Source organism: Antechinus flavipes, chromosome 4 (assembly GCF_016432865.1).
Source record: "Antechinus flavipes isolate AdamAnt ecotype Samford, QLD, Australia chromosome 4, AdamAnt_v2, whole genome shotgun sequence".
NCBI lineage: Eukaryota > Metazoa > Chordata > Mammalia > Dasyuromorphia > Dasyuridae > Antechinus > Antechinus flavipes.
This window is the reverse complement of record NC_067401.1, coordinates 202,949,158-203,237,515: the sequence shown is the minus strand read 5'-3', so window position 1 is coordinate 203,237,515 and position 288,358 is coordinate 202,949,158. Positions and strand designations below refer to the sequence as shown.

The 288,358-nt window shown below is 38.0% G+C and overlaps 1 protein-coding gene and 2 long non-coding RNA genes across 11 annotated transcripts; 1 reads left to right on the top strand and 2 right to left on the bottom strand.

Annotated features, from left to right (window-relative positions):
• Nucleotides 1–45,523: 45,523 nt before the first annotated feature.
• Nucleotides 45,524–214,603, top strand: LOC127561721 (uncharacterized). Of its 8 annotated transcripts, none has more exons than XR_007953513.1 (4): nucleotides 45,524–45,720; nucleotides 199,808–199,892; nucleotides 203,835–204,159; nucleotides 213,538–214,603. It is a non-coding gene; the product is annotated as an uncharacterized LOC127561721 (long non-coding RNA). The 8 variants fall into 8 exon arrangements; XR_007953514.1 differs by lacking the exon at nucleotides 45,524–45,720 and adding an exon at nucleotides 101,763–101,803; XR_007953516.1 differs by lacking the exon at nucleotides 45,524–45,720 and adding an exon at nucleotides 139,125–139,203.
• LOC127561720 (uncharacterized) lies at nucleotides 99,453–101,660 on the bottom strand. Of its 2 annotated transcripts, none has more exons than XR_007953508.1 (3): nucleotides 101,469–101,660; nucleotides 100,575–100,720; nucleotides 99,453–100,013 (listed from the first exon to the last, which is right to left on the bottom strand). It is a non-coding gene; the product is annotated as an uncharacterized LOC127561720 (long non-coding RNA). The 2 variants fall into 2 exon arrangements; XR_007953507.1 differs by having other exon boundaries at nucleotides 100,575–100,706; nucleotides 101,469–101,659.
• A 53,813-nt stretch (nucleotides 214,604–268,416) lies between the features above and the next one.
• Nucleotides 268,417–283,606, bottom strand: LOC127559271 (trem-like transcript 4 protein). Its single transcript, XM_051992941.1, has 6 exons — nucleotides 283,503–283,606; nucleotides 280,223–280,552; nucleotides 276,959–277,034; nucleotides 276,079–276,192; nucleotides 270,476–270,578; nucleotides 268,417–269,224 (listed from the first exon to the last, which is right to left on the bottom strand). The coding sequence occupies exons 1-6, from the start codon at nucleotides 283,576–283,578 to the stop codon at nucleotides 269,117–269,119; spliced, it is 807 nt and encodes a 268-aa protein (XP_051848901.1). The 5' UTR covers nucleotides 283,579–283,606; the 3' UTR covers nucleotides 268,417–269,116.
• Nucleotides 283,607–288,358: the final 4,752 nt, after the last annotated feature.

The window sequence follows — 288,358 nt, the reverse complement described above, 5'->3', positions numbered from 1 at the left end:
AGCAAATAATCCAATAATAGGTTAAACATGTGCAATTCTTCTAAACATGTTTCCAAATTTATCATGCTATGTAACAAAAATCAAATCAAAAAGGGAAAAAATGAGAAAGAAAAAAACAAACAAACAACAAAAAGGGAAGATGTTATGCTGTGATGCTCATTCAGTCTCCATAGTCTTCTCTCTCAATGCAGATAGCCTTTCCATTACAAGTCCATTGGAATAGAAAGTTTTCCTTTTAAAGAGAATTGGGAAAGACTTCTTCCAGAAGATGAGACTTTAGCTGGGACTTGAATGAAACCAGAGAAATCAGGAGAATGAGATGAGGCATGAGAGACAGCCTGTGAAAATGCTGAATCCACTGGTGTAGTATCTTGTGTGAGGAACACAGAAAGAAGGTTAATGTCACTGGATCAAAAAGTATATGCAGAGGAGTAACATTTAAGAAGGGGGCAGGTTATAAAGAGCTTTAAAAGCCAAACAGAGGATTTTATTTTTGATCCTGAAGACAATATTAATTGAATATGGTGTAATAAAAAGAGTGTGTGATGTGGTCAGACCTCTGCTTGGCAAGATCAATTTGACAGTTGAATGGAATGGGGAAAGACTTGAGGCAGAGAGACCAATGAGGGGCTATTTCCAAGTATGAGGTGAGGAGGACTTACCCTCCAATGGTTACAGTGTCAGAAAAGAGAAAGGGGAGTATATGAGAGATGTGACTAAGATGGAAACAATAGGATTTGACAACTGGTTGGATACGGGTGGAAACCTGTTTGTTATTGTAAAAGTAGTTATTGTTACAGTAACTAGTAGTTACTGAGACTCTGGTTTCAGGAAGTACCAAACCTGATGAGGGGTTGGGTGGTCCCTGTTCTCTATTTCTCTCAATCTACTATAGAAGGCACAGACCTTTCCCTGGTGGACAATTCAGTCTGGAAGAGGAAACAGGGTGTACACATACATTATTCAGACCAGGTACTACTGAAAAGTATAAATTCATACAATGAATGGAGTCCAAATAGAGACTCAATTATAGGACTTTTCAAAAATTTTGAATCTGATGATTGAACCATTTATGAAGAGTTGCCTTAGACCCTGAATCTTCCTGGGGCTGGGGGAATCATAATCATTATTGAATCTATAGAATGATGTTGCTAGAAGTATGGCATCAGTGACAAGAGTTGCTAAGCTTAGAATCATAGGACATGAGTTCAAATCCTGTCTCTACTCGCTGTTACTGTCTTTTTTTCCAGTCGTATCCAACTCTCTGTGATCTCATTTGGGGTTTTCTTGACAAATATACTAAAGTGGTTTGCCATTATCTTCTCCAGCTCATTTTACAGATGGGGGAACTGAAGCAAGCAGGATTAAGTGACTTGCCCAGGGTGACATAGCTAGGAATTATCTGAGGCCAGATTTAAACTCAGGAAGATAAGTCTTTCTGATCTCAAGCCCAGAGTTCTATCCATTGTACAACCTAGCTGTCCTTACTGGAAAAGTCTCTGGGGTCTCAATTTTCTCTTTATTAAAATAAAAGGGTTGGACTAGACCAGGTCTTTTAAAACTTTTCCCATTTGTAACACCTTTTTGCCCCAGAAATTTTTATGCGACCCCAGGTATATAGGCATATAAAATAAATATATAAATCAAACATTTAGTGATAATAAATCATTATTTCTTCTTAAATTATTTCTTTTATTTCCTTTTTTGAAACTATTTTATTTTTCCAAATACATGGAAATAGTTTTCAACATTCACCTTTGTAAATTTTTGTTTCATTTTCCTCCCTCTCTTCCTTCCCTTTTCCTAGCCAATAAGCAATTTGATAAATCATTATTTCATTGCCCCCCACATTCAGTTACAGGACCCCATATGGAGTCTTGAATCACAGTTTAAGAAGCTATGGACTAGATGACTTCTAAATTCTTTCTCATCTTTAAATTAAAAAAAAATTCATTATTTACCTCCTGTGTCTTAGATATTGGGAATGAAAAGACAAAAAAGGGAATAAATCCTTCCTTCAAAGTGTTTCCACTCCTCTCACAAGAAAAAGAGAGTGGGTACATAAATGCTGGAGGAAGAGAGTTCTATAAACTGGAGTAATGAGGAAGATTTTGGTAGAAAGTAGTATTTGAGCTAAGTCCCAGAGGAAGATAAGGATTCCATGGGACAGAAGTCTGGGAAGAGTTTATTCTTACTGTACTAAGGCACTAAGATGGAAACCAGAACCAAGGATTCAGATGATGTCCATTTCCTCTGAGGAAAGGAGAAGATATGTGCTTAACATAGCAGAAGCAATTCAAGTTAGTCATCAGGACAGATTATTGACTAAAAAGGTATGAGCTGTGAATGGGATGAAGAGGCTAGAACACTTAGAATCATTTTAGTGTCTTGCTGACTAAAGGCAGATGGATGGCCTGCTCCAGTAGTTTTCAAATTGTGGACAGTGAACTTCCAGAGAATGCTCAAGTTCTAATATGGCAAATATTAATAGATGAAACTCATATAAACAAAAGCTCTGTGGAAGATCCTTGGGAACTTTTAAGAGTATAAAGAGCTTATAAGACTAAAAAATTTAGGAACCAATACTCCTTGAGATTCTTTCCATTTTGAAGACAGAGGAATGATACCTAGATGTAGAGTTAAGAGACTTGGGTTCCAAAAAATGCAATCTTTTTGATTCTCAATTTCTTCATCTGAAAAAAGATAAGGTTAGAGTAGGCCCAAGGCTCCTTGTAAAACTATGATTCTGTAAATTTATTAGAGTTATATAATAGCATCTTCCCTTTCCCAAGATCTTTTAATCAATGGCTTTTTTCATTAACAGTCTCCCATTATCTCTAGTGGAATAATCGAAACCCTCGGAGTCCGAAAGCTTGGGATTTTCTTTCTCACTATTTGTATTTATTGAGCAATTATTGAGCAAATCACTTAACCTTATCTGCAGCTTCAGTGTGTTCATCTGTAAAATGGGAATAACATTTGTCCTACTCTTTTTTATAAGATTATTATAAGAATCAAATGAGATTGTGCATTAGAAAATATTTTATAAACATGATTTTCTATGTAACCATAAATAATCATTATAAGTAGTAAATTTATGCTCACTTTCTTACCTGTAGGCTTATGGGTTCAACCCCTATTGCAGTAAGTACTTATTAAACTTTTTTAATTCATTCATAGCTATTCATTAAGACAACTTGTTAAAATAATCTGGCAAATAATCTAAAAATAGATACTATTTAGGCTCCCTTTCAAGTTGCTTACTATCAATCAATCGACATTTATTTATTGCTGACTAAGTGCCAAGCTCCATGTTAAACCCTGAAGAGCCAAAAAAAAAAAAAAAAAAAAAAAAGACAAAAGGCAATTCCTGCCCTCAAGGAGCTTACTTTCTAAACTAATGAATAACCTGGAGAGAAAGTCAATTAGGGCAAGGCAAAGACACAAGTCTCTACTGTATAAGAGACAGTTAGGTGGCAAAGCAGATAGAGCACTGGGCTTAGAACCAGAAAGACTCATCTTCCTGAGTTTAAATCTGGCCTCAGATACTTAGCTGTGTGACCCTAGTCAAATCACTGAATTTTCCATTCCTCAATTGTTTAAAAAAAAAAAAAAAGCTAGAGAAGGAAATGGCCAATCACTTAATGTCTTTGATAAGAAAATCCCAAATGGAATCATGAAGAGATTGAAAATGACTGAACAACAATAACAAATAAAAAATTATATCAGGGAGAGTGAGGTAAGTGTAGAGGACTGGGTGCTAAGAGAAATGTGAAAAGAGAGAACTCAAATTCAGCTGGAGAATCAAGGAAAACTTTATGAAAGAAATGACATCTAAGTTAGGTTTTCAAGAAGGGAAGGAATTAAATAGATAGTTCAGGGTTGAGGTAGACAGGAGAGTCCATTGCAGATTTGGGGGAAAGAAGGAACAAGAATAAGGTAATGGAAGTGGGCATGATGTGATAGATAAAAGTTCAATTTAATAAAAAATAAACTATACAAAGGACTATATAACATAAAACCAGATAAGTAGGCTGGTGCCAGACTGAGAAGGGTTTTGAATCTTTGATTGCTAGAGTTAGATTGCTTATACTCATCTCTCTCTCTCTCTCTCTCTCTCTCTCTCTCTGTCTGCCTCTGTCTCTGTGTGTGTGTGTCTCTCTGTCTCTTTGTCTCTGTCTGTCTGTCTCTCTGTCTGTCTCTCTGTCTTTGTCTGTCTCTGTCTGTCTGTCTGTCTCTGTCTGTCTCTCTCTCTCTGTCTCTCTGTCCATCTCTCCCTTTCTCTCTCTCTCTCTCTTTCTTTCTCTCTCTGTGTGTGTGTGTGTGTGTTGGCATTTGAAAGTCTTAAACTTAGGAAATCTTCATTGTCAGTATAATATAAACCTAATCAATACAAGAGGGCAGATGCCCAAGAAAAAGGCAATGGGGGGGGATGACTCCTTTAAATACCCACTTTCCTCTAAGAAATACTTCATCGAGAGGCAGCTGGTATTGTATACCTCACATGGACATGACCACAGGGGATTCTGGGCAAAACCACCCACATAGACAGCAGGCTGTATGCCATTACAGATATGGTCTAGGTATGGTCTAAGGTATAGGGTCAGTGAGGGGTCCAGAGAGAAAAGATCATACTTAAGGGACTGGAAGACAGAAGCTGGAAGTTAGGGTCAGGGGAAATGGAAAGGAATAGGGGTCCAGGGTGGCAGAGAGGGCCCAGAAGGCCTGGGGGCTGGCTAATAGTAAGGAAAGGGGCTGGGAGTTGGTGGGGTCAGGGCAGTGCCTCTTCCTCTGAAATGGCTAGTAGATTGAAAGTCAGACCCTTCAGGTTGTTTTCAAGCCAGATTTTGGGGGGTGTTTAATATTAATAGTAATGACTGTGGCGGGAAGATAATAGGCTTCAGTCAGATTAGAAGGGGGTAAGCTCTTATCTGTGACTGCTGAAGACATATGTCTTTCACCTGCTCCTTTAATATCCCCCCCCTTTCATTCCACCGCCCACCCCCCTCCCACCATTCTAGAACAAAAGGGGCATTATGGGCTGGGGTGTTTTCAGGCTGCAGCCGGGAGACCTCCCCATCCCCCTCTCTCCCCTTCTCCCTCCCACCCCCCCACCAACGTGCAGGGTTTGAATGAGGCTTTTTCCTCCCGAAGGAGATTAGCTCCGTTTGACAAGGCAGTGAACTTTGGGAGGGGTGAGTGGGGGTCTCCTCAGGGAGCTTCCAAAGTGCAGTCTGACTAATGCTGCCTGAGAGAGACCCCGGGAGACAGAGACAGAAAGAGAAGGAAATGGAGAGATAGGGAATAACAGAGAATGATAGTGAGATGGAGAAAGAAACACATGGGCAAATGTGCACAGAAAACAGAGAGAAAACAGGGAGCCACACTGAAAAACAGAACAGAGACAGCCAAAGAAAAAGATGCAGAGAGATATACATAGAGATGTAGAGATAGAGATGTGGGGTAGAGACAAAGAGAGCAATGTGGAAAGATATACTCACAGAGACTGACAGAAACAGAGAAAAACATAGGAAAAAAATGGATCTCAGACATATAAAATGAAGACATAAAGATGGACCAAAAAAAGCAAAGAGAAGAAAAGAAAATGAGGTTGAAAAGGAGAGAGAAAAAGAAGAAGGAAAATTTGAATGAGGAAGGAATAGAATAGAAAGAGGAAGGAAAGAAATGGAAACAAGAGACTGAAGAGAGGCCAGAAGGGCACTTCCTAGGTTCTGACCTTCCCTGGGGATAGATAGTGTTTGAGTTCAGCTTTGCAGACTATTCCATTGGCATTTGTCTAGAGGCTGCCAGCCAGATAGGTTGATCTAGAGGGGGCAACACGAAGCAAAGAATAGAGCAGAAGTCAGGAGGGACAGCAAACAGGATGTATTGTCTCACCCTATTAGATTTTGAGTTCCCAAGGGCAGGGACTGTCATATGCTTTTTTTTTTTTTTTTTTTTTTTTTTTGGTATTCTCATTATAGCAGAATGCCTGGCACATAGTAGGCACTTAATAAATGTTTATTGACTCTAACTCTGAGAGAAGAGAGTTGACAAAGTGAATAGAGACAAAGACAGATGGAAATAAATTGACTTCTGGAGAATAAAATCAACAAGAGATAGAGATTCAGAGATAAAAAAAAGGCACAGAGACAGCAAGAGGGAGGGAGAGAAATACAGACAAATACAGAGAGATAAGAGACCAAGAGAGACACATAGAGAGAGACAGAGGGGGAGAGAGGGAGGGAAACAGAGGTGGGGAGGAAGGGAGGGAGGGAAAGAGAGAGAGAGAGAGAAGGAGCGAGGGAGAGAGAGAGAGAGAGAGAGAGAGAGAGAGAGAGAGAGAGAGAGAGAGAGAGAGAGAGAGCGCTTATGAATCAAAACAGCTATGTAGGGAATCATTTGAACTTTGAATGAAATAATTTAAGAAATGTTATACTATTAGTGTGGCTTGCTAGGGGTATTAGCAACTCCCTGGTACTAGCACTTTGGGTATGAGGGCTTGTCAAACTCTTTTCAGGACTGCTCACCTATCTTTGGCATTCACCTATCACCCAGCTCCCACCTGTTCCTCCAAGAAGCTATAGCTGGTGCAATGGTCACACCCCAGTAAAACTTGTCAGCAGACAGGCCAAACCAGGTTGAGAGTAATTCATGGGCCTCAAAATTGTTGGTGAGTTAGAGGGATGTCTCCTCCAAATATATGAAGATTTCACCAGATGTACGAGATGGGTGAGAATCATTTGTTCCAATGGCCATGAAGGCAGCTGAAACAGGAGCTGTGGAGTGCTTAGAGCTTGATCAGACACTGAAGATGTCAAGGTCATCCACTGCATCTGGGACATTGCTGGTCACCTAGACTTTTTTTTTCTGCCACTGCACTCTGATAATTCTGGAAGAGAGAGTGAGGCTGACAACTTTGTACAACTCTGCCTCACTTAAATCCAATTCATTTAGACATCACCCATCATCTACTATTTTACTCCAGCATTGTGATATCATTGGCTATCTTAGAAAATGAAGGACAAATAGCATTCTCTTTGGGACAATGTAAGAAACAGGGATTTTCTGCTGGCTAGTTTGATCTGTTGAAGTCTACTCAATCTGGAATGGGTAGTGGGAAATATTGTCTAGATCATCATCATCATCACGATCATTAATCTTTCATTCCTTAGTAAATGCAACAACAGCAGGAGCAACAGCAGCAACACCATTACTATTATATCCTTTCCGTTATCATCATCACTTTCACCATCATCTTTCCCACTGTCATTATTCCCAACATCACCACCATTCTCAATGCCATCCTCATCACTACATCTACCATTATAACATTTGTATTATGTTTTAGAATTTATGATGTGCTTTATATACATACTCTCATTTGAGCCTCACAATAACCCAGGGAGGGAAGTATTACAGATTCCCATTTTATATAGGGGGAAACTGGGCTCAATGAGCTTGAGTGCCTTGTTTAGAGTTATACAACTAGTATATTTCAGGGGCAGAATTTGAATTCATCTCTTCTAGGCTCAAAGTGGAATTTACCTCAATGACTGCATACCTACTTAATGCAATCACTATTCTTATTATTATTACTATGACCATAATTTCCAACATCATGACTAGAGACATTCTTAATGTCAAAACCATCAACACTATTACCACCCACAATGTTTTCACTATCACTACCATCTCCAAAACAGTTACTTTTGCTGTTACTGTTACCACATGCTAACAGGTTTAGAGTTGGAAAGGATCTTAGATAGGGTGTCATGGAACTAGATTGAACTGGCTCTTACTGGAGAGTGAATTATTAAATTTTCATTGTAAGAATGTACAGAAATGAGAAAACTATAAATCAGGGTTTGATTTAATATTTTGGATTTTGTCTACATTTAAGAAAATAAGAGAGAAAATATTAATAATGCAAATTAAACTTGTTCCAAGGCTACTCTTCCTCTTCTCTCCCCCTCTCCAGCCATGATCTGTCTATTAAACATTTACCAGCATACCACAGATTTCAAGTCATCTGTTCAATCTTTCATTCCCACTCACACACCCTGGGTTTTACAAATGAGGAAATTTGGCTCAGAGTGGGTGACTTACTCAAGGTGACACAGATAATGATAGACATTCAAACTCAAACCCTTTGACTCTTAATCCAATGTTCTTTCCATTGTACCAGCCTGTAAAGATGTGGCTGGGATTGGTTTGGGATTATTGGCAGTGCTGTGCAGTATCACAAATGCAATCCAATTCATTCTATGCCTGTTCATCCTGGGCATAGCTCATTATTTACCTATAGTGTCTGTCCAAACTATTATACTTAATGGATTAATTCAGTGATTTATCTATCTAGCTACATATTGTGAAATGTATGTAAACACTATTTTTCTTTATTCACTTGGTTTTCCTTGTTTGGATAACTAAGATGATCTCTTTTGAATGGTCATGGATTTTATTGAGAATCTTTATCCACTTAGTTTTCTCTGTGTGGATGACTAAGGTTAAATCTTTTGAGGGGTCGGGGACCTCACTGAAAAGGCCTTAAAATAATCAACATAATTGTATCTGCAAACAAGAAAATCTAGGAAATCTCTCCAGTGTTAGGGAACTCCTTTTTTGGGGGAGGCTTTATTCAGGGCATTCCTAAAGGTGAATAAGTTTTTTATAAATAAATGCCTTTCTATTTTATGCCTTGTTTTCTCAGCAAATAACTGAACAAAGGTGAAACAATAGTCTCATTTTCCAAGAAATTTTGTATGATTATGCACAAGAGATATGTTGTTTGAGTAGAGCCTTTAAAGAGGCATGTTGCTCCTATTTTGCTCCTATTTTCTCAGCCAAATTGGTCTATTTTCTCTTCATATACTACCTTTTAGCTTCTTTTCCCATGCCTTTACATAGACTATTTCCCTGTGCCTGAGAATGTATGTATTCCTTCCTTACCTCCATATATGAGAATTTTTGGTTCTTTTCACCATCTGTTGATCTTCCCAGATCATTCCTGATCTTCCTAATTACTTGTGCCAGCTCACTCCAACCACCCCCTTTTTATATAACCACTTTGTATTTACTTTAAATTTACTTAAATAGTGTGTGTTGATTTCCCAGATAGAATGTAAGCTCCTATAGGGTAGGGCTTATTTCATTTTTCCCTCATTTTATCCCCAGCATCTAGATTCATGCTTGGCACATACTGGGTACTTAAATGCTTGCTGATTGATTATCAGGTGTTTTTTTTTTTTAGTGGGTTCCTACATTCTCAACATCTCTCAAGAGGTGGAACTCATATTGGGAGAGTGATGGATAAAAAAAAAAATCCAAGTACTTCAATATGACATCTAGTATTCATGAAATATTAAAAGAACCAAAAGAAAATTTTGGGTTGTGGCTTGAGCTAGAGGATGCTCCCACACAGAGATCAAATGCATTTTAGGGATTGGCATCAAGGACCAATATATTAACTAGGAAATATTAGGAAGGGCATCCCTGAAATCCTATGTCAAGAGGGAGCAGGAGAAAAGAAGCCATCTCTTTTGATTCACAGATTCTTTTTCATCCAACAAAAAAATCTCTTAATCTCTTCTCCAGATCTAATTTATTTACCTTTCAGATCAGAAATTTTATCATTATAAATTATATGTCCAGAAATGTGTTAAGCACCTAGAAGACACAATATATGTGTATAACTTGGTTACTGCCATCAAGAAGTTTAAAAATCCAATTAGAGAAAAAAGCTCTACATACACATAGAGTAACACTAACACAGAGTAATCCTAAATCAGCGCTGCAGACAATAAATTGGACAATTTCTACTTGTGTGACTTTAGGTAAGTCACTTATTTCCTTTAGCCCATTATGTGTTTCATCATATGTAAATTGAAGGGATTGGATTAGATGGACTCTGAGGTCCCTTCTAGCTTAACTATAGCCTATAACTATAATTAGCCTTATCTAATCTAAAAGGGCCATAAGAGAACATGGTTAACTCTCTAGTGACTAAGGAGAGATGTCATTAAAACTGTATAAGAGTATAATTATTTCTCTTATGATCAAGAAACCTAATGACTTAGAGTTAGAAGGGACTTTAGAAATCTTCTCTATTTTACAGATGAGGAAACTGCAGGTCATATAAAAACCTCCTTGCCTGCTTTATGCCTCACCTGACATCCCTCCTACTACTGTGGTTAGTAAGTCAGAATTAGAAGAATTCATAGGTGATTTTTCTTTTGACTTTATGGGCTTTAACAGGTCAGATGAATCACTTCTTCTCCTCATCCAGGTCTCAAGAGTCAAAAAAATAGCTCACTTGGTCTTGAGTAACAGAAAGATTATATAATGGTGGATTAGCCAATGAGGACTCAGTCCCTAGAGCATGTGCAGAGATGTCCTTCCAGGTTATACAGAATATGTGCACAATGCTATATTTCCTGCTACCAATCCAACATGTGGAGCCAGATTCTGGCCATGAATGTCCAGAGTTTTGTGGTGAAGTTTCCTTTTCCTTTTTCTTTCTCAAAAGTATTTCATTTTCCCAAGTACATGTAAAATAGTTTTCAACATTCATCTTTGTCAGACTTTGTGTTCCAAATTTTTATTTCTTCTTCCCTCACCTCTCTCCTTCTCAAGACAGCAATATTTGAAATGAGTTAAATATATGCAATCCTTTTAAACATATTTCCATTTTTTTGTCATTTTGTGCCAGAAAAATCAGACCAAAAGGGACAAAGACCACGGGAAAGAAAAAGCAAGCAAACAAACAACAAAAAAGTAAAAATTCTATGCTTCAATTCATTTTCAGGCTCCATAGTTCTCTCTCTGGACGCAGAAGGCATTTTCCATCCCAGATCTATTAGAATGCCTTGAATCACTGAATTGCTGAGAGGAGCCAAGATCCATCATAGTTGATCATTACATAATCTTGCTGTTACTGTCTATAGTGTTCTCCTGGTTTTGCTCACTAGTGAAGAATTTTCTAATTGACTTTAGAACCAGAAGGACCAATGACAGAGATCAACATCTTTTGGATCCTTCGTAGCAATGAAGAATTACTATGAGCTACTGGATGAAGATGGAATGGACTGGGTTGCACAGAGTCAGTGGTTTTAGCTGCAGATGTAGCTGTCTGATTTCCCTGCTTGGTTACCATGTATCTGTGAACATATAATGTTTCTGTTTCTTTCATCTCTTGTGTTTATTCTTTCCTGATCTTAGGTTGATGAATATTTGGAAACAGAATGGACTACATTTTGAGCTGATGAGCTTCAATAGGTCTGAAGAAGTTCTGAGGTCCAGCAACTGGAGGTAACAGCAGAATGTGCTGGTAACCCAACCCAGAGTGAATTGAACCAGCAGCTGAGATGCCATGCCCTGTAAGCAAGAAAACAGCTCATCCATTGGATATGCTCTATTTACTTGTTGGGGTCTTAGAAAAAAGAAAAAGAAACTTTCAGGGCTACATATGTTTTCTATATGTTTTTCAATGACTTTGTGCTTCAAGTTTGGATCTATTCCCCTCTCCTCCATGGACCTTGTTTATGTACAGATCATAGCTGGTATTTGAACCTAACTTCTGACTCCAAATGAGTGGTCATTTTTGTTGCTCATTATATAAAATCAATCTGGTTTTGGAAGTCCCTTCAGTGATTGTGGTTCTGTGATGCCCTCCTTCACTGCCACCTGTCTTCCATATTTCATAAAGCTCTGTTCTGGTCTCTCCACATTACTCTGCACACCATTTCCCTAATATAATTTGCAATCTCTGGCTCAAGCCATTGTCCCTACTGAGGACATCTTCCCTCACATCCCCATATTTGCCATTTTAGTTTTATTCTTTTCTATTTTATTTTCTTTTTTTCTGAGGCAATTGGGGTTAAGTGACTTACTCAGGGTTACATAGCTAGGAAGTGTTTAGTGTCAGAGGGCAGATTTGAACTCAGGTCCTCCTATCTTCAGGGCTGTTGCTTTATCCACTGCACCACCTAACCGCCCCTAGTTTTATTCTTTAGAGATATTGAAACTATTCTATAGATTTAATTGGATTAGAAGAGTGTGGACAATTGATATAGTATCTTGGTGGCCTAGGTACAAAAACAAACAAACAAACAAACAAAACGGAGCATAAGGGAATTATCAGTTGTCCTCTTAGTCTTCTGCTCATCAAACAAATATGGTCAACACAGAGGTAGGGAAGCTATATCCAAATGAACTTATGCTATACCTGTGCTGAATATCCATTTTTTGCTGTAGCTCAGTAATTTTTTTAAATTAAATTATATGGATTACAGGTATTTCATTTTGCTCCAAACTCAAATCTGAATTGAAGCCCTGAGACAGTATAATTCTTTTATTTCTCTCTTAAACATTTTTTTTATTAAGAATTGCACATATTTAACATATCAGCTTGCTTCCTGTCTTGGGGAGAGAGGAGGTAAGGAAGGGAGGGAGAAAAAATTGGAATACAAAGTTTTACAAAAATGAATGTTGAAAACTATACATGTATAATACTACCTAGCTGTGTGACCCTGGGGAAGTCACTTAACCCCAATTGCCTCAGCAAAAAAAAAAAAAAAAAAAAAAAAGAAGAAGAAAGAAAAAAGAAAAAAGAAAGAAAGAAAAGAAAAGAAAAGAAAACTATACATGTATTTGGAAAAATTATTAAAATTTAATTTAAATTAAAATTAAGTTTTAAATTTAAAGTTCAAAGATTTTAATTTAAATTAAAAAATAAAAACATAGTGAAGTTTAAAACTAATTTTTATTTAATATTTTAAATCCCTCCAGTTACATGCAAAAACAATTTTCAACATTCTTTTTTTAAAAAAATGAGTTCCAAATTCTCTCTCCCTTCCTACCTCCCTCATTGAAAAGGCAAACACTTTGATAGATTATACATGTGTAATATTATTTTGTGAAATTCTCTCTTAATGAATTTTTTTTAACCCTTCAAAGATCTTTCAACTTTTAAATAGTTAAATATGTCACAAGATTCTTCTTACAAATCTCATTATCAACAAACTCCCCAAACTTCCACATGGCCTTAGTAGTTGCTTTTAATGAGTTCTGTGATCAAACAGATTCATTGCATGGTGGTCAAACCTGTGGGAGTGAGCCTCTCAATACTTAGCCTAGTTACTCTTTAGAAGACTGATTATCTATTATATGGTCTACTGTCATAACCTTGGAGAATCTGGACTATTGTCTACATTGATAGGAGACATCTGCAAAGGACTATGGCAGAATCCTTCCTCTTAGAATCTCCAGATTTACAATAGCTTTGGTTATTTATTTTTGTTGATGGGTTTGCATTCCATTCACTCCATAATCATTTATCAAGAGGCAGTTTCTATTTATCAATTAAAAGTGCACCACACTTAGAACCAAAGGACCTGAGTTTGAATCCTAGCTCTCACTTTATATTTGTATAATCTTGGGTAGATCACTATAATCCTATCTGAATCCCAGTTTTTTTCATTTAAAAGTGAAGTTGCCCAAGATGGTCTCTAAATGTCCATCTATAGATTTATAATCTTATTCAATAAGACATTTAAAAAATTGTAGCAGATTAAAAGAGAAATTAGATCTGGCCTTTGCGTTCATGATAATTTTCTTCCTTTCCTTCCTTTCCTTCCTTCCTTCCTTCCTTTTTTAAAAAATACCATTGAGCTCTGCTCCTGGGGTAAAGCTTTCAGTGAAGTTCTTAGTTTTGATTTTGAGTGCAGAGGCCCCTTGTATTTGCAGGGGGTAGCTTTGGTTGTTCTTTCTAGAAAACACCCGATTTTCAAGAATTTGCCTTCTGAGCTGGTGCTGGAGACTATCCCACTTCTCTGCTTCTACTCAGCTAGGACCAAGGATCTCAGTTGCTGAACTGCTATGATTAAGACTCTTTCACTGAACATAGGATAGTTTATCTCTCAGACTTGTGGAGGAGAAAGAAATTTGTGACCAAAGATGAACTAGAGACCATTACTGATCACAAAATAGAAAATTTTGATTATATCAAATTAAAAAGCCTTTGTACAAACAGAACGAATGCAAACAAGATTAGTAGGGAAGCAACAAACTGGGAAAACATCTTTACAATTAAAGGTTCTGATAAAGGCCTCATTTCCAAAATATATAGAGAACTGACTCAAATTTATAAAAAATCAAGCCATTCTCCAATTGATAAATGGTCAAAGGATATGAACAGACAATTTTCAGATGATGAAATTGAAACTATTACCACTCACATGAAAGAGTGTTCCAAATCACTATTGATCAGAGAAATGCAAATTAAGACAACTCTGAGATATCACTACACACCTGTCAGATTGGCTAAGATGACAGGAAAAAATAATGATGAATGTTGGAGGGGATGCGGGAAAACGGGGACACTGATGCATTGTTGGTGGAGTTGTGAATGAATCCAACCATTCTGGAGAGCCATCTGGAATTATGCCCCAAAAGTTATCAAACTGTGCATACCCTTTGATCCAGCAGTGTTTCTATTGGGCTTATACCCCAAAGAGATACTAAAAAAAGAAAAGGGACCTGTATGTGCCAAAATGTTGGTAGCAGCCCTGTTTGTAGTGGCTAGAAACTGGAAAATGAATGGATGCCCATCAATTGGAGAATGGCTGGGTAAATTGTGGTATATGAATGTTATGGAATATTATTGTTCTGTAAGAAATGACCAACAGGATGAATACAGAGAGGCTTGGAGAGACCTACATGGACTGATGCTAAGTGAGATGAGCAGAACCAGGAGATCATTATACACTTCGACAACGATATTGTATGAGGATGTATTCTGATGGAAGTGGATTTCTATGACAAAGAGACCTAACTGAGTTTCAATGGATAAATGATGGACAGAAACAGCTACACCCAAAGAAGGAATACTGGGAAATGAATGTGAACTATTTGCATTTTTGATTTTCTTCCCGAGTTATTTTTACCTTCTGAATCCAATTTCCCTGTGCAACAGGAGAACTGTTTGGTTCTGCAAATATGCATTATATCTAGGATATACTGCAACATATTTAACATATATAGGACTGCTTGCCATCTTGGGGGGGGTGGAGGGAGGGAGGGGAAAAAACGAAACATAAGCGAGTGCAAGGGATGATGTTGTAAAAAATTACCCTGGCATGGATTCTGTCAATACAAAGTTATTATTAAATAAAATAAAATAAAATAAAAGACTCTTTCACTGGCTTTCCATATTCCATATGAGCTAGGCTAAACACCCTTCTAATCCCAATGAGACTGACTCCAGCTCAAGATAGATTGGAAAATTTTCAAGAAAGGTCAATCTTTGGTTTCATGTGGTTTTTGAGGTAAACTCTAGCCTTTGCTTGTTTTCTTTCTTTCTTTCTTTCTTTCTTTCTTTCTTTCTTTCTTTCTTTCTTTCTTTCTTTCTTTCTTTCTTTCTTTCTTTCTTTCTTTTTTATTATATAGCATTTTATTTACAAGATATATGCATGAGTAATTTTTCAGCATTGACAGTTGCAAAACCTTTTATTCTAATTTTCCCCCTTTTTCCCCCATCCCTCCCCTGAATGGCAGGTAGACCAATATATGTTAAATATGTTAAAGTATATGTTAACTATATATCCATACAGTTATTTTGCTGCACAAGAAGAATTGGACTTTGAAGTAATTTACAATTAACATGTGATAGCTTTTGCTTTCAAAGAGCTTCTATAGGTTCCACAAGAGGAGATTGGTATCTTTGGAATATTTAGTGAGAGAATAGTGTGTGTGTGTGTGTGTGTGTGTGTGTGTGTGTGTGTGTATGTGTGTGTATGAAAGAACCCACATGTACAAAAACGTTTGTAGCAATCCTTTTTATAATGGCAAGGAACTGAAAATTGAGTAGATGCCCATTAATTAGGAAATGGCTGAATAAGTTATGGTATATTCATGTAATGGAATATTATTGTTTTATAATAAATGATGAGCAGACTGATTTCAGAATTGTTTGAAAAGACTTACATGGCATAACCAAGAGAACATTGTACATAGCAACAAAAAGATTATGTCATGATCAACTATAACAGACAATTTTTTCAACAATTAAAGGATTCAGGGAAATTCCAAATAACCTTGTGATGGAAAGAACCATCTGCATCCAAAGAGAACCATGGAAAATGAATGTGGCTCAAAGCATACTATTTTCACTTTAAAAAAATTTTTTTTGCTGTTGTTTGTTTGCTTGTTTTTCTTTCTTTCTCCTGTTTCCTCTCCTTTTGATCAGATTTATTATTTTTTTTGCGCAGCATAATGAATATGGAAATATGTTTAGAATAATTGCACATGTTTAACCTATTTTAGATTGTTTGCTGTCTAGGGGAGGGGAGAGAGAGAGAAAAAAAATTGGAACATAATGTTTGCAAAGATGAATTTTGAAAACTATTTTTGTATGTATTTGGAAAAATAAAATTAATAAAAAAATTTTAGATCAACTTCCTATGTGTGCCTGTATGTTTGTATATATCTCCATATAAGTGTACTCTCTTCCCCATCAGACAGTGAAAGAGTAGTTTGATGAAGAAATTTAAAAAAAATTACATGTTGAACATTTTAAGAAGATTTATAATCCTAAAAGATTAGAACTACAGATGACATTAGACATTTACTTGACCATATCATTCCCTCAACTTATCATCTTCTTCTCAGTCAAATTCCTCGAAAAACTCACCTATATTCCTTGTTTCTACTTCCTCTCCTTTCACTCTCACATTCCCCTGTATTCTATTTTCTAACTATGGTTTAATTGAATCTTCTCTCCAATAATTTTAGTTATCTCTGAGTTACTAAATTCAGGGCTTTTTCTTCATCCTTCTCTTAAACTTTCTGTAGCACTATTGATCACCTCCTCCTGAAAATGCTGCTTTCTTTCTTACAACTTCATAACTACATTTGCTGAATCATCATTCATATAATACCTCCTAATCAGGGATGTCCTATCAAAATTTGTCTTAAGTCTTTTTTACTTTAGATGACTTTAGAATGACTGAATGTTAAAATGAAAATAATAGAATCTCAGAGCAGGGAGGGCTCTCAGAACAAAGAACATTAAAACACAGAATATAGAATTTCAGAGCTGTAAGAGACTTAGAAATCATCTTTTAAATTCATTTTATAGATGGGAGGCATCCATCTAGAATTTCTTCTTCCCTTCCTTATATCTTAAAACCTCTTAGTATCATTTTCTGCTCTCCTTTTTACCTTTCCTTCAACCTCTGGGAAAAAGGTGACCCTTATCCTGGCCCAAACCAATATGTCCATTTTTGACCTTGAGGTTATTATCTCTTGTCTCTTCTGCAGGCTTGTCCATTGTATCACCTCTCAATCTCTAGTTTTCAGCCTTTCCTTATCAATTGGCTCTTTTCCTGATGCTTAAAAAAATGACAAGATATCCTTAATCTTTAAGAAACATTTATTTGACCACACCATTCCCTCAACTTATCATCTTCTCAGTCAAATTCCTCAAAAAACTCACCTATATTCCTTGTTTCTACTTCCTCTCCTTTCACTCTCACATTCCCCTGTAATCTATTTTCTAACTCCATGGCTTAACAGAATCTTCTCTCCAATAATTTTAGTTATCTCTAAGTTACTAAATTCAGGGCTTTTTCTCATTTCTCATCCTTCTCTTAAACTTTCTGTAGCATTTCACATTATTGATCACCTCCTCCTGAAAACTCTCTTTTTTCTTTCTTGTTTTAGAACTTCATAGCTACATATGTTGAATCATCATTCATATAACACCTCCTAATCATGGGTGTCCTATCAAAATTTGTCTTAAGTCTTTTTTTCTCCTCTCTTCTCTTCCTCTCCTCTTTTCTCTTTCTCCCTTCCCGTTCCTTCTGTTTTATTCCCTTCCTTTCTCTTTCCTTTCTTCCCCTCCCCTCCCCTTCCCTTGTCTTGTCTTGTTTACCCTTCCCTTCCCTTGACTTGTCTTGTATTTTCTCCTCTTCCCTTCTCTTGATTTCTCTTTTTTTTCTCAAATAATCACATATTTACATATATATTTAGATGTATACATGTTACACGCTCTCTACAGTAAAATGTAAGCACCTTGAGGGTAGGAATTATTAGAATAGGATACTGAGACCCAGGGATGGGGAAGTGTTTGTTGAAGATCATACAACAGAACTGAGAACAAACCATGAGAATTCTGACATCCAGGATCATGACAAAGTGGAAGAAGCCTCTGATGTAAACAGGTGTTCTTTTACTGGATTCTGTGAATTTACAGTTTTAAGAAACTATTTTGATAACTGGATTTCAATATAATTTCCCTTTTTAATGCTATGTACTTTTGTATACATTAAAAAATATCATTCTAAGAAGGGGTGCATAGAATTCACTAGGCTGCCAAAAGGGTCCTTGGCACGAAAAAGATTAAAAACCCTTGATGTAGAGTTAGAAAAGCAAGTTTGAAATTCAGATTTGCTACATTGTAGTGACTATGTAATTACTTTTACTATAGAGTCACATGTCTTAGGTTCAGAGCCTGATTCTGCTACTTACTATCTATGTAACCTTGAGCAAATTTATGGACTTTGGTTTCCCCTAAGATTCCTTCAAGATCCCTTTTTTGTGCCTCAGTTTCCTCTCTTGTTAAACATAGAGCTTGAACTGTTTGTTTTCTGAGATTTCTTTCATCTCAAAATTTCATGATTGTTTCACTTATATAAGTTACCACTAAAAAACCTTCCTGGCCTAATTCCACTGGGACTTGGGAGAGCTGGGAATGGGGGGTGTGGGAGAAAGGTGACAAACTTTCTGTACTCTTCTTTTACAGATATCTACAGCATTCATTTTAAGGCTCTGAAGAATAGGACTCTCAGTATATGATAACTGGTTCTACTCCAGAATTGTGTGCATGTGTTATTGAGGGATGCAGGGGATACTAAAGAATTTGGGATTCCATCTCAACTGGGATCCAAAGTCCCTCATTTTAAATAGACACCCTTTCTAAGCTCTGACACTCAACCTACTCTGGGACTGCCTGGGAACCCAAGCTGTTTTTTCCTGTCTGGGTCTTGGTAACCTCTTGAAATCCCGGCCTCCCTCTCCAATCCTTTCCAAATGCTCATTAAGCCTCTTGCAAATCCAGGGCTGAATGGCTCTGCATGAGTTTAATAAAGCAGGAGACAAGAGGCCATCCATCATAGGGAGCCACACAGCTGGGGAGCTTGGGGTGGGAAGGTGATGGGTTTGAGCTTTCCCAACAATCTCAAGGCTTCTTAGCCCCATCAGGACCTATGGCCTCTAGGGAGGTATAAGGTATTACACATAGGAACCATAGTCTATACATTAATGCCTAAATCTACCCAAATTCTCTCCCTCCCTCTTTTGAGCTCCATCTTCATGATTACTAGGCTGTAAGGTTCTTGAAGATAGAGATAGGGTCTTCTTTCAACTTTGTGTCTTCCTCAGTGCTCATAAGTAGTGATCACTGAATATTGGTTGAATTGACTTTGAAATGACTAGGAAATTTACAATGCTGAAATGGCTGGGAAATTTGTACCTGGTGAAGACACTTCAAGGTCCATGATTTCCAATCAATAAATGTAGACCTGGAAGGAACTTTAGAGGTTATCTAGCTCATTTCCCCCTTTCTATAGATGAAGAAATGGAAAGCTTAGAAAGATGAAGAGTTTTGCCCAAGATCACTTAGAGGTTGTAAGTATCAGAGGTGAGATTTGAAACTGTCTTCTGCCTTCAAAGTCTATATTTTTTCTTCTGTTCCTTCCACAGATCTCTTCCATTATGCCTTTCTAGCTTATTTAGTTTCTGTGAGCCCCTTTCTACACTGTTTGCTCCATGTTGATTAACCCTTCAGTCATGATCCCATTGGAACTTAGCCAGGCTGTTCCTACATGATAAGAGTGTCATCTGGTGCTGGGCTTGTATTGAAATCCTTCCATGTTGACAGAACCTGCCAGGCTGGTCTAGAGCAAAACAGAGAATAACCTTGGAATCTTAGGCATAGAACTGGAAGGGATCTCAGAACTCTTGAGGTCATTCCATAGATGAAAAAATTAATATACAAAGAAGTTAAATGATTTGCTTAAGACTATACAGATAATGTATGGGGGCAAAATTTGAACCCTCTGACTCCAAAACTAACATTTTGAAATTTCTACTGTATTAGAATCAGAACACCAAGTTTAAGGAAGTCTAGTCTCTTGCTAATTGACTATGTGATTTCCAACAAGTCACTCAACCCCTCCTCAGTTTCTCCATCAGTAAAAGGGAATAATATCTTATCTACTTACCTACTGTAAATTATTGCCATGAGGTGTATAAATTATAAGTGTATAACACGAATGTACATTGTATACATATGAATTTCAAGTTTATTTATTGAAGGGCAAGGCATTTGATCACACAGAGTTACACAGTTAATAAGTATTAGGTGTCTGAGGCCAGATTTGAACTGAGATTCTCCTGACTTCAGGTTTGGTATTGTATCCAATGTGCCACCTAGCTACCCCACAAGTTCTTTCAAATTAGAAGCTGTATCTTGTTTCTTTTTTTTTCCTGTCTCTACTTCTAGCATAATATCTTGGTTATAGCATTTAATGTTGGTTTTGAATTGAATTGATTTGTACCTGGTACTCAGAGGGAAAGCTCAATTTGTTTGCTCTTTTCTGGAAAGAAAAGTGTTATGATTCCTTGAGCCACTGGATATTGTCCTGTGTCCTGGCCTCCTGAGATTCTACCCTTCCTACCATGACTTCTCTGCTCCTGCCAAACCTGTTCACCTGTTCATCATGTTACCTTTTATATTTCTACATCTCTCACATCTGTCACTTTCTCTTCACTTACACAACTACTGCCTTATTTCTAGTCCTCATCACCTCTCACTTGCACTGTTGAAATTACCTCCTAATTCATCTCCCTGCCTTGTCTCTATTCTTTCCAGTCTATCCTCTACACAGCTGCCAAAGTGATTTTCTTTAAGCACAGGTGTGACCGTGTCACTATACTATTCAATAACTCTAGTTGGCTCCATATTCTAGGACAAAATATAAACTCCATTGTTTGGTTTTTATTTATTTTCAATACACATCACTTCCTTTCTTGGACTCTATGATAAAGTTAAACTGAACTTATTATTCCTCACACATGACATACTGTCATCCATCTTCTTGCCTTAGCAGATTGTCCCTGATGCCTGAAATGTACTCCCTCTTCACCTGTTTTTTAAAACCTCTAGTTTTCTTCAAGTCTAAATTCAAGTGATATCTTCTAGATGAAGTCTTACCTGATTTTCTTAGCTGCTAGTGCCTCTCCTCAAAAATGACCTTGTGTTTATTTTGTATGTACTTAATACCATTCACTAGCTCACATTTATAAGGTTGTTCCTCAGAGATTTAATCCCGTGGTTGGCTAATCTTACTAATGTAGCTAGTGAGTCCTTGTCATTATGTTTCCCATTAACAACCAATCAGTAGATATAATTAGTTCTTAGCAAATGGAATAGTAGGAAGAAAATTTACAAAATATTTTCTCTTGTATATCTCCCACAAATATGCTTAGTATCCATGGGGATAGTGGGCTCAAACTTAGAGTACAATGGTAGGGAAGTTAGGATGCAGGATACATGGGCAAAGCAAATCACAATTGGTATTGCAAGATTTTGTAAAGTTCTCACACTGAATAACAAAGATTTGCTCCTCTCCATAGTTTATTTCTCAATTGCTAGGGGTCACAGTCTTTGAAGATGCTGTCTTCCTCCAATGACTGTATGTTTGGAGTGGTGTCTCTGCTCCCTGATAAATGTAGCTTCTTCTACTGATCCAGTAGCTACTATGACATGCCCAATAGTGGGGAGAAGAGAATATCTCCTCTCATCCTTGTTGTCATTTATTATATGCAGGTATCTGTACTACAACTCAGTCAGGATCCAAGCAGTTAAAATTTCCAGAAGCATAGCCAAACTGCTGGCTCAGATAATTTTTTCTTTTCTTCCTCCCTCTCTCTCTCTCTTTCTCCCTCCCTCCCTCCCTCCCCCGCTCTCTCCTTTTCTCCTTTCTCCCTTCCTCCTGCCTTTCTCCTTCCCTCCCTCCTTTCTTTCTCTCTCCCTCCTTTCCTCCCCCTCTTATTAATATCCAGAGCTGTTTTATTGCAAATATGTCTTTTCAATTCAATGCTTTAGAACATTCACATAAACTACATTGTCCAAATCATTATAATTTTAATATTCATGTTATATACAATTCAAAGTCCTACCAATGATTTTAACGCATGAATTGATTGTACAGTTAGATCTTATATGATCTTTCCCCCATCTGTCAAATTTCAAATGAGATGGCTGCTGAAGCAGGTAGTTCTTTCTGAACCCATTCAGAAGTATTCACACCTGAGAAAATCATCAGATTATACGCATTAAAACCTTATGTGTAACACTATATTCTGTGACCACATCTATTGCAATGGAGAGGTGATCTCTCTTGATAATAATTGTAAGTTACTTGAGGGCAAGGACCATTTCACTTTTGCCTTTGTATCTACTACACAATTTGGCATATAATAGATGTTTGATAAATACTTAATGACTAATGCTCCTGTACAAGAAATCTCATTTTGCCCACTTCCAAATTTTTGAACTCACCATTGTCCACTGTTTCCTATATGGAATGTCTTCTTCCTTATTTTATATTAATTTATGTTTCTCATCTCTTTGAATACCAAGATAAGATTACTTCTTTTTTAGAAATTGGGCTATTAATGGAATGTTTGGTGGTTTATATTTCCCCACGACATAGCAGGAGACATGTAGAGCTGGAAATATAGGACAGTCAAAAAAACTCATCAGTCAGGATATCTGGGTTCTGGATTGGGACCTGCCAATAACTAGCAAACATTTTTTTTGTTTTTCTCAATAGTATTTTATTTTTCCAAATATATGTATAGATAGTTTTCAACATTCATTTTTATAAAACTTTTGTTGTGTTACAACAAATTTTTCTCCCTTCCTCCCGACAGCAAGCAATCTGACATAGGTTAAATTTCCGTATTTGTCATGTTGTGCAAGAAAAATTAGGCCAAAGGGGGAAAAAACCACAAGAAAGAAAAAATACAATTAAAAAATTGAAAATATCTTTACATCCATTCCAACTCTATTGGAATTTCCGTGAATCATTGTTGAGAAGAGCCGAGTCCATCATAGTTGATCATCCCATAATCTTGTTATTGTATACAATGTTCTCCTGGTTCTTTTGTTTCATTTAGCATCAGTCTTTCTTTTCTGAAACCCACTCTAGCAGCCATTTTTGAAGGGCAGTTTCTAGTTCCACAAAAATTAGAAGATTGAATCAGATCAAGGGTTCTTAAACTGGTTTTAAATTTGTTAATTGTCCATGTAATTTTTTTTATATACTATGTATTTTATTTTAAACATTCTGAGAAGGGGTCTATGGACTTCACTACACTGCTTAAAGAGCCAATAACACACAAAAAGTTGAGATCCCCTAGTTTAAATGATCTCTGACATTTCTTCCAGCTCCAAAGTTCTATGATTCCAAGTCTTCTCTGAGCATCTAGCAGTGTCTTGAGAAGGTAAGACGTGAGTGCCAGAGAGAGAGTAATGATATACCTCAGGTACAGACTCTCAAATCTGTTGTTTTTCCCATTACACCAGGAAAAAGATCAGAGGTCTTGTCTTTTTAGACAGACTTCAGGCCTCCTGAGGGCACTTTTCTTGTGTCCTTTTCAGTATTTCTTGAGCTTTTTCCACTCCTGATATTTTTTCACCTTATAAATTTTAATGTGACCCCTGATATATAGATATATAAGATAGATATATAAATCAAACATTTACAGATGATAAATCATAACTTTGTGACCCCCTCCCCCCATTCAATTACAAGGTGTCATATCATGACTCAGTTTAAGAAATTAGGTCTTACAGAAGATTAACATGTGCCTGGCATTCAATCAGTAATATACATATTGTCCAATGAGACATTTATTTCACTTGACTGGGACCTAAGACTTACTGGGAACATTTATAAAATGGCTAAGCTTCCATTCAACTCTAAGTCCCTGGATCCTATGGTTAAATTTCTGTGGAATGACAAAATTTAGACTATCATACTTACTAGCTATGTGATCCTGAACAAGTCACAATCTATCTGGGACTCAGTTTTCTTACTCATAAAATGAGAGAGTTGAACTAGATGATCACTAATGTCCCTTAGAACTCTAGAATTGTTATTCTATAATCTATAAAATGGAACCATAATGTCTGAAGGATGCATGATCAAATGATATAGTATTTCTAAAGTGTTTTTTAAATTTTCAAATCTTAAATAAATGTCAGCTGTCATCATATTGGAACTGGGAAGTTGAAGTGAAAGGTCAATAATGTGCTTTTTTATTACTCTTAGCAGAGGTATAGGCAGCTGATGTGGATAGAGTGCTGGGCTTGGAGTCAGGAGGATATCCTTTTGGGTTTAAGTTGGGCTTCTCACACTTCCTAGCTGTGTGATCTAGGACAAATCATTTGATCATTTTTTGCCTCAGTTTCCTCATCTGCAAAATAAGTTGGAGAAAAAATGGCAAACCACTCCAGTAAAAAAAAAAAAAAACAAAAAAACTTTGCCAAGAAAACCCTAAATGGGTCATGAAGAATTGACAACAATAACATGCTAGGAAATGTTTAACAATTAACTGGGGGAGGGAGTAAAGGAGGGGAAGGTGATATACAACTAATAAATCAGGCCAGATTTTTCATAGCTGCCAGTTTCTGAGGAATCAGTGCTCCTGCTAAAAATTTAACGAGTGGCTTTCAGAGCTGGTTACATCTGGCTCCAGCATGCCCCTGATTTTAACTCATGCTCAATAGCTGCTGACATAGATCCTCCTCCAACAAATACTTGTTCAATGACTGATTAACCTTTCCCTTTTTCTTGGAAAATTTTTTAAAATCTAAAACATTGCTAAATTTTGGAACTCAACATCTCATAAAAATGAATGCTAAAAAATTTCTTGTCACGTTTCTGGGGAAAAATACAGTACAATACATACATATACATATATCTCATTGATAAAAAAAGACAAAAATTATAGCGCATTTTCCTCTACTACTTTCAAGCTTACAAAAGTGTCCTTTCCTGATGGGACAGATGATGCAAACATTATTATTGTTCCCTCCTTATTTTTTTTTAAATAAGGAAACAGACTTAGAGATAGGAAATGATTTCTCCGGATTCATACATAGTTATCACAGATGAAATTTGAACTCAGGTCCTTCTGACTTTTCACTACATTGAAATGCAACCTTTCTTCCTCTCCTTGGGACAAGAAAAAAAAAACTGTAGGAGAAAGGGTTGAAAGGGGAGGAGTAGGTTGAAAGGGAAGGAAGAAACTGCAAAGATGAAAGGCTGTCACCTTGCTTCTTCCCTCCACAGTAACCTAGCTTTTTCCTTTCCCCATTCCCCCACCCCTGAATTTATACTTTGTCATCTCAGACCTTGTTCCACTTTAGCCGTCCCCTCTTCATTCCCTCATCCTACTCCAATTCCGATCTGACTTTTTTCTTCATTGGCCACCTCTATGCTGCAATCTTTCTGTAGCCTAGGGGTACTGAGCCTGGTCTCCCTAGCTCCACCAGAGAATCGGGGCTGGGGCTGTCGGCTGGTGTTTCACACCCAGATTATAGAGCTGAGGCTGCAGGAGCCGTTCTCAGGGCTGGGCTGGCCGCCAGGCCTAACATCTGGGATCGATTACCCACGGTGGCGGAGTGGGCTCCTCTCCCTGCCACTCACCTATCTGCCCGGGTGACAGAGGAGATGGGAAAAAGGTTTTCACAGCTGGAATAAATTGAGGGGAAGTGGAGGGGGAGGGTCAGAAAGAGACAAAAAACAACATTGAACTCAAGATGGAAGAAAGACAGTATTAGAAGAGGTAATGAAGAAAATATGTGTATGTGTGTGTGTGAATGTGCATGTGTGTGTGTGAAGGTGAGTATATGGACAAGTGAGTACAGTGTAAGTGTGAGTGTGACAATGTATGTGCGTGTGGGTATTGTCCAATGAATCAAAGTAGTGTGAATCAATTTAGTGTGCATTTGTTTGAGGGGCTGCCCACACACACTTTGGTCTGGGCAGGACGTCAGGTCCTTGGTCCCAGTGTTTTCCTTAAATGCATTGGGCAGGGGGAGGTGTGTAAAAAGGGAGAAGGAGGACAGAGAGGGAGAGAAATGGAGAGGCAGGGGACAGAGAGAGAGGGGAGTCAGGAGAGAGAGGACAGGGAAGAAAATAAGGAATAAGAATCAGGAAGAGAGGGACAGAGAATTACAAAAGTGGAAAGGGAAGATAATAGGAAGGATCAGAAGAGAACTGGTAGGAATAGAGAGCAAAAGAAGATGTTGGGGCGGGGGGAGGAAGGAGAGAGAGAAAAAGAAGGGAAAGAGTAAGCAAAGCAACAACTTAGAAAATGCCGTCAGCAACTTGCTTGGAAGCATCAACTAAGCCAGAACTCTGTCTTTTCTTTGCCCTTCTCTGTCCTTTGGAGCTGGGCTCCAGACATGGCATGTTTATCTGTATATAACTGGGTGGGTTGAGGAGGGGGAAGTTTTGACTTAACCTCCTCCCCCACCTACTCTGGTTAGACCCTGGTCCCCTCTCCCCTAAACTCCCCTCCTGTCACTTTCTCTCCTTTACCCCTTTCCTCCTCCCCCTCCACTTCCCAGCAGTCCACACCTCTCTGGCTTCAGGAATTCTCCTCCTTCTCCATCTGCTCCCCATTGATGGTGGGAGAGCTTTAAATCGCCGCTCATTAGTCACTAGGCTATCCCCCCCATCCTCCTCCCACCAATCCGTCTCGCTTCAATCATGCTGGGGCAACGGGGGTCCCAACCTCCCACCAGGCCCCTGTTTCCAAAGGGAATCATTCAGTAATAACCTTGTCAGACAGTCATCTGGCCCTGCAGATCTGCTCCAAGAGGAGAATCGCGGGCATCTCCTAGCTCTATCCCAGGACCACAAGGCACCTTCCCCCTTCCACCCTGATCCTTGGCCCAGGGGGTCACTGGGTCACTGGCCTAATCTTTCACCATGAGCCACTGAGTTGGGCTCCTAACACCCCTTCATAATATTATCCCTAGTCGAGTCCATAAAAGTCCCCTCTAGCGTTACGGCATTTGAGAGACTATTAAGTTTTAAGGCCCCAGACCTCCGTGAAGGAGGCGCGTCATTGGTGTTTTGCGGGCTCTAGGTTTATGGGCCAGTCAGAAGCAAGATTGATTGGGGCCTAGGGAAGGAGGGGGTGCATTGTGGGCAGCAGGGGCAAAGGCCTTAAGAAACCAGCTGTGAGCGGGCTGGCATAAGGCAAAGTAGAAAGAGTAGGGGGTCAGCTTGAGGGTATGCTTTGGAGAAATGGCAACCACACTCATTTTCCCCAACCTTCTGGGCTCGTAGCTTGGTGGAATCATAGGGCTCCTGGATGTAGAGATGGAATGGATCTCAGACCTCATTTTATAGGAAAGGAGACTAAATTCCAAAGGGGTTATCTGAGGCCCTAAAAGTAGTAAGGAGTGGAGCTGGGATTTGAACCCTGGCCCTCTGGGAGTGAGAGGTGATGACCAGTAACTAGGTTGGTGACAGTTACAGCATTTTGGAATTCAGGACTGCCTTCATATGCCTTCTCTACTTATAACCCCCCGGGACCCTCATCTCCAACAATGATGCACACTGTACCTGCAACTTTGGCATCCATCTTCCTTGTAGAATTTATTGAGGGAGAGATTTTACAGACACTGTTAGGTCCCTGACCCTTGTTATACTCTAAGAGACTGGTGATTCTTTCTGTGGTTACTGAATTCCATAAATGTAACCTTCCTCTCTTCTCCTTTGTCTTTCTTCCTAGTATCATCATGATTCTAAATCACGTTTTCTAGATAGTCTTTTTTGAACCACGGAAATTAATAGGGAGTGGTAGCCCTGCATAGTGGACAAACCAGGAGTTAAGAGACCTGGGTTATAGTTCTAACTTTGCTAATAATTAGCTGTGTGATCTTAGATTAGCCACATGACTTCAATTCTCAACTTTGTTTGTTTTTTTCCCATCATAAAATAGACCCTTCCCAATCTTCAACATGCCAGGATTTTTTGACTTTCCTTGTCTAGTTATGAGAATACAGAGATTTTCTATAGGGTTGCAGTTATAGTGAGATGGTGTAGACAGAATCTAATTTTGATTAGCCCAGGAGATTGTTTTTATTCAGAGAATAGCACTCTTTACAACAGAACCTGTGATAGGCAGGAAAATCTAAGAAGTTCCTCATCTAGAGGAGGGATAATGAGAGGGGCTGATTTGGAGATGGTTGGGGCCATCTGGACTAGAGGTGGTGGGGAACCAAATCAATCAAAATATGTGTTGGATAGCTTTTCTTATTTTTAATTTTATTTTTTATTAGGAACCTTATGAACAGCAACAACAATGAATGTTTTAATATACAAAGAACAAAAAGAGAATTATACATGAAACTATGAATTTCCATTTATTCAGTTTTTTAAGCATATACTAATATAAATAATAAAAATAAAAAATAAAAAGGCATATATTATTTTTTAATACAACAGTAACTTCCCTGCTGGTCTCTATCCCCATCTGAATTACCTAGGATGCCCTTTTTGGAGCTACAGCAATGTGACTGACAAATAAGATATATAAAACTCAATCCCTGTCCTTAAGGAGACAAGATCATCTAGCCAAGGAGACAGTAAACTGTGCTCACATTTCTTTAGCTCTCTAAGGCTTACAAAGTGCTTTCTTCACAACCACTGAGGGAGAAAGATCGTCAAAACTAACATATCTCCTTGTATAGAGGTAAAAAGACTTGCCGCATGTCTGAACGATAATAAGAATAGAAATCATGATTTGAATCCAAGCCTTTTGACTCCAGGACCAGTGTTTTTACAACTCTAGATAACACATGAGACAATAGGAACCTACATAAGGCAAGATATAATTAAGAGGCAAGGAAGTATTAAATTTTGTGTACTCCAGGCAGTCATCAAAAGTGAAAAGTGATCAATTCATAAAGACTGGTGTTCGTTCAAAGAAAGTTTCATGGAGGAGGTGATATTGTTTCTGGAGTCTGAGGATAGGTATATAATTCAGTCATGTTCAACTCTACAGGACTCCATTTGGTGTTTTCTTGGCAAAGATACTGGACTGCCTAAATGCCTTCTCCAACTCAATTTATGGATGAGAAAACCAAGATGAACAGAATTAAGTGACTTGCCTAGTATTATACAGCTAGGAAGTGTCTGAGGCCAGATTTGAATTCAGGGAGATGAATATTCCCAACTCTCAATCACCCAACTGCCCTTCAAGGATGGATAGGATCTCTATATTCAGAACTTAGGTGATGATGTTCAGTAGAATCCAACCCTTCATGACATAAAGGACCATAGCATGCCAGGCTCTTTTACCCTCCATTATCTCTTGAAGTCTGTCCAAGTTCATGTTGTTTCTGTGACATTCTCTCCATTTCTTTCTCCACCATCCCTTTTTTTCTTTTTCTTCAATCTTTCCCAACACCAGAATCTCTTCCAATGAGTCCTGCCATTAATTGAAGGGATGGGAAGAGTGTTGTCTTTAAAGTTATGGAATTCAGGTTCAAATCCCTCCTTTGATGTTTATATTAGGCAAGTTTATATTGGCCTCATTTTCCTTATTCATAAAATGAAGGAATTACATTGAATGACTTTTTGAAGACTCTTTCAGCTTTAAAATATATGGCCCTATCACAAATAAAGGAAGGAATGGCATAGAACCTTGGCATTGGAAGAACCCTCAAAGATTATCCTGTGTAATCCTCTTACCTAAGAAGGACTACACAGCCCCAACAAATTGTTGTCAACGCTCTGCTTTCAAGATCTTTAGAGATGTGGAATTTACTACATTCTTACACAATTTGTTCCACTTTTGATTTATCCTGACCCATCTGTGTTCTACTATAATTTGTATCTCTTATTTGGAAGATAAGCATTGTTCTTTGCATGTAGTAGATAATGTTTATTGAACTGAACTGAATTATGGACAGTGAAGAGAAAATGGTCTAACCGAAAGTAAGAGATAAGGAACAATGGAAAATAATCCTGTTTCTCTTGTCCCTCCAACATTGGTCATTTTCCTTTTCTGTAATATTAGCCAAGCTGGTAGGTATGAGGTGGTAGCTCACAGTTGCTTTAATTTACATTTCTCCCATCAATAGTGATTTAGAAAATTTTTTCATATGATTATGGAAATTTTGATTTCTTCATCTGAAAACTTCCTGTTGATATATTTTGACCATTTATCAATTGGGGAATGATTCATATTCTTATATATTTATCTCAGTTCTCTATTTGAGAAATGATAACTTAATCAGAGAAATGCTGTAAAAAAACTTTCCCCAGTTTCCAATCTTCCTTCTAGTCTTGGCTAAATTGGTTTTACTCATGCAAAAAAAAAAAAAAAAAAAAAGCTTTTTGATTTAATGAAATCAAAATTATGTCTTTTATTTTGCATAATGTTCTCTACCTCTTGTTTGGTCATAACTTCTTCCCTTATCCGTAGATCTGACAGCTAAAATTTTCAATGCTTCTCTGATTTGCTTAATATCTACTTTTATGTCTAAATCATATGTCCATTTTGACCTTATCTTGATATATACCATGAGATGTTGTTCTATATCTAGTTTGGGGGCTCTTGGGACTAATTCTCCCTTAAATTCATAGTCAGTTTCTATTTTCTGATGCCAGAGAAAACTCTATGAAGCTATTTCGTGGTCCTTTCTCTTATCTCTCTGCTCCCAACTGGATGTGGTATCTACTATGGGAAGAGCTGTGTCACAGCTGATGAGGGGATGAAAGAAAATGCCCATTCCCTTTTGCTGCCCCCTCGTGGAGACATTCCATCAGCTGCTTCTGACTTTGGCTTGATCATAAGGGTTGGCAGGTTTGTCTTCGAAGGGTCATCAGGGGTGTGGTTGATGTCAGGCTAATCAGTGGGAAGCTCTTCCTGGGATTTCATCAGAGAACTTTTTCCCATTTCCCAAAGAGATAACAGGGCACAAACACATTGTTGTTGTTGAGCTATTTCATGTCCAATTCTCCAAGATCTCATTTGGGGTTTTCTTTGCAAAGTTCTTGGGATGGTTTGCCATTTCCTTCTCCAACTCATTTTACAGATGAGGATCTGAGGCAAACAGGGCCAAGTGACTTGCCAAAGGCCACATAGCCAGTAAGTATCTAAGGCTGAATTTAAATTAAGTCTTCCTGACTCCAGATCCAGCACTCTATCCATGTGCCTTCTAGCTATCCTCCAGATACATTTTCTTATTTCATTTAACACCAAATCTCCTGTTATCTGCCCCTTATTTTCTCTGGCTATATCCCCTAAGCTGGGTGTGGGAAAGTAGGGAGAGTGCTTCACTACTTTTATATAGATATTCTATTTATACTTAATATTTGTGCACATGAAACAGCTAGGTGGCATAGTGGAGGGAGCAACAGGCTTGGAGTTGGGGATATCTGAGTTCAGATCAGAGTGTCACACTTACTAGCTGCATGACCAAATTACTTCTTTCTAACTCAGAGTCTAATCAGTAAAATGGGGTCACGCTGAAGAATGGAAAACAATTCCAATATCTTTGCCAAGAAAACCCCATGGACAAAAATCCATGAGGTCACATAAGAGTTGGACATGACTGAATAACTGAACAACAAAAATGTACATGTGCTGTCCCAAGGAGCAATAAAGTGTAGAGGAATGAGTGGATCTAAGATAGTTGTTAACCTTTGACTCCTTTGGTAATCTGGTGAAACCTCTTCAGAATAAAGCTTTTAAATGCCTAAAATAAAATGTGTAAGATTACAAAGGAAGACAATTATATTGAAATAATTTTACACACACATAAATTCACTGATTCCCAATAAAATAATAATCATAGAATATAAGCTTCTTGAAGGCAGGGATTGTTTCACTTTTGTCACTGCATTCTTGAATTTAGCACAACGCCTCCCATATTGTAGATGCTTGATGAATGCTTGTACTCTCTATACAGCATACTGTCCTGGGATTGAGAAAGAATGACTGCATTCCTATCTGGCTTGCCTTCCCAGGTAGTTATTATTCCCTCCCTAACTTCAGCTCTGAGGTATCTCAACATCATTCAGGATTAGCCCAGAGATCCTGGTTCAGAGGGCATGCTGTCCCCTCACCCAAGTTAAGATTGTCTATTACATCTTCTTGACTTTCAACCCTATTTTGCTACAATGAAAGAGACACTTAAAGAAGGCCTTTGTGCCTAAGTGTGCCCTTTGACAGTCAGAATAGCTTCCAGGGCCTTTCTGTAATAACTGAGAAATGCTCCGTGTGTGTAGGACACTGAGCTCAGTGTATTGGCTTACCTATCACCTTACCTCACTCATTTCAAGAGTGTGCTGAAGTCAGCCTGAATCAGAGATCTGAATGTGAGCATTTATACTTAGTAGCTATGTGACCTTGGTCAAGTCCCTTGATTTGTTTGCCTCAGTTTCTTCAGCTGTAACATTGATAGGATAATAGCACTTAACCTGCAGAGTTGTGAAGATAAAATGAGATTATATTGACTTTAAAATTTTTTTTACATTTGTTTTCAAAATTTTTGAGTTCTAGGTTCTCTCTCTTATCCCCACCCACAATTAAGAAATCATTTGTGAAAGTATACAAAACATTTCCATAAAAGTCAAATTGTGGGGGAAAAAAACCAGATCAATGAAATAATATTTAGAAAAAAAGCACTTAGCATAGAGTCTGGCACTTTGAAAATGCTTATTCCATTCTCATCCCTTTCCTCCACTCCCCAGTTCCATACTCTGAAAAGAAAGGAGAGAAGGACATTTTCTTAACACTTCCAGGTCCATGCTTGGTCACTATAATGACAGTGTTAAATTTTGATTTCTGGTTCCTGGCATTTACATTGATATTCAGATACATACACGTACACAAACACACTCTCTCTCTCTCTTTCTCTGTTTCTCTCTCTCTCTCTCACACTTACGCGCACACACACACACACACACACACACACAATTTTTCTGGTTTTGTTTCCTTCATTCTATACAAGTTCATAGTTTTCCCATGTTTCAATGAATTTTTCATACTCATGGTTTTGTAGAGCAACATTTCCCCAAGAAGGATCAGCATTATTAGTCTCATTCTCGGGCTGCATCTTAACTCTTTCACTTCTCTTTTCCCCTTAACCCAATAAATAAGGCAGGATAAGATATATTAGAGGAATGTTGATACCCGTGTGCTTTGTATCTAGGTGCTAAGGAATCTTATCAATACTTTCTAAGTGTTTATGTGTTAAAAGTGGCTGGAGGCTTCTAGGCCATCAGGGAAGAAGAAATACATAGTAGGGAAAAAATAATTTATTCTGAAGATCAGTGCTCACCTCCTCAGACAAGTCTTTCTGTGATTTCTCTCAACACTTCACAAGTTAAAGAATCTGTGGCTTCCTTGTGTTTCACTCTCTCTACCACTCACTGTAATTCCAAAACCCTCTGGGCTCATTCATCTTCAATCCATATAATATGATGCTGTATTAATTTTCCTAAAGCACAGTTTGTGATCATATTTTTCCTGATCAAAAACTACCAATTGATCCAGCAGTGTTACTACTGGGCTTATCCCAAAGAGATCTTAAAGAAGGAAAAGGGATCCACATGTGCAAGAATGTTTGTGGCAGCCCTCTTTGTAGTGGCCAGAAACTGGAAATTGAACGGATGCCCATCAAGTGGAGAATGGCTGAATAAATTGTGGTATATCAATATTATGGAATATTACTGTTCCATAAGAAATGACCAGTAAGATGAATAAAGAGAGGCTTAGAGAGACTTACATGAACTGATGCTGAGTGAAATGAGTAGAACTAGGAGATCATTATATACTTCAACAATAATACTATATGAGGATGTATTCTGATGGAAGTGGATATCTTTGACAATGAGAAGATCCAATTCACTTCCAATTGATCAAGGATGGACAGAATCAGCTACACCCACAGAAAGAACACTGGGAAATGAATGTGGATTATTTGTATTTTTATTTTTCTTCCCAGGTTATTTTTAGCTTCTGACTCCAATTTTTCTTGTGCAACAAGGGAACTGTACAGATCTGTACACATATATTACATCTAAGATATACTTTAACATGTTTAACACGTATAAGACTGCCTGCCATCTAGGAGAAGGGGTGGATGGAGGGAAGGAAAAAGTTGGAACAGAAGTGAGTGCAAGAGACAGTGTTGAAAAATAATTCATGCATATATTCTGTCAACAAAAAGCTATAATTAAAAAAAACCTGCCAATTATTCCCCATTGCTAATTCAGACTCTTTGGTCTAATAGTCAAGGTCCTCAGTAGTTTGCACCAAGCTCTACTTTTTCCAGACTTTTCTTTCACTACTACTTCACCCCATTTCCTTGATTCCTGCCAGATCAGTTTCTCAGTCTTCACAAGTATTCTCTCTGGGTTTTTGTATCATTCCTCTTGCCTAGAATGCCCTCTTTCTTTCTCTCTTTTCCAAACCAAACACATTTGCAGAATCCCAGAACTTCTGAGTTGGAAGGTACCTCACTCAGTCATCTAGCTTATATTTGAAGACCCTTCTTTTCTGTCTTCAAAGCTTCCACAGCATGGTCCTCCTTTCCCTCTCAGGAGAAAACATTCTCTTACATTTTGCCAAGAAAATTCAAGTAATTACAGAACTCTTCTCGAAATCCTTGTCATCAAACACCCCATCCCCATCTCTATATTTCCTGAAGTCTCTAAACAAAAGATAGTCTTTTTTTTTCATCTTGCCAAAGTCATCTCCTCTACTTGTAACCTAAATGAATCTTTATGTCTAGATCTCTGTCCACTGTGCCATTTAGTTTCCCCTTTATCAATTCTACCTAAAAAAAGAAAAAGTCTCACAAACATCCCCTTGTCTGCACTCATCTACCACCTTGGTTCATACCACCACCCACCTTTCACTTAGCTCTTTCCTCACCATTTCATCCTCCATTCCTGAAGCACAGGTCTAGCCCTAGGATTTTCCAGCTTAGAAATCTTCAGTAGCTTCCTATTGTCTCAAAGATGATGTATAAACCCCTGTTTCACAACAAATCAAGGCTTATTGTACATTACTCCCTTTCACACAGTCCATGGTCCAATGAGTGAGCTTATTTACTATTCTTATAGATGACATTTCCTTTCACTTTTCCATGCTATTGCATAGGTAGTACACTATGCCTAGAATGTGTTCCTTCTTATTGCTTACTTTAAGAATGCTGACTCAAACTTCCTTCAAAGTCTAGTAAATGTGTAACCTCCTACATGATCTATTTCCTGATTTCCCATAACTAGTGTTACCCCTAATTACTTTGCATATATTTTGTTTTGTCTTATATATGCATATGTTGTTTTGATTTTGTTTCTGTATCTGTAGTGCACATAGTAGTCATTTGATGCATGTTCATTGATTGAATAAGAATCCTTTCTACAATGTATCAAACAAATAATCATTCAACTTTTGTTTAAAATTCTCATGAATCAGGCTAGAACTTTATCCTTTGTAAAAGAATTTTAGTCTGGGCAAATTCACCACCTCTGCAGGCAGTTTATTCCAATTTTGGATTGCTTTAATTAGAAGGAAATGTTCCTTTGCATTAAACCAATATTTGTTTACTTGTGACTCCTATCTACCCTTTCTGGTTCTGCCCTTCTTAGCCAATCAGGATAAGCCTAATTGCTTTTAAAAGGATAACCTTTCAAGTATTTGAAGACAGCTATCATGTCCCTCCTAAGTATTCTTTTCTCCAGGCTAAACATCTCTTGCTTCTTCATCAAGATATATATGGCATGAACTGGAAGCCCTTCACAATCCTAATAACTTGCTCAAAATCCTAGTTAGTTAATGGCGGCATTAGATCTAAGGTCCAGTTGGATCTTACTGCTATACTGGACTACAACAAAAACAAAGCAAAACAAAAAACAACTCTCTTGGTTTGGTTTGGGATTGGCTAGGGATTTGGACCTTCCTGAATGAGGAGATGAAAATTCTAACGCAAGATTCCGGGATGTAGGTGTGGCTTCTAGCATAGAGCCAAAGATGGCTCTTTTCTTTTCCAGGCTAAACATTTTTGGTTCCTCTTGCCATTCCTTTTGGAGTAAATTCGTGAATCAAAGAGATGAATGGCCTAAACAACACTACTGTGGGCTACTTATTCTCCCTAGGGGTCTAGTCTAAGAGATTGGTTCCAGGCCCTGCCCAGACTCAGGAAAATCTTACTCAAGAGGAACAGGCAATGTGCTTCTCTTTCCTCCTCTCCCCCTTCAAAAAAAAAATGTCATTTCTTTGTTGGGAGACGAAGGGGGTTTGTGGAAGGTAAATGATGGATTGCTTTCTATTTTTTTAATACCAAAGTCAAACAGAATCCTTTACCATGTTCATTTTCTTTTTTAGCTTGCCTCCTTAGAGACTTGGGGGATTTCCCCAGAAAATATAGAGAATAAAATGATGGGGTTGGAATCAAAAAGATCTGAGTTGAAATCAAGTTTCAGAAATTTATTAGCTATATGATATTGGGCAAGCCATTTAATCTCCATCAACTGTAAAATGAAGTTAATAATTGTACTTATTTCCCAGGGTTATTGTGAGGATCAAATGAGCTTTATAAAAAAAATTAAATTCTTTATTTTTTCCAATTACATGTAAAAACAACTTTTAACATTCATTTTAAAAATTTCTGAGTCCCAAATTCTCTCCCTCCCTTTCTCCCTTTCCTCCTCATTAAGAAGACAAGCAATTTGATACATGTTATACATATGCAGTGATGCAAAACATACTTCCACATTAATCATGTTGTGAAAGAAAACACAGACCAAAAAACAAATAAAGAGTAAAAAAGTTAAAATAGTATACTTTGATCTGCATTACTTTTTTTTCTAGAGGTAGGCAGAAGTTTTCATTTTAAGTCCCTTTGAAATTGTCTTGGATCTTTGTGTTCTTGAAAACAGCTAAGTCATTCACAATTGATCATCCTACAATATTGTTGCTATTGTTTTCAATGTTCTCTTGGTCTTATTCACTTCACTCTGAATCAGTTCATAAAAGTTTTTCCAGGTTTGTTTGAAATCATCCTGTTCATCATTTGTTATAGTATTCCATCACAAATATATACTATAATGTGTTTAGCCATTCCTCAATTCTTTATCATCACAAAGAGAGATACTACAAATATTTTTGTCCATAGAAATCCTTAATTTAAAAAGTCTCTTTAGGATGCAGACATAGTATTGGCATTGTGGGGTGAAAAGGTATGCAGTTTTATAGCCCTTTGGGCATAGTTCCAAATTGCTCTCTAGAATGGTGCGATTTTGTTATTTTATTTTTTCTAGCTCTATAAAATTATTTTTGGTAGTTTGATTTATATGACACTAAATAAATAAAATGATTTTTTTGTTAATTCTCTAGGAGTCTCCATGTATACTTAGATTTAAAGAATGATAGTTTTGTTTCCTTATTACCTATTCCAAGTCTTTCCAATTTCTTTTTTCTTATTGTTACAGCTAGCATTTCTAGTACAGTATTGACTAATAATTGTGATAATGGGCCTTGCTTCCCCTCTGGTCTTACTGAAGAAAGCTTATAGCTTATTCCTGTTATAGATAATGCTTGCTGATGGTTTTATGTAGATACTACTTATCAGTTTAAGGAAAACTTCATTTATTCCTATGCTTTCTAGTATTTTTAATAGGAATGAGTGCTATGTTTTATCAAAAGCTTTTTCTGCATCTATCACAATAATCACATTTTTTTGGATGATTTTTCGTTATTGATGTGGTCAGTTATGATGGTTTTTCCTAATATTGAACCAGCCCTACATTCCTGGTATAAATCCCACAGGTCATAATATATGATCATCATGATATATTTTTGTTCCCTTATTTTTACTCTCTGTGTCTCACTGTTTCAAATGTATTTCTTGAAAACAACATATTGTAAGATTCAGGTTTTTAATTTGCTTTGTTATCCATTTTCATTTTATGGGTGAGTTTAGCCCATTCACATTCACAGTTATGATTAATAATTGTGTATTTTCCCCTATTCTATTTCCCTCCTGTTTATTTTCTCTTTTGGTTTCTCTCTGTGTCTTTCACTCTCTCCCTCTTTAAAAGTGTTTTGATTGCCTTCTCCAATATTCCTTACCTTCTATCAGCCTCATCTTCTTTTCTTAAATTTTCTATTTCTCTGTTGTGTAAAATAGATTCCTAATTTCAACTGAGTGTGTCTTTATTTCCTTTTTCAGTCAATTCTGATGAAAGGTTCAAATGTTGCCCACCATCCTCCCTATTTCCTCCCCACTGTGTAAGAGCTCTTTCATGCTTCTTTTGTGTAAAATAATTTATCCCATTCTACATCTCCCTTCTCTCTTTCCCCAGTGCTTTCTTTTTTTCATTCCTTAATTTTTTTGTGTGTGAGGGGCATCATTCCATCATAGTCAACTCTCATCCACGTCCTCTGTCTATGTATATTCAGCTACCCTAATAATGATAAAAATTTTAGGAGTTACAAATATCATCTTCCCATGTGGAAATGTAAACCTTATTGAATCCTTTATAGTTTCTCTTTCCTATTTACCTTTTTATGCTTCTCTTATGTCTTGTATTTGAAAAAACCTTTTTTTTTTTTTAGGGGGGGGGTTCAGCTTTGGTCTTATCAGGAATTCTTGAAAGCCTTCTATTTCATTAAATATCCATTTCTCCCAATGGAGCATACTCAATTTTGTAGGGTGATTCTTGGTTGTACTCCTAGTTTCTTTGCCGTCTAGAATATTATATTCCAAGTCCCCTGACCAATGTAGAAGTTTTAAAAACACATATTATCCTGACTGTGATTCCACAATACTTGAAATGTTTCTTTCTGGATGCTTGTAACATTTTTTCCCCCTTGAGCTAGGAGCTCTGGAATTTGGCTATGATATTCCTGGAACTTTTCATTTTAGGGTTTCTTTAAGAAGATGATCTGTTCAATGATGGACAGAAGCAGCTACACCCAAAGGACACTGGGAAATGAATGTAAATTGTTTGCATTTTTGTTTTTCTTCCCGGGTTATTTTTACCTTCTGAATCCAATTCTTCCTGTGCAACAAGAGAACTGTTTGGTTCTGCACACATATATTGTATCTAGGATATACTGTGACATATTTAACATGTATAGGACTGCTTGCCATCTGGGGGAGGGGATGGAGGGAGGGAGGGGAAAAGTCAGAACAGAAGTGATTGCAAAGGATAATGTTGTAAAAAATTTTTCAGGCATGGATTCTGTCAATAAAAAAGTTATAATTATTAAAAAAAAAAGATGATCTGTGGGGTTTTTCAATCTATCTTACCCTCTGATTCTAGAATATCTCCTTGATAAATTTTTGAAATAAAATGTCTAGACTCCATTTTTGATCATGGCTTTCAGGTAATCCAACAATTTTTAAAGTATCTCTCCTTGATCTATTTTCTATATCTAGTTGATTTTCTAATGATATGTTTCACCTTTTTCTTCTATTTTTTTTTCATTCTTTTGATCTTGTTTCTTGATTTCTCATGGAGTTATTAATTTCTACTTACCCAATTTTAATTTTTATGGACTTATTTTTATTAATGACCTTTTGTACTTCCTTTTCTATTTGGCAAATTCTACTTTTTAAGCAATTTTTAAGTGAATATTTGTACATATTTTCCCATTTTTTGGACTTCCTTTACCAAGCTGTTGACAGTTTGTTTAAGATTTTCTTGCATCACTTTCTTTTCCCATTTTTTTCTATACCTCTTTTATTTGATTTATAAAATCCTTTTTGAGCATTTTCAATAAATCTTTTTTTGGGGGGGAGGGGTTGAGACAAGTTCACATTTTTCTTTAAGGCTTTGTATGTTGATGTTTTGATATTATTGTCATCTTCTGAATTTGTATTTTTAATTTTCTTTGTCACATAGTAACTTTGGTCAAATTCTATTTTTTCTTTTTGCGGAGGCAATTGGGGTTAAATGACTTGCTTAGGGTCACACAGCTAGGAAGTGTTAAATGTCTGAGGCCAAATTTGAATTCAGTTCCTCCTGACTTCAGGTCTGGTGCTTTATCCACTGTGCTACCTAGCTGCCCCATCTGGTCAAATTCTTTTTGCTGTTGTTGTTGTGATTTTTGTCCTCAGCCTATTTCTTGATATCCAAGTTTGTAAAAGTTGAGCTCCTGGGATGGGGGGGGACACTATCTCAAGCTTCAGGTTTTTATGCTACTGTTTTTAGAGCTAGTGGTGAAGCACTGCAAGTTTTCAGTTCTTCCAAGGTGGTATGATCTCCTGATCTGTGCTAGAGTCTGTGAGTGATCTCATTCACTCTTTTCCAACTCTGAAATTGTGACCAGAGTCCTGCTGCTCTGTGGCTGTGAGATCTCTGTGTTAGTGCTCTTCCTTACCCTAGGGTTGTAACTTGGACTTTCCATCCCTGACCTGCATATGGGCAATACATTAGAGTCCTCCCCACAGATTCAGAAAAAGATCCCTTGTAATCTTCTACTTGTCTGCCTCCACCCTTATTTTCTGGGGGCTGAGAGCCCCAAAAGTTGTGGGGAATTGCTGACTTGCTGAGATACAGCTTGCACTGGACTGGACTCCATTCTCACATCAGTGAGACAGACCTTTACTGTCAACATTCAAAGTTGCCATGGGCTGAAAAGTTGCTCCATTCTATCTTTTTGTTGGTTCTGCTGCTCCAGAATTCATTTTGAGGCATTATTTTAAAGTTGTTTGGAGGTGAATTTGGTAGAATTCAGGTAAATCTCTGCATTTATTTATCCATCTTGGCTTTGCTTTCCACAATATAACATTTGTAAAGATCTTAGCACAATTTTTTAAAATTTCCTTCACAGGTTAATTGTACAATATTTCAGAATCCAATTCTTTTTGTACAGCAAAATAACAGTTTGGACATGTAAACTTATTTTATATTTAATTTATATTTTAATATATTTAACATGTAGTGGTCATCCTGCCGTCTAAGGGAGGGAGTGGGGGGAAGGAGGGGAAAAAATGGAACAAAAGGTTGGAAATTGTCAATGCTGTAAAATTACCCATGCATATAACTTTTAAATAAAAAGCTATTAAAAATTAAAAAAGAAAAGAGAAAAAAAAGATCTTAGCACAGTCCCCGGCACATAGTAGATGCCTAATAAATAGTCTTTTCATCTCTTCTTGATTGAGATAGTCTTCCCATTGAAATAGTTCATATATTTTCTAGTATATTCTAATTGTTATGATTTCTGTTTGCTCTTTGTTTAGATAAGTAGATTTATTTGCTTTTCATTATTTGTGATGATCTTTTATGTAACTACTATTTGGAGGGAAGGGTTCAAGAAAGTTGGGATAAGCTTGGGAGTACTTTCCCTCTTTAAGGGATAGTGACCAAGGAAATTAATTTTGAATTTTAAAATTGTGTCTCTAGATTGGTAATATTTATGGGGTAGATATGTGTCTAGTCCAGTAGCAGTGTTCTTCCAATCTTTCTCAGAGATGAACAGAATGGTTATTTTCATGGCTATTCTCAATGTGGTTAAGATTCCAGCAGAACTATCTATCTCTGTCTCCCTTTGAACCTATTAATACATTTAGACAACCTACATGGATATAAATAACATAATGGGCAATGCACACATTATATATGAAGATATATACTGGGGAGAAAGACACAAAACACCTCAGTTCTACACAGAATGAAATACTTTCAGAATTGGCAGACCTGGGCTTGATTCTTGGCTCCAGATATGGCATCTGGAGCAGGAGAAACTGCTGATAACTAGCTGTGTGACCTTGGGCAAATCCCTTTTTCTATATGCCTTAGCTTACTAAATTGCAGGAAGCTCATAGCCAGATTGGATGCAGGTTGTGAGGTAATGAGGTAATGTATATAGAGTCTATTTTTTAAAAATTATTATAGCTTTTTATTAACAAGATATATGCATGAGTAATTTTTTAGCATTGACAGTTGCAAATCCTTTTGTTCCAACTTTTTCCCTCCTTCCCCCAGATGGCAGGTTGACCAATACATGTTAAATATGTTAAAGTATAAGTTTATATATATATATATATATCCGATATACAATCCATCAGAATTGATCATCAAATAGTATTGTTGTTGAAATATATAATGATCTCATGGTCTTACTCATTTCACTCAGCATCAGTTCATGTAAGTCTCCCCCAGCCTTTCTGAAATCATCCTGTTGGTCATTTCTTACAGAACAATAACATTCCATAATATTCATATACCACAATTTATTTAGCCATTCTCCAATTGATGGGCATCCACTCAGTTTCCAGTTTCTGGCCACTACAAGAGGGCTGCCACAAATAGTATGTGCAAGAATGTTTGTGGCAGCCTTCTTTGTAGTCCCTTTCCCTTCTTTAAAATCTCTTTGGGATATAAGCCCAATAGTAACACTGCTGGGTCAAAGGGTATGCACAGTTTGATAGCTTTTTGAGCATAGTTCCAAGTTGCTCTCTAGAATGGCTGGATATATAAAGTCAATTATAATAGAATTCCTATAATACAACTGCTTCCCATAGAAACTGGTTCATTTGATGTTTTAAAAAACCCTAATCCCTTAGTCCCCTTTGGATTTTAATTTTACTTTTTTGTAAACAGATGTTCTTGTAATTGAGGCAGGTGCCAGCATCATTTCAAAATCAGGATTCTTCTTTTATGGTGGGTACCGTGGGAAAGAGGTAATTCAAAATAATGGAGGCCCTTGTGAAGTCCCCAAATTCTTTTCTTCTACATCAGTTGCATATATTTTGGGATTAACGAAACCTTGTCAGGTAAATATTCTATTAAGTCTTCATACCATAATGTGAACTGCTTTTAGTTACATATATTGGGTTTTTATGTTTTTATTTATCATAAATTTGTATATTTATGATATTTATTTTTAGGAAAGTTATGACATCATTTATTTTATTTTATTTTTATATTTTTATAGCTTTTTATTTACGATATATGCATGGGTAATTTTTCAGCATTGACAATTGCAAAAAAACCTTTTGTTCCAATTTTTCCTCTCTTTCCCCTCCCCCCCCCCCATGGCAGGTAGACCAATACATGTTAAATATGTTAAAGTATATGTTAAATACAATATACATATATTGTTTTTAAAGGGGAAAAAGATACTTAAATAGCTAGTTTTCTGGTAAAGTATCTTAATGAAATTTTAACGGGCATTATTATTCCCATTTTATAGCTGAGGAAATCAGGTTAAGAGTAGTTGTATAGTTACTTGTCCAGAGATCAAGTTGTCCCCCCATCCCCTCCATCCCCACTCAAGTGTTCATTTTGCTAAAAGGTTCAATTGACAATGACATAATAGCAATACTAAACAGTATCCAAATTATTAAAGAAAAAATTAATGAATTATAGGAGGAAACAGTAAAATTGTACTACTGAGGGTCTCAACTTTTCCATCTCAGAATTAGATAAATCTAACCAAAAAAAGATGTTAAGGAGATGAACAGAATTTTAGAAAACTTAGATATGATAGATCTCTGAAAAAACTGAATGGGAAGAGAAAAGAATATATAAGATTTCAAGACTTCCTCACCAGGTTCATTTTCATATCCATCACCTTCTACCTCTAATGAATATTTAAAAGAGAATTGGATCTAATCTTTGGCAAAGGGTAGGCCAGGGTTCGGTGCAAAAGTGAGTGTGGAGGTGGTGGGGGTGGGGGTGGGGGTAGGAGTTTAGGGAGCTAAAAGGCATTGTTTAATCAGAAAGCATTTATTAAGAGACTATTATGTTCCTGGTACTGAGAGAAGCCCTGGGGATACAAAGAAAGGCAAAAGACAATCCCTTACCTCAAGGAAATTACTGACTAATGGAAACAATATGCAAACAACTATGTACAAACAAGATCTATTCGGGATAAATTGGAGATAGCAGAGGTGTTGAGGGACTGCTGCCAAATGGCACCTGCATTCAAAAAGGAGGGCAGCTGGATGGCATAGTGGATTTGGCTCAGATACTCAAAAAAAAGCTACAAAAAAGTAGCTGTCTTACTTTGGGCAAGTCACTTTACCCTGCTTGCCTCAGTTTCTCCATATGTAAAATGATCTGGAAGAGGAAGTGAAGGAAACCATTCCAGTATCTTTGCCAAGAGAACCCCAAATGGGGTCATCAGACACAACTGAAAAATGATTCATCAGCAACAAAAGTTCATAAAGGAGGATGAGGGAAAGAGCTTCTAAGAGACAAGACAGACCTTGCCTATATTACCATTTTGCCTAGAAGTAGGACTGGTTCAACTGTCTAGCCTCTTGAAAACCTTCCACTTTTTGAAACGTTTGGCTCTTTTGGTAGCTGTACAATCAGATCATCAATTGTCTGGATTAGGAGTCTAGCAAATTTTGTGAGTAATTGTAGGTTTTGTGCCACTTTTTGATTCCTGAGAAATACCCTAATTGCATCCTGAAAGGAACCACAGAACTGAGGGGCTTCAGGCAACTAGACTGAAGGAATTGGGTAGAATTTTAGATTTGAGTGCTGGCTTTGATGCTTACTAGCTTTTTGAACTTGAGGAAGCTTCCAAGCCTCAGGTTCCTTATTTGCAAAATGTCATTTAACAATTAAATTAAATTAAACAATTTAACACTGAATCTCTAGAGGTCTGGAAAGGAGTTAAGAGGCCACTTGATCCAACTCAAACCTCAGCAAGAATCCCCAACATCCTTGACAAATGGTCATGTAGACCAGGATCTGAAGACTTCCAGTAAAGGAAGTCTTCTTTATCTGCTTCCTCCTTTTTTTCCTCTTTCTTTCAGTCAACCTTCCTTCCCTTCCTCCTTCCTTTCCTCCCTCTCTTCTTCCTTCCTTCCCCAGGAAAAATTGACATATGAAGACTGCGGAACTAGGAAACCTGTGCATGCTCACGATCTGGGTTTAAGCTAAAATAGTCGAGCCGAACTTCTCGGAGAAGGGGAAGGCCTAAGGAAAGAGTGGAGTGGCGATTTAGGGCCCTGGGAAGAGATGATCCGCTGAAAAAAAGGATCATGTATGTGGTGTGTGTGTGTTAGTGTGTATGTTGAGGATGGGTAGGGGAGATGTTATGAAGAGAGTTATCCTGCGGTTAACTAATGTCTAAGTAAGAGCAGGAAATCTCACTAATCTTAAATGCAAGAAAGGAAAAAAGCCAGCGAGAAACGGTGAATTATGGAGTCGTAACTCCTTCTCAGGGACCTACTTGCTCCACTGGGTCCACTTGAGCCTCCGACCCTTATGGTTTATGTGGCCGCGACGCCTTCACAGGACCCCATCTCATAACTCACACAACTCCGGCTTATTTATCTCCAGCGCTCAGGCTGGCCTAAGATCGCCTCTTGGCACGCTGAAAACTAGAGAATGGGGAGGAGGATCGGGGAGAAATGGAAAGGCTGAGGGGTGGGGGTGGGGATCAAACGTAGCTCTTAGTTGTGCTATTAGATCTTCCAAAGATCTAGAGATCATAGCGCTGACTGGAGGGGCTCAGAGACTTCTAGATGCCTCACTGCACAGGAAAAGCCTGGCTAGCGTTCTTACCACCCCTTCGGCGTCCAGCAGACTGACTAACGGACCAGGCCAGCGGACTGCTATACAATTCCGCAAACCACAAGTAAGTGAGCCGCCCCTGCCCCCAGCCGCAGCAGGAGGGTCTGTTCTGAGCTGCGAGGGTAGCGCCAAGGGACCAGGGAGGCTATTTTAAGGCTGTTTCCACGCCCTTTATTCCCCTCACCGCACCCCCCCTTCCCTACCCGGCCCCCATCCAACAAACAGACAGACAGAAAAACAAACAAGGCCCAAGGCCCACTCTGTTCTCACGCAGAAGCCACAGAGCCCCTCCCTTCGAATTCCTTCGGAGTCTGAGCCACTTGGGCATCGGAAGTGGACCGTTTGGCCAATTGTGTAAAGCAGGATTAGCCTGATTTGCCTATTTGGAGTTTTACGAGCGCTAATGGGTAGAGCTTTGGTGGAGGTAGAGGCAGTCGGGGAGGGGATGGGCTGTCCGATTTAAGGAAACTAGATTGCTGGTGCTTCCTCAGACGTGGATGTCAAATAGCCTTACCATAGTAAGAAATGAAGGGAAAAAATTGGAGCCATTGGAGCAGAAGACAAATAGATTTTTGTAGGTGATATTCCTCTGTATATGTCTTATGCCCTAGATTGTAAACTTCATGAGGACAGGGACCCTGTTTTAGCTAGACTTAAACATTCCCCCCAGTTCTTGATACAGTGCTTTGCGCATCATAGGTGTTTAATCAATGTTTCTTGAATTGAATTGCATATGACTGAACATTTGTGGAATGGGCATTGTGCAGTATATCGAGGGTTGTTAAAAGTATCTGATTTAGAAGTAGCAAACTTTTTTTTTAGGGTGGGGGTGGAGGAAGAGAAACTAAGATGGGCTATTTCATAACTGTGTGACTTTAGTCAAGTCATTTACCTCTCAACTCCAGTTATTTAATTTGAAAAATAAGGGGATTGGAATGATAATTCGTTTCTTTCAACTCTGAAACCCTATGATTCTATTACCTGAATTATGACTTTTCTTTTCTTTCTTTCTTTCTTTTTTTGGGCTTCTCTTTAGCCTTGGCTTTCTCAAAGCACTTTAGCTCAGTTCCCTGAAAAGAAAATTGAATCTTAGGTCTCAGCATTAAGGGGGAATTGAGCTTACTATTGGAGAAAAAAGAGGGAAGTGAGAATGGAGTATAGAAAAAAAATGGTTTGTCAAAGTAAAATCTTAATTCCATATAAAGAAAGGATGGGAATCAAACAAAAGGAGTTGACCCTTTTTTCCATATAGTCCAGATATTCCAAAGATAAGGAAAATTGCCTATTCTCATCTAATTCATCTCATCTCTAGGTTAAACATTCACTCCCCAAGTCTAGTTATTTTTCATTGCTTAGCACACTTTGGAGCCTTTCCCCCCATCTTGGTCTTTTTTTTTAATTGATCTAGTCAATATCCCTTCTAAAATACTTAGAATTGAAAACAATATTTTAAACGACTGCCTGACTAAAAAAAAAAAATTAGTATTATTGACTATCATATTGGCCAGTGTTTCTGGCCCACACTTCTTGTGTCAGATTTTATCATTAAGTATTTGCTTGGTGCCTCCTGTGTTCTCAGCTGGCGGCTGACTGCTTGGGGATGTCAGAGAAGTTCTAGTCAATTCATTTAAGATTTATTGGGAGCCAACTATGTTCTGTGCTTTTTAGGAGGTTAAATGGTGACTTTCCAGACCAGGAAGACAGGTATCTTGCTAGCAAGGAGTTTACAACCTCATTGATAGATCTAAACTAATTTCATAAAGATTAGCAAACAATACTGTTTTTTTTGAAGAGATCTTAAGACAAAAGGAGCTCCAGTCTGGGAGATAGGGCTGTCACTACTAAGGGGATGCTTACACTTGACAGAGAGGGAAGGCTATTTCAGAATCCTATGTTTGCTTTTGCCCAGACTTCTTAAATTGGAAGAATTTCAGAGACCAATTCCTTTACTGCATTCTCTCTTTCTTCTCTCCCTAATCTGCTGGTTCAATCTACCATATTGGTAGATAATGGGCTGTTCATGGCCTGAATGGCATACAGCTTTCCTTCTTCCTAGACTCTCAACTACATTTAGGACATCATATTCCCTCTAGCTCTCCAGTTTGGGATTTATTTATTTTTTACCTTTGGTGGCTAAGCTTGGAGAGAATGAGACAAATCCCAAGCAGAACTCTAGGCTGTGCTTCTGAGTCCAGGTATAAATGGAAGGAAGGTAGCAGAGCCTTCTTGTGATTTTCTTTTCCCCAGGATGGTGCTTTTACAATCCAATACAAATTTATTAAGTAGTTATTATTACATGCTGGGCACTGGGGTTACAAAAATGAGCCAAAAAGTCTCTGCCTTCAGAGAGTTTATATTCTGCTGGAGGTAGGCATAAAGTATATGCATTTGTGCATAAATTCTTTGATTTTGTTTTTGTTTTTGTTGTTGTTGTTGTTGTTGTTGTTTGTTGGACCTGTGACTTCCTTGAAATTGTAGGAACTCCCTCCAGGAGTATAAAGTATAAAAGTTTAGTAGGTATTAGTCCTAAGGAACAATTTGGGAATACCTAGGGATTATATGATTCACTCTCCGTAATACAGCTAGTATGTGCTAAAGTCACAATTTGAACAGAGGTCCTTCTGCCTTCAAAAATCAGCCAGCTTGTTATGCATTAGGCAACACTGTCTCTGACAACAGTTAAGTTAATTTGAAGAAATATGGTTGAGGAAATCAGAAGGACTTCATGAAGAATATAACACAAGCTGAGCTAGAAGGAAAAAAGAGCTGTGAGCAGAGAAGAGAAATTCCAACTAGGACCAGTTGTCACCTGGGTTCCCTTTTATTTCTCCCTGGCTATTGTTCTATCATTCCCACACTTCTTCCCTCCCCTTCCCACCTTTTCAAAGGATTCCTCCTTCCCCCGAATCCCCCACAAATATCATCCAAGGTCCTCAGCCCACAACTCTAAGATCTTTAGGAGAAAGGCTGATATTGAAAACCTAATCAATCAATTAACAAAGTAGAGGTTTGACTTCAATTGCCCCTAAATACAATATGCCTGAAGGGGTTCCAGGTACTGTGATGTCTGTGTGGAAAATCTGTCCTTAGTATGCCACTGGGTAAAGTGATCTCAGTCCCTTCCCTCCAAAAGAAAGGGATACAGGTAGTGACAAACTGGGTCCTGGGCCATCAGTGACTAGGAAGCTACTAGGGGAGAGTAGTAGTATTTGTCTCTGCCTCATCACCAAACCCTTATTCTCTGCTCTGCTGTGCTGACATTCTAATCTCAGAGCACCACTTCATCTTAGATGATAGAGTCTAGTACCAGAAAGGAAGCATCTGCATTGGGGAAAGTTCCCAGGACCCTAAATGGATTAAGCTGATGGATATATTCTTATACACCCATAACTTTGCACTTGTGACTCTAAGCACTAGCCTCTTTTAGGACTTTTCTCCCTTTCATCACTTACCCCTTCCTCCAATTCTCCCACAACTTCACTACAAAAACTTCCAGGATATAAATGGATTCTCTTAAAACCTCACCCCCTCCCAAATCCTCATGTTCCATCTGGTTCCTCTTGCTTCCATTCATCTCCACCAGTTTTTCTCTCATCTTGCAATATCTGTCCCCTTCTTCTTTTCTCTCTCTTTATTTTATCAGATTCTGCTGATCCTGATTTCCTGACTATACTTGATTCAGCTCACTCTTGTGTTGTAGTTGCAGATTAACTATCTGGTTTTAGTAACCTGGGACTCGAACTGTGTGCTGAGCCTTGCTGATCCTCTAGCCTAACTTCTCCTCTGGGACTCTAGATCCTGAAGTCAGGCTGGCTGGTAGGAGCCACCTACATTTCTTCAGTTGTTCTGTAAGATGGGAGATATCGGAATCCCCAAGTAGGCTTGGGGTTCCTATGGCCGGGACATTGATGGGGAGGAGCAAGAACTGCTTTGGGAATCTGGTACCCAGAAAGCACTACCTGATGGTCTGAGTTCAGAATCTTTATCATGCCCTTGCACTCAGATTCAAACAACTGCTTGCTGAATTGAATTTACTGCTTGCTCTGTGCTGATGTGAGGGGAGGAGGTCCAAGGTTTCCACTCTCTCCTTAGAAGAAGAAAATGACTTTCTTCTTTAAAACTCAGAAAGTACTTTGTTTTATGAATTTTTTAGTGTATTTGAGCATCATTACTATCTATGCTCTTGCTTTTCCCCCTTTTAGAATTTAACCTACTTGATGGTAAAAGTCTGATTTTTTTAAGTTTCTGTGTCCCTTTCTATGCTCTGCAAGCATAAATATTTCCTTGTCATATTGTAAGGTAGAAGAGATCTTAGAAGCCACCCCAACCACTCCCCCTCCTTATTTAACAGAATGGTTAAGTGATTTGCTCCAAGTCACACAGGTGATAAATGTCGGAGGTGATATTTGGACTTAGGTTCTCTGACTTTTTTTGTTTTTATTTTATTTATTTTATAATAGGAGGCATTTAGGTGGCTCAGTGTGTAGATAGCACTAGGCTTAGAATTGGGAAGATTCTTCTTCCTGAGTTCAAATGTAGCCTTCCTAGATGAGTGACTCTGTGCAAGCCCCTTAACCTTGTTTGCCTCAGTTTCCTCATCTGTAAAATGAGTTGGAAAAGGAAATGGTAAACATTCCGATATCTTTGCCAAGAAAATCCCATGGGAGTCCCAGAGTCAGATGTGACTGAACAATAATATTGCTCTGTGGGAGTGGGGAGTGAGGGGGCAGTAAGGAAGAATTTCTTCTACATTCTTTCTACATTCTATGTATTTTCTGTCTACTTATATCCTTACTCTTTCCCCTTATCCCTTTCTTAACTTTTCTTTGTGCATCTATTGCACTTCTCTTTGCCCATCCCAGTTCTCCCCCACTCTCTTTGTCTTTTCCCTGTCTAGCTGTCCCCTGGCTGTCTCCAGGCCTCTCCCTGCTTTCTTGTCTCCTACTCTTTTCCCCTCCATCTCTTATTGGAGGTGTTTATTTAATTGTTTTCCTTGATGCTCTGTGGCAGGCGATCCCGCCATTAAACCCTGCCATCCACATTCTGACTGTGTAATTTAAAGCCATAGTTAAATTATGACTTCTCTGAACCTGTTGTGGCACTGACGCATAAGCCTAATTAAATGATCACATCCATTCTGAAGGCAGCTCTCTTCTCCCCTCCAACGTTAATTACAACATAAGAGGCTTTAATGGCCCGCCTCACCTCCAGCTCCTGGAAAGAAAGGTCAGGCGATTAATTTTCGTCATTAATCTTTTCCCAATGTGGACACTGGGCTGTCACAGGAGCCTATTAAACCCCCTTTGTCCCCCCTTCCAGCCTCCCTGGCCCCCTCACCCCCTCCTCCCCGAGTGACTGGAGAGAACGAAAATATTTAAGAATCACTTTGTCTCTCTGGCTTTTTTTTTTCCTTCCTGAGACAGTTTCTCCTTGGGGGTCTACAAGGGAGGTGGGGGAGGTGGCAGAAGGGCACCTGGGTAAATGTACTGAGATTTTAAATTGGGGCTCCCAACTTGAAGGAAACTGGGGAGGCAGCTTCTGTCTGATGCTGGGGTAAAGGTGGAAGAGGCAATTTAAGGAGATTTTGGCAGCCTGAGTAGGCATCCCAACCTTTTTGGGTGTTTCCAATTGAATTCCAGATCTGTTAAAGGAAAAAAGGGAAATTTGCCAGTACCCAAAACCAATCAGGCCAGACCTTCTCCCCTAATATTCAGAATTTACCCTGATCCTCTCCCAGCTATCTGTATTCTGTATTCTTTTTTCCCCCTTTAACCAACCAATGAACCGAAGATTGATTAACCCCACCCCCTTTCTAAGAGTAGAAGGGAGGAAATGTGGTATTTGTGTGACCTTGATTAAGTTACTTTGTAATTATTATTATAATAATTGTGAATGTAACTCACATTAATAGAGTGCTTTACAAAAAAAAAAAAAATCACCCTCCTGGAAGATTATTATTTACCAATGAGGAATCTCAGACTCAAAGAGATTAAGTGATTTACTGAAATCCACATAGCCAGGAGGTAATGGAGTAGGCACTTGAACCCAGGACTATCTTGGTTCAGTGATTTATATATTCATATTTATATGAGTATACATAGTATATATATGTGTGTGTGTGTAGAGAGAGTATCTGAGTATATATATGTATGTAGAGAGAATATACATAGTATATACTTATATGCTACATGTAGTATATATATAGTATGTATGTGTGTATATATATGTATATATATATATATATATACTGTAAATAACTAGAATATATGAAGTATTATAAACTGGAAAATGCTATTATACATGATGAAGCACGATATACATGTGATTTATCATCATCATCACCATCTTTATGTAACAAAGAGAAAACTGAACTTGGTTCAGTTTGGTTTCTCCGCAGTGACATCCCCTGGAGGAAACTATAGCATTATTTCTGCTGAGAAAGGTCTAAGCTTCCAGGGCTGGTGGTAGTAAGAGAGAGAGTGCCCAGAAGGAGAGAACTGAGGAGAGGGGTAACAGAATGGGGCAGGGTGTGGCCGGTAGGAAAGAATGGCCTGAGGAGGGGGTGTGAGGAAAAGAACAGGCCGTCCCAACTTTCCCAATTCTAGCACCAAGCCAAGAAGGGAAAGGGAAAGGAGGGGCCTACCAGGCTCTCTGCAGGCAGCTTTATTCGGAGCCCAGAATTTATTTGACTTAAAACTCTAATCCAGAAGAAAGCCCCTAGGAAATGGAAGGAGAGTGAAGCTTGTTCTAGGGCGAGGCTTGGAACCGATAGACTGCCTGCCTGAGCCCCCAAGCAGAAGGAAGGAGGAAAAAGTTTTGATGGTGTGGGGATGCCAAGGCATGTATATCTAGGGACAGCAAGACATCCAGTCTGCCCCTCTCAACTCTTGCCTTGGGCCTGAGCCCCATAGCCCTCAGTTTTGGAGGAGGGAATTCCTAAAAATAATGGAGGGTAAAGGGTTAGAGTTACTTAGTACACAAGTAACATGAAAAGGACCATCAAGTACCCATAGGGGAGGGTTAAGACATGTCCTCTCACAGCCAGACTCACCTACTTGCCTGGCCGCTTTTTACTCATTTAGCACTATTTAGCCTTGTAGATAGATATCCACTTCCTCATAGACACACATTTGTACACTTATATGGACATCCCGTGCCTGTATATTTGTGGCCATAGTGACACACCTTTGTGTCCGCTCATACACACAGAAAACCTCCAGTTGCATTCACATTTTTTATGATACACATGAATCAGCTTGTAGAAGCTGTGGGAAGCTGATCTGTTATTTCTTTTGGGCGATTGTATCTGAGGCTTTTATATCTAAAACTGTTCCCCCCCCAAAAAAAAAACCCAAAACAAAAATCAGAGTCAGAATAATCTCTGATGTTTTTAGTACCCAAGTAGGAAAAGCAATGGAATGGGATGGAAAGGGCTGACAGAGAATATAAGAGCCAGAAGGTGAGGGACGGAAAGGGGGTGAGGCAAAATAAGCATACCTATACCTTCCTTAGAGGGCAGGGCAGGGTATCTAAAGCATAGAGAGGAAATGGAGGCAAGATTCTCGTGGAATGCCAGACTCTCTTCTAGGCTTACCCCAAGTATTCCCAGGATTAAAATGTAACTTGGGGAAGGGGCTACAGGAGGCTCTACCTTCAGCCTGGAACTCCCAGAATTAGGTGCTTAAATCTTTACACGGTTTCCTGCTACTTGGAAAGAGAAGACTTCTAGGAAAGCTGGAGAACATCTGGCAAGGACCCAGGAGGTTTAGTTTAGACAGAGAGGCGAATTTATTTTCAGGAAAGATCCGCCCCTCAGGGGTCCCCCTCCCCTCCAAAGCAGGGGCAAATCCACATCTGTCCCAAAGCCGATGTCTCCATGCTTCCTTTAACCAAGAGAAAACCATCTAGGTGCAGAGCAAGTCCCCCCTCCCTTGATACCCCTTCTCCCCCACTGATGCCACCCCAAGGACATTGGGGACATCACGTCCACAGAGCCCTGCACAGCCGGATAATAATAATTAATAACCATTAGGAACAATAAGTAGAATACCAGTGCCCGGCCGGCCCAATGTGCAGGCTCTGCTCTTTTTTTTTTTTTTTTACTTTAATGAAAACAATGATTTGACTTTGAAGAAAGTGACTTTTTTTTAAGTGAAAGCTAGATCTGGTCTCTTTACTCCCCCCCATTCCGACTGCCTGCTGCCCCCCTTTCCTTTCCTGGGCTCCCCCTCCCATCTTGCCCCCCCTCCCTGGTTTTTTTTCCCTCTCTCTTTTTTCTTTTTCTTTTAATACTCTGCGTTCTATCATGCAAATCCCCTTTCAAATTATGAGAGTATTAGAGCCATCAACGGTAATGTCACCGCCACAAAATGAGAGCAGAGACTTAAGCACCTAACGAACAATGAAATGTGCGAGCCTTGGGACAGGACAATTAAGAACTGGGCTTAGTCAGCCAGGGAAATTTATTGCTATCAAATCCATATTTCTATTTTCCCCCTGAACAGTAACCTATTTGAATATGATTAAAGGGTTTCATTACGGCGGAGAGAAAGGCCCGTGTCCCACCGTTCCCTGTGAGCTCACAAACACACGCCTGGCTCTGGGGCACCCTGAGGGTGGGAGAAGGAGGAAGATACGTGAGCCAGAAGTGGGGAAGGGGTAGGCAGCAGTGGGGAGACAGGGTTGTGAGGTCCCAGAAAGACCAAGAACTGGACAGCTGGGGGGGGGCCTGTAAAATGGGTAGTCGGTCTGAGATAGAACCTAAGAGGTAAAGCAATCAAGAGTGAATCTGGTGTCAGAAGAGCAAGGTCTGAATGTAAGTATATTCTGTATGACCTTCAGAAAGCAACTTCAACTCCATAGGTCTCAGTTTCTTTATTTGTAGAAGAAGAGACTTAAATGAGATGAACTCCAAGGTTTCTTTTAGCTTGAAATCCTATGAGCCTTTACCCCTGCGTGCCTAGATGCTGCTCTGAGGTTGGATGGTTCTGCAGATAGTGGGGTGCATCAATCAATCTCTCATGTATTCTGTTTTAGTGATTTATGTAAATGATGCTGATTTGAGATTAAGATTAGATAGGATGGGGAGAAGTCGGAGAACAACAATATAATACATCTAGAACTATAATAGACCTCAAAATCCAATCCCTTCATTTCAACGATCATGAAAATGATACCTACAGAGGTCAATATGCCCAAGTTTACACAGGTGGTAAACATCAAAGAAAGGAATTGAACCTAGGATCTCTAACTCCAGAAATAGAGTGCTCTTTCTAAAACACTTGAGTAGAAACCTATTGAATTCAGTCCTGGACTCCAGAGCCCAAGAATACTTTGGCATAGGGTTTGAACTCTCATGAGAGACCTGGAGAAGTTGCTCTTCGTGGTGGGTTGTGGTAGAAGAGGAGGAAGGGAAAAAGAGAAATCTGGATATGTGAGGAGGGAATAAATGGGCTTTATATAGACCTTCAACTCTGTTAAAGCCCTGAATATCAACATCAAGGATAAAAGATTTGCCTTAGAGACTCAAAAGGCAGACTTATCCAACTTCTGAAGTGTGTGTGTATATGGAGGGGATTGGGAGTAGGAGAACTCTCAGTTCTCAGTCCTAGATATCCAGACCTTGCAGGTCATCTCATTTAAGTCTTTTATTGTACAAATAAGGAAACTGAGGCCTATGGAGTTGAAGCACCTTCCTGAAAGTCATACAGAATATATCTATATCCAGATATCTCATAGAATGTTTTAGCTCAAAAGGACCTTCCAGGTCACTTATTCCAGCTTCCTCATTTACATATAAAGAAACTGAGACCAAGGCTAGTCTATTGCAATCTCCTCATCCTCTAGATTGCAAGCATTTATAATACTCTAAATCAGAGCTTCTTAAGTTTTTCTTTTTGGGACCCCTTTTTGCTTGAGAAATTTTTACCTGACTCTGGGTATATAAATACATAAAATTGGTATGCAAATCAAACATTTACTGCTAATGAATCACAATTCACGATCCCTACATTCAGTTACAAGACCTCATATGGAGCCACCACCCATAGTTTAAGAAATCCTGCTGTAGACAAGGCTGGAAAATATTGACCATGTCTCCCTCCAAACACCAATGAAACTATGTGTCTATGAAAAATAATCCTAGAAAATGGCCTTGGTTTCAGCCCCTCTTGTACTGGGGACTAGTATGTGGCTTGCCTCGGATTCTAGATCTGCTGGATTTTTTGTCACCTTTAATCCCCCTGGAAAAGGAGATGAATTGGAGATCTGGGCTCCTGAGAACCTTTGCATACTGCAGAGTCCTGGCCCTACTAACTCTCATCACCATTTCTCAAATCAACCTTGGGGTTTCTGCTATAACTACCCATTACTTTAGTTCCAGGTGACATCAATCACTACTATGAACTACTATGAGCTTTTGCAGAGCATTTTGGATATGCTCCATGCTTGAGAGTGACTGCCATTAGCAATTTTACCAGTGCCCAGATAATAATACACAATATCTATATAGTGCTTTTTTGAAGGCCTGTAAAGCATTTTAAAGGCATAAATTCCATTTTATCCTAACAGAAAGCTAGTTGTTACTGTTAGCCTTCTGTTATAGATGAGGAAACTGCGGTAGACAGAAGTGAAATGACTTGCCCAGGATCATACAGCTGGAAGGTGTTTGAGGCTGTATTTTAATAATAATAGCTAACATTTATATAGAGGCCTACTATGTGCCAAGCACTGTGCTGAGCTTATTACCTCAATTTGATCCTGTCTCATTTATCTTCAAAACAATCCTGTGAGGTGGGCACTATTATTATCCCCATTTTATAGTTGAGGACACTGAGGCAGACTGAGGCAAAGTGACTTCCCTGGGTCACAAAGCCAGTCACTGTCTGAGGCTAGATTTGACATCAGGTCTTCCTGACTCTAGACCCGGCACTCTATGTGCACTGAGGATTCCTTTATCTTCTCTCAGAGGTAATAGAAGTGCTGGCTTTAAGAGGAATCAGATGGCCAAGATTAAAATCTCTCTTCTGCTACTTACTTCCCGAGAGAGAGTCTCTTAGTCACACTGGGTATCAGTTCTATCATCTGTAAAAAAAGGAAGGTGGATTAGATGGCATAAGGTCCCTTTCAACATGAAATATACAAATTAACAAAAAGAAAGCTGAACCTTGAGTAACTATAAGAATTAAGAATGGTCTTAGAGAATAGATAATGGTGGTCGCATGGAAAGTATATTGGAATTGACATTAGGAGATCAATATTCAAATCCTCCACCTGCTACTTGGTATCCATATTGGACAAACCTCTCAGAGCCTCAATTTGCTCACCTGTAAAATGAAAATATTAGTCCAGATGACTTCCCAGGTCCCTTCTAGCTCTGGATCTATACTATGATCCCATGACTCAACTTCTCTAGGTCACAATTTCCTAAAGTGTAAAATGGTTGCTGGGGGGTGAGGGTTGTAAGTGATGTCTAAGGTCTCTTACAGCTCTAAATTTTAAGCTCTACAAGTACCTTTTGGATGACCTGCCTTAGTTAGTTCTTATGCCGTCTCTTGTGAGGTCATTTTCCCTGTAATGATAAAGCTGATTCTCCTTCTCTCTCTGCACAGCAAAAAGGTCTGAGAACAGAATGTCCCCTAGATTGTCAGTTATGTCAAGTAGAGTAGAATATAGTATAATTATAGTATAACATAGTGTTATATAGTGTCGTGTACTATAATGTAGTATATAATATAGTTTTTAGTACTGGGGTATATGGAGTGTATAGGAGGACTGTCACCTCTGGTGTGAGGGCTTGCTGACCTTTTCAGGGTTGCTCATCCACATTTGATATTCACAGGTCACATAGGTCTCACCTGTGGCTCCAAGAAGGTATAGAATGGGCATTGGCCCGTACCCTGTTAAAACCATCTTGGCAGATGGGTTAAGCCAGGTTTTCAGTAATCAATAGGTCACAAACCTGTCAGTTTACAGAAGTATCTACACCAAGGATGTGAAGACTTTCCCTGGTGAAGTGGGCAGATGAGAACAGTTTATTCCAAAGACCATTTAGGCAGCTGAAGAAAGAGTTGTAAAGGGCATAGTGCTTGATCAGCCAGGGTCATCCACTGTATCCTGGAGCATTGCTGGTCTTTCTGATTTTTGTCTTGTCACTGGACTTTGATAACTCACAAAGAAGAGTGAAGTTGACAACTTTGCACAGCTCTGCCTCACTTAAAGCTACTTCATGCACATGTCAAGACATCATTCTCATGATATAATTGATCTTAGAAAATGAAGGATGAACAATACTTTTAGTATTAGTTGTTGCTCTATAATATGGTATTGTATTAGTTTTTGTAGTTTATTCATTGTCTTGTGATTTATTCAGTGAGAGAGAGAGAGTGTGTGTGTTTGAAAGAGAGAGAGAGAAAGAGAGAGAGAGAGAGAGAGAGAGAAGTAGAGGGAGGGAAGAAGAAAAGGAGGTGACTTAATAATAATAGCTAACCTTTACATAGCACTTTAAGGTTTGTAAGGCACAATATTATTTCATTTTATCCTTACAACAACTCTCAGAGGTAGGCAATATTATCATTTTGCAGATAAGGAAACTAGACAGACAGAGGTTGAATGATAGAGTCCTGCTGGTAAATGTTTAAGGCTAGATCTGAACTCAGGTCTTTCTCAATGCACACTATGCTCTATGTAGCCACAAATGTCTGGGATGTAAAACACAAAAGATATCAATTAAATTAATTACAAAAAAACAACTACAGACTTGTGATCCTTGAAAAGTTTAAAGGGAATGTGAGTATTGCTACTCTGATTTGGGACTCAGACCTCATTCCTGATTTTAATGAATGCCAAAGCAAGAAAGACCCAGCATGAGCCTCAGTTTACTACTCTGTAAAAAGGAAGCAATGCCTTAGGACATGGATTTGTTTTTATGAAGTATTTAAATAAAAGGAAATAGTCAACAAGTATGGATCAAGTACCTATTAAAGGCTCTGTCCTTCAGGAACATATAATCTGATTGGGCAGATGTAACAACCACTAGAAACAACTGGAGGATAACATAAGGGGATCATTAAGTGCTAAAGAATGTTCCAGAGTCTCCAAGATCTATAAAAGGGTCCCAGAAAGAACAATGAGAGCTAGAGGAAAAACCAAAGACTTCATGTAAGAGATGGATCTTGATGGACAAATTAATCCCTAATGTTTCCTCCAACACTTGAGATTCAGTGATTTGGACTATAGAATTTGGAGAAAAAGGGTGGAGTGAGGAAGGGCATATGTGTATTTGTGGCAGGACTTGTGATGATATGATTGAAAGGTCTGATATCACCAGGAATAAAATTGGCCACAGCTCTTCAAAATCTAGAAAAGAACGTTTTCAGCACTAGTCTATTGATACTATCAAATGACTCAACATCAGAAACAGACATTGCTTCATTATTTATTTATTTATTATGGTTTTATTCATTAATGAACACTAAATAAGATACTTTACCCTCTACTTTGTTGCTCTAAGGATCACTGGGTTTTTCCAATCTGACTTGTAGCCAAAAATTTCCCATATGTATTGTCTCTCCCTAGTAGAAGGTGAATTCTTTGATACTGGAGACTGTCTTGATTTTCTGTTTGTATCAACAGTACTTTTAGCCCAGTGCTTTGCACATAGTAACTGTTGAATAAGTCCGTTTTTCTTTTATTCATTTATTGACAAGGGCTCTGTGTGGTGTCCCACAGATCATAGATTTAGAGTTAGAAAGAAACTGAGAGATTATTGTGCCCAGGTCTATCTGTAGCGAAGTCTCTATTTGAACTCCAGAATGATTCTATTTCTTATCTCCCTTTCCTCCTCACTAGAACATCTCCCCCTTTTAGTCTTCCTCCCAGGCTCTTAGTCCTTTCTAGACTTGTACTTTTGTACTTGTTACCTTCTCTCCCATGGGGACAATTCCATCAACTTTTCAAACATGAAAATCCAAAGGGCAGTGGTACAAGGAAAGCTGGATTAATCATGGGATTGTCAAGGGATCTATGCAACCATTGGAATGAATAAATGGACAAAGCTCCACATCACCTGGACACACATATATCATGTGTGTGGCTCTCTGTCCAAGGGCTGGTATGGTGACTGTCAGGATCACATCTGCTGGTCTAAAAATGCTGTTGTCTCTCACCTCTGTGAGGTAAAAGAAAGGACTAGCTTTTGGAAGCATGAACTAGTCAAGGGTTTGAACTTCACAGGCAGAGGAAGTATGATCTCTTACTAATTTATGTTTGTTCTCATTTAGTAAGAATTTATTTTCTCTCTCCTCCTTCAAACCCATTAAAAAAAAAGAAAAAGAAAATCCTTATAATAAATATGCATGTTCAATTAAAATAAACTCACACATTATCTATGCTTAACATAGACATGTTTTACGTGTAGGTTTGTAGGTTTCATTCTACATCTTGAATTCATCATTTCTCTGTCAGGAACTGGGTAACATGCTACACTATAAGTTTCTTGGAATCTTAGCTAGCCATTGCATTGATCAGAGTTTCTTCAGAACTATTTGCTTTTACAATATTGTTATTGTACAAATGCTTCGACATTCTTTTGTAAAAATTCCAGACCTGACGCACAAGTCCCACTGATCTGAAGTCAACTTCCCAAAGTACTAGATTCTTCTCTCCACGTTGCTGCAGGGTACCTTTGTTTTCAACCTTAGTGGTTTTTTTCACCCCCTTCTCTCCCTCTGACATTTAACTAACTGTGTGATTTTAAATAAACCTCTTCAGTTCTTTAGGTTTTACTTTCTTCATCTGTAAAATGACAGGGTTTGGGTTAGATGGTCTTTCTCTAAGGTCCTTCTTCTCATCTCGAAGCCTGGTCCCTGAGACTGCTTTATTTTCCCCCTGGAATTCATTGACCTGTGCTCATGACCTGTTTATCTGTTCTGACTCTTCTGTGATTGCCCCTTTTGTTGGGGGAATTTCTGCCATCTGCTTCTCTATCTTCACATACTCTGGACCATAAGAGTAGGGGTTTATTTAAAAGGGAAATGACAACATACAAATTTAGAAAATAAACACAGGATTTAGAGCTAGAAGAGCCTTATTTATTCCATCTCTTCATTTTATAGTTGAAGAAACTCTCAGAGGGGAGAGTTATAACTTACTCAAGATCACACAGCAAATGATAGACTCAGAATTCAAAGCAAGGCATCCAGAATACAAATTCTAGTACTTTTTGCTCTATGCCAAATTATCCCTCCCCCCACTTTTCACTTCTCAGTTGTTGTTCAGTTATGTCTAATTCTTTGTGACCCCATCTGGGTTTTTCCTGGCAAAGATATTAGAGTGGTTTTCCATTTCCTTCTCATTTTACAGATGAGGAAACTGAGGCAAACAGGGTTAAATGACCTAGCCAAAGCCACACAGCTTTCTGAAACCAGTTTTAAACTCACATTTTCCTAAATCCAGGCCTAGTGCTTTATCCACTTAGCCACCTTTCTGCTTCCTTTTACATGTGAAGATAAAATAAGAAGTTCAAATGGAAGTCTACCCAATCCCTAATGAGGTGATGCTAAACTATTCTGTCTAGAGACAATTTTCCAGATCTAATTTGGCCTGTATATTATTGTGTATATTACTCCTGTCTAACTACCTAAAAGATCCCAGAAATATATCATATAGACAAATACACACATAAATATACAACATATACCAGATAAAAACTCTGATCAGTCTTTATCTTTGTGGGCCTTAAATGCATTTCCCTTACTCTCTGTTCTATGGGGGACTTCAGGATTTCCACCTTCATCTTATCCCTTCCCTCCTTGTGTGTGCTTGTCACCTCTTTCCTCCAGACATCACTTAGACCCAATTTCTTTTCATTCCATTCAGTTCTGGTATTTGTTAACCAATCATAAAAACCATTTATCAAGGATTTGTTTTGTATAAGGCATTGCACTAAGTGCTGTGGGGATGGCCAAAATTAGAGAAATGTAATGAGAGTAAAAAAACTGCATTCTATAAGTTATGGTATATGAATGTTATGGACTATTATTGTTCTGTAAGTAACGAACCGTAGGATGATTTCAAAGAGGCCTGGAGAGACGTATGTGAACTGATGCTAAGTGAAATGTGCAGAACCAGGAGATCATTATACATGGCAACAAGACTATATGACAGTTAATTCTGATGGACCTGGCTCTCTTCAACAGTGAGATGATTTAGAGCAGTTCCAATTGTTCATTGATGAAGAGAGCCAGAGAGAGGACTGTGGGAGTTGAGTGTGGATTACAACATAGCATTCTCACTCTCTCTTGTTGTTTATTTGTATTTTGTTTTCTTTTTCAGTTTTTTCTTCCTTCTTGATCCAGTTTTTCTTGTGTATAAATATGTATACATATATTGAATTTAACATATATTTTATATATTTAACATGTATTGGACTACCTGCTGTGGGAGGAAGGAGGGGGTAATTTGGAACAGAAAATTTTGCAAGGGTCAATGTTGAAAAATTACCCATGTATATGTTTTGTAAATTAAAAACTTTAATTAAAAAAAGAAAGAAACCAAGCCCCCCAAAAAACTGCATTCTAGCATTTACTCAATGATACTCAACTCTCCAAGTATCAGTTTCTTCATCTATAAAAGTAGTATAATAATACTTTTCCTGTCTACCACACAGAAAGGAGGGAAACAAACATTTGTTAAGTACCTACTGTGTGCTAGGCACGATGCTAAGCACTTTACAAATATTATCACAACGATCCTGGAAGGTAGGTATTATCATCCCATTTCACAGTGAAGAAAATTGAGGTAGAGGTTACATGATTTGTCTAACTGGAGTAAGTAGTATGTGAAGATGGCATTTGTGAAGAGTTCATTGTGAATTCTAAAGTGTTTAGTGAATTATAGGATAACAGAGGTAGAAAAGACCTGAGAAAGCATCTAGCTTAATTCCTTTGTTTTACAGAGGAGGGAGCTGAGGTAGAGAGACATGGTGACTTCCTTATAGTCATAGCCCTAGATTATTATTACTATACAAGGAAGAATGAGACAAAAAACTCACAAGATTCATTGAGAACCAGATTAAAATGCAATTAGGAAATATTTAACAAAATAAATACAAATAAAATAAAACATAGTAATATTCTATTTTGAAAACTGTCAATATGCTACCTTCAGCAGTCCTTATATATGGATTAGTGGCCCCAATTCTTATTAAGTTTGATACCTCTGGTCTAGGTACTTACCTGTATTAGTAGAAGGCATTCCCTATACTTACCCGAATCCATATCTGCTCTCTCACTGTTGTTGGGTTGTTTGACTCTCTGTGACCCCATTTGGGTTTTTCTGGGTAAGGATACAGGAATGGGTTGCCATTTCTTTCTCCAGTTTATTTTACAGAGGAAGAAACTGAAGCAAAAAAGTGACTTGTATTTTAGTAAAAGGCTGAAGCTGGTTTAGAACTCAGATTCTCCTGATTCTAGGGATGGTGTGCTATCTATTCATTACCTATATCCTTCCTTTAGGAGTTTACAGTTTAGAGAATAGACAGGATGGGCACTCATAAAACCTGAATAACACTACAAGAGATGTCAAAAGGCAGTTGGTGATTAATTGCCCAAAGAGTGATGCAGACAGTTGGTCTTCTGATAGTTCAGAGGAGGAAGAGACCATAGTGGCCTGGAGTGGCCAAGCAAGATAACAAGAAGAAAACAAGTATTTTTTAAACAGTGTGATGGACACTTACTCCATCTAAGTTCTATGTATACAAATGCAATAAAAAAGAAAGGCATTTCTTGTCTTTAAGGGACTTATATTTTAATGGGAGTGAGGGAAGATAATACACAAAAGGAAACTAAAAAGAAGTGGGGAGTGAGATTAGGCTTATGGTCTGAAGTTTGATGTTTAAGTCCAGAAAGCAGGTTGGATAGTCTGGATTATTCCTCAATGGATCCCCCAAAGAGGACCAGCATGGTGGCAGGATGTTACATTATGAGAAGGCTACAGAGTTGGATAGATGGTCCAGGGAAATGAATTCACTTACTGAGCAAAATTCCAGGGTGAGATTTCAGCTGAGGCATGGTGCTAAACTCCATGAAGTCTCACATATGAGGTGGGGAATTTTTCATGGAGATTCAATGACTTTGATCTGAGTTTTGAAAGATAGATAGGCTATAGATAGGTAGAGAGTAGAGGTGAGGAACCAAAATCAAGAAAAGAAAAATTTGAGAACACATTTAAGGGATGGTGAAGAACCTAGATCAGAGCTTACTTGTAGAGGAATAGTTAGTGACAGAATTAAAAGAGGGGCTGGGGCCAGATGGTGAAGGACCCTTGTCTCAGCCTGATCTCTTTCTTTCCTTCCTTCCTCCCTTCTTAGTTTGTTTTTTTCTTTTTAAAACTTATTTATTTATTTTTCAGCTCCCCCTTCTCCCCCATTCTGGCCTCTTCCCAGCCTTTTATTGATTCTCCCTAAATGCTACATGGAAGAGTGTCATTCTAGGCACTTCAGGGAAGGATAGGGACCCTGACCAGATAGAGGGAAGTCCTCTAAATGACTTCTTATAAATAATATAAATTAAATATAAATATTTTTAAATAAATAAATTTAAATATTAAATATAAATAATATAAATTAAAATAAAATAAAAGGAATATTTTATTGATGCCTTTTGTTTTTGAATCACATTCATTCCCAAAACATACCCTTCCCCGTCTCCCCCACCCCCCACCCCCGGCCATTGAGCCATCCTTTCTAACTGAGATAAAAGAAGAAAACATCAAAACCAACACATCAATCACGTCTGACAATATGTGCATTTTGTCACACCCACAGTTCCCCATTTCTGCAAAGAAGGGAGGGAGATGCATTTTCTTAGTTGAAAAAACTTGGTCATTATAATTACACAGAGGTTCATCTGCATTTTAGTCTTCATCTATACCATTGTAGATACTGTGTATTATGTTACAGGTTCCCCTGGCTTTGCTGTGTATCAGTTCATATGTTTTCCCATGCTTCTCAGAATTCCCCAGTTATCATTTCTCCCCTAAAAGCCCTATGGCTTCTCTGGGGCTCCCTCTCCCAAGCGCAGCTTCCTTCTTTGCCTCTGATTCAGAATATGTCTGTGTATCAGCTCTTTTTTGGGTGAGGATTTAGATTATTTTCCCTTACCTCCCCCCCTTAATAGACTCATGAAAGCATGTCCTCAGGCCTGGGGTCTCTATCTCTCCCTGTCGCACTGCCTTCTCTGAGGGCCCAATGGTGGCAGAGGTAGAGCAGAGCTCATTTCCCAGCCCTCTCTCCCTCCCTTCTTCCTCCTTCCCTGAAATGTCAGTTTAATGGACAGGTGTTTAATTCCAGCCTGTCAGGCACCTGGAAATGCCAGCATCACTGCTCATCAGTTTGTTGAGTTTGCTGTTAAAAGAGCAGCAAGGATCTGAACTCTGATTTCTACAGCTTGGAGCCCTCCCTGCTTCCCCTCCCTCCATCCCTTTGTCTCCATCTCTTCAGGCAAATGTGGATAAATCTCTTTCCCATTGCTCTTTTTCTCGAGGGTAGCTGGGTTCAGTTGAGAATCAGACCCCTAAGGGTAGGTAGCAGGGAGGGTAAGGTAGGGCAGAGTGGGGGAAGGAGAAATCCTTGGTCTGGACTTCAGCAGGTTTAGGAGGAGTCAGGGATTCACAGGGGAAAAGACGAGTGCTTGACTGTAGCCTTTCTGGTCCCCACTGAACCAAGAACCAAGCTGATGGCTGCTTCTACCCCAGGATTGCCAGAGATGAGCGTTTGGCTTGATTTTAATAGTTAAAAACCAGGCCAGGCTCGGTGAGTCTGCAGACAGACAGACATAATTGATGGCACTAGGCACTCGGGGAGCTGCTTGCTGTTGGAGGCCCTTGGAGACATTCATCCTCTCGACTCTCTTCTTTTTCAGGCAGTGAGACTGGGGGAGGGTGTGGGGTGTGGAATGTGTAGGGTGTGTGTCTGTATTTGGGGGGTACTGTCCACTTAAGTTTCACAGCTGAAATGTCCAGCCCCATTGATATCAGACATATAACCCCAACTCTTTTCAGTTTCCAAGGGGGAAAACCTTGATAGAACTAGAAACTTGGGGACAGAGAACAAATAAAGGGAGCATAGGCCCTGCCTCCAACACTTAATGTGTGACCCTGGGCACAAGATTTGAGATTCAGGTTACAACATGAAATAGGTTTTTTTTTTCCTGAGATCTCTTGAAATAGCTAGCTGAGAGGAACTGGTGCCAGCCCAGAACAGGGCAGAATCTACCTCTGTAAATGTGAAAGAAGCTAAAGGGGCATTTGAAACCATGCCATCCGAACTGAGCACATCAAAGGAGGACCCCCTAGTTCCTTGTTTATTTCTCTGCCCACCCCAGGTTTACCTTATTCCTAGTGCCCCATTTTCCTCTTCTTACCCTGGCCCCTCCCATCCCACCCCAAATCTCCCCACCCCAATGAAGCATCACAGCTCCTAACAAAACGGAACCGCTGCCAGATGAAATATATTACTATTAAATACTTAATTCTTCTAGTGAGCAGAGAGCAGGCAGTATGAATACGATTATTAAAGAAAATTACTTTGGCTGATCAGATATTTCTGCATACTAATTTCTGACCCCTCTTCCCTCACTCCCGCTTCTCATCCCTTAGAGACCAGGACAGATAAAATTCCATCACAAATAGCTGATTACTGAGGCTTGCATTAAAATCACATTTTTTTCCTCTTCTCTCTCTTTTACACTAATGTCCTTGCCCAGAGAAGAGGTGGTCGGTGACAGTTTTTGCCACAGGAAACATCTGGGAAAGATCTCTTGACCTCCTACCACCTCTTCCCTGGTCTCAACACCCTCTCTCTCTCTCTTCCTACTTTATCAGCAAAGCATATATCTAAAACAGTCCTTTGGTGGTTCTTAAAGCTCCAAATGGTCTCTAGAGTTCTCCTACCTAACTCTTGCAGTCATAACAGCAGTCACTCTTAATTCATTGCATGGCCCTAGAACATGGTGAACATAGGGAACACACTCTCAAAACGGCCATCTTCCCAACAAGTGGAACCGAATCTACATAGACAGAGACAAGAAGTGATGTGATTATATCCCTCTGCAGGTGAATTGGACTTCCAAGTGGTTTAAGTCTGTCTAATACCTTAGGCCTTTATACATAACCTTTGGCTAGAAAGTTGGATAATTGCCTCAATCTCCTATAATATTTTCTACCCAGCCATTGATTATAAATGGTTTCCTTCCATTATTCTTACATAGAGAGGATCCTTACTTGCTCTTCTTTCCAATATACTTGCTCTGCCCACCTCATCGGTTTGTGCCCCAAAGATCCCTTCTTTCATCTCACCTCCCAGCCCCCCAACCCCCTCTACAGGCCACTGGCGCCTGAGTGATTAACTGGGGCACTGGCAATCACAGGGCGGTGTGGGGATCTCGCTAAAAATAAACCATTTCCCCACAATCCCATAAGCCTTCAATTTACCTGCTTTTAAAAAAAAGATGCTTCTGGAGGTGTCACCCGCAGGAAGGTATAATTACAGCCTGGGAATGTTAATTCCCAGTCCCTGATATGTAGAGCTCAGCTCTGTGGGGATCCTGTCCCCCTTAGTGCTTCCTTGAAGTGGGGTGGGGCAGGTCGGCAGGAGGGATTCTGGGGCTAAGGGCATGTGCCTGGAACAGAAGCAGGCAGGGGCTCTCATTAAAGACCCAGACAACAGACAGACCCAACCGGGCTAGGTGTGGCCATTAGGGAGTCTATACCCCACCTCTGGTATTCTTCCTTTTTGGAGCTTCTAACTTGCTGGGCATCCCTGGTTGCATGAGGATCAAGGATTTTGAGGAGATCACAGTAAGATTTCTTCATTGCTCTTCTGCCCCTCACCTCCATGTTTGATGGGAGAGAAAGTTATAACCTCAAGTGAGAAATAATAAAGGGAGTATTGTAGATTTTGAAGGGAAGCCTTGTCAGAAAACTCAGAGAAAGGGTTGGGAAGATGGAGAGATCTCTGGCCCATAATCAATGAGAAGACCTGGTTCCAGTTATATTCTCACACTTCTCAGTTATTCTAGGTATAAGATGCAGCTAAAGAAGTAAAATTGGGATGGATAGAAACCTTGGAGACAGGGAGATTTGGTATGGGAGACTTCTTGTGTGACCCTGAGCACATCACTTAACCTTGTCCTGGGCAACACTCTAGGACAGTGATTCTCAAAGTTATGGTCTAGAGAATCCTGGGGATCTCTGAAACCCTTTTAAAGGGTCTACAAATTCAAAAATAATTTTTATTTCCAATATGGTAAATGTCTATAAATATAATCCAGATAAACAAAAACGCTTTGGAGAGATCCTCAATAATTTTTAATAGGATAAAGATACTGAAAACAAAAGTTTGAGAACCACTGCACTGGGACTATAATGAAAATCAGAGAATATAAGTCACTTGTTCAATTCAGATTCCACAACTATTTCTTTATATGTACAAAAAAGTATATTTTAGATATAGAAGGAAATACAAAGATAAATAAGGGAATGTCTCTGTCCTCAAGAAGTTTACAGTTGTTTGTGAGTGGGGTCAAGTGACTTGCAAGTAAGTATTAAATATCAGGTTCTCCATCTCCAGGGCTGTTGTTCTATCCACTGTATCATCTAGCTGCACAAGCTTATATTTTAGTAGAGGAGAAATCATTTATTCAAATAACTAGACTATGCTTTCTGAATATATAATAAATATATAAGGGAGCTACAAACAAAATCCTCCTCCTCCTCTTCTTCCTTCCTCTCCAAGAGGTTTATGTAAATATTTCCACTCCTTCAAAATACATTTCAAATCTCACCCTCCCATCCATGAAGCTGGGTCTCCTTGGTCCCATGCTGACTTTTCTCTCTACACTCCTACAATATTATTTATATAACTTAATAGGAATAGATTCTAGGCCTAGCATAAGCACCTTCTCCACAACTTGTGATGGTGCAGTTAGATCTGGAGTCAGGAAGACCTGAGTTCAAATGTGACCCAAGACATTTACTAGTTGTGTGACCTTGGGCACCACTAATGTCTCAGCTAGACTCTTCTCAAGGGCAGGTTCTGTATTTTTTCTTTCCTTCCAGGCCCTTGAGCATGTGGGAGGCAGTCCATCAATGTTTGCAGTCCTGAACCACACTGAACATAGTTGCCAAAAAGGCAAAAAGAAGCACCCCGCCTCACGAGTGAGAGCCAACTTAAATTGCATTGGGTTGTGCCCAGATTGGTCAGGGATTTATTCTCCATGGCATCCCTTCCCATCCATCCCCAGTTCCCTAAGGACAGTAGGACATGTACCCTGGAGTAATAGCAGTGGGGAGGAGGAAGCTTGCCCTGTTTGCCCTTTCCCAAGGCTGGGACACAGCAGCAGGGAGGTATAAGTTGAACATTCACTGCTGCATGGCTTGGCTTCCTGGTGTGGTCCTCAGCTGGCTCTAGGTAGAGGGCTGTCCTGCCCCTTCCCTCAGCCAGGCTCCGGATGGGGGGAAAGTTTGGGATTGTGGGGAGCAGGCCTGAAGCCGCTGGGCCCTCTGGGGAACTGGCAGGACTGAGAGGCTTGGACGACTTGTGGACCAGTCCCAAGGATCTATATACACAAGGCCGGGAATGTTTATTTTTCCTTATTGACTTTCTCCAAATAAACCCCTGGCCGGCAGAAAGGGGCTCCCGGCAGCAGCTGTTTACCCAATGTTTGTGATAAAGAGGCTTCTCCATAGCAACAGGTGGCAATGTGGACTCTCCAGGAAACACTACAGGGCCCTCAGCAACAGGCTCTGTTTATTTAAAGAGAAAAAGACAGAGAGAGGGGGGAAAAGAGAGAGAGAGAGAGAGAGAGAGAGAGAGGCAGAAGCTAGGAGACCCGGGTTTGGAAGCTGGGGGGAGGGGAGGTAGAGAAGACCAGAAAACAGGAACATTTGGGGGCTTCCCTCCTCAGGGGACTGGAGCAGACATGAGCTGAGCCTAGAAGCCCTCATTCTAATGGCCCTTCACGTTTGAGTTTGGTTGTGTACTTTGGGACATATACAAATAGGCGGGTCCTCCTGTCTAATTTTGCTTGTATATTTGTGGGTCAGTTATAGTGTTGTGCCTGGATGTGACCCTAAGAAAGTGTGCTCAACAGAACAGCACATGTGTGTCTAAATATCTGCGTCTGGGTGATAGTGTATGTCAATATGGGGAGGTGCCCCAGTGAGAGTGCGAATGCATCTGAGTGTGTGAATAATGATGAAGATGGTGATAATGATGAATGAACCCTGTGTTGTGTGTGAGTTGCAAGTGTGGGATGTGGGTGGTCCTTCATCACGGGGGAGAGCTGTACAGGTGGGAGAGGGGAATGCCAGTGAGTATGAATTTTTTTGAAATGAGTAGTTTTTTAAGAGAGAGCTCAGGAGTAGGTCGGTGGCTTAGAAGGCTGTTAGCCTCGAGCCCTTCCTGACCTTTGGTGGGGGGTAGGAGGAAGAAGGAGGAGAGAAAGGAGGAAACTATTTCCTTTTTACCTGAAATCTTGAGAGTGACTGCCTGTATTGGCGTTAGTAGACAAGAGGAACTCACCCATCCGAAGTTTCAGTGGGGATACTGCTGGAAAGGGCATCTTGCGCCCCTGAAGTTGGTCTAATATAAATAGGATGTAAGTACAGCACTAGTGACTGAGGCTTTTCAGTCTAGTTCAAAGATGACAGTGTAGGTAGGATCATAAGATCTTAAGACAAATAAATTCAAAGCTGGAAGTAGTCTTAGAGATCACTGAATCCATATCTCTTATTTTAAAGCTGTTAAATGACTTGCTCAGGGACATACTACTAGTAAGTGTTTGAAGCAGGATTCAAAACTTTGCCTTTCTGACTCCCAAGTTCAGTACTCTATCCATTATCCTAGAGAGCTTCAGATACATGGGCTCCAGAGGACACTGTGCAGCAATGAGGGCTAGACAAAGCTGGCAGATGAAGAGAGTCAAACTTGCAAAAACGTCTGACCTTGAGGATCAAAGACCACTACTACCCAGATGCACAGAAGAGGTGCTAAATTTCTTTTGGTGTTCAGTGGTTACATTTATGTGATTATCTGTCATCCTGTGGCAGGAGGGCAAACAGTAGCTAGGTGGTACAGTGGATTGAGAGCCAGGCCTGGAATCAGCAATTCTCCTCTCCATGAGTTCAAATCTAGCCTCAGACATCTACTTGCTGTGAGTCTGATCAAGTCACTCAGTTTTCTCATCTGTAAAATGAGCTGGAAAAGGAAATGACAAACCATTCCAGTATCTTTGTCAAGAAAATCCCAAATGGGGTTATGAAGGTTCTGAAATGACTGAACAACAAACAATGGCATGAGTTCTTGATCTTCTTTGCGCCATGGCCTCTTTTGTCAGTCTAAGAAAGCCATAATAAAAATTAATTTAAAAATATTTCAGTTGTATATATTCTTATGCTTTTAGATGCATAAAATGAAATAAGTAGCATTTCAAAGGAAATACCTTATCAAAATATTTTTAGGAACAAGTTCATGGACCCCAAGTTAAGAATCCCTGATACCTTTTCCTTCTCCCTTTTATGGAAAGGATCCTACTAGTTCCTCCCTCCCTCCCTGTCTCTCTCTCCCTCCTCTCTCTGTCTCTCCCTCCTGTCTCTGTCTCTCTCTCTGTTTCTCTGTCTCTCTCCCTCTTCTGTTTCTCTCTCTCTCTCTCTCTCTTCTCTCTCTCTCTCTCTCTCTCTCTCTGTCTCTCTCTCCTCTCTGTCTCTCTGTCTCTCTCTCTCTCTCTGTCTGTCTGTCTGTCTGTCTCTCTCTCTCTCTCTCTCTCTCTCTGTCTCTTTCTGTCTCTCTTTCTGTCTCTGGCTCTCTCTCTCTCTCTCTCTCTCACTCTCTCTCTCTCTCTCTCTCTCTCTCTCTCTCTCTCTCTCTCTCTATATATATATATATATATTTCTCTCTCTCTCTCTCTCTCTCTCTCTCTCTATATATATATATATATATATATATATATTTCTCTCTCTCTCTCTCTCCCCTATCTATGTTGCTTTTCTACACTACGCTTTCAATTTTACAGATACAATAAATTACTGAATCCATGCATCTTAACCATGCTGTCATTTTTAGACTTAGAGTTGCCTGGATCCCCAAAGGAATGAATGACTTGCCCTGGTTTAATAATGTTAGTATGTGTCCTAGGCAGAACTTGAATCCAGATCTTCTTGACTTTCCTTCAAATGTCCTTTAAAATAGACAATACCTTCTTTTGACTCTCATTTGACAGATGGAGAACCAGAGCTTCATAAAGCTGAGGGGACTGGTTCAACATCTCATAGATTCAAAGTATTAGAATCACATTTGAACGTGGTTATTCTGAGGGTTTTCTTCAGAACAATATACTTCCCTTTTATAGAAAGATTGTTAAGGAAAGAATTGTGTGATAATAATAGATAATAGGCCAGGAAAATCTCCCTCCCCTCTTTCTCACAATACATATATATACATACATATGTACACACATACACTGACACACACACTGCACACGGAGATATGTACTTCCTCATTTAAAAAGTTAGCAAATGGCAGTAGATACCTAAAATGCCAAGACAGACAGACGGACATATCTCCAAGAAACCTGTATCCCTCCCCTCTCTTCTCCCTCGGTCTCCCCAAGTCTGGACCGTGAATATCGCTGCAGGCTCCCACAGCACACACACAGACCAGGGCTAGTCCGCATGACAGGCCCTGGACTTTGCAGCTCTCTCAGTCTGGCTGCCGAATCCCCCCAGGAGGCCTGGAGTCGGACATTTGCCGAGTGAAGATCCCGGGCTGGCTTAATAGGGATCAGCATCTGTCACCCTTCCCCAAAGATGCTTTCAGAGCAGCAGCGAGGCCAGTCAGCAAGCTGGGGTGGGCTCACCGCTCCTTGGAGATCTGTTGCTCTCTAGCTACAATGTGTCATCCTTCTCGTTACTATTCTAATCCTCATTACGAGGAACCCGTCCTCACACTCAAGCACAACAACCACGCAGAGCTGTAACACAGACCCGTGGGGAGACATGGGCATTTTCCTGTAGCCTGCTGAAAGAACAGACAAAAATGCTTCGGGAAGAGCATTTGATGTCTGTTTCTCTCTCTCTTTTTTTTTTCTCCTTTTCTTTTCTTTTCTTTTTTTTTTTAAGTGGTAGTTTCTCGTTGAATATCAGAGCTTCCAGACTGGGGTAGGGGTGGGAGGGAAGGGAAGGAAAGGGTTAGCTGAGAAAAGTGGGGAAAAAAGAGAGAGCAGATATGAACGCTAAGAAGGTTGGAAATGTTAGAATAAGGGGAGGGGCTTGCCCCAAGGCTTTCGGTTAGAGAAATAGGGTAGCAGGAATTGGGAGCAAGCATTAGGGCCAAAGTAAGCTGTCATTTACAGAATGTGATTTGGAGGATCAATTGGAGTATACCTCTGTCTTCAAACGTCCTCAGTCCTCCTTTCACTTAAATCTTGCCCTCTCCCTGTGGTCCTTTTTTAAGATGCAAATACTCTTGGGAAGGATAATCATGTTGGTTTCAACATACATGATTTTAGCCAAAATATTTATCTTTCTTTGAAACCTCATTTTCCTCATCAATAAATATAAAGGGTTTGAATCAAATGATCCTTAAGGTCTCTCCCAGATCTAAATTGATACTGAGCCATTTTTCAGTCCTCTCCAATTCTCAAATTCCCATTTGGGACCTCCCTTACAAAGATACTGGAGTGATTTTCCAATTTCTTTCTTCATCTCACCTTACAGATCAGGAAACTGAGGCAGAGTTAAGTAACTTGCCCAGAGTCACACAGCTAGTAAGTGACTGAGATTGGATTTAAATTCAGGAAGATGAGTAATTCCAAGCCCAGGCTGCCTCTGATTTATAATGCCCTTACATCTTACTGTGAATTAGTCTATCTATTTATTTTCCTCCTTGACAGGAAGGGGAAACATGCTTGTGGGGGACGGGAGGATCTGCTAAAAGAAAGAAAAGAGATGCAGGCAAAGGAGAGGTAGTTAACACAGAAAACAGTTTTCCCCTTTGAACAGTTTTGCCCAAGACTGGCCCCAAAAGGAAGGTCAGAGATTGGAAGGAGGCAAGTAGAGGGGGGGCATTGGAACCTTCTGGAAAGGAAATAAACCCATCAGATCTGGAACCCAAGAGCCACCATTTGTGGAAAGGACCAGGCTTATTTCCTTCCAGCATCAGAACGATGAGCACGGAGCAAACAGCCAGAAAACAGAACTCTCAGAAAGTTTCGAGCACATTCCTGCTAAAATTAGTCCCTTCTTGCGTATGAAGCTCTATATTTAAACCACTGGCAGTGTCAGAGTCACCACGGCCTCAGTGCTGGCACACTCCGAAGTGTTTGGGGCCCAGTGCCGACAAGGGGCCGTGCATGGCACTGTCACAGCTTGGCTCTGAGTTTGCATGTGTGTGCGTGTGTGCCCGTAGGCCTGTGAAGATGTGCATGTGCAAGATAAGCAAGGTCGTAGCCGAATCCCACACCTGTACCTGTCTGGTGGCACCCAGATGGATGTCTACCAGGAGCCACCCCCAAAACATGGATACACTTGGATAAATTGGTAAATCCTAGAATAGAAATAGACTCTCAGCAAGAGAAGGCATCTTCAAGATCTAGGTCAATTCTCTCATTTTACTGCCAAGAAGACTGAGGCTTAGAGAGATAAAATGATTTGCCCCATGTCACATCATTAGAGCCATAACTAGGAATTATGGTGCCCATTGCTAATTAAATTAGGGAGGGGTTGGGTATAATCCATCATGCTCAGGTGCAGTCATCCCAGAAAAGGAAAGTCCAGCTCCGAACGCTGAGGTGGAACCAACGCCACCCAGATTCTTAAAGGAACGTGGGAAGGGTGGGGAGAGGGTGGGAGGCATAAATGGGGAGGAAGGGGGCAGAATGCTACATGTTGAGGTTGTTTGATATGGGGCAGGTTGATGGAGGAGATGGGCCAGAGAGCCCTCAGCCCCTCCCTGTAATGGTTCTGGGACCAGGACCCAAATCTCCCAATTCCCAGCCCAGTGTGTTCCTCCTCCTCCTCAGCTCTGTGTGTATGTTGGCATTGGGAAAGATGGGTGTGGGAAGAGGATCGTGTCAAAAGAAGCAAGATTAAGTACTGATGGTGGGGTTAAGTGGGAGGGTGATTCTGTTGGGCTGGGATTCACAACTAGAACTGAAGTTCTCTTTTCACTACTCAAGGAGTCAGTCCCAGAAGGCTTCTGGCAGGACAAAAAGATACAGAAATAAAAGATTCAGAGAGGGGATAGAAAAGAAAGAATAAAGTACAAAGGGAGAAGGAGAGAGAGAGAGAGAGAGAGAGAGAGAGAGAGAGAGAGAGAGAGAGAATCAGAGAAACAGAGAAGGGCAGGACCTGAGAAAGAGCTAGGAGAATAGTCAATCTGGAAGGGATCTTAGAGACCATTTTTTCAAATACTCTCATTTTACAGGTGAAGAAACTGAGGCTCAGGATACTTTGTCCAAAGTCACACAGCAAATTAATGGGCTAGAGCCCAGATTTCCCCATGCCCAGGCCTGTGCTCTTTCCATCACGCCAGAATGCCTTTCATAAAAGACAAAGAGACAGATGGGGAGAACCTTGACAAAGACTGCGTTATAGTATGGTCCCCTAGTTTCATAGCTTGTTAGACCGTGTTCCATTAATATTAATAATAATAATAATAAAAGTAATAGCTCACATTTATGTAGCCCTTTAAGGTTTACAAACCTCTTTTCTCACAGCCCATGTATTTATCACTGTCTAGACCTTCTTCCCCACTTCCCAGTACAGAACTTTACCTCTTTGGGAGATTTTTGCCTCCAAATTGGACTATTGGCCCCTCCTTTCCCAGAAAAAGAAAAAAAGAAAGAAAGAGAGGGGGAAGAAAGAGAGAGAGAGAGAGAGAGAGAGAGAGAGAGAGAGAGAGAGAAGCCACTCCAGTCTCCAATCCTCAGCCCAGACCTCTCCAGGGATAGTTACTTGCTGATAAGAACCCAGTTTTACCTGAGGCCTGGAACATTAACTTTGACACTGAAAAGGGGATATTTTATTACCCAGGAATATTTCTGCATCTCTTTAGATGGCTTCTCTCTCAACCTCCCCGCCTCTACCCCCAATCCCTTTTTGACAATTAAAACCAGTTCCTTTGTTAACCCTTCTAATCCTGCTTTTCCACAAGCTCGAAAGAAGAGATTGATTTTGGACTAAGAGAAATCATTATCAGAGAAAGATCCTGGTGTCTGGAATCAGAAGAAATAGGTTCAAAACATAGATCTCACATTTATTGACTATGTTCATCTAGAAAATGCATACCTCTAAAATCTATGATTCTTTATCCAGTGGTTATGAGAACGCAGGTAGGCAGGCCATAGCTAGGCATTGGAAGGTGATAAGATATATTAGATTGGGATGACTTTTCTGAAAACAGAGCCTTAACTAATCCTAGAAAGTTAGAGTTCCCTTAGTTTAACACTTTCATTTTACAGAGGAGAAATTAAGGCCCAATAGGGACAATGTCCAAGGTCATATATCACCAAGAGTAGAGACAATGTCCAAGGTCATATATCACCAAGAGAAAAAATGCTTTTCTTTGAATTTTGCAAAATGTAAAAGAAATCTTTGTATCTGTTAAATGAATACATGAACGAATCAAAAAAGCATTTATTTAGCACTCTTCTGAAAAGTTTCAGCTTCAGTAATGATACTCAACTCCTAATCTCAGCAGTCTATCCTGCTCTGGGTTGTGGGTTTATTAGCTACACCTCCTGCACATTACGTTATTGAGAAAACTCCATCCTCCAGAAGCTAGAGCCTGGTGGGCTCTCCTTGGGACTTCTGCTGCTGGGAGGCCTCTCCTCTAGCCAACCCAGCTCCTGTTCGGCTGTAATCCTGTGCAGGGGTACTGATGGTACAATGCTTGTGGTTTATTCTGTTTCCAGAAACCCTTAGTGAAATTACAGCCTTAATTAAGTACAGCTGGATGTACGTTATACTCCGTATAATTATCGTGTTATTATTATTATCACTTAGACAAAAGTTCAAACAAAGTTTATTGTAAATACCACTTGTCGGAAATAACCAGGCAAACTGAGGGCTGTCAGCCCTCGGCTGAGTGATGGAGAAGGGGGGAAAGCTGTAGTCGGAACTGGTGAGGGACAATGGATTTGGGGGGTATGGTGGAACTATAGATGGAGACCAAAGGCATCTGGGCAGGATGCAGCTTGGGCGTGGAGAAGGAAGAGATCCCAGGTAGGGAGCTCAGAACCTCTGCCCACTGCCCCGGGGGTAAGTGCCTAAGAAGGAACTCCTAATGCAAATTCTAGCCTTTTCTTGAGGGAACAGGTCAGAGACAAGAGCTCTTGCCTGCTCAGCTCTCTAGGAGACACTGGAACTCTAAGAAGAAATGCTGATTCTGTGAATCAGCCACTTGCCCAGTCCCCTGCCCAACACATACACCCTCCTTCCCGAACTCATTTGATTTGTTGAAATGTTCTACATTTGTAAGGAGTTGTTTGGACTTGTGATGGGAGATGTTCACTGTCCTTGCTACTGTTGTTTGTTGTATGTGCTCACAAACATGCAGAGAAGCTCACTAGGATGATTATCTCCATATACAATTATCTACAATAGGGACATGGGTATCTGTCTATGTAGTTCCCCCCCCCCCATTTTCCTCTTCCTTTTCTCTCCTCTTCTACACTCCTTTTCTTTTCATTTCTTCCTTCCTTCTCCCTTCTTTCTTCTTCCCTTCCTTCCCTCCCCTCCTTTCCTTCCTTTCCTCCCTCCCCTTCCTTCCTTTCCTCCCTCCCCTTACTTTCTTTCCTCCCTCCCCTTCCTTCCTTTTTTCTCCCTCCCCTTCCTTTCTTTTCTCCCTCTCCTTCCTTCTTTCCTTCCTTCCTTCCTTCCTTCCTTCCTTCCTTCCTTCCTTCCTTCCTTCCTTCCTTCCTTCCTTCCTTCCTTCCTTCCTTCCTTCCTTCTCTCCTTCCTTCCTTCCTTCCTTCCTTCCTTCTCTCCTTCCTTCCTTCCTTCCTTCCTTCCTTCCTTCCTTCCTTCCTTCCTTCTCTCCTTCCTTCCTTCCTTCCTTCCTTCCTTCCTTCCTTCCTTCCTTCATTCTTTAGGCCATGATGCCTCCATTACTGAGGTGAGGACAGCTTCCAAAATCCATTTGTCCACTAATATGATGAATGCTCAGCTCACTTTAACACTGAATACTTTGATAGGTGAAGGAAGAGGGTGGGGCTGGGATAGATTTTGGCAAAGAGCCTATGGCTAAGAACCTTGACATAAAGATTATGGATACATTGGGATTACCCAAGGGAAGGGTGTCAACCAACAATTTGGTCCTCTCCCTGGATTTAGAAGCAGCATGCTGCCATGGAAAAGAATATGGACTGAAGAGTCAGAAGAGAGGACTTTCTTTATCACTTGCTTGCTAGACTTCTTAATTTTAGTGAGTCCCAGGCTCATCATCTGTAAAATGAGGATAAACATTTTTGCCTTTCTTGCCTCTCGAGGCTGTTTCAAGGATCAAATTTTTTCCTCATTAAAATGAGTTGGGTGTATTAACTGGCCTCTGAGGTGCCTTCCAGTTTCACAACTACAATCCTATTATATTTGTAAGGATCGTCATTATCATCATGGTCTCCTTTTCTCTTTTTTTGATGTTCAGATAGAAATGATCCTGAGATAAATCACTATCCTGCTAGTATTCTTTTGGATTTAATGTTACTTTTTAAGAAATTATATATTGTAGTTACTATTTCGGGTAAGGCAAAGACTGAAAACTTAAAAAAATCCTACCAGTCTCTGGATGTGAAAGCTATCATGGAGAAGGTTGGATAGACCAGCTGATCTTGGTGACCCTGGTAAGAAACAGGAACTCCCTGTATGCCAAGTTAATGGGTAGCTGGCAAGGTCAGGGTGGGGATGGGGAAGTACCATGAGTCTTTTTTGCCCAATCCATTTCTTTTTGCCTAAGGAAGGGGTGGGACACTGGGGCTTTCCTTTCTTCTGGGGAAACCAGCCCCTTGTTTCCGCTGCTCCGGGAGGGAGGCTGAGGAGGGAGAGTGGGGGTGATGGAGGTGACAGTCCTCTCCCCAGAGTCTGTACGCCACAGTTCCGCCTGAGACTTTTCTCCCACTCCCTCGGCCCGCCGCTTCACGGGGTGTCGGTCTCAGCCTATCACCTGGCTCCCCCAGCAGAGCAGATTGTTAACTTATGCTGACACTGGCGGGGGGAGCTGCTCCCAGGCTGATACCTCATGGCAGCAACACTTGCACAAATCTTTAATTGTTTAGTTTAAAGACTTGTGTTTTGACCGCGAGGGGATTTTGGCTGGAGCTCAAGAAGTGATAATGATATTTCGCTGCCAAGACGTCTCCTTGGCTCTCTGTGTGTTAATGTGCACTTTCAAGAAGCTCCAATTAACTGCATCAGCTCTCACAGAGAGGAGAAAGGGGAGAGAGAATGAAAGGAGATGAGAGAAAGAGAGAGAGAGAGAGAGAGAGAGAGAGAGAGAGAGAGAGAGAGAGAGAGAGAGAGAGAGAGAGAGAAGAGACAGGGAGACATATACATACACACAAAGACAGAGGCAGAGACACAGAGACACAGGGACACAGACAAGGAGACACAGGGACACAGAGAGAGAGGCTGTCTGTCTTTCCTTTCCCTCGCCCTTTTCACTTTTCCATCTTTCTTCTCTCTCCTCCCTTCCTTTTTTTTCTTTCCCTCCATTTTTCTTTGCGCCCTCCTTTCTTTTCCTTCTCTCTCCCTCCCTCCCTCCCTCCTTTCCTTCCGAAGAGAGAACAATTCTGAAAGATAATTACTGACTCGGTCAACTTCCTGCCTTTCGAATGAGGAGACCCAGGGACCAAGATTCTTAAGGAGAGGGTTTGGAATCTCTCCTGAAGCATTAAAGCCCCTTGTCTGATAGGAAAACTAAGTCAGAAGACTTCCTATATATGCCCTTTGATGCTCTTAGTGAATGAATTCCCTCCCTTTAACCACACTTGCCCACCAGCATTCCTAGTAGGAAGATGGACAGCCAATAATTACAGCTTTAGATTAACCTTCACCTTCACTCTGACTGTATTTATCCCAAATCCAAATTTTTACTTTTACCTTAGAATGAGCTTCTTGAGGATTGGAATTGTAATATTTCCTTCTTTGTATCCCCAGGACTTAAACACAATGCTTGTCTTCTATCAGGTCCTTACATGTTTGTTGATTAGTCACAGTTCTCAATTCCTTCCCTAACCTAAATTATCCTCACCCCCATCTCTAACTTTACCCGACTCTTAACCTTTCACTATTCTTTCACCCCTAACTGTCCCGGCACTATCACATAAAATACCTCTAATTTTTACCCCAATTGTGAATTTATTATAACTCGTCCATTTCCTATTCCCACCTTTTCTCACCCTAATTCTATGTTTACCCTCATTTCCAATCCTAAATCTATATTCACACTCCCAGTCGTTAACCTTATGCCTGGTTCAGTCCCGAACTTAAATCTAATTCCTACCTTTACCTTCATCTCCCAATCCTAGTATTTCTTGCTTCTTTCAGAAATATCTTGACTCTTGTGAATTTGGTCCCTTTCAATCATGTCCCTTGTAAAAAGAATGAATTTTTAAACCTGTCTGATTACCCGTCCCCCATGCCTATATACATCCAGGATGACAGGTACCTATAAATGCACACGTGTTACCACACACATACATCTCGGTACAGGATAAAGCCCGATTCCTTTACCCTAGTGGCCAAATCGGTGGCAAAAGTTGGCTTCCTTGGGATGGAGTGAAACAAAAAGTCCTTCTAGCGAGTGGGTGTAAGATGTGGAGGGAAGGGGACAGCTGCATAACAGTAGGACTGCAAAGAATGGAGAGTTGAGGACGGGGCACTAAGAATCCATTTTTCCCCACCCCCTCTTTTCTCTCTCCCCTGCCTTGTCCCCTTCAGCCCTGGGAGAGAGGGTCAGCTCCCCAATGGCTCATGTTACAAGAACTTGAAGACAGGAAGATTTAGAGAGGGAGATGCCATAGCAGTACAGTGCGCTGTTTGTCTGCCTTTGAAACCAAAGGCTGTGAGGGATGGGGGGTGGGGAGAAGGCAGAAGGCAGCAAGACACTTCTGTGAATTATCGCTTCTCTTGGGTTCAGGTTTTCAAGATTTGGAGCGACCACCCTCCCCAGTTCTTCCCCCACCCCCAGCTCCTGTTTCTCCAGGTGCTGCAGTGTTTTCCTAGGAGTAAATTCCTTCCCCCTCCCGGTTTTTTTTTTTTTTTATGCTTCCGTCCTTGGCAATCTGCCCTCACCAGGGTACCTCTGCCACCCTCGGTGCTGGTCTGTTGGTCTGAGGCAACTCTCCATCATTCTCAGGGGTAATAGTGGGGGGGAAGAGGGAAGAGGGGAGGAGGGAGAGCCGTAGTAATGAGGCAGGAGCTGTGGAAGCTAGGGGAACTGGGGTGTATTAGCAGGTGGAGCAAAGACCACACAGTTTTACCTCCGGACTTAACCTCCTCCTCACCCTCCCTTCACCCCAGAGCCCCCAGGGAAGTCCCTATAGAGTGTGTACTCATAGTGACCTCTGCTGGCCCCATGCTGCCTGATTAGCTAAGTACCTAGCGACTCCAGGGAGTTGGCTGGGACTTCGTACTCCCCTGAAAAAGTAGATGGGATAGGGAAATAGGAGGTAAATTCCGGGGGGAGTGGTGACCGGGGGGGGGGGGGCACAAGACACTTAAGAAGTCAATTTCTAATGCTTTGGAAATAGCAAAGTCCCTCTGTCAAGTGTCCCTTGATCTCTCCCTGACCAGACTAAAGAGGTGATGGAGCCGGGCAAAGTAGCTCGAGGCCTGAGCCAGGTGACCCTCGGTTAGGGGAACGCCGCGCCTTCCCTCTCCCCCTGGACATTGCTCTGGGGTCTGCGGGGGAGGGGAATCCCTTTCAGCGGCCGGAGCCGGAGGTGGGCGGATTAGAGAGAGGCCAGTTCCGGCTGAAGAATCGCCCGGCACAAAGGCTCTCCCTGAGGGCGCGGCCCCTCCCGGGCCAACTCGGATGGCTCAGGCTGGAGGGGAGGGGCAAGCCTCAAGTCTGTGCTCCCGCACACCACCCCGGGAAATCCTTGCATACACTGCTCGCCCTGTGTGCCTCTGTCTCTATCTCATTTCCCCAGATTTCCCCAGCTCCTATGCACTCCCCTCGATGTTCCCTAATGCACCCCGCATCCTTATCCGCATCCTAAATCATCAGATACTTTTGCTTTCTCAGTTTCTCCTTCTCCGCCCCCCCCTCCAATTTCCCCTCCTTCATGAACTCCTCCGTGGGGCATGCTTACTGGGGTGTTTCCACTCCTTAATAGACCCTTCCTCTTTTCTGACCCTATCCCAAGCATGGGCTCCACTTCTGCCGGGCGCTGGACTCCCTTCTACCTCCAGCTAACCAACTTCCAACCACTGTTTTCGACTCCACTGCCTCCTTTCTCTACACCCCTACTCCCCAGTCCACTTAAATTCTTTTGTTTTAAGTTTAATGCTAGGTTGGAGGAGAGCGGGAGGGGTGGGGGGCAAGGGAAGGTGAAGGGACAAGAGTCATAAGGTCAGGCTACTTCGGCCTCTGAATTTATGTCTTCCCTACCCTGAAAGTCCAGGTCAGAGGTTAAAAGGCATGTATGTGTTTGTGTGTGTGGGTCTCTCTGTGTATGTGTGTGTGTATATACGAACTAGAGACTAGGGGGAGGAGACTGAGAATTCAGCTAGAGATAAATCTTCCTAGCACATGTGTGAACCAGACTAAGAACTGCCCCACTCCAAGGCTGGGGGAGGGAGGAGGTGCTCAGTAAGAGGGAAGAGTCTCCTTCCTCTGAAATTGTCCATCCCTTACACTTCTTGACTCTTCAGCCCTTCTCATTAACTTTGGAAGGCCTTGCCTCAACATTTAGTAACGCTAACCATAGAAAGATGTCTAACATCCCTGCAGGCAAAGCTGACTCTAGTGGAACAGGGAAAGTGGATTGCATTTGGGAAATCACTGGATGTCTGGTTTGGTATGTTAGTTCTTAGGTTCTTTGGCTATGTAGATGGGAGAATGTCTGTCCCTCTAGGGATGGGGAATTTCTATTGGTGGAGGAAGGTATCCATCTTCCCAGAGAATTAGGGAAGCCCCTAAAGGCCCTAAAAAAGGAGGAGATATTCAATGTCTGCCCCTCATACCCCTACCCAAGATCTGCTCTCACAGAGAGACTCCCCCTGGTGGATAAAATGGCAATACTTGAATTGTTTGGAGAGTCTCCAGAACGGAGGAAATCCAGTAGGAATTTGGTGGGGGGGTTGGGTCCGTAGCTACCTAAGTTAATGACTGTGTTCTTTGGGTTTAGAAGAATGTTGTTATTGGTTTGAGATAGGGGATTTTTCAGGGATGTGAAGAGAGTGGGTGTGAGCAGCCTTATATGGTACTCATGTTGGGAAAGAACTATGTCCAAGGATACCCTAGGTATAGTGAAAGTAGGTTAGTCTGTGAATATAAAGAAATGAGGATTGTGATGCTGGCTATCTTTAATACCCTTTCTTAATTGTTATTCAATCTGTGAATCTCTGGATATGTCTGAGCCCTGGCAGCTTCCACACTCTTGGTTTGAAGCAAATTAAGCCTTCTTGGATTCCCCCAAGGTGGAAGTCATCCTTCCCTCCTCTTTCATTGTTCTCTTTTTGACCTGTTCTGAGAATTTATTCCGTTCTAACTTGTATTCAAATAGATCTTTGAGGTCAGCAATCTCTAATATGCCCTTCAAAGAGGCAGATTATAATCCACCCAAAAGAAAAGAATGTCCATTTTGGAATTAGGAAGACCTGACTACTGATTTCTCTGGTTTCCTTCAAGTCCCAATTAAAATCTCACTTCTGCAGGAAGTCTTTCTCACCCTTTAGTTCTAGTGTATATAGCCTGTTTGTAGATAGTTATTTGCATGTTTTCTCTCCCATTAGATTATGACTTATTTAATTTTATTTCTTTTTGTATCCCCAATCTGCAGTTCTTAGTTTCATTCTTGATAGGTAAGAAGTAGTGTTTGATTATTTATTTACTATCTGAAAACATCCTTGATTTGAGTTATTTTGTGTAGTTCCTTATTTATCATAATTATAATTCACTCGCAGATAAAATAGGCATTCTTTTTGAAAAAATTAATTTTACGTAAAACAATTTTAAGTTTTAAATTTTGAATTTAAAATTCGCTCTCTTTTACCTCTTTTGTCATTGAGAAGATAAACAATTTTATATAGATTATATATATGTTTAGTCATATAAAATATATTTCCATATTAATTTACGTTGAGAAAGATTCCTCTTCTCCCTCCCTCCCTCCTTTAACCAGCACTCAGATTCCATTAGTTTTACCTCTGGAGGTAAATAGGAATTTTCTTTTTTTTTTTTTCTGGTTATACAGGTACATTGATTTTTTTTTTTTTACACATTTCCTTATGGATCCTGTTGAGAGAAAAATCAAAATAAAAGGGGAACACCAAAAAAAAAAGTGAACACAGCAGGTGTTGATTTACATTGTTTCCATAGTTCTCTCTCTGGATGCAGATGGTGTTTTCCATCTAAAGTTTGTTGGGATTGCCTCTGATCACTGAACTGCTGAGAAGAACCAAGTCTTTCATAGTTGATCATTGAACAAACTTGCTGTTATTGTGTCCGATGTATTTTTGGTTCTGTTTGTTTTGTTCGGCATCAGTTCATGTAAATCTTTCCAGGCCTTTCTAAAATCATTTGTTAACCATTTTTTATAAAGTAATAACATTCCATTATTTTCATATACCATAACTTATTGAACCATTCCCTAATTGATGGGCATCCACTCAGTTTCCAATTCTTTGCCACATAAAGAGCTGCTCTGAATATTTTTGGGATATAGAGCCAATAGTGGCCCTCCTGGATCAAAGAATATAGTCCTTTGGGAATAGTTCCAAATTTCTGTCCAAAATGGCTGGATAATTTCACAAACTCCACCAATAATGCTTTAGTGTCCCAGTTTTCCCACATCTCCAACATTTATCATTATCTTTTCCTGTCAATCTGAGAGGTGTGAAGTGGTATCTCAGAGCTGTTTTAATTTGCATTTCTCTAATCAATAGTGATCTAGAGTATTTTTTCCATTGACTATAGATGGCTTTACTTTTTTCATCTGAAATGTCCTTTGACATTTGTTCATGTCCTTTGACCACGGATAGCATTTTTCGTCAAGAATCTTAAAGAAACAATTCTTAGATTATTGTATTGCTGAGAATTGTTAAGACATTCACAATTTGATGATCATATGTTATTGTTGTTTTATATATGACATTCTTCTGGTTCGGCTTTATTTTGCATCAGTTCCTATACATCCAGGATTTTCTGAAAGTTTTCTGTTCATCTAAATAGGCATTTTTCATTCACTTAATTTTTCTTGCATAGTGTAGATGATTAAGCCAAACTCTTCTGAACAAGTGAAAAAGTACGTATTAAGTGCTTATTTTGTGGCAAGCATTATATTAATATTGAGGATACAGATATGTTAACAGAGAGTGCCCCTCCACTCCCCCTGAACTTCCATTCTAATAAGGGCATTTTGGTCTAGAGAGTGACAGAGTGAGTGGTTGAGTATCCTTGGACTTCATGTTATGACAACTGTGTACATTATTTAAACTTTTGAATGAAATTAAAATTGGTGTCAGTGATAAAGAAGTACTGTGAAGAACTCAACAAAACACTACGATTGAATGACTTCAAACCAAAGGTGGAAATCAGTAAAAATGGCGAAAAACACATTGTGAATTATGGATTAGAAATAAGGAATAAAAAGGCCAAAGATCCTGTGGGACTAACTCTATTTGTACACTAGAGTCTCATGCCTATCCATCATGAATACTTTGTTAAAAGAAACAGATTACTAGACATGGAAAGCACCAAACAGATGAAATTTATTATTAAATAGCTGGTAGTAGATCATGTTTTATATTCCTTCCAGCCATCTAACATGAAACCAAGGCTTACTTGAGCATCTTTGAAATTTGCCTTATCCACAAGAATATAGTCTCTACTCCTATTCTCCTTCCTCCTCTCTCTCCACTTCACACTTTCTGTTTTTTGTTCTGGTTCAAATTAATCCTACCATTGGTACTAGAAAAGATGGGGGAATAATCTGTCCTGTGGCTCTGCTCACAAGCTGGGAAGCTCTTTAGACTAAAACTCTCTTCCTTGGACAACACTTTTTACCCATACCCAATATATGTTGCTAAAATGTGAACTTCTTGAAGGTAGGAGTTGTTTCAATATTGTGTTGTATGAACAGCACCTAGCAAAATGCATGACACAAATTAATTTTTTATTCCTTTATTAACTACTTCATTCATTCAATAATTCATTCCTTCATTCTATTTTAAGATAGGGAACAATTCATTACTGAGTCATTCTTAAAACAGCTTTCTATGTAAGTCAGATCCCTGACTTGTAAGAACAAAGATAAAAATTAGTAGAAAACTATAAGATAGAATAAGAATGAGAAAAAGAAATTGTATGCTATTAAAATAATTCTAGCATGGCCTATTTAAACAAGTTATTGGTGCTGAAAATGGGATATGGACAGAAGAAATGACATAGAAATTCTAACTTTTATTTGTGTATATGCCTTCCTCCTACTGGATTATAAAATTAAAGCTGAAAGAGACCTCAGAGGGCATCTACTCGAACCCCCTCATTTTACAGATGAAGAAACTGAGGACCAGAGATTAAGGGTTTAATTTGTCCATGGTTGAAAAGGTAGTATCACCAGTGGAATTTAAATATAGATTATCTGACTCCAGAGCTAGTCTTCTTTCCCCAATAGATCATGTTGTTTTTGTAGTTATCTTTGGCTCTCCCAGTATCAGGGGACTATTTATTTCTATTAGCTGCCAACCAACTGCCATATAGGGCAGACAAACCAGCCTAGCTGAAGCAGCAATGAATTGTGAAGAAATATAGGAGGGTAAGAAGTGCCAGGCAAGTCAGACCATCACCAGTACCTTGCCCATATCTCCCATCAGACCCTTGAGGATCTCTCAGCTGGAGATAGCCTAGGACCCTAAAACTTAAGAGCCCTAGGAAGGACAATGCTTCTAGCCCAACCCCCTCAGCCATCATCGTGGGAAGCAGCCTTGTGGAGATATAGTATCACCACTGCTCCTACAGGCGCTGCAGTCATAGCTACAGGAGACCCAGGGAAAAAAGCTCTTGTCACCAAAATCTTTGGCACGGCCAAATGGTTCACTCTCAGAAACTGATTTTTTATCAGTGAACATGATAATAAATTCCATCCTTCCTTCCTTCCTTCCTTCCTTCCTTCCTTCCTTCCTTCCTTCCTTCCTTCCTTCCTTCCTTCCTTTCCTTTTTCCTTCTTCCCAGCAATAATTGCAATTGCTTCCTGAACAAAATTAAAATATATATTGGAAACAGCAAAATAAAAAATAGCATATTTTCTATAGCATTTCTATGTGCCAGGCACTGTGCTTTACATATAGTATTTCACTTCTCACAACAACTTTGGGATGTGGGTGCTGATATCACCCGTTTTAGAGATGAAGAAACTGAGGAAAATAAATGTGAAGTGACTTGCTCAGGATCACACATCTAGTAATTATCTGAGACTAAATTTGAACTGAACCCAGGCCTAGGACTCTATCCACTGCCCCAAGTAGCTGTAATAACAAAATGCATCATATCATGTGCAACCTAATGACCCTGAGAACCTTTCCATCTGCCTTGCAGCTAAAACCTTTAGTGTTAAACCTCATTAGAAAATGGATTCCTTGAGAGCAGGAACTATCTTAAAATTTTCTCACTGTGTCTTTAGCCTTAATACAGTGCTTTGAAAATTGTTTAATTTTTTTCACTCAATTACTACCTAAGTTCAAGTGTACCTCTCATAGTAGGTTCTTGATACATCTTGAACAGAATTGGGATGTGTTTGGGAAAGTGTTTCAGGTTCTAAAATGATTTGAACCTAAATCACCTAATCTAATCCTCTACAGGACTCCAATGTGATGTTCTGTTGTTTTGGCAGAGGATGGAATTTCTAGCTACTCAGGTGAAATTCATCTTTGTCCAAATCCCCAAGGGGTCCCGATCCAAGGAGAGAAAGGCCACTTTAAGAGAACTTTAAACCATTTTTTCTATATTCCCAGATTTTTTTTTTTTGATACATTGACTATTGGCCTACATTTCCCCAAAATTGAAGGTATTCACTTAGTCAACAAACATTGAGGGCTGTGGCAGGTAGGATCAAGAAAATGCAATTTCCCTCCCTCCCTTCTTTCCTTCCCTCCCTCCCTCCTTCCCGCCTTCCTTCTCTCTTTCCCTCCCTCTTTTCCTCCTTCCCTCCTTCCCTCCTTTCTTCCTTCCTTCCCTCCTTTCCTCCCTCCTTCCCGCCTTCCCTCCCTCTTTCCCTCCTTCCCTTTCTTCCTTCCTTCTCTCTTTCCTTCCTTCTGTCCCCTCCTCCCCTCCCTCCTTCCTTCCTTTCTTCCCTCCTTCCTTCCCTTTTCCCTTCTTCCCTTCCTTCTTCCCAGCAATAATTGCAACTGCTTCCTGAACAAGATTAAAATATATCTTGGAAGCAGTTAGTAAAATAAATGAAAATATAATAGAACATAAATAATGTAATTATGGGATATTCTAAATCAGGATGCAGCTGCAGGGATTCTCATGTACTATTCAGTGACCCTCTTTCTATTTGAATTTGATGCCCTGATGTAGTCCAACCTCCACAATTTGCAGATGAAACAACTGAGGGCTAACGGGTGTAATGAGGAGCTCCAGGGCAAGGTAGAAGATCTGCACCCAGGTTCTCTGATTCCAGACACAGTTTTCATTGTGCACAGATTATTCAGTGCAGATTTCCTTTTTTGTCTAAATATATAATTAGATGAACAAGTCGTCATGAAAAGAAACAAAAATTTAGATAGCAGCCAAATAAATCAGTGATATAAACACAAACGCAGTTGAATGTGGAATGAGAAAATTCTACAATGTACTGTAGAAAGAGATCTGAATTTGGAATAGGGAGCACTAGTTTTGACTGCTGGCTTTGGTGCTCATTAGATGTGTGATTGGCAGCAAAGGTGGAGAAGGGAAATCCCATTCCCTCCACAGATCTCAGTTTTCCTATATGTAAACTGAGAATACACATTCGTCTGTGTACATAAGTATGTGTGTATATATTTGTATACATTGGTATTTATATGTATATATCATCTACCTATCCATCCTCTATCTGTCATCTATATATCTCATCCATTCTTCCATCTCCATCCAGCTATATACGTATATACACTTTTCCATTCCTGAACCCTGTCGTATATTATGACTTAAGACCGCTGGATAAACCAGAAGGACTGGATTCTCCTCCTAGCTCTGGCATTTATGTGATTTTGAATGCCCATCATTTACTGTCTTTTAATGACAGTTTCTTCATCAGTAAAATAAAGTAAATGAAGATAAGGACATCTGTTTCCCTAGTGCTGCTGGGATGAATTAGCAGCTACCAAAACAGAGTTCCTGTGACAGGTCTTTCTGATTCTGGTCTCGAAGCTGAATAAGACCAAGTGATCTTGGGAAGCTCTCTTTGCCAATGAAACTGGGAATGTAAGGAATGGAGATCTGGAGGGGAAAAGAAGGGAGCCATGGATTTGGTCAAGGAAGGGATATTGGGAGGAGGGCAAGTCCAGGGGACCCTATGCTTTTTTTGTCTGCAAACAGTCTTGCTGTTGGAATCAATCTTGGAGAACAATGAAGAAAATGAAACCCTGAAAGAGAAAGTAAGGGAGAAGTATTTCTTAAGCACCTACTATGTGCCAAGCACTGTATTAAGTGCTTTGAAAACATTAGTAACTGGCCCAAGGCTGCAGTAGACACTGCCCAGGCCATCAACTTAAGAGTTCTTTTCATCATAGTAAGCTTCTTCTTAGATTCACCTGTGATGTCTCTTCTCCCCTCTTCTTCCCGTTTTGTGTCATTTTTGTTGGACTAATTTTTAGATTCAGATATAGTTGAATGAAAAGAATTCTAGGTTTGGAGTTGGAGTACCTGCATTTGGATCCCAATTCTGCCCTGCCACAGACTATGTATAACTTTGGGCACAATCACTAATCTCTCTCTGCCTCAGTTTCCTCAAGCTGTAAAATGGGGATAATAACAGTACACAGAAGTAGATATAAATTCTATATATTATTATCTTCTACTGTTATTGTGAGTTTCAAATTAGATAGTAGACATTGAATTTGTAAAGTATAAAGCTGTATACTATATATGGTGGCTCCTCAGATCTTTTCTCTCTCTGACATTCTATTTTCTAAGATTTGATATCCTATATTCTAAGGTTTTTTTGGGTTTTGGCAGTCCATGTCATGTATCCTAACATTCTGTGTTTTGAGGTCTCCTTTGAACTCTAGAATTCTATGACTTATGACCCTATAGTTCTATGACTTCATTTTGCCAGAGTGAGATATAGGAAATAGATAAGAAGTTGCAAATTAGTGATTATTCCAGACACATCAAGGCAGGGAGCACTTTTACAGGGTGACAGAAGACTTAAAAATTCTGGACTAGGGCAAGGTGAGTGACTGGGCAATGTAGGCTGTCAAAATGTAAATGGAGGAGAGTCAGGGGAAAACACAAACCCATTTCTTCACTTGTAACTGTCTCTGCTCTTTATCTGTCCTCTCATTTGATATATATTTATAGTTCTTCTATAACCTTCTACTAAGCAAACTTAGAAAAAATGTCCACACTTAATTCACAGATTTATAACCATCATAAACTTTAATATTTTTATTGTCTTCTGGTTATTTCTTCTTCCTCCCATACCACAAATAAGAAATTAATGCCAAATAATATTAAATGACTTGTCTAAGGTCTTACAAACAGTAACAAAACTCCTGGGATTGATCCATGGAAATACTAGATTGAGGGTAAAATGGAGGTGAGATTGATGAGGTTGGAAGGGAAATTGTTGCTTTTATTGTTTTCATTACTCTGAGGGTTTTTTTTGGGGGGGGGGCAAAGATACTGGAGCAATCTATCATTTCCTTCTCCAACTCATTTTACAGATGAGGAAACTGAGGCAAATAGGGTTAAATGATTTACTCAGAGTCACACAGATAGTAAATTTCTGAGGCTGGATTTAAATTCAAGTCTTCTTGACTCCAAATCTTGCACACTACCCAATTAGGAGCACCCAGAATCACTTTATGTCTTATGGGAGACACAGTTCTTGCCTTCTAAGTACTTACCATCTAGATAAGATCATAGATTAGAAATGGAATTTTAGATTTAGAATCATTTGGACAGAATTTTTAGAATTTGTAATGATTTAGAAACAGAACAACATATCCCCTCTCTCTTCAAGCTCATTTCTTTCATTTAGCTCAGTGAACAGAATAAACACCTAGTAAATGTTAACTGACTAGTTGGTTGAATGACAAAGGTAGAAATTGAGACTCAAAACAAGATTAAGTTTGACCTGTCACTTACTTGCCTTACTTACTCCTAACTTTGAATTTTAAGTCTTTGACTATCTGAGCCTCAGTTTTCCTCATCTGTAAAATGGTAGTACTGGTGCCCAAGCCCCATGTAGTAGCTCATAGTAGCTATCTCACATTGTCCTTGTGAGGTCACATAGGTGACAGACAGATGGCAGGGGCAAGGTGAATGCCAACTGCTCTGATTCCAAATGTAATATATGCTGGTGTTGCTGTTCCCCCTCCCAGTAGGTGGCTTAAGTATATCCATTTCCCTAGAAGCAGCATCTGATCAGTACTGAGTGAGTAGTACAGACTATTCCGGTGTGGGAGTAGAGAGGAGGGGGCTTGTTGGTGAGGGATGGCTTTAGGGAAAAGGTAATAACTCATTCAAGCCAAGCCTAGAAGGATGAGTGGGGTTTGGGGCTCACAGGTCTTCTCTTCTGTCTGGTTCCTTCCCTCCCCTTTGTCCTTAACTAACTGATTCTTAAGAAGCTAAAGTAATTGATGGTCCCTAGAATCTTTCTGAGACAAATGGCAAGGGTAATTCCCTATCTCCAAGACCACTGGTCTCAGGAAAGTCTTTAAGGAGAAATATATACTTCCTTTTCACTCAAATCCAAGAGATCTAAGAGAGACCAAGAAGTAGAAACAGAGACTGAGGCACAAAAGGAAAGGCAAATTAAAATAGAGAATAAACATTGTGCCTACTATGTACCAAGCACTGTGCTAAATGCCTTATAAATATTATCAATTGGAATAGAGAAATGTAAAGAGGCAGGAAATAAACAAATGATAGTGCAAGACACGTGAATAAAAGAATCTAGAAATAGATTATAAATTATAGAAATAGATTATAGATCTATTATAATTATAATATAATAGATCTAATTATAGAAATAGATCTAGGAGGAATGGTCTGAAAAAATGGAAAGGGAGAGAAAATCCGTGTGGGAAAAAAGATTATGAAATTCAGCATGTACTATAAGTGTCCAGAACTAGGAATACAGATAGAAAACTGGGGCTGTTCCTAGTCTTAAAATTGAATTTTAATTTTCACTTCCTGTCTCCCGATTATTTCCACTAGTTCTGTATTACAGATGAGGAAAACTAATGCTAACTAAAGTCAAATGATTTATCCAAGGTGACACAACCATCAATAAGCACTCCACAAAAATGTTAGGTGAGAGAGGGTTGGAGGTGGGTCTCATGAGGATGGGAGAGAAGTTAACATAAATAAAAATTTTTATTGCTTAGCACTATTTTAGGCCTTGTGAGAGATAAATAAGAATGAGATACAGTCCTTAGACAATACTTGTAGGCTGCAGGATGGATTTCAAGGCCCAGGAATCCTCTGGTTGCATCAGTAGGTCAGATGGCAATAGCCTGAGGGAGTCTGGATGGTGCCCAAAACAAGGCAGATGGTGAGGCCGGGTGGCCCTCAATCTTACCAAATGGATTGTAGTTGATGACTCCTTGCTCATCAAAGTATTGTGAGTGGCAATTGCTGTGTATCAGAGCAGGGGGAAAAAGAGGAGAGGGATGAAGAACTTGGCTTAAGAAGAAGAGGGGAGTGCAGTGGAGGGTTTGAATGGTGCAGAGGTCCCTAAATTCCTTGCTTTAGTGGTGGGACTGGTAAGAGGAGGTCACCCTCAAATCTGGAGGGGGGAAATGGAAGGAGGAGTTGACAGGAAAGTCAGAGGAAAGCTGCTGAAGATACTTATTCTATTTGAGCCCTCTGGCACCCATTGGTAATTGGGAGGTGGGTGGGTTAGGGCAAGAGATAAAAGAGTAAGCAGTTAGCATTGCAAACATACCTCCTCCTCCCCCCTAAAGTTATGAGCAAATCTCTATGCTTGCCTCTTCCCCACAAAAACAAAAACAAACAACTTCACTGATTTTGTCTTTATGTACTCAGCCCAGTGTCTGGCACAGAGTAGGCACTTAAAATGTTATTAGAAGGAAGGGAAAAAAATAACCATTATCAAGTGCCCATATTATATATATTATGTATAGGACACCAATTCATAGGTAACAATGGAAGGAAGGAAGGAAGGAAGGAAAGAGAGAGAGAGAGAGAGAGAGAGAGAGAGAGAGAGAGAGAGAGAGAGAGAGAGGAAGGAAAGGAAGGAAGGAAGGAAGGAAGGAAGGAAGGAAGGAAGGAAGGAAGGAAGATGGAGGGAAAAAACAAATGGAGAAATGAAGGAAAGAAAGGAAAGAAAGAGGGAGGAAAGAGGAAGGATGGAGAGAGAAAAGAAGGGAAGGAAAGAACTATTTTGACTCCTGATTTTGGATAACTTGTCAAAATGTTTCTTTCATTACCTGTCCCCTTTCCTTTCCAATTGACACCACCATAACTAAACAACCACAACCACCACTGACACTCAATTCTCTATTTTCTACCCAATCTAAAAAAGTCTGTTTTTTAAGTGGTTATTTTGCAAGGGAAAAGAGGACATACAAATTCAGAAATAACACACAAGAGTATATGCTACTTACAAGTCTGGAAAAAAAGAATACTACTTAGCCTCATACTCAATGGCATTTATGGTCCCTGTTTATTCTATCTAGGGACACTTATTCAGACTTAAATTGACCCATGAGCTTTCTTTTCTGTTAGTGGCCCCACCTGAGACTGGAGTCTGTTAAGTACCTTTTCTGGTTCAGGCTCTGAGCTTTGTCTCTAGGGGAAACAAATACATTCAAGAAAACAATGCATGCTTTTCAAAGAACTTACATTTTATTGGAGAAGACAATATGCATCTAAATGAGTTTATGAAGAATTAATACAAGTAATCAGAAAGAAATGGCATTAGCAGTTGGGGGGTGGGGTGGGATCAGGAAAGTCACTGCTTTGAAGGCAGCACTTGAGCTGTGTGTCAAAGAAAGAGAAGGGAAGAAGGGTGTTCCAGGTATGAGGGACTGCTGTACAAACACTAAAGAAAGTAACACAATGCCAAGAAGAAGTCCAGTTTCTATAGATTGGAGAATCAGGAAGAATTAGATATAATGAAATTGTAAAGATATGTTGGGGGTGAGATTATAGGGAAAATAAGCTTCATGGGGACAAGAGCTATTATATTTTTGTCTTTATGTACTTAGTTATCAATCAAGTACAGTGGCTGGCACAGAGTAGGCACTTAAAATGTAATTTTGTTAAATATTTAAAAGGAACAGCAAGTTGTATCTAATAGATTTGTAGTTTCGTTTGAACAGTCATCGCTCTTTTAAAAATTATACTATATTATAGAAATGCTTGTTTTATTCCATAAATTAAGTAAAATGTTTACAGAAAATGGGATGCTGAGGGACCTGTATATATTATTAAATAATTAGACAAGACTCATTACATATTAGGGGCAGCTAGATGATACAATGATAGTGTGCTGTTTCTGGAATCCGAAACTTTTCCTGAATTAAAATCTGGCCTTACAAATTAGGCTATTCGACCCTGAGCAAGTCATTTAACCCTGTTTGTCTTAGTTTCCTCATCTGTAAAAAGAGCTGGGGAAGGAAATGGCAAACCACTCCAGTCTCTTTGTCAAGAAAACCCTAAAGGAAGTAATAAAGAGTCTGAAATGACTGAATAATAACAATTACAATCCCATGGTGTAGTTACTATAAATTTTGTTGTCCCCATTTTACAGATGAGGAAACCAACTCATGGTAATGCAGCTAGGATCAGAGAAAGGATTTGAACCTAGGACTTCTTTTCAACAGAACATGCACTACAATTAAATTAAATCTTATTAGCAATTTTCATCTTATCAGAGACAGCCATGGGTGAAGACTCCTCTATGCATAGTTCCTTTCTTTCACCCCAATTTATCATTCCTCTTTATTCCATTATAATGGCGTGTCTACCCTGTGCCTGGCACACAGCAGGCACTTAATAAAGGCTTGTTTCCTTTTTCCTCCCTCCCTTTATGATCATCACTGTCTATTACTAGTTCTCTAGTCCTTTCCTCTGCCCTCTTTTATTTTTTCAATTTATTTTTTTATTATAGCTTTTTATTTACAAGATATATGCATGGGTAATTTTTCAGCATTGACAGTTGCAAATTCTTTTGTTCCAACTTTTTCCCTCCTTCCCCCGACTCCTTTCCCGCAAATGGTAGGTTGACCAATGTATGTTAAATATATTAAAGTATAAGTTAAATAAAATATATGTATACATTTCCATACAGTTATTTTGCTGTACAAAAGGAATCGGACTTTGAAATAGTGTACAATTAGCCTGTGAAGGAAATCAAAAATGCAGGCGGACAAAAATAGAGGGATTGAGAATTCTACGTAGTGGGTCATACTCATTTTCCAGAGTTCTTTCACTGGGTGTATCTGGTTCAGTTCATTACTGCTCTATTCTCTGCCCTCTTTTAAAACGATCACTGACTTTTAATAATCACATCTACTTTCTTATGTTGGGGTGGGGTTCATTTAAGTATGATGACTTGAGGTCATCCACGGCACCTAGGTTATTTTCTTATTAGCTCCTTGCACATCTAAGGCTTCAGCTCCCTATTATCCAATTGTGTTCTAGCATTCCCAGTCCAAAGATCATTCTTACTGAGAGGTAGAAATAAAATGAGAGTTGAGCAGCTGTGCCTTCTTTTAGTAACCTGTTACTATCTCCCCAGCCCCAGAAGCAGCCCTATCCTTTCTTTGATCTTACTCTTTTCTCCAATGTGCTTGCCTTCTAGCTAGATAACACAGCACTTGATAGATATTTGACCTGGAGTCAGGAATACATAGATTGAAATATAGCTCGGCTTTATGATAAATGTAAACTGTATGTTAAAGTAAACTCAATTGTAAAGTGGGCATAGTAAGAGTACCAGTTACCTTACAGGATTTTCTTGTGAACTATTTATAAAGTACTTAGCACAATACCTAGCATATAGTAGGTGCTTAATAAATGCTTGTTGGTCTTCCCTTTCTCTATTTTTTTTTCACTGTTAATTATTCTTAGTTTTCCTCTTGAGTCTTGGCTCCCTCTTTTGCTTTTACACACTTTATGCTCTTCTTAAGAGGGCTATGCCATACTTTTGTATTCATCTATCATTATTTATGCTTGCTGCTGTCTTCCATATATATGTCTTTTAAACATGAGTTTCTTATATATCCACATTGGTCTTTTAAGACAATTCCTCTTTCTTTTCATCATCAGAATTGTTTCTTTTCTTGTCAAATCTTTATCCCTTTTGGGAACCCACTCATCTTTTTTTTCTGAATCCTTTGAAATCGACTCCTGCCAAATCTGAAGGATATGGCAGGCTATATATTGGACTTTCCTTCTCTATCAGAAATTCTAAGATGAAGTGGTCACTCCCTTCCAAGGCTTGAAGTGGTCACTCCCTTCCAAGGCTTGCATTTAATTTTTTCCCTTAGTCACAGACCTTTTGAGTAAAAGTTATATCTAGATTAGTTTCCCCCCCTCCTCATTTGCATCTTTTGAAGGATGAAATAATTAAGGTAATTCAAGAATTATTTAGTGGTTATGCTTGAGCAGAAAGCAGAGGCTTTTGCAATTGGAATCCCCTCTTACTATTTCTATGTCTATGCCAGATTGTGATTTATTTCCTGAATTCCTCATCTATTTCCTTGTTCTGTCCAGGTGGTCTGGAGTTTATTCTGATGACAATCTCATTTCTATTTATGTCTCCACTAGTTTTCACACACAAGTGCATTCATTGGTTCCAGCATTTCCTCATGTGTCCATATCTTCTTAATAAAAGCAGTACTATTATTACTATTCTCTCCATGTCCCATCTTCTTTATCTATCTTGTTCTTTTTCATTTTGTTATAATTTTACAGGACCATATTCTTGTGTCTCAGTGATACTGATAATTATGAGGTCAAGTTTACCTCCTTGCACTAAAAACTCTTAGTTCTACTTGCTTATTAAACATATTTTGTGCATTTGTGTATAGATATCTGAGGTCATGAGCAACTAAATAGCTCAGTGGATAGAATGCAGTACTGGAATCTGGAAGATTCATATTTTTGAGTCCAAATCAGATGTCAGACATTAAATAGCTTTGTGTCCTGGACAAGTCACTAACTTTGTTTACCTCAGTTTCCTCATCTGTTAAAATGAGCTGGAAAAGGACATGGCAAACTATTCTAGTATCTTTACCAAGAAAACTCCAAAGTGGGGTCAACAAAGAGTTGGACACAATTGAAAAATAACTAAACAACCACAAAAATCTGTGATATTTTTCTTGGTAACTTTATGGCTATATCTTTGAATTGTAATTTAGCAACTGTCCATGATTATATATAGCTTAATGGATAGACACACATGGAGTTTTCGCCTCCTTTCTTTTCAGATTAAATCCCTTTTGATTAGATTTGCAAAATAACTAGTCAGACAAATACATTCTTACCAGCCTTTGGTAAAGGCACTCCATCTCAGATTGGGGGTTTATTAGTCCAATATTGTATACTATATTCCTTGCACACCTTTATTTTAACTAGATGTTCACACTTTTCAAAACTGCCTTTTTGTCTAAAATCTTTGCCATTGACTTGTAGAAATGATGAAAACACTGCTTCCCTAAGATTTTCAGGGTTTTTTTTTTTACATAAAATGTTATAATCTTTAGCAGTATTATCTAGATTCCTTCTGGCAATATTATTTGTAGTTATAAAATCACTGAGAGTGGGGAGTAGGCATCTGCTGCAGTGTCCTAGGAGCTTCTCCATCATATTTTGGATATATGTCCTCGAAAGAGCAGCCTTTTGTTGTTATCAGACCAACAAATAACTATATTAGTATCCCTATCAGTAGGGTTACCAATTACCACTGTTTACTCTGTCTTTTCCTGACCCTAACTGAATGATCTCTTATCTAACATTGCTGTGAGAGCTACATCATCATTGACTGAAGTGGAAACAGCTGCTTATTCCTTATGGGGTCTAGCTTCATCTTCAGGAAGAGCCTCTTATTTGCTGCTAAGCTGCAATTTCAATGGCCCTCATTCTTCCCTTCTCTTCTCTATGTACTATTTCTTTCTCCCTCCCTCCCCCACCTCCTGTCTGTCTGTCTGTCTCTCTTTTCCTCTCTCTTTCTCACTTGCTCCTTTCCTTCCCCCACCTTCTTTAAAATAATTCTTTATTCTTTCCAATAATCTGAGACTCCCTAATCCTTTTCTTTAACTTCTTTTCTAGGAGGAAGATCAGTTTGTGCAAAGATCAATTACTTGATTTTGACAGAAATATGAAATTTGCATTCAGGTCACTGCAAATTCTATTTGGAGGGCTAAGATTGAGGTTCCTCTGTTACTTATCACTCATGGTAGCCCCATCTATATTTTATTTACCTTACCAAGTCCCTTTCTCTTTTTTTTCCTTCTTCAGCTCTGCCTTTTTCTTCCTTTTCCTCTGAGTTTTTCTCTTTGAAGTCTTTTTCTCTGAAAAATGAAAGAAGATGGGCTAGACCAGGGTTTCTTAAACTTGTAACAGTCATCACTCCTTTTCACCTGAGAAATTTTTTACTTTTCCCTGATTTGTTTATATAAAATAGGTGTACAAATCAAACATTTTATAATAAGTAATTTTGGGACTCTCACATTCAGGTGCAGACTTCCATATGGGGTTGCCACCCATAATTTAAGATGCTGGGGGCTAGACTACCACCTTCACTCTTTTTGAGCTATCAATTTAGGATCCTTTATCTATGGTCCTTCAGTGCTAGATCCTACTTTTTCAGCTTTGAAGAATCCTCCCAACCCTTCCTTCAATTTTTTCTCAAGTCCTGCCATAGTTTATCCTCTCCAAATTCAAATTCTGGCTTTCTTTGCAATTCTCAAACCTTCACACTTTCTTCACAATTTTCTTTTCTTCAGCTCAAAGTCTTTTCCTGCTCCTTCTTCAGCCTAATCTTTCCCTCATCTAAATGGGAAGCAGAATATTTTGTTAGTTTCCACATCTGTAAAATAAGGGGATTTGATAATTTAAAACTCTTAATTACCACCCAATTTGAAATTCTGGGATTCTCAACTATGTGACCTTGCCAAAGTCACAACATATCTCAGTGTTTTCATTTGCAAATAACCTTAAATGCAAGCCACATGTAATACTTGGATGAAATGCTTATTCTATTGAACCACCTATGATGATCAAATAATATAATAATCACCAAGTATTAGACACACATAAAGTGTTATTTTTTTAATCATTTCTACACATGATGAATTCAATTATGTTCTTCTCAGTCACAAAAGAAAGACAAAACATTGTTGCATCAAATACTACACTTTATTTTAAGGGGATCGAAGATAGGAGAAGGAGAAGGCAAAGAGGACTGTTTTTTCTTTCTCCACCTCGGAAAGCTGGAACCTAGACATTCAATAGGAGGGTTGTGAACCCTTGGAGGGTTGGTCTTAGGGATGGTAAAATGAAAGGGTTGGGGCCAAACAGGCAGTGGAACTAATTGTCGTATGGTTGGAGGGTTTCTCGGAGCTTGAGATCTCCTCCCAGAAGGAGGAGCTGGAGATCCAGTCTGGGGTGTTGTGTGAAAACCCGATGGAGTTGCAAACCTAGTTGGTGGTTGGACCATGGTAGGTCCTGACTCGGGGATCTTTGGGGTGGTGGCCCGGGAAGTGGCTGAAGAGGGGCGGGAGTTCAGCACAGACTTTGATCTCAGGACACATCCACAAAAACAGGGAGCAAAAATAGGTGGTAGAAAAGAGTCGACATCACGTCTTTGCCCACTTGGATCCAGTCCTGGTGGGTTACCTAAGGGAATGCCTAGTTCTGTGAGCTCTTGCTCCAAGTCTTCAAGTATCCATCCTCTCCTATGAAATATGAAATGGGGGAGCAGGGAGGAAGAAAGGTGAGATTTGTATCTAGACACAGGGAGAGAGGTGAGAAAAAGATTAGATGATAAGGACTAGATCTGTGATTTTATTAGTATAGTTATCCCTTCCACATGGTGACTTTTCCTGTATAGAAAGGGTTGGCATAAGAAATTAAATGAGAATTTGGGAGGGTTGTAGAAGCTGAAATTGGCACAAAAGCCAGCAGATGACAGGAAAAAAGTTTAGAAACTCAGAAATGCATTATATATATATATACACATACATATATATATAATATTATATAATATCAATCCAAATTTTATAATAAGGTACTGTACTATAAACACCTCATAAAAGAAAAAAATTCAGACTTCTCTGGTACAAAGAGAGGGCCAAAAATTTTATGTGTTTTTTCCAGATGGTGGGGTGCTGTGCCCCTAACCCCCATGATATGGAAAGGGATAACTATATATGTAACTACATGTGGAAACTCTTTCTACGAGCAGAAGCAGACAGAAGGAAAGGAAGTTAGCTGGAGAATGAGCTGTCCATACATACCTTGAACTGTCCATACATACCTTGAACTCTTCCGGGCTAGTGGGGCTTCTTCCTCCAGCAGTAGCCCATAGTCAAGAGGAGGCTGTTGTCTTGCATGGTCCCCACTCATTTTCTCTTAAAGAGAGAAGTGAACTAAGAGAGGAATTCTAAAGTTTAGAAAAATGAAAGTAGAAAATAGAACTAAATAGAAGGAGCTTCTGATCTACATTTCATCTCCCATTTCTGAGCTTTGTTCAGGTTTCTCCATACTCTTCCTTCAAAATTTATCTCAACTACAACCTTTTGTATAAGGGAATCGAGCTTTTTTTGTGTCATGAATTGCTTTGGAGACTTGTGAAATTCCTGTAATATCCTTCTTATGGTTTTAAATGCATAAAATAAAATACATAGAATTAATAAGGAGTAAAATTTAAATAAAGATGCATTTTTTCATCCAAGTTTATGCACCTAGTGATATCTGGGGGATTAGGGGGTTGGTTCATAAACCTTAGATTAAGAATTCAGTTTTACATGAAATTTTCCTGGATACTCCCACAACTGCTAGTGCCCTCCCTCTATAATTACTTTGTTTTATAAACTTTGTATTTATTTATTTATTATTTATAATCTCTACACATTGCACATATTTATATGTGTTCTTGTTAGAAAGTGAAGACTAGGTATTATTCCATCATTTATATTTTTATCCCTAGTGTCTAGCACATAATAGGTATTCAATGAATGCTTGTTGATTGATTAATTTTGAATCCTGGGAAAAGAAGGAAAGGAGGACTCTTGATGGTCCAAAATCCTCTCCATCTTTCTAGCATAAGCATTTCACCCCCTTCTCCCTGAACCCACCATCTACTCTACGGCTTCTTGACCTTTATTCTCATATTCCATGAAATTACTCACCAAATGGATTAACTTTGTTCTTTTCTGGCTCAGTGTTTCTATTCATGCTGTCTTGAAGGCCTTTCTTCTATCTCTCTCTTTGTGAGAAGCTCTTTTAGGGCCTAGATCATACTAACCCCATGAAACCTTTCTGAATAGCCCATCAGAAAGGTTCTTCCTGACCCCTTGCATTCAGATAGTATTTGTGTGTATCATCCTTAGAGATCATATTTATGGTTTGCAAAATGATTGCCTCACAACAGCCCTATGAGGTAGGCAGTGCAATGATTGTTATCCCCTCAGAGCCGACATGGAGGATCACTGAGGCTGAAAGAGGTGAAGTGAAAGGGCTCAAGGTAAGTAAGTAAGTCTGGGGGCTTTTAACCATATATCCAACCAAATCCAACTCAATATAATTCAATCCAACCCAACAAACATGGTGCAGAACTACATGTGCTCACTTTATGTAAGATCTTGTGCTTGGTGCTGGGGATACAAAGACAAAATGAAAACCACTCTTTGTCACTGCTAGATATATGCACCTTTAAGGAAAACAGAGACTTCAAGGGTCTCATATATACCAAAATATTCATAGCAGCATTTTTTGTTGGACAAAGTACTTGGAAACAAAATAGATATCAGGTGAGAAACAGATAAGCAAATTGTGGTACATAGATATGATGGAATGTTCTAAGATATATTATGATGTAAGAAAAGATGAACATGAGGGGAGCAACTAGATGGCACAATAGAGCACTGGCTATGGAGTCAGGAGAATCTGAGTTCAAATACAGCTGCAGACCCTTATCAGCTGTGTGACTCTGGGTACTAGAACCTAAACTGTTGTTGAACATGATGAAGGCAGAGAAGCATGGGAAGATTTTATGAACTAATACAAAATAAGTAGAACCAGGAAAACACCATTTAAAATTACAATTAAAATTTGAATGAGATATTCTTAAACTGGGCAACTGTGAACTTTTTAAAAAATATTTTAATTATTTGATTTTCATGTGATTGTTTTGCTTTGTGATTCAATATATTTTATTTTATGCATTTAGAAACAATATTCTGGGCAAGAGGTTCATAGGTTTCACAAGTCTACCACAGTGCAAGATATAAAAAATGTTAGGAACCCCAGATGTAAATGGAGACCACAGCAACAACAAAAAAAGGGAGCCCTGTATAATTAAGAGTGGCTAAGCCTGACTGAAAAAGAATTGAGAAAATTCACCTGCCTCCTTTCTTTCTAATATAGAAGGACTATGGGTATGGAATATTTCTTATACCTTCAGATTTCATGGATATGGACATATATAAATATATATAGAAAGAAGTTTATATAGGTACTGCTATTTGCTATTTAAATACGTATGAGTATCTATATGTGTGTGTGTGTGTGTGTGTGTGTGTGTGTGTGTATCCATTCCTTCCATACACACATATATGCATATGCAGCCAGGTGGCACAGTGGATAGAGTTCTGGGCCTGAAGTCAGGAAGACTCATCTTCCTGAGTTGAAATCTAGCTTCAGACACAATAGTTGTATGACCCTATTTGGCTGTTTCCTCTTTTGTAAAATGAGCTAGGGAAGAAAATGGCAAAGTACTCCAGTATCTTTGTCAACAAAAAAAGGCCAGGTGGGATCACAAAGAATTGGGCATGACTAAAATGACAGAACAAGAAAAAAAATTTATATGTATATACACCGAAACGACAGAACAAGAAAAAATGTTTACATATATCTACATACCTATCTCTGTATTTCTATATATCTATATAGAAATGAAAGTGATGTAAAAACAAAAGATATCAATAAAAAATAGTCCTTACCTTCGAAGGAATCTATACAAACGTGGAATGTGACATGTGAATAAATATATACATAATAATTTAAGGAAGGAGATCACTAACAACCAGAGGATGAGAATAGGCTTCTAAAGCACTGGAGCTGTCTTTTCAACTAGATTGAAAACTTCCTCACAGCAGCGCATTTAGGGTTAGCAGTGGAGACCTTTTATTATACATCTCTAAATTTTCTACAGAGTTTAGCACTTATTACTGAGTTCACAGCAGATGTTTGGTAAATACTGGCTGGCTGAATGAATGAATAGCAAATCCAGTCAACCTCATCCTACATATATTTGGGGATGGGATGGGATGAAGGAGATCAAAGGGAGAAGGAAGCAAGAGGAATGAAAAGAGGAGGGTAGGCACAGTAGAAAGGTGATGCATTTGGAATCATAGAATCCCTTTTCAAACTTCCTTGGCTTCTTACTACATGTTCAAGAGCTTGAGAAAATCACCTAACTCAGGTCCAGTTTCTTCACTTGTAGAATGAGGAGTTGGACAAGACATCTTAGAGGGCTTCTTCCAATTCAAAATCTATGAGACAGACAGACATACACACACAGAGAATTAATAAATGTTCCTTGAATTTCACTTAACTAGGTTATTGATGACTCCCACATCACTTCCCTTTGTATAGATAACACAGAATACATATGGGGCAGCTAGGTGGCTCAGTGGATATAGAGCACTAGCCCTGAAGTCAGGAGGACCTGAGTTCAAATCCGACCTCACAACTTCCTAGCTGTGTGACTCTGGGCAAGTCACTTGACCCCAATTGCCTCAGGAAAAAAAAATACATAGGACCATAGATTTGGAGTTGGAGGCAACCTAGTGTGAGCTAGTGTGGTGGAAGCCAATTTACTTCTCATAGCCTCAGTTTCTTCCTGTGTAAATGGTATCTGCTTCACAGATTTGTTAAATGAGATGTAAAGCACTTCACAAGCTTTACTTAGGCTGTCATCAAAAGGAGAGAAATGGGCTAGAGCTCTTAAGTATTTCCTTCCAGCTGAAAAATTCTATGAATCCTGCTACCGCTTTTCCTGCAAGCTCATCTTTCAGAAATGTCTGGGTCTCACTAGCTTAGGCTTCCCACTATTGACTTGAGATCAACTGTTGTGTGGAGGAGAACAAAGAATTATTTTCTTTTTGCTCAGGATTTCCCAATTCCCCCAGGATTGTCAGACATGTTAACTTACCCTCCAGGCCTCTGAAGTCTTTTAGGAATGGGGCTATAATAAGGGGTGGAGGTAAGGATGAAGGAACAAACTTCACAATGTCCAGGCTTAATACTTGTGATGCCCCAACTCAATGAACAGAAGTCCTCTGCCTTTTCCATCACAAGCCCTACTGGAAATAGTTTGCCAAGATGAGCTCAGCACCACCCCATTACTTCTGCTGTGAGAAGTCAAATCAGCCGAAAGAAAAGCAATAGAAGACTAGAGATGGGGGTGGGGGTTCAACCAGGATCGAACCTGAGAGGCAATTTGTTTTTAATGCTGTCCAAAGACCCTGGATCTTTGAGTAGTCCATTAATTGCTACCTAAGTGGGCCCGGACAGGTCTATTGACCTCTCCGTTCAGTTTTCTTTATTGGTAAAATGGATGTGGGTAGTTTGCACTATAAATACCTCACAAGGCTGTCCTGAGAACAGCGCCTTGTAAATTTTGAAGCGCTATAGAAATGGGAACTATTATCAAGAGTAATTCCAGCCGTGGTTGTATAGGTAATTGCAGCCCAGCAGACCAGTCTGCTTGTCTCATTGCCACTGTTAACGCGCTCTTTCCCTCTCCCCTTAGCTCGTAGCTCTACGTCCCAGCCCTTGGCCCCCTCCCGGGGACGCTTAACCCTGTTTACAGGAATGGGAATTTGCATGATGAAAATAACCCGGGCTCGGGCCGCTATTTTACTGCCTTTGGCACGGGGCTCGGAAAAAGCGGCTGCATAGTCAATTACTGGAATTTTTAAACACAAATAATATTTTATGGGATCAGCGGGCTGGCGCAGCTCCTCCGCCCACGAACAAGCCTCATTGTGCTCGCAGGCTCCGACGGCCGCCAAAGCTGGGCCCGGCCTGGGCAGGTGCAGCGGCGGGGCCTTAGCAGGGCTCTGGGCGCCACCCACCCTTCATTTCAACCCCTGCCCAGGGGAGGGGCGAGGATTCAGTGGAAAAGCTAGGAAGTTCAGTAACAACCTAATGCTGTGGAGCGGACCTAAGATGGGTCTAGTGGCTAGAAAAGAATGGCTTTTTAAGACCAAGAGTCTGCATCTTTCAGCGCTCCCCTTTATTCCTCCCCCTCCCCATCTCTTGGGCTCACCTGCAGTAACTGGGCCCCAGCTCAGCCTGGAAGCTGTTAGCTGGTAAAGAGGGAACGCCCAGTCCGGCCTCTCCCTGACTCCCTCCCCACCGCTCCCCCTTTTCCCCCCGCCCGACTCTGGCGGGCTCCCCACCTCTCTGGCACTGGGGCCAGCCGCGCCGCGCCGCCTCCGGAAGGCCGGCTTCCCGGAACGGCCCGAGGGCGTCGGGGAATCCGCGTTGGGGCGCAAAGCCCAGGACTCTACCCTTCCCTTCCACTCCACCCCCTCCCTGGTGCCCTAGGGGACAGGATGCTGTCCCCCTTCTCGGAGAGATTGCTTTAGAGGTGAAAGGGAGGCCAGATTGGTCCACAGACTGGGGAGAAATTCCTACTAAGAGTTCAAGGCGCCCAGACAATCCTGGAGATTGGCCAAGGGAACCCCAGAAGCGACTTAATTTAGGTGCTTACGCTTCCAATATTCAGGTTGACGAGACACTTGAGTTTTTGTCCCTTAGAATCACTGAATGTTAGGGCCTGAAGCGACCTTGGAACGAGTAAAGTCCCAAACAATCTGTAAATTGTCGAAGCTGTAAGAATTTTTAGAACATAGAATGTTGGAACACAGAAAATAGATATTATTGTCTAATACACAAAACGTTGGGATCTTAGGACATGGAACGTTGAAATTCGGAAGACACAATTTCAAGATCCGAAGGGACCTTAAAATATAAACCAGTTTGAGGATTTGGAACAAAAAGTATCTCTGGTGGAAGGGGCCTCAGACCTTGCGAGTCACTGGCCTCGAGTTTTTTTTTTTTTTTTTTTTTAATCTGGAAAATGGAAGTGTGAGACACTAGAATCCCTTCTCCTTCGAAACTTCGAAATTCCACGAAATGTCGAAACGTGGGGTTTAGAAGCACGGAACAAGACGGTCAGAGCTCATTTTGCAAAAGAGGAGGAACCTGAGGGATAGAATGAGGGAAGAGCCCAGGGTCATCCATCGAATTAGTAGCAGATCCTGGCAGGACTTAGTCCAAATAGCTTTCCATCACAGAGTGCCTAAGACTCCGTTTGTCATTCTATCACCCACAACCCAGTTTCAGCGCCAAGATTCCTCTCGCACCCTCCCACTACTTCACTACCACCTCCCCCCTCTCCTCTCTCTTCCCCCCCCCCTCCCTGCAAAACGCAGGGTTAAGCAGGAGCAGGTGTGCAGCCAGATGCCGATGACCACCCTCCTCCCACCACCTCCCAGTCCTGTCCGCCAGCCCGCCTCCTCCCCCGCCCACCAGCTCTATACCAAACAGACCCAAATAAAAGTGCTATTGTTGCTTGGGCTTTCCCCCACCCCCTTCTTTCCTCCACCACCTGGAGCAAAGCCTGTTTGCCTCTTCACCTGCCCCGGGGTAGGGCGGGGGTTAGGGGGAAGTGAAGTTGCCGGCTCTAGAAGTCACCCGGGAGGGGGACATCCGCCCGGCCCCTCCTCCCCTCTCTCACTCCAATATATTAGGCTCGGTTCTAGGGACCAGAGAGAAACTCTTCGCACTCTATCCCGCGGTGCAAGAGACTAGGACGAGAAGTTCTTCGTTATGTACACTGATCATTGAACTTCCCGGGCACCCGGCAGTGCACTGCATAACTTCTCTCCCTCTGCTATTTGTCTCCGACTCCCGTCTCTTCTCCCCAAGCTAATCTAGTTCATCATCCGATATGCAGCTAATATGCAGCCGGGCAAGAAAGTAATAGAACCCATAAGTGTAAATGTAAATCTCTTCCATCCCTCCCCTCCTCGGTCCAAGTTTCCACCTTGTGCAATTCGTGTTTTGAAAGAGAGAAGATCCCTTAATCATCTTTTGCTTCTCCCTTTCCTCTCCTCCTCCACCGTCTTCCACCATCACCACTCCCCCCCCTCCCCCTTCCCCAAGCCGGCGGCTAAGCTGCAAGGTTAAATAAATATCTGACTGCAGCTTAAGGAAACGAGTCAAAAAGAGTTGCTAGAGAAGAAATCCAGATCTCCTTTGGGACCCTTTCCCTGCCCGCCCGCCTGCCTGCCTGCCCGCCCGCCACCGCTCCTCCCAGCCTCTGATTTACGGAGAGAGACGTCCCCACCCTAAATTCTGACAACCACTACTGCCCATTGCCTCGAGATTTCTCCACACTCACGGCTCTAAGACCTTGAGGACTTGGAAAGACTGCTCTGCCTTAGATTTGGGACTACTTCCCTAACCACAGAGTTTGATGACCATATTTCCCTCTTATTCATCTCTTATTTACTGCAAAAGAGTAAACGGCTGTAAACTAATGGAGGGATTCCACTGTACTCCTGAACTAGAATGGCAGTTCTCCCAACTCTCCTAGTTCTACCTTTATTGGGGTGTGAAGGGAAAGGTGAGGAAAGAAGAGAGAAAGGAGCGGAGTGTGTTTCCCGAGTGTGGAGCATATACATGCAGATGAGCAACTTGGTGCAATAGAAAGTAGTGGTATTAAGCTCCTGTTATGTGCCAGGCACCGTGTTAAGTACAGAGGATACAAAGAGAGGCAAAGCAGTCACTACCTTCAAAGAGCTCACGATTTCAAGTGAGAGACAACAAAGATGTATCTATCCCCCCATTCCCCCCCAAATATATTCAGAATAAATAGAAAATAACAGAGAAGGAATCAGAGTTAAGGATTGGGAAAAGTTTCCTGTAGAAGATGGGATTTTAGTTGGGAAGGCAGGGAAGAGGAAGAACAGGCATCTGAGACAGGTAGAGAAAATACTCAAGCCCCCAGAGATGGAGTGTGTTGTGTATGAAACAGCAATGAAGCCAGTTTCATTGAATCACAGAAGCGGGGTAAGGACAGGAAAGGGAGGAATTAGATTATGAAGGGTTTCAAAGGCCAAACAGAAGATTTTATATTTTATTCTGGAGATAGGGAACTATTGGAATCCATCGAGTGGCATGGGAAAGGGGTGTGTGTGTGTGTGTGTGTGTGTGTGTGTGTGTGTGTGTGTGTGACATGGTCAAATTTTCAAAGAGGAAAATCACTTTTAATAGCTGAATGGAAGATGGATTGGAGAGGGGAGAGACTTGAGACAGACAGATGAACCAGCAGGCTATTGCAATAGTCCAAATTTGAGGTGATAAGTGCCTGTATTAGAAGGGTGGCAGTATCAGAGGATAGAACAGGGCACATTAGAAAAATATTGCAAAAGTGAAATCTATAGAACTTAACAGATTGGATGTAGGGTGTGAGAGATAGTGAGGACTTGAGAAGGGTATATAGATTGCTAGTCTGGTGGTACCTTCAACAGTAATAGGGAAATTGAAAAAGGTGAGGATATAAGAAGACAATGAGTTCAGTTTTAGACATATTAAATTTAACACAGAACATCCAGTTGGAGATGTATGAAAGACAACTGGAGATGTAAGACCAGAGGTCTGCAGGGAGTGAATATATAGATTTGAGATTGATCAGTATTGAGATGATAATTAAATCTATGAGATTATCAAATGAAGGTAGTGTAAAACCCAGTCAGTGGGCTTGACTTGGATGAGTACCTAGCAGAGGAGATTGAGAAATCAGGAGAGAATGGGTATTCTGAAAACCTAGAAAAAAGAGAGTATCAAGGAGGAAATAGTGATCAGCATTGTGAAAAGCTGCAGAGTGGTCAAGCAAGAATAGCTAGGATTGAGAAAAGCCTGTTAGATTCAGAAATTAATACATCATTGGTAACTGGAGAGAGAAATTTTGCTGGAATGATGAGGTAAAAAAACAGGATTGCTGAAAAGACAAGGCACCTATTTTAGACAGCCTTCTCTCTTGAAGAGATATAAACCAATAGGGAAGATCAGAAGATCAAGTTAGAGGTATAGTTTTTTGCTTGTTTATTTTTGTTTTTATTGGTTTGTGTGTAGGTGTGTGTTTGTGTTTGTATATGTGTTGTGGATAAAGGAGAATAGGCATGTTTATAGGCAGTAGAGAGAAATTGAAGATAAGAGAGAATGACAAAGAGGACAGTTTATTGGAAGAGATGGAATGGAATGAGATTATTTGTGTAGGGAAAATAATTTGCCTTGGCAAGGAGAAGAGACACATCTTTGCATGAGACTAGAGTGAAGGAGGAAGTAGCGGCTAGTAGCAGAAGGCATTTGGGTGATATTAGATAAGGAGCAAGAGAGAAGAACTCATGGTGAAAAGCCTGGATTTTAAGGCAAGTTTCTCATCTCAGAGGGTGGAAGAGAGGGAGTCACGGGATATTTGAGGAGGAATGAAAAAATTTGGAAGAGCCACTGTGGTGTGGGCATTAATGAGTTGATAAGGGAGCATCACTGAAGTTTCTAACATAATTTTGTAAAAGACCTAATCAGAATAATTTCTTGACTAGCATGTCTCAAGAGACAAATGTCTTCATTGAAGTTCTGTTGCTAACTAGCTATGGAATCTTGATCAGGTGACTTCCTATTTTGGAGCCTCAGTTGCCTTTTCCGTAACATAATGAGGTTAGATTCATTATTTCTTCAGTCCCTCCCAGCTGTGACATTCTAGGTGTTCTACCATTCTTCATTCTAAGGTCCCTGTCATTCTTTGCTTCTTTTCTGGGACTCTAAGTATGGAAATGGATTGGAGCATGAGGTGTCCGATTATGCCTTGAGTTGAATCCTGAGTAGTCTCTTGTCTTCTTTTCAAACCAAGAGCTAAGGCAGAACACCTTGTTACTATTAAAGGTACTGGCCTGAAGGGAAATATTGAGGACAAAGTTTCTAAGGACAGCCAACTGTCCTTACAGAACTGAGTAATCCTGAGCAAATTATTGATTCTTCCCAGGTTTCAGCCTTGACTATAAAATAAAAAGGTGGGATTATCTTGATCTATGGGGGGTCCTTCCAATTCTGGAGCTATGGTCCATATCTGTGGAGGTTGGGATGGGAGCAAAAGATGATAGGTGTCAATCAACAAAAATATATTGTTGGGGCAGCTAGACAGCACAGTGGATAGAGCACTGGCCCTGTAGTCAGGAAGACCTGAGTTCAAATCTGGTCTCAAACACTTAATACTTCCTAGCTGTGTGACTCTGGGCAAGTCACTTAACCCCAATTGCCACAGCAAAAAAAAAAAAAAAAAAAAAAAAAATATATATATATATATATATATATATATATATATATATATATGTATATATGTATACATACATACACACAAGTGGTTATTGTATGCTAGGCCTTGTACTAAGTGCTGAGGAATAAGGAAAATTGAGGAGACAGGGGTGAGACCACAGGATAATGGTTCAGACTGTGTAAAGGATTAAGTCTGATATTTTGGCTGTTTTTTGCCTGGTACCCTTAACTCTCCTTTATTGGGTAAGTTCATGAAAAAGAGAGACATGAGCTATTCCTGGATTTACTTTGAATTTCAAGAAGGGATTAGAACCAGAAGGAAATTCAGAGATCATCTAGTCTGGTCTCCTTTTACAAATGAGAAAGAAGTTGAGGTAGAAAGAATCAGGCATGTCCAAAGGCTTGTTCAAATTCACATATACAATAAATCTTAAGAGATAGAATTTTAGCATGTTTTCTACCTCCATAGGCTCTCTCTCTGTATGTGATGCATACATATATAATAACATTTTAAAATATAGCTTTATTTCATTAAATATTTAGCCAATACATACTTTAAAAAATATTTTTAAAATTTGAGTTCTAAATTCTCTCCCTCTCTTCTGCCTTTCCCCCACCCTTTCAGAAAGAAAGGAATATTAATTATATGTATGAAATCATGCACAACATATTTCTATATTGCTGTGTACAATGTCCTCTTGATTCTGCTCACTTAATTTTGCATTAGTTTCTATAAGAATTCCCAAGTTTTCTAAAACAATTCTGCTCATAAGTTCTTATGAAAATAGTATTCTATTACAATCATATACCACAAGGTGTTCAGCCATTCCCCAATTGATAGGCATTGCTTTGATTTCCAATTCTTTGTCACCACAAACAGAACTGAATAGCTTTCAATTGTTTCCATTTATTAAAGGGCAGCACTGTACTACATACTTTACCATTATTTCATTTGATCATTACAATAACCCTGGAATTATAGTATTATTATTTTCCTCTTTTACAGTTGAGCAAACTGAAACAAATAGAGGTTAAGTAACAGAATCCTATAGTTAGAAAGTATATGAGGTTACATTTGTGTGTAAGTGTATATTGGTGTCTGATTGTATCTATATGTCTGTATGTGTGCCTTGGTATCTAGTGGGTTCATACATTTATTCAACCATTTCTCAAACTTTTATTTTGCACTTTGCAAGCTACAAAGTTAAGATGTTGCCTTGCCTCCTGGAGCATGTAATCTTAAAGAAAGGATGCACCACCTGTAAATTATGCAATACCATGTAATAAATGCACAAAGACTAAAATGCAAAATATAATAAAAACATAAGACAAACAAAACAAAACAAAACAAAAAAGGAATTGTCAACTTAGGAAAGAGCTCATTTCTTTTCTCTGAACCTCAATTTCTTTTCTGAAAATGAGATAGTTACAGAAGATGTTTTTTACTGCTCTTCCCAGCCCTAAATCCTCTGTTCCTTTATTAAAGAGAACTTCTAAGAAGAAAACATTTAAGGTAGGTCTTGAAAGCTGAGTAGAATTTCCTAAAGTGGAAATGGAGATGGGGTACATCCTAAGCAAAGACAAGAGTTGTGTCTTTCTCTGAAAGGGCGTTGATGCCTTTCTCTCTTTGTATCTCTGTCTACAGGTATGTTGTATTGGTGTCTAGTTGTGGCAGTGGATCTATGGTGTGTATAGCATTGGGTTATGATTTTGTGTATTCTGAATGTCCCATCTCTGTGTCTCTGGAAGTATGCTCCAGAATAGTTAATATTTCTATGGGTAGAATAGTGTTAATATAAGACTATGCTGCTCTGTCTCTTTCTCATCCTTTTCTTCTCTACTGATTCTATATCAAGGTTACTTAATATAGGGATTATGAATTTGTTTTTGTTTTTGTTTTTGTTTTTATGAATTTGTTTTTAAAAATATTTTCAACATAACCAATATAGACACATTTTCAATAAAATTGACTTCCTTTGTAATCTTATATATTTAACTTTGTGCATTTATAAACAATATTGTGACAAGGAGCTCTTAAGTTGTTCCAAACTTTCAAAAGGGACCATGACTCAAAAAAATTTAAGAATTTATTTTATTTTTGCATGCAATAGGAATTAGATGACTTGCCCAAAGTCACACAACTAGTAAGTGTCTGAGGTCACATCTGAACTCAAGTCTTTCTGACTTCAGGGCCAGTACTCTATCCACTAGGCTGCCTAGGTGCCCCAGGATCTTAAAGAAACTGAAACCAAAATCACCCCAACTTCTCTTGCCCCATTTGACCTTCATCCCTTCTTAAATTTCTGAATTGTAGTTTCCCTGCCTAGATGAAATGCTTCTGCCTCTGTCTACTTCTGATCTTCTTTGCAGACCGAGGATTGTTTTATTTGTGTTTGGTGGGTGAGGTGAAGAGAGGCAAGCCCCAGAGTTCTCCAGTTCTTACCCCATATTTCTTTCAAACTCAGAAAGAACTTTAGGCAGAGGCATATCTGCTCCCCCTAGTGGTCCTGACCAGAAGAGTAGACCTTTCCATCTTGAGAACCATAACTAAGTAATAGAGGTAAGAAAAGAACAGAAGGAAATAGGGAGGGATATAAGGAAGATGTATATGGCTTTAGACAACATGGCGAATTAGGCAAATCCTAGAATGATATTTCATAACTAGATCTCTAGTTTAATACACATATTTTTGTAGCTGAATAAACTAAGTCTCAGAGAAAGAAAATGTTTTGCTCAAGATTGAGTGACTAAGCTGGATCTGGAACCCATTTTCTATCTCCATTCCAGGGCTATGTAAGTGTTGTTATTTGAACTATTTTGAAAAAAAAAACTTAACCTGATGTATAATCCAATAAAATTTGGTGCTTTTTATCTGTGTGATCTTGGGCAAGACTCTCAACCTGTTCAATTAAGTGATTACAGTTTCCTGACGTGCAAAATGAGGGACCTGAAATAGATGTCCCTTCTGGCTCGATGGACAATCTAGGACAATCTGTCCTATAAATTGAAGATGATCACATTGGGGAAGAAGAGGAAGAGGTCAACTTTGTCAATCACACTCTTCCTCCAACTCTCTAGCTGATCTCAGCATTTAGTGATAATATGAAAAACTACGTTGGGCCAAGTCAAGCCAACAGATAGTTATTAAGTACTTACAATATGCCAGATAGTTATTAAGTACTTACAATATGCCAGAAACTACGCTGCTCCCTGGGGATACAAATGCAAGGAAAACCGAACTCATATTGCATGGGGGTGGTATGGGAGTCATGGGAGAATCATGAGCAGAACTAGAAAGTAATGAAAGAGTAAGCATAGCTAGTTGGTTACTTCCTTAATATCACAGTTTTAGGAGGAACTCTCCACTTGGAGGAGAGCTTTCTAGGATGAGAAGATTGTATGGAATAATAGAGAAGTGAAAAGGGGAGCTGGTAAGGATCCATTTTTTTCCTTTTAGCATTAAAGAGTATGTAGAGTAGATAAAGTATTGAGCTTGGAATCAGAAAGATTTGCATTTGAAATCTTACCTTGGATTACTTACTATCTAAATATTAAATCCTAATAGCTACTAACTAGAAGATGGATCGTGGGTAAGTCATTTAAGTCTTACTTTTCTTATCTGTAAAAATGGGAATGAGGGAATGATAAAAACTACATTTTCAGATCCTAAAAGAACAACAAGATATGATTGTTGAGCTCTAGTCTATGATATCTGAAAGATTATGGAAAATAGAAAGGTTACTCAAAATTGGAGGACAAATGTCTAAATTTTCAAAAATGTAAAAACAAAATCTCCAAGCTACAAGCCAATGAGTTTGACTTCAGTTCTTTGGAAGGTCCTAGGATGGGTCATTAATGAATTGGTTGGTGAATGGGAAAGGGATGCAGTGAGGATAAATCATCAATATGGATTTTTATCAAGGCCAGATTATTCCAGACTAACTTTATTTCTTTTCTTGAGAGTGTAATAGGCTTTGTACATGCCCAAATCACCTAGCATGGAGGCACCCTGGTGTAAAATGTCAGGGAACTTATTTTGGGAGAAGACAATGCATTCCCTTGTGAGTAGGAGCCATCTATTCTGCTGGTTGGGTAACTTAAAAAATCTGTATCTTTAAAATTATCATTTCTTTTCCAGTGGGTAACATGGTCAGGAGATCTTGATAGGCTAGAGAACTGAATTGAATCTCATAAGATGAAATTCAGTAAGGATAAATGTAAAATCTTATAATTGAGTATTTAAAAATCAATTTAACAAGTATAGTATAGAAGAAAGAGGCATGGTTACATAGCAATTTTCTTAAAAAGTTCTGGGGATTTTGGTAGACTATTATAAACTCAATATGAATTAGCAATGAGATGTGGCAGCTAAAGATCTTGCATTTGGAGAGGGGTACAGCTTTCAGGACAGAGAGCAAGTAATATCTACTTTTTTATATATTGTCCTCATTAGAGTTCATCTAGAGCATTGTGTTTCGTTTTAATCATCATAACTTGAAAAGGACAGTGTTTAAAACTGGAGAACATCTGGAGGAAGGTAATTAGGGCAATGAAAGTGCTTGAGTCCAGGAAATATGAGGATCCATTGAAGGGACCTGAACACTTTGGGATGGAGAAAATTCAAAGTCAGGGAACAAGGATAGGAATGATAGCTGGCTTCACATATTTAAAAGATTGTCAAAGGGAGAAGGAAGGAGACTTGCTTTGTTTTGTCCCAGAGAGCAGAACCAGGAAATATGAATAGAAGTTGCAAAGAGGCCAATTTAAATTTGATGTCAGGAAAAACTCGTCATAATTTAGGAGTCCAAAAGTTAAATGAAGGACATCTAGAAGTGGTACCTTCCCCACTTGAAAATCTTCCACCAGAGACTGAATGATGACTTGCATAGGTTATAGATGGATTCCATCTGTGTGTGGCTTGGATTAACTAATCCTGGCTCCCTTCCAACTCTCAGATTGTGTGAATCTATAGCACAAAACTCACAGGGTAAATGAGATAATATATGTAAAGTGTTTTGAAGACTTTAGAGTGCTATGTAGTGTTAGCTATTAATATTATAAACTCATGATGAACTGAAGAGACTAGTATTCATTATTCCATAATATAGATATAGATATAGAAATGAACCCAGTAAGCAAAGTTACTGGAATGGTTTGCCATTTCCTTCTCCATCGACTTTTACAGATTAAGCAATTGAGGCAACAGGGTTAAGTGACTTGTCTAGATTCACATGGTTAGTAAATGTCTGAAACTGAATTTGAACTCAAATCCTTCTGACCTCCAGGGCTGATACTCTATCCAGTGTGCCAGCTAGTTGCCCTCATTAGCTAAATACCTCCTACCTAAAGTAATCTGTAGTCAGCTAGGTGATACAATGTAGAATGCCAGCTCTAGGGTCAGGAAGACTCATCTCCTTGGGTTCAAATTATCTGTAAAATGAACTGGAGAAGGAAATGGCAAACTACTCCAGTATCTTTGCCAAAAAAACCCCAAAGGATCACAGACTCAGACATGACTGAAATGACATAAAATAGTGACTAACAACAAAGTAACTTGAATTGAAAGATAAATGGCTTAAAGATTGACTAGGGTTCCTTATTTTAGAAATGAAAAGACATAAGTTCAGAAAGTTTATACAACTCACCTAAGTTCACATACCTAAGTTTAGATGCAACTGTGTTGCAAATCAAGGTCTTTTAGCTCCAAATTCAATTACTTTTTCCACTATATAATGCCATCTCTCAATGAGGGGTGCCAATTTTGAAAGCAAGTGAGAAAAACCTGGGTTAAGGAAGTGTGTTGTAGTGGAAAGAATACTACACTTTGAAACTGAAGACCTATTTTTAAATCCTGACTGTAACCAACTAGCTTTGTGATCTTGGCTGAAATACTTTTCTTTCTAGGATTGAGTTTCTTCATCTGTAATGTGAGGGAGGTTCTTATGGAATGCTATAGTTCCTAAAGAATTGAACTTGAGGATCGCTCAAAGATCAGTCAATGGATGTATGGTGGATATTTTAAGTGCAAAACATTACAACTAAGAAATTAGGCAAGAGAAACATTGTGAGAAATGTCACTGAAACAGATGACTAGGAGAAAAATTTGGGCCAATCACATAGTAAGAGCCAGTAAGATGTCATGTCCCATTGGTATCACTGCAATGTATAAAAAACAAGACAAGGATGGGTGGTGATCTGCATTGTTGAGGGAGTTAACTGTCATCACTGAGATATTATAAAGAGCATATATTTATTGGAGCATAAAATGAGTGTTGGATTAAATGGTTTCTGAGATGCTGTTTTAACTTTAACATTGCATCATTCTGGTTCTATGCTAGGGGAAGTCACTAGCTGCAATCCTTTTTACTGGGAGAATGAGAGCTGGCATATAAGGAGAGTTGTTTAGTCATTTTCAATCGTAAAAGACTCTTCATGACCCATATGGGCAAAGATATTGAAGTGGTTTGCTGTTTCCTTCTATAAGGAGAATAGATAATCCTAATAGATGGAAGCAGGAATGGAATGGAGTAGGAGCCAAGTTAAACCCCATAAGCTGATCCTACCTCTGACAAGTTATATTAGGAAAAGAGTATTCTATAACTCAATTCTAGGTGATTTCAACTTTTCTCCTTGGTTGTCTTAGTAGCAGAATTTTGAAACTGATGACTTTACATGTAGGCTATGTGAAATAAGGATATCCTATTAGTTGACAACTACATCAAATCTCCATCTCCTCAATCTGATACTTGACTACCTTCTCATTCAGGTTCTAAGAAAGCCAAATTATATGTTCTGATATCACCTCACAAATTAATAAATATAGAATTACTTGCTTCTCAGTTTATTAAATAAACTGAAAAACCCTCTTTTCCATAAACTTTTAGTAATCTTTTTTCTTAAACCACTTAAGACTCATAAACTTAATGATTATCTTTGTTACCAGATATACAACTTATTAACAGTAACAAAAAATAAAGCAAAGACATAAGTAATTATGTATCATATACCGATTCACTTCTAAACATCTACTGCTTACTTCTCCTCAACTGTTGGAAATATAGTCCCACCACCGTTTTATTCTCTCAAAATGGCAGTCAAAATCTCCCGAGAATTCTAGTTAGTATAGCTTCTCCACAGCATATTCAGTTCTCAGGAAATGCTGCTTCAAGTCTTTCTCAAAAATGACAGTTAACTCCCTTCTGTCAGTCTCTCAGGAAAGAAGTTGTTTTAGTTCTTTCTCTTTCTAACTCTCAGTTTCTTTCTAGTCATGACAGTTAATTCTCAAGATAACAATTAAGCTATCTTTCTCCCAAGATTCTATTCCCTCTTAAAGATACAGTAATAGTATCCACAGTATGTGTGGGAAGGTGATATTGAAGCTGGCATTATACTAGTAAAATTATTTTTTAAAAATCTCAACAGGTGTCTTAATGGCTTTTGGCCACAGTCCCGCCATATATGGGAAGATTTACTATCTTCAAAAATTGGGAATAGAATGGTAACTGTGAAAAGGAAAGATCTATCATTTTAGCAACTGTGGGATAAATTACTAAATGAAATATCTGTAGGTGGGTGTTAATATCTGATTGTATGTGTGGGGTATATTGTTATTTGTGTCTTTCTATAACTATAGGCATGTGCTGATATTTGGTTATGTCTCTTTATCTGTTTCTGTTTGTATGTGTTAGTGTCTGGTTATATTTGTCTGGCTGTATTTGTTTTTGGATCTATATTGGTGTCTAGTTGTGTCTGTGTCCCTGTAAGGATATATAAATGTCTAGTTGTATCTTTGTTACTAGGGATGCATTGGTATCTGGTTGTCTTTTTTTCTCAATATACTTTCCTTAGTACTCCTACCTTTTAAAGCAATTTTCCCCTTTTGCTCTCTCAAAAGTAATTGTGGTATTGATCTTTTCTAGATGATAGTTTTCCACTTCTCTGGGCTTTATCCTAGCCTGGAGATTGTCCCACTCTCTGTGGGACAACAAGTAGGACTGGGTCTGGGTTGGATATCAAATGCTATCCCTTGTTCATAAAGACCTTGTTGTAAAGACCTTGTTCATGGTCTTTATAGAATATGCTCATTAGTGCCACTAAGTATTGTGTGGGTATGGTAAGAGTAGTAATACTTTTAGAGTTAGTATTAGGTGTGAAAGGAATAAATATTTCTTTTTTTTTATTATAGCTTTTTATTTACAAGACATATGCAAGGGTAATTTTTCAACATTGACCTTTGAAAAACCTTCTGTTCCAACTTTTCCCCTCCTTCCTCCCACCCTTCCCCAGATGGCAGGTAGACCAATACATGTTAAATATATGTTAAAGTATATGTTAAATACAATATATGTATACATGTCCACAAAGTTACTTTGTTGCACAAAAAGAATCGGACTTTGAAATAGTGTACAATTAGCCTATGAAGGAAATCAAAAATGCAGGAGGACAAAAATAGAAGGATTGAGAATTCTATATAGTGGTTCACACTCATTTCCCAGAGTTCTTTCGTTGGGTGTAGCTGGTTCAATTCATTACTGTTCTATTGGAGCTGATTTGTTTCATCTCATTGTTGAAGAGGGCCATGTCCATCAGAATTGATCATCATATAGTATTGTTGTTGAAGTATATAATGAGCTCCTGGTCATGTTTAGTAAATGTTTCTTTATGGTTTGACTTTGTACACTAGGTGGTAAAGATCTAAGAATGGGATGGGAGGCAGGGGAAAGAGGAGAAAATTTTTCCTTTATCCATTTTCCCCTTAATGAATGCCCTTGTCAGAGATCAAATAGGTAAGTATCATAACCAAGCTTCTGAAAAGTCAGGTCCTCCAACTTGACTCTTCCTACCCTGTATCATGTCTATCTAATGGAAACAGATGTTTTATAGCTTGGCCAAGATAAGTAAAGCAAATAGCCATCTACCTACATGGTAACAGCTAAATAGTACCATTAGTTTTAACCAACCTCCAAATTAGTCTGGAGATGTTACCTCTTTTTTCCCTTTCCTTGAAACTCTTACCTTTAGAGTCACCCAGGAAATTTGACAGCAAAGACTTTACTTCAATCTGCCAAATTCCCTTGTGAAAATAAACTGTGATAAGTGGGAAGGGGAAGAGGAACTTACAAATACATCATGTAGAAGATTGATCACTGAATGGATCACTTGTCCTAGTTTGGTAATATTACCATACCTTCTGAATAAAGTGCTGGAACTTGAAGCAGAAAAACCTGTGTGTGAATCCTTCCTTTGAAATATTCTAATTGTGTAACCATGCTGGGAGGTAGGTGGATGGCTCAGTGTATAGAGCTCTGAGATTGGATTTAAGAAGATCTGAATTCAAATCTAGCCACAGACATTATCTGTGTGATCCTAGGAAAGTCACTTTATCTTTTTTTGTTTAATCTACTGGAGAAGAAAATGGCAAACCTTTGCCAAAAAAAACCCATATAGGGTCTTGAGTCAGATATAACTAAATAATAATGAACAAACCACGATCAAGTCATGTAAACTCTTTAGTCTCAGTTTCCCTATCTGTAAAATGAAGATAGTAATCTTTATCTTTTCAAGGTCAAATGAGAGGGAAGGAACAAACATTTATTAAGTACCTATTATGTGCTGGGCAGTTTTACAATTATTATCTCATTTGACCCTCGGAACAATCTGTGAAGTAGATGCTATCATTATCTCCATCTTTCAGTTAAGGAAATGGAGGCAGAATAGGGTAAAGTGACTTAAGCATGGATACACACCATTGAAGAAAATATAAAGTATTGTAAGAGGAAAGTATGACAGAGTGGTTAAGGGGATGATCTTGGGGTTCACACCTAGATTCAAGCTTTCCCTTTGACATATAATAGCTTCTCTGGTTCTTTTTACAGATGAGGAACTGAGGCAAATAGTGTTAAATAATTTGCCCAGAGTCACCAAAGTCAACTGGTAAGTGTCTGGGACTAGATTTGAACTTAGAAACACAAATCTTCCTAACTCCAAGTCCATCTATTGATTTTGCCACCAACCTGTCCATCTACTGGTATATCATCTGGTAATTTTGTTTTCATCTTCCTTTAGTTACAAAGTGTCCTAGACTGTTTTCATAGTTACCAGAGGCCACAAAAACTCTTTCCTTGTAATTTGGGGGCAATTAGCAGGATTTCTCCAGAGAGATTGGATTTTAATAGGGTCAAGTATTTAAGGATAGATTTTAAATACAACTCTTACTATCTGGGTTAGATTCATAGAATCACAGAGCTAAAAGGGGCCTCAGGGATTATCTAGTGCAAACCCTACCTAGAGTATCCATTTTATAAAAAAGAAAAGTTATAAATATCATGATTATAGTAACTGTAGGACAGATTCTCCCATCTCACTTAAGGAGTCTTTGGAAAGAGGCTGGTATATTCTTCAGGATTAATGGAAATGACAAACTCCCACATGCAATGTGGTACTTGGAAAGAGCACTAGTTTGGTGTCAGGGGACATAGATTTAAATCTGTTAGAACCTAACAGATTTCCTATGTGATCTTAGGCAGTTCTGACTTTTTAAATTATTCTCTAGACCTATGAGTTGTTTCTCTTGTGTAAAATGAGATTGCTTTCAGGTTCCTCCATCTCTAGATCCCATGTTCCTTCTTCTATATGACTTTACATTAACCCAGGAAACACAATTTCTTCTTAGATATTCCTATAGGCAGGAGAGATATCTATTCTGAAGAAAGTTTGGTGTCAGGAAAGACATCTCTGGGTAATGGTATGTGAAGGTTAAAGGTAGAGGCAGGGCAAGGAGAAAGTTAAATGATGGCTCCCTAAGAGACCACTTTGGTCCTACTGAATAAAATTTCCTAGTCTTATTGTGGTATTATAGAAAGAAACCTAGATTAGCTATTGGATTCCTTAGTTTTTGTCTTTTGTTCTTGAAGAGTACCAAAATGACATCACTATGTTAGAGTAAAATCACAGTGTGTCCAACTATGGCTAATCACACCAATACAAGCTTGTAATGCTCTGCCACCGGTTGGCCACAAATAGTCCTTAATGAAGACTTAGGGTGAATTATCTATCTTTGCATATCTCAAGTTTCTTCTGAGAGCATTCAATCCAACCTTCTCTGGTGAAGGCACACTATGCTGGTTGGTCTGTGCCAGTGTCTCCCAAGTGATACAATCAATTTTAAAATTCTTAAGGGAGACCATGAAAGTATCTTTGTATCAGTCTTGTATCCGTTTTCTGACCACCTTGTGAATGCTTGCCATATGTGAGTTCTCTATAAAATAATCTCTTTGGCAAGCATATTTTTGGCATTTGAACAATGTGACCAGCCCAACAGAGTTGTGTTCCCTGCAGGAGAATTGGAATGTATGACAATTTAGTTTGAGAAAAGACCTCAGTGTCTGGTATCTTAACTTGCCAAATATTCCTCAGAATCTTCCTAAGACAATTCAAATGGAAATGATTCAGTTTCCTGGTATGTTGTGAGGACTTATGGAAAATTATGTCAACATTTGATTACCCAGAGAAGTTCACTAATATGCTACATCAGTTACATGATGACATGCTTGCCAGGGTTCTGGACAATGGACAAAGCTCTGGAGCTTTCCCTGTCACCAATGGAATGAAACAAAGCTGTGTGTTTGCTCCCATGCTTTTTAGTATCATGTTATCAGCCATGTTGTCAAATGCCTTCAGAGAAGATAGACATGGAATCAAAGTCAGTTATTGTCCTGATGCTAAATTCTTCAACTTAAAAAGGCTACAAGCCAAAACAAGTGGAAGGGGGGTGTTGGTGCATGATTTTTTGTTTGTTTGTTTGTTTGCAGTTGATTATGCAGTCAATAAAGTTTTAAATGCTCTTACCTTGGCAGTATACTTTAGGGAATGTCCACATTGATGATGAGATTGCCACAAGCATGCTAGAGCTAGCTTAGTGTTTGGGAGTCTCCAAAGGAAAATGTGGGAGAGTAGAGATATTAGACTGATTACCAAAATGAAGGTCTACAGAGCCATTAGACTGACCTCATTGTATGCTTGTGAAATCTGGACAGTCTGGAATTCCTAGCCCAATGCCTGGTGCATCATTAATACTTAGTAGGTACTTGTTGATTGATTGGTATTGGAAAACAGATTTTAGGCTAAGTTCTGCCAAAAATAATAGCAGATTTAATAATGCTTTACAGTTTACAACTTTCCTTCTGACAGCCTTGTGAAGAAGTGCATTCAATTGTTTTGTATTTATTGTATTTATATATATATATGTATATATATTCTTATATATATGTATATATATCTCTAAATTCTTAGGGCCATTTTCATTTTTAAAAACATTAATTTATTTATCCATTTATTTATTTTTTAATTTGTCTATGTGTCTATTCATTCATTCATTTATTCATGGGTATGAAGGAAAGTATGGATTTTATTGTGTGCTGTAACAGGTCGCCTTAAAGAAATTTCATTTCTAGGGTTTGTTTTTTTTTCTTTACAGGCTAAAGTGCACTAAGAAATGCATCACAGTTTTAATATGTTCCTGTAAGCTCAACTGAGGCAGAGTGGGGAAAAAATGGTCCCCAAATAAAAGAAAAAGATATGTCCCCATATGAAAAAATAATACAAATTCTTTAAAAAATATATTATGCAAAAATTAAACCATAAATAGTAGCATAAAGACCCTTTTGCTCCTCCCCCTCCCATTGGTCCATCCTTGAAAACACATTAAGAATTTTATTATATTATATATGTCTTTTTTTTTCTCTTCCCTGTTAGAATATAAGATCCTTGTGTGTATGGGTTGTTTCACTTATTGTCTTTGTATTCCCAGTGGATGACACTTAATAAATGCTTGCCCGTTGATCATTGATATTTCCATATTAAAAGATGGAGAAATTGAGGCTTAGACCTTGCCTAAGGACACATATCCAATAAATAAATTAGGGATCCTCCAAACCTAGCTCTTGTAAAAGGAAATTCCTTGCCCCTTCCTTCCCCTTTATCATTGCACCTTTCAGCAATAAGTTTTTATGACTTTGGGAACCTTACTTCCCCTCTCTCTTCAGTTTCTTCATCTGCAAAATGGGAACTCTGCCAGCCTCCCTCCTGGGTTGTTGTGAGGATCAAATGAGAATCTCGATATGAAAAGCACTTGGGGAATTGTAAAACTGATACAAATGGGAGAAATCATTATCTAATGTACCCCATCTTTTGGAGGAATGGACTGCACTGTGCAAAAGATGGAGTATGACTGAGAAAGAGGAAGGAAGACAGGGAAAACTCCTTGCCCATTGTATTTACTGAACTGCGCTGAATTATGACTAAAAGCCAAGATCTGGCTTCAGGCAATTGCCTAAATCATTTATGGCCTGACAAGATGGGGAGGGGGAGAGGGTGGCGAGGCGATGGGGGGGAATGTTCTTGTAATTCTTCAGTCTGAGGTACATTAAGGAGCCATAAGCCATGTCGAGAGCTTGAATTACATTAGAGAGATTATCCTGTTACAGTTCATAATCCTGGATAATATACCGTCCTACAGCACACCTGCCCATGATAAATCTCACCCTGTAATGGGGTAGTCATGACCCTGGGGACCCAGGGAGGCCTGGGCAGTTGGGCAGGGAAAAGAGGCCACGAGAGGGTAGGGCTGCTTGGCAGAGCACCCCTGCCCCCATCTCCATTTCTCCCAGACTTACTTCCCTGACTACTGAGGAACTTCTGTTTTACCCAGGAACATCTTGGACAAACCAGAAGAATTAGGGATTCTAAACTACTTTGCCTGGCAATCAAAGACCCCTGAGACACAGCCTCAATTTACCTTTTCTCATTTCACTGTCCACTATGAAACTTTTATTCCTGCAAGATTTGTGTATATCTTGTCCCCAAAACTTCATTTAGAGATAGTTAGGTGCTTTAGTGGATAATATGGTATTGTAGGACTGAAAGACCCAAACTTCAGGCATTTAGTAGCAATGTATGTAATCATTTCACTTATCTTAACTTCATTTCTCTCAGCTGTAAAATGGGAATAGCCACAATATTATGTTACAACTTGCTATTCCAGATACTATGTGGAATTCATGAAGAAAGAACTGATAAACAGAAATATTTATAGAATGGATTTGTGTGTGTGTGTGTGTGTGTGTGTGTGTGTGTGTGTGTGTGTGTCTAATGGTAGTCATCTCTAGGTTCAGGAGTAGGGAAAAAAGGGGGGGGAAGAGAAAGTTACATAATTTTATTATATATTTAATAGGAATAGCAAGTTGTATGTAATAGATTTGCATTTTTCATATTAGAATCATATTTTTTTCCTTTTGTACTCTATTGTGGAAATGCTTGTTTTATTTCTTAAGTTCTGAATAAAATAAATTTAATTTAAAAAACTGTATATCTCACAGAGTTTCTGTGAGACACATGCTATTAATTTCTATTGAGAACTAAATGATATAACATATATAAAGGCCTTTGCACACCTTAAAGTATTATATAAATAAAGATTTGTTGTACCTGATATAAGGGAAATAATATTGGCTCTAAAGTCAGAAGACATGGTTGCAATTGGATTCTGATGCTCCTAGCTGTGGGACCTTAGGTCATTCACTTTACCCTTATGAACATCAGTATCTTCTTTTGTAAAAATGAAAAAGTTGGACTATATGGCCTCTGAGGTCCCTTGCAGCTCTGGATCTATGAGATTATCATTGTTGTTATTGTTATTAATTTCCATCTTGGAGATTTTGCTAATATCTGTCCCCACATCAACTTTTTTCTTCTTGTCTGAATCTTCCTTATATTTCAAGGCTACTATAGGTATGAAAGCCCAGTTTAAATCCCTCTTCTTTCATGAAGCCTTCTCTGACTTCTCTATTCTACTGGAATCTCACTCCTCACTTTGCAAAAGAATTTAATGTATGTATTATTAATTGGGCACCTAATATATTTTTATTGTTGTTGTTAAACTTTTCAGTTTGTTGTTCTTATCTGCCTCTCTGTGACCTCTTTTGGAGTTTTCTTGGCAGAGATATTAGAGTGGTTTGCCATTTCTTTCTCCAGTTCATTTTGTAGATGTGAAAACTGAGGCATGATGAAGTGACTTGACCAGGATCACATAAATAACATGTGTCTAAGATCAAATTTGAACTCAGGTCCTTTCACTCCAGGCCCAGTGATTTATCTATTGTGCCCTCTCGCTGCCCCTAATAGGTATTACTTAATACTTTTATTTATTTTTTACAAGTTTACATGTTATGTTTCCAAGAAAATTGCAAGCTCTTTGAGGGTAGGGATTTTGCCTTATAATTCTTTGAACTCCATGATGGTAGAGATCAATTGCAAAGGTGAATTTAGTGGTTCTTTAATGATTCCTTCATATTTCTCTAAGGATTACAAAATACCTGACTCAATACAGCCCCACTATGGGGGAGTGTATATCCCTATTTTATAGGTGAAGAGAAGTCAGCAAAATATCATATAACTGAGAATCAGAGATCTAGGGCTGTAAGGGACCTCAGAGGCCATTTAGCTAGCTCAACCCTTTCATTTAACAAATGAATTAACTGAGGCCCAAGCAAGTTGAGTGACCATTGAGTCATTATATTGTTGAAAGAATTGAACCTCATTTTCCTCAGCTTTCACACTATAGATGAGAGCAAGATACATGAGAAAACTGTAGCTAAATGGAGGCTACCTGATTCTTCATGGAGGAAAAAAATAAAGAAATTGGTCAAGTTAATTTCATCATTTACCTGAAGGCATCAAGATACATCATTTCATGGTCTACTCAGTCATTTGCCTTGCATTTCTCATAATGAACATAAACCAGAAGACTACCCTGAAGATAATAACAGAAAACATTTGTTGTAGAAGATGAGGAGGTAGAGGAATTCTATAAGGAACTTAGCAAAATTCCTCCAAACAAGTTAAAATGCATACATTGATATATAATGAATTCAGAGTGAAGGTCAGTACAAGGGTGAACAGTGAAAGCTATGTTGGAAATTATGTTTCAAAATTAAATACAAGAAGACAAATCATATACTTTATCTCTCTATATTAGTGGTTCTCAAACTTTTTGGTTTCAGAACATTTTAACATTCCTCAAAATTATTGTAGACCCCAAGGAGCTTTTGATTATGTGGATTATCAATATTAGAAATGAAAATTGACAAAATTTTCAAATATTAATTAAAATAATAATAAATTAATCACATTACTATATTTTTATGAATGTAAGTATTTTCTAAAACAAAACAAAATAGTGAGAAAAAGGTAGCATTGTTTAATGTATTTTTGTAAATCTCTTTAATGTCTGACAATAAAAGATAACTATATTCTTCTATCTGCTTCTGCATTCAATCCACTTCCATAGAATATCTGAACTGATATATAGGAAGAAAATCTAGCCTCCTACAGATATGTAGCTGAGAAAGGGGGGAATATTTCATTGTCATTAATAGACAAATAATATCTTAGAGTTATTATGAAAATAGTTTTGACCTCTTAGAGTCCCTGAAAAAGTCCTGGGTGACTCTTTGAGATCCTTGGACCGAAGTTTGAGAACTGCTGCTCTATACCATGACTACTTCCCTTAACAAACAAACAAATTGATAGATTGATAGATAAAAGAGTTGGGTGGTCCTAATCATGGTAATCATGAAACAGCACAAACAAAATGAAATTGACTACATCTTTATAGCCAGGAAATAACTAGTTAATACTGACTACTTCTTTATAGGCAGTAAATTATTAGTCAACAATATTTTTGTGTTATGGTTTCATGCTTACCCTCCCGATTCTTTTATTAAAAATATACCAAAAGAGCAAAGAAAGAAGATGAAACCATAGGCAATTGCAGTTCCAACTTGAGTCATTCTAATAAACATTAAATGTCTGAAGTCCATATCTATCACTCTATCTGTTATACATTTGTAGATTGTCAATGAATCTTCAAAAAATGGTGTAAAATAAATTATTCAGAAAGTATATGACTGAAAAAGAATACAGATATATCATGTAGGAAGAATGAGAGTGGGAGTGTTAAAATAACTTGATGGACAGTTTGAATGCTGCTCACTGAATTTTTTTTCTCTTTTAAAATAATTAGAAAAAACATTTTTTATTTAAAGATTTAAGTTTCAAATTCTATACCTCACTTTCTTTTCTTCCTCTCCCTGAGAAAACATGCAACCAGATATATTTTTTACCTGTACAATTGTGTAAAACATTTCCAAATTAATCAAAACTCAAATAAAAGAAAAGAAAGAAAGTGAAAATTGGCATACTTCAGTCTGCATTCAATCAATATCAGTTCTTTTTCTGGGGACAGATAATATTCTTCATCATAAGTTTTTTGGGATTGTCTTGGATCATTGTATTGCTGAGAATAACTATATCATTTATAATTCTTCTTTGAACAAAATTGCATTTACAATGTATAACATTGTCTTGGGTTCTGTTCACTTTGTGTCAGTTCATGTAAATCTTTTCAGGATTTTTTGAAACCATCTTGCCTGTCATTTGTTACAGCACAATAATATTTATTACAATTATGTAATACAGCTTATTTAGTTATTCTCCAATTGCTGGGAATCCCTTTGATTTCTAATTCCAAATCTAAGCTACCACAAGACTTCTAGAAGTATTTGTGTATGTATAGGTCCTTTCCTTTTTTTTTTTTTTTTTTTAAATGTCTTTGGGATATAGGCTTTGTAGTAGCCATTGTTTTATGGCTCTTTGGGCATTGTTCCAAATTGCTTTCTAGAGAGGTTGGATAAGTTCACAACTCCACGAACAATGTCTTGGGTGTCCCAGTTTTTCCACATGCTCTTCTATATGCCCTCCCACATCCCCTCCTACATCCCCTCCTACATGCAACATTTTCCTTTTTGTCATATTAGTCACTCTGATAAATCTGCTGAGTAAAATTTAAAGGATTTGGAAGAAGGACTGCTATATGTTAGGTAGGTATTCTATGAATGATTAATTTAAGTATTTCTTTGATATTCCGATGTTTTTGTGAATCTGTGACTTACCAATGTCAGTAGACCATCCAGTGTTTTAAACACTATGTCTTCACATATCTTTTAATTCCTATATAGGTATTTCTATAAATCCTTCTCAGGAAGTCTGTCTAACATTCTGGAACTCTTCCTTTATAATTCTCAACTAATCAATAAATATTCATTTTTAAGAATACATGTAAAGATAGTTTTCAACATTCATTCTTTTCCCCCTTTTTTCTTTATTAAAGTTGTTTATTTTTCAAAACATATGCATGAGCAATTCTTCAACATTTAGCCCTTGCAAAACCTTGTGTTCCAATTTTCCACCCCTTCCTACACCCAAATGATAAATAGTCCAATATATATTAAACATGGTAAACATGGTAGAGATATATATTAAATCCAATATGTGTATACATATTTATACAATTACTTTGCTGCACAAGAAAAATCAAATTTTTAAGAAAAAAGAGAAGCAAAATAAAATGCAAGCAAACAATAACAAAGAGTGAAAATGCTATGTTGTGAACGATACTCAACAACATTCACTCTTGAAAAATCGTGTGTTGCATATTTTTCTACCTCTCTTCCTTCCTCTTTCCCTAGGCAGCAAGTAATCCAAGATAGGTTAAACATGTGCAATTCTTCTAAACATATTTCTGTATTTTATCATGCTGCACAAGAAAAATCTGATCAAAAGGGAAAAAAATGAGAAAAAAGCAAGCAAACAACAACTACAAAGATGAAAATTCTATGTTGTGATCTACATGCAGTCCCCAAAGTGCTTGCTTTGAATGCAGATGGCTCTCTCCATTGGAACTGGCTTGAATCACCTAACGATAAATATTTATTAAGTGCCTATGATTAACTAGGCACCTTGTTAAGCAATGGGAATATAAAAAGAGGCAAAAGACAGTCCCTGCCCTCAGGAGTGTACAATCTAGTGAAGGAAACAATATGCAAACAAATATATACAAAACAAGTTAAATACAGGATAAATAGGAAGCAATTAAAAGAGAGAAATCACTAGAAGTAAGAAACATTAGGGAAGCCTTTCTATAGAAGAACGGATTTTAGTTGGGACTTAAAGGAAGTTAGGGAATGGAGAAGGGAGAGCATTCCAGACATGGGGGACAACTAAAGAAAATGCCCAGAACCAAGAGATACAGTGTTTTATTTGTGTGGCAGCAAAGAGATCAGTGTCACTGTACAGAAAAGTTTTTTGGAGAAAAAGGTATAAGAAGGCTGCAAAGATAGAAAAAACCAAAACCTAAGTTATAAATGACTTTGAATGCCAAAGCACTTTTTTATTTGCTCCTGAAGGTACTAGGGAACCATTGGACTTTATTGACAGAGAGACACAGACAGAGACAGAGACATTGTATTTGTGTGTGTGTGAAAGAGAAAAGTGTGTTTGTGGGTGGGTGTTTGAGAGAGGTGTATATGTTAGTGTGTGTGTGTGTGTGTGTGTGTGTGTGAGAGAGAGAGAGAGAGAGAGAGAGAGAGAGACAGACAGACAGACAGAGACAGAGAGACAGAGACAGAGATTGTGTGTATTTGTGTATGTATATGAGAAAGAAGTGTGTGTATTTGTGGGTGTAGATGTGTGTGAGAGTGTGAGAGAGTGATAGTGAGTATATTTGTGTGTGTGTATGTGAGAGAAGTATGTGTGTTTGTGTGTTAAAGTGAGAGTGTATTTGTATATATTGTATGTATCTTTCACACCCCCACACCCACAAATACAACCACTTCTCTCTGTGTATATGAGAGAGAAGTGGTTGTATTTGTGGGTGTGGGGGTGTGAAAGATTGTGTATGTGAGAGAGAAAAGTGTGTGTGTGTATGTGTGAGATGGGGAAGAGGGGAAAAAAGGGGGGGGAGAGAAGGAGGTGGAGAGAAAGAGTGAGATCGACAGGGAGAAGGAGAGGGAGAGAGGGAGAAAGAGAAAGAGAAGGAGAGGGAGAGATCATCAGACCTGTGCTTTAGGAAAATCACTTTAGTTGCTGAATGGAGTGGGGAGAGACTTGAGACTGGCAGACTTATCAACAGGTAGGTTATTGTACTAATCCAGGTATGAGGTGATAATAAGGATACTGTACCAGATGGTAGTATTAGAAGAGGAAAGGGGTATGGAAGAGGAAAGATGTTGAAAAGGTGAAACTGGCAGACATTGATTGGCAACACCTTGGGGACAGGGTGGTGGTGAAAGAAATATATCTAAGGTGATTCCTGTGTTGTGAGCCTGAGAGATAAAGGGGAGGGGGGTAATATTGCCCTCTAGGGCAATAGGTAGGAGTTTAGGGGGGAAAGTCCTGTTTTGGACATATTTAGCTTAGGATATGTGCAACATACAGCATGAAATGTCTGAATGGCAATTGGAGATGAGAGATTGGAGATCAATAGAGTAATCAGAACAGGAATGATAGATTTAAGAATCATCACCCTAGAGATTGTAATTAAATCCATAGGAGATGATAAGATCACTGAGTAAAATAGTATAGAAGGGAGAAAAGGATTTAAAACTGAACCTTGAGGGATACGGATACCTGTAGTTAGAGAGGTGTGATCTGAAGAAGGAACCAACAAAGGAGCCAGAGGAGGATTAGTCAGAGAGATAGGAAAAGAACCAGGAAATAATGGTGTCCTGGAAACCTAGAGAATAATACTAAGAAGGAAAGAGAGTGATCATTGAAGGCTGCAACAAAGTGTCAGAGTCTACAGAGAGTTTAAGGAGAACATGTGAGAAAAGACCATTGAATTTGGCAATTAAGAGATCATTAGTAACTTTGGAGAGAGTCCTTTACAATATATGAGCATCTATGGGAAACTATGTCATCTGTCAGTCCTCTTTCTTGTTACATGACCAGCTAATGCTGCACCTTTTTCTGCTCAAATATCTTTGATAGTATTTATTGTCACTTTTGTTGTTGTTCAGTGATTTCAGCTATGTTTGTCTTTATGCTCCTCCCTGGCAAAGATACTGGAGTGGTTTCTTATTTCCTTCTCCAGTTCATTTCACAGATGAGGAAACTGAGGCAAAAAGGATTAAGTGGTTTGCCCAGGATCACACAGCTAGTAAGTGTTTGAAACTGGATTTGAACTCAGGAAAATGAGTCTTCCTGACTCCAAACCTGGCACTCTATCCACTGTGGCACTTAGCTGCCATTCTAATGTTTTAGTCTATAGTAAATTAGAGTCTTATTATATCTTAAACTGATCAGAGAGAGTATGTAACTATAATCCTCTTATACTTTGAACACCCCATTTTATTTTATTATTATTTAAAATTTTAATAGTATTTTATTTTTCCAATTACATATAAAAATAGTTTTTAACATTCATTTTTGTAAGTTTTTGAGTTTCAATTTTTTTCCTCTTCCTTACCTAGGAACGATGTGTGAGATGGGGAAGAGGGAAAAAGGGAGGGAGAGAAGGAGGTTTTGCACATTAATGTCATATTTGTATTTTCTTTCTCTCTCTCTGGCTATGGATAGTGTTTTTCATCATAAGTCCTTTGGAATTGTCTAGCATCATTGTATTGATCAAAGTAGCTCATTATTATAATATGACTATTAATGTGCAAAATGATATCCTAGTTCAGCTCATTTCACTTTGCATTAGTTCATGTAAGTCTTCCCTTGTTTTTCTGAAACTACCCCCCTTTTTATTTCTCATAAGATAATAGTATTTCATTACAATCATATGCCACAACTTGTTTAATCATTTCCCAAATGATGGGCATCCTCTCAATTTCCAAATTTTTGCATCATAAAAAGAGCTGCTATAAATATTTTTGTATATATAGGTCTTTCCTATATTACCCAAATAGAAAAACAGAGCCAGAGATTCTAATTCCCCTTTTTATAATCTCTTTGAGATATAGACCTATTAGTAGTATTGTTGGGTCAAAGGGTATGCACAATTCTCTAGCTCTTTGAGCAAATTGTTCTCCACAATGGTTAGAACAGTGTACAACTTCCATCAACAATTCATTAGTGTACCTATTTTCCTTAATCTCCTCTAGCATTTGTCATTTTTGATAGGTATGAGGTGTGGTACCTTAGAGTTATTTAAATTTTCATTTTCTTAATATTTAGAGCATTTTTTTTTCATATGGCTATTGAGAGCGTTGATTTCTTCTTCTGAAAAAAGCCTGTTCATATCTTTTGACCATTTATCATTTGGAGAAACCACCTGTTTTTTGAGAATTTAAGTTTCTTAATCTGTGTAACATGCTTCCCCCATCCCCCAGGCAATTGGGGTTAAGTGACTTGCCCAGGGTCACACAGCTGGGAAGTATTAAGTGTCTGAAAGCAGATTTGAACTCAGGTCTTCTTGACGTCAGGGCTGGTGCTTTATCCACTGCACCACCTAGCTTCCCCAGTTTCTTAATCTGTGAAACAGAAACAATAATATCTGCCTCACATAGTTATGAGGAAAACATTTTGTAAATATAAAGTGTAATGTAATTATGTTATTGTTATTTTCCTTATAGGCAAAATTTTTGAAAAGTCAATGTTAACAAACATCAATTAAGTCCCTATTGCATGTATATTAAACCCAGGGGATACAAAGGCAGAAAAATGGAATAATCTCCAGTGTGCTAGACTAAGAATCTAGAACAGTGGCATCAAAATTCATTAGAAACTGATCCCTACAGATTGCCTATTGCTTTAGAAAACTACAAATTAACTATTGATTTTATACTGTCAGTAGATAGAAGTCTTGGAATCAGGAAGATGCTTCCTGAGTTCAAATCCTGCCTTAGGCACTTACTATCTGTGTGACCTTAGGCAAGTCCCTTTACCCTATTTGCTTCAATTTCCTTGCCTGTAAAATGATCTAGAGAAGGCAAAATCACTCTGGTAACTTCGACAAGAAAACCTCAAATGGTATCAAAAAGAGTTACACAGGACTGATAAAAATGGCTGACAGCAACATATGCTATCATAGCATATGCTATTGTATTTTTATTTATTTTGTTCATCTTTTTCCAATCACATTTTATTTATTTATTTATTTATAGCTTTTTATTTACAAGTTATATGCATGGGTAATTTTACAGCATTGACAATTGCCAAACCTTTTGTTCCAATTTTTCCCTTCCTTCCCCCCACCCCTTCCTTAGATGGCAGGATGACCAGTACATGTTGAATATATATATTTTTTATAATAACTTTTTATTGACAGAACCCATGCCAGAGTAATTTTTTTTACAACATTATCCCTTGCACTCGCTTCTTTTCCGATTTTTTCCCCTCCCTCCCTCCACCCCCTCCCCTAGATGGCAAGCAGTCTTATGTATGTTAAATATGTTACAGTATATCCTAGATACAATATATGTTTGCAGAACCGAACAGTTCTCTTGTTGCACAGGGAGATTCAGAAGGTAAAAATACATGTTGAATATATTAAAGTATAAATTAAATACAAAGTAAGTTTACATGTCCAAACCATTATTTTGCTGTACAAAAAGAGTCGGACTCTGAAATATTGTACAATTAGCTTGTGAAGGAAATAAAAAAAAAATATGCAGGCAGGCAAAAATATAGGGATTGGGAATTCAATGTAATGGTTCTTAGTTATCTCCCAGAATTCTTTCACTGGGTGTAGCTGGTTCAGTTCATTACTGATGCCTTGGAACTGATTTGGTTCATCTTATTGCTGAAGATGGCCAGGTCCATCAGAATTGATCATCATATAGTATCATTGTTGAGGTATATAATGATCTCCTGGTCCTGCTCATTTCACTCAGCATCAGTTCATAGAAGTCTCTCCAGGCCTTTCTGAAAGCATCCTGTTGGTCATTTCTTACCAAACAATAATATTCCATAATATTCATATACCACAGTTTATTCAGCCATTCTCCAAATGATGGGCATCCACTCAGTATCCAGTTTCTGGGCACTACAAAGAGACCTGCTACAAACATTCGTGCACATACATGTCCCTTTCCCTTCTTTAAGATCTCTTTGGGATATAAGCCCAGTAGTAAAACTGCTGGGTCAAAGGGTATGCACAGTATGCACTATACTTTTTGAGTATAGCTCCAAATTTATCTCCAGAATGGCTGGAGAATTCCACCAACAATGTATTAATGTCCCTGTTTTCCCACATCCCCTCCAACATTCCGCATTATCTTTCCCTGTCATTCTAGCCAATTTAACAGGTGTGTGGTGGTATCTCAGGGTTGTCTTAATTTGCATTTCTCTGATTAATAATGATTTGGAGCATCTTTTCATATGGCTAGAAATAGTTTCAATTTCTTTGTCTGAGAATTGTCTGTTCATATCCTTTGACCATTTATCAATTGGAGAATGGCTTAATTTCTTATAAATTAGAGTCAATTCTCTATATATTTTGGAGATGAGGCCTTTATCAGAACGTTTGACTGTAAAAATGTTTTCCCAGTTTATTGTTTCCCTTCTAATCTTGTCTGCATTAGTTTTGTTTGTACAAATACTTTTCAATTTGATATAATCAAAATTTTCTATTTTGTGATCAGTAATGATCTCTAGTTCTTCTTTGGTCATAAATTCCTTCCTCTTCCACAGGTCTGAGAGGTAAACTATCCTGTGTTCCTCTTTATAATCTCATTCTTTATGCCTAGGTCATAAACCCATTTTGACCTTCTCTTGGTGTACGGTGTTAAGTGTGGGTCAATGCCTAGTTTCTGCCATACTTTGTTTCCAATTATCCCAGCAATTTTTATCAAATAGTGAGTTCTCATTCCAAAAGCTGGGGTCTTTGGGTATGTCAAACACTAGAGTAATTAAGATTATTGACTGTTTGTCCTTTGAACCTAACCTTTTCCACTGATCAACTAATCTATTTCTTACCAATACCAAATGGTTTTGGTAACAGCTCCTTTATAATATAATTTTAGAACTGGTGCAGCTAGGCCACCTTCATTTGATTTTTTTTTCACTAATTCCCTTGAAATTCTTGACCTTTTGTTTTTCCATATGAATTTAGTTGTTATTTTTTCTAGGTCATCAAAATAGTTTTTTGGGAGTCTGATTGGTATAACGCTAAATAAATAGATTAGTTTAGGTAGTATCCAATCACATTTTAATCTGACACTGGATTTATGAAGGGAAATTGCTGCCCACAGATGGCCATGGTCTTGGAGTTTGATAACTCTTATCTAGGATAGAATTTAAATTCTGCCTCAGATACTTAACAAACTTTGGGACATTGGACAAATCATTTAACTTGACATTTGATTTGTAGAATGAGGGAATTAGACTCCGTGGCTTCTAAGGTCTTTTTTAGGTCTAAATCAATGGCGGCATGGTCTTAATTTATGTATTTACCCAAATAGAAAATAAATTCAAGTTGATTGCAAAGTAATTCTGAGAGGGACTGAGCAGTTGGTTCATATGGTGAATGAAAAAATGAATGAAAAAGCATTTATTACATCTTTACTATTTGTGGGTTTTTTGGACAATTTGGATATTGAGAGTAACTAGAACCAGAGATTCTAATGGCAATGATTTAGATCTTGATTTAGAGTGTATGGGATCCCTGGGAAGGTAGGGTTATAAGGAATGGAATATAGAAATATTAGGGAGGACAATAACCAGAGGAGAGTGACATTTGCTTTATTTCTCTCAGTTTGATTCTTCACCATCCTACATGGCTATGTGATCATAGTCCCTTTTACTGGGGAGCTAGTGTTTCATTATATTCTAACCTCAAAATGCTGAACTGGGTCACACTGAGTTTTGAGGTGTAGATAGGTGGAGGAGGGATAGTGGTGACTAGTTCTGAAATTGCTGTGGGGGTAGTGGTTCAATGGACCAGAATCATGCATGCACTACTCTCTAGAGCCCTGCTTTTCTAGGGAACCCATCTGCCTCACTCCTTAGATATGTTTGTGTTGAAAAGTGAAGAAAAGAGAAAGATTTTTTTCTTTGAAAAGGAAAAGGGAAACCACTGGGGGAGAGTGGGATAAAGCAGATTTGGGCCAATTCCACACGAACTAATGAATCTTGCAATTCAGAGGTTCCTTTAGCATGAATCATTTTTATTCCCATTTTGCAGCTATTAGAATCATTCCTTGGAATCATGAGATTTTAGAATTGGAAGAAAAGAAGGACAGAGAAGAAAACTAGGGCTCAGAGATCCTGGGCTTTTAACCCCAAATCCAGTGTGTTTTCCACTATGTAGCAAGGTTCTCTCTCTCTCTCTCTCTCTCTCTCTTCTCAGTCTCTCTCTCTCTCTCTCTCTCTCTTTCTTTTTCTTTCTGTCACACACACACACACACACACACACACACACACACACACACACACACATCCATCCTTTGGGTAATATAGCTTTCTGTCACTTCGGAACCTCCCACAGCTACTAATCACATGTGCAAGAGCTCCTCCTGGATTCTAGGAGTTGCTGACCCAGGGAGCCCAGCTTTTTCTTTGAATGAATATGAGGGACCTTTGTCCTTTGGCCCCATGATTTTCACCTTTCCCCTACTTTCTAAACTTTCTTTAATTATTGGTTCAACTCCTAGCAACCAGCCATATGACCTTCCTAGCTGATTGGCTCTCTGGGAGCAGGCAAAGTTTGGTTTGATGGAAAGAGTTAAAGAAGGATGAGTTTAAAAGTGAATGGTCTGAAGTTTGAATGACCACTTGTCAGGAAGGATTTTTTCGGACATTGTCATTTCAGTTATATAGATAACTCCAGATGAAGAAATACTTTTTACTAATCCAGGTCAGTTCATATTCAGTAATGTCTGGATCTCTTCTTGGCAAAAGATACTGGAGTGATTTCCCATTTCTTTCTCCAACTCATTTTACAGATGAGGAAATTGAGGCAAGCAGGGTGAAGTGACTTGCCCAGGATCACATAGCTAGTAGATGTCTGAGACCAGATTTGAATTCAGGAAAACTCCAGGCCTGACACTCTATCCACTGTGCTATCTGGATGCCCAATCTTTCCTGAAATTTAGAATTTTCTAAAGCACTGAAAAATTTAATGATTTGTTCTAGGAATTACACAGTCAGTATGAGTCAGACCCTCGGTCTGATTGAACAAACCTGGCTCTTTTATCCAATGTCACAGTTCCTTTAGTATGAAAAATTTTTAAATCACATGTTTTAGAGTCAGAAAACCTGGATTCATAGCACAATTCCAAAATGTAGTCATTGTATGAACTTTTCTTTGTACAGTGAGGATCATGATATTTCCATTGCCTACCTCATAGAATTGTGTGACCAGGACTTTGCAAATCTTAAAATGTTACTGAAAAGGGAGTTATTTTTTAATGATGCAGAGGGGAATTTTATTTTGGTTGGGACTGGATTATACAACTTCTGAAGCCCCTCTTAACCCCAAGATTCCATGATTCTATAATCAGCCACACTCATCTCTGAAGTAACTTTTCCCTCTTCTTGTGCTCTTTATTCAACATATCCCAGTTACCTAATAGGGAATAGAAGACCCTCACCCTCCTTAAACTCTAATTCTATTGTACACAGCAACAGTAAGATTATGTGATAATCAGTTCTGATGGACATGTCTCTTTTCATCAGTGAGATGATTCAGGCTAATTCCAATGGACTTGTGATGGAGAGAGCCATCTGCACCCAGGGAGGATTGTGGGGACTGAATGTGGATCACAACATAGTATTTTCACCTTTTTCGTTGTTTGCTTTCTTTTTTATTTTCTTTCTTTTTCCTTTTTGATATGATTTTTCTTGGGCAGTATGATAATTGTGGAAATATGTATAGAAGAACTGAACATGTTTAACATATTATATTGGATTACTTTTGGTTTAAGGGAAGAGATGGAAGGAAGAAATGGAGAAAAAAATTGGAACACAGATTTTTCAAGGATGAAAGTTAAAAACTATCTATGCATGTATTTTGAAAATAAAAAGCTAAAAAAGACTCTAGTTTCCCCCCTTTCTTTTCAATCTCACTAATTATTCTTGCTCAGCAGGTCCTAAACTAGTATCAAAAGAGATATTTGTAAAACAACACCGTGCTTGCCACATAGCAGATGCTTAATAAGTGCTTGTTCCCTTAATTGTGTCAGCTTATAGAAAGTGCAGGCAAGTTGTTAGAGCCCTCTACATTTCAGCTGTCTAAATTGCCCATGTTATTTAATCTTGTATGACTCTTCATGACTATACTGTCCATAGGGTTTTCTTGGCAAAGATATTGGAATGGTTTACCATTAACTTCTCCAGTGGATTAAAATTAAGTGACTTGTCCAAGATCATGCAGATAAGAAGTGTTTGAGGTTGGATTTAAACTCAGGTCTTCCTGCTTCTAAATCCAGTGCTCTAGCTGCCTCCCGTCCCCAAACCTGGTAATAGTTCAAATTCATGCTTTTCTATCTCCACCTATGAGTTCCTCCAGTGATGGCCCTCAGAAGAAAATGGTATCTGTACTCGCTAAATCCCTTAACTTCTGGCCCCAGTCCTGATTTAGATTTCTTCCATGTAGGTAGATTGGAGTCAGCCCATTAGCCAATCCTACAGCTCCTGGTTCATTCTCCGCCTCTGGACGCCTCCTGATTCCTGGTATGGTATTCTACCCATGGCTCTATCTAATCACTTATGTAATTAGCTATTTCTCCCTCAACCCAAGTTTTCAGGACTTCAGAAATATAATATCCTAATATTTCAAAAATATTAGAGGACACAAGAAGAACTATTCTGTCATAGAGCCTTTATGGATCATCAAATCATAGATTCATAGTTCCAAAGCTGAAAGAGACCTTCTAGTCTCTCTAATCCAACTGCCTTAAAAGTCTAGTATTTGTAATGTACCTTACTGTCATCCATAAAGAGAAGTGATGGAGAAGAACTTAAATAAATCACCTTAATTTTCCTTGCCCTTAGTTTCCTCATTTGTAAAATGGGGGAAAATAATGCTTGTTCTATCTACCCCCCAGGGAAGTAGTGATAGTCAAATGGAACAAAATAATTAAACCATAAAACTTAAAATTTGTATGGATACCAGGTATTTAGGTTATTAAGAGCTTTGGTCATTGGAACCACAGGGAAGCAGAGGAGCTAAGCCTAGATGCTATTCTAGGATAAGGAAATGAAGGTCAAACTTAAGAATGGAACCAGATCTAATGATTGGTCAATAAATACATTTAAGGCAAATCTGATTGGTAAGAGAGAAAGGGAACATGGATAAAGACAGGATTTCTAAAGTCATATGATTGAGCTTTTGGAAGGGTCATTTAATCCAACCCTATGACTTTATAAACCAAGGATATAGAGGCAAATCAACAAGCATTTATTTATTTTTTAAAATATATTTTATTCCCTGCCCCAAGTACATGTTAAATTTATAATTTTTAAAAAGTTTTATGTTCCAAATTCTATTCCTCAGTCTTTTCTCTCCCCTCCCTGACATAGTAAACAGTCTGATAGAGCATTATACATGTGCAGTCATGGAAAACATTTCTACATTGGTCATTTTCAGCAAACATTTCTAAAGTACCTACTATGTGCCAGGCTCTGTGCTAAGTGTTGGAGATACAAAGAAAAATGCAAAAGATGGTCTCTGTTCTCATGGTCCAGTGGGGAGACAAAATGTAAACTACTGTGTACACAAAAGATATATACGGGATATTTTGAAAATTATCTCAGAGGTAAGGCACTAGATTAAGTAGGAAGGGGAAAGTATCCTTGCAGAAGATGAGATTTTAGATGAAGCTTGAAGTTAGAGAAGATAGAAAGAAGGTGAGGAGGGAGAGAATTCCAGACATGGGGAAAGCCAATTAACATGCATGGAGTAGTTGTAGAGAAAGGAACAAGGTCAATGTCAGGAAAGCCTATTATTAGTCTGATCTACACTTGGCACAAATTCAACTGGAGAAGGGACAAAAAATAGTCCAAGGGATAGAGTGGGTGGGGAGGAGGAGGGAGGAAGGAAGCACCTGGAAGAACCACAAGGTGAAGTGTGAGAATGATGGATGAGGTAGTGTATCCTCCCATATCACTGCTCTAGGGCAAAACTTCATTATCCTGTGTTATATCTCTGATACCAAGGATCATTTGAAACTCAGGACCAGAAGCTTCTGGGACATAGAGAGAAGTGTCTTTCTTCACTTAGGATCCTTTGGACAGGATTGTGAGGAACAAGAATGAGGGCCTGGTATCTTTAGAATCATCCATGCAAAACCTATCTGTAGCTAGCTTATAGTTACAGTAAGACAAAGACTCTTTGCTCTATAAACATGTCTGTTTTCACACTTTGTAATCTCCTTTAATTTGATTTTCCAATATTTTACTTAGTAAAGCTCTTGAAAATTTCCAAACCTGCCTGGGCCTGAGCTAAGGGGAAATGGTGTTTATAGGCTAAGAGATAGCTCAGGGGCTCAGTGCCTCCTGGAGGCCAGGTGTGATGGTGGCAATGGCTCAGATTCACTTTCCGGGATGAAACTGGGGGATTTGAGGTAAAATAGGAACTCAGGTGAACATGCTTTCTTGGACCTTATAGGTCTTGGCTGATATACCCACATTCATGCCTATAAACAGTCCTATACACAAAACATGCACATACATAAAGGTTACTGGTTACTACATTGTTCAGGGGTATGTCCTACTAGAAGCTCTCTCTGAACAGCAGAATGACTACTTTCCAGCTATCTAAACTCTAAGGATTTGGAGATTATGAGTAATCCTCATTATATTTTTCTATTGAATACTTCCATGGCTACCTGCCCAGTCCCACTTGTCTCTCCTAAAGGGGGCAAGAAAATATTCTGAGAAAATGTTTAGTTTTTAAGACTAAGAATAAGCAGAAAGAATTGAAATCTCATCTTGGGAGGGCCTGATCAATTAGCCAATCAGGTAGCCGGGCATGGTGCAATACACTGGAAATATAATTACAAAAGTGAGACAGTCCTTAAGGAACTTACATTTCTCTTGGGAAAACATAACAGTTTCCAAATAAGTAAATATGGGAGATATAAAAAATCAATATGGAATAATTCAGGAATGGTACACAGAGCTGAGTGTATTGAGAAAGACCTTTTTAAAAATGTAGCACTTGAATTGAGCAGTGAAGGGAGCAAGGGGTTTTAAGAAAAAGCAATGGCTAGAGAAGGATTCCATTCATAGAGATTATCCTTTGCAAAGCAACAGGGATAGGAGGAGGAATATCTTATTCAGGTTTTACAAAGTAGACCAGTTCGGCTGATTTATGGAGTACATGAGGGGAAGTGCTATTACAATCATCATCACCACCACTACTAGTACCATTAACCTTGTTGCTATTATTATTATCAGCACCACCACTATTATTAGTACCACTACTATACTGCTGCTGCTTCTACTATCACTGCTACTACTACTACAACACATTTATATTGTACTTTGAGAATTGCAAAGTGTTTTACAAAATTATCTCATTGACCTTCACAACAACTTTGGGAGATAAATGTTTATATTATTCCCATTTTCCTGAAGAGGAAACTGAGGTAGTGAGAGGTTAGGTGACTGATCCAGGGTCATACAACTACTATGTACCTGAAACTAGATTTGCTATCAGGTCTTCCTGACCTCATCACTAGCTATCCATAGTAACATGCAATCAGCCTGGATAATCTAGATTGTAAAGACTTTTAACTGCCTAACAGAGAAGTTTGTATTTTATTCTGAAGGCAAAAAAGAAATGATTAGAGCTTCTTGAGCAGTTGAGTAACATGGTAAGACTTGTGTAGATCACTGTGGCTGTTCTGTGGAAGATGCAATTGGAAAGTGGAGACTTGAGGGAGAAAGGCCAATTTAGAAGGGTATCATTTGAGTCCAGATTAAGATGTCAAAGTAGAATAAACAGACTTAGCAATTGATTGAAGGAGGAGTGAGTGAGAGTGAAGAACTTGATGAGTAGTAGAATGGTGGTGCCCTTGATAGAAGTTAGGAAGTTCAATGGTAGAAAAAGTTAATGAGTTCTCTTCTGGAGATACTGAGTTCCAGATGACTCACAGACATCTAGATCACCAGTAGATATTTGGAGATGTGTAGACAGCTCAAAATAGAGCTTCTGAAAGAAGTGAGGGCTGGATGTATAGATTTTTTTAGTCATCTTTGTAAGATGATAGCTGAATCTGTGGCATCTGAGATTACCAAGAAAGAGTGTCAAAAGAGAAGAGAAGAAAATCTCGTAGAATTCTGGGAATACCTCTAACAAGACATTTTTGATGATTCTTCCAAGGAGACTGAGAAGGTTGTTCAGAAGGAGAGGAAGGGAATCATGACTGAGCAGTATCTCAAAAATCCAGAGAGGAGACAGCATCCGGGAAGAAGGCAGTGTTCAATAGAGTCAATGCTATAACAAAGTCAAGAAGGATGAGAACCAAGAAAAGGTCATTGGATTTAGCCATTAAGAGATTATTGATAATTTTGGAGAGGGCAGTTTTAATATAGTGGTCAGGACAGATACTAGATCTCAAGAAGTTTAGAAGTGGTTTTGTGTCCCAACACCTTCTCTGTCTCCCTTTCTAGATATACTCAACTTCTTTCCTAAAATGTTGTCATAATGGTGGGTAGCACTCTGAGAGAGTATCTCTGTATGTCTGCATCTCCCTTGAGATATGATATGTGATATCACTCCCAAGGTCTTGTGTATCACTGTGGTGCCCCTGTTCTAGGGTCACCCATCAAGAAAATCTCAACTCCCTTTGCCTGGTATGCAATGACCTTCCCAACCTGGTTTCATCCAAGCCTTTCCACCCTTATCTTATATGCCTCAGTCAAATTGGATGACTTTCTGTTCCCTGAGTACCACCTTCCCTTTCCAATATCCTCATTTTTGCTCTTGCTGTTCTCTGTGTCCGATATAGTTGGAACTATGAGAGATCTTGACTAAGGAAGGTTGAACTCTTATCTCCAGCATTTACTAGTTATGTGATCATGAACAAGACATTAATCTTTTTAAGTGTCAGCTTTCTTTTCTGTAAAAAGTGGGGTAACATTACTCCCATAGTACCTACCTCACAGATTGTCGTGAGGCTCAAATGAGACTTTTCTTTTAAAGTACTGGGAAAAGCTATATAAATACCAGCTGTTACTATTATTCACTTATTCTTGTTTACAGTCCAACTCAATCAGTTCTCCTCCATGAAGCTTTCCTGGTAATTGCTCCCCTATTTTTCACCTTTCTAAGGCACATATCATGACACTATCTCATAGCTTGTGTAAATTTTCTACTTTCCCTAGATCCTAACACATATGACAAAAATTAGAAGGAATAACTTCATATTCAAATGATAAAATTGGGATCCCAAAAGATTTCAACAGGTTGGAATGAAGGGCAATATATCTAACATGATGAAAATTAATTGGAATAAATGTGTAAGTTCCACATATAGGTTCAAAAAACCCACGCAAGTGCACAAGGGGGAGAGAGAAATAGTGTGAAAAATGCTGCAAATACTACTGGAAGTCAACAGTTGGCAATGTGATTTGATGGCTAAAAAAGTTCATATTGTCCTAGATTGAATTCAGGGCAGCAGTGTCCAAACTAATGAAAGAGATGGTTTTTGGTACTTGCTACTTGGTTCATGTGTGGAGTACTATGTCCAGTTTTAAGGATCACATTTTAAGAAAGATGTTGACAAGCTAGAGAAGATCTAGAAAGGGAGATTGAGATGGTGAGTAGGACACAAAACCACATCATTTTAAAACTGGTTGAAATAAATGAGGATCTTTGTCCCAAAGAAGAAGAGTTTGGATTTTTTCATTATAGTTGTCTTAAATACTTGAAAAGTCACGTAAAAAAGGGGTTCCTTTTGTTTTGTTTCGCTTCAGAGGTATGTACTAGGGAGAACAAGTAGAACTTATTTGGAAACAAATTTCCATCAAAATAAACACTTCTTTTTTTGTGAGGCAATTGATCTTAAGTGACTTTCTCAAGGTCACATAGTTAGGAAGTGTTAAGCGTCTGAGGCTAGATTTGAACTCCAGGATAGTATGCTATCCACTGCATCATTTAGCTATCCCAAGAAACATTTCTTAAAAATTAGGGTCATAAATTTAGAACTGTCTAGGAGTTATCTTTATTTGACAAATTGAGACCTAAATAAATAAAATGATTTGCCACAAATCACAATTATAATAAGTGATAGAGGTAGGATTTGAATCCAGGGACTCTGACTCTTTCTATTGTAGCAGACTGCATCTCATTGTTTAGAGCTATCCAGAAATGGAATGGATTGTTTCAATCACTTAATGTATTCCAATACAGCTGGATAACTTGGGGATGTTACAGAAAGGATTCATGTTTTAGATACTTTTGCCCAGAGGAGATCTGATGGCCCTTTCAGTTCTGGGATTTTATGAAAAGATTTATCAAAAGTGTCTAAAGGATTATGTAGGGCAGCTAGGTGCTGAAGTCAGGAAGATTCATCTTCTTTAATTCAAATCTGATATCAGACATATACTAGATGAGGGACCCTGGGCAAGCCACTTAACCTGTTTTGCCTCAATTTCCTCATCTGTAAAATGAGCTGGAGAAGGAAATGGCAAAGCTCCAGTATCCTTGCCAAGAAAACCCCAAATGGGATCATGAAGAGTTAGACACAACTCAAAAATGAGTGAACAACGAGGAATTATATATTTTAAAGAAGAATTCCTTCCCTCTAGGAACTCAAATAGTATTGTAATAGGGTGGGTATACAAAGGCACTACATGTCAGGCTTTGTGCTAAGAAGAGGGGATAGATACAAAGAAAGGCAAAAAAAACCAAACCAAACCCAAGCTCTGCCCTCAAGGAGTTTACAATCCAATGGATAAAGGTCACATAAGAGATAGCATGGCACAGTGGTTAAAGTGCTCAAATTAGCATCAGGAGCTCCTGAATTTGGATACCATCTCTGCCATTTACTTTCCGTGTGATTAGTTAAATCTTAGCCTTTCTAAGACTTAACTTTTTCATCTGTATAATAGGAGTACTAATTCATGCTCTACCCACTTCACAGAGTTATTGTGAAGTTCAAAGGAGAAAGCATCATAAAGTGTTTTGCAGGCTTTAAGCATGATATGTATGTCCATTATTGTTAATCTCTATGATAATAGGGAAAGTGGAAGGGTCCTTCCTACTGGAGTTAGCTCTGAGCTTAGCTCTATGAAGTCAAATCAAGTTAACAAGCAGTTGCTATGTATCAGGCACTCTACAGAGCTCTTGGAATACAAATACAAGTAAAAAGAAAGAGAATCCTTACCTTACATTGTAGTGGAGGAAGACGACATATTAAAGGCAGGTGAAGTTGGTGAGAATGAAAGAACCCTGAATGGCGGCATTGTAGAAAAAGTCCAGAAGATAAAAAAAGAGAGTAGCCTGAAGAGGATAGAAGACAAGGTTGGTTGGGGTCTTGTCCTTAAAATGGAGACTTCCAGAAGGAACAAATAAATCAGAGGGGTAGCCCACAGTGTGTGAAATCCAGAGGTGAATGGTGCTTTTAGAAGGAAGACCTGGGACAAAAGTGAGGAAGTCTGGGAGACTGAAGGACAGGTAGTAATTCAGGGAAAAGTCCTGTTAAGCAGAAAAGATAGAACAGAGCTTTATGAACCATGGAAGAGCACAGGATATATGCAGTGACGTAGTAGGAGAGATAATGGTGGAAAGGTAGGTGGAGACCTAACTGTGGGATACTTTAAATGCTAGGCTAAGGAATTTGGATTTTATATTAGGGGCAACAGGGAGCTATTGATGGTTTTTGAGCAGGGGAGTAATTCAATCAGGATTGGGGGTTTTTTTGGTTGGGTTTTTTTGACAGCTTAATTTGGTGGTAGTTTGTGAGGTATTCAGGATAGGTTGGAGTGGGGAGAAATTGGAGGCAGGTTCACTCGATCAGCTCTTGGAGATTATATGGAATAGTCTCTCCTTCTCCCCCTCTTTCCCCTTCTTTTTTCCTCCCTCTCTCTCTCTCTTTTTCCCTCTCCCCTTCTCTCTCCCCCTGCGGCTTGCCAACTGCCAGCAGATGACATCTCCTTTCATGTTTGGGGCTGAGCACGGCTTTGAATGTTCGTTTGATTCCGTTAAGATAATAGCTGGTTCACTGTCAGATGCAGACTGATCAGTTAAAACCTTAATCACTGCCTGTCTCCTCACACGGCACTTAGTTTTTAAGAGATTAATCCCCTCAGCCCCGCTCTAGCTCACATTCAGCTTGGAAAAAGACAAGGTTTGTATTATCATTGTTTGTATTATCATTTTATTGTTATTATTGTTATTATCTACAATATTTTACACATTTACTGTTTCTTTCATGATTTTCTTTCTCTCTTTCCTTTTCTTTTTCAATTGTGGAGCTCTGACCTTCATTTCAGCCTTTCTCTCTCTCTCTCTTTCTTTTTCTTTCTCTGTCTTCCCCTGTTCTTTTATACACCCCCACCCCTTCACAACCACATCCATACAGAAACATGTCTTAACCACATTCATGACATTCATGAACACACATAAATATGCATGTTCATTAGTATGCACATGTGTAGAAGATATTTGTATATATATACAAATATATATGTACATACAAAGACTTGCATTCTGGGACCATCTTTGCCTCTGGAAGGGTAGATCTGGAAATCAAGGGAATTTCTTCTTCCCAACACCAGATGGTGGAGTAGAAAGAATTTTGGATTTGAAGCCATCTCTCCGAGTCTCAGTTTCCTTCACCTGTAAAATGAAGGGATGAATGAATTCTAAGGTCATTTCCAACTCTCAGACTATTCCTGTTCTAGGTCTGTGGTTCAGTGCAGGGGATGTCCTCCAAGTTTATCTTGACCCACCCTTTGGCCATGTACATTCCTGTCAATACTCTTCAGAGGGTGGCTGTATATTCTTAACTAAGCCAAGACCCCAATCAAAATCACTCAACACCACACTTTCTCTCTGTTAGCTGTGACTTCTTGTTTTCCAGATGGGGAAACTGAGGCTCAGAGAGAAAATGAGTTGCTTAAGGGCCACCAGCAAGTTAATGACAGAGCCAGCACTTGTCTGTGTCTCTACGCTTTCTACTAAACTGCTAAAGGGGATTTAATTAATCAAGCAAGTAGTAAATTCTATGGAGGTCCGCATGTGACCAAACACAGTTTTAGGCACTTTGGGAATATATAAGAAAAACAGAAGCAATTTTTATCCTCAAGGGCCTTTTACAGTCTAGTAGAGGAGGCTAGATTAACACATAGGAAGCAATTAGGGAGCAATATGAGACATATATAATTAGGCACTAAATTGTTTGGTACAAACCATGAGTGTTAATAGAGATCAAAGCTAAGACAGATCAGTGTGGGCTGGAATAATCTGGGAAGGCCAACTGATAGAGGTGTGGTTTAAGCTGGGGTTTAACACTAGAAGGATCAAGTGTGTCCATTTTGTGCCAATTTACATAAGATTTTTAAAATTAATTTTTATAATTCTAATTTCTCTTACCTATGTAAATGTTCTTTAAATACAAATAATAAGCAGATGTAATTTTACTTTGAAATATAAATTTTTCCCTACTATCTCTATTTTCTTTGCTTTACAAATTAAAAAAAAATAGCAAAGCAAAACAACAAAACAAGGCAGATTGTTAATTGATATAATTTGCTCTTTTGAGGTAATTTAATTTTTTCTTCCTCCTTAAAGGATAGTAGTATTTGGAAAAATAGAAAGAGATAGGGTTTCTGAGTGGAACAAAGTTTGAAGAGGCAATGAACATATTTAGATGACTCTCTATACTGGGATTATTAAATGATTTTTATCAAAGCTGGAAATTGACTGCTCTTCAAATGAGAAAGGGAGAGGGAATCTGTGGATGAGACTTAAATCAGGCATAATCAAGAACACGAAGGGACAAAGGCCCGAAAGGAGATGCGGTTTGCTCAAGGTCACACAGTTAGTTAGCAGCAGAATCAGAATTCAAACTCAAGCAGCCTTAAGACATGGAAATAGGTAACTAGGGGAGGTTGGCATTTCTATCCCTGGAGATTCTCAGGCCAGCGGTGAAGTCCATTTATCTTGGCCCAGGGAGAGGCAGAAGCAATAGCCCTGATGATTGGGGTAGCCTGAGCTGGGAAGGATATGGGCGAAAGAAAAGGGCTGAGAGGTGTCCTTTCTCCCCTCCTTCCACCTAGAGTCAGGGAGTCTTAGGGACTTGGGGTTAATGGCGTGACATCCCGGTGGCAGCTGGCCCGGCGGGTTTCTGATGCCTTTTCTAATTTGGTGAGCTGCTGAAGATTAGAAGGCGAGAAGAGAGTTTTCCTCCCACAGGTTATTATCCTGCCAACTCCCTGGGCACCCAAGGGAGTGAAACAGCGTGTTTCAGGAGAAAAGGAAGCTGGGCCTAGTGCTCAGGATTGGGCCCATGTTGTGGCTGGTCCCCCTTGGGGTAGGAAAGGGAGAAGGAGGAGGGAGGCTGCAAGGAACTAGGGAGGGAACAAAATTGATGCTATTAATGGATGTGATGTGAGGGAAAATGGGAGCAGCAGCAGAACTTGAGAGATCTTCCCCACAATCAGGGGTAGTAGCAAAGGCTGATAGCTGAAGTCCCTTCTTTTTTTTCTATCTTAGATTTTTTTTTTCCCTTCCAAAAAAGAAGAGACAAGCAGGTAGAAGGATCCTCCCCTCTTTCTCCTCAGGCAAATGGGCACCCCTGCCTCAAACGAGACTTGGCCTTGTGCTCAGGCTGCTCCTGACCTTGCTTGTCCTTCCCCACTCCAGGGAAAGCACATAGACATAGATTAGTTTAACTCTCTCGGGGAGTTCTGCAGGTTAATTTCCCAGACACAAACCTTCACTCTGCTAGAGAAAAAGGAAGAAAAGCAGGAGAAAGAAGACAAAAAAGTTAAACTAACAAGGATTTCTTAAGTACTTCCTATGAGCAAGGCACCATGCTAAAAACAAAAAAAGACCCAAACAGTTCTTGGTCTCAAGGAGCTCGCATTCTAATGGAGCAGACAGAATGAAAACAAAATATACAGGCTGTCCCAAAAGTCTTAGCATAGTTAAAATCTTTAATAACTTTAAAAAAAAAGCTTTGATTGTATTAAAGCTTAAAACTCCATCAAGACTTTTGGGACAGTCTGTATAACATGTAAATGGGAGGTAAACTGTGAAAGTTACTGGAAAAAGTCTCTTGCAGCAGGTAGGATTTAAACTATATATTTTGAAGGGAGTCAGGGAAAACCAGGAGATGGAGGAGGAGAAAGAGCATTCTGCACAAGGGGAAGGGGGGAGTAAAAGAATTTAAAAGGGCTGGAGTTACCTAGGGGAAGGAGTGGAGAAAAGGAAGGGGAAATTGGAACACAAGATTTTGCAAGGGTCAATGCTGAAAAATTATCCATGCATATGTTCTGAAAATAAAAAGATTTTTAATAAAACTAAACAAATAAAAGGGCTGGAGTTTGGAGATATGGAGTCTTTTGTGTTGGGGACAGAAAAGAGGCCCAAATCTCTGCTAAAGAGAGGGGTCTAATGGAAGTGAAGTATGAAAAGATAAGAAGGTAGGAAGGGGAAATAATAGGGAGCCACTAGAGTTTATTGAGTGATTATCGGTTATGGAGTTGGGGATGGGGTGACATAGCCAGACTTGGACATTAGGAGGATCTCTCTGGCTCTGAGTGGAGAATGGACTCCTCTAGAGAGTGATTTGGGTTGTAGAGATCAATCAGATAGCTACTGCTATAGTCCAGGCTGGTTGTGATGACTGCTAGTTGCTGTGTGAAAGATTGTGATAGTAGGAGTAAAGCTTGACAGCTTATTGGATATAAAAGATGAGATAGAGTAAAGGAGGAAAAAAGAAAGGATGGAATGAAGGAAGGAAGGAGAGGGAGAGAGAGAAAGGGAAGGAAGAAAGAAGGAAAGAAGATGGGAAGAAAAGAGGAGGGAGGAAAAGAAGGAAGGAAGGAAGGAAGGAAGGAAGGAAGGAAGGAAGGAAGAAGGAAGGAAGGAAAAAAGAGAAGGAAGAAAGGAGGGAAGGAAGAATTTATTAATAGTACTATTAAGTATTAAGGTACTATGTTAAATGCTTTGCAAATTTGATCTTCACAACAACTTTGAGAGGTAGATACTATAAACATCTCCATTTTATAATTGGGGAAATAAAGGCAGACAGAGGTTAAGAAGTGACAATCTCACACAGCTAATAAACTATTAATTGTCTAAAGTCCCATTGGAACCCAGGTCTTTCTGACTCCAGACTCAGAATGCTATCTACTATACCATTTATATGCCTTCCAGGCTGTGTAATTAGAAGGATGGTGGTGCCCTTGACAGTAATAAGGAAATTCAGAAGAAGGGAAAGATAATGAGTTCTGATGTGAGTGTATATTTATATATACACATACAAAAAATATGTATGTATATATAACACGTGTGTATATGCATGTGTGGAACATCTCATATAAAATAACTCACACACATGTATATTTGTACATATACACTTACATACATGTCAGTATATACATAGACATATATTTAAATATACACACACATATACACATGTATACATATATTTGATCCTGGCTTTCCCTATCTCACCCAGGCAGGAGCTCTCTGTTAGCAGAAAGCTTTGACATGTTTCACTTCTGACCCAGGCTGGTTGGTCTCTCCTTAAACAGCCTGTTTTCCCAACTTACCCTTACCGTCTATGCTCAGGGACTCAACATTTTTGGTACCAGACAACATCCATTTTAGACTTTTTTAAGCTTAGAACCCTCAAGCTCAAGTCTCAGTCTCTCCAGATAATGGGGATTACAGGTAAGCATTGGACATGTTGAAAGGGGCATAGTAAAAAGATAAACTGAACTAGGAAATCTTGCTGGTGAAACTAGGCTTGTCACTTTCCTTCTTTCTGGGCCTGACCAGCCTCATTCACAAAATTGGGATTTTTGACTAATTTCAGGGCCCCTCCAACTTCTGATGTACTGCTATTAGGTGGAAATCATGATATCTGAAGGCCTGGACTTGGCTATTTGTTGGGTACCTGATCTTAATTTTTGAGCCTCAGAATTTTCATCTGTAAAAGGGGACTAAAAAGAGCTATTACTTGCTCTGCTTGGGCTGTTGTGAGAAAAGTTCCCTGTAAACCTTAACTGTATGATAAACATTAAATGAGAGTTCAGTTCTTGTGATTATAAAAAAAATCAGCCAGTAAGCTGCTTTTATTCTAGGTCTTCCTTTACTGGGAATATTGGGACAGAAAAGTGTTGTTGTCCAGTAGAAGCAACATTATGCTTCAAGCTTTGAAGGCTTCTATCTGCTAATTCACTGGGCAATTCACAGCACCTCAGTATCTCAATTTCCTTATTTATATAACTGGGTAGGGTGGGGGTCTTGATCTGTGATTTTCATCAATGTAAGACATTTCAGGTGAGGGAGCAAAATGTAGATCACTTCATTATATCATACTCTCTCACATTCAAGAATATGTCTTATTCTGCAACTCAGGTCCAACCATTTTATCAGCAGGTGAGTGGTACACTTTACAATCAGTCTTTTGGACTCATTGCCATTGCACTGATCAGAGTTCTTAAATCATCCAAAGCTGATTATCTTTACAATGTTGTTGATACCGCATATCTCCTCGAACTGCTCATTTTATATCAGTTTATACAAATCTTCATGGCAAATTCTGCCCACAGTATTCTCATTGGGTTACTGAATCATAGGTTAACTGTCTCTCTTTTCCCTAACCCTTCCCCATCTATGTTCCACTACAATTTTATCTACCTCTTCCACTATGCTCTCCAGAAAGAGGGAAACTAGCATTTATTAATGCTTAATAAATAATATTATTTATTATATATATTTTTATGTATGTAATATTATTTATTATATATATATATGTATATATATAGAATATTATTTATTACATATCTATTTTATAAATGTTAGGCAAGGCAACTAAATGTGCAGTGAATAGAGTACTCAGATACTTACAAATTGTATGATCCTGGGCAAACCACTTCACTCTGTTTACCTCAGTTTCCCCATCTGTAAAATGAGCTGGAGAAGGTAAAGGCAAACCACTCCAGTATCTGTGCCAAGAAAATGACAAATGAGATCACAAAGAGTTGGACACAACTCAAAAACGACTGAACAACAACAAATGTATCAGACATTGTCCTAAATATTGGGGATGCAATTGAGTGTAAAAAGATAGTCCCTGACCTGAAAGAACTTAGATTCCAACAGAAAACAATACTGGAAAGGGGGTTGGAAAATGGACTGGGGGATGGAGCTTGGAATGGAATGAAGTTCCCTGTTTTAGGAGTATAGTTTCAATGTCCAGAGAAATTTAGGAACAGAGCCAGGAAGGGAATAAAGTCAGGTCAGATTGGACCCCATCACAAAAGGAAGACCCTGGGAGGAACACACCGATGGGAGAAGGTGGGAGGATCTTCCAAGTTCCAAGGTTGGAGAGATCCTGAGGCTATTTAGTCAAAAGTCTCAATTTTATTTATAAGGCAATTCAGGCCCCTCAAATGAGGAAAGTGATCAGTCCAAGGTCATACAGCAAGGTCTCCTGAGGATCAGTTCCATGTCCAGGACAGTCAGGTGTAGGGATGACCCACCTGTAATCTCCCTACCTGGGGCTGCTGAATGAAGCTCATGGATCATCTGAATTTGAGGGGTCTAAGCTTCAGTTTAGCTAAAGTGGGGGTTGGCCCTGTCTGACACAAATATGATGAGCTAACCATAAAGCTAGTAAGGGATGGCAGATGAATTGGAATGTTCAGAGTCTTTGGGCTTTGGAGTCCCAAGGCATGGATCACTATATGCTTTTCTCAGTCCCTAAAGGACCTGACATTTTTAGTGTTGCTATTATAACTGATGCAAGAATTCAGCCTTGAGCTTTGGACTTGACAGTCAGCTTCCCAGAGCCCCCTCCAGCTGCCCTGCTTGGAGTACACGTCTTTGAGATGAGCTCGGGGTTTTCACTTTTCTTTCTTTACTAAGCTTCCCTGATCCCTGAAACACACAGGCTCCTGGATCTTCCTGCTCCCTGAGCTGGCTTGGTTCTGTAGTTTGTGCCACCCAACCCCTGATTTTTGCCTAGATCTACATCCCATGTCCCTTCCCAGCCCTCACTTCCCTCTTTCCTTTTTATCCCTTGAGTTCACATACAATAAACCATGTGTGTGTGTGTTTTTACAGTTTATTCTCAAGCAAAGAGGCAGAATGTTGAAATGGACAAAGGGATAGCCTTGATTTAGAGGCAGGAATATGAGGGTTTTAAGTCCTAGCTATGTCACATACTAATAGTTCTGTGGCCAAGGGAAATTCACTTTTAGAACCTCTTATTACCCTGCTCCACGGGTCCTCAAACTTTTTAAATAGGGGCCAGTTCACTGTCCCTCAGACTGTTGGAAGACCAGACTATAGTAAAAGCAAAAACTTTGTTTTGTGCGTCTTTAAGTTAAGAAACTTCATAGCCCTGGGTGAAGGGGATAATCGTCCTCAGCTGGCGCATCTGGCCACAGGCCATAGTTTGAGGACCCCTGCTCTAGAGTCTATAGACTTTTAGTTACTTGCTGATTTGTATTGATAAAGACTATTTCCAAGGTGAAAGTCTCTTACATCGATGATATTACAAGTCAGATCCAATTCGCAAGGAGAAGAGAAAAGGTATAAAAATTCTGGATTAATAAATCAGGATAAGATCAGTACCAGAGTAAATTAAAAAAACAAAAACAAACCCATAATGTGCAGCACTAGCAGCAACCAAAGTTTTCTAAGCCCATTCTGTCCCATCAACCATATTAGACTGGAAACTCCGAGTAATGGTCCAATCACCTTCATAATTTTAAGCAAGAATTATTTTCACCATAACTCTAAGGCTAAGCTAATAGTGGGGTTCTCTCACATGGCGGGGTCTATGGATCAAAGTTATTGATCCATTCTTTAAAAATAAAACAACTCTCCCCTCCCAATTCTGTTAATGTTTTTATTTCATATTTTACATTGCTATTATGTCATTATACTTTCCTCCAACTGTAGAATCCATAGAACAGAAAAAATTTAAGTAGGCAAAGCAAACCAACACATTGAGCATATCTGACAACATCATTTTCATTCATCACTTATAAAACATTATCTCTCTGAGGCAGGTTTTACTGCTAGTCTCCTAAATTAACATTGACCATTACATTGATTAGAATTCTGACTCCTTTCAATGTTTTCCTTTGCATCACTGTGTCATTGTGTAATTTGTGCCACTAATGTCACTCTGTATCAATTTATAAAAGTTTTGCCATATTTTTCTGAATTTCTCTTATTTGTCCTTTCACCTCCTTCCCTTCCTTCATCCCCTCCCTCCTTTCCTCCTTCTTTGTTCTCCTTTCCTTCTTTCTTTCTCTGTTTCTCTCCCTCTTTTTTCTTTCTTTCTTTCCTTCTTTCTTTTTTGCTGAGGCAATTGGGGTTAAGTGACTTGCCCAGGGTCACACAGCTAGGAAGTGTTTAAATGTCTGAGACCAGATTTGAACTCAGGTCCTCCTGACTTTAGGGCTGATGCGCTATCCACTGTGCCACCTAGCTGCCCCCTATTTCTCTTTCTTTATCTCTGTCTCCTTCCCTCCTTTTCTCTCTTTCTTTTTTTCCTTCCTTTCCTGGAACTGTAACTTCATATTGGTAAAGGAACTATCTGTAATACAAATCACCTAATTTAGAATGTTCATTAGAGCAGATTCTTGGGTCAGTCCACAGACCTCATATGGATAGATTTCAGGGAATCCATGAACTTGGACAAAAAAGAAATTACATCTTTATTTTTTACTAAACTTTGATTTCCTTTATACTTTTATGCCTTTAAAAACATTATTCTGATAATACAAATATAAACTTCTCCTGACTCCCAAAAGTGCTGATGACTGAAAAAAAAAAAAAAAAAAGGCTAAGTATCCTTGTCTTAAAGGGTTACTTGGGATATTGAGAACTTCAGTGATTTACCATTATTTTTGTCACAGAACTGCTATGTGTGAGATTCAGCTCCTCAACCCAAATCTTCCTATCTCCGAAGCTAGCTCTCTATCCACTATTCCAAGCAGCCTTTCATCAATGTCTGCATTTCTTCCTGCACAGTAAAAATCTATCACATTCACATACCCAAATTTGTACAACTATTCCCCAAACAGTAGGTCCCCACCCTTGACTCCAGTTCCTTGCTACCCAAAAAGTACTGCTATCAATAGTTTTTGAATACATGGGACTCTTCCTGTTTTTTAACCTTCTTGGGTTTGGGATTTCTGGGTCAAAGAGTATGTACAGTTTAGTGATTTTTTTTTTTTTTTTTTTTAGTATTATTGACATTGGGCCATTCCTCCAGTTTCAGATTCCCTCACAGTAAGTTTTTGGCTGTTAGCATATTATTACATCACGCTTAGCCAAGTCATGTGCCCCACCAACTTACCTACTATTAAGGGTAAAAACAAAATGTAGGAGAGCTTCAAACCAATGAACATTTACAACAGAAATTCTAGGGAATTATATTCTCCTTCCAGACCCATCCTGGCTTTGTCTAAACTTCAAAATCATGTCTCCTCAATTTCTGGCTTATCTTGGAACTCTACTCAGTGTCTGAGACCTCCTCACTCTGGAATAGCCGTATCACTGCCCTGGCCCATTCTCCATGAAGTATTCCTCCACAAAGCCCATCCCTTTGTGTTGTTGCTGTGTTCTTCCATCTTGTGGAGGGACCTACGCTCAGTAGGCTTTGTAGTGTTATGGAAGGGCACCATTTTCATAAAATCATAGACTTAGATCCAGAAGGGACATTAGAGGTCATTTGACCTGCCCCATTCATTTTATAGAGTAACTGAGTTCTGAGTTCACTTCATAAGTAGAAGAGTGGTGATTTAAAGCCAGTTCAATTCTGATCCCAGACCCATCTCTTTCCCTGTATTGTGATTTTAAGGAATGACATCAGAAAGTTCCTGCCTTGTTTCTACCTATTGTAGTGACCAGCAGCTACATCACACACTTTTGTCCAGAAAAATTTGTGCTCATAGATACACACAGGGTTTACTTTGTGAATAGGCAGAGAAAGCAGTTTTATTTTAGGGGCATCAACACTTGTGTATGTCCCTCCTCTCCTTACTTCCAGAACTTCCCATTGTTTGTTACACTATTAGAGATTCATTCCTTTAAGTCTTGTAGATTTACTAACACTACCCACCTGTCAGATTGCTAGAATGACAGGAAAAGATAATGATGAATGTTGGAGGGGATGTGGGAAAACAGGGACACTGATACATTGTTGGTGGAATTGTGAACACATCCAGCCATTGTGGAGAGCAATTTGGAACTATGCTCAAAAAGTTATCAAACTGTGCGTACCTTTTGACCCAGCAGTGTTACTACTGGGCTTATACCCCAAAGAGATTTTAAAGAAGGAAAGGGGACCCACAAACATTATGGCAGCCCTTTTTGTAATGGCCAGAAACTGGAAACTGAGTGGCTGCCCATCAGTTGGAGAGTGGCTGAATAAATTGTTGTATATGAATATTATGGAATATTATTGTTCTGTAAGAAATGACCAGGATGGTTTCAGAGAGGGTTGGAGAGACTTACATAAACTGAGTGAAATGAGCAGAAACAGGAGATCATCACACATGACAACAATGAGATTATACAAAAATCAATTCTGATGGAAGTGGCTCTTTTTAACAATGAGATGATTGAGGCCAGTTCCAATGATCTTGTGATGAAGAGAACCATCTACACCCAGAGAGAGGATTGTGGAAAGTGTATGTGGATCACAACATAGTATTTTCACTCTTTTTGTTGTTGTTTGCATGTATTTTGTTTTCTTTCTCATTTTTTCCCTTTTTGATCTGATTTTTCTTGTGTAGCAAGATAATTGTATAAATATGTATATTTGTTGGATTTAACATTTATTTTAACATGTTTAACATATTTTGGATTACTTGCCATCTAGGAGAAGGGGTGGGAGGAAGGAGGGGAAAATTTGAAACACAAGGTTTTGTAAGAGTCAATGTTGAAAAATTATCCATGCATATGTTTTGAAAATAAAAAGCTTTAATTTAAAAAAGTCTTGTAGGTTTTTGTCTTCAGAATTTCTGTCTAGATTGTAATACTCCTGGAGTGGATAACTAGACTCATCAAAAGTTAGAGCAGGAATAATAACAGTAACTTTTGGGGGTACTATATCATTGTCCATGTTCAATAGGTGAGGAAACTGGGACTCAGAAAATTTAAATGGTTGATCTATGGTCACATAATTTGTTTTTTTTGTTTTTGTTTTTTTAATAGCCTTTTATTTACAGGTTATATGTATGGGTAATTTTACAGCATTGACAATTGCCAAACCTTTTGTTCCAATTTTTCCCCTCCTTCCCCCCACCTCCTCCCCCAGATGGCAGGATGACCAGTAGATGTTAAATATATTCAAGTATAAATTAGATACACAATTAGTATATATGACCAAATCAGGTCACATAATTTGTAAGCAAGGTTAGAATCAAGACTCAAACCCTGGCCAGTGCCTCATTTTCCTCATCTGCAAAAAGTGATTTGGAGAATGGCAAACCACTCCAGTATTTTTGCCAAAAAAAAAAAAAACCCAAATGGGATCATGAAGAGTCAGACTCCAGTCAACTAAACAAGATGCAGCTGGTGGGGATCCTTATATATGGATTAGTAGTCCCTGTTTCTATTTGAATTTGACACCACTTATTTAGTATGACCCCACCTTTTTGTTTTTAAAATGAGGAAACTGAGTTCCAGAGAGATAAAATGATTTGTCCAGTGTCATATTAATAGTAAGTAATAATAGCTAGCATTTATATAGCACTTCAAAATTTGCATATTACTTTACATATATTGTCTTCTTTGATTCTCACAAACCCCTTGGTTGATAGGTGCTGTTATTATCCGCATTTTGCAAAAAAGCAAACTGAGACAGGTTAAATGACTTGTACTTGCCCAGGATCATATCAATTAAGTATTTGAGCCTGAATTTGAATTTGGGTCTTCCTGATTCTGATTCCAGTGCTCTAGCCCACGCACCATCTAGCTACCTAGCATTCCAACCCAAATCCTGTTACTGGCGAAAATCACTGAACCACATTTGCCCTCCACCAAGCTAGAAGATAAAAAAAAATCTTAGTGATTTACTCTCATTTTACAGAGGAGGAACTTAAGACCCCAAGAAATTAGCTAATTTGCCCAATGTCATAGAGAAAGGACTCTTTCAGCTATGAACAAGTAAAATATATAGGGGATAAATTGGGAGCAGAGGGAAAGCATTATGATGTAGGAGTTCCAGCCCTAAATCTATGCTCTCATGCCATAGTTCCATAGATGTAGAGGTGCAAAGGATTTTAGAGGTTATCTGGTCTAATCAGTGAATCTGCAGCTTTGAATAGAACTTCAGAGTTCACTGGGTTCAATTTGTACCTAATGAAATTCTTTTCTACAAAATCAGGAAAATGGTCATCAAACCTTCCCTTGAATACTTCCAGGAACAGGGAATCTCGTTGTCTCAAGGCAGTCCATTGCATTTCTGGACCACTCTGAATCCTTAAAGAAATTGTTCCTTATTTTGAGCTGAAATCCGTCTCTCTACTTAGGGTAGGGAATGCCCCCATTTGACAGAGGCAGAAACTAAGAAAATTGTTATAACTGAGAATGGCTAAGATTCCGTAGTTAGGAAGGGTTAGAGCCCGATTCCAGTTCAGACTTCCTGCCTCCAGATTGAACATTCGTCCCTCTTGCACCAGATCATCTCCAACCGCTCGCCATCTTTGAGACACTCAGCATTAGCCTGGCAGCTCTGAAATGCACGCCTACATTTGGGGGCATTCTGAAGCCTGGTCCCTCAGCCTCAGTTAGACTGTAAGCTCCATCAGCACCTAGACACCTAGTCTTAAATTTTGTATTTCAGCATCCTCTCACCTATCCACACGTCACCCACACCCAAAACTGCATCCACACAATGCTCTCTCTATAGTGGACCCTTAATACATGTCAATTGTGCTTAATTGTAGTCTTAGTGCTGGACACTGTGGAGGAATATTCCAAAATAGAAAATTAAAAACTCCCCAAGTGTCAGTTTTTCTTCATAAGGATAATCCAGCTCCCCTCATTCCCACCCTTTTCCATCCCCACCCCCTGCTCCCCAGCCCACTCCCAACAGTTCAGTTTGGAATCTCAAGGTCTGCTGGGGTCAAGACTGAGTTCAGAAGGCCATGGATGGGTCAAGAAGGATCTGTGTGGGCCAGCCCGGGGCCCAGCTGCCACCAGCTCTGGGCCAGATCCTGAGGGGCCTGGATGTGGCTTCCCCAGACAGTAGCAATTATCGTAATCAAAGGCTTGACACCAATTACACTGCAGGGATTGTCGGAGAGTACTGCAGCGCCTAGAGCTTGGGATTTTGCATATCTTAATGTGGACTGACAGGCAGTGACCTCAGGGGCCGCTGACCCTGCCAGCCTTCAGATGTTTATGTGGCACCAATTTCCAGAGCCAGTCCAGGCTTGCTCTGAGGGGGCCTGGAGACTGAGCCAGTGGGGAGCCTCAGAGGCTGAAGCTCTCCCTGTTCTCCATCCCTTGATTTTGAGGCAGCTGACATTGGGAAGACACATTCAAATCCAGTCTCAGACACTTGGGTGTGACTGTTGCAAGTCACTTAAACTTTCAGCCTCAGTTTCCTCAGCTGTAAAATGGGGAAGGGCTAATAATAGCCCCTATCTCTCAGGGACAGTGCCTGACACATAGGAAGGGCTTAATACTTGTTTCCTTCTTTAGGGTGTTGGGGAGAGACCTGAGTTTGTGTGGAAAGGGTTTCTGGGGAAACCCTAAATTTTCCCAGTGGTCAGGGAATCTGACAGCACCTAGATTCAAATTCTGAGTTTGCTTACCACTAAATTGCTGTGTGACCACAGAGAAATCACTTTACTGCTCTCTGCCTCAGTTTTCTCATTTACAAAATGATAATAATAATAATAGCTACTAATAATACCTGATTCCCTGTCAGGTTTGTTGTGAGGATCAAATAAGATATTTATAAAATGTTTTGCAAACCTTAAGTAAAATTAAACTGTAGAATTCAATTAATTATATAAATGTCAACTATTCTTCTTATTATAAAAGGCACAATGAAATAATTCTTCCCCTCAATAAGCTTACATTCTAACCTGAAAGTTTTCTCCACGGATGATTATTTGGGAATAAGCCAAATGACATGAGTTCTGGAACAGGATTTTAAATCCTGATTCTACCTTGATTAGGTAAAGCGATCTTGGATAAGTCACTTAGCTTTTCTGGGTCTCAGTTCCTTCATCTATGAAATTAGGGGGTTATATTAGATCAGGGGTCCTCAAACTACGGCCCGAGGGCCAGATGCGGCAGCTGAGGACATTTATATATATAGTCCCCCTCACCCAGGGCTATGAAGTTTCTTTATTTAAAGGCCCACAAAACAAAGTTTTTGTTTTTACTATAGTCCGGCCCTCCAACAGTCTGAGGGACAGTGAACTGGCCCCTTATTTAAAAAGTTTGAGGACCCTGATTAGATAATAATCATAGCATGCATATAGCACATCAAGGTTTGCAGAGCACTTTAAGTATGTTATCTCAGTTGGTCTCTACCACAACTTTGTAACACAGATGCTATGATCCTGATTTTATAGGCGAGGAAACAAAAACAGAGAGGCTGTGATTGGACAAAGATGTAGTGTCTGAGTCAGCATTCAGACTTCCTTCTTCCTGATTCCAAGCCCAGCTTTCTATCCCTGCGTCTCCTACTTGTCTGGCTTTGAATCTTGGCTCTCCTTCCCTCCCTCTCACACTGCACCCATCCTGCCCGCCTGTCCATCCCATCCTCAGTCCCTGCAGCCCTACTTCTCTTCTCATCAGAACTGATCTGGGAAAAGAACCAGTAGGCCTATTAATCAGGTCCAGGTTCCTGCATGGCCCTAAATGTTCCTAAGATTTATGACTTGGGACAAAGCACTCAACCTCTCTGAGGATCAGTTCTCTCATTTGTAAGATGGAGATAGTAATACTTGCTCTCTCTCCTTCACAGGATTGTTAATGAGGAGAACGCTTTTAAGGTTCCTTAAAAGTCCATATAAAAACGAGTCATTATATTAGTATTGACTGAAGTGGAAGGGAATCCCATATGATGTGTACAGAGGGCATGGGTGGGCAATTCTTTTAATTATCAATAACCTTTACAAGATAGAGTAAGTGCTGTAACAAGCTTTTATAGTGCTTTGCATCTGTGAACTCATTTTCACCTCACCCGTATGCATGCAATGCAAAGTATTATACTCATTCTAAAGGGAAGGAAGATTGGAGAGCTTGTAAGGTCACAGAATTCAGAGCTGGAATGGACGTTAGAGGTCATTTAGTCCAATCTTCTCAGAGGATCATTTCGTGGAAGAAGAAACAAGGCAGATGGGGTAAGGAGGGTCATAGCACATAGAATTTAGAGCTGCAAATGACCTTTGAAATCATCTTTTGACTCCAGCCCCTTAATCTTATACATGAGAAACCTGAGGTCTAGAATGAGAGAGTGATTTTGTTCAGTTTCATATGGTGGGTAAGTGGCAAGGGTAGGATTTAAATTGGGGATCTCTGAACCCAAATCTTTGTACTTTACATTGCAGAATTAAATTGTAAACTCTTTGAGGGGAAAGGGACTATCTCTGAGTGAAAGGCATGACATAAACACAATAAATTCTTGTTGACTTCTGACACCAGGAAAAGTGATTTGGGACAGCTAGGTGATGCAAGTGGGTGGATAGAGTGCCAGGTCTGATGTCAGGAAGATTCAGCTTTCTCAATTCAAATCAGACCTCACTTACTTACTAGTTGTGTGCCCCTGAGCAAGTCCCTTAATCCTGTTTGCCTCGGTTTTCTCATCTGTAAAATGAGCCGTTGAAGAAAATGACAAACCACTCCAATATCTTTGCCAGGAAAACTTTGGTCAAGGAATCATAGAAATAGGCCTGTGTAGTAAAACTCCTTCATTTTTTAGAGGAGATAATGAAGTCCCAGAGGGATTAAAGCGACTCAGATGGAGACATTTGAACAGACTCCAATTTTGGAGCTCTTTTCTATGTAGGAATGAAATCAGGTTCAGAACCTGAATCCCCTTCTCCAGCCTCAGACTCCTGGCTTTGAACTGCAGCACTTGATTTTTTTGGCTTAGAGAGTTGTTTGGGGAATCATTGGGTACCTGGATGATCTGTTTAACCTTTGGGATCCCCACTTTTGATTTAGCCTCAAAAGAATCCCAAGACTAAAGGAAATCATACACATCAAGTTACAAGTTTTACGTTGTCGGAGTACATTAGGAGGTCTCATATACTGGGAAGTCAGGCTGCTGACATCATTCTTCTAGGATGTGGACAATCTTTTCAATGACTGGCAACCTTTTCGCATTCCTTCAAACCCATCACCAGATGATCACATCCTTAAGGGTGGACTTTTTCTGTGTTGTTACCTTCTCCAGGGACATCTCTTGATGTTCATATGAAAAAGGGAAAAGAATCTTGTTGTTCTGAAGAGTTGCCAATCATGGTGGATCCTACACGTGATCCAGTGGATTCACAGATATGATATGTGACATTGTGAGCATTATGTCTGGGAAGTCCAGAAAATTTGGCAGCAGCATTTTAAGGGCATATTCCTACAATCTATAACATAGCGAAGATAATAGTGGTTATAAATAATTTTGCCTCTCCATTGTCATTAGTTAAAGAGCATTTAAAATTGTAAAATTTTTGACCATAAAAAGGTATATGTCTGGGCCAAATTTTTGTAGATCTCAGCTGTTACTCCAGCTCCTCAGCCTCTCCCGATTGCTTTCTCCTGGAGTCTTGGGCACCTGCTTGGGCACATGCTCTACCTACAGATACATATGTGTGATGGCCCCTTCATGGGCACTGCCATCATTCCCCTTCCCCTGCTCCAAAGTGGCTCTCTTCAAAGTTAGTGCATGGAGATGCTCTCTCAGGGTCTAAGGCCAGCAAAGCACAGTTAGAGGCATATATGTACAATCTGAGACATGTCTCAAGGCTTTCTGCCTCTCCTTAGCTCTCCCCCTCCTTCCCCGACAATGGGAGGAATGTGGTGGGGAGGGGAACCCTAGAGAGCAGGTAGACTAGCCATCTGTGCCCAGCTTGGTTCACTCCCTCCAATCCTTCCCCCCATTTCGGGAGGAGGTGGGGGATCGCCTTACATGAGTACTTTACCAGATGAAGAGGTTCAAATTTCCCCAGCTTGGCCCCTCTCTCCCTCACACACACATACACAAACATAGCCCTCCACATACCCGCTGAGCTCCCACTGACCCCCACCCCCACCCCCCACTCCATCTCCAGCCTTCCTTCCACCTACTGTTTTCATCTTTCAGATGCAGGTCTTCCCCTCCAGCCCCCCTCCTGATTTTATTTGGAAAAAAAAAAAAAGGGCGACGTGTTCCACGTGTTCAGGAACACACATCACTTCCCCAATTCTGCCATGAGGTAGCCTGTATAAACTCTTTGTGCTGGGGATTGAGGACAAAGTGTAACCAGGGAGAGATTGTTTGGGTCTCCCCATTCCTCTGATGGAAAAGTTAAGGTCCTGTCGGAAATGGTAACTGGGAGCAGGGGGAGCCAGAAAGATCTGGGTATTCACAGATGAGACAAATCCTAAAACTGGTTTCAGATTCTCAATCTCCCAAATCCTAGAGGTTGCCAGCCTGGTAGATGTACGAAGAACTTTCCATCTGGAAGGGTCTTTGGACATCCCCTAATAGGAAGGAGAGGGGAAAGGGGAAATGGCTTGATCAGGGTCATACAGATGCAGAGTCCAATTTCCAATTAAGTCCTGGCTCTGGCTCTCCACCAGGGAGTAGTCCAGGCCAGGTCCTCGTCCTGGGCTAACGCTATTTCCTTAGAACTTAATCCCCATTCTGAGCACCAAATAGGCCCATTCTGCAGAAGGACAAGGCAGAAGTTTCACAAGAAGATCCTTTTTTTGGCCGATATCTAAGTAATTCAGGGCCAGACTTAGAGTAAGGAAAAACCTAAGTTCAAATCTGACCTCAGACACTTATTAGCTATGTGACTCTGGACGGGTCACTTCGCCCTGTTTGCCAAAGAGCCTGAGAAGGAAATGGCAAACCGCTGTAGCGTCTTTGCCAAGAAAGCAGACCCAGAGGGATCTGAGACCCCCTGAGAGTGTGAGGGTTCCCGAATACATCTCCCATTTACTTCCCTGCTCAGCTCTTGTGCAAAGCACTTTCACCTTGCTAGGTCAATTGGAGAGCTGAATCCACTGAGGGTCTGCCTGCTCTTGAGCCAGGTGTGTGGGGGCACGGACTTGGCAGACTGACTTCCTGCCCAGTAGCCCCGGCTTTCTCTCATTTCCCCGGCCTCCGACTCGGGTCGGCCTTGTCCAAATGCCGAGCTACCTCGAAGCTCCTCTCTGCCCCTCCTCCCTTCCTTTCCAGCCTTAGAGCCAGCCAGGGTGGTGGGTGTGATTTTAAACCAGGCATGTAACAATCCCCCGGAGCCCGATGCTCAGGCGATGCCTCAGATAACATACGAAGAATGTAAATCCTGTCAACAAGTGCCCAGCCCATAAAAGGCCTAGCGGGATTCCTGCGGATTAAGGATCAGACACTGGAAGCCCTGTTCTCTCTCTCTCCTTCTCCGCCCCTTTCCCCACCCCAGGAACAAGAAAAAGAAAAATCTTCTGTAAATGATGTCTGTCTTCCTCTTCCCTCTATCCCCTTCCTTTATCTCTCCCCTCTTTTTCTCTTTCTTCCTCTCAGGCTCCCTCTTTCTGACCTTCTCTCGCCCTTTCTGTCTCTCGTTCCTTTTTTTTTTTTTTCACCAATTTAAAAGAAAAATAAAATACAGTTCTATAACTAGGCTGTCTGCAGAGCAAACTGAAACCAGAAAACGCTTAAACATGTTTTAATGACTTAAACACAGGGGCCGGATTGTGTCTAAAAGTTTCCACATTTAAAAAAAGCAAATTCAATATTAAATGTCCACCTCCACCCTTCCCTCCTCTTCCCCTCCCCTCCCTGTTTCTCTTCTCTGTTCTTCCTTAACCCCCCCCCCCTTTCCTTTCCCCTCCCAACCCCCTTTCTCTCCACCTCTGATTTCAGCTGTGGGTTATTAGCACCCGGTGTGAACAGAGACCAGGCCCCTTTCATAAAGTTTATATTCACATTCAAAAAAAAAAAAAAAAAAGAAGAAAGAAAAGGAAAAAGATCCTCATCCCAGGTACAGAACCAACTGTTCCCGAAAACAGAGGGCTAACCAGCACCCCCCTCCCCAAGTTCAGGGTCAGAGGAGCTGTTAACTAGCAGCTGACAGGTTTTTACAAGGAGAATTAGCCCCTCATTTAGTTCAGGATTAACCCAAATCTTCCAACTCATTACTGCTCTGCCATTTTGGAGTTCCTGCTATGGAGCTAGGAACTTTAAAAAGCTCTGGTTGGGGTGTGGGGGTGAGGGAATTGGGGAGGAAGAGGCTAGATAACAGGGATCATTTGATTGGATTAGGTCTTGTCCAATTTGAGGATCGAAGGAAGTTTTGCTTGCCTTTCTGGTCAATGTGCATCTCTGTCCTGGGGGATAAGATTTTGCTTCCCCCGAAGAAGCAGGGTCAGGATTGCCAAGGACAGGGACTGCTTCAGGCCAGTTTTCGCTGGTTAAAATATTTCTCTCCTGGGGCATCTAGGTGGATGCAGTGGAGCACCAGCCCTGGAGTCAGGAGGATCCCAGTTCATATCTAACCTCAGACACTTAACATTTCCTAGTTGTGTGGCTCTGGGCAAGTCATTTAACCCCAATTTCTTCAGAAAAAAAAAAAAAAATCTCTTCCTCTCATCTCAGATGTCACGTCCTCCCTGAAGCTCTCTCAGACACTGCCCCGCTTCTCCTCTGAGTTCTTTTTTTTCAAACATTATTTTGTCTGAATCTCTCCTTTGTCTCTATCCCACTCCATCATGTGTTATATTTTGCGGTGTACACTGTATATACTCTTAGTATGGTAAGCTCTTTGAAGGCAATCGAAATGCTTTTTTTCATCTTTTTTTACCTATTGCCTTAATCTTAAATGATTGTTGAATTGAAATGAATTGCATAACATCTATATTAAATTCCCCGTCCTTTTCTGCCTAGTAACCCTGACTTCTTGAAAGTTCTCCTGAACTGTAGTGCTAAAGTTCAGGCTGATTTCTTCTTATTTTCTATGGAGATGGGTAACTCTTCTTTAGCTTTCAAATAATGTCCAAGCAGATGTTGTATGACCTCTGATCAAATTATATCAAAGGATTCTACGCTTTGGGTTATAGTTGGACTGGATGCTCTCACACAGAGCTCTTCCCAATCTTAAGATTCTATGAGCCAAGTCCTTGAATTTGTTTATGTATTAATTTTTTTAAAGCATGTTTTGTTTTGCTACAACAAATATTTCCCAACAACCTCCACTTCTCTTAAAAAAAAAACAAAAAACCAATTTACTGAAATGAGTTTACCAATTATCAACAGAAATAGGCATAGGTCCTTTATGGCAATAATCTTTATTGTTATACTTAATTGGAGTTTTGTTACCTCTTTTGTTGAGTTTAAGTCCTGTCTGACTCTCCATGACCCCATTTGGGATTTTCTTGGCAAAGATACTGGGGTGGTTTGCTATTTCCTTCTCCAGCTCATTTTTACCGATGACAAACTGAGGCAAAAAGAATTAAATGATTTGCCCAGTTACATAACTAGTAAGTGCCTGAAATGAATTTGAATTCAGATTCTCTTGTCTCCAGGCCATTCACTCTATCCACTTTGCCACCTACTTGCTCTTTTGTTGCCTCTAAATGTTGACTTTATTTCCATTTTTAAAAAATTTAACATTTTATTTTTTTATTTATATGTAAAAATAAAATTTAACATTAATTAAAAAATTATTCTTCCTTATTCCCATCTCCCTCCTTGAGAGAGAAAGCAATTTTATACACATGTGTATGTTTTCCATCTTAGTGATGATGTGAAAAAAAAAAAACACAATTAAAAACATGGGGGAAAAAAAGGTAAAAAATAGTATACCTTGATCTATATTTAGACTCCACCAGTTCTTTCTTTGGAAATGGATAGCATCTTTTTTTTTTTTTCTTTTAATCATAAGTCCTTTGGAATCATCTTAGATCTTTGTATTGCTGAGAATAGCTAAGTCATTCACGTTGATCCTTTTACAATATTGCTGTTACTGTCTATAATCTACAATGTTCTGCTGGTTCTGATCACTTTATTTTACATCAGTTCATGTAAATCTTTTCAGGTTTTTCTGAAAGCATCCTGCTCATCATTTCTTATATCACAGTAGTATTCCGTCATAATAATATACACAATTTGTCAGGTCATTTTCCAATTGATAGACATCCTTTCAATGTCCAGTTCTTTATCACCACAACACAGCTGCTATAAATTCATCCTTTTCTTTTTGCTTTGATCTCTTTGGGATGTTGTAGACATAATAGATGAAAAGGTATGCACATTTTTTATTCCACATTGCTTTCCAAAGTGATTGGATCAGTTCACAACTCCATCAATAGCATATTAGTGTTCCAATTTTCCCACATCTTCTTCTTCCAACATTGGTCATTTTCCTTTCCACCACTATTTCTTAACCAGTACCAGACAGTTTTGATGATTACCGCTTTGTAATGTGGTTTAAAATCTGGTACTGCAAGACTACCTTCATTTTTTTTTCCATTAATTTCCCTGATGTTCTTGACTTTTTCTTCTTCAAGATGAATTTTGTTACTTTTTCTAGCTCTATAAAATAATTTTTGGTACTTTGATTGGTATGGCACTGAATAAGTAAATTATTTTAGGTAAGTTGTCATTTTTTGTTATATTGGCTCATCTTACCCGTGAGTAATATTTTTCCAATTGTTCAGATCTGACTTTATTAGTGTGAATAGTCTTTTGTATTTGTGTTCATATAATTCCTGGGTTTGTCTTGGCAGGGAGACTATACAGTTGTTTTAAATGGAATTTTTCTTTCGTCTTTTGCTGTTGGACTTTGTTAGTGATACATAGAAATGCTTATGATTTATGTGGGATTTTTTTTTTTATGTCCTGCAACCTTGCTGAAGTTGTTAATTATTTCAACTAGTTTTTTGGTTGATTAGAGAATCTCTAAGGATTCTCCAAGTATACCATCTTATCATTTGCAATGAGTAATGGTTTTGTTTCCTTATTGCCTGCTCTAATATGTTCAATTTTTCTTTTCTTATTGCTATAGCTAGATGATAATGGGCATCCTGACTTCGCCTCTGATCCTATTGGATCTCAATTCTAGTTTATCTCTATTACATGCTGATCTCCAAGCTTATTGACTTTAGATAAATTCTAGTTATCATTTTAAGGAAAACGTCATTGATTTCTACGTTTTCTAGTATTTTTTAAATAGGAATGTTTGTTATATTTTGTCAAAAGATTTAACTATATCTATTGAGTTCTCTCATATGATTTTTCTTGGTTTTGTTGTTGCTGTAATCGATTATGTGATAGTTTCTCTAATCTTGTACTAGTCATGCATTCCTGGTATAAATCCCACCTGGAATAATGTATAATCTTTGTGACATATTTCTATAATTTCATTACTAATATTTTATTTAAACATTTTATATCAATATTCACTAACAAAATTGGTCTATAGTTTTCTTTCTCTGTTTTTATTCATTCTGGTTTAGATATCAGCACCATATTTGTGTTGAAAAGAAATTTAGTATGACTCTTTGCCTATTTTCCCAAATAGTTTATATAATATTGAATTGTTCTTTAAATGTTTGGTGGGCTTCATTTGTGAATTGATCTCATTTTGGGGATTTTTTTCTTAGGGTGCTCATTGATGGCTTGTTCAATTTCTCTTTCTAAAATGGAATTATTTAAATTTTCTATTTCTTTTTCTGTTAATTTGGGTCTTTATTTCCATGGTTGCAGTTATTAATTACATTGTTCTTTTAGCTCTGTTTTCTTTATTCAGTTACTCTTTCCATGTTTCTCTGAATTCATGAATTCTTTCTTTCCTTTTTAAAATTTTTATTTTTTAAAAAAGTTTTTTTTAATTTTACCAAATATATATAGAGATAGTTTTCCACATTTACTTTTGTAAAAGTTTGTGTTCCAACTTTTTCTCTCTTCTTTGTCCCTGCAACTCCCAGACAATAAACTATCCAATATAGGTTAAATAGGGAATTCTTTAATTCTTGATAGAATGTAAATTCCTTGAGATCAGGATTAGTTTATTTTGGTTTTTGCATTCCTAGCATTTACAATTGGTTGGCACATAGAAGGAAATTAATGGTTGATTTCTTATAATCATAATTTCATGTAGCACTGTAAGATTTGATTGCATTCATATACCATAATTTGTTCAACTATATTCACTGGACATATATTTTGTTTTTAGTTTGTTATCACTGATAATACTGCTATGAATATTTTTGCTCATATGGGTTTTTTCCTTGCTATCAGTAACCTCCTTGGGATATAGTGCTAGAAGTAAAATCTCTGGTCAAAAGGCACAAATTTAGTAAATATTCTTATGCAATTCCAAAAATTTTTCCAGAACAACTAAGCAAACTAATAGTTCTACCAGTAAATTAGTGTATGTCTCTCTTTCCTCAGTTCCTCTAATAAGAATTTTCCTATCTCTTTATGTTTGCTAGCTGGACAAATAAGGGGTTGCTTTTGTATAATTACTACTAATTTTCTTGTTGGAAATTTTGTATAATTTTCTCCCTTAATTCTCCTTTCCTGCCCTTCAACTAATTGAACAAGAGAAACAAAAAAGAAAACTGTTATTATAAACATGTATTGTTCAGCAACCCACATTGGCTATAGTAGAAAATTTATGTTTCCCTCTGCCTTTTATGTTTTATCACTTCTTGGGCAAAAGGTGGAATCTTTGAGTCTTCAGTCTTCTGGATTGTTGCAATTTAAAGTCTTGCAAAGTTGTTTTTCCTCTATATTATTGTGTTATTAGGGGTTTTCAAAAAAGTTCAGGTGACTGATTATTAACTGTATTTCTTCTTTTGAAAATTCCTTATCATTTGACTGATTGTCTCTTTTGAGGAATGGATCATGATTCCAAATTTTCATATCAGTTTCCCATAGATTTTGAATATGTCATTTTCGTCAGAGATAATTGATACAAAGATTCTTTCCCCTGTTCTTTCTGCTTTTAAGTGCACTGAGTTTGTTTTTGCAAAAACTTTTAAATTTTATTTAATTGAAATTGTCCATTTTGTTTTTTATGACATCCTCTATAGTATGTTTAAGCTATGAATTTTTCCTCCATTTAAAATTATGAAAACTATAAACTTTCATTATCTTTTAATGTCTTTATGGTATGACTTTATATTTTTGATCATATACTTTTGAAGTTTATGGTAAGTATATATGTTATTAAAATTTTTTTTATCAGATTGTTCCCCATCCCCAGTTTTTCTCACTGTTCTTATCTAGTAAAAAAAAAATCCCTTACCTAATATTTTGTATTTTTGAGTTTGTCAAACACTACATTGCTGTTTCTAAGTTTTAATTATCTACTTTTTGTTTTTAGTCTACTACTTATTAATTTTTAATAATGCTTTATAGTATATTTTGCTATCTACGAACACTAAGTGGCCTTTGTCCCATATGTGTTTATGTATGTACATGTAAATATAATATATATATATATATATATTTCTTAACTTTTTTATTCCTCTAGATTAATTTTGTTGTTTTGTTTAAGTCTATAAAGTATTTCTTTAGTAATTTAATTGGTGAGAAATTAAATTTATAGAACAATTCAGGCAGTACCCACCATTTTTATCATGTTGTTGAGGTCTAACAATGAATAAAGAATTATTTAGACCTTTTATTTCTGTAAAAACTGTTTGATGGTTACATTCATAGAAGACTTTTATTTGCCTAGCCTCCTAATTTTACAGATAAAGAAACCCAAGGGAGGAAGTAACTGAACCAATGGCACACAAAAAGTGAGCAGAGCTGTTTTCTGCCTCATTCTCTTCCCAAATTATCATCCCAGACATTTATAAGGGAACAATTTTGGCCAAGTAAACACTCATAAAAGACTATTAGTTATTTTCTCCACAACTTTGGGGGAAAGCAGAAATTCTGCTATTTCTAGAAAGGACAGGAAGTTGTTTGACCAATTAACAACCTCCTAGATGTTTAGCATCATAGTGGGGTCAGTATTGAGGAGGGCAACCCATTCTATCTTTCACCTATTTCATCCCTCTCTTCTCTAAAGGAGTGAACACAAAGAATTTTGAGAGATGGATCTATGTAGAATATCTGAATAGTGTTGTGTTTGAGTGCAGGGAATAGCCTTAGTTGCTGCAACTTACATATAATGTATATTTTATGGGGCAGACTACCCTTTGGTCTTAACTATACCCAGTATTAATCTGAGATGGAATATTTCCAAAAACTGTGAAACCATGTCAAAAACTAAGAAAACAAACCTGACCATGAAACTTTGGAATATGTGTGTGTATATATATATATGTGTGTGTGTGTGTGTGTGTGTGTGTATTTATACACATGCATACATACACACGCATTTATGTGTATGTGCATATGCATGACTACTTATATTTGAATATATTTTATATTATTTATTTTATATATACATAATGCATGTGTTTGTTCAGAAAATTCATCTCCATGAGTTCAAAGCCAGTCTTATACATTTACTGTGTAATTCTAGGCAAGTCACTTAACCTGCCTCAATTTCTCACCTGCAAAATTAGCTGGGGAAGGAAGTAGTAAATCACTCTAGTATCTTTTTCAAGAAATCTCTAAATAGGGCAGCTAGATGGCTCAGTGGATAGAGCACCAGCCCTGGAGTCAGGAAGGCCTGAGTTCAAATGTGGTCTCAGACACGTAACAATTCCTAGCTGTGTGACCCTGGGCAAGTCACTTAACTCCAATTGCCTCAGCCAAAAAAAAAAAAAAAAAAAAAAAAAGAAAAGAAAAGAAAAGAAAAGAAAAGAAATCCCTAAATGAAGTAATGAAGATGTGGATATAACTGAAATGACTAAATAACAATAAAATGTGTGTGTGTGTGTATATATATATATCTGTGTAATGTGATATATTCATGTAACTGTATATATACCCCTATCCCAAAATTTGTATGTATATGTGTGTGTTTGGCATGGCTCACAATTTCTGAAAATATCTCATTTCTAAGATAATTCTGCAAATAGTGTAAAACTCTTGGGCTAATCTGTCCCCCCCACCAAAGGTTCATTGTACATAGGATTTGAGGAAGCCTCTTGCCTGCAAACACATCCACACGGGCATAGACACATATGTTAGAGTGGTATTGCAGAAAGAGTACTGGATTGGGAATAAGACAAGCTAGGTTTGAATCTTGGATCATCTTCTTCCTGCCTGGGTGACTTTGGACAAGTCTCCTCACTCCAATTCTGTTTCTTCATCTGTCTAATGAAATGTTGAAGTCTAAGAAGATCTGACATTATCTTAAAGGTCTCTTCCAGGTCTAAAGTTTGTGACTGAAATAATTTTGTTGGACGAAGAACATTTAAACAGACTGCTTGGGAGAGAGTGACAAGAATCCTGGACTGTGAGTGAGAGAATCTATGTTCAAGTCCTAGTTCCCCCACTCTGTGATTGAATCAATATCCTACTCTGAGTCTCAGTTCCCTTCTTCATATAATGGGGACAATAATAATTGTGATATTGACCTCTCAGGGCAAAGCATTGTGGGTAGGTAAAGCAAAGCATTATTTGTGAGCTTCTTTTACAAATTGCTAGTTTTTTTTTTTTTTTTTACAGATTCAGACAATTTTTAGATAATAGTACACACTTCTCAGATTGGCTAAGATGACAGAGAAAAATAATGATGAATGTTAGAGGGGATGTGGGAAAACTGGGACACTGATGCATTGTTAGTGGAATTGTGAATGCATCTAACCATTCTGGAGAGCAATTTGGAACTGTGCTCAAAAAGTTATCAAACTGTGCATACCCTTTGATCCAGCAGTGTTTTTGCTGGGCTTATACCCCAAAGAGATCTTTAAAGAAGGGAAAGGGACCTGTATGTGCCAAAATGTTTGTGGCAGCCCTCTTTGTAATGGTGAGAAACTGAAAATTGAATGGATGTCCATCAGATGGAGAATGGCTGAATAAATTGTGGTATATGAATGTGATGGAATATTATTGTTCTGTAAGGAATGACCAGCAGGATGAATACAGAGAGGCTTGGAGAGACTTACATGAAATGAGCAGAACTAGGATATCATTATATACTTCAACAACAATACTATATGATGATCAATTCTGATGAACATGGCCCTCTTCAACAATGAGATGATCCAAATCAGTTTTAATTGTTCAATAATGAAAAGAAACAGCTACACCTAGAGAAAGAACTTTGGGAAATGAGTGTGGACCACAACAGAGCATTTCTACTCCTGTTTTTGTCCACTTGCATTTCTGTTTTCCTTCTCAGGCTATTTTTACCTTAATTCTAAATCAGATTTTTCTTGTTCAGTGAGATAACTGTATAAATATGTATACATATATTGTATTTAACATATACTTTAACATATTTAATATGTATTGCTCTACCTGCCATTTGGGGAGGAGGTGGGGGGAAAGAAGGGAAAAGTTGAAGCTGAAGATTTTGCAACGGTCAATGCTGAAAAATTACCCATGCTTATATCTTATAAATAAAAAGCTATAATAAAGAAATGAATGCTATGGAATATTATTATTCTATAAGAAATGATCAGTAGGATGATTTCAGTGAGGCCTGGAGAGACTTACATGAACTGATATTAAGTGAAATGAGAAGCATGAGGAGATCAATATACATGGCAATAACAAGACTCTATGATGATCACTTCTGATGGACGTGGCTCTCTTCAACAATGAGATCATTCAAACCAGTTCAATTATTTAATGATGAAGAGAGCCATCTACATCCAGAGTGGGGAACTGAATGTGTTTCACAACATTCACTCTTTTTGTTGTTTGCTTGCATTTTATTTTGCTTCTTTTTCTTTGTTTTTACTGGTTTGATTTGATTTTTCTTGTGCAGCACGATAATTGTATAAATATGTATGCATATACTGAATTTAACATTCTACCACATTTTTCTACCACATTTAACATATATTGGACTATTTACCATCTGCGGAGATCATGGGGGAAGGAGGAAAATTAGAACACAAAGTTTTGCAAAGGCTAATGTTAAAGAATTGTCCACGTATATATGTTTTGAAAAATAAAAAGCTTTAATTAAAAAAATGAAATATAAATGTAAAAAAATTGCTATTTTTGATGCACGTAGAGCTGAAGCCTTCAAAAAGATCAAATTTGGGAAAGAATACTTTTTACTGATCTTTCCTTCTTCTCACAGTGTGTACTTCTTTGATACACAACACATTCTATTTGCATTTTGGATTTTGTATAGGTGTCTCCTGATAAGCTCCTTGAGTAATTTATCTAGTGTTATCCCTGTGTCTCATGTTATTGTTGGATTGTTTTATTACTATCCAACTCTAAATGACTCCATTTGGGGTTTTCTTGGCAAAGATACTGGAGTGGCTTGTCATTACATTTCCATCTCATTTCCCAGATGAGGAAACAGGCAAACAGGATCAAGTGACTTCCCCAGTGTCATACAACTAGTAAGTGAGGTCAGATTTGAACTCAGGAAGAGGAGTCTTTCTCCACTGCACCACCTAACTCTCTAGTTGCCTAAAGCACACAAACTATCAGTTCTAGAATGGACCTTCTAGGTTCACTAGTCATAGGATCTTAGATTCAAAGTTGTAAGGGTCCTCAAAGATGAAGGTACTATGATACTGGAAGGTTAAGTAACTTATCTAGAATAATGTCACTAATAAATATCAGAAGCTAGATTTGAACCCAATTCTGACTCCATAGGAGTCAGTTTATCTACATTATGGTGATAACTTCAGTTTTACAGATGAGGAAACTGAGGTCTGGAGGTATTGAGTGACTTAATATATCTAAAGAATCAGTGGGAAATGAATTCGGGTTTCTTGACTCCTCAGCTTAATGGTTTTTTTTTTTTTCCCCATCAGCTGCTTTGCTGAATTGAATTAAATTAAAAAAAAAAATTCTTGGGTGGAAGAAGGAAGGAGATTGGTTTTTTAAAAATGTGTTTTTTTATTTTAAATTCATGGACCAAAACAAGCATTTCCATAAAAATACAATAAAAAGATGATCACATATGAAACTGCATTCTAGCATGTACAACTTGCTATTCCCTCCAAATATATAATAGTTATCCTTAAAAAAAAAATCTGAATTTTTTTCAAAATATTATTAGCTAAGCTTGGAATAGGGAATTAAGACAACCTCTTGTATAAAGACAGGGAATACTTGAGGAACAAAACATAATAATTAGTCCTGTTCAAAGATAGCCTGAGAGGGTGGAGGGCTGAGTCAGTGATCAATCTTATAGAGGTAGATTTTTAAAGCAGGATTGTGGAGGGAAGGGAGGGATATGATTTGTTAGAAAGATTGGGTTTGATGTGCGACTGGGAAGGAATTTGGTTCTTATTATGGTCTCTCCTCCCTCTCCCTACCCCACTGTTTTCCATCCATATGCTGCCCATTCAAGGCTTCCCTTCTAGATGAGGTATCCCCCTCTCCTAGGGCCTTTATTCTTTTCTCATTTCTTCTAAAGAAGTTCTGGCTCTTCTGTCCCCAGGCCACTGGAGGTCTCTAAGAGTCTCTTGTAGGTGTTCTGGAGGCTGGTCTTGTATTGTCTTGCTGTGTATAATAGGATTGCATCTGTGCTTTCGTTTCTAACATGAATTAATAATTTGCCTTATGATATCACCCCCTGGGCCAGCCCTAGGCAAAACTGTGAAGTAGGCATAGTTTGCCCTTAGCCTCCCCCTCTGGCCCTTTCCCAGCTTTTGAGAACCTAGGGCCCCCTTTTCCTCTTCCCCTTCAGAGACTTTTCCCAGGGGTCTTAGAATTTTAAGCCTTATATCTAGCTGTGGGATGAAAGACTTTGTCCCTTGGCAGAGGAGTTTCAGGCTTCAGAGAACTGGTATAAGAGAAATTGGGGAGGTGGGGGGAAGAGAAGAGGAGGCAGGATCTTTCAAAGCCTGCTGAAATCATACCAAAGAGACTATTTGGCCTAGTTATAAATTGGGCCCTGGTCCCTCAGAACCCTAGAATGCTGGAATATTAGGACAGAAAAGGACATGAAGGACAGCTTTGTCCAAGATGATGTGATAAAAAGAGCAGTGGATTTGGAGTCAGAAAAACTAAGTTCTACTTGTGGCAAATCACTATGTCTCTCTAATTCTTCTGTGTGAGAATGAGGGCCGAGTCTTTAGAACATGGGCAGTTTGTCTCCCTTGATGCCAATCTAAGGCATAGTAGGCTGGGTGAACTTGAGTCTGGGCAGGAATAATAATGTCATATCCCCACTTCAGAGAATGCACAAGTGTTCCCAAGATTGTTTCCTGTTGGCAAAATGTGGGGTAACAAAATTCCTTAAGTGCCCACTTAGCAGATGTGAGCAGACAATCTCTAACTCTATTCCCTGGCAGTTTTTGAGAGCAAGGAAGATAGCTGTGCTTTTTGTGAGCTAAGAAATGGCTGTGATCGTTATGAACTAATAAAGGTTGCAAGAACCTTCAGAGATCTCTTCATCACCTGGAATTGATAATAGTGACCACAAGGCTGAATTGAAGCAAGTTGAGTCAGCTCAGACACTGAGTCTTGGAAAGTGCAATTTGTCCATAATGAGAGACACTTTGATCTTAACGGGAATTTGAAGAAGACCTAATCTACCATAGACCACTCCCATACTTAGGAGTCATGAGGATACTCCTTTGAACCCAAACATTCTCTACACATCAAATCTGACAAGTATCTATTAAGCACTTACTTTGTGCCAAATACCATGTTAGGTGCTTCAGATATAAATATAAGCAAAAAAAAAAAAAAAAAAAGATAGCCCCTGCCCTCAAGGAACTTATATTCTAATGAAGAAAATATGTAAAATAGCTAAAAAGCAGAAAGCAAGGGGAAAGTAGGGCAGCTGGGTCTTGCAGTGAATTGAGTACTGGGCCTGCAGTCAGGAAGATATCTTCCTGGATTCAAATCTGACCTCAGATACTGTGATCCTAGACAAGTCATTTAACCCTGTTTGCCTTGGTTTACTAATCTGTAAAATGAACTGGAGAAGGAAATGTCATACCCCATCCAATATCTTTGTCAAGAAAATCCCAAATGGAGTTACAAAGAGTTGAACATGACTGAAATGCCTAAACCAGCAAATTGGAATAGGATAGAGGCTAGGGGAAAGTGAGTGGTGGGAAGTTTGGATGGTAGGATCATAGATTTAGAGTTAGAAATTATTTTAGAGGCCCTTAAGTTCAATGTCCTCATTTTACAGGTGAGGAAACTGAAGCACAAAGAAATTAAGTGACATGTCTATGTTCATGGACTTAGGAAGAGAAGCAAGATTTGAATTCCAACTTTCCTAACTCCAAGCCTGCTGTGTTGTACACACTGCTGATACATGGAAGGCATTATATCTGTTTGTGACATTTCCAAAATACTTGATTTGTAGTTAGAGATTGGCCTTCCAGCCCAGCTACTTGTTAGCCATGTTATCTTGGGCAAGTCATTAAACCTTTCTAGGCCAAAATTTCTTTATTTGTGTAATGGGGCATTAGTTAACGAGCCCAGTCTTTATGAGCATTCACAGCTGGCTCTGTCTAATGCAATTCCCAATGTGGACTTTGGAACATGCCCAGGCATTCTGTAACTATTTCTGGTATGCTAACCACATGGTGATGAGATGCAGTTTTGATTGGCCGATAAGCCAGAACTAGCTGTGCATTCAAAAGACGAAAGCATCTCTCTGAGTGTTGGTTTGTCTCTGTCTTTCTCTTCCCCTTCGGTTTTTTTTCTCTTGCCTTGAAGATCCTTTTTGTGGGTTTCTTTGAAGAGTTTCTGGAACCAACTAAATTAAGTCCCTTACAGCAGATGTTGCAGCATATTTCATTCATCATTCCCTCAGACAATCAAGCATCATGTCTCTCCATTAGGAATAGCAGGTAGCACAGGTTTCCCTTATACAATATCTCAGCTGACATCCCTCCCTTGAGCCAAAACTTTTGTAATCCTTTGCAAAAAATCAATTGGGAAATTTAGAAACTCGTATCTATATAGCAAAAGCACAAAATCAGCTATTTAAAAACAATCAGCTAAAAAAAGGGTAGTTTCCCTGGCTTTCCAGGTAACTAACCTACAGTATTGTTGGAAAAATGCAAATCAACAGCATATATGCAGATATGACACTATACAGTATCTTACCTGACTGTGACTACATGAAATATATTATACAGGTGCTGCTCAAGAACGCCTACATATCCTCAAAATAAAGCAATTAATGATAAGCAACAAAGTAAAACATGACTAATTAACAAAACAAAGCCAGATTGCTGAAACAATAACACTAGAAAAATGTGGCTTAACTATAAGCATTAAAGTACTTGCATATAAACAATAAGCAAAGCAATTAACAAATATTCCTATAGCATAAGCATAACCCAAAACATATCAAATGAACTTAACAGCTAAATAAGTTATACTCAAATGTGTAGAAATTAACATGAGCAGCAACAACAAACAATAACAAAGATACAACAAAGTAACACAAGGTACACTTAACATCATCAGTCTCTAGTTTGTAGCACTCTCTAGCATTGCCCCCATGCCACATGTGTAATCATTTCTTTAGATTTACCTGTAATGTCATGTTAGTCTGGTAACTGGTCTTTGGGGTCTAATTCCTTTCTCATTTGATTGATTTTTCTGCTTCTATTGGCCCAACCATTAGGGTCATTACAGATAAGTTTGTTTACCCCTGGGTTGACATCAAGGATAGGTTGGCTAGCAATTTGTTTTGCTCTTTGGATGGTGTCTGCCCTAGAGTGTCTGTGGTTAGTTGATTCTGGCTTTCTATCGTCCGTTGATATGTAGTCTTCACTAGAAACATTTTAGTGTCCATATCTAGTCCAATCTTTGTATAGCTAGTGGATGATCTCTTTTGCTCAGAACTCTCCAACATAAGTATCTACCATTTCTCTCCACCTGTACATTAGAAATTCTAACCAACTCTCCTGTGGCCAACAGGCGATTGTGGTTAAGTAATACCTTTGGGGTTCCTTCCATTCTCTGGAGCTATTTTGTTTAAAAAAAAAAAAAAAGGCAAGTTGTACAGTCTCTCAATAACTTTTTATGGATCATCTCATTTGTGAGTCTCTTTAAATTTCAAGATTTCCTTCCTCGCCAAAAAAAAAAAATCCCCAGATTTCTTTTCTCCTTGTTGAAGGTTCTGATATAATGCTCTAATAGCATAATGTTTTTTGTTTCTATCAGTTTTTGACAGCAGAAGCATTGGCTTGTTAGAGATTTCTCCTATTTTCTCTCTCAAATGTGCAAACAATTGTATCTCATCTTTATCTGAGGTACCAAAATAGAAGTCAATAGATAGGTGTGGTTCTCACCTAAAATAGGAAAATGTTTAGAATGTTTATGCTGTAGGTACTCTGAATAGTAAGGAGTAGATTCAAACTTTCTGATACTTGCCAAAACTAACATTTTCTTGAGTAGCTGGTTCTCAATGTCTCTACTTTGGTCGCGATGAAGGAATCCATATATTGGAAGTATGGTTCCCATAAAACTTTGGTTAACAATAGATGCTTTTCTAATTTCTGCTTTGGAATGCTTATGTGTACCTGGTAAAATGGTCAGTCACTCCTAAGATAGGACTTATGTTTTTGTTATCATTTTCTAGGGATAGAAAAACAAGTTCCAAAGGCTTGCTAGTCCTTATATTCTCCAAATATGCAGCACAATTTGATCATTCTTTTTTTGTACACATCTGACACAAGTTTCATTAATTCCCTTGAAATTCTTGACCTTTTGTTCTTCCAGATGAATTTTGTTATTTTTTCTAGTTCCATAAAATAGTTTCTTGGGAATTTGATTGGTATAGCACTAAATAAATAGATTAGTTTAGGTAGGATTATCATCTTTATTATATTTGCTTGACCTATCCAAAAGAATTTGATGTTTTTCCAGTTATTTAGATCTGACTTTATTTGTGTAGAAAGTGTTTTGTAGTTTTGCTTATATAGTTCCTGACTTTCTTTTTGCAGATAGATTCCCAAATATTTTATACTATCAACAGTTATTTTAAATGAAATTTCTCTTTGTATCTCTTGCTGTTGGATTTTGTTAGTGATGTATAAAAATGCTGATGATTTATGTGGATTTATTTTGTATCCTGAAATTTTGCTAAAGTTGTGGATTATTTCTTTTTTAAATTTTTTTATTAAAACTTTTTATTTACAAGATATTTGCATGGGTAATTTTTTCAGCATTGACAATTGCAAAATCTTTTATTCCAGTTTTTCCCCTCCTTTCCCTCATCCCCTCCCCCAGATGGCAGGTAGACCAATACATGTTAAATATGTTAAAGTATATGTTAAATACAATATATGTAAACATATCCATACAATTATTTTGCTGCACAAGAAGAATTGGACTTTGAAATAATGTACAATTAACCTGTGAAGGAAATCAAAAATGCAAGTGGACATAGAGGGATTGGAAATGTTAGTAATGGTTTATATTCATTTCCCAGAGCTCTTTCGCTGGGTGTAGCTGGTTCCATTCATTATTGAACAAATGGAACTGATTTGGTTCATCTCATTATTAAAGAGAGCCATGTCCATTAGAATTGATCATCATATAGTATTGTTGTTGAAGTATATAATGATCTCCTGGTCCTGTTCATTTCATTCAGCATCAGTTCATGTAAGTCTCTCCAGGCCTTTCTGAAATTCTCCTGCTGGTCATTTCTTAAAGAACAATAATATTCCATAACATCCATATATCATAATTTATTCAGCCATTCTTCAATTGATGGGCATCCACTCAGTTTCCAGTTTTTGGCCACTACAAAGAGGGCTGCCACAAATATTTTTGCACAGATAGGTCCTTTTCCCTTCTTTAAGATCTCTTTGGGATATAAGCCCAGTAGTAACACTGCTGGATTAAAGAGTATGCACAGTTTGATAACTTTTTGAGCATACTTCCAAATCACTCTCCAGAATGGCTGGATTAGTTGTGGATTATTTCAAATGGTTTTTTAGTTGTTTCTCTAGGATTCTCTAAGTGTACCATCATATCATCTGCAAAGAGTGATAATTTGGTTTCCTCATTAACTACTCTAATTCCTTTCATCTCTTTTTCTTCTCTTATTGCCAAAGTTAGTATTTCTAATTCAATATTGAATAGTATTGGTGACTGTGGGCAACCTTGTTTCACCTCTGATTTTATTGGGAATGGGTCCAGTTTATCACCATTACATATGATTCTTGCTGATGGTTTTAAGTAGATGCTACTGACTATTTTAAGGAAAAGTCCATTTATTCCTATATTCTCTAGTAGTTTTTTTTTAATAGGAATGGATGTTAGATTTTTTATCAAATGCTTTTTCTGCATCTATTGGGATAATCATTTTTTTTTTGTTAATTTGGTTATTGATATACTGACACAAGTTTCACACATTTGGATGGCCTCTATGTACAACTTGTGTCAGGAAGATTTGTCAACTTGAGACCTTTTTGAAACCACATGTCCAAAGTCATTTGAAGGTATTCATGGTCTTTGGATGTTATGTTCTAGGTAGCACCAATCACTTCCTGGTTCCATATTTGGGATCGATCACAGACAGATGCAACACTATTGTGCAGTTCCAACTTCTCCCATTGTCTCAGTAGTAACATGCTTTCTGCTGCCTGAAACTTAAGAATTCGAATCACTAAATTAGGTTTAGAATCATTATTTTGCTTTTTTACTCCTCTTAGTCCTTCATCAGCCATCTCTGTTCTGGCTCTCAGTAACCTGCAGACAGTTGTGACAAAGAAGATTGGTTCAATAAAATAAGGTTCAGATACTCATTTAGCACCTATGAAAGAAGGGTTGGACATGATCAACATGGCTGCAATTTTCTTCTAGTTCTAAATATATGAATTCAGTAGAGGAAAAACTCTTTGAATGCAGGAAGGCTGTTTTCTCTAAATTTTGCATCTCTCCCAGTGCCTATTTAGTATAGTATTCTACATAGAATGGGTGCATAATAAATGTTTTTTTTTTTTTTTCTGTGCACTCACATGTATATTCAGAAGCCCACAGGTCCATAGCATTTAAAGCTGGAGGGGAGTTAAAGGTTATTTAGTCTAACATCCTTATTTTTATAGATGGGGAAACAGACCCAGTGGAATTGCTTGCCCAAATCTGAGGAGGAAAAAAATTAGTTTGAGAGCCCTAGCCCTAAAAAAAAAAAAAAATAGAGACACGGAAATTGAGACAAGGGGGAAGGATGGAAGGAAGGCAGGCGGCTGGAGCAGGAGGCTCTGGAGAATTTTTTGGGTGGTTAATAAACTAAAAGGCTGCCAAGTTTAAAATAGAAAGAGGTGGGTTGTGTGTTCAGTGTGAGGAGGGGGAAGGGGTCTCCAGGCCAGTTCTTTGATAAATGCTTGACATTCTAGCCATAATAAGAGGGGTGGCAGCAGCAGGAGGGGGATGTTGGAATTGGGGGTAGGATGGGCTGGGGCTTTAGCCCAGCAGGGTGGGCTTCAGAGCCCAAATATAGAGAGGTGAAGCAATAATACAGAGAGGCATTGGTGAATTGACAATGAAATCCGCAGTTATTTCACTGGCTTTTTTTATTAAATAAACACAGCCTGAAATGGACCCAGCGGCCCTGAGGTAGTTGTCTCGGCTTGGATTACTAACTCAACACCCAGACCTCTCTCGTCCTGACTCCCACCTCCTCATTCTCCCCCTTAACATTGCCCCCCTTCCCCCACACTCCTCCTTTCACCCCCAACCTTAGCACTCTCCAGGTCCAAGTCACCATTTCTGTTTCTCCTTGTCAATTTTTCCCTTTTTTTCTGACCCTGCTTTTATAGCCTTTGGCTGCCAACACTTCTAGTTTCCCAGTCCTTGCCTTATATTAGGCTTTTCTGGCAGAACCAGTTCCTTATTCCTCCCCCCCCCCAACTCCCTGTTTCCTGTTCCTGCTGGGTCTCCCTAACTACCACCTGCCCAGACTTTCCCCTCCAACTAGACCCTTCAGGAAATCCCTCTCCCATTTGCTTCTCTGCTCCAAGCTCTCTGTATACCCCGAGAGCCTCCCAAATTGAATGACTAGAGCCTTCTTTTCTGAGACCAGCCAGATGTTAGCCTAGTGCCTAGTGAACTTTGGGGGCAAGCAAGATCACAAACGAAGTTGTGTGTGTGTGTGTGTGTGTGTGTGTGTGTGTGTGTGTGTGTGTGTTTGGGTATGTAGATGGGGGAAGGAAGTCCTGGAAACTCAGCTGAGTAGCCCAGACTTCATGGAAACTTGCCAGAGGAACTAGCCTGGCCTGTTCTATGAACATTATTCAAGAATTGCCTTCCATACATCTATTCAAGTCCCCTTAACTTTATGAACATCCAGGAAATATAATTCTGTCATTGTGAACCCCAACCCTTAACCACAGAATGTCACAGAATGATAAGACTGAGATCTGGGAAAAAACCTTAGAGATGTTTCTAGTCTATATTTCTCATTTCTCAGGAAAAAAAACAAAAAAACAAAAACAACCCTGACTCCCAGAAAGGTTTAATGGCTTACCCAAAGTCATACAGGTAGTAGACTTAATTAAGTAACCAAGTAAATGACTAAATATAATAATTAATTAATAGTGAGCAATAATATAGTATAGAAGATGGAAGATTGGACTTAGAATCAGGAGGGTTTTTCAAGTCCTGCCTCTGACATGTACAAGCTGTATAACCTTAGTTAAATCAATTACTCTCTTAGTATTCTTTTTTTTTAAGTTTTCAATATTTATTTTTATAAGATTTTGATTACCATTTTTTCCCTCCTTCTCTTTGATTCCCTTTCCCTAACACATCAAACAATCTGATAGAGGTTATACATGTACATTTATATTAAACACATTTCCACATTAGTCATGTATGAAAAAAGAATCAAAACAAAAAGGGAAAACCATGTGAAACAAAAAGCAAAAAAAAAAAAAAAGTAAAAATATTATCCTTTAATCTGCATTCAAACTCCATTGTTTTTTCTCTGGATAGCATTTCCCATAATTTCTTTTGGAATTGTCTTAGATCATTGCATTGCTTAGACAAGTTAAGTCTATCAAAGTTGATTATTGCATAATGTTGCTGTTATTATACACAACTTTTTTCAGGTTCTGCTCACTTCACTCAGCATTAGTTCATGTAACTCTTTTCAAGGTTTTTTGAAATCCATCTGCTCATCATTTCTTATAGAACAATAGTATTCCATTACTAACCTCTTAGTATACTAGACCAAAGGTATAGAAGTGGCCCACTAGAGGCATGGAGCTTACAATACTCCTAAATGAGCCCAAACCAGATTAAAATATAATTGGGAAATATTTAACAAAAATAAATACAAATATAATAAAACATAGTTTAATAATAAAATGTGGTTTTCTCTGTAAATAGGAGTCCTGTAGGAATCCTTATGTATAGTTTAATGGTTCCATTTTTATTTGCATTTAACACCATTATGCTAAATTTTCTAAGACTATAAATTGAAGAGGGGTAGAGCTTTGGTGGAGGGATTTTCCTCACCTGGGAGCTCTCTATACCATGTAATTCCAAGTCCAGTCACCCCATTTATTAATTATATAAATACTTGATCCTTTGTTATTCTACTTTATTTGAGTTTGGTTTCTCTTTCTCTCTTAATCAAAATCCATCTCATATACTGCCTTTCTTAGGCATGAGAGTTCAATTCTCCCATTCTCTATCTGTCCTAGTCAAGGAAGGAAGGAAGGAATTAAGCCAAACTGTGGCAGACATAGTCTAATGTTGCCACGGAAATCCCAAATGATCTCTGTATTGTGGGAAATCATGGCTGTCCTTCCAGATATCGATTTAAAGGTTAGGTATATTTTATATCATACTTTCCTCATACCCTTTTTTTAGATTAATTGCCTATTGAGATAAAAATATATATCTTTTCTCCTTTTTTTCTCCTTTTATATATGGTAGAAGTGACAAAAACCTTAGAGCCATTAAAAAACCATGAAACTAAAGAAGTGACTGATACGAGGTCATATTGCTAGTTAAATGGTAGTGGCTGGAATAGGACCTGAATCGATGCTTACTAGAAACTAATCAATGCATTTTAAATAAGTTTTAATAGATAGTAACTAGGTGGTACCATAATGTCATCTATGACTAGGAGAGTCATTTTTGTGAGTCCAGCCTCATTCACTTATTAGCCTTGTGAGCCTACGAGCCTACTCGTTCACCTTAGTTTCTTCATTTATAAAGTGAGCTGGAGAAGGAAATGGCAAACTACTCTAGTATCTTTTAATGATTGAACAACAATAACAAAAGCTTTAATATTATCTCCTTTATCTTGGCTCTGAAGCTCAGTTTCCTCAAACTATAAAATAGGAATGATGATATTTATAGTATTGATATCACAGGATTATCATAAAAATCAAAAGAAATGATTGATATGACAGTATTTGGCTAATCCAGGACCAAACTGATAATTTTTTGTTGTTGTTGTTAACAGGGGTTTGACTGAAAATCACCATCTCTTGAGTTATTTCCCTTTAACTTTGACCTACACTCAGGACAACTACTATCTAGAACTTGCCCCTTCCATCCTGCCCTCTGGAACTTTTCCTCTGCATCATTAATAAGTTCGCTTTCATACTAGATCTCTTCTTCGTGTATTTTGCCTCTTCTTGCTTCATAAAATTTGGCTTTCTCCAAAAAATGTAATTTTACTATTTGTCCCCTCTTCAGTGTTAGTTGTTTCTTTTCTTATGCCCTGAAAATCCTAAAAGATTCAGCCCAAGTATTACCTCTCCTATAAGAAGGACACTTTTCAGCTTCCCTCAGATGCTTGAAGTCTTCCACTCCTCAAATTATTTTGTATATATTTATCTGTGTAAATGTTATTTCCTCCCAATAAAATATCAGCACTTTGAGGGCAAGAGATTTAATTTTTTGAGATCTTTTTTTGTGTAGAGTTCTACACAGTGTGTGACATCTCCTTTTCCTCTCTTTTTGAGATTTTTAGAAAATTTATCCCTCAATGTTTTCAAAATGGTATTGTAAAAATATTGATTTCTTCTGTGCATACTTGGTTTAGCTATAATTTCCCTTCCTATTATCATCTTTAGTGGTATATCTACTTCCCTTAGAGATTAAGGTATTAATACCATTGAGGATTTTTATTGCCATTATCAAAATAGTTATAGAAATACTGAGAACATCTGTTCCATTTTTGAACTATTTGTTGTCTTCTTTCTGATTCCAACTGTACATATTCTTGAGATATTGTGGCTTTGTTGGGATTCATGCTAAACTTTCTGGAGAATTGTATTTCTCTCTACTTCTCACTAATGTGTTATGAGATGCTGCTTCTTGTTATCATCCTCCATCCTCTATATAACAAAGAAACTAACAATTATCAAAATAATCTCCCTAAAGTCTGACCATATAATTCCCCTACTTCAAAAAAGTTCAATAGTTCTTTTTTCAATAGAAACTTTCAATTACTATTTTTAGGGACCCTAGCAATTCTTTAGCCTAAACACCCCACAATTTAGCTTTATCCTGCTTAAGCCTGATTTCACACTAGTTCTCAATAGAGTGGAAAATGAGCCAGCCTTCAGAAAAGTGCACCACCTCTGACACAAACTGGCTGTGTAATCCAGGACATCAAAGGTTGCAGAAAAGGTACTTACCAAAAAGTTCTTGTACCCTATGCCAATGAAATATATACTGTTGCCTATGTGCCAGACACTTTACTATTACGTTCTTGTTTGATCCTCACAACAACTCTGAAAGACTGGTGATATTATTGTCCTTATTTTATAGATTAGGAACCTGAGGCAAATAGAGGTTAAAGGATGGCTCAGAATTACTCAACTAGGAAATGTCTGAGACTAGATTTTAACTAAGATCTCTAGCCCAGCATTCTAGCTATCTATGAAATCACAGGTCTAGTCTCCCTCCTGTCTGATCTTTCTGATCCATACTGTATGATCTGTTCTACTCCAAGATGCTAGTGCTGATTTTTATCCTTTAATTAATTAGTCTTACATTTATTCGGGTACATATTATATTTATTTCTTCCATTGTGTCCCTAGCACTTAATATTGTGTTTCAAAAGAGCAGGTACTTAATGAATGTTTCTTGAATTGAATTTATTGAATTTCATCAACATTCTAAGATTCTCCAGTTTGTTCTACCTCTGACTTCAAGCTCTTTTAGCGGTATCAGTAATTTTTTTTGTATCCTTAGAATCTAGCTTTTGACTTGCCATTTTAAAATTTACCATATAAGGTGAGAAAAATACAAAGGTGGGGTTTTGCTTCCAATACCAAATGTTGGTCCTATAGAGTCAGTCATCTCTATTTTTAAAAAAATCTTCCTTGATTCTTAGTACAATGATCTGAAGGAATTCTATAATAAATATTTTCTTCACTGCATGTGACAGATAATTAATAAATCTTTTTGTTTAGTCTGGGGAACTTTCAATTAGAAAATTTCCTTTAGCAATATAGGTTAGCATCTCCTTTGCAATCTATAGTCTAATAGAATTGCATAGGACATTGAGAAGCTGTGACTTGCCCAGGGTCATACAATCTGTATGTGTCACAGACCTGACTTGAACTGGGGTATTTCAGATTCCAAGGCTGTCTTTCTATTCACTATGTCAACTTGTCTCTCAAGAAATATTTATTCAATTAAATTATCTGAGCTCAAGGGTGATGTTCTCCTTTTTGGAGATAGTGACATCTAAGCCAGATAGCCCAAGAGTAGCAACATAAAGCCCTAACCATTCCAATGAAGACAAAGAAAGAAGCCCTGCCCTGATATATCTAATTATCTCCTCAGCCTAAGGATTTTTGATCAGAAATATTTATTTTACTTCATAGAGTGTAAATCCCAGGGATAGAGATAAGATCTGTATAGGAGAGAAGAAAAAGAACTCAATACAAGAACAAGGAGGTTCCATCAAGATCTCTGGTGACTGGCTATGTTTGCATAGGGCTACTTTCAATAGATACATACCCTAGCCTTGTGCAGAATTGGGGGAAAGGCCAGACTGATGTGCATTGTACCACAGATGGCTATGTTTCCACCTGGATAATTCTGATTGCAAGAAAAGAAAGTGAACTTGTAATAAGACTTTGTAAAAGGTTTTGTCAGTCAATGCACCAATTAATCAATCAATAAGCACTTATTAAGGATCTATTATATACTAGAAACCGACTCTGAATTGGGAAAATATATTAATCTTGCTCCTCAGTATCCAGCTTGGTGGCTAGAGTTAACCAAAATTAAACTAAATAAAGGAGTCTACAAAAGGCAACATCCGTGAGAAACTATGATAAAATACTGGTCAAATTGGTCCAATGTCAGCTGGTTGGCAACCTTATTGGTAACTTATTCAACTCTATTGGACTGGTCTCATTGTTTGAATGCCAAATGTACGCTCCATTATTTTATGGAGAACTCACACAGGGTAAGTGCTCACAAGATGGCCAAAAAAGTGATACAAGGACACTCTCGAGATCTCTCTTAAGAACTTTAGAACTGATGTATGACACAGGAAATACTGACATAGGACTACCTAGCATGGTGTGCCCTTGTCAGAGAAAGTTTTGGGCTCTATGAGCAAAGCAGAATTGAATTAGCTCTGAAGAAACTCAAGATAAGCAAATCTAGAGTCCACCCCAAGTGTTCATAGGGACCATTTGTGTCTGACCTGTGGCAGAGCACTCTGAGCTTGTTTTGGTCTGACCAGCTACAGCCAGATACCCTGTAACCCAACTTTAACATAGAGATGTCATTTTGATCCTCTTTGAGAACAAAGGGTAACAACCATCCAATAATTCCATTGCCTATATTCACATGGCTCTATTCAGTTTACAAAATTTCAGAGCTAAGCTATTTAACAGACATGGAGAGGAAAGATAGAGAAGAAGTGAGTCTTGGACTACAATTTTCTCACTTCCTAAACCAGAACCTCAGACAGGACTTGACAGACTTCATGCCATTAGATACAAAGTCCTCATCTTTAGCACCAGAGCCTGGAGAACCAAGTCTTTCCAGTACAAAGTTCTAGACATCAGGCTTTTCACTTCCAGGATCAGAGCTTCAGATACCAGACCTTTCTTTCATTTTCAACATCAGAACCTGTGACTCTTATGACCAAGCTTCTTGGGACTCCAGGTCTCTCACCTTCAGGAGGCAAGTGTAGGATACTAGGTCTTACCTCTGGGATCAGAGTTTGAGATGATAGACCTATTATATCCAGGACTTGAGCTTGGGACATCCAGTCTTTTATTAGAACTGGAGTCCAAGACCCCAGATTCCTTACTTCTAAGACCAGAGCCCCAGATACCAGGTCCTTTGCCTCTAGGATTAGATCTTTGGGTTAGAATCTCCCACTTCTAGAATAAAACTTCAGAAACCAAGCCCTCAGTTCCAGGACCCTGCTTAACCCGGGGCCTCACATTATACCCCTTATTCTCAAAAACTGGATTTATAAGTAGAGTTTCTGTCCCAGGACTTATCTCCTTCTTCCCTAGTATTTGAGAGAGAATAAATGATGTCTCCTGCTATTATAGAAGCTTTAAGAATAGGAGCTCCATTCAAATGATATTCCATCCCCATCATGAATTGAATAAACTCTCTTATCTTCCTCTCCAAGATTAAAAAGAATGGCTAGACACCTAGGCAAAAATCCCCTTCCCTTATCACATTCTATTCTGTTGTCCCCAAATATGTTAATTCTATTCTTCACCAAGTCCCTATGTCCTTTCTTCCACTGTGGAAGCCCTATTAGAGAATTAATGAATTTCCTTTCATCTTAGACCTTTTCCTTTTTCAATTCTTCAGTTTTCTTGTACTTTGGGGAATCTGATTCCCTACAGAAGACACTTAAAGCTTGACGATTCTCTCCAGTTCTGAACATGCTTTTTCTTGTGGTCCCCTTTGCATTGGTCCCAACGGACAATTAGGCATGTTCTTTGTTACTCATTACCACTTCTAGGTCTTCTGCTTCCATCACTTAGCAATCTCTTTGAGTTTCACACCAACCTGACATAGAATCCTATCTTGATCCTGAAGTCAGTTATCTTTGGGGCCCCAGGCCAGCCAATCAACCAACAAATATATTTTATAGAAGGTTTGCTATGTGCCAGTCATTTCTCTAGATGCTGGGGATAAAAAGATACTAAATGAAATAATCTCTGCTCTTAAGAAGCTTATAGTCTATTGAAAAATCTACACACACACATATAGAAATATATATATCCATATTGTCTCCTTTTAAAAAATTTTTATCTCTGCTACACGTTACATAATTTTTTTCATTATTCATTCACTCTTTTTTAAAAGGAAATTATTTAAAAGGGGTTTCAAATTTGAATTTAAATACCCCAAATGATCATTTCCATATACATAGCAGAACACACAAAAAAATTGTATATGAAACTGGTATTTGCTTTAGTTTCCTCATTTGTTAAAATGAGCTGGAGAAGGAAATGACAAACTATTCCACTATCCTTATCAAGAAAACTCCAAATGGGGTCACAAAGAATCAAATATTATTAAACAACAAAAATATGAAACTGTGAATTTCTATTTTATACCACTTTAAAAAATAAATTCCACATGCTATTTTCAAGAATGTTCTGCTTATCTATATTTTCTTCTAATCTTCCTTCTGTCCATTAAAAAAAAAGTAATGGATCTCCTAATTTTTTCCATCATAATTAGTACCTGTTATTCTTTCTGCTTAGAGTTAGAAAATCTTTTTTAATTCCAATAAAATCTTGTTTGTAGAGTTGAGTTTCTTTTCAAACTGTTTTGGAGGACTTGTTCTCAATAAACAAAAAAGTAGGGTGTAGGTCTGAAGCACTGTATTTTCTTTTAGCTTAGCTGCTTATCAAGAGACAGATTAGGTCTGAACTTTCAGCTCTAATTAGCTGATTGACTGCTCTGTGCTTCAGAAATGTTTTTCCTTCTTGGAACAAGACTATAGGAACTAAGAAATTTCTTTTATTCATCAGCATACATTAGTTAAGTTCCTACTGTGAACCATGAACTGATGCTAAGTGTTAAAGACAGAAAGGGGAAAAAATTAAGTCTCCGGCCTTCTATACGCTTACATTTTACTAGCTAAGAAACAACACGTGCATAACAAATATGTATTTACATATATATACACATATTTTTTAAATATATATTTTAAAATAAATACAATATCCGTTCTTTTTTATTTTAGCTTTTTATTTACAAGATATATGCATGTTTAATTTTTCAGCATTGACAATTGCAAAAACCTTGTTCCAACTTTTTCCCTCCTTCTCCCCCCCATCCCTTCCCCCAGATGGCAGATTGACCAATACATGTTAAATATGTTGAAGTATAAGTTAAACACAATATAAGTATACATGTCCATACAGTTATTTTGCTGTACATAAAGAATTGGATTTTGAAATAGTGCACAATTAGCCTGCGAAGGAAATAAAAAATGCATATGGACAAAAATAGAGAGTTTGAGAATTCTATGTAATAGTTCATAGTCATCTCCCAGAGTTCTTTCGCTGGGTATAGCTGGTTCAATTCATTATTGCTGTAATCAATATCCACTCTTAAAGATAGAGAAGTACTTTGGGGATGTGGTACTTCAAGATGAGCTTTATAGGAAAGTAGAGAGTCTAATAGGCTTAAATGAGCCAGGAGAGTGTTCTAGACACAAGGACAGCCTGTATCTTGGATTAAAAAAAAAAAAAAAATGGAATGTTGTATCTGAGGGAGAGTCAATAGGAAAATATAGAAAGCACCTTTTTCACAGTGAGAAAATTTGTTTTTTCTTTTTTTTAAATCTGCATTTTATTCTATGGACTATACATTAAAGAGGAGGAGTGGGGCTAATCTAACTTGCTTCTTGTTGAATAGAAGTAGCATCTCTAATGAAAATTACATGAAGCTGAGGAGCAGCAGGTGGCAGCAGTGAGAATTGCCTAGCAGGAGGGAGCAGCTGAGATATAATGTCTGGACAGGGGCAGCTCAACAGAGAGGAGGGCATTACCAGTAAACAATAGTGCCCCTGCATCCTTGGAGGTAATAGTTCTTCTTCCACACATGTTCCCTATGCTTGTGACCTCATGTAGGATCCCTGTGCCTCTCCTCTCTTATAAATGTGTGAATGTTAATTTGTGAAATAGTGAGCCCCAGATTCATGGGTATGGTTTGATTGCTACTTTTTCATTATGCTATTGCATTAATGCCTTTTTTGATGTCAAAATGCTCTCTTATAAATGTGGAAACACCTGTTGGGGCTCATGAACTATGGTTTTAAGTAAAAGCAAAACCACTGAGTACCTTGGATCTAAGGGATCCCACATGTTTGAGAGAACATGCATGTACTAGTTGCCATATTTTTATAGCCACAGTGCCTTATGCATTCCTTTGAACATATTAATAAATGTCAGTCTGATTGGACTGGGAGGAGCAGTGAAAGGGAAGAGAATTTTAATTTTCACATTTATGGTCTGGGTCTAAAGAACTCCTGAAGGCAGAATTGGGAAGAAGAACTATATTTCCTTCCTCCAGCCAGACAGTCTTGGAGATCAGACCTACTAATGATGAGCAGAGTGGTTTATGTAGGTGGTTTGGTGGGAAGGAGACATTTGAGTACTGAGAGCTCATCAGGTAGAATGAGGATGGGAATAATGGGTATGTTCTAGAATTCACCAAAGATTTCTTAGGAGGAATGTCAGAGAATTCAAGATAAGGAGAATTTCATTTCTTGTCCTTCACAAAACTATTCTGGTAAATTTTGGAACCATGGATAAATATTCTTTATCTCTCTGATTTTTTCTGGCTTGTAAGATAAAATCATTTGAAAGTGCACTGACTGTTATTGTTATGTTTATTTCAAATGAAAGATGATATATAAGTCTTTGAAGGAAAAATGTTTTACTTGTTTAAGCAAGCAGAAAGTGAAAGGAGCCCCAGAAGGGGCTAACACATTAAGGCCTGTTCTTTTAAAATGATACTACAAAAATGGTCTTCCAAATCCCTTTTATAAATGAAGAAAATGAGGTTCAAGGAAATGAATACTGTGTTAGCTCATGGACACTAAAGTGTTGGAGTAGCTTCTGACTTCGTTTCCTGTTTTCTACCCTTCATCCTACTACTTCTTAAGGCTTGGTATTCGCTTGTCTGCTAAATACCTTGATTTTAAAATATCAATAGTCTAGACTCATATAATCACAAAATTCATATAGAATTCATAGTTCAGTGTGCCTACTTTTAGGCAAAATAACACATAAGTTCATAATCTCCTAGGTCTAGTGGTCAATCCTTTTGATGTTTCTTGCATTTTTTGAATGGCCCAAAATAAATCAGCCAGGGAATGAGACTTCTCCCTTGATATGATAATGCTTTAATTTATCTTCACCAGAAGTCCATTTTCTGCTCTAAACAAACCGGTCACTAGCTATCCTTCAGAAATTTCTTGTGTTTTCCAATATATATGCTCTAGTTTACTGTTTCTTTATCATTTAGATTGGTCTTCCTTCTCTCTGCTAAACAAACAGTATTGATGGGGCTGAGCCAAAATGGTAACGTAAAAGCAGCGACTCTTTTGAGTTTCCTCAAATTTCTCTCCAAAGAACTTTAAAGTAATGCCTCAAAACAAATTCTGGAATTGCAGGAGCAACAAAAGGACTGTGTGAAACAATTTTTCAGCTGACAACTTAGAAGAATAAAAAAGGTATGTCTCACTGGGGCGAGAAAGTAGATTTTGATACAGGTCATACTGTGACTGAATTAGCAGCTATCCTTCTAAAACCTTCAGCCCGTAAATAGCAAGGGGATCAGACCACTGGTCAGAAGGAAATTACAGTGATCCTTTTGCTGGCATTGGCAATGCAGGACTCATTTGCATTGCCCATATGTGGTTCCTGGTGGTAATCCCAAGGTGAAGAAAAGTAGGAATCTTAGCATATTAAAGCATGTGACTACAAGGATAGAAAATCTACTTTCACAGTTCCAGTGAGGAGAATGCTTGTGGGTGCTTCTATGTGGATCAGAGCATAGGCCAGAAAAGCAGTGACCATGCATCTATTTAGATCATGGATGAACTGAAAACTTATAAATCTCCAGAACTACAGCTGAAAAAAGCAGCACAAAAATCCTTAAACTTAGGACAGTTCCTGTTCCATTCCAGGAGTAGAGTCCAATTTAATATAAAGTTAAAAGTCAAGCAACAGGCTGGGAAAAAGAGCAAACATGAAGACAAGAATTTGATCACAAAAAGTGATGATGATAGGGAAAATGAAAACATAAACTCAAAAAAAGACAATAAATTCAGAACAACTCCATCCAAAGTGTCAAAGAAAAAATGGTTTCAGGCTCCAAAAGAATTACTGAAAGAGTGCAAAAAAAGATATTAAAAATCAAATAAGGATTAAGGAAAAAATTGGGAAAGCAAATGAGAGTGATGCAAAAAAAATAATGAAAAAACAATCAACAGTTTGGTAAAGAATACACACACATACACACACACACACACACACACACACACAATTAAAAAAAAAATACCTTAAGAAACAGAATAGGCCAAATGGTAAAAGAGGCACAAACATTCACTAAAGAAAAAAATGCCTTAAAAAGAAGAATTGACCAAATAGAAAAAGATATATAAAAATTCACTAAAAAGAACTCCTTAAAAAATTTAGCCAAATGGAAAAGAGGGTACCAAAGCTCTTTGAAGAAAATAATTATATTTTATTTTGCAAGGCAATTTGGATTAAGTAACTTGTTCAGAATCACACAGTAAGAATCAATTTTCTGAGGCCAAATTTGAATTTGTTCCTGACTCCAGGGCTGATGCTCTAATCACTAAACCATGAAGCTGCCTTAAGAAAATAATTAGTTAAAAGTTAGAATTGGGCAAGTGGAAGCTAATAACTCTATGAGGCATCAAGAAGAAATCAAACAAAAATATGAAATAGGTTATTGGAAAAACAACTGACTAGATCAAGGAGAGATAATTTAAGAATTATTGAACTATATGAAAGCCATAAAAAAAGAGCCTAGGTCTCATCTTTCAAGAAATTATCAAGGAAAACTGGCCTGATGTCTTAGAACTAGAGAGTAAAATAAAAATAGAAATAATTCACCTATCACCTCTTTAAAGAAATGCCAAAATGAAAGCTTCCAGGAATATTATATTATAGCCAAGATGAAAAATAAAATACTGCAAGAAACCAGGAGGAAACAATTCAAGTATCTTAGAGTAATAATCAGGATAACACAAGATTTAGCAGCTTCTGGTCTGATCTGTGAGCCCCAATAAGCATTCTTCTATTCTCTCTTCTGTACCTCTGTAGTCACATCCTTTAGTGTGCTAGAACTGCTCCTTCTCCTCATCCTGAGATTATCACCAGAAACTGGGCATAATTAATGCAAGAGAGTCCTTCATTTAAAGAATCAGAGGACTAAGAATATGATATTTCAAAGGGCAAAGGATCTAGGTACACAATCAAGAATCACCTACACAGGAAAAGTGAGTTTAATTCATCAGGGAAAAAATGGATATTTAATGACATAAAGGACTTTCAAGCATTCCTGAGATAAAGCCAAAGCTGAATAGAAAATTTGACTTTCAAATAGAAAACTCAAGAGAAGTATAAAAAAGTAAAGATGAAAGAAAAATCATAAGGAATTGAATAAGATCAAGCTATTTATATTCCTTCATGGGAAAAACTTGCACCTTCTAAAAACTTCCCTACTATTAGAGCAGTTAGAAGCTGTATATATACACAGAAAGCACAGATATGAGTTGATATGTTGGGGTGACATTTATTTTAAAAAACATTTCAATAATAGCTTTTTATTTAAAAAAAAAAACACATGCAGAGATAATTTTCAACATTCGCCCTGGCAAAATCGTGTGTTCAAAATTTTTCTCCCTCACTTTTCCCTACTCCCTCCCCTAGATAGCAAGTGATCCAAAATATGTTAAACCTGCAATTCTCCTAAATATATTTCCACAGTTATCATGCTGCACAAGAAAATTCAGATCAAAAAGGGAAAAAAATTAGAAAAAAAGACAAGCAAGCAAACAACAACAACAAAAAAGATAAAAACACTATGCTGTGATCCACATTCAGTCCCCACATTCCTCTTTCTGGATGCTGATGGCTCTCTCCATTACAAACCTATTGGAATTGCCTGAATCATCTCGTTGTTGTAAAGAGTCAAGTGATGAGATTTTTTAAAAATTAAGGGGTAAAAAAGAGAGATACACTGGGAGAAAGGGGGAATGGAGAGATGGAATGGGGTAAATTATTTCACATAAAAGAAGCATGAAAGGGCTTTTACAGTGAAAGAGAAAATGGGAGTTGAATAATGTTTGAACCTAATTATCATTGGCTCAAAAAGGAATCATATACACACTTTGTAGGGTATAGAAATCTATTTTACCTTACAGGGAAGTAAGAAGAGAAGGGGATAAGAGAAGAGAGAGTTCTGATAGAAAGGCAGGCAGATTATGAGAGGTGGTTCTCAGAAGCAAAACAGTTTTGAAGAGGGACAAAGTATAGAGTGGAAAGAGGGGGGAAAAGAGAGAGACAGACAGATATAGAGACAGTGACAGACAAAAAAAAATAAATGGGGAAAAGGATGGAGAGAAATGTATAGTTAGTTATCATAAGTTTCTCTAATAAAGGTTTCATTTCTCAAATATAGAGAAAATTAAATCTAATTTATAGAAAAACAAGTCAATTTCCAAATGATAAATGGGCAAAGAATACAAACTGGCAATTTTCAGATGAAGAAATCAAAGCTCTCTAGAGTCACATTTTTAAAATTTGACAAATTACTATTGATTAGAGAAATACAAATTAAACCAACTCTGAGGTACCACACCTGAGTTGACACCTATCAGATTGCCTAATAAGACAGAAAAGGAAAAAAGACAAATGTGAGAAGGAATGTGGGAAAATTGGGACATTAATGCATTGTTGATAAAGTTGTGAATTGATCCAACCTTTCTGGAGAGCAATTTGAAATTATTTCCAAAAGGCAATATAAAACCATGCATACCCTTTGACTCAATAATACCACTATTAAGTTTGTACTCCAAAGAAATTTTTCAAAAGGTGCAGGAGGGAGGAGGAAAAGAAGGAAGAAAAAAAGAAGGAAGAGAAAAAGAGGAGGAAGAAGATGAAGAGGAAAAGGAGGGAAGGGAGGAAGGAAGGAAGGAAAAGAAAAAGGACCTACATGTACAAAAACATTTTTAGCAACTTTTTGTAGTGACTGAAAATTAGAAATCGAGGGGATGCCCATCAGTTGGGGAATGGCTGAACAAATTGTGCTATGTCATAATGGTGATGGAATACTATTATGCTATTAGAAATAATGATCAGGCTGCTCTCAAAAAATTTTGGAAAGTCTTACATGTACTGATGAAAAGTGAAATGAGTAGAACCAGGATAATATACATTGTAATAATAATATCATTTCATGATCAGCCATGAATGATTTAACTATTTTGATAAATATAATCTGGGACAATTTGGAATGACTTTTGATGAGAAATGTCATCCTACTTCTTGTGTGTGTATGTTGTTGTTATTGTTGTTTGGTAAGTGTTTTCTTTTACAACATAAATTATATTTTGTATGACTGCACATATTATCACATTTTTTGCCTTCTCAATAAAAGGCAAGGAGGGAGGGGGAGGAAGAAAGACAATTTGGAATTCAAAATAAAAATGAATGTTAAAAATATTTTTACATGTAATTGAGGAAACAATGAAAAAAGTCTTTAAAAGAGTATTACCCTCTTTGTCAAATAACCTGGATTCAATTTTCAGTTCCATTTGTGTTACACTGAACAAAGCACTTTACTTTCTGAACCTCAGATTTATCCTTATTTGTAAATCTGTTGTTATTTAGGCATGCCTGACCCTTCATGACCCTATATGGGGTTTTCCTGGCAAAGTTGCTGGAATGGTTTGCCATTTGCTTTTCTAGATCATTTTTCACCAGGGAAGATACTGAAACCTACAGGGTTAAGTGACTTGCCCAACGTTACAGAGCTAGTAAATGTCTGGGGCAAGATTTGAACTTAGGAAGATGAGCACTCTATTCACTGTGGGTGAAATGGGGGTGAATAAATAATATACTACCTACCTCACTAGATTGTGAGAGAGAAAACCCCTTATAAACCTGCATACAAAGGAAATATAATGTATATAATATTATATGTATATATAATTTTTGTTAGAAGGAAGAGACTTCTAAGTGCCCATACTTCTAAGTCCTGCTTTTACCTGCCCCTTTCTTCTCTTTCAGGAAAAAGCATCATTTGAGAAGGGGAAATCTAATAGTATTTCCTTGAGGGGTGGGACTTAAGAATGAACCTCCAATAAATAAAGAAATCAAACTTAAGGGCAGAGGACCCAGAGAAATCTATGACTATTATGGAAAATGTCAGTATCCTCATATTTGCAGGTGTGTTTGAACTCCCTCTGAGTTCTTCCCCATTTCATAGCTGGGCTGATGCAGTGACATCACAATGGTTGTTGGGGACAGAATGGACTAAGGACCGACCTGAGAAGGTGAAAGAAGATCTCTCCCTCCTAACTCCTCTTTCCATGATCTCTCTCCTGTCCTTCCTCCTTTCATCACCTTTCCTTTTTATCTTTCCCACTATCCCAGGTAGGTAGAAGTTGTCTGGAATCATCTTTGAAGTTTATGTGAGTTTCTAACTCCTATACCTCCAATTCCCTTCCCTTCTCCTTCTTTACTCTCTCCTAGGTTTTCTATTCTCTTTTTTTTGCTTTTCTGTTATCTTTCATTCCCTAATTCCAGCCCCTCTAACTTATTCTCTCTCTCTCTCTCACCTTCTCTCTCTCTTTCTCTCTCTTCTTTCTCTCTCTTTCTCTCTCTCTTTCCCTTTCCCTCTATCTTTCTTTCCTTTCTCAGAAAAAATGAATGAAGATTTTAGTCAGAGCCCTGACCACAACTCCAGTCCAAACAAGAAAACCATCCAGAGTCTGAAAAATTCAGGGTATGTATGGCCAGTGAATTCTTCAACAAAATCCCAAAGTATCAATTCCCTCATTCTGCTTGAATTCTCTATCCAAAGGAGTATCTCATAGTAGCTCAATGCCTTTGTGTTTGTTGAGGTCTGTCTTTTTTTCTTTTAAACTTACCTTTCTCTATCTGTCTTTCTTCTTCTTAGCTAATTTCCTTTTCTCCCTCCATTCCCAGAAAGGAGCAAACCTTCAGGGGCCGGAGGCAGAAGGAAAAATTGAGAGATAACTTCCTGTGGCAGAACGAATGGTGGGGGGAAAACAGGCTCTGCACATTTCTCCCCCCTGTGCTTGGGCCCTGTCTCTGTGGATGCAGCTTAAGAACGAAATTAGTGCTTCACCCTCGGCCCCCAACACTCCCCAAGCAGACTGCCCCAAAGCTTCCATATTTACTATCCAAGAGAGAGTCAACACCAACAATGGCCTGGTCTCAAACACGTCCTACTTCTCCTTCATCTTTACACCCAAGCTCCCCGACTGAACTCCAGCCTACCAGTCACCCTCTGCAACCCCGGCAACTGGTCCCTTTAGGTATTTGGCCCCAAGGTTTTATCATGGCACCTCCCAAGAACAGGCCTCCCAGAAACCAATCCCACTTTCCTTAGGGAGGTACCCCATTCCCTCAAGGAGGATGATAACTCCCTAATCTATTTATATTAATAATAAAATGTATATTAAAAATAAATATATATATTTACTTTTAAAGTGGCTTATATCTCTCTTGTGCCTTATAAAGTTGTCCCTCATAGAAAGGCATCCATAGCGCTTAAGAAGGAGAAATCCAGAAATAACTATCACCTCTTTAAATTTAGACTCTTGTTACAGGGGAAAGAGAAATGGATTTGCAACCAGAAAACCTGGGTTTTGATCCCGGGCTTGTTATCATCTAGATTGCTAACACTGGCCAAATCATTTAACATTTCTGAGTCTCAGGTTTCATCTCAAAAATGATACTTCTGAATCAGATTAGGAATTCTTAATCTTAAATCCATTGATTTTCCCAAGGAATATGTAGATAGATTTCAGGTGGAGGTCTATAAATTTAAAATTAATATCTTTGAATTTAAATTTTTAAAATTACATTTCTATTTTTACAGATGATGTCTAACTGTAATTTAGCATTCTCTCCAATATGAATGAAAAAAAATTATTCTATGAAGGGATCCAGAAGTTTTTTTTTAAAACCAGATCGCCCACAATATAGAAAGATTAAGATGATCTAAACTCAGCTCTAAATCTACCTTCTTTCTCTTTATTGAATTCCTATTCCTACAGCTTTGTTTGAAGCTGATAAAAATTGACATTAGTGCCCACCAAAGCCATCAGATCATCTTGTTATCCCTTAGGCCCCTCCATTCTATTCTAGAGCTTGTGTCTGGGGAGCTATATTTTGTTATTCAATTGTGGCTGCCTTTTTGTGACCCCATTTATGGTTTTCTTGGCAAAGATACTTGGCATTTCTTTCTCCAGCTCATTTTACAGATGAGGAAACTGAAGTAAATAAGGTAAAGTGACTAGCTCAAGACAACACAGCTAGGAAGTATTTAAAGCTCAAATAGCCTTTAAAGAAGACCAAAAGGTCTTCCTGAGCATTCAATATTTTATATTGTACATTTTGGGATCCTGCTGTGATTTCTTAAGTATAGGGAACTAATCTCTAAAAGAATGAAGACTCTCCACCAGTTTTGATGGGCAACACAGACTTTGAGAATTGATTGAGTGTATTGAGAAATTAAATGACATTTTTAGTGTCATGCTACAGAAGCAGTACTTGAATACAGCACCTCTTTGATTCTGAGGCCTTTCTATCCACTTCCTCCTATGCTGCCTTTCATATCAAAATTGCTTTCTAATAAATCACCCTAATTGTGACAGACTCATTCTAACTTTAGTAATGTGTCTCTGTTGCCTTAGAAGAAAATGATTCTGATTTGAGTAATTTAGGACAAAGAAAAAAACTCTTTCCCCCTAAATTGGGGAATGGGAGGTGGGAGAGGGGGAAGGGACTTAGATCACAATAGCAAAAAAATGCTTTTTTGGCCTCAGAATAGTTAGTGAGACACAGAGTGTATAAAAAGAACATGAAACTGGGAGGACACATGCATTGGTATTAGTCTTGGCTCTATCAGAACTCAAAGTGTGACACTGGGAAAATCACTTTCCCCTACCCTCAGTTTCTTTCTCTGTAAAAGAAGGGAGTTGGACCAGATAACATTTAAGGCTTGAATTCTAAACTTCTCTGGTTTTAAGAGAAGCCAAGCATATGTAAGAGTTGAGAAGGAGAAAGTGGTCAAAATTTCAAACCAGACCTTTCTTTTTAAACAACAACAAAAAATAACATTCCCTTTAGTCCCTTAGTAGTGAAAACATAAGAGGAAAACTCCTCCTACCTCAAAGAAGGTTTGGGACTTTTCTGGAAGATGACTGGAGAACCCTCGAAGGACAAATTCTTTTTCTCCTAAGAGTTGGAAGTGGGCGGGGAGAAGTGTTGGGAGAGGGGGTGGAAGTGGGGGTAGAGGTGGAGGTGGGGGGTGGAACAGAACCTGGAAGAGCCCTGTACCTTACCCTCGAGGGGCTCACAATCTTGAGTATAAACCAGACAGACCTTGAACTTGGAGCAAAACCCCATTTATTGCAAACTGAAATTCCATCTGCCAGAGAACTTGGATTAGATGAGGGAGCCAACCTTTAGCGTGTGAGCCAACTTCGCCTTCCACAGCTCCACCCTCCGGTGTCCAGATCCCAGTGCCCAGCCCCATTCCCTTGGTCCCCAAAATGGCCTCTTCTCATTTTATTCCCACCTCTTCTTTCCCTGTTCCACTTCTTATTGCTTCCCAATCTTGCAGAAATTAACGTTTAATTTCTGTAGAAACAGTCTTCATGGGTCATGGAGGAATTTGGGAGAGGGTCAATTGCCACCTCCTCTAAAGTTCTTGGATGTGATACCCTATTTTTTGCTTCTTTTCCCCTCCGGCTCTCTCACCTTTCCTGGCCTAGAAGCCTTGACCCCAAAGAAAGGGAATTTAACCTGTGCTAGTCTCTGACACCCACCCCCCAAACTCAGCGGGCTTTGGGCCTGGGACTCTGAAGGAAAGGAATGAAAATGCAAGTGCTAGGTCGTTAAGGTATTTGAATTTTTTTTAAGAGGGGGAAAAAAAAAACTCCGGAGAAAGAAAGTATTTGATGGCTAATAATCTCATTTCAATATAATGGGACTTTCTTCTGCAGAGAGCAAGACAGGTTAAGAGATATAATTATGACTTTGCAAACTCTCTCCCAAGTGCTGGAGACGCGCTGACAGGTCTGCGCCGGGCTGCGCTCGGCTCCGCTCGGCTCCGAGGGGAGACGGCTTTGTCTGGAGCGCCAGTTAAAGAGACAGGATCCCTTTCTCCCCCTCCCCCTACCCCCATCCTCTGCCTGCTTTGCAATTTAACTTGTCAGAATCATCCCTGCTCCCGGATCCTCGTTTGATTCCCTCACGGAGCTCCTGGGGGGGAAGGGGGGGGAAAGAAGGAGGAGGGAGGGATGGAGGAGGCCGGGATATGTGTGTGTGTGTGTGTGTGTGTTGGGGGACGGGGGCAGGGAGCAAGAGTAGAAAGAAGTGGCCTGAGGTCTCCGAGGTTCCTCCAAGAACAAAAAAGAACCGTGAGCTCAAGATTTATCCAAGCTAAAAGGGAGAAGGGTCAAGTCTATATTGCTAAAGTGGGTGGATTGTGGAGCAATTTTAGAACTCAAGCCGTAAACGTGATTCTAATTCAGCGTCAGTCAAAAATGAAACAAGCCCCCTCCCCCCTCAAAAACAAAAACAAAACTAAAAAAAAAAACAAAAAACCATACAATTCGGATAGTGTGGCTGCTTGCTTAGTCCAATCTGGTCCATATTCTCTAGATAATTGTCCATTTTTCTTCTCCTATAGACTCGTAGGTAGGAGCCGAACTAAGAAGGTTGCCCTTCCGCCCCTCTATTTTTCCTTCTAAAACCAAACTTTAAAACAGCAGCAACAACACTATAGTGAAAAAAAAAAATCCACTTAAAACTGGATCCCTACGGAGGATTTCCCCAGCACCACAGGACCGCAGGCTGAGAAGAATCCCCCGGAGAGTAGATTAAATGGGGCAGAGGATTCGAGATGAAGTGCGGATCGAGCTGAACCAGGAGTGCAAACTGGATCTCTCCGAAGGGAAGAGATGCTTTTTTCAGGTCGAGAGGCTGCTGGGGAAAGTCCAAGGCCTTGAGAATGGGTGAGTGCTCATTAGTGCTTGAGCAGGTGGATGCACTCCTAGAGAGATGGTGTTTATGGAAATGTGTAAATATTTTTATTATATGGTCTCACAGTCGTCTTCTTCGTTATCCCTCATCCCACTCCCTTACGTGGGAGACTGGGCATCCTGCCCCCTACTAATTAAATCCCCCCAAATGTTAACGTAAATGAAGAGACATAGGGAGATAGACGCTAAATTAAAGGGCTGGAGGAAAAGAGGGATGGAGAAGAGAGGAAAGTAGAAAAGATAAGAGGAAGAAAGAGAAGGAAAAGAGAAAGGCAAAAATAGACGAGGAGAAGATAGAGGATAGGGAAGGGGAAGTAGGAGAGAGGCATGCAAAGCCGGAGAAAAATGAATCGGAGGAAGAGAAATCAATGACTGGAGAACTCTGAAAGATCGTTCTAGGGCCCTGAATATATAACGTGGTTGCTACTTGCTTATAATCTCTCTCTCTCTCTCTCTCTCTCCTCTCCCTCCCTTCTCCTCTCTCCCTCCTTCTCTCTCTCCTTCCTCCTCCCTCCTCCCCCTTTCTCTCTCTTGCTTTTCCCCTCTCTAGTTCTTTTCTCCACCTGGCTCATAATGACTTCCTCCACTTCGCACTATAAGGAATTAGTAAGGAATTCTTTAAAAATCAGGGCAAGTCTCTACTGATTTCCCAGTAGCACCTCAGCGCCCTCCAGACCCGCACAGAAAATCCAGAAAGACTGAAAAATCCAGACTGATCCAAGCCACGTGACTCACCCTGGGCTAGGGGAGGCCAAGGTTAGGAGACCTAGGGACCTCTCTTAAGACAATGGAGGATGCCCAGACCCCGAATCCTACAGACAGATTAAACTAAATAGCCAGGGTCTGGAGCAAACGCGATTAGCAAACGACTCTTGGCTAAATTTAAAAGGTTTTATTGGGTTCATTCAATTGCAAACCTAGTCTAGTCTGAATTATTCCCTCCCAGCACCATTATCCCCATCTATCCTGTCTGCATATAAATCACACCTTCGTGTGCGCGGCACTTTCCCTGGTCGTTCTTGTGCAATTCCACAAACTGGTCAAACCAGACATAATTTGGAGGTAACACTGGTCTTGGTTGGAGAGAAGGGAAGAACTGCTAGAAATTATGTTTGAGTGTGAGGATTTAAAACTGCACAGATTCACTTAGGTTCCCCTATGGTGAGAGTAGTGGGGCTCCCCTCTTTCTATTCCCCCTTCCCCCTTCCTCCATCTTGTGCTTTTCCACTCACCTAGTTGGGGGCAGTGGGTCTGGGTCACAAGTGCATTTCCGCGTCTTAAGAATTCGGAGGAGATGAGTGAGTCCACTTTGGTGGCTTGGAGGTTTAGAACCTTTTGATCTGGTTCGAGTGAAGGACCAACTGCCACAGACTACACTAAATATTAAGTTTTCCTCATATCTGCATTCCTATTCTGATTCATATGTTGAATTCCTCTCCCTTCTCTTTCCATCCCCGAGGAAAACCGGTCAGGAAGCAAGTAGAAGCACCCGTCTACCCCACCCCACCCCCCATCTACTGGATAGTTGCGGGGAGGAGGATAGGGTCAGGAAGCAAATAGAAGCACCCGTCTACCCCCCTTCTCCCCCCCAAAAAATCTTCTGGATAGTTGCGGGGAGGATAGGATTCGAAGAGCTCAGTTGTGAAAGTCAACCCCGAGAAGCAAGATCCCTCATATTCCTCCTCCCTCACCCGAGCTTCGTCCCATTTGGGAATATCTTTTCTTGGGTGAGATATTTATTCTTGAAGGTGAGAGAAATAGGGGGTTTGGGTAAGCTTCTGTCTTGGTCCAGACTAGGTCGGTAAACAAAGACTAACTCAAAGTGGGTGAGATAGGAATTAGGCTAAGGATGATGATAAAAGGGTGTGTGTGTTTGTGTATATGTGTAAAATGCCTTGCGTAGCCACGGCCACCCGTCCAGGGGAGGTGTGCGAATGATTTTAAGTCGAGCACTTGCTCATATGTGTGTATGCTTGCCCGTGAGCGGGAAATTCTAAGCGCCTACCTTGGTGTATATATGTTCGTGTATTCCCGCAGGGATGAAATATACAGGGTAGTAAAGGAGGATTTAAGTTAAAAAACAAAAGCGGGAGGGGAAAACAAATAGGCAAAGACATAAATGAGAATTAAGACGCAGGAACTGGGGAGACAGACTAACACAGAAGAAGGTAATATAAAGACAGTATGAGAACGAAGCCGCCAAGGTCAGGTTTTAGAGATATTGTACGCGTGGCCTCTCCGAGTGCCCTGGGTGGGGGCCTCGTGGGTCCGAATCCCTGCGGGGAAGCGGGGGTCGCTGGGTGGAGTCAGGGAGGAGCCACAGGGCGCAGCCGGCGAGGTCAGGGGGGAAGGGGCACACAGAGGGCAGCGGCTCGGAAAGCCAGTTCGACCGGCTCAGGTTACTGTGGGCCTTCCCGGGGAGCCGTAGCCGCCTCCTTCCCCCCAGCCCCAGGGAAAGGGGCCGGGGATGGGCTACGGACTCGTCCCTACTCCCCACCCCCACCCCAGCCCCCACTGTTTGCATTTCTCTGGCAGGCTGCGGGGCTCAGGTTGAAAAGAATCGCCTTCATTTGGAACTCTGTTTATTTTTCTTAACTAACCGGCGCAGACAGACGACCCTGTAGAGCACCGGCGGCCGGCAGGGGCCGAGCCCCAGCCAGGGGAAGGGGTTGAGGGGAGAGAGCGGCCAAACGGGAGTGGTGGGGAGGGGGTACTTCTTCACCCTCCCCCAACGGCTAGAGAGGAGGGATAAGTTTCTCCCAGTTCCTTAACCAGATTCTTCTTAGTCCCCTAACCCCATTACTTCATCTCTGGCCTGCTCGTGCCTGGCAAAGGCACTTGTTCAGAGTTTCTGGTCTTCTGGTTATCCTATCTTCCCAGCCTTTGGGACCTTGGGTTTCTCCTTCTCTGCTCCGTTTCGGCAACTGTATACGCGTAAAGTGGGCTGTGATGAAAAGGTCTCAACTCATTTTACCCGACTGCGGTGGGCTGGGTGCCTGGGCTTTTAGAATCCAACCAAGTGCCCGAGAGAATGGAGCTGGGGGTGGGAGTTTCCTGCCTTAGTCAATTCAACCTGACACAGGCCGGGACCCCAGGGACATTTGGATGTAGGGAAAGGAAGGAGAAGGGGCATTTCTTGCATGTTTTGACACGAATTGAATACAATTCAAATGATATTCAAAGAAATAGGCAAATCATCAGTTATTAAGTAACGGAGAGCTCAGCATTATGTGCAGTGGTGTGGCAAAGCCAATGAGAATTCAGACCTAGTCCTTACTAGTCCACAGGCCTCGTGTGTGTATGTGTGTGTGTGGCTGTGCAAGCATGCTCTTGCTTTTCTCTGTGTATTCCAGGTGAGATTTGATCTCTCCTGAAATATATGTTTGGGTGAATGCTTCAGGAGAGTTTGTATATCTGTTTTTGAGAGCAATGTTTGTCTAGAATTGTCTGCCGTGTTTATATCTTTGTGAGTTTGTGAAAAATGTGCTTGTCTGAGTTTGTCTCCCAGCACTTGTGTGGGAACGGTTGTGTGTGAGAGAATGTGTGACACTGAGTGAGAAAGTGTGTGTGTGTATGTGTGTGTCAGCGTGTGTGTCTCTGCTGGAATGTATGTACTCGGGCGGGTGTGCTCGCCTGTCATGAAAATGAGGTCAGGGAAGGTCGTTCCGCTCTACAGTATAAATCAAGGAGGAAAGGAGAATGGAAGTGAGAGACATTCCCAGGAGACCTGAGGGAGAGAGACAGAACAGGAGACACAGAGAGGAGACAGGGAGGGGGAAGAGAGAGACAAAAAGAGGAGGAAGGGAGAGATGGAGGGGAGAGAGTTTTGAGGACATTAGATGAAACTCAGTAGAAATACCTTAGTTTTTGCCTATTGAGTTCCATAGTCTAATTCCTTGGAATCATCCTGTTAACCCCTTACCACTTTAAAGAAAAGTAGGGAAAATAAGAGTCTTTAAATCAAAATATAACCCCTCAAACAAACAAAAAAAAAAAACCCAAACCCCAACACCCTTCAAAATACTACTCCATCTAAGTATTTCTTTGGTTAATAATTCCTCATCACAACCACCCTCTAAGAAGAATTTGTAATAGTTAACCCCCTTGACACATCTATCCTGGTTGTTGCCCCCCCCCCCCTCCCTCTGTTACAAGCACATTCACAATCACACTTCTTACACACTTGAACACCTCTCTCCATCACTGTGAGCCAGGAGCTCCCCACTGGTGACCTGGATTATAGCACCCCATAATCTTTCCATCTTCTTTCTCCTTTCCTTTTTAGTGCCTCCACCTTATTCTGAAGCCCTCCTCCACCATTCTTCTTTCTACCCACTATATTCCCCCCATCTACCCCACATTCCGCCCACCTTCACTTGGCCTCCTCTTTTTCTCCTTGCCTGCTGGCCTCATTCACATCACATCCATCTCCCTGACAGGGAGCCCAGATTTCTCTCTTAACTCTCCATGCTCTGGCACTCCCTCCCTCCCTTCCCCTCCTCTGTCCAGTCTTCTCTCCTGTCTTCCCTATTGTACTCTTCCCCTCCACCCCATTATTGTGGGCTCTTCAATCTCCTCAGGAGTCCCTCGAGTTGGACCCTGCTCTTTCTCATGGTATAATTTGCAAATCTTACCAAAAGCAAACTGAGCTTCTGGCCCTCACCCCATCCCAGAATGAACAGTTGGGCAGAGATGGAAACTGCTTATTGTGGGGGCTGGTCTCAAAGACACTGAGATGGAAAAAAGGGAAGAGAGAGTGAGGAGGAACAACCTCAAGGGATCAATTTCTTCAGCGTCTTCCAAATGCACTCTTCTATGAAGATGAGGCAGGGTATCAAGGAAGGCATTTCATATGTGAATTCTCTCTCCTCGTGAGCATGGCCTCTGCCATCACTTGCTTTCTGTTTCTTCATTGGTAAAATGGAAGTCTCTTTCAGCTAAGGTTTCTTCCCAAGACCCAATTTATGACCCAGTGATTCCTGTCTTTGTATTTTGAATGTCCCAGGGTCAATGGAAGGTGGTTGGAGTTTGGAGTTAAATCTTAGAAATCCAGAGAAGCCCTTTCTGCCTTCACTTGCTGTGGGTCACCTCCTTCCTCTGACTAATGTAGAGGTCAGGCTCTGCTGGGCCACAGCTTGGAGGGAGGCCCTTGGGTACACAGATAACAAATGGATGGGGTAGAGAAGGGAGAGTACTTCCTTGAGGCCCCAGTGCCTTGAGACTATCTTTACTCAGCTCCTGCAAAAGGACTCAGGTTTTGTTTGTTTGTTTGTTTAGCTTTTTTTGGTTCCATAGATGCTATTGGCAGTCTGTGAATCCTGTGAACTTCTCAGAATTTTTTAATTGTGTAAAATAAAATACATAAATTTATAAATGCGACTATTGGAGTTCAATTAATCTCAGACTCTAGGTTAAGAACAATTACTCTTTGTTTTATTGGGTCGGTTCCCTACTAACTTTAGAAAGTTGTGCCCTCAACATTGCACTGCTAAGGGCATTCCTCATCATTATGGAGGGCCAGTTTAAATCGACTTCTTATTTTTGCCCTTAATTCCTACTCTGTGAGTTTCTAACATAAGAATTCAGAGCATTCTAGGCAAAGTTTTCAGGAATCTATCTTCCTTTGGACTGATCCCAATTTGGTATTTAGAGGTAGGGAGAATTACTTGATTTAAGGCTGTTCAGAGAGGAGCAATAAGTAGAACCTCTGTCCTATCTATCTCCCAACCTAGCCTGGGGAAAAATGCACCTGGAAGGGTTCAAGGTGAGGAAATAAGCTCATGACTTCCTCTTTCTTCCTGTATATGTACTTGCTGCCATGATTGTATGCCTGCCTCCATTGTTTCTGAGCCTAAAGAGAGTGTGTGTGTGCGTGTGTGTGTACTCCTGCTAGAAGTCCAACACCAAAGTCCGGGTCTTATTCCCGTAACTGCTCCACAGTGTGGTGGAAGTTGAGTTCCCAGCAGTGTGACAGGTCACTGTGGTCCCATACTACCCCTATGTGGTCCATGATGGCACTACAGGTGGTGAGATTGAGGCAAATGGCCAGAAGAGACTAACAGGATTGGAATAACTAAATCTGAGGTACTCAGTGACCTTTTACTCCAACTGCTAGATAGATTTGCCATCCAGGCTTTTCCAGCTGTGACATTGAGTTTCAGAATCTATTGCAGGTGGAAAAGCAAAACAAAACAAGTCTTTTTTGCCCCCCTTTCTCAAACCCATTCAAATGTAACAAGCAGTGAATGCAAGATAATAATTGGATTCCTAATTTGCCTAGCATATCATATAATCCCAGGAAATTAATGATTTCTTTCCCCTTTTCAAGTTTCAGTTCACATCCCCATCTCCTAATAATAACTTAGATTTATGTAGTGTTTTAATGATTTTTTAAAAATTGGCTTTGGAGTTAGAAATCTTGGGCTCAAAAACCAGTGCTGCCATTGATTACCTACACAATCTTGGGTTAGTCACCTCTGTGAGCTTCCATTCCTCCTCTCTATATTGAGAGGGATGATTTCTTGGATCCTTTCCAATCTAAATCTGTGAGCATATTACTAGCAAAAGAAAGGTAAAGAATTTCATATTTTTCTTGAGAGAGTCAGCATCTCATGATAGAAAAGGGTTAAACTTAGAATTAGGAAAACTAGCCTCCTATAGTAGAGAGAGGGCTAGCTTTAGAGTTAGGAAACCCAGCCTCCTATAGAAGAGAGAGGGTTAGTTTTAGAATTCAAAAGTTTTGCCTCAGACACAAATAATGGATGTGTGTGACCATAGTCATATCACTTAACCTTTCTGTGCCAAGGCAGCTCTCTGTAACTATTAAGCTCTACGTTGGTTAAAATCCTCAGATAAAATTTTCTTTCAGAATGGATAAAATATAAGTCTCAATAAAAAGTCCTGCCCTAATCACATTTAATTCTTACAGTAAATAATTGGACAAGGCAACCAGGGAAGAAATTATTTCCGTTCTACAGAAACTAAAAGTAGTCAAGAAATTTGTCCAAGTAAGGAAGCAGCTGAGGCAGGTTTTCAACTCAGGGGGCAGAGATGATATCAGAACTCTGTACCTGAGTTAACTTCAGCTATTATTTTCACAATCACCTTCAACAGAAACACCAGGGGAAGCATCTTGGAAAGTTTTTCCAGGTTCTGAATGATGCTTATCAGTAGGGGCTCGAGGGATGACTAAAGTGACCAAGGTCAGCAGCTTTGCTCAGGCTGATGGTGAGATGAGGAGCCTCTGGTCTCATCCAGATGGAGCTGGAATCAGCAGCAGAATGCTGATGATCTCTTAGAGTTTAGGTGTGTTCCTGAAAGCCCAAAGTGTCAAAGATAGCAATTTCTGATACTCTGCTGCTCCCTAGTGTTGCTCAGATCCCTTACATCCAAGTTCAGCTTTTGGTCGTGTAGTGATTGACTCCTTCCCTATTACAAGGCTCTCATTCTCACCTAGCAATAGGATCTTTCTCTTGAATTGCTATTCTCCTAATCCCAGTCCTAGAAGAGGACCTGGAAAAGTGGATGAGCATTTTATGGGGCTTTCTGGTTGCAGAATCTAATCCAATTCAATAAATGTATCTGGCGCTGTGCCAAATCCTGGAGATACAATTAATAAAAAGAAAGACAACTCCTCCCCATAAGGAGCCTGGTTGGTTGCTTGTTGTCCATTGTACTTGAAGACCAAATATTACTATGTATCAACTTGCAAACTAGTTGAAGAAATAAAATTACACATATGTGAAAAAAATTGCCACAAGGTAAAATTTAAATATTAAGTGATATAGATAGTAGATTATAAGGATCTTAAAGAAGGGAAAGAAAGTCATCAGGGAAAGTGACTTGGAGGAGGTAAGACAACTGTGTGCTTTAAAAAATGACCAGGATATGGAGACTGAGAGAAGGGTAAGGATGCTATGAAGATGTGGTAATGTTATAATTAATGATGGGAATACATTATATAAAGAGTATTCAGGGGAGATAGAATCATAGTATCTGAGGACTGGAAGACCTTTTGTACTAGTACAGTGTGTATCCAAACACAAATCCCTTCTGTACCACATCTAACAAGTAGTTATTCACTTTCTGACTGAGCCCACTTTCTCCTTGGTAACCCATTCCATGTATGAGTAACTATTATTCTTAGAGCTATCAAATTCTTTGTTTCTTTAAATATTTAAAGATAAAACTCCTTCTCCCCCACCTCAATCATTTCTTCTCTAGGCCAAGTATCCCTGACTCATGATAGCTGTGACATGTTCTTGAGACCCTTCATCATACTGACCCTTACCTCACCTCTTTTTTTGAGGCAACTGGGGTTAAGTGATTTTGCTGCAACAGTTAAGTGTCTAAGGCTGGATTTGAACTCAGATCAGAAAGAGCAGAGTCAGGGCTGTCTAGCTGCTCCCTTGGTTCCTTTTCTCTGAAATCATACAAGTTTGCCAGTGTTTTTCCTAAATAAAATGTGGCTCACAAAATTAAACACTGCATTGACAAATGTCATCCCCACTATCTTTCTTTTTTAAAAAATGATTTGACAGCTTCAGACACTTAACATTAGCTGTGTGACCTTGAGGAAGTCATTTAACCCCAATTACCTTGGCAAAAAAAAAATGTTCACACAACTTTTGGTTTCTTAGCTATTTCCTCTCCCAGAGAACCATCCTTTATAATAAAGAATTTCACAGAGGAATTGGGAAGGAGAAAAAAGGCCTGGCAAAACTAACCCACCTATTGAAAAGCCTCATGTTATATGTAGCATTCCACATTTGTAGAGCTCCATTTCTGCAAAGAAGCAAGGAGAGGTGAGATGTACATAATATTAATGATGACAAAAAAAGCTTCAAGCCTTAAAGGTTTGCAAAGTACTTTACACATATCTCAAATTGACCTTCACAAAACAGGTAATTATTTACCTATTTACATTTGAGAAAACGGAGACTGAGATAGACTGAGTGACTTGCCAGGATCATGTAGCTAGTTAGCATCTGAGATAGTAACTGAACTCATTTTATTCATTATGCTTCTCCCACTGTGGGAGCTCAGAGGAGGGAGAATTCTCTATGGGCAAAGATGGTTTCCTGGTAGGCCATAACTAGAAGAGCTAGCCTAGTGCCTGATTAAATATTTCTACCTTTAGATAAATTAGTAATGAGATGGAACATGTTATTCAGTGATAATTTTTTTTTTATCACTTTTAAGAGTGCAATATTTATCTTGATTCTCAGTGTGCTTGGATATCCCCCTGTTATCTATCCTCAAAGGTCAAGAGACTTTATTTCTGAAGAAGCCATTATGGCTCTCTTAAGTTGGTTCCTTATGTCAAACCCTTTGTGTTCCATTGTTTCCTAGAGTCTCAATCTGAAGAAGGAAAAGAATGAGAAGAAAAAGAACAAGAAGAAGAAAAAAGAGGATTGTTTACTATATATGTTCCGCATTGAGTATTTGGGGCACAAATGCAGGCAAAATAAAAAAGTTGTTCCTGCCTGTAAAGAGTTTAAATTTGAATAGGGGAAGATCTCAACAAAAGGAAGATGAAAGATGGGGATGAGAGATGGCAGGGGAAGGGAGAAAGATAACAGTGTCTGGATCATAGTGATGAAATCTGAGAATGATGGATGGGGTTTCTTCAAAGTGAAAGGTCCAGGAAGAATTCATCAAAGAGAAAACGAGGCCTTGGGAGTGAAGAAAAAAGACATGGTGGCAAATTCCAGAGGAAAAAGTCATGTAGAACCTCAGAGCTGGGAGGTCCCTCAGATGTCATCTTGTATAATTTGTATTTAAAACAGGAATAGCCTTTGCAATATTCTGGAAAAATGGTCATCCAGAATCTACCTGATGAGCTTCAATGAAGGGTGATACCCACTCCTTCCTCACCTAGAGCTAGGAGAAGATTCTCTATTGAATATAACTAAACACTTTTTTCCACTTTTTTATAAGGATATCCTTTGCTCAGAACCTTAGATTCACTAATAATAACTAAGGGAACTGAGAAAAGGAAAAACAATTAGAGAAAGATGTTTCAGGAAAATGAAACAGAATCAGAGAAATTCATTCCCTATATCTGAAAGACTTCAAGACTCTGGTGAGGAAGGACATGTCTTGGGACACTGTGAGACAATTTTAAATAAGATTTTGAATTCCATTATTTTCTTCCTTCTCCCTCTTTCCTAAGATGTATGCAATTTGATATAGATTATATATGTGCAATCATATAAAATATTTCCATAGCCATGTTATCAAAAAACAGAACAAAAGATAAAAAAAGCTATCAAAAAATAAAGTGAAAATACTATGCTTTGATCTGTATTCAGACTCTATCAGTTCTTTTTCTGGATGTGAATAGCATTTTCTATTATGAGTTTTTTGGAATTTGACCCACATCTTGAAGGAAAAGTTTGGTTGAACACAATAGAGCATGGGGAAACAGGGCAGTTTGGGGAGACATCCCTCATGTTAAATGCAACAGATAATAATTTAGCCTATACAAAGAAGAGGATAAAAATAGCAACAATTTGAATTTATATCTTCTGAAAAATAGGGATCGTGTAATGCTTTATAAAATTCTTATAATCTATAAGGCAGGTAGTATATAAGTAATATTATTCTAATTTTAGCAATGAAGAAATCGAGATAATGTGACCTGTTTAAAGTCACACAGTAAATGCCCAAGATGAGACTCAAATCCCGTGTTTGCTACTTTATATAACTAGAGAGGTGACCCAAAGGAGTTGGGATTTGCAAAAGTCATCTGATATGTCATTCATTCATTCATTCATTCATTCAGGTACAGAATATCGGAGCAGAAAGAGACCATATATGGAGCTTGCCTAGTACTTCAGGGCAAGGGGTAAGAGGAATCATGCAGGGAAGCTACCACTGCTTACAGCTATCTTGAGACCATTATCTTTTCTCTCTCCATGTATCTTTAAATAAAGCAAACCTAGCAGTGAGTGTTATACATTTGTCAAGACTGTGGGAATCCTCTTGTACTGACTATAATTGTAAGAGACAATCCCCATCTCCTTCTTATACTTCCCTGATGGTATAGCAGAACACAGGATCTGGGGACTAGCATGCTTTTAATTTGGGCAGCTAGGTGTTGTTGTGGATAGAACTCTGGCCCAGAGACTGGATCAGCTGAGTGAAAGATCTGGCCTTAGACACTTACTTAGAACTTAAAATGGGTCAATTATTTGTAAAGTGAGCCACAGAAGGAAATGGCAGAGCACTCTAGTACCTTTGCCAAGAAAATCATGGTCATGGTTGAACCATGATTGAACCAACTATGCCTTTGTTCAGGCCCCATTATCAGTACTCACTAGCAGGTAACCTTAGGAAATCTTCGATTCTCTGAATCTGTTTCCTTAGCCTCATCTCCAGAGCAGAAATAGTACTATTTATACTATCTACTTCATAGCTCCTATGTAAGTATTAAAACACTGAAAAGAAGCATGATCTATGGGGGAAGAAGTGTGGATTTAGAGTCAAGGAGCTTGGGTTTACAATGTAAAACTAGGTAAAGACTCCAATATCTAGTTTTACAGATAATGAAAATGAGATTCAAAGTAGTCGTGTCTTAATATCAAACAAAATGTAAATGAAAGAAATGGGATGTGAACTTATGTCCTCTGCCTCCAAATCTTGTGTTCTTTTTTTGTGAAGAACATCAAATTTCATCTAGGGGATATCCAAACCCAATCTAATCATAAGGAGCATTTATTAAGCACCTGTTAAATTCCAAGAATTGTGCTAAACTCTGGGTTAAAAAATAAGAGGAAATTGAGTGGATGCCCATTAGTTAGGGAATGGCTGAATGGCTGAATAAGTTGTGGTATATGAATGTAATGGAATATTATTGTTCTATAAGAAATGATGAGCAGGGTGATTTCAGAAAAGCCTGGAAAGACTTATATGAACTGATGCTGAGTGAAGTGAACGGAACCAAGAGAACATTGTATAAAGCCATAACAAGCTTATATGATCATCAGCTGTGATGGACTTGACTCTTTTCAATAATGAGATGATTCAGGTCAATTCCAATAAACTTGTGATGGAGAAAGCCAATCACAAAGAATTGTAGAGACTGAATGTGGATCAAAATAGTATTTTCAGCTTTTTGTTATTGTAGGTTTTTTTATCTGATTTTTCTTGTGCAGCATGACAAATATAAAAGTGTTTAGAAGTATTGTACATGTTTATATCAAATTCCTTGCTATCTTGTGGAGCAGGTAGGAAAAGGAGGAGAGAAATTTGGAACACAGGGTTTTTCAGGGGTAAATGGTGAGGACTCTCTTTGTATTTGGAAAAATGAAATACTATTAAAATACTCTTTTAAAAAAAGGGGAAAAAAGAAAATCAGTTCTTATCCACAAGGAACTTACATTCTGCTAAGAAGGCAAGGATTATAATATGCAAATACATATTTTCCAATGTCATAGTGTTTTTTTAAAAATGTTTTCTGGTAAAGAAGCAGAGGGGCTAGTACAGGGTATGAGGCTATAAGATTATATAGGCATACATTTGCCAGAATCCTTGGATTTCATTTTTATTTGTCCTTGAAGACATTTCCTATTCTGAGTTTTACAGACTTGAGGAGAAAAAGTGTTGAGTGATTTGTCTGACCGTAGCCCTATTTGGGGTTTTCTTGACAGAGGTATTAAGATGGTTTGCCATTTCCTTCTCCAGCTCATTTTACAGATGAGGAAACTGAGATAAACAGAGTTAAGTGACTTGCCCAGAATCACCAGTTAGGAAATGTCTGAAGATTAGTCTTTCTAACTCAAGGCCCAGCTCTCTCTATCCACTGTCCTAGCTTCCGATGGGATCATAGGATCATACCTTTCACACTAGTTGAGAACTTTGAGGTTACCTAGTCCAGCCCATTCATTAACAAATGAGAAAAGTGAGGCTCCAAAGATTTATATGAGTTGCCCAAAGTCACCCAAGGTAGCAAAGAACAGTCTGAATTTGAAGCTATTCTCTTCAACTATAAGTCAGGCACTCAGTATATTGGGCTATACAGTGACTCCCACATTTTCTTGAATTATAGGTGATATTTTGGAGTCTGGCCTCCTAAAAGTCCTCTGTTAAGCCACAGGAACCTCTTCCTTATGTAATATATCAGCCCTGGAACTCTTATCTCAATACTCTCTTCCCTAGAGAGTAAACCTCTCCTCTCAGAAGCTCCACTTAAGGAGGTATCCTAGGTCAGCCATCTCTTCATTTCCCACTGGGATATCCTTTTCTGGACTTTTTTCATTTTGTCCCCACTGGTACTTTTCCCTCTTAATCCTCCATTCTCTCTTGCTTTCCTTTGCCAATTGTCTTTTCCCATTAGATTGTAAACTCCTTAAAGGCAGAAATTACCTTTTGCCTTTTATATCATCAGCACTTTGCTCAGTGACTGGCACACATAGTAGGTGCTTAATCAATGTTTATTGATTGACTTTAATCATACTTTGGATAATATTCCCCTAAATGCATGATCTCATGTTTGCATATACTGTAGCTTCACTTAGTGAATTCTGCCAAATCACACAACCCTGAGATATTTACATCCAATTTACCCACTTTACTGGAAAGGATCCCAGAATTTTCAAGCTGGAGGGACCTTAGCCATTTTTGAATCCTTCTCTTTCATTTTACAATTGAGGAAAAAATTCTAGAGAGAGAAAGTAATTTACCCGAGTCACATAGATTTTAAATAGAAAATCTAGAATATGAATCCAAGAATAAAACCCTATTCTTCAGTGCCTTTAGCTGGAGAACCTGCAGTGGACAATGTTGGACTTGAAATTCAGAAAACCTGGATTCAGATCCTGCCTTGAACATTTACTAGTGTGACATATAAAAAATTTGAGAGACATAATTTATATACTTATTTACTAATAAGTAATTATGAAATAAATGTGCAATTATGGGATTAGTGAGTAATTAATGAAATAATTAATGAGTAATAAAAGAATGGTCATTTGGTCTTCTCTTGAATCAACGATGGATCATGATACTTGTGTCCTTGGAAGAATGGTTGTATCTGACAGATGACAATCAAATCTAATTGGAAAATGAGAGAATGAATATTATAATGAGAGGGGACATAGTCTAATGAGGGAGTGGAGATTGACTGATTATGTCACTCTTACTTATCTTTACTCAAATATCCCCAGCCTGAGTAATCTAGACAAAGAATTCCACTCCTGCTCTACCAACTAACCTCTCTAGAACACAATGGACTTCCCCTCTTAAGTCCAATCTAAACAAGATTGTGGAGAAAGTTAATTCAATCTCATTATCAATGTCCTTCAAATGCTAGCTGAATAACATACTAGGGGCTTATTTCAAAATTAGGAAATAAAAGGGGGGAGGAATCTCTATTCCTAATTCAATAATTGGCCATTAATATGTGTGAGAAATAATCATTCTCTCACTAGATAAGTGGGCAAGTCACAACCTCTCAGCTTCAATTTCTTCATCTATAGAATGGGAATAATAATGGCACTTGCCTTCCTGAGTTGTGGTGAGAATCAAATGAAACATTATAAAGTGATGTGTAAACCTGAAAGCTCTATATAAATGCTAGATGTTACTATTAGACAAGTGCCTATTCATCTCTATTCTTTGCTGCCAGTTCATCGTTCATGGTAAAATAATTCTGCCCAATCCCGTTGTGACTTGGTATGGAAGATTACAAAAGCCGTTTTAGAAATCTAAATGAATTGTGGTCCAAAGATTCTTTCTTGTCTCTATGGCTTCCTGAAAGGTTAACTCTTAATAAAGCTTTCTATTCCCTTATAAAAGACAAGTGGTCACCATTACCAATCACAAAATAGAAAATTTTGATTATATCAAATTAAAAAGCCTTTGTACAAACAGAACGAATGCAAACAAGATTAGTAGGGAAGTAACAAACTGGGAAAACATCTTTACAATTAAAGGTTCTGATAAAGGTCTCATTTCCAAAATATATAGAGAACTGACTCAAATTTATAAAAAATCAAGCCATTCTCCAATTGATAAATGGTCAAAGGATATGAACAGACAATTTTCAGATGAAGAAATTGAAACTATTACCACTCACATGAAAGAGTGTTCCAAGTCACTATTGATCAGAGAAATGCAAATTAAGACAACTCTGAGATATCACTACACACCTGTCAGATTGGCCAAGATGACAGGAAAAAATAATGATGAATGTTGGAGGGGATGCGGGAAAACGGGGACACTGATGCATTGTTGGTGGAGTTGTGAACGAATCCAGCCATTCTGGAGAGCGATCTGGAATTATGCCCAAAAAGTTATCAAACTGTGCATACCCTTTGATCCAGCAGTGTTTCTATTGGGCTTATACCCCAAAGAGATACTAAAAAAGGGAAGGGGACCTGTATGTGCCAAAATGTTTGTAGCAGCCCTGTTTGTAGTGGCTAGAAACTGGAAAATGAATGGATGCCCATCAATTGGAGAATGGCTGGGTAAATTGTGGTATATGAATGTTATGGAATATTATTGCTCTGTAAGGAATGACCAGCAGGATGAATACAGAGAGGACTGGCGAGACTTACATGAACTGATGCTAAGTGAGATGAGCAGAACCAGGAGATCATTATACACTTCGACAACGATATTGTATGAGGATGTATTCTGATGGAAGTGGATTTCTCTGACAAAGAGACTTAACTGAGTTTCATTGGAGAAATGATGGACAGAAACAGCTACACCCAAAGAAGGAATACTGGGAAATGAATGTGAACTATTTGCATTTTTGATTTTCTTCCCGAGTTATTTTTACCTTCTGAATCCAATTCTCCCTGTGCAACAAGAGAACTGTTCGGTTCTGCAAATATGTATTGTATCTAGGATATACTGCAACATATTTAACATATATAGGACTGCTTGCCATCCTGGGGGGGGGGGGGGGGAGGAGGGAGGGAGGGGAAAAAATGAAACATAAGTGATTGCAAGGGATAATGTCGTGTAAAAATTATCCTGGCATGGATTCTGTCAATACAAAGTTATTATTAAATAAAATAAAATTAAAAAAAAATAAAAATAAAAATAAATTCCATTAAAAAAAAAATAAATAAAAGACAAGTGGTCAGTTCCCCAATAGATCATTTGCTTATATGTTCAGTGATCTTACTCTTTAATATAACTTTCATCAGCTGTGAAAATGAAACTAGGTATCATATAATTTCTAGGTACCCTCTGAAACTTTTCTAATGGAGGGGAAACATACCTGCTATTCCTCTGGGACTATCATAGCAACAGCCTACACACAAGCTTCACTTCTCTGATCAAGAGGGTCTTAAACTGACTTTTATGGATAGGGAGGAAAAAACCAAACAAACTCAAATACTGTAAAACTGGCTGATACAGATAATATGTGTCAGAAGGAAACAATCTAATATACTAGATATGAATAATTCTTCAGTGAAAGTAATGAAATTGGGTTAGGAATAATTCTCATAATCTAAGATTTCTATACTGTGGATTATTTATATCTTATGTTCTCTTATACTATACATTATGCTATGCTATTCTATGCTATACTATACTATACTATTTAGTATACTTCATTACCTCTATACTATCCAGACAATGGGTAATAAAGGGAACTCAATTTTATTTTTGTTTTTATATCATCTCCTGTTATGGCTCATGAACTAGGAAAATATGAGTTAATACACTGACATACTCCACTTTTTCTTCTCTTTCCACTTTCCCCCTTCAAAACTCTTAACAGGGACTGCTGAAAGTCAACAGGTTAACAATCAGTGATTAAACATCTATATGCCAAGCCCCAAACTAAATGTTGGGGACTCAAAAAGTGGGAGGGGAAAGCTACTTCTTGTTCTCAAGATACTCATATTCTAATGGGAAGATGAGCAAACTATGTATAAATAAGGATACAAGATGCAAGACAAATTTGAGATACTCTCTTAGCATTAGGAGAGATTAGAAATAAACAAGGAAGTGGTAGTGCAGCTCTGGGAAAGTTGGGGTTAACATTGCCCCTGGGTAGATTGATCTGGGACCCAGATGTGGGCCTTTTAAGCAATAGTAATATAAAAGTGGTTGTGAGACTTTGAGAGGAGGCCCCTGAAACCATAGGGGACCTTCTTGCTGACTATTCCCCGTGCCCCAATCTTTTTTTTTATTTTTATTTTTTACTATTTTTAAATGGTTTGAAAATTGTTTCTATTCCAGGATGTTGGAATGATTTTAGTAAAAGATCTTTGTTTAAACCCTCTACCTCTCAGTGATCCTGAGACACAGAATCCTGACTCCATGTCTCTTTTCCCTTTCCTAACCTGAACTTTTTCACTTATTAAAAAAAAAATAATAGAAAAGGAAAAAAAAAAAAAAACAACCAAGGCAACCTAACCAACATATTAACTGAAACTGATAGTATATAGACAACTTTTTCAGGTATTTGAAATACAACTTTTTAAATGACCTAAACAAAAAGAAAGAAATTCGAATGACATAACAAACAAGAATTACTACTGTGTCAAATGACCCAGAGAAGGAAATGGCAAACCACTTCAGTATCTTTGCCAAGAAAACCGCAAATGAGGTTACAAAGAGTCAGATACAATTGAAAAATGATCCAACAATAAGTTGGATAAAATTACAGCAGCCTTAGATTTGAAACCCAAAGGGGACATAGCTGTGGTCCAAATGAACAAAAAACACAGGTCCAAAATATGAGTTATATACATTTATATTTAAATCTCCACATTTACTTTGCGATCCATTCAGCTTTTTCAATATCTGACATATTAAGCAGGTGTTCTAGTCAGCTATATAATAATGTTACAGTGACCCCATGAGACAGTTTGTCTATAAAACCATATACTTGGCATTGGGCTCTAGCTTCATTCCATTATTGGTCATTCATCACTGTTGGGAAGTGCAGCTCCCCAAGTGCAGAGTGCAGAGTGTTGTGGGTCTTCCTCATATGCTTCCAGTGCTGGGTACAGAATGACTTTCATAGACATGTAGACAAGCCTAGAGACTAGGCTTGACAACAAACTCCAAATAGAATCCTGGCTAAGTTTTCAAGTAGCCAAAAGAAGGACTTCTCAAAGGAAGTAAATTTTGGCTCAAATGCCAAAGTACTAGAAGTTTCTTCCCTTATGCAAGATGATGATGGAAATGTGCTTAAAAATATTGTACATATATAATCTATATCGGATCACTTGCTGTCTTGGAAAGGGGGGAGGTAAAGAAGGAAGGGAGAAAAAATTTGGACATAAAATCTTTAAAAAAATGAATAGTGAAAATTATCTTTACATGAATTTGGAAAAAATAAAATATTACTGAGGAAAATAATGCGTTTTGCCTTGATTTTTCTCTTAATGTTCATTTTGTCATTTGGGCCTAGTAGTTCACACTTAGAATAGTAGTTGTTCATCCTTCATTCCTGAAGAGGACCTTAAATCCTAAATGAATTGAGCTGAACAAAGTCATCAGCCTCATTCTCTCCTCCAGAATCATCGGAGTCATCAGAGTCCAGTGATCAGAGTCCAGAGTCAGAGTCTGGCCCTCATATCTGCAGTATTTACTATTAGGGAGTGTGATATTTGTGTCCTAGAGTTCTGAGCTACTGTGTGAACTAGACAATTCTTGACTTTTCTGAGCTCTTCTATAAATGTAGAGATATTGATACTTTGATAACCATGCTCTTAAGAGGACAGGTTTACATTCTTTAAAGTAGGGCTTTTTCTGCCTATTTTTTTATATGACCCTGGGTATATAGATATATATGTAATAGGTATACAAATCAAACATTTACTGCTAATAAATCATAATGTTGTGACTCCCACATTCAGTTACATAAGAAGCTCTGCTTCAAAACACTTTATTCTTGAAGGATCTATGAATTATTCTGCATTGAAAACTCCTGATATGAGAATTCCCTCCACTAATGCAAATTACAACTCACTTTCCTCACAAGATGTTGTCATCTTGTCCTACTGATATTCTTCACAGATAACATTCACTCTCCCTCCTCAGTGCTTTTGAACTTGGAGATCCTTGTCTGGAATCCATTCTTTCCTCTCCCCTGGTCCTCGGAATTCCTGATTGCCTTTAAAATTCTGCTCAAGTATCAACTTCTTCATGAATACTTTCCTAATCTCTCCCTTCTCAGATGATGAAGCCTGCCTTTTGCAAACTAAGTTGTGTTCACTTTGATTGTATCCTGACTATAGATCCCGTTAGAGTGTAAGTTCCTGAAAGACAGGGACTGCTCCATTTTTGACTTTGTAACTACAGTGCCTTTAGTACTCAAGTAAAAACTTGCAGATTGATTCAGCTAAGACTCTAGGGAGCAGTTGGAGGATTATGGATGTGTAAGTGACTTTTCTAGAGTCATAGAAATTGGAAGAGTGAGAGCAGAATGTGAAAAAAGGTCTTCCTGGCTTTAAACCTAGAATTTTATCCACCATTTCGTGCTGCCTCCATAAAAATACTGCACAAATGTCTTGCATGTGCAATTCCACATAATCACTTCTGAGTGTAAGATTTGTGTGTGTGTGTGTGTGTGTGTGTGTGTGTGTGTGTAGTATGGGCTGGAAGCTTTTTTTTAATAAAGAAGGCACTCAGGAGGTTTATCTGGGGGGAACAGGTGAGTTGTGACAATGCTTTCTGAATATAGCTCCCATACCTGGCACTGAGAAAAGATTACAGTAGTGATGGATATATTCAGGTAACGCAGCATCTGCTGGAAGTTTAATTCCATTAGAATCTTATTATCTGATTAATTCTTGATATGTCAAGCTGACAATTTCATCTTTTAGAAGGCAGAGGAAGCCAGGACAGTAACTGTTATTCTAGACTTAATTCTGACCAATAAGTAAAAACTGGGCTGATGAGGAGGAAGCAACATGAATCTTGGGAGGCCCCTGTTCTCCTTGAGCTTTGGAGGGAAATATAGACCACAGGATGCTAGATTAGAGCTGGTAAAGAAGTATAGAAGTCAATGGATCCATAATTTATGCTAAGGGCAGGGATGCTGTAGTTATTTGGCAAGAACTACATGAACACGAAAAGCGAGCTGCCAGACACTAAACTGGAAGAGAGCCTGAAAACATGCAGGAGTATTTAGGGCAGATGAGAAATTGAGCCCCAGAGAAGTATCCAAGGTCATGCAGCTCATAAATCTCTAAGATGGGTACTTTCTTATATGGCTCTTGAGTTTCCTCCCTTTGAGTTACAGGCCATTTCATAACTTTCTTGCAGTTGCTTCTTTTTCCCATCTCTGTGGTTTCTGGGACTTGGGACTGCTACTTATAACCCTGACCCATTTTTCTTTTGCTCTGTTTTTTTTTTTTTTTTTTTTTTTTTTTTTTTTGGCCTGAGAAAAAAAAAGATAATGTAGCTCTTAGTAAACCTTAAAATTGGTCCATTAGTCAATCGATTAATCACAAACATTTATTAAGCACTTACTGTATGCTACACACTCTGTAAGTGCTAGTGTAACAAAGAAAAAAGTTAAACATGCTTCCCACCCTCAAGGAGCTCATATTCTAAGGGGGAGAAAACATTCAAAAACAGATATTCTATGCAAATGAAAGGTAATTTTAGGGCAGTTAGGTGGGGCAGTGGATAGAGCATTAGGCTTAATGTCAGGAAGAATTGAATTCATATCTGGTCTCAGACAGTTGGATTAGCTGGACAAGCCATTTAACCTCTACCTGTCTCAGTTTCTTCAGCTATAAAATTGGGAATCCTAACATCTACTTCATAGGGTTGCTGTGTGAATGAGTGGATATTTGTAAAGGACTTAAAGCAATAACTGGCACATAGTAGGTGCTTAACAAATATTTTTCCCTTTCTCTTTTTCTTCTTCCTCTCAGAGGGAAAGCAAGAGGGTGGGGGATGGAGTTGAGTGGGAAAGACCTCTTAAAGAAAATAAAATTTGATCTGACTCTTCTAGGGCAGGAAAGGCAAGTAGCAGAAGTGAGGAGGAAGACCACTCTGGGTGTGGGGGACTGCAGTCAGGAGATGTAGTAATGTGTATGAATAGGTTAGTACAACTGGATCATAGAATGAGTAGAGGAGAAAAGTACAAGAAGATTGGAAATGTGAGAAAGGGCCAGATCGGGAAGATCTTTTATCCTGAATATAATAAGGAGCCACTAGAGTTTATTGAGTATGTGTGTCAGGGTGGTGGTGTGGGAGTATGGAAGGTGACATAGTCATACTTGCACTTTGGGAAAGTCACCTTGGCTGTTAAGTGAAAATTTGTATTGGAGTGGGAGAGATTGGAGGCAGGCAAACCCACCAGCAGGCTACTGCAGTGATCTAGGTGTGAGGTGATGAGGGCCAGTTACCAGGGTGGCAGCAATGTCAGAAAAGAGAAAGATAGAGATGTTACCAAGGTAAAGTGAATGGACCTTGACAAGAGATTGGATATGGGGGTTGAGAGAGAGTGAGGTGTCTAGGGTGATGCTTAGATTGCAATTTTAAGGGAATGATGGGGCAGAGGTGCCTTTGACAGCAATAAGGAATTTCAGAAAATCATAGTGATTTGGGGAAAGATAAGGAATTTTGTTTTAGACATGTTGAATTTAAGATACCTACAGAACATCTAGTTCAAGATGTATAATAGTCATTTGAAATTGTAAGTGTGACTGGAGTTTAGGATTAGGATAGGATAAGATTTTGAAAATCTTTGTATAGAAGTGATAATTGAATCCATATTCAATTAATATTAATATGATAAGATCACCAAATGAAACAGTATAGAAGAAAAAGAGAGAAAGGCTCAGTACAGAGCCCTGGGGGCAGGGCAGCCATTGTTAGCAAGCATGACTTGGGTGAAGATCCAGCATAGAAACTAAAAAAAAAAAAAAAAAAAAAAAAAAGTCAGATAGGTAGGAGAACCAGGGGAGAGTGTTTTCATGAAAACTGGAGAAAAGGGCTATCGAGGAAAAGACAAGTAATAACAGTAGCAAAGGCTGTAGAGAAGTCAAGAAGGAAGAAGAAAAAGCCATTAGATTTATCAATGAAGAGATTGTCAGCAACTTTAGAAAGGTTTTTTTTTTTTTTTTTTTTTTTTTTTTTTTTTTGTTTTTTTTTCTGAGGCAATTGGGGTTAATTGACTTAGCTAGGAAGTGTTGTGTCTGGGATCATATTTGAACTCAGGTCCTCCTGACCTCAGGGCTGGTGCTTTCTCCACTACACCAATTAGCTGACCCAAGAGTATTTTTTTTTTTTAGTTAAAGCTTTTTATTTTCAAAACCTATGCATGGATAATTTTTCAACACTGACTCTTGCATAGCCTTGTGTTCCAAATTTCCCCCTCCTTTCCCCACATGGTAAGCAATCCAATATATGTTACACATGTTAAAATATATGTTAAATCCAATACATAATAAACATATTTATACAATTATCTTGCTGCTCAAGAAAAATCAGATCAAAAAGAAAAGAAAACTAATAAGAAAACAAAATGCAAGTAAACAACAACAAAAAGAGTGAGAATGTTATGTTGTGATCCATAAGAGAGTATTATGTGATCCATAAGATGAAGTCAGAAGCCAGAATGTAGACAGTTAAGGAGAATGAGAGGAAAAGGAGTAGAGTTTTTTATTATAGCTGGTTTTCTCAAGAACTTTAGCTGAAAAGGGGAAGAGAGCTATAGGACATACTAGTAGAAGTAGTCAGATCAGATAAGAATTTTTAAAATATAGAGTGCATTTATAGGCAATAGGAAGGGTCCAATATATAGAGATTGAAATTTATAGGGATAGTGGGATTGATATTAAAAACAAAAGCCAACTGCTTGAAATAATGCAATAGGAGATGATAAGCTAAGATGTTTGCTTTGGTATGGAGAAAAGTCATGTCTTCATCTGAAAAAGGTCTGGAGGAAGAGACAGTGAGGGAAGATGTCTGAGTGATATGAGGTGAGGAGGAGGGAAGAGGGAACTCTCAGAAAATTGCTTTATTTTATTTGGGGAAGTTTGAAGCAAAATTTTTATCTAAGAAGGTGAGGTTGGGAGTCTTTAGGGAAGCTTGAGGAGGGAAGAAAAGATTTGGAATAGATGAGGTAGAGAGATAGCAAATGCAAGGTTTAAAAAGATTGCCTTGCTGTAATGAAAGCCCAGTTAAGATGATGCTGCACGTGATCTAAATAATCACCCTTGCTGAAAATACCATCCACATCCAAAGAGAGAACTATGGGACTGAATGCAGACTGAAGAATAATATTTTCACCTTTTTTATTTGTTTGCATTTTCTTGTGTTTCTTTTTAATTTTGATTTGTTTTTCCTTGTACAACATGACAAATATGGAAATATATTTAAAAGAATTGCACATATTTAACCAATATCAGACTGCTTGCTGTCTTAAGGAGGGGAGAGATAAGAGAGAAGAAGAAAAAAATTGGAACATAAATTCTTACAAAAATGAATGTTGAAAACTGTCTTTGTATGTATTTGGGAAAATTCAATACTATTAAAAATAAATAATCACTCCTTTAAAAAAAAAAAAGATGATGTATAAATTTGTGTATGTTCTTTCCCCACAGACCTTGTATGCAGCAGGGGGAGACCCAAATTTATGGATAAAATACTATGCTTTGCTTCTATTTAGTAAATGTTTCTGATGAATAGTTTAAAAATATTAAAATTACAGAACAAAACAATAAATATCTTCTCTCACCTATATGAGGTAGGGGAAAGATAGTCCTTTGCTGTATGCTTCGTATGAATTTAAAATTTAAAGTGGACCCAGTCATTTTAGTTTCCTGATTTTATCTACCTCTGCTCTAAATAGGAACAAAAGAGACAGATGGTAGAAGTTGTCCAAGTTTGAGATCTGTTAAGATGTGATTGGTTATAGGACAAGTGGGCAAGGGATTTAAATGTAGAGATTAGTATAGTGTTAAAGTGATTCACCAACAGATCAAAATAGGGAACAGAAGAGAGTATAGAGTGATGTAGGAAAGCATAAAAGTGATGGTCTGTAATTTTCCGGTTAGGTTTCTGTCATAATCTGACTCAGTCTCAGTCTGATCCAGTCTCCTCCAGAGTCTGCCAGTCTGTCAGTCTGAACCAGTCTCCTCTGAGACTCCTCTTTGTCCCCAGTTTAAATACCCTATTACAATTACATCATTACAATATATTGAGTATAAGCCAATCTAGAGTGATTATATCATTATATCATACTAGATATATGTGAACTAGAAAAACATTATCTCATCAATTCCACTGAGTTAACAACTTGTTTCAAGTATACTTCTCCAAAGTTTCACCTTCTACAATGTTTATGAAAAGACAATAGGAGGGAAGGAATGGTGGTCATGGTGAAGGGGAATACGGGGTGAGAGGTCAAAAGGTAGAGGGAAAGATAGAATAATAAAACATGATTAAGATTTTGGAGTTCATGAGCATGGAAATGGAACACTTATGAATGAGAGCAAGATGAAAGATTTTGGAGTATAGGAATAAATATGGAAGTTTAGTCAGTTGAATATGGAAATATTTTTAGAAGAATTGCACATATTTAACCTATATATTGGATTGCTTGCTGTCTATGGAAGGGAGAAAAATTTGGAATACAAGTTTTTGTAAAGGTGAAACTTTGAAAGCTATCTTTGCATGTATTTGGAAAAATAAAGTATTGAAATTAAAAAAAAAAAGAAGTTCATCCATTTCGGTTGTTCTATGACTCCATTTGGGGTTTTCTTGGTTTGCCATTTCCTTCTCCAGTTTATTTTACAAACAAGGAAATTGAGGCAAATAGAAGTAAGTGAGTTGCTCAGGGTCACACAACTAGTAATTATCTGAGTTTGAATTTGAACTCAGGTTTTCCTGACCCTAGGCGAGTACGCTATCCAATGTACCATCTAGCTGCCTTCACAGATGAGGAAAGTGAGATTGAAAGCATTTAAATGACACAGCCAGTAAGTGTCTTGTGGTAGGATTTGAATTCAGGTCTTCCTGATTCTGAATCCAGCACCCTAGTCCCTCTACTATCTTGTTAAGGAGGGGGATAGAAGAGGAGGTGTGTTACATGCTATACTATAAGATTAAAAATCATAGGATTATTGAGTTAGAGCTGGTTGAGAATTTTGATGTCCCTGAGCCCAGTAGTGGCTCAAGCTCAGAGCTGGTGATCTGATGTGATTCCTTATCCTGTTTGGGGGGAGAAATAGACACAATGGATTCCTACATAGAAAACAGCAGAGGACCTGGTGATTTTCAGAAATCTCTGGGAGCCTGATTGCATCAGTGAGTAATTGTTCCTGTGAGATCTCTGGGTTGAGTCCCCAAGGCAATTTTGTCTCATATTTCCTGGGAGGGCAAAGCTCCTAGGGAAACACTGTGTTTTCCTGTGGGTTCATAATGGTGGAATACTTACGGTTTCCTTCAGTCAGTCATGTCAACATGAAGTTGCTTTTGATGAGGCTGAATATAGTCTAGGGGATATTTTTGTTTGAGAATTGTTCAAAGATATTCATATGCAGCATAAGTTTTTGGTGGCATTTGCAAATAAAGAAGGTTGAACTAGTAATATACTGGAGTTACTATGAGTAATATGAGGGGAAGAGAAACTCACTTCCTCCACTGCCTCAGGGTTTGTCTCTCCTTTCAAACCCAGATTGCCAACATAGCTAAACCCAAGGAGAAAAAAAAAAGCTCAAGCTTTACCTTTCTACAGCCCGGACTTCTTATTCACTTGTGTCTCAGGATAAATCTGGCCCAAATACTTTCTCTAATCTACTGTACCATCACTTAAATATGAAGCCTAAGCCCTTACCAGTTTGTGCTGATAAAATCCAAATTGCTTTTGTTAAAGGAGTTTAAATCTGTTCCTTTTCCAGATATGCTTCTTCCATTTACAACTTTGCAACTAGTTTTCAAATGAGTAGAATTGGCACAAATTTGAAAATTCATCAGGATAGTAACATGTTATCTTAGGCATACTGAAAAAACATTTAAAATAAAAGTATCAGTTTTAAAAGATATAGTTATAGTTTGTGGCCTCCAGAGCAGGGAGGGAATGTGGGAGTAGCTTCCCTGGATTCCCTAGTGTCCAGCAATGTTAAGGAAAGAGTAAAACAAGAGAGTAAATGAGGTAGATAACAGGAGAGTTACTGGAAAGTACAGAGGAAACTCTCCAAAACAGTTTTTGTTGTTGTTGTTGTTGTTTCTGTTACTCAAATGACTGCTGTCTAGCTCTAGAATTCTTTATCCCTGGCTCCTTGAAGTTTTTTTTCTAACACTGGGAAATATCAGTGATTGACACTGCTCAGCTCAATCCAAGATGGAAAAGTTCAACTAACTGTTCTAACTTCTATTATTGGCCAAGGCCCAAGTTTCCATAACACCACCTATTGTTTACTTGGTTTGGTTTCTGTCTCTCTTATCCCCATTACTCTTCAAGATCTCATCAAAAATCAGTCTCAATAGTTTAACCTTAAATACATTTGGAAATCCCCTGAAAGCTTGAAAAATGTCAGGAAGGAGTCTGTCCTTATGCAGCCCCAATATCTGTTTCCCTTGTCCTATCTTAGCTCTTTGGGCAGAGCTCCAACAGATAAGCTACAAGTACATCACTAATATATTTCAATCCTGCAAGGATCTGTGTGGTGATGCTTTCTATTATATTGATCCCAATCTTCCATACATGAAGAAATGGCCTAATGAATTATGTGGCCAAAAAATTCGATCACATGTTGGCCAGTTCTTGGATGATGAGGGTTTTATTTTGGTTGTACTTAGTTGGATTGGTTTCTAATAATAGACACTCCATTGCCAAGCTCACATGGAAAATCTTGGTAGCTTAATAGGATCTAAGAGATGAGCTCTCTCAGTACCATGTTTCTGTCAAAGCCATTGAGAACTCAGTCACTTTCATGCCAAAGTGAAATCCTGGATCAGGTTTTTGGAAGAGGTCCTACTAGATGCTTTCCAAAACAGTTGTGTATAATACCAAGAGGATTCTTGTCTGAATTTTTATTGGAACAGATGGTTTTTGAAGTCCATTTCAAGCCTGAAATTATGGGATATTCCTCGAATGAGAATATCACTTTTTTGGTTCAAAACCTATGTCTTAGAGCAAGTTGTGTGTGTGTGTGTGTGTGTGTGTGTGTGTGTGTGTAAAATGGACTGTTTTGGAAGTCTGGTGAAATTTATGGATTTTTTTTTCTCAGAATAATTTTTAAAAATACATGTGTAATGGGAGTCTGGTACATGATCAAACCCCAATAATTTTCTTGACTAATGAAATCTATTTGGAAAATTCTAGAGAGTTTACTTCTGAGAGAGAAAAAAAGCAAAAGCAAAAACAAAAAACAAGAAGGAGGTACCTTGAAGGTATTTTTTTAATCAATTCTCTTCTGTCAACCACATGGTTGGGAGAATCCTTTTTTCTCCTTTCAATTGACTGCTTAATAATCAGTGGTTCTCAAACTTTTGTTCTCAGTATCTTCATGTTGTTAAAAAAAAACTATCGAGGATCTGCTCAAAGAGTTTTGGTTCACATGGGTTATATTTATAGCTATTTACTATATTAGAAATAAAAAATATTTTTGAATTTGTAGATCCTCTGAAAGGGTTTCAGAGACCTCAACAATTTTTTGGACTATACTTTGAGGACCACTGGCTTAATTAGACTTGTTGGAGTCTTGAAGAAGGCCTGCGTCAGCCTTAGGCATCTCTCTTGGCTTCCTACTTTGCCCACAGTATCCATTGAAAGACTGTGTGGTGAGAGAAAAGTTAGAGCTCTCTCCTTTAAGGCCATATGGGTATAAAAAAATGAGGACAATCAATTCTTGTCCTGTTTTATTTGTTCTTTTCCATTAAGTGTGAAAGAGAGTGAAGTCTCATATCTTGGTACTTTAAAAAGTTAGGAGTGTAATCTGGGGGTTGGAATCCAGTCCAGATTTTACAGCCAATACAACATCAGCGCTGCAAGTAGCAATTTTAGGGACATGAAATCTGGGATACCAGCTTAATGGAGGATCATTTGGAAGTCATGTCCACATCATATTTGGGCATAAACTTCATGGGGTCAATGTTATGAGTTAAATTTTGAATCTTTTCCTTGAGATCAGTCTCAATTTTAGTGTCTCAATTTTCCCACATTCTCTCCAACATTCATCATTGTCTTTTTATGTCTTCTTAGCTAATTTGAGAGGTGTGTAGTGGTACCTCAGAGTTATCTTAATTTGCATTTCTTTGATCAATAGTGACTTAGAGCACCTTTTTATATGACTAGAAATGGTTTTAATTTCTTCATCTGAAAATTGCCTGTTCATTTTCTTTCACTATTTATCAAATGGAGAATAGCTTGAATTCTTATAAATTTGAGTCAATTCTCTATATATTTTAGAAATGAGATCTTTATCAGAGCCCTTGAATGTAAAAATATTTTCCCAATTTATTGCTTCCCTTCTAATCTTGTCTGCATTACTTTTGTTTGTACAAAAGCTTTTTAACATAGTATAATCAAAATTATCTATTTTTTGTTTAATAATGATTTCCAGTTCTTTGTCCACAAATTCCTTCTTTCTCCATAGATCTGAAAGGCAAACTATACTTTGTTCTTGTGATTTGCTTACAATACTTATCTTGATATACAGTGTTAGGTGTGGGTCAATGCCTAGTTCCTGCCATACTATTTTTCAATTTTCCCAGTAGTTTTTGTCAAATAATGAGTTTTTATCCCCAAAAGTGGAGTTTTGGGGTTTGTCAAATACTAGATTGCTGTAGTCATTGACTATTTTGTCCTGTGAACCTAATGTAATCCACTAATAAACTACTATATTTCTTAGCCAGTAATAAATGGTTTTGATGACCTCTGCTTTGTAATGCAGTTTTAGATCTGGCACAGCTGGGCCATCTTCATTTGCATTTTTTTCATTAATTCCCTTGAAATTCTTGACCTTTTGTTCTTCCAGATGATCTTTGTTATTATTTTTCTAGATCTGTAAAATAATTTCTTGGGAGTTTAACTGTTATGGTACTGAGTAAGTAGATTCATTTAGGCAGTATTGTCATTTTTATTATATTAGCTTGGCCTATCCATGAATGCTTGATATTTTCCCAATTGATTAGATCTGACTTTATTTGTGAAAAGTGTTTTGTAGTTGTGTTCATATACTTCCTGACTTTGCCTTAGCAGGTAGACTACTAAATATTTTATATTATCATCAGTTATTTTAAATGGAAGTTCTCTTTGTATCTCTTGCTTTTGGGCTTTGTTGGTAATATATAAAAATGCTGATGATTTTTGTGGATTTATTTTGTATCCTGTAACACTGCTAAAGTTGTGAATTGTTTCTAGTAGTTTTTTAGTTAATTCTCTAGGGTTCTCTAGGTATGACCACCATATCATCTGCAAAGAGTGATAATTTGGTTTCCTCTTTACCTACTCTAATTTCTTTAATCTCTTTTTCTTATTACCAAAGTTTACATTTCTGATACATTATTGAATAGTAATGGTAATAGTGGGCAATCTTTTTTCCCCCTGATGTTTTTGGGAATGGTTCTAGTTTGTCCACATTACATATAATGCTTGCTGATTGTTCTAAATAGATACTAATAATCATTTTAAGGAAAGCTCCATTTTCCCCCTATATTCTCGAGTGTTTTTAATAGGAATGAATTTTGAATTTTATCAAATGCTTTTCCAAATTCAGTTTTTAATAGAATAAAATGACAGGCTTAGAAAGAGGTGCAAGTGAAAAATGTTTGTGGCAGCCCTCTTTGTAGTGGCCAGAAACTGGAAACTGAGTAGATGCCCATCAATTGGAGAATGGCTGAATAAATTGTGATATATGAATATTATGGAATATTATTGTTTGGTAAGAAATGACCAACAGGATGATGTCAGAAAAGCCTGGAGAGACTTACATGAACTGATGCTGACTGAAATGAGCAGGACCAGGAGATCATTATATACTTCAACAACAATACTATATATAGGAGTCCTCAAACTATGGCCCGTGGGCCAGATGAGGCAGCTGAGGACATTTATCTTCCTCACCCAGGGCTATGAAGTTTATTTATTTAAAGGCCCACAAAACAAAGTTTTTGTTTTTACTATATTCTGGACATCCAACAGTCTGAGGGATAGTGAACTGGCCTCCTATTTAAAAAGTTTGAGGACCCCTGCATGATGATCAATTCTGATGGACCTGGCCATCTTCAGCAGTGAGATGAACCAAATCAGTCCCAATGGAGCAGTAATGAACTGAACCAGCTACACCTAGTGAAAGAACTCTGGGAGATGACGAAGAACCATTACATAGAATTCCCAATCCCTATATTTTTGCCCGCCTGCATTTTTGATTTCCTTCACAGGATAATTGTACAATATTTCAGAGTGTGATTCTTTTTGTACAGCAAAATACAGTTTGGACATGTATACTTATTTTGTATTTAATTTATACTTTAACATATTTAATATGTATTGGTCATCCTGCCATCTAGGGGGGGGGGGAGGAGGGGAAAAATTGGAACAAAAGGTTTGGCAATTGTCAATGCTATAAAATTATCCATGCATATAACTTGTAAATAAAAAGCTATTAAAAATTTAAAAAAAAAAAAGAAAGAAAGAGGTGCAAGTCATACCTATTTTAGTAAGGCAAATAAAAGGGATAAGAACTGCTAATCTTTTCATATCAATTTTCCCCCCTCAGCACTGTAGTCACCAGACAATAGTCATCACAATTAAAATAAAATAAAACATTCTTATAATTTGTTTCTTTAGCTTTTGCTTCTGTGGTCTCCAAGGATGAAAATCTTCTACCTCTATCTCCATCTCTGTCTATCTATCTACCTGTCTGTTTCCCTCCCTCCTTCCTCCTCTTTCCTCTCCTCCTTCTCCCTTCTCTTTCCTCTCTCTCCTCCTCCTCCTCCTTTCTTTCTCTTTTTCTCTGTCTCTTTCTTCTCTCTCTTTTTCTCTCTCCCTTCTTCCCTCCCCTCCTCCAACTCTGTCTCTGTCTCTCCTTCCCTCCTTCCTTTTCTGCCTCCATTCTGCTCCACCTCTCAATCTTGCTGTTATTTGTTCTCACTTTTGCTTTCTCCCTTTCTTCTCTCTCCCCCTCTCTTATAATAGAATCATAAGATGTCAGAATAGGGAAGGAACCATTTCAACTCTAAATGTTGACTGATTGACAGATGTGGAGATTTCCACTCAATAGCATCTTTGATGACTTGTCCCTCAGGTGTCCTCCAGTGATTTTTCCAGAATGAATAAATCAACCAATAAGCATTTATTAAGTTTTTCTCCTAGTGTAGGTTTGTAATATCAAAGCTACTTACTTACACCATGAAAATGATAGACAATTTATACCCTCACCACTGACCTACTTGCTTCACAGGACTATTGTGAAAATAACATGAAATAATAAATATGAATCACAAATTTATTCTTTCCTAATCTTTCAAATAAAGATATATATTTTTTTCCTTCATACATAGTTGAGGGAACACATTCTTTGGCTTTGATACTTGACTAGCTCCTTTACCCCCTATTCCTAAAGGAAACCACAATAAATTTGATGTTTTTGTGTTGATTTTGACTCATAAATATGGATTACAGAATTGCAAGAATCCAGAATAAAAAGGGGTCTAAAAGTTCATCTAATTCAACGGATATTTGAGCAGGAATTCTCTCCCCTGTATCTTTAGTAACCAAAGTAAAAAAGCTTTGAAATCATTCATTCATTCATTCATTTAAAATAGTTTTTAAAAAAGTTCAGTACATTGATTTGGTTCTCTCCAGCATTGTAAATGACATATTCTCCTTCTTTGCAGCTTTTGTTCATGTCCTCATAGGAGTACTATTTAATGTACTGGGGGCTTTTTCTAGGGGCTTTGACATTTCATCAGTTAATATGTACACAGGGTTCTTCCAGGCTTCTTAAAGCTTATTCCCTCTCCTATGTAGTTTGCAGTGTTCTTGCCTTCAGTTTATCCTCTATTATCTATCTTTATCTTTTTTTTTTTTTTTGTACATAGTTGTTTGCATATTATTGCCCCACGGTTAGATGGTGAACTCTTTGAAAGCAGAATCTGCCTTTGACCTTTCTTCATACTCGACCAATGCTTGATACATAGTAGGTGCTCAACGTTGACTGTTGTGTTAGCCTTCTCTCACTTATTAAAAAAGCAACTTACCTCCTTTTCTAGTCTCTTTGATGATACCCTTTACACAAATGGGAGAATTGGCCCAGTCTTTGAAGCAGATTCTTATATTCTCTGCTTGCTAATACATGGAACTTCAGGTGCTGATTTTGTCCCTGATGACTCAGGATTAGTATGATGTGATAAAAAGTCTTCCAGTTGGCTTTGGAGCTACAAAGATTGATGACTCAGGAAAACCCGAGCTGTACTGAATGTGCATACAAAAAGTTTAAGGAGCCAATATTATAATCTCTTCTGGGTCAGATTTCAAGTGAGAAGGACTGCTGTGAGCTCTTGGATGGGGGAAAGGCAACTGGGCTCCTTGTGTCCTCAAGCATGTGTCTCCTTTCTTTTATATTCTTTTTCTGCCTGATTGTAGGTGAGTCAATAGCTAGAAATGGGAAAATGGAGTTGTCAGGCAACTGGGGAGATGGACAGATTCATTAAATCCATCCTGAGTCCAAATGGGCTCATGAAAAGTCAGACATAATTGAAAGTTATTGAACAATATCACTTTAAAAAGACATTGTTATATTAGTACTCTACAAAAAGATTAAAGGACTTTTTGTCCAGGAATTGGTAGGTACCACTTGTTCTTTATACATTTACTTCACTCCCACTATCCTTACAATTTAAGGCCAGTCTCCCCAGAGACCTTGTGTGTGTGGAAGGGAAAAATGTGCTCTTAGGGTAGAAGGAGTGGAAGAAGGAGGTATTTTGTAACTACTATTATTGCTATCTATTCTTAATAAATAATCCCTTTCTTGAATCTGAATTCTGGTAATTGCTTGATGTTCGAAAGAATACAAGATAGGGACTCATGAATAAAATTATTAGATTCAAAAAGTCATTCCTAAAACCTATTTTTTCCCTTGGTAACCTAACTTGTCAGTCCAATGAGAGTTGGAAGTATGAGTTCAAATGGAATGCTACACTATATTTTATGTGTCCACTTACCATTGCTAATAGGCATGTCCTTGATATTCTTCTAATCAAGACTTTGAGGAGAAATAAACACAAATATTAAAAAAAAAAAAAAGTTAGTACATGAACTGATGCTGAGTGAAACGGACAGGGCCAGGAGATCATTATATACTTCAACCACAATACTATATGATGATCAATTCTGATGAAAGTGGCCCTCTTCAGCAATGAGATGGACCAAATCAGTTCCAGTGGAGCAGTAATGAATTGAACCAGCTACACCGAGGGAAAGAATCCTGGGAGATGACTATGGACCATTACATAGAATTCCCAATCCCTCTATTTTTGTCTGCCTGCATTTTTGATTTCCTTCACAGGCTAATTGTACACTATTTCAGAGTCCGATTCTTTTTGTACAGCAAAATAACTTTGGACATGTATACATATATTTTATTTAACTTATACTTCAATATATTTAACATGTATTGGTCAATCTGCCATCTGGGGGAAGAGGTGGGGAGAAGGAGGGGAAAAATTGGACCCAAAGGTTTGGCAATTGTCAGTGGTATAAAATTACCCATACATAAAACTTCTAAATAAAAAGCTATAAAAAAAAGTCAGAAGTAAAATGTATTTTCTTTTAAAAAGCAGTAGGAATTATTATCTCAAAGTTAAAGCTAAAATCAACTTAATCAAAAGGGAAAAATAGGAAAACTACATTATGTGGCAATCATATTAATCTATATTGTTTTAGACCATTTAAAATAACTAGATGGTATAAAAATATGACTATATCTACTTAAAAAGACAGGAATTGTACAAATAAAACACAAAACACCTTTTATACAAATAAAGTTAGATCTGAATAACTGAAGTAATAATTACTGTTCATGGATAGATAAAAACAATATAATAAAATTATGGTCATACCTAATTAATCTATTTATATAATTCCATTCCAATTAAATTACTAAAAGTTTACCTTACTGAGTTAGAAAAAATGATAATAGGATCCATTTGGAAGAACAGAAGGTCAGGAATTTTAAGGAAATCAGGGAAAAAGAAATAAAGGCACTAGATTTAGTATTATCAGACCTTATACCATATTATAAGGTGAGAGCATTGTTGAAGAAGAAAATGGATAATTTTGATTTAATTTGATTAAGATTTTCTTGTATAAATAAAATCTATGCAGTCAAGAATAGAAGGAATGTAGAAAATTGTGGGGAGAACTTTCCTAGACAATTTCTTAAATAGAATATAATTGACGGAATATTGCTGTGGTATAATAAATGATGGAATATGGAAAGATTAGGCTTAGGAAGGAGTTATCCATCTTTAGAGAAACAGATGATAGGTGGATATAAGCATAGTATGATCTTGCATATTTGTATATGAGTATATGTCTGTGTTTATAGATGTGTTTGTGTGTGTATGTGTGTTTGCGCTTAATTTTAGCCTTTTTGGAGGAGGGAGAGGAAGTGGAAAAAAATAAAGTAAAAGCCATACAGCAGAGGACAAAAGAAAACCTATAAGGAAGCAAAGAAAAGATGGAGCTTTGAAGACAACAGGTAGTATTTATTATACAGGCTTTCTTGAAATGGAAATTTATTTTATATTGAAACTTCTCTTATGTTCTTCTGTGTGCATGGGATTTTTTTTAATTTGGTATTTAAGTTAAAAATAAATTTAAAAACTTAAAATAAATTACTTGAGTAAAAGAATAGTTGGCACTTTTCAAATTTGTGGATGGTACAACTTGTATCCAAAAAATATCATTTGTGTTGAATGGCAGTTTTGGAATTATAGATATAAAATATCTATAATAGGCCTGGTGCTCTATCTACTGCACGTGGAATCTGAAATACCCAAGCTCCACGGGCAAATCATTTAACTTTTGTTTGCCTCAGTTTCCTTATCTGTAAAATGGGGATAAAAGCACTGTCCCCCAGAGTTATTGTGAGAATCAAAGGAGATAATAATTGTAAAGTACTTTGCATTTAGTGTGTGGCACATAATAGTGCTATAAATAATTTAAGTATAAAAACAATTCCTATAAAAAAACCTTTTTCCTCCTTAGCCTTCCTATAAAGTCTCAACTCATTTTGGACTTTAGGTTTCCTGAAGTTATTTTTGCATCACTATAGTCTTTGTTCTTATCTGCTGTTTACTTGTCATTTCTTCCATCTCTTGTATATATCTGAAAAATCTAGGCTATTTATTGGTGAATTTATTTGTGTATCTGCATAATCCACTTAGGACAAGTCTTTTTTTTTTTTTCCCCTTTTTCCCCTTTATGTCTCCAGAATGCTATTCTTCAAAGTTTTCCATTTCTCCTGGGCTCATTTTCTCTGTAGAAATCCAGGTCATTGTATCTTGCCTATCCTTTTTCTGAATCATTTGAAACCTGCTTCCTAAAAATCTGGGAAGCATGTCAAACTCAAGAAGTAGTTATTTTCCCAAAAGGTTCTCATCATTTCCACAACAATAACCAGAGTCTCTCCCTTAGTGACAATGAGATACGGAATAGAATTTGTGTTCTTTCACCTTTTGAAAGATAAAATTTTCATTAAAGCAAGTTAAGAAGTTATTAGTTATTTTGCTTTTGGCACTAAGAGCATCAGAGAGAGATATAGATCATTGAAGTCTCCCATCACTGCTATATGGGACAACTAGATGGTTCAATAGATAGAATGTCAGATTTGGACTTGGAGGACTTGAATTAAAATCTGACTTCAGACACTTAGCTGTATGATCCTTGGCAAGCTATTTAACTCTATTTGCCTCAGTTTCTTCATCTGTAAAAATGAGCTGGAAAAGGAAACTCCATTCCAGTGTCCATTTCTAAGAAAACCTCAAGTGGGGTCACAGAGTTGGATATACCAAAATGAATGAACACTAACTATCACTGCTATATCATATGTCTGTGAAAGATGTGTGATCTATTTTCTAAACTCCTTTTCTAGTTCTTTTTTCTGTCCAAGTGATCTGTAATATACTTTGATGATAAAATATCTTTTCTTTTTCTATCGATCTTTGTCCCCAAATCTCTATAATTTTTCCTTCACTCTAATTCCTGGGTTTCCTTATATACCTTCTTTGAATAAGGTTTATACATCCAGGGATATTTTCTAGTTATAAGTTTCCTCTTAGTATGCATGAGGTCAAATTTCCTCATTTTATGGTTTGTTTTTTTTTTTTTTTGTCTAAACTATTGTTCACTCTTGACTCTTTTCAACAAAGAGGTGATTCAGGCAATTCTGATATTTTTGTGATGGAGAGAGCCATCTGCATCCAGAAAGAGGACTGTGGGGACTGAATGTGCATTACAGCATAATATTTTTGCCTTTTTTGTGGTTTGCTTGATTTTTTTTCATTTTTGATCTGATTTATCTTGTACAGCATGATAAATATAGAAATTTATATAGAAGAATTGTACATGTTTAACATGTATTGGATTACTTGCTATCTAGGAGAGGGAGTGGAGAGAAGGGAGGGAGAAAAATTTGGAACACAAGGTATTGCAAGGGTGAATGTTGAAAACTATCTTTGCATATATTTTGAAAATAAAAAGCTACTATTAAAAAACAAAAAAACCCCTATTTTTCATTTCCCAAATCAATTCTTCTCTTCAGCATTCCTTGTCTTTAATAGGAATCAAAAAAATCTCAGTGGAATTCAGTTTCTTGCCCAAGATTTCATAATCTCAGACAATACTTTTTATGTTCCTCCCAGACACTTATCCACTTCTGGTGTTTTACACAGGCAATATAATTTGTGCCCATGTGAGACACCAGAAGTGGGTTAGAGTCTAGTTGCTTCTTGCCTGAACTGGGGACATATGTGTGTGTATGTATATACACACACACACACTCACACACACACACATATTTGGAACAATGAGTTTGTACTTCTGGATCTTTCTTGGATTTTGTTTTCTATAAACTTTCTATCAACTATTCTCTATGGTATCTAAGTGGAACTCTTACAAACCTTGTTATGTTCCTTTCTGGCTAAGCCATCTGTTATTCCTATATTTTAACTAATAGTCTAAAATTCCAAATTCCATTCTCTTCTTAGTCTTCTTCTTTTTCAGATTCATTTCCCAAATGAAGTTTTCTCTTTTGTATCCCTTGGCTTCAGTGGAGGGGTGGTAATGAAATAAAACCTGTGTTGTTACATTCTTCAGTGTCTTGCCTAAGACTCTATAATCTTTGGTAATACTTTCTAGATTCCTGACAACATAATTTGTGCCCATGGGAAACACCAGAAGTGAATAGCAGTCATCCATTTCAACCAGTCTTGAAAAGTTTTCTTATGCCTTTGATAGATTCTCTAGGGAGAAAACAGCTCTTTCTATTGGGTCTAAAAATAGTAGCTTCAGTAAGCTTGAAATTAGACTTTAAGTGCCCACAATAACAAAGCAAGATAGCTGTTGTCCTTTGGAGAAAACTCCAAGATATCAGATTCCCAGTGGAATCTTAGGGTGGACACAAGGATTATGTGAGGACAGTCTTGACAAAGAAAAAAATGAAGAGAGGAAGTTGAATGGAAAGAAACAGAAATGAAACTAGAATGTTGGGCATGGGGATAAGAAGAGGCAAATAGTATGGGTATAAGAAAGGAGGGATATATGAAGAGGTCCTGCTGTAGCATCTCCAAGCCAAGTTGTCCAAGTAGAATGCTGATGTCCCTAGAACTAAGTAGAGAAGTATAAATAAGTAGATTCCAGCCCATCCTGAGAAATTTTTATAGAATTTCTTAACGTAGATGGTGCTGAAACTCAAATTTTTACTACTAGACCTCAAGTTCTGAAATGATTATATCCCTTTCTTGATTTTCTGAAGATAATATTAATTATGGAAGAATTAGTATATCTACAGGAGTATATAAGGTATTTCATCTAATTGTGTACTAGGGACAGAGGAAAGACTCTTAGCTGTTTCTCTCTTATTTACATTGTTTTTATGTCTTACCTAAATACTTTTGCAATTGGATTCATCAGTCAACAAATACTTATTAAGCATCTACTACAATGCTAAATGTTGAGATTACAGAGGAAAGCAAAAAAAAAAAAATCCTTGTCCTTAGACAGTCTAATGGGGGGAGACAATATATAAAAAAGAAATTGCAAAGTGATTAGTGAGAAGGATACAGAAGACAGGGCATGGAGACCTACAGCTGGGTGTGAAATCATGAGGTGATTGCACTCTGCCTCCTCTTTAAATGGAAAATTGGGGCAGGTCTCTGATTACTATCCTCTATCCTCTTCAATCAGAGGGAGGAAGGTACCCTTGGAGTTGGGGATACCAGAAAGGTAGGATTGATATGAGTTGTGATCTTTCTGGAAGATGAGTTTTTGGAGACAATGATGAATTTGAGGAGTTCAAGAAATTTTGAGGAGAGGTATTAGAAAGAATTCCAATCTTATGCATTGTTTGATAAGAATTATTGTATCAGTAGGAGCTTGGTTACTCAAAATAACCCATAATGAACATGGAGAAAGTATAATGGGGCTTCTGCATTAGTATTTCCTGGGCCTCCAGGCGCCCAGTATTATAGCTGGAATGAAAACTGCACGGAGAGGAATGGTATAAAATAAAATTGAAAAATTGGCTTAAATTATGTCATGGAAGATTTTGAATGCCAAGATCAGGAGATTGATCTTATACTTATTTGATGTTAATGAGGAAGGGTTGAAGGCTTTTGAGTAAAGAAATGACATGGACATAGCAATACATTTGGGGAATTACTTAGGCAATATTGTGGTAGGTGGATTAGAGACAGAAGTAAGACAATAACTATGTGGATGGGAAGAAGTAATGTGAGAGATCACTGTCAAGGTAGAAAAGACAATATTGGCAACTGATTGGATGAGTGAGGAGAAAGAGTGATAGAATAATGCCAAGGTTATAAAAGTGGAAAATCGAGATGATGTGATATCTTCAATAAAAATAGGGAAGTTTGGAAGAGGGGAGGATTTAGAGGAAAGGATATAGAGTTCAGTTTTAGTTATGTTTAATTTGAGTTGAGTGATGAAGATTAGATAAATAGATCTGGAAATTTTCTGCATAGGGATAGGTTAAACCTATGAGAGCTAATGAAGTTTCTGAGAGAGGAAATGTAGAAGGAGAAAAAGAGAGTGTAAGAAGAAACCTTGGAGAACAACCAATGTTAAAAGGCCTGATGATGGAACCAGCAAAGAGGGAAAGGAGAAGTTTGATATATAGTAGTCAAACCTGAGTGTAGTATCACAAAAACCCAGAGTAGATTATTTGGGTATCAATAATATGTAATGCAACAAAGGATTGAGAAGGATTAAGACTAAGGGAAAACCATCAACTCTGCCAAATAAGAAACCATTGGTAACTTTGGAGAGAATAGTTTTCGCTGAAGGTTTGGAAGCTAGATTGCAAAGAATTGAGAAGTGGGTGAGAGGAGAGTAAACAGTAATATAACTTTTGTCAATATAGCTGAGAAAAGGCAGAGAGATAAAGAATGATACTTGAGAAGCTGTAGTAAAGGTTTTTTTGTTTTTGTTTTTTTAAAGATTGGGTAGGATGGGCACACTTGAAGGTCATAGGAAAAGTACAAGTTGACAGGGAAAGGTTGAAGATTTGAGAGAGATGAGGAATGATTGAGGATTTAATCTAGTGGAGAAGATGGAAAAGGATGGAATCAACTGATCTTGTAGAGAGATCTGCTATGGCAAGAAGAAGGGAGATCTACTTCTTTGTCAGACACTGGACAAAAGGAGCAGAGAATAGATGATGTTAAGGACTTTTAAAGAGAAAAGGAGAGGAGTGAATTTATGTTGAGTGGTTTCCATTTTTGTCTGTAAAATAAAACAGGGAAGAGAAGGTATTGGAGATTTGAGGAGGAAAGGGAAGGCTCAGAATAGTTTCTGTGGGGACTAAAATAAGGAATAAGAACTGAATATTTTTCTGTAGGAAGGTCTAATTGAAATTGAATAACATGAATTTTTAATGTGTTCAGTCTGGACAGTTTTGAGATTTCCTCTAGGGTCACTCAGCAATTTGTGAGTAGGAGTTAAAGGAAGTAAACGATTGGAGTAATGCAATGATAAAACTGGGGAAGGGAGCAAGAGATTTGAGACTGAGGACAGTATAGAGTTGAAATGGTTAATTATTGGTTGGTAAATGGTAAAAATGGTTAATTAAATTGAAGGAGCAAAGTGAGGATAGGGCAAGGATAAGAGCCAAAGAAAGAAATACTAAAGGATGGAGAGTTTGGAGGTTTGGATAGCAGTCCCTTTTGGGATGTTGAAAGGGAAATATAGTGTCTAGAATGAAGAACATGACAATTCTGGCATAGTGTGCCCCGATCAGACACATCTGGAGCAGTGTGTCAGTTCTGAGCAGCACATTTTAGGATAAACATTGAGAAACTGCAATTTATCAAGCGGAGATTATTCAGGATTGTGAGTAGAGCAGAGAACCTTCCATATGATGGATGTGTAACTTAGAGAAGAAAAGAGAATAGTGGTGATAAGACCTGAGATTGGTCAAGGTAATTTACTTGTTAGGGATGGAAATTGCAGAGATTGGGATTTAGGCTTGGTGAAAAGAATTCCTTAAGAATTGGAACTATTCGGAAATATAGTGAATTGCCTCAAAAAACAGTGTATTTCTCATTGGAGGCATTTAAAGGAGGGTAGAGTACTTTTCCACCATGCCTTAGAGGAATTTCCTGCTCGGGATGTGTAGGAAATAGCATGGTGGATTTAGATTTAGAGAACCTAATTAATATCATAAAATCTCTGATCTTTGTAAAGCACTTAAATTTTGGAGAGCCTCAGTTTCCATGATTATCAAAAAGTGAAAAAGTTGGATTTTGTGACCTTTAGGTCCCTTCCAAGTCCAAATCTGTGATTCACTGACCTTTGATACCTTCTAGCCCTGAGAGTTTGTGGTTCTACACAACATGTACCAATCCAGGTAAGTGAAATCTTCAGTGCCCTTAAGTGCTAATACACTTTGCAAAAGGGCTGTTAGTAATGCAGATACCAATTATTTCTGAATGGGATTAAGTGGAAAACTCATTACAAAGTACTTGTGAGACTTTAAGCCTTTCAGAGCTTTGTTTCAGTGACTAGGAAAGAGAAAAAATCATAGTTGACTTGGGGCACCTGCTTCTTTATTTTGTAATGCATTTCATTTACATGAAAGCAAGTCTGTAAAAGAGGGGAAGGGAGCTATGAAAGGCTTCAGGGTATAGATGAAGAGAATTGAGAGCAGTAGGGACACAGAGGTTCACTCATTTCAAGCAGCAGTATACTGAAGCCAGCTCATCCAGGGTTGGAGAGACAAATTAAGCATTAGTATTTACATATTAGAAATCAAAAAATATGAACCAAGGCTGGATTTATTGTTATGTTCATTGTCTAGACTTAAAGTGATGGAGAAAGGATTAGTAATGCATATTAAATGTAAAAGTATGTTGTAAGTACTTTTTTTTTTTTCCTCCTGGAGAGATGATTGTGAAACATTTACCAGCACACCCCTGTTTATAGGTGCCTAGGGAGGAGTTGCCCAATCTGGAGTTTTTTGGTTTATAGATTTTAATGTAAACTTTTTTAGTGTTCATTATTTTATAAGTTAAAAACTGTTTTATTTTTTAATTTTTATAATCCTGGATTTTTTTTTTTTTTTTTTTTTTTTTTTTTTTTTTTTTAAGGAGGAACTAGAGGCTTTAAGTAGCTAGGTGGGGCAGAGGACTTGAAATCACAGATTCTTCTTTATGAGTTCATATCCAGCCTTAGACACTTACTTACTAGCTGGGTTAGTCACTTTACTCTGTTTGCCTCAGTTTCCTTATCTGTAAACTAGATTTGAGAAGAAAATGACAAACCATTCTATTAATTTTGCCAAGAAAACCTCAAATGGAGTCACAAAGAATTGGATACAACTAAAACAACTTAATTACAACTGGAAGCCTTGACTAGAATAAAGGAGCTCTGAATATTGATATTCCCAGGTTCTATCTTAGTGGATTTAAGAAATTAAAAAAAAAACCTTTTAAAAAAATCCCTCAAAGCCTTTTTTTTTTTTTAAATCAGGAAGGAGCCCCTGATGCATACTTATTTAAGGAATAGTATATTTAGTGTACAGATGATATATATACTTATTTAGCATATTGAGTTAACTAATAAAATAAGTCTCTTGTAATAACTAGACGTTCACAAGTTTATGGGGTGTGATTTACTCTATCCTTCCTATTTTATAGTTGGGGAAATTGAGGCTCAAGAGAGGAAGCATTTTGCTTAAAGTCAAAGAGCTAATTAGAGGAAAAGCTGATTACTCTGGTTCCCATTCAGAGCCTTTCTAACACATGATGCTATCAAAGGATGGGTAGCAATGCGACGCAATGGATTATGGGGCCAAAAGACTTCAATTTGAATCTCAGTATTGCTATATGTGGTTAAATGACCTTAGATAAATATTTAATCTTTGTGTACCTCTATCTCCTCATCTTGAAAATGAGGTTAGTAACTCTTGCACTACCCTATCTCACAGGCTCTTTGTGAAGAAAGTGCTTTGTAAAGTACTCTTGAAATGTTTGGTGGCTCTCCAGTGGAGGGAGCAGTTGGCATGGAGTCAGAAAGATCTCAGTTTAAATCCAACCTCTGACATCTGTGTGATCCTGAGCAAGCCACTTACCTTCTATTTATCTCAGTTTTCTGATAACGGGGAATATAGTAGCATCTGTCTCCCAGATTTGTGTAGATAAAATGACAAAATGAAGTTTAATATCATGAAAACCCTGAAGCATTGGATAAATCCAGCTATTCTGATGATGATGATCTTGATGATTTTGATGACCTTGATTATGATGTTATTTTTTTCCTGTCAAAAACCTGCCTAGGATTCTGGAATCAGGGAATCTACCCAGGGTTTGTTAGGAGACAATTCAGATTAAAAACTCTTTATCATCTTGCCCTTGTTAGCACCATCTTCCCAGATAGGCATTTCTTTCTAACTTCCCACAATAACCATCACCATATTTCCCAGCACCAAAGGGACCCACATAGAGATTGTTACTTGTCATTCACCTTTTTGAGTGTGGGTTCTCAAGACATAGTAGAAGCCCAAACTTTGATGTTAGAAAAATTTATTTCCTTTGGTTACTGTATTGTTTCTAGACTCCAAGGAAGTAAGAAAAATTGATGATAGGGATCTCCCAGCAGACATTTGGGAGACATTTGTTTTGGGGGAAATTTGGTAGAGATGGTAGAGTTGTTTTCTCCCATTGTGTACCACTCCACTTTAGACCATTATACTTCCTTGGGCACGTAGCATGAGGTGTTGGATATAATAAGAATTGTATAAATAATAATTCATATTTATATACTAATAAAGAGTTATAGATGGATATATTCTGGAATACCCCATTCCATATCTCCCAGGAAAACTTCAATTTCTCCCTTTATGGAGAGTGAGAAGATGACTCTGCTAGAAATATATTTGGGTCATAAGATCAACAAAATGGAGATTTAGTACTATCTTCTATCCTCATGAATACTTAAAATAGAAATTCCTTCCAAAATAAAAATTGTGCAAAAGAAATAGAGCATTTGCAATTGTCCATGTAATCTAAGTCACCAAGAAGCTTAATATGGTAGCTACCCAATGCAGAGAAGACTAATATCTAATTTTCATTGTAATATCATCTCCCAATCATTCAGGGCTGCACAAACCAGTCCATGAGTTTACAACAGAACTTCATTCTTCTCATACCTGTCTCCCCTATGCTACAAATTAAAACCAAACATTCACAACATAAAGAGATAAATAAGAAAATTACATCATTCTGGAACCATAGACAGTAAATTGATAGCAATATCAAACTTATATGCTTCAAATGCCTCCAGATTCATAGAGGAAAAGTTAGTTGAGTTACAAGAAAACATGGATAGTAATATGATATTGGCACAAGATTTTAATACCTGTCTTTCAGTTTGGGAATAATTAAAGAAAATTGAAAGAAACAAAAAGGAAAATATAGAATTGGACAAATTGCTGAGGAATCTAGAACTAAAAACTTATAGTGTCTTCTAAATGAAACTGCTAAATAAGGTCGATAGAAACACAGTTTAGATACTTTATTTAATCCTTTATAATACCTATTCATATAGGGAGTCTCTGAAAGCAGAGTAAGAACCAGAATTCCTTGCTTGACTCTCTCATGCCATACTGTTTTTCTTTATTCTCTGCTCTGATGTAAGCAGGGACCTTGATCCTGTCCTGACTGTTTTACCACTGCTTGCTTAATGATGGGGTTGAATGGAGACTCAATTGATCCTGTCTTCTTCTTGATAGAGAAATGTGAAACATCCCTGTAAGAGGAATGGTTACTGGGGAACCATATGGGAAGGATTCTTCCCAAAGCTTCTATTCCTAAGCATCCCTCCCTCCAGCTTTCGTCTTTCAAAAGCCCTGTACTGAGAAACATCCAAGCAACATGTCTAAGCAATAAAACTCTAAGACTCTGCCTCCCAAAACCTAAAGAAAATGTAGCACAGGAAAAAGAAATGAAAACAGATCTTTCAGTTACAGGTGAGTTTCAGAAGATGAAAAGATGAAGAAATAGGAAGTAGGGGCCATTTTCTGAAGCCTGGTTTCAATGGAGAGTGCTTTTAGGGGAGCAGTGGAAGCAAAGGCTTGAAAAACAATTGGAAACCTTTATTATAAAGGATTTTGACAGCCAGATTAGGATTTCAGCTTCACCCAGAAGGCAATAGGGAGCCATTGTAAGTCCTTGAAGGCAATACCTTGAACCCACCATAACAATATTATCTCAAGGCTAGGCAAGCAGAACTTTTTTTGTGGAGTTGAATTCTGATACTTGACCAGAGATATTTCAGTGGAGAATTCCAACCCAGATAGGGCTCCATGGCCTGTGCTGATCTAGAACTATAAGGAAACAACATTAAAAGAAGTATGAAGCTGGGAATTGTATGCATAAAGCAACAGTACTTTCTTCTTTGTATTTTTCTTGCCCAAAAGTAAGTGGGTTGTCTTAGATATTAAAGTTTTATTATCTATGGCCAGTGCATTGATAAAATTTCAGGGGAAAGAGGGGCAGTCTCTTTTGGTACAGAGATAATGGTACATGGAGAAAAGCGAATAAAGTGCTTTGTTGAATTCTACCAGTTGACTGGAAATTCTTGATATAGATGAAAAAATTTCAAAGATTTAAGCTATATTGTAGCCCTCCCATGTTTTAGAATTATTTTCACACTGCTTCGTAATTGTAGGAAGTAACAGACATACCAAGTCATGTCCTTGGGACAACTCCGAAGCCCAAAGTAGCTTTTCCTTGCAGCTATACTCAGGTTTTAAGAGCATGTAAGAAGGCTTAATACAGCCTCAATATAATTTAATATATCATTTTAATTCAAACTTTATGGTTCTGATTTTGTTAACAGAGCTAATAAGATCATCAAATTAAGAACACATAATTCACCTGAAATTTCCAAGAATTTAAATTGTGACATCATGAGGACCTGACCTGGAAAAATTAGGCTTTCTGTTAAAATTTTCAAATCAATACTTCAAATAGGAAAAAAAAAATCAACCTCTTACAATTATTAATGCAATTTTACATGTAAATTCTTATTATAATTTTTAAAATTGTGTTATGCCTCCCATCAATTCCCTCCTTATGAGGGTATTATTATCACATCACCATAATAAAAAGATGCTGTAGTATCAATTTTCTATAAACTAAATACCCTATCAGCTTTATGCCTTATGCCTTATGGTCTCTAGATTTGTAATTCAGAGGACCATTTGAAATGATTCCTCACTATAGTAGTACTATCCTAGCATATGTTATTTAGTTAAAAGTTACCAATAGGGTTTATCTATTTTGTTTTTATTATAATAAAAAAACGAGGCATCATTGTTCACTTGCTCTTATCAGTGGAATTAGCTATATGATCAGAAAAGAAGGGACATGACAGTATCAATACTGTTCATTAATTCTGTTTGATGTCAGGTATTAAGTCATAGGCAGACATTTGTGTGACAGGATATCAAGGCCAGGGTCGGAAAATGTACAGGAAACTGAATCAGGAGGGTCTTATCTTAGTCTTAAAATCCACTCCCCCTGTGAACGAATCCAACCATTCTGGAGAGCAATCTGGAATTATGCCCAAAAAATTATCAAAATGTGCATATCCTTTGATCCAGCAGTGTTTCTATTGGGCTTATATCCAAAGAAATACTAAAGAAGGGAAAGGGACCTGTATGTGCCAAAATGTTTGTAGCAGCCCTGTTTGTAGTGGCTAGAAACTGGAAAATGAATGGATGCCCATCAATTGGAGAATGGCTGGGTAAATTGTGGTATATGAATGTTATGGAATATTATTGTTCTGTAAGAAATGACCAGCAGGATGAATACAGAGAGGCTTGGAGAGACCTACATGAACTGATGCTAAGTGAAATGAGCAGAACCAGGAGATCATTATACACTTCGACAACGATATTGTATGAGGACATATTTTGATGGAAGTGGATTTCTTTGACAAAGAGACCTGAGTTTCAATTGATAAATGACGGACAAAAGCAGCTACACCCAAAGAAAGAACACTGGGAAACGAATGTGAACTATCTGCATTTTTGTTTCTCTTCCCGGATTATTTATACCTTCTGAATCCAATTCTCCCTACGCAACAAGAGAACTGTTCGGTTCTGCAAACATATATTGTATCTAGGATATACTGCAACATATCCAACATATAAAGGACTGCTTGCCATCTAGGGGAGGGGGTGGAGGGAGGGAGGGGAAAAAAAAATCGGAACAGAAATGAGTGTAAATATAATGTAATTATTAAATAAAAAAATTAAAAAAAAAAAAAAAAAAATCCACTCCCCCTCTCAACTATCCCCTAAGGACATATATCCACTAATGGGTCCACAGATGTTTGTCCTATTGAGCTGTTAATATTTTTTCTTGAATGATGGATTTGTGGTCTTATGAAAGGTCAAAACTTAAAAGTATATCAAATTAAAGTCCCACAAGATTCGGCCTTAAATAGTAAAACTTTAAATCATATGTTAAGGCAGGTATAATTATTGTGTCCACATGACAATAATTATTAACAATGTTGGTTCAAATTCATACAATATTCATTAACAGGAAGAGTTTTCATGTTTTTAATTTGGTTGTTGGAGGCAAAATTTATCACATGCACATATATTCTAAAGCATATCTAAATAAATGTGATAGGTTTTAATATTTAGATATGTAATTTCCCCTGTAGATAGGAAAAAGGAAGGGGAATGTTTATTTTAGTTTAAGGCACCTCAAGTAGCCTTCAAAATACAGCTTGCCAATAGGAGTTTCATGTTTTTTAAAAAAGCTTTAGCTCACCAAATAAACTGAAGGAAGACTTTAGAGTGACCAGACTCAGGCATGCATATGAAATCAATATGCGGATGTTGAGGACGACTACTACAGAAAATGATGGAGAGGCAAGCTGGCTGTATGTGGGGCAAATTGGACAAGCAATGGAAATACTACATTCTGGAGTTTTACATGAATACAGTAAATTTTACAGTTTATACACAGTAAATAGTGGATAGAGCTCCATGCCTAAAGTCAGGAAGATGTGAATTCAAAAATGGCCTCAGACTGTATATTCCTGAACAAGTCACTTCACTCAGTTTCCTCATCTGCAAAATTAACAGGAGATAAAGGCAAACCACTTTAGTATTTTGGGAGAAGAAACACCAAATGAGGTGATAACGAGTCAAGACATAACTGAAAAATGACTTAAATTATTATAGATAATTTCATGATTTTCTAAATGTTATCAGATGAAACTCATTTATCATGTAAAGTTCAATGCACAAATTTCCTTACTTTGGCTAGAAGAGGTCCCCGTTTCTTAAACTATAGCAGTTCAGCATTTTACAATGTACTATCATCAGAGTTGGTGAGGTCTTCTGAGTATAAACAGAAAGTCCTTACTAACCTCACAGACAAGGCTCTCCAAAGAGTATTTTGCTATGCTTTTCTCCCAATAGCAAGCCATTTGTCATTTTGATTATTTACTTAATTTAAAACCAAAAAGAAAATCTCATTAAATATTAGTAGTTTTTCAAAACATTTTTGTCACATTCCATAATAGAGACATTGATGATCTGACAGCATTCAGATCAAAAGAGGAAGTATCTTGTCTCAACAGCTTTTCTCAGATTTTACAAGAGAAAAAATTCACATATCTAACATTATATATTATTAAAACATTAAACTTATTAGTTAGATAACAATAATTCAGTGGAATGCATTTTGAAATTATATCACTGGGAAAATCATCTATCTTAATCCTTTGGTATTTTATTAATCACATACAAATTCTCTTCCTCCCTCCCTTCTTCCCTTTCTTCTCTCCTCATTGGGAAGGCAAGCAATTTGATATAGGTTATACATATGCAGTTATTTAAAACACATTTTCATATTAGTTGTATTGTGAAAGAAAACACAAACCAAAAAACAAAATAAAACAAAAAGTTTAAAAAAAAATAAAGTAGGCTTCAATCTTCATTCAAACTGTTGGTTCTTTCTCTGGAGATGAATAACACTTTTCTTCATAAGTCCTCAAATCTTTTATTAAATCATAAGAATTTAAGACAAAAGACACTTCATTATTACTATTTTCTAAAAACTGTCATCATGTTCATTTTAGTAACTCAATATAGAAGTGACCTCTCTAACAGTACTTTATAAGATTTTAGAAAAATGTCATATAACACTATGTATTTAAAAGCATATTCTCCTAATTAAAAGAGAATTCACATTTCTAATCATGTCTAATATTCTTCCAAATTCCACAATTCAAGAAAAACAAGCAGTCTTAAGAATATTGAGTTTCTTTTTTAAACATAATTCCAAACTTATCAAGTTCTTCTCAAGTAAAATTTCAGCTATTCTGTTAGATAAAATATTAACTTATTCTTTTTGGAAAATCAACTGTCATTATCTTTGAAATATTATTTAATCCCAAACTCAATAATAGTTAAGATTTTTACAGTGCTCACAGTGTTAAGTATTGTACAATCATTTATTTTCTCTAACAACTCTAGGAAATAAGTTCTATTATTTATTGTCTTTTTACATATTAAAAAATGGATAAAATTTCTGATATACCATATCAGAACACAGTTTTGGGAACAAAATTTTGACAAGAACACAGTTTTTTAATCTCTAATGATACTATTTAAATTTCAGGGTTTTTTTTTTAAACCTGTTTCCAGCTAACTTATGCTGTAATTTTTAAAAATTCAGTATTTTAAATTTATATTGTAAAGTTTTTAACCTTCCACACTGAAAAGAAATATACTTCTGAATTAATTTCATTTCCATTGATTTCAACTAATTTATCTAAACAAATTGTTTTAAATGCAGTAATGTAATTAAATTTTACTTATTTTTCAATTGCTTCTGATTTAAAACAAGCTTTCTCCCTGCCATGGTCATTCTGCAAATTGTGAGAATTTACTAGTTCCAGTTTGCTTTTTTCTGATCAATAAAGTCACTTTGCTTTTTTTTTTCCTCCACTAAAACAAACCAGAGAAAGAATGGTAAAGGCAAATTTTACAGCAGTCAAACTACAATTTGAAGAATTATAGTAAACAACCTTTGGTTTTTAATTCATTTAAAATGTTACTTACTTTTCTGCAATTGGAAACAAACATTTCTGTCTTCTTATTCATATCTCACCTGCTCCTATCTTCCTCCCCAGCTTGGCCAAAACCAATAAGACAGAGAGACAAAAAAATTTTTTGAAGGCTGAAAGTTTTTGCTTTCTTTCTGTACTGTTTTACTTTGATCTGAAGATTGACTTAATTATCAGGATGGAAACACAGATAAACTGACATTTTGATATACTTGCCTACAAGGTTTTTCTTTTTTATTCTAATCAATTCAATCAAAAATTTAGTGTGCATGAGTTTAAAAATAGGGTTGTATTAACATTTTAATTAGTGGCAATTGAAAAATCTCTCTCTCTTTTTTTTTTGATCCAGATTAGGGACCCACATACAATTTCACATAGTTTGTAGTTGAACTTTTTGATTCTAATACCAATTTTTAAAGACCCCTGTTAAGTACCTTCTGGCATGGCAAAGTCTTCCTCCCTAAGTCTCACTAAAAAGAAGCTTTCTGCAGTTGATAGACTAATTCAGAAAAAAAAAAAAAAAAAGAGAGAAAACAAAAATAAGATTTGAGTTGGTTAGGATCAAATCCCTCCAGAGTGGGAGAGCTTGTCTCTGCCCTTCTAGATATACTTTCATTTTGGGCATTGTGGGCAAGCCCCTATCTTTCTTAGAAGTCCTTTCCATTGAAAAGGATTTATTCTGCCCTTAAAGGGCTTTTACTTCTCTTATTAAGGACTTTTAGGAAAGGACTTTTTCCACCTAGCTGTGAATGTTCCCTAGCTGGAAGGTTTAAGAGAGTTTCCCCATTAATAAAGAGGATCCCACTTACCTTAGCTTAGAAAAATTTGGATTGAATCTCTCAGGGGGAGTCTAACCTCCATTCTCTGGAGAAATGTCTTTGGGGGTTGGCATCCCTCAGTCAAGTCTCATTTGGGGTCACTAATTGTTATGATAAAAATTTGTGAATAAAGGAAACTGAGGCTCCAAGTATAATGATTTATTTGCAAGGTTAACAGTTGCCTGAGGCAGGTAAGTGGCTCAATAGATAGAGCATTAGCCCTGAAGTCAGGAGGACCCTGAGTTCGAATGACTTCAGACATTTAATACTTCCTAGCTGTGTAATCCTGGGCAAGTCACTTTCCAATTGACTCAAAAACAAAAAACAAAAACAAAAAAAAAAAACAAATCAAGTCTATTGGCTCCTCAGTAGTCAGAGACAAAGGGATGACTTAACTTATTTTTCTAAAGATTATTGACTTTTCTCCCCATTTATATAAATTTTATGATTACTTTTTCTAATTCTGTAAAATAATCCTTTGGTAATTTGACTGATATGGAATTGATTAAAGATGTATTGTTATTTCTATTATTTTGGCTTATCTTACCGATAAACATCAAATATATTTTTAATTATTTAGATCAGTCTTTATTTTTGTTGAGTAGTTTAGTATGGAATTGATTAAATAAGGAAGCCTTGTTATTCTCATTGTATTTGTTTGTCTTACTTATAAACAATTAATATTTTCCAATGATGCTTTCCGATGTCTTTTAATCAGAATCCCACTCTGATAAAGAATGAGATACAGAACCCCCCCCCCCCCCCCCCGTTTCTCCTCTTGGCTGACATTCTTTGCCCTTGCTCACTTGCCTCAGGTTGATATTTCAAGGTCATGTGAAATGTTTGCCATTCAAACTTGTGTTCTACAATGATATCTTGTCCCTGGGAGTCTGGAAAAAATAATCTTAAATCAAGGAGAACTGTGTAGGACTCATAGGCTCTTTCAAGAACAGGTCTAGGGAATAAGAGAGAAAGGGTAGTAGGGAGAGCAGCATTCTCCTGTCCCCCAATCCAGAAAGTACCAAAAGCCTTAGCCCCTGTAATCAAGAAGCCTCCCTCCTCAGTCTCCAAAATGCTCTGGTCTAAAGCAGTGGTTCTCCAAGGGTGTTCCAGAGAATGGTGGTCTCTGAAACATTTTCAAAGAGTCTACAAATTCAAAATTTGTTTTTTTTAAAATTTCTAATAAGATAAATATCTATAAACATAATCCACATAAACAAAAACTCTTTGAACGGATCTTCAATAATTTTTAATATTATAAAGATACTGAGAACAAAAATTTGAGAACCACTGTTCTAAAGATACTCATTCTTTTATGCCCCTCTCCTTTCCTTCCTATTTCTTCTGTCCCCCACCTCCTCATTCTGGCCTTCCTTAATGGAGACCCATTCCAGCAGTAATAGTAGCAACAACATTGCTGATTCCTGGGCCATACTGATTCTTTTCTTGGTAATCCTAGGATGAGGGGCGCATAATGAGATCCACCCTTCACTGAACTTTGGAGAGCTAGAACAAAGAATGTAAGTCAAATTTTGATTCAAACGGGTTTTCCCCAAACCATTAGGGAGGAAGAAAAACTGAGGAAGGAACAAAGATTTGATTGGGGAAGTGAAGAAAGTATAGGGAACAGGACTCTCTGAGCTTGGAGGAACTAGGTGGGAAAGTTCATAACAAGGGCCAAAACATCTCTGCTAGCAAACCTTGGGAATTACCAGGATGTGAAGCTATTGCTTCTCCTGTTTCCCACACCAGACCTCTGTCTTCTCCATGGGTAGAAAAATGGGACAAATTTGTCCTGGGAGGCATCTGCAACTAACCCCTTCTGTCCTTTACCAAATTCTAGAAGGAGGGAATAGGCTGAACATATTTAGAAAAAGTAGTCTATAAATAACAGAAGGTGTGCAATCCCTAGATGTCACTGACCTTGACTTTGGATACAGCCAATTACACCTTTGCTTTGTATCCTAATTTGGGGAAATGATTGGGGATGGACCTTAAGTGAAGAGAATGTTGGGCAATGGTTCTTTATGACTTTACAATTTGAATCTAAGTTGACATTGAGAGTGAGACACTAGACTGGATCTTCTCTCAAGGTCCTTTGTATAAATTGTTCTTCCATTTGGTGCAGAAAGATAAAGAGGGCCTTACCAAGGGTGGAAGGAATTGATGAACACCAGCCCAGATATGAGAAGAGAACTAGATGGGGCTTGGTTGAAGATGATTCTAAAGACAAAAAAAAAAAAAAAAAAAAAAAAGGCAAAATTAAACAGAAAAATAAGATGTTTCTTAGTTTTGTAAATTCCTTTTGTTCTGTTATTGTTGAGGTTGTAGTGGACTTTTCATGACCTATTTCAAGATTTTTTTTCGAAAAGATATTGGAGTAGTTTGTCATTTCTTTCTCCAACTTATTTTACAGATGAGGAAACTGAGGAACATAGTGTTAAGTGACTTGTCCAGAGTCACACAGTGTCTGAAGTCAGATTTGAACTCAGGTAGATGAGTGTTCTTAATTCTAAGCCCAGGGCTCTATCTACAGTGTGCCATCTATATAGTGTTCTCCTAAAAGGAAAAGGCTGGGGAGTCTGCTTTTAGAAAGACTTGATGATGTGTAGGAGAAGGATTCTGCTCTTTAATTTGAAGCATGCATAGACATTCTTCAGCTAATTATGTTCTGCTTAACAATTGGTAAGGATTGCTGATTAATTGTGTAGACAGAAGTGGAATGAATTCAGAAGGCATTAAACAGACAGAACATGGGTCTGAGTCTGGCTTTTTCCTGACTGGCTGTATTCCAGTATGAGAGGCAATGTGATAAGGGGGGAGATTATAGGCCTCTTCATCCAAGACCAACATGGGGTCCGTGAATATTGGCCTCTGTTCTTTGCTGCTTTGTGGGTTTTTGTTTGTTAATTTGTTTTTTTTTTTGTTTTTGGTGAGACAATTGAGGTTAAGTGATTTGCCCAAGTCACACGGAAAGTGTTGTGTCTGAAGCTGGATTTGAACTCAAGACTGCCTGGCTTCTGGGCCAGTGCTCTATCCATTGAGCCATCAAGCTGCCCCATCTTTATGTTTTTTCTTTCCTGTTTAAGGTAAAAATAGATGGGAAATGATATGATCTTGTGAGTTCTAAAAGTACAGGAAAGTGAGTCATGAGTCTGGGAGCTTGAGTCCATGCTGGGATTGACTAGGAGCTAGAAAATGAGGTGAGCAAAAAGGCGGGAGGGAGTGTGGGGCCACCTTCCCTCCCCTGAGTTGGCTTGGGGAACAGAAGTACCCAGTGATTTTTTGTACCCAGCAGAGATGTGGACTTATCCATCTATTTTCCTTGTCACATTTAGAAGTGAATTTTGTGGGGACAAACTCTATGGAGAAATTGTTTTATATTTGATCCTACTCTTCTAATAGACTAAGACGGTAGAGAGGAGAATATATCCCTTGAGCATTGGGGAAAATTTATGTACTTCTGTTCACGCTGTATTTTTTTGATAAATATCCCTTTGTGAAAGCATATTGATATTATTTAGTTAAATCATGTTAGTTAAAGACAATAGTGTAGAGGAGAGAAACATACAAGAAAGGGATCTCAAAGTAATGGCATTAGAAAAATTAGCCTGGTGACTTTCAGGGAGACTCCTTGATATGCAGGAAGAGAAATTTTTGGAAGAGAAATCCAGAGTCTTGTTACATTCATTTATTTCCTCATAGTTTCTGAAAATAAGAATCCTTAGAAAAGTACAATTGAGCAGTTTGTGTAAGGACTTCAAACTAAGGGGAGAAATACAAGTATAAGTTACTATGAGAAACCCCTCGAGGGTTTGCTATGATAGTCCAAAATGTACATGCTTAAAAATTTTTTAATGCCACCTTAGTTTAGTTGTTTTTCAGTTGTGACATAATTTGGGGTTTTCTTGGCAAAGATATTGGAATAGTTTGCCATTTTCTTTTTCAGATGAGGAAACTGAGGCACACTGTGGTAAGTGACTTGTCAATAGTTACACAGCTAGTGTCTGAGGCCAGATTTGATACCAGAAAGATGAATCTTCTTGACTCCAGGTCTGGCACTCTATCCCCTATGCCCCTTAGTTGTACATAATGGCATCTTAAATAATATATAATTGCCCACTTACATTATAAATGTCTATTTCCTCTATGAAAAGAAATATGGGCATTTATGAGGCATTATAGGTTTTTTCCCCTGTAGTGATTTGTAACTGTCATAGTCATGCACACAATTTTGGTGTTTAGATAGCAATGGTTCCAAATTCTAAGCACTTCTAATTAAGGGCAATGTGTTTTTGTAGTTTCTCAGTCATCAAATTATTTCCAAAGTGCTACAAGAATTTGACAATTATTTTACAATTAGACAAATTTATTAGACAATTATTATATAAAACAATAATTTATTAGACATTATTATTTTATATGCAAAGTTTTCATGATTATAAGGAGAATAAAATTTTTATTTTACAATTATATAATGTAAATTTTAATGTGGGCCTTTTTATGGCAAAAGTTATCATTGCTGTTATTTAAGTAGTTAATGAATAAATATAGAAGTGAATTATGAATATGATATGCAGTTATCCTGGGAGTTTACAAGACATTTTGTTGTAAATGGTAGCAAAAAATGTTAGAAATAAATTTAAAAAAAACTTTTCTTGTTTTATTTTTTTTTTCTTTTTGTGAGGCAATTGGGGTTAAATGACTTGCTCGGAAGCCAGTATTGAACTCAGGTCCTTCTGACTCCAGGGCTGATGCTTTATCCACTGTACCATCTAGCTGCCCCTGAACTTTTTTTTCAGATTTTTTCTCTTTCATATATTCTATGTTCCAGTCAAACTGTAGTACTTGTTCCCATTATACAAAATTATACTTACTACTTCTGTACCTTTGAATAAGTCATTTTGCATCCCTTGAATATTCTCCTTCTCTATGCTATTTAGAATCCCTAGATTGCTTTAAGACTTCTCAAAAGCACCCTTTATAGGAGGCCTTTCTGATATTTTGTGTTATTAGTGTTTCTTCCTATTCTAAAATGACTTTTTTCCATCGTCATACAGGTTTTTAACTAGATCTGTAATTTCATTGGTCTAAATTCTTAGTGAATAACTTCCTTTATTAGTAATCCAGATAGTCATTTTCTCTATAATTTATAGTAATGGAATTTCTGGGTCTATTGAGAGCTTAAGTAACTTGTCCAGAGTTACATAGTATACATGTAACAACAACAATTATAACAATACATAGTGTGTAGAGCTTTGGGTCTGGAGTCAGGAGGTTGTTATATCATTTTAGTCACATCCAACTCTTTGTCACATCATTTGGGGGTTTTCTTGGCAAAGATATTGAAGTGGTTTGCCATTTCCTTTTCCAGCTCATTTTACAGATGAGGAACTGAAGCAAACAGGTTTGAGAGGCTTGTCCAGCTCACACAGCTAGAAAGCTTCTGAGACTAGATTGAACTCATGAAGATAAGTCTTCTTGATTCCAAGTCCATTGTACCACTTAGCTACCTTAGAGTCAGCAAGACCTGAATTTAAATCTGGCCTCAGATGTTTACTGACTGTGTGACATTGGGCAAGTCAGTTAATTTGCTTTACTCAGTTTCCTCAACTCTAAAATAGGGATAACATTAGTATTCTACCTCCTAGGGTTGTTTTGAAGATCAAATGAGACAATAATTTGTAAAGTGCTTAGCATAGTATCTGGCATATAACAAGCACTATATAAATGTTAGAAGAAACTAATTTTGCTGAGATACACACACACACACGTACCCACAAAGCATTGAGCTACTTCTCTAAATAATTAATTATATGACACGAGAGACACTGAAGAAACATGAGATATTCATAGCTAGATAACCCACCCAAAATGTTCATAAGGATTATTTGCACCCAACCTGTGCAGAGCATTCTGAGTTCATATTGGTCTGATCAGCTGTAGTTGGACACACTGTAACTTGACTCTAACATAGTGATGTCTTTTGGTCCTCTTGGAGAACACTGGACAACAAGGACAATAAGCACTTTTCTTTGTAAAAAAATCCACTTCATTAATTTTTAATAAATCAGAATTGATTGCCAACCTTAGGAATACTTCTCTTGGCTAAATAACTATCCTTTTATTAAAATGATGGCATTTGTAATAAAATGATCAAATGCAATATACTGTGTCCCAAATCAAATTCATCTTCTTTGTTCTCAAACCAACTTGTTCTCTTTCCAACTTTCCTATTTCCATTCAGATTTAAAACCTTGGAGTAACTGACTCTTTTTGCTCCTGCACCTCACATCCGATAGTTATCAAATCTTTTTTTTTTTCTCCTTACCAATCTGTACCTTATTTATACTACTACTTTAGTTGGAGCTCTCATCACTTTTCTTCTATCAGTATTGTAAATGCCTCCTAACTGTTTTTAGTGACTCTGGTTTTTCTACCACCAACCCATTTTTCACATAGCTCCAGAGAATAGTCCTTAAGGTTCAGGTCTGACCATGTTACTCCCCTTCCTAAAGTCCTTCTCTGATTGTCTATTGCCTCTAGATTGTGTGCTTAATTGGTCAACAATAGGTCTCCAAGCCTCACTTGGTCATGTTTGGGTCATATTGACTCAGAGTGCTATGTAAATAGAAGTCATTTTTGTTTTGGCCAGAAACCCAGAGGAACTTCTCCTTTAAGATTTATTTCTATTTTTTTTTTGGGGGGGGGGGACTTAACGAAAAGCCATTCTTTGCCTCAGTTGCTACCTAGTCTTAATCAATAATGGTGTGCCTTCAGTCAAACTGAGACCTGTTGCAGATCTTAGCTTAAAAAGATCAAAGTCTCTCACTACATCCAAGGTCATATCCAATAGTATATCTAGCCACTGGATCTAGATGGCTCCAAAGGAGAAAGTGAGACTGATGACTTTGCATAGCTCTTCATTTAAATCCAATTCACTTGCATGTCATAGCATCACCTACCTGATATCACGATCCTCTTCAAGAAAGAAGGACAAACAACAGTAACAGCAACAATACCTTAGCTGCATGACCTTGTGCAAATTCCTGAGTCTCTCTGGGCCTTAATTTCTTAATTAAGCAAAGAAGGTAAAAATAAAGAGGCTAAAATATTTGAAGTTGGAAATCTTAGAAAAGATTTTCCTCATGCTTTTTCTTGAATAGTTAGTTATAGAATCAGTATATATATAAACACACAGAAAGACACATGGTAAATTGAATTATTTGCTTGAGCCCTACTCTTACTATTATCCTACTCGATCTTTGCAGAAATCAGGCACAAACTAGGAAAAGTTTCAGGGAGAAAGTCTAGAGTGAAAGACTTAGTATCTCTTCAAGGGAATCCACAGATTATCAGTCCATAGCAAAGTGTAAAGACTACCTTTTTACTTTCACCTTCTCCCCCCTAGATTTTCTACAGTGTGATGTACAGATAGTTTTTTCTTTATGGACTGCAGATCTCAAAGTACATAAAGTGAAATCACATAATGTGAATTTGCTCCTACTCACCTACTTCCTTCACTTAGTAATAAAGACATTCAGAAAACAATACCTTTTTGCAAGTCATATAATGTACTAAAATGTAGACATATTAAATATTGTACTATGAATGTGAAACAAGAGGTAAAGTTAATCATGAAGTATGCACAGATACTGTAAATCTTTACTTTGTTAACTTTGCTTAAAGTTAACATAGCTGTGCAGTGTGTTGCTCCTTCCCTACTCACTGGTTGCCAGTGCAATTTTTTTTTTTTAATGAAACTATCAAGTTGTTATGCCACAGTTCTCTTTTATTGTCCTGACTCATTTTCCCTAATTATCCTGACCCAGTCCTGCCTCGGTTTCCCTGCTTCTCGGTTTATCAAAACCTCCCCTCCCTCTTTATCAGAATACTTGATAAGGATAAAAGATCTTATGTTTTAGAATATCAGAATGCTTCTTCCCATCCCAAGCTATTGGAATGTCAGATCTTGTGTTATCAAGATGCTTCTCCCATGTCCAGGGTGCCTCCTCCACTCTGTCAGAGTCCTGTTCCTGCTCTCAGTACCCTGACTCTGCCCCTGCCTCAGTCTACCCTCTTCATCTAAGTCACATATATATATATATATATATGTCATTGAGAACTTTGATTGTTTGCTGGATTCTTGGAGACGATAGTTTCATTCAGCCCTGAGACCAAACCATGGTTCCACTTTGATCCCAGTATATCTCTCCATTTAATAAACTATTAAATACTCTCTAATCCCTATCTTGCTCAGTTTCTCTGGCATTACAAAGTAATGTGTGGACAGTGGCTCCCTTTCTTTCAAGCTATATTATTCTCAACAAATCTTTAAATTTTGAAAAATCTTGAACTATTTGGCTCCATCTTTTCAACACAAGAAAAAAATTCACTCAAATGATGAAATGTTTCTGCCAACTATTTTGTTGTGAACCTTTTCAATTAAACTTCAGGCTCAAAGCTTCCCTTTCTTCTTCTGTCATCTTTGCAAGCTAGCAGCTCAATCAAATCCTCATTCCACAAATCTCCTTGAGACACAATCAACTCCTCCACATCATTCTCTTCCAATTCTTGTGCTAATTTTATAATCTTTTACTCAATTTCTTTAAACATTTCATCATTGTCAAACCTATGAAAATTGAAAATGAACTGTGGGCACACATTCTCTCTCCCCCTCCAAACTCTTTTATACATGTTTCTGTCACATCTTCCTATACCTTAGCAATATTCTGGATTGCAAGGTAAATGTAGGATTTCCAGAAATCCCTCAATGTCAAGTATTTATTTACATTCAAAGCTGCTATTGCCTAAGCAAAAATAGTATGTAAAAACTATGATTGAAATTTGCAATTACTCCTTGATTCATAGGTTGTAATAATAAAGTAGTGTTAAGGGGAAGTTAGGCCATTTTACATTGTCATTAAAATCATCCATATGGGCAGGGTGATCTGGAGCATTATCCAAAGTAAATAGAATCTTGAAAGGAATGCCATTATCATAACAAAAATTGTTCAAAAGTGATAAGGGTTATCCCTACTTTAGCATTGACAAAATAATGTAAAAGTTATGTTGCCTTGCTGATTCCTTTCAATATTCTGGAATTTTCTGAATGCTGCACATGAACAGGTTTTAATATGGAAATCTTAAATGATGAGATCTTGGATAACTAGGTGGGGTTGGCAGAGAAAACCTGAAGTACTGATAAGATTATAATATACTCTGAAGCGAGCAGAGAAGGGAAGTGATAGAGATCATCTCAGCCTTACAGTTCTACCACCTGTGGAGGTCTTGGAAAATTCTATCTAACTGTATTCAATCAGAAAGTCAAGTTATGATGTCAAACTCTAGAGATTTAACTTCCCCTATTAATCTGTCTGAGGTCTATACCATCTTTGCTGAATCCCTTTTGGCGTTAACCTGTCACAGGTGTTTTGCCTTACTTTGTCTTGTGCTGCTTTGCATTTTGAAGTAGGAATTGTTACACTAATTTCATCAATTGTTGCCAACCCCATCATTTGATGCTAAATCTCATTACTAAATGCAATTGTTCCAAGCAGAAGAGCAATTTTATTTTTTCCAAGCTTTATTTTTTTTTATGTTTTTATGTTTATGTTTTTTCTCTCCAATTATAAGTTTGAGATGGCATTCTTTGATCAAATAAAGTAGTTTCTAAAGATTTGCTCCATTAAGAAGGGATGTTCATCTACCATTTTTTGCAGTTCCAAGAAAATCTTTTATCCAAGTTGGTGGTAAAAACAGGAATCTAAGAAAATATACATAAGAGGATAATATAAGAACTTCTTTAATATTTACCCTGACAGCCTCTCCTGACAAGTGCATATTATGAAATCTTGCACAATTTTTAAGTCATATAAACCAACCACTTACTGTAAATACTGTGTTCCTCCACAATACTTTATCTTAAATTTCCAAAGAGGTTTTGAGCTTTAGCTTAAATTATTATCAAGCTTAAAGGAATAGTCTTGTGTCTGGTGTCTATCCACATAGTAAAGGGATCCTCCATCTCTACAATAGCATCTTCTCTCTGTTTTGACAGTTAAATCAAATTCCTTCAAGCACTATCTTTTGCAATTTCCTTTATCCTGGTAGCATCCTTCCCTATGGTGTTTTACAGTTGACACTGAAAAACTAAATCCACGGGGCTGTGGTTAACAAATTTTGTCCTTCATATTTTCTAATTATTTTCATTTTAAGAGCATGGTTGTCACCAGCCTTAGGTGACAATATATATTGGTGAAAATATAAGGATTGCTATTGAACACAGAGAGAAGCACAGAATCACTCACTGTCTATAGATCCATGGGGACTGACTTAGAGATGTTTTCCACCACTGTTAACACTGTCTTCATCATATAGCACTTTATCACACAGTATCTGCTTTGCATAATGAATTTCTTTTAGAATTCTTCACATAAATTCCATTTTGCATAATGTAAATTTACAAGAAGCAAAACTATACTTGATTCAGCAGCTCCCCAGTGAAACCCCCCTAAGAGGTGCTAAAAATTACAATATAAGCTTACTTTTTTGTTGTTGTTGTTGTTAAATTCAGGGCAATAGTTTGCTGGTTTCAATACATCATGCTGACTTTTTATGAAATTTGATAAGTTCAGAGCCCCAAGTCTGGAGAAAATAACTTTTTCCTTTCTAACTATTGAACAGAGCTAGCTCTCTTTAATACTGTGTAGTCCCAGGATTTCCCAAGACCTCTTCCACATCATATCCACATATAGGCTTGTCATTCAAAACATTCCATATTCAAAAATATGGATTTATTTGAGTGAGAGATCAAATAAAGAAAAACAAGAAAGATAAAAATAATCAAGAAACACAAAAAAAGGATACAAAACAGTCTAACCAAGGCAGAATAGAGAGAACAAGAAAGGTGAGGGGAAAGGAAAACAGATTTTCAGCAGTCATTGTGTTTCTTGCAAAGTCAAAGCACATAGTCTTCTACATACAAAGAGAATTATCCCCTACATGTAACATAGGAGAGTGTGTCATTAAATGGCTCAAAGGGAGGGAAAATAGACATCTCTAACCTGTTTCCTCATACCTTTCTCCAAGGAAGACTTTAATGTTTGTCAGGAGAGTAAGAAAGACAGAGAGAGGGGGTATCAGGCTAGAATCATACCTATCTGCTTCATTAACTATTATTCATCCAGGGGGTATGACTTTAAGTATATATATAAAATGTATGTATGTATGTATAATAATACAGGTTGAAGGAGCTCTCCCATTTGGAGTGAGGTGACTTGGTTCAACCAAGAGAGAAAGTCACTCAAAGAGAAACTCTCTGAAATCTCCAGAGTATCAAGCTGGGCGTAAGAGACATGATGGAGACTGCCAACTACTCTCATGTTGACTTTTCCCAAAACTCTTTTCTTTCAGCAGCCTGAAAGCGGGTTGGCATCTTTCATCTTCTCTTTCAAAGTTGGAAGTCAGAAGTACCCAAAGCTTAAAGAGACTGAAAGCCCCCAAAGAGACCTGAAGACAAATCTGGAGAAACTGAAGAGAATAAAGTTCTTTTCTTCATCTTCCCCCATCTCCCACTCATCCCTACCCCTTACAATGACATATTAATGAAATTGTATCTCAATAAACATTTGTTGATTTCTTGATCCAGCTCTCTAACCTTTAAAGCCAGTTTTCTATCTACTATATTATATTCCTCATGAATTTTTCTTTTCCTCTTGACTTTTTCTTTTCATACTTTTAAGGTATTATTTCAAATTGTTTTCCAGAATTGTTGATCTAATTCACAGCTCCACCAAAATGTATTGAAACTCCTCTCTTCTTATACTCTCTCTCAAGAAAAGATAGAAAGGACAGTCAAGAACATATCAATAACAGGGGAATCAAAGGAGAAGAGGTGGGGCAGCATTTGAGTCCCCAACTTAGAATGAAAAAAGTTTTTGGTTCAAATTCCTGTTTTAATGTTTATCAACTGTATGCCTATGTTTCCATTATAGAGTAGTTATAAGAACCCAGTGAAATAATGAACATATATAAATGTTGAGTATCATCATTATTATTAAGGAAGGAGTGGCCAAAATTTTTGAATGTTTTTCTAACCCCAAAGATGACACAACACCTTTGACATATCAGGTGCTTGAAAAATGCTTTAAATTGAATTGAAGTACAAAGTAGATCAATCATTATTTATTAAGAATCTACTATGTGCCACGTGTGTGAGGAAATAGGACTAATTATTGGCTTCTGCTTCTCTCTATCTCTTTCCCTGGATTATTATTCCAGAGAAAACAAAATAGAAATTCAAAGAAATAAGAAGACAAGGCAGAAGGGCAGGTTACAATATTTTACTGTCTGACAGATTCCCAGGGGCTTAGCAGAGCTGATACTTAAATTTTTCTTTATAAGTTTTATACTTTGAAAATAAGCAGATGCACAGATGGTAAGAGAGTGAGACAACTGGTCAGAAGGAGTTTGCTAACACTAGTTTCAAGATTCAAGAATCTGTTGCTTTACCCATACTCAGATCTAGGTTGTAATCCTGGGTGGGAGTCCCAAGGTAAGGAGAAGCACTAGCATTCCATAGCTTGTAGATGCAGAGGAATAAAACCATGGCCACAGCTTCAGGGCAGAAAAGAGTGCCTATGATCATTCACAGACCAGAGCATAGACTAGGAGAGTAGTAAACACAACTCTCTTTAGATTATACCACTTTGGAAGAATTAAAATCTTACAGATCCCCAGAACTTGCTCTGAAAACAGATGCACAAAAAAACCTGAAGCTGGGGACAGGGCTCCCTCCACTCTGGGAGCAGATGCCCAACGTTAAAATAAATTAAAAGTTAAGAAATAGGTTGGAAAAATGATCAAATGACAAAGAAAGGATCCTGATTATAGAAAGTTACTATGGTGACAGAGAAAGATCAAAACACATACTACAAAGAAGACAACAAAGTCAAAACTTCTACATCCAAAGCCTTAAAGAAAAATGTGAATTAGTTTCAGATCCAAAAATAATCTCTAGGAGAGCTCAAAAAATTATAAAAATTAAATAAGAGAGGAGCAGCTAGGTGGTGCAGTGGATAGAGCACCAGACCTGAAGTCAGGAGGACCTGAGTTCAAACACTTCCGGGCTGTATTACCCTTGGAAGTCACTTAGTCACTTAATTGCCTCAGCAAAAACAAATAAATAATTAATTAACAAATTAAAAAAAAAAAGGAGGAAAAATTGGGGAAAGAAATGACAGTGATGCAAGAAAATCATGAAAAAAAAAAAAAGAGTCAACAGGTTGGTAAAGGAGGCATAAAAATACTGAAGAAAATAATTTAAAAAACAGTAGGCTAAATAGGTAAAAGAAGCACACAAATCCAATAAAGAGAAGAATGCCATAAAAAATAGAATTGGTCAAATGGAAAAGGAGGTACAAAAATTCACTGAAGATAATAATTGCTTAAAAATTAGAATTGGGTAAGTGGAAGTTAATGACTCCAATAAAACAAAAATGTGAAAATTTTTCATTAGAAAAATTACTGGCTTTAAGAGATAATTTAAGAATTGTTGGACTACATGAAAGTAATTCAATCAAAAAGAAAAAAGAAAAGAAAGAAACCTCTCTCAAAGGAAATCAGCCAACATGACAAATAAGGACTGGATTTATTATTTTGTTGATTGTCAAAACTTAATACAATGTTGCAACACTAATGATATAGATTAAATTGAAAGTGCAGCATGGGCTGAACGAGTTGTGGTATATGAAGGTAATGGAATGTTATTGTTCTATAAAAAATGATAAACAAGAAGATTTTGGAAAGGCCTGGGAAGATTTACATAAACTGATGCTGAGTGAAACAGCAGAACCAGAAATCCACTGTATACAATAACAGCAAGAATGTGCAATGATTAGCTATGAAAGACTTCGTTCTTCTTAGTGGTTCAGTGATCCAAAGCAATCCAATAGACTTTAATCAAAAAATGCCATCTGCATCCAGAAAACGAATTAAGGAGACTGAATGTAAATCAACACATGCTTTGTTCAATTCTTTTTTCTGTTTTTTATCTCTTCCATGGTTTTTCCCTTTTGCTCTAATTTTTCTCTCCCAACATAATTTGTAAAGCAATATGTATTAAAAATATTTACTAGAAAAAAAATGATCAAGGAGAGAATTGGAGGAATAAGAGATGCATCTATTGCAAAAAAGAAAAGAAAAGAATGTGCAGCATGTTCTTTCAGAGAGTGGATTGCCAAACATTTATCAACATATCTCACTCCAGTATCTGGGGATGCATTTGGTACTTAAGAACTTGGTAAGATGTGAAGTCCCTGTACTTAGTATCTTAGACTGCATTAGGGGCATCAGGAACCTCATCAGGAATAGAATAGGAGGATGTCTTGGACAGCTCCAGTTTGTTCAACTCTGTTACTTTTCCAGTGTTCCCATTAACCTGAGGATACAAAAAGTTAAGAAAATGAACAAACTCAATATATGACTATGATTCCTTCTTCATGAAACCTTGTCCTTTTTTCCTCTTAAAATTTTCTTTCCCCTTCCAATGCCTTCTAACCCATATACCCACTTTATATGGGGCTTTTAATCCCTGGGAGAGGCACAGGAGAAATGCTATCACATCATGTCTGGCTGTCATTCAATCCAATTAACACCCCATTTATGCCCCAGGAACCTAATTCCAGTCTGTCCTGGCAGCTCTTACTCTGTCCTTTTCTACTGAATCCAGATCCATCTACTAAATAGTTAATTGTGCTGAAAGCAATAATAATATCTAATATTTAAATAGTGCTTATTACATTTTATGTACTGTGCTAAGTGCTTTACAAATATTATCTTATTTGATCCTCATAACAACCCTATTGGGGAAGGAGCTGTCCTAGCTCTTAGAATAATTAAACTGTATCAATATTTTAGAGCTGAAGAAACTGAGGCAAGCAGAGATTGTGACTTGCCTAAGGTCACAAAACCAGTAAGTGTTTAAGTCTGGATTTGAACCCAGGATTTCCAATTTCCAGTCCCAGTACTTTATCAACTGTGCCATTCAGATGCCTTACATTTCAGTATGTCCCTGTAGACTTTTCTGAATCTTTTTTTATTACCTCAGGGCTATATTTTAACAGAAACTCCAAGATTATTTTGTTCTACTCTAAGGGTTAAGGGGGAAAGAGATAAGAGCAAGTATTTATTATATGTCTACTATGGTCCAGGCACTGTGTTAAGCACTTTACAAATATTATTTGTGAAGTAGGTACCATTATTATCATCATTTTACAGTTGAAAAAACTGAGGCTGGTGACTTGTCCGAAGTCACACAGATAATAAGTGGCTAAATCTGGATTTGAACGCAAACCTTCTTGATTTCAGACCCAGCACTCTATCCACTGCACTGTCTAGCTGCCTGCAGTGCCAATGGGAGCTACTTCCATCTTGGGATGGAGAAGAGGATGTTCCTTCTTTAGTTTACTTTGGACTCAAGCCAAAGTCCCAACATAAGCAATAGGGAGAAGTGAAAAGAAACTGGACTTAATATCAGGAATAGCTGGGTTCAAATCCTGCCTCAGGTTGTGTAACTCTGAGTAAATCATTGCCTCAGTTTCCTCAACTATACAATGAAGACTTGGAATCTATGGCCCCTGAGGTCTTTTCTGGCTCAAGTCTATAATGATCCTGAAATACTGCTACTTACCTGATGCCTGAATCTGAACAGGAGAATAAGAAGGACTAAGAAGGCCAGAGCTTTGGTCAGGAGGAGGCCAAACACCACAAGGATGAGGAGACAATTTGGGGACCTGGGAAGAGAAAATAGATAAGGTGGCAAAGGCAAAGCACCTGTTAGACTGAGTCCTCTGGTATATTATTCCTCAGCTGTGAGGGTACCTATGATAGTGTCCTTATTAGGTCTTCCCTCTATACTTAAAAAAACCAATTTATTCTGAATATAAACACACACACAGATGCAGAAAATAAAAGAAAAGGAAAAGGAAAGGGGAAAAAATAGAACATTTCACATTGCAATATGATTATTTACTAGCATTTCTACACTAGAAGAGCTTTCCTGTTCTTCCTCAACATGAAATTTCCCTAAAAGGACAAAAAATGTGTTCAGTGATCTGATTGACTCATTGCTTTTTCCAAGACAGATTTCTGGTCAATGAAGGACATAAAATGACATAATAGGGCAGTTGGTAGTATAGTGAATAGGGGTGTCAGGAGGATCTGAGTTCAAATGTGAGCATAGACACTGTATGATCCTGGACAAGTCTCCTTAGTCTGGTTGCTTCAGTTTGATCATCTGTAAAAATGAATTAGAGAAAGAAATGGCAAACTAATGCAGTGTCTTTCACAGGAAAACTCGAAATGGGATCATTAAGAGTCAGACATGACTAAAAATGACATACAAAGGATAAAAAAATCTCATTTAGGTGGAGGAGTGTCTCTCAGACTTGGAGGGTATATATATAATACCACTTGAATTGTCATAACTTGCCTTGCTAATCTACTGACCTTTAAGTTTCCAGAAGCAGTCAAGGGAGATCACATGTTTCCAAACTGAAGTGAAGTGTCACCACATCCTTGTTGCATGTGTATTAGAGCAATAAAAACTTCCTTTTAGTTAACTCACAAGTGCCTCATTTTAAATTGAAATTGAATCTGAACTAAGAGAGTGCTGGTCTTAGCACTAATGTTAGTCCTGTTTCTAATACATGTGCACAAAACAACACACACCCAAAGACTGTATCTGAAACTGTGAATCTCTATTTAATCTTTTGTGGTTTAAATACGCACACACACATATATATGTATACACACACACACATTATAAACTCCCCAGGTTACTTTCATATTTATTCTGCTGGTTTGTGCTTCCTTCTAAACTTCCTTGTATTATTTTTCTTCTATTCCATATCTATCTTCTATGTACATAGTTACTTATGTGTTGTCTGTCCCAATAAAGTTTGAGGGCAGGGATAGTATTTGTCTTTCTTTATAATCTGTAGCTCTTAGCACAAAGCCTAACACATAGTAAGTGCTCATTAAATGTTAAGGGAATGATTGATGAAGCTCAAGTAGGCTTTCTAATATTTAGATAAGTGGGCCATGCTCCCCACAGGACAGGGTGCATGACACAGCTACCTAGAAAACGGCTCTTTGGTGGAATTATGTTTCATTATATTGAAAGTTTGTATCCTCAGGACCTAGCACAGTACCTGGAACAGAGTATGTGGTTAATTGATTGATTGATGGTCCAATTTTGTAGCTTCTCTGGGGCCTGAGATTGAGTTGATGATGTTTATGACTTCCTCAGGATACTTTGTCTTTTGACTTTCAAAATTCTCCCATTGGATATGGTTCACTATTGGTTCAATTAATTTAATAAACTCTTAGTGGTAGAACACAACTTCTGATTTATGGGGCACTCTGACCCCCTTCAAATCCCTCCCCCCAAAGCAAACAAAAAACAAAACAAAACCCAATTCAAACAACCGATGAACATTTTTTGTTCAATCAACAGTACACAGGCTATCTTTAGGGAGTGCAAAAGCTGTGTCCTTAATAGTCCCCTGCTGCTATACATTTTTGAATAATTTGGGTGGCTTCCTAGCAGGCCAGGAAGTTTTACAATCCAGCACCTAAACATAGTAATTTCTACCTACACGTGAGCTGAAGACTCTTAGAAGACGATCAGAGAACATATATATATATATACATATATATATATATATTTAATTTAATAATAACTTTATATTGACAGAATCCATGCCAGGGTAATTTTTTACAACATTATCTCTTGCACTCGCTTCTGTTTCGATTTTTCCCCTCCCTCTCTCCACCCCCTCCCCTAGATGGCAAGCAGTCCTATATATGTTAGATATGTTGCAGTATATCCTAGATACAATATATGTTTGCAGAACCGAACAGTTCTCTTGTTGCACAGGGAGAATTGAATTCAGAAGGTAAAAATAACCCAGGAAGAAAATCAAAAATGCAAATAGTTCATATTTGTTTCCCAGTGTTCTTTCTTTGGGTGTAGCTGCTTCGATCAGAGAACATATTAAGATAGGTTTTAAGATATTAATATCCACAAAGAAATTTTCTCTCATTGATCTACCTGGAAACTGGTGACCCCTTCTTCACACAAATAGTATACTTCTAAAGTGGAAGTAAACTTTTCAATGAGAGCTTTCCCCCTCTCTTCAAGTTTCACTGATTCTAGTCTAGTAAACTAATGAATGCAGTCCTGTCCTTCCTCCTTTCTCACAAACCCCAAACCACAGTCATATGTGATGGTGCTTTTTCATGATCTGGAAAATTTTTAAAACTCACAAAAATTGTCCTCAGCTCAGAACTTTGCTGTTGAAGTCTGAAGATCTAGACTCAAATATAAATTTTGCTAGTTACTATTCATATAATAAACCACATAACCTTTCTGAGTCTTTCTGAACCCATGAAGTAGATAAGAGCAGAGATTTTTCATCTTTTTTGAGCCATGTGCCTCTTTGTCCGTCTGGAAAAACCTATGAATCCCTTCTCAGAATAATATTTTTAAACAATTGAAGGAAATATTAAATTTCAGTTAGAAACTAGTGATAACTAACATGTATTTTTTTTTCCTAACCAAGTTTTTAAATCCTCTGAAATGTTTCCATGGATCTCAGGTTAAGAACTTCTGGACCAGATTGCCTCTCTGATCCTTTCCTATTCTAAACTCCTATTTTCCTACAATAGTAGTGGATCCTTGAACTTTATTTGACTGTCATTTCATACCTTCATCCTGGTCTTTGTCTTATGCTTCCCAATGGTTAGGGATCTCTAGTCTTTCCAGACCCCATTTATGGGCAGACAAAAGAGAAGGATCTTCAGAGAACTTTCTTGGACATGGGTTAATTCTCCTGTTTTGGTGTTTTGATTTTTTTTTCTCAAAAATCTGTCTCAAGTGCAGAGGGGAAAAAAAATAAAAGGAAGGAAGAAGAGACAAGGGAATAATAGAGAAAAGAAAAGAAACAGAAATATGGTGTTCTATCAATGTTTTTTTCCATTTTTGTCGTCCCTTTCTAAGACCTAACCTATAGGGAAGGGCCAGGAAATCATACATTGTACTTGTTGAATTGTTTCATTTATTTCTGCCTTTGTGACCTCATTTGGGGTTTTCTTTGCAGAGAGTGAGTGAAAGAATAGTTTGCCATTTCCTTCTCCATTTCTTTTTATAGGTGAGGAACTGAGGAAAATAGGATTAAGTGACTTTTCCAGTATCGCACAACTAATGAGTATCTGAAGCCATATTTGAACTCAGGACCTCCTGATTCCAGGTTGAGCATTCTATCTATGAGCTACCTCCATATATAAATTCTGTTCATTATAATCTTACCTCAGCAACAGTGTCCCAATAAATGTTAATAAGCATTTATTAAATACCTACTATGTACTTTGCTAAATGCTGGAGATACAAAGGAAGATAGGATAATCCTTACCCTCAAGTGAGACAAAGGTACATTAGGGAAGTGAAGAACTAATTGCTAAGGGGAAAACTGCAGATAGATGATGGTAGTGTCAGAGAAGAAAAGTAGGCTTATATGAGAACTGTTATGAAGGTAGAAATAACAGATCACTGTAACACATTGAAAATGGAAAGATGAGACAGATTGAGAGTTGAAGCAGGAGAGGTAGATTGAAGTTGTAGGTAGAAGTAGATTATTATTATTATTATTTTGGGAGGCGATTAGGTTTAAATGACTTGCCCGGATCTCACAGCTAGTAAGTATCTGATACCAGATTTGAACTCCTAAATTTAGGATTGGTGCTCTATTCTACACCACTAGCTGCCCATAAATAGGTTATTTTGAAAAGCAAGGTGTTACAGTGCTTTGAAAGAATGATAACTTAGTTGCTTACTAATTGTGTGACCCTTGGCAGGCATGTACTCAGAATTATTATTTCCAAGAAAAGCAAAAAAGGACATGGCATACTTTTAAGTCTAATCAACATCATTAAAATTTTCTCCATTACTTTCTTGTTTAGACAGTCAACAAAACAATAACTGAAGTGTAAATAAATGCTGGCAATGAAAATTTATTGAGCTAACTCTATCTGGTCTGGCTGATACTTAATCTCAGTTTCTCTCAGCCTCAATTTCTTTATCTTTGCCAAGAAAAACAGAAATAGTATAGTATGCTCATAATATTATACATATTACAGTATTGTAATATATCATATGCTAATTATATGATTTATGAATATATAATGGTATTATTACGTGAATACATACAATATGTTATAGTATACATGTACAATATATGTTATAATATATCCCATTTATGTTATACTAAACACACATATATAAACATATCTACATATCTATGTAAATATGCTATTTTATAGTGTGGAGAAAATAGCACCTACCTCACAGGGTTGTTGTGATAGTCAAATGAGATAACATATGAAAAGGATATTTTGTAAACTTTAAAATACATTGGAAATACCAATCACTACTTTTACCTGGTATGAATCATCCTAATGCCAAAGGAATTCCTTTTGTACTCTAGAGATGATGCTTTATCCTCAGGATTCTCCCACAGAGTTTTCTATGGATATCTGCATGTAGGAGTTCTGTGCTGACACAACCAAGAGGGCCCTGAGCTAAGTTTTGTTTGAGAAGAGACAAGCCAGTCTTCAAATTCTATCATGCAGATTGGCCTATGAGCCCAGCCTCAGCTCTGACAAAGCTAGAAATTGGTTCATCATGGACCCCTTAAATACATTTTACATGCTGAGCTTGGATTATGCTTGGTATTAACAAGTGTGGGAAGACTTTCAGATTCCATTAGTGATGAATTTGGCTTGAGAAGAAGTGATAGAAACAATGCATCAGGAATAAAAATGTTCTCAGTTTAGGGTCAGGGACAAATGTATTCTTATTTTGTTCCCTCTAGAATGTCTATTAAGGAAGGGGAAGAGTAGAATGGGTATGAGAGGAGTGCAATAGGCAGCTCAAGATGAAATCTGCTAAAATCTGTAGAGGCACCTTTAGAGATCATTTAGTCCAACTGTCTCATTTTGCAGATGAGCAAAATGAGGCCTAAATATGGAACGTATTTAATCACATAAATATTAAGGTACAAGCCTAGTTATCTAATATTAAATGAGTTTCCCTTTTCATGACGCATCTTGTTAAAGGAGACTACTTTTATTGGGTTGGGTCAATGCATGCAATAAAGTCAAAGGTCAGAAATGAAATTGGAGGAGGAAGCACAAATATTCCACAGAAAGGGGACCCTAACTGAAACCACTTACTTCAAGTCTTCAAAGCCAATATGATCCATAATCTGACTTCTAGAAGTAGAATTTTCTGGTAGCTGGATATTTGTGTACATCAGATATGTCCTATCAGTTATGTTGAACTGGAACCTGAAAAACATCAGGGTAGGGGCCAGTCAGTCAAATAAACACTTATTAAGTGCCTACTGGATGCCAGGAACTATACTCAGTGCTAGGATACAAATATAAAATATAAAGGTAGTGCCTGGCTTCAAGGAGTTTACAATCAAATAGAGAAAGATAACACAGAAAAGGAAGATGAAAACCTGAGGGATTGGAAAGAGAAGATGGGGGATGATGGACAAGTTCAAAGGAGTTATGGAGTGGGAATTGAAGACATTGCTGACATCCTTAAATGGAGGTTATGGGAAATGTTATCTACATTCAACCCTTCAATCAGATTAGGGAGGGACCCTGGGGCAGAGCATATTGACAAAGTATGAGCACCAGTGTTAATGTAATCTTGCAGGATAATGAGACTCCTGGGGTACATGATGAAATTCAAGGAAGTGCAATCAGATGGAGAATTGGGAAGTAAAAAGAAATCATATTACAGGTCACATATATTTGAAGATAAGAGAAAAAATTGGAATTATGGTTCCCTGAGGCCCACCTGAACTAGGAAATCTCACAAGTACCATAGTGTGGCAGCTATGAACTGTAGGATAGCCTGATGGACTCAAGGTCAAGGGGGTCAATAAGGATGGAAACAGACAAGGTCAGTACAAGCTGGAAACTTGGTAGTTTGGGTAAATTTCTGCATAATTGGAGGGAAGGGGCACAAATAGACTTTTGGGGAAGCAGAATAGAGGTGAGGTATCATAGGACAGAGAGAGTTTCTAGAGAGGAGTTTTACCTGGTTGGGACAGAGGTGATGGTAGTAACTTCTATAATAGTAGTTAATTTCTGTTGGATTGTCTTCTGTGTTTGGGCTGTAAAGAGAAGACAAAAGGATAGACAATTGGCACTTTCCTCCTCAATAGGTTGCCTAATGCCAAAGTCTCAGGCTTTATCCAAATCCGTGGGATAATCAGAATAAGGATACAATACAAAGTCAAATGTTCTTTATTAATGTATGATATTACTCAAGGTATTATATCAAACCTCAATAATGATCAATTCTCTCATTTTAAATTTTGCTTTCTCCTTTTCTGGTTGTCGTTATTCTATAATTTATCTATTATCTTAGGTACTAAGGCCATTGGTGACCAAAATGATCATAGCATAAGAGGAAAGAGTTTGGCTAATGGAAAGGCTTCATTGAAATGGAGAGCAAGAGGAAAAATAAGATGAGGAATTATGGATGGATAATCCAAAGGAATGCTGCAGGATGGGAAATGAAGGGATAGCTGCCTTGGGCACTCTCTTTAAATGGAAGTTCTTGGATGAATTTTTCATTTTTCAGCTTTCAGTCTGAGGGAGATGCCAGCAATTGTCTTGAGTGCTACAATGAGTGAAATGAATATGAATGGGGCCAGGTGAGTTGAAGTTTAAAGCATGCAAGTGACTTTATTTCTTACAGCTTCCCTTTTATATCCCACCATAAGCATAATTTTCTGTTATACATTACAAATGCCAGAAAACCACAGAAAGCATAATCACTGATGTGATATTTCCTTGTTCTGTTAGTCAAGGCTTATTCTGTTTTTTATTTTCCTTTTAGAAAGCATCCTGTTTCAAAATACACTCTAGTCATGTTGACCATTATATTTTCAGCAAATAATCTGAGGGAGCTTAGATATGCATCATCAGCTGTGGAACTGACCTTGCCAAGGCCCCTAAGTCCTCCAAGTGACTTCACCTTGCTTAGATCTTCCAAAGGATTTACATTTGTTTTTGTATTTTGGACCCCTTGGACAGTGTAGTGAAGTCCATGGAGCCCTTCTCAAAATAAAGTTTTAAATGCATAAAGTAAAATTATAAAGAAAATTAATCATGTAAAAATGCAGTTACAAAATAATTTTTTTGTGATGTTCATGAAAGATGTCAGATTAAGAATTCTTAATCTTCAGCTGGAAAGTGACCCTAAAATCACTCTAAGACCATTTGGCATAACACTTTATTTGATAGCTGAGGAAACCAAGATTTCTGGGAAGTTAAGAGATTGGTAGTGTCAAAATCATGTTAGGATGCACGTAGAATTAACATTTTAAGGAGTTTCTTCAGATAATTTCTGTGTTTCTTTTTCCAAACTTTCTTGCAAAGTTCTTATTTTCTTTTCCCATTTTACTTCTAACTCTCTTTTAAAATCCTTTTTGAATTCTTCCAAGAGACCCTTGTGAGATGGGGACCAATTCATATCATTCTTTGGGGCTTAATTTGGTGATGATTTGCCTTTAGGATCCTCAGGGTTTAGGTCTGTTTTCTTTCTCCATAAAAGTTATCTTTGGTCTTTTTGCTTTTTTAATCATTTTTTAAATGGTTGAAGTTTGCTCTTAGTATAAAGGGGAGATTGTCCCAGGCTTCCTCTACAGACAACAGCAGCTTTAAGCTGCCCTGGGCCATTACTGCTAACTTCCTTCTGGTGCTAGGTGGGTGTGGAAAAGTTCCACGTTATTCTGGGGAAATCCAGAGGTTCACTATTTGCCTTTTGTATTTGTATTGGATGTCTCTTAGGTAATCTGTTGATCCACTGGCCTCCAAACAGCACAGAATATTTTGGCTAAGAGCCTCCTGGTAGATTTCCTCTAATCTGCAGACGCCACACTGCCCTGGATTCCTGTGCTGTGCTTGCGCTCAGCTGCCTTCCCCCATGCCTAATTGAAACAGATCTTTTCTGAAGATTTTCCAAAATATCTTCTGCTGGAAATTTGTTACATTCCAAATGTTTGTGGTTCTGTCACTTCAAAACTAGTTCAGAGGCTTGATCTGGTATTGATCTAAGGGATGTCAGGAAGAGTTCAGATAAAGACCTGTATACTCTCCACTATCTTGGTCTACTCCTGCTAGGATGAATTTTTTAATGGCCCAACTAAGTTCTCAAGAGCTAACTCTCCATTGGTGACAGCATCCTAGATATGTCCTTATAAGAACTATAGTTCACATTTATATAATACTTTCCAGTTACAACAAACAAACAAAACAAAAACTTAACAATCACACTTGATCCTCCCAACAATTACATAGAATTGGTTGTGAATTTCTATTAATTCCCCTTTACAGATAAGGAAAGCAGAAGCCCAGAAAGATATAATCATTTGTTCAAGTTTACACCATAGTCACTAAATGTTAAAGACAGATATTAATTCAGCTGAAACTTTTCCTCTTACACTGTCTCTGAGACTATGCTATATCATGGAAGTATAGGAAAGATTGTTTTGGGGACATGATAGTCAGCAATAAATTCCTTGGGTTAAGGCAGTCCTGGGAAGGATGTGAGAGATGACATTTGGTAGGTTCAGGGTTTGAATGAGTCTCTGCCTGTGGGGCTAATTTGTCTTTGTAGAGAGAGAAGGGAAGCAGAGTAAAGTCAGTGCCCTGAATTACAGCCTTCAGCCAATGTCTGGTATAGGAACCATGAACCACCTCAGGTGCTCTATGTTGAAAGACTGCTTTTCCTTTGAAAGTATTTCAGCCTCTACTAAATAGATGGGAATAACATTAGAGGTGTTACCTTCAGCCTTGTCTGGGGCTTAGGGAATTCCCTAAAAATGTGTGTCATTAGACTTTGGGGTTCTTCCTGTCTTAAAGTGCTTGCTCTAGCTGATATCCAATATAAATACAAACCAGTCTCTGGCAGAAGATCCAGCTATACAGTTTTCAGCTTCCATTATCATTTCCTGAGATTATTGGAAATGAAAATGGTGAAGCACATTTCTGTTTTTGTTCATGATTGTCTCTCTGTATGAACAAGTGATTTTGCATGTTTGTGTGATGTTGAATATTCAGTTCAGTGACCCACTAATCAAAAAAAGGATTAACAAGGAAGGAAGTGGCTTGCCTTTCCTAGAGATAGGAGAACAAACTATGGAAGAGATGATGGAAATATGTGAGGGAAGATATTGTATATGGATGTATATGTATGTATGTGTGTGTTCAAGGTGTGAATGTGTGGGGTAATATAAATTTTTAAAAAGATGAGAAACTTAAAGAAAGCCAAGTTCTCAGGGAAGGGACTTACCTGGAGCTACTATTAGATGAACTATTTTTAAAATATCAATAATGTTCCTAGTAGAGTTGTATTTTCCACACCAATATTCCCCAGAGTCTTCCACCTGGAGGCCAGACATGTTGACTGTTATAACACCAATGTCATAACTGAGGGAATAGCGTGGGTTCTCAGTCTTTGCCCAAGATTTTGGTCTTGTGATTAACAGAGTACAACTATGTTCATTTTCAGTTTTTTTACACCAGGCTTTGTCTAGATGATCAGATTTCTCAGGTGTATATGGACATCTCACTGTGAGTGTCTCTCCCACCACTTTGTATTCCTCTTCTTTTCCAAGGGAACCTACAGAATATGACCTCAGATTACTAGGAGCTCAGTTGGACAATAAACATCATTTCTTGAGTAGGAAAGAAGAAGTAGAAAGGACATTTCTGTAGAATGTCAACAAAATTGAGCAGGAAGAGGCAGAATGTGAAATTCTAATCAAAATAACCACATGGAAAAGCACAATTTTGACAATTTTGATTATAATTTTTAAAAATTGTACAAACAAAATCAATACTGATAGAATTAAAATTGAACCTGTTGTTTGTCCTTTATTCTCAAAGAGGACCATGATATACCATGACATACAAGTAAATTGAATTTAAATGAGGGAAAGATTTGCAAGGTCATCTGCCCCACTTTCTTCTGCAGAGCCATCTGGGTCCAGAGGTCAGATATAGATAAGGATAACTGGAAATGGCCCTGAACTGGGAGAGCTTGGCCTTTTTAAGCTAAAGTTTTTAACAGGTCTGAGGCCATACTTGTTCAATAATTAAAACTAGGTAAAACTGAGGCAAAAAATGGCCTCTTTCACCTAGTCCAAAAAAACAATAAATAAATAAAATTGAGATAGAAAGACCCTCTGAGTTTCTAGTCAAAATGTTATATATATTCACTCTGAGGCAATCAGGATCTAACCATGGCCAATTGGGCCTTGGCCTGGGACCTATTATTGACCAATTAATGAGAGTTGGAGTGATTTGAGCCTTTTGCAGCAAGTTTCTCTCATAAAGGTTTTATTTCCAAGATAATTAGAAAACAGACTCAAATTTATAAGAATAAACTATTCCCCAAGTGATAAACCGTCAAAGGATACGAATACACAGTTTGGAGGGGAAGAAATATTTACAAGCTATCAATAGCCATATGTTTAAAAAATGCTTTAAATGACTAATAATTAGAATACAAATTTAAAATAATTCTGAAAAATATAACAATGTGAACAACAAATTATATTAAGAAATGTTAACAAACTCAACAACAAACATAACAACAATAATGATACTACCTAAGTTAATTTATTCATTCAGTGCCATATCAATCAAACTACCAAAGGATTATTTTCTAACTATGGATCTAGAGAAAATGTATGATAAACAACAAAGGATAAAGAGGATCATAGAAGATAGTTGGGTAATTTTGATTCCATAAATTTAAAGTATTTTTGTAAACAAAACTAAGATGACAAACTCTTAACTAGGGAAAAATCCTGGGCAAATAATTCATTTAACCTTGTCATGCATTAGTTTCCTCATCTATAAATCTACCTCTTACAGTTGTTGTGAGTCTAAAATGAGATGAGGTTTATAAAGCCCTAAAGTGCTATATAAATGCTTACTATTATCATTTTATATATATACACACACACATATATGTATGTATGGAATTGATTCAAATTTATAAGAATGGCTAATTCCTTAGTTAATAAATGGTTGAAGGATACAAATAGACAACTTTCAAAGGAAAAGAGCATACGAAAAAAATTATCCTATCACTAATAACTGGAGAAATTAAAGCAACATTGAGTTAATCAGAGTTACAAAATTGATAAAAAGGGAAAATGATAAATATTGAAGGGACTGCAGGGAAACAGGAAATAATGAATCATGATTGATGGAACTGTGAACTGATCATGCCATTCTAAGTAGCACAGTAGATAGAATGCTGGGCCTGGAGTCAGGAAGATATCTTTTTAAGTTAAAATATAATCTTAGACACTTACTAACTGTGGAAAACTGTGTTTTAAATCCTATTTTCCTTCATTTCCTAATCTCTAAAATGAACCGAAGAAAGAAATGGTAAACCACTACAATATTATTATCAAGTAAACCCCAAATGGAGTCATGAAGAGTCAGACACAATGAAAAATTAATATATAACAACAAACCATTCTGGAAAGTAATTTAGAACTATGTCCTAAATTGCTCCTAAAAGAATCAAAGAAAGAAGGAAAGGATTAATATGAACAAAAATATTCACATCTGCTCTTTTTGCATTGTTGAAAAAACACTAGAAACTAAGGAATTTCAATTGGAAAATAGATGAGCAAATTATGACATGTGAATGATGTAGAATGAAGTGAGCAGGACTAGAAAAAATAACCAAAATATTTTAGAGAATAATAACTTTAAGAAATAATAATAATAATAACAACAATAATAGCTAGCATTTGTATGATAGTTTAAGATTTACAGAATGAAAAAGAAAATAACAAACTAATCCATTGGTTTGATGAGAAATCCTGAAATAATTAAACAACAACAAATGCTTTACAAAAATTATCTCATTTTGTCTTTACAACCCTGGGAGGTCTTATCATTCTCATTTTACACATGAGGGAACTGAGGCAGACAGTAGTAAAGTGACAGATAATGAGTTTTGAAGTCATATTTGATACCTAGTTGCCTCATTAATTCTCTAACTGTGATTCTAGTATACCTTCAGTGAAGCATACTTCCCCCTTCCTTATAGAGTTAATGGGTTCAAAACACAAAATGAAGCAAGGAGTTTTGGTGATAACCAATGTGAAAATCTGTTTTGCTTGACTGCATATATTACAAAGTATGTTTTTTTTCTTTCTTTATCTTTCTTTTTAATGGGGGGATAAAATAAATATAATAATATAAATATGATGTATGTAATATATAACAATGTAAAAATATAAATAATAAAGTGATAAATAATAAATGATAGAGTAAAAAGACTTAAAAAACTGGAATATGTAAAATACTTAAGAGTCTACTTAAAAAACAATTAAATTGAAAGCCCTTCTTATACCACTATTGTAATAGCCTGAATATAGCTCCTAAGATCCCATTCTTACCCTGGGAAGCCAAGCCTCCTTTTCTACTTCTTAATATACTATTATTTAGCATTTCTCATCATTCTATTCTCCTCTTCTGTCCTTTCCCATTTCCCCAACTCATTTTATCTCTACTCTCTCCTATTATTCTCTTTTGTTCCTTACCCCTCACATATGAAACCTGTAAAAGCAGCAGCACCAACTGAAGAGGGACCTCTGGAATCATTTTGCTTCTTTCCATGAGCAAAGGTTCAAGTAACACAGGAAGCCTCTAAGTATGTTTGGGGACTAATTGCTCTCTTGGTTCTTTGTGAATCACAGAAAAAAAACAAGAACTTAACATGATATTTGGGGAAGCAAGTAATATAATAAGTAGAAGTACTGAGCTTAGAAGGCAGGAATGGGAGATCACATTGTTAAGAAATCCAGAATCTGGAGGTTTGGGCTCTGGAGCTTGTGGATCACCAGAAAAACTGGCCTTGCTTGGACAAAGCTTGATCTGTTTCTTACAGATTAGTTATTATTCACCCCACAAGGAAGATACCAGAAGGATCCTGTTGGGTAAAGATGTGATTGGTGAGCATGGATAGATGGGTTTCTGGGAGGAGGATGAGAAGTGTCTAGAATGGATGGCAATTGTCTATACAATAGGGAAAGTGAATATAGTGTCATAGCATGTAATTGGGATGCTTCGTGGAAATACTCACTCTCCCCTCCAGTTTTTGCTCGGTCCTTCTCCATCGCCCAGAAAGAAGTAGTAGTAGTAATAAGTAGTTGTCCCTCAAATCTGTTGAAAATGTCCCTACCATAACTTAGTGTCTCCCATAATAACAAAAATAATAAAAATATAACATTAATATTATGATGATGGAGGATGACTGGAATAACAAGTAGGTCCTCATTGACCAGTCCTAATTATATTTGTGCAGTACTTTAAGATTTGCATGAGTTTCCAGAATGTAAGTCCCTTAACAGCAGGGATTATTTCAGTCTTTGTTGTTGTATCCTAACAGAATTTGGTGGATTGGAAGATTGTGCTATTCAGCTATTTGCACATACCACTGTGTGTCTGCTTTTTAGAGTAGGGTGTTTATTTTTGGATGAAATTATTCCTTGAATAGAAATGGAGCCCTCCTTAAAATTATCTGAAATGCATCTATACCAAGATACTTTAGTGGAGAGAAAATAATAATAATAATAATTTTATTATAAGTAATATTTATTTAGCACTTACTGTATGCTAAGCATTATGCTAAAAACTTTACAAATGCTATCTCATATGATACTTACAGCAATCATGGAAGGTCAATATTATCTATTATCATTGCCATTTCTTAGTTGAGGAAACTGAAGCAAGCAGGGGTAAAATGACTTACCCAGTTTCACAGAGTTACTAAATATCTTAGGCTATATTGGAACTCACATCTTGTTGACTCCATGCCTAGTATTCTATTCACTGTTCCATGTCAGGTTATATGACACATTGTTGAAGCTTGAGTTTTCTGTGCGGGAAAAATTAATTTGCAAAATTAAATTTGGTGGTTGGAGATTTTCTCTTTCAGTCTTAGTTTTTGCCAACGTTTAACTGCTATTTGGAAACTTTTCCTCTTTTGAAATATTAACATTTGGTTAATTTGATTTAACTTTTGGTTGTTTCAAAGAATAAATTATGGCCATTTCTTTCTAAACTATCTGCACTATTCTTTTAACCAATTTTTCATAATTCAGAAGCATTTATTTTAATCTTTCTGTATATCCTTAAGAGAAAAAGTCAAAAAGATCTTTTTAGTAATGAAAAAAGTGATTTTCTATCACTACTGACTTTTTACCCAGCCCTGTTCTTTCCCCAGGTCAACATAAACCATTTGAAGGAAGTTACATGTATATGGAGAAGTAGGGGTCAGGGCAAAGCAGGGCTTGTGAAGCAGCCCTGATGTCTATCTGTTTCACTTTTCCATGTAGGGTCTCCAAGAGATCCCACAATGATCTTAGTCAGATGGATGATTTCAATGATATTCATTTAGTTCAGTTCAATTCAAGGAACATGAATTGTGGAATCACCATATTACAGAATTGCAAATTTGGAAGGGACCTTCAAGACCAATTAGTGCATCTATCACCAAAGGTACTCCCACCTTCTTGACACATGGCCAACCAAGCTATGCTTGAAGACCTCCAAGGAGAGGGAACATAGCATATTCAAGCCTATTAATTTTGGCACAGCTCTAATTATTAAGAAATAGTTCCCCTCTCCCCCCCTCCCCCCCCTTTCTGTGTAAAAAGTCCCAAAGCCCATTGATACTCTCCTCACTATTGAAGATCCATGGCCCATACTTGTGGGAAGAGTAGGGTGGAGTTAAAAAAAATCAGTCTGTTAACTTTTTACAGGGAGGCTCTTCAGTCTCTTTGGATTATTCAGTCACTTCAGCTGCTTCTGACTTCCAGCTTCAAGGCAGAAAATGTTATACCAGCTCCAGGTTACTTAAAAGAAAATAAAACTCTTGGAAGAAGCCAACATGAGAGGTGCTAATAATCTCCATTATGTCCCTATCCCCAGGTTTCCACTCTAGAGACTTTGGGGAAATTTCCCTCTTCTGGTGAGATCTGAGACTCTCTCAGTTGAGCAGAGTTATCTTACTCTCAATGGGTGAAGAAGCTCTTCACTCTTTTGTTTGGCATATATCATCATACGCATACTTTCTTTTATTTCTTTTTTGCTACTAACTTGGATAAATAGATTCTTATGTGTGTTTGGTATTTGGTGGAAAGGGATATAAAGCTTGTGGTCCTCCTTTCTCCATTAAGAAACAGTGATAAAAAGTTTAGCTTGAAATGTTATGCCACAGTTCTCTTTAACTGTCCTGACTCAGTTTCCCTGTCTCAGTTTCCTTAACTGTTCTGTCTCTGACCCAGTAAAACTAAGGATTATTCGCTCTCGGGTTATGAATTAGCAAGATAAAAGTAGATCTCCTGACTCTTTTAGGGATTTACAATATCCCTTAAAATATTCCAAGATAACCCACGATATCTTTACTTCTTTGTCTCTGGAATTTTTAGGTTTTATGGCTTCCCCTCCCTGATAAAAAAACTTTCCCTCCCTTTCTCTTCTGTGTCTCCAAAAAGGTATTTAAGAAGTTGGGGTTCTTCCATTCATTGCTGGAGAATGGCGTCTGGCAGCTGTATGCTGGACGATGGATTCTTTGGGTCCTCCAGCCCTGGGACCAATATGGATTCCTTGGTCCCAGTATACTTATCTCTGTCTGACTGGATAATCTGAGATGAGAGTCCTGTCCAGTCAATCTTACTCTCCAATTAATAAAATATTAAAACTCTCTAATCTCTCTCCTGCCTCAGTTTCTCTGGCATTACATTTGGAGGTCCTACCGAGATAATAGAAACTGAGAACTGGATTAGAGATTAGAGACCTCTCGGTCTCCACCTAGGCCTGAGGGGGGCTCAGGACCTGGGTCTGTTCCTTGAGGGAAAAAAAAAAAAAAGGAAGCAGTTCTTCAGCCTCATTCCGGCCTACAGTGGACAACGAAATAGATTTGGCATTTGATTCGGCATTCGGGAGAGTAAGTCTGTCTGGGTACCTTTTGGGGTACCATCTGGTTTTGGTTCTGGTTCCGGTCTGTTCTGTTGCTAGCAACCTGTGGTCTCAGAATAAATACCGACGGGTTTAAAAATTCTGAGACGGGTATTTTCTGGGACGCTGGAAAATATCCTCTGGGTATGTTATATGTTTGCTTAATGTTGTAACTGTGTAGTCTGTGTGATATATGTTCTATGTTCTGTGTGGTTTGTCTGTTATGTTGTTGGTTGGAAAACAACGTTGCAACTGTGCATAGTAAATTGGAGCTCCATGTTTGTTTGTGTGTGTCTGTGTTAAAAGTTAAAATAAGCTTGTAAGAGATAAGGATTCAGCCTCTGTGTTGCAGGCTTAGAAAATATCAAGAAGTTTGAAAAATCTTTCTCTCTCTCTCTCTGTCTCTGGCTGACTGCAGCAGCCTGTGAGAAAAAGGGAGAAAAGGGAAAAGGAAGAAAAAAAGGAAAAAAAAATAGATTGGAAGGGATTTGAAAGTTCGGAAAGTTATAATATATATATATATATAGAAGAGCAGGTGCTAACATTTAAAGGAAAGACATTTGAATGGAATATCTAGGCATTCTCTGTGAAGGCAGAGTAAAGCACTAAATGGGCTTGAAGTTCACAGAAGCCCCTTTGGATTCTGGAATGGGAAAAGGGAATTCAAGGTGAAACATACCTCTCTCTGGGGGTGGAGGTCCTGGAAACAGCCCCTAGTCTGTTTGCTGATTTAAGAGCTTTGTTAAGTTTTAAGAACAATGATTAAGAAATTTGGGAATTAGTTGTTTGAAAAATTTGCTAGTGATTTTAAACTTTTTTTAAGGAAAAGCCTACTAGAGTAAAGAGCAATAAAATTCAAGCTTAGCCTGGCCTGGGCAATAAAAAGCTCTGGAGATAAGATGCTAATAGCTGTTAGAAGAAATGTGGTGGAAAAGAAAAAAAAAACTTTTAAAAACAGCTGTATTAGTTTGATTCAGTTTGTTACCTTCTGAAATTTGTTAACATAAGTTATACCTTAAATCCAGCTCTGCTGGACATGTGTGGGTTTTGTGGAGGTTTGGGTTATTCACTATAGGGTGGTTTTTGAAGGGAAAAGGAAAGAGGAATGCAGGTGATTTAGGAAGGACTGATTTGTAAGGGAAATTAAAGGTTCGCATGGTGTTAGGAAGGTGAAAGAAAGACTTTTGGGAGTAGGTGAAGAGGTGGGGGAAGGAGTCACCCACCCCCACTGCCTTCTGCTACTTTACTAAAGGAGCATCTGGGAAGGAAAGTTCTTTAAGGAGATTGTTTAAGTATGTAGTCAGGGGGAAAGAGAAAGTTGGAAATGGGTGGATTTGGGAAGAAACCTGATATTGGGAAACTGATGGGCTAAATCTTGAAAAGGATTCCCATGTAGGAAATTGAGTGGGGAACCCGAGAGAAGTTTTTTTCCTAG

Bases quoted from the DNA above. Each gene is read 5' to 3' on its own strand.
- LOC127559271 (XM_051992941.1), bottom strand. From the start codon at position 283,578: ATGGAAAGAAGCAAAATGATTCCAGAGGTCCCTCTTCAGTTGGTGCTG. The intron at 280,553-283,502 runs GTAAGGAACAAA...CATATTCTGTAG, and splicing joins ACAGGTTTCATATGTGAGGG to GTTCCCTTGGAAAAGAAGAG. The intron at 276,193-276,958 runs GTAAAACTCCTC...GATGTTTTTCAG, and splicing joins ATCACCTCTGTCCCAACCAG to GTTCCAGTTCAACATAACTG.